General features: G+C 44.5%; 1 protein-coding gene across 8 annotated transcripts; it reads right to left on the reverse strand.

Moving 5' to 3' along the window:
• Positions 1-2,604: 2,604 nt before the first annotated feature.
• Positions 2,605-126,425, reverse strand: PIK3CG (phosphatidylinositol-4,5-bisphosphate 3-kinase catalytic subunit gamma). Of its 8 annotated transcripts, XM_073573575.1 has the most exons (14): positions 126,261-126,424; positions 104,025-104,098; positions 80,081-80,144; positions 78,522-78,562; positions 66,464-68,482; positions 52,847-52,912; positions 39,456-39,681; positions 35,805-35,908; positions 25,662-25,808; positions 15,826-15,916; positions 12,268-12,398; positions 10,807-10,918; positions 10,043-10,200; positions 2,605-3,077 (listed from the first exon to the last, which is right to left on the reverse strand). In XM_073573575.1, the coding sequence occupies exons 5-14, from the start codon at positions 68,468-68,470 to the stop codon at positions 2,796-2,798; spliced, it is 3,324 nt and encodes a 1,107-aa protein (XP_073429676.1). In that variant the 5' UTR covers positions 68,471-68,482; positions 78,522-78,562; positions 80,081-80,144; positions 104,025-104,098; positions 126,261-126,424; the 3' UTR covers positions 2,605-2,795. The 8 variants fall into 8 exon arrangements, with proteins under 8 accessions (XP_073429676.1, XP_073429684.1, XP_073429679.1 ...); XM_073573583.1 differs by lacking the exon at positions 52,847-52,912 and having other exon boundaries at positions 126,261-126,425; XM_073573578.1 differs by lacking the exon at positions 80,081-80,144.
• Between the last annotated feature and the right edge of the window lie 161,933 nt (positions 126,426-288,358).

Raw genomic sequence — 288,358 nt, forward strand, 5'->3', positions numbered from 1 at the left:
AGGCTTCCTCATTCCGGCGCTTTGCAGGCATGAGGAAGCCGCCTCCCTGCAGGCCCCTGAAGGTCCCCGTCGCCATTTTGGATTTGGGGACCTGCAGGGATGGAGAGCTCCGCAGCAGCGCTGCACATCGCGCTGCTCTGGGGGTCTCAGGGAAGCCGATGCTTCCCTAAACCCCCGGTACACTGCGATCGTGTTTGATCACAGTGTGCCAGGGGTTAACGTGTCGGGGGCGGTCCATGACCGCCCCTGACACATAGTGCCGGGTGTCAGCTGTGATAATCAGCTGACACAGGCCGCGATCAGCTGCGCTCCCCCCGTGAGCGCAGCTGATCGCGCTAGACGTACTCTTCCGTCCTTGGGACTTAGGTCCCAGGTCACATGGACGGAATAGTACGTCTAATGTAGCAAAGGGGTTAAATCAACCAGTAGTGCTACAAAAAGTTGCATTGTAGCCTAGATCTTAAAGAGGTTGTCCAGTCTAAATTGTTAAATCTGCAGTCACTCTGTATGACTACAGACTCATGAATGCCCCCAGTGCACGCACTGCGCGCTGCAAGGTTTTGCCGGTTTCGGAGCCAGTAAAGGTGGTGATGTATGCGTTATGGATACTCCGGGCAAAAACTGACTAGTGGGCACGATCTCACTCCATACACTTGTACTGAGTGAGGCCACGCCCTGTCTAGTGGAGTGGCCATCCAGTGGGCACGGACATCTATACAAGTGTATAGAGCGAGGCTGCACCCACTAGATGGCCTCTGGCCGGGAATATGACTATTGCATACATTACCGTCGTTCCTGGCTCATAAACTAGCAAATCCACGCAGAGCACAGAGTGACTGCAGAATTTTCTTTTTAGACCGGATAACCACTTTAATGTAACTACCTTAAGATTTTCAACTCTTTCACTGGCATAGGATAATTTTGGCATTAGCAAAATTCTGCCTTTGAATCTCGAAGGAAGCATAGATAGAAAAGGAGCAGCTCGTATTACTTTGTGTTTAGAAAGTGTTTCTAACTAAAAAGAACAATATATGGTTAACATATTGCAATTACATCACGGATGATATGCACCTACTATGTGATTAAGACTGCACAGATTAGCATGTCTGATGTAAAGTTAATTAGTTAAAAAGGTCCTTTCACCTAATTTTCCATGTTCAATTGGACACTGGTTTTCACTGGTGACATGTGCTTCTTCTCCCTTTATGATGCTGACCAATAATAATCAAGCAGCAACACAGCGAAACAAAGAACACATCCACCATAGTTTAGAGTAGGATTGTCAGTGTGTAAAATGTAATGAAACAGCCCTGATCCCCTGCTTGTGTCAGAGTGGGGGGAGGGGCAGTGCAGCTTAGTTTAGCCGTGTTATATTACAAACCCATCTATCTTACAAACTGTACTGGTACTCTGTTTGAGGTTGTGGACAGGTGTCTTTTATACTGATAAGTTCAAACAGGTGCCATTACTACAGGTAATGAGTGGAGGACAGAGGAGCCTCTTAAAGAAGAAGTTACAGGTCTGTGAGAGCCAGAAATCTTGCATGTTTTTAGGTGACCAAATACTTATTTTCACCATAATTTGCAAAATAAATCTTGCCAAATTAGACAAGGTGATTTTCTGGATTGGTTTTCTCATTTTCACTCTCATAGTTGTGGTCTACCTATAATGTCAATTACAGGCCTCTCTGATCTTTTTAAGTTGGAGAACTTGCAGAATTGGTGGCTGGCTGAATACTTTTTTTCACCACTGTATATATGCTCTCCTAGTGTGGTAAGTGTACTGTACCTGCCCCACACTGCCTGTCCAAAGATGTGTCAGTAATCGCCCTTATAAATGTTGTGCTCATCTTATAATCAAATTATAAGAAGTGACATCAAAGCAGGGTATTATTACATCTCACACAGGAGTAGTCCAGAACAAGAAGATTACTCCTGTGTAAAATGTAATGACAGCCAATGTCACTACAGGGGGATTACAAATTTCCCTTATCACAGCAGACAAAAGTGCAATTGGATCTCACACACTGAGAAATGTGCTGTAATACATAGTGGGGACCTGTTCTTCTTTCCTTTGAATGTTGCCGCTTGCTTATGATTGGCCAGCATCATACAGGAAGCAGAAGTACACTCCCCTATTGAAAACTGTCTGACAACACCCACTTGGATGTCAAAAAACATTAATGTTGCGTGTCCATTTCAAGATGAAGATTTTTTATATCTGTCAAAATTAAATGCAACATAAAATGGGCCCCTGGTCAACAATATATGGGCATTTTGCAGTTCAATAGCCCATCATAATGTATAATTTCACCTGTTTTGCAGTTGGTAGTGATCCCCCTTACCTCTTGTGCCCCTGTCCAGCTCCACAGGTTGCATCATTGATATGTCCGACCCTGATGCCCTTGTGGATTTGCAACTAAACCTCAGGTGCCCAGCCTGGAGTAAAATTTTGGCAGGTACTGCAGCTAGTGGATTACTAAAAGTGTGTAATATACACAATGTTAGAATTTGAGCGATCATCATGTGACTATCCATTGAACCGCCAAACTGCTTTTAGCCATACCATGAGAATGTATCATTATAGGTAAGAAAATAGGGAAGCTCTTTGGAAAGTGCTTGTTTTTATTAAAGTAAGCATACAATTATTTGATTTTGTAGAACTGTCAAGAAATAGATTAACGTAAAGCATTGATTGATCAGCACAATTATGAAATGGTTATTGTGAGCTAATGCTGCTTTGGGTCAGGAATGGCAAATCTTTAATACACACATTATCATCATTAGAAGGTTAATTTAAGCAGAATGCTTCTCGACCCCTTGTTTAATACCTAGAACGAGATGAAGGAACCAGTTGAACTGCACAGTCCAGCCTTTATCCCTGCAAACCTCAATTTGGTCAAGAAAATGTTTTTTAGCATTGTCTTCATTTTTTCCAACAGTCAATGACTCTCGAATGTACTCAATGTCTTCTTTACTTGTTAACTGAGGCATGCCTGTCATAAGCATCATGGAGAACAGGATGATCATAAGGTTTGTATGATGGCGCAGAGCTAAATAGGCTTTTACACATACATCCTGGGAATAAAAAGGTATACATTCAGTTAGCATAACAATTCACACAACTGCATTATGTTATACTTAAAGTTTTCTCCAAGACATGTGAATGTGCCAAAATCTCAATTAAATAAAAAAAAAACTGTGGAGGAGATTTACTAAGCCAAATACACCACAATGTAGGCGCAATTTAGCTTGAAAAACCACTGTATATGCCTTAAATTACATTAAATGGAATACAATACCTATTGTTTTATGTTACATGTATTTAAAAAAAAAAAAAAAGAAAAAGAAAAAATATATATATATATAATAATAATAATATATATATACACACACACACACACACACACACACACACACACACACACACACACACACACAGTGGGGAAAAAAGTATTTAGTCAGCCACCAATTGTGCAAGTTCTCCCACTTAAAAAGATGAGAGAGGCCTGTAGTTGACATCATAGGTAGGTCACAACTATGAGAGTCAAGATGAGAAAACAAATTCAGAAAATCACCTTGTCGGATTTGGCAAGATTTATTTTGCAAATTATGGTGGAAAATAAGTATTTGGTCGTTAACTAAAGTTAATCTAAAAAAAGTCAAACGTTTTCTGTAAGTCTTCACAAGGTTGGCACACACTGTTGGTGGTATGTTGGCCCATTCCTCCATGGAGATCTCCTCTAGAGATGTTTTGGGCCTGTCACTGGGCAACACAGACTTTCAAATCCCTCCAAGGGTTTTCTATGGTGTTGTTCTCTGGAGACTGGCTAGGCCACTCCGGAACCTTCATATGCTTCTTACGAAGCCATGCCTTTGTTGCTCTGGCAGTGTGCTTGGGATCATTACCATGCTGAAAGACCCATCCACGTTTCATCTTCAATGACTTTGCTGATGGAAGAAGGTTTGCACTCAAAATCTCACGATAAATGGCCCCAATCATTATTTCATGTACATGGATCAGTCATCCTGGTCCCTTTGCAGAGAAACAGCCCCAAAGCATGATGTTGCTACTCCCATGCTTCACAGTAGGTATGGTGTTCTTTGGATACAACTCAGCATTCTGTCTCCTCCAAACATGACGAGTTTTGTTTCTACCAAACAGTTCTTTTTTTTAAATCAGATCTTTTTTTATTGAAAAACAAACCATGGTTACATACACTTTCCAATGCAGAGGGCACATATCAGATGCAACATATATATCAAATCCATACAGAATTATTAGGTTATACCTTTTCCATGTAACCAATTTACCCTCCCTTCCATCCCCCCTTCCCAACTCCCAACACCTTACCAGAGAATCTCGTCTCTATGTCCATACACTCCCATATTCCATCACGTTTGAGCATTAATATGATGTTACCACTAAAAGTTGCTACCGTAGAAAAATTCTATCATTAATCAGCTGATCAGATGGTAATCCTGGAGAATCTAGCCATGGTCCCCAAATCCCTTCATACTTGCGCATCTCGTTATGTTTCATATACACTCCTTTCTCCAACCCTACCAAACAGTTGTACTTTGGTTTCATTAGACCATATGACATTCTCCCATTACTCTTCTGGATGATCCAAATGCTCTCTAGCAAACTTCAGACTGGCCTGGACATGTACTGGCTTAAGCAGGGGGACACATTTGGCACTGCAGGATCTGAGACCCTGGTGGCGTAATGTGTTACTGATACTAGCCTTTGTTACGGTGGTCCCAGCTCTATGCAGGTCATTCACTAGGTCCCCCTGTGTGGTTCTGGGATTTTTGCTCACCGTTCTTATTATGTGACCCCACGAGGTGAGATCTTGCGCGGAGCCTCAGATCGAGGGAGATTATCAGTGGTCTTGTATGTCTTCCATTTTCTTATTATTGCTCCCACAGTTGATTTCATCACACCAAGCTGCTTGCCCATTGCAGATTCAGTCTTCCCAGCTTGATGCAGGGCTACAATTTTTTTCCTGGTGTCCTTTGACAGCTCTTTGGTCTTCACCATAGTGGAGTTTGTAGTGTGACTGTTTGAGGTTGTGGACAGGTGTCTTTTACAGAGGCGTATCCAGGGGGGGGCAGCCGGGGCAGTTGCCCCGGGCGCAGCCAGCAGGGGGGCGCAGTCGGGCCGCCTAATGCAGCGGTCCGCAGTGTCTCCCCCCGGCGGCTGCGTTCTGCCGCTCCCCATCCTGTGAGTCGGCTGTTCTCTGTGACGGCTGTCAAGCTGACAGCCGGCACAGAGAAGGAGGCTGCGCCAGCTCCCAGACAGCAATTGTACTGGCGTCTATACAGACGCCTGTACAATTGAAGCTCTGACCGCCGGGTCAGAGCGACGTCAGCAGCGTGATCATGTCATGTGATCACGCTGCTGACATCACTCCCCGGCGCCCAGAGCAAACGCTGGTGGTAAGTGTGCTCCTCTGTGGAGCTGAAGAACCACCGAAGATGGGAGATGGGGGGGTGTTAATGAGTCGGGGGGGTTAATGAGTGGGGGTTAAAGTGTGGAGATGGGGTTTAATGTGGGGATGGGTGTTAATGAGTGGGGGGTTATTGAGTGGAGATGGGGTTAATGTGGGGATGGGGGTTAATGAGTGGAGATGGGGGTTAAAGTGTTGGGGTTAATGTGGGGATGGGGGTTAATGAGTGGGGGGTTAATGAGTGAAGATGGGGGTTAATGAGTGGAGATGGGGGTTAATGTGGGGATGGGGGTTAATAAGTGGGGGGTTAATGAGTGGAGATGGGGGGTTTAGTGAGTGGAGATGGGGGTTAATGTGTAGGGGGGTTAATGTATGGGGGTTATTGAGTGGAGATGGGGTTAATGTGGGGATGGGGGTTAATGAGTGGAGATGGAGGTTAAAGTGTTGGGGGTTAATGAGTGGGGGGTTAATGAGTGAAGATGGGGGTTAATGAGTGGAGATGGGGGTTAATGTGGGGACGGGGGTTAATAAGTGGGGGGGTTAATGAGTGGAGATGGGGGGTTTAGTGAGTGGAGATGGGGGTTAATGTGTAGGGGGGTTAATGTATGGGGGTTAATGAGTGGAGATGGGGTTAATGAGTGGGGATGGGGGTTAATGAGTGGGGATGGGGGTTAATGAGTGGGGGGATTTGGGAGTAGGGACGAGGGATTATTGAGTGGGGATGGGGGATACTTAATGTGTGGGGGGATTTGGAGTGGGGATGGGGGGTACTTAATGTGTGTGGTGGATTTGGGATGGGGGGATTTGGAGTGGGGATGGTATTTAATGTGTGTGGGGAGATTTGAGGACACAAAATGAAGAGTATGTATGAGGGCATATATGAGGAAGCAGTATGGGGGATGGGTACAGACAGTAAGGGGTGCGAACGGGTGAATGTATGTGGGCACAGTATGGGGAGTGAGGGTGATGGCATGTGTGCAGACACAGTATGGGGAGTCGGGTATGTGTGAGCAGACAGTATAGAGAGTGAGGGGGTAAATATATGAGGAGACAGTATAGTGAACAGGTGGGATGTTAGAGGAGACAGTGTGAGGAGGGAGGGGAATAGCGTGAGGCGACAGTATATTGCAGACATTTTTATTCAGGAGCATTATAATGACACTTCTATCTTTAAGGGCATCGTGTGGAGAGTTGCTGCAGAAGACCGGAGAAGATGGATGTCTGCTGAGACGAGATGTGGATGAGAAAACTCATCATGGGGTCGGGACAAGAAGAAGAAAAGGAGAATGACTGCAGAGACGACGTCATATATAAGGTACCTGGATGTAAATATTATTAGTGATACTAATTCTCATGTTTTTATTTGTTAGGAACATTAAAGGGGTTGTCCAGGTTTGTACGGAGTCTGCAGTCATTCTATGTGACGGCAGACTTCTGAATTCTCACAGTGCTCACTGAACGCTGTCAGGATTCTGTCATGCCGGTAATTTACATACATGCGGTCACATGCTGACTAGACATGTGTGGCCTCACTCAATGATAATGAACAGAGCGAGGCCGGGCACGTCTAGTCGGAATGTGGCCAGAATTATACAAATCACATACTTGTGCTGACATGACTGTACATCGGCAAGGGAGAATCCTAAATGTGTGTAGTGCATTCGTTGTGAGAATTCAGAAGCTGCAATGTCAGGACTCAGCTCTGCAGGTTCCAGTAGTCATCACACGGACACTTCACTCATGTGCGATTTTCATAGTTATGGTCCTGTGACAACGAGCTTCTCATCCTGCTTTCAGTTTTTTACTGAACATTGAGAGGATTAGGGAGAGCAGCTCGTGGCTACATGGCTAAGTGTGCAAGTCACATATGTACTTTTGGGGGGGGGGGGGGGCGCCGAACCAAATCCTTGCCCCGGGTGCCAGAAAGCCTAGATACGCCTCTGGTCTTTTATACTGATAACAAGTTCAAAAAGATGCCATTACTACAGGTAATGAGTGGAGAACAGAGGAGCCTCTTAAAGAAGTTACAGGTCTGTGAAAGCCAGAAATCTTGCATGTTTTTAGGTGACCAAATACTTATTTTCCACCATAATTTGCAAAATGAATCTTGCCAAATCAGACAAGGTAATTTTCTGGATTTGTTTTCTCATTTTGACTCACATAGTTGTGGTCTTGCACAATTGCTGACTAAATCTCTCTCTCTCTCTTTGCTTTGTTATGGAATTGTTTGAATGATTTGCTACTACTAGAAATATTGCATCATTGCACTGTGGGTGATTCTTGTAGCACTGATACCAGTTTTTAGGTGGCTTTATATATTTGTCTTAAAAACTGTGCTTTTGGCTACTAGACCAATGATAAGGATCTGTATTGGTTTGTCATAATATGTACACACTTTAATCAACATTTATTGCCATATTCCTTGATTATATACTGTATGTTTCCTAATAAAGAAAAGAAAAGATAATTTGTAATCTTGCAAATTTCACAGTAGCCACTATGGCTTTTTTAGTCTCATAGGCCCTGATTCAACACGACTGGCGTGAACAACACCGGCCTTGATAAGGTGACTTGCCAACGTGAAAGGGGCCTAATTCACTAAGAGGAATAAGATGTGTCTGAAAAGTGGTATAAGCCTTTGTATGAACATTGCCATGAATCCTACTCCAATTTGGAACTTGAGAAAGGCTATGTTCACACGTTGTGTTTTTGATGCATTTTTCTCCACACTCATAATCTGCTCCCTTGGCAGTAAAGAAGCAACATCAAAACAGCAGGTTTAGCTGTGTTTTTGGTGCTTTTTTGTCAGGGTACATTTGTCTTGTGCATGCTGATAAAGTTTTGTGTATAAAAAAAATCTGATTCAACTTCATCAGGTTTTGGCACCAAAAGCAAAACCCGATACCTGTGTTTTTTTTCACCGTTTTTTTGCACTACTCATTGCTTTCAATAGGTGAAAAATACTGAAAAAACACTGAAAAAAGTGACATGCTGCATTTTGCCAAAACGCAGATCTTTGGCAGAACAATCAGGAAAAAAACAAGGTGTTTACATGAGATTTCTGAAATCTCAGACTTTGCTGGCACTGTGAAACGCAGCTAAAAATTTGCATAAAAAGAAAAACGAATCAAAACACACTGCAAAAACGCAACGTGTGAACATAGCCTAAGGTTCTGGCGTAAGGTACAGCACAGCTTGTTATGAACTAGATGAGCAAGCACCCTGTTACACAACAACTATATGCTCTGGGTCATATTTTGCCCATTACATAGTGGATGGAGATTTTGGGCTAACACAACTTTATAGGCATCACTGCAGTGGCGGGTGTAAAATATAATTAATACAATGGGGAAATAGGTGGGCGGGTCTGTCCTGGAGAGCGATTCACTCTACATAAGGTACTACTCATACACTGTTACGTAACTCTTAGGATATTTGAGCAAGATTAATATTATTGTTAGAGTACAATCTTACTATGTAGTGTGATATACTGTATTTTCTTTACTGTGGACGCTGTGACTCTTATGTACATACCCGCCTTGGGCAAGTTGTTTTGATGCTGGAGTCATCAGGTACCATCTTTTTAGCCCTGTATGTCCGTCTGTCTGTGGGATTCTTTTATATTTTTTTATATTTATGTTTAATAAAGATGATGTTACATTTTGGACTTCATGACTGCCTGCTTCTTTAGATTTATTGGTTCTTCCATGCAGTTGTCCATACTATATCCATACTATGGTGGTTTTGTAAGATAGTGTTATATATAGAGATTCACATTTACTCTTTTACCACCTATGATGTTCATCAAAATTCTTCTAAATGGGGAAATTGATGGCTATGCACTGCATATAATTAGCCAAACACTACCTATATACTGCCCGGGCCACAGTATGGTTGCAATACACTATTATAGAGTACTGTATGTAATACGATTGGAAATGTATATATTCTTTGTGCTGAGTTAGCAGAAAGTCTTTTTTTTCTTTTCCTGTCACGCAGTTCTTAGTTCCTGATAACGTGCTTTCCCTGGAGGTAGTAGAAGCTATGGAGAAGTAACTGCAGGACCATTTGAGACTCTACTCAAAAGAAACATCACAGGAAATAAAGTAAAAAACACATATAGGGAATAGCAGGATAGAGAGAATAGTAGGGCATTTCATAATAAAATAAATTACATCCGTGATTGGGGCATAAAGATAGCTATTTATAAAAGCCATTACAGGTATCGGACAACTTCTGTAACTTAATTTTCCTCTACAGAAATACTTTCTTACATTATGTTGCCTGAGAGTCTAGCTCAAGCCAACAGCATTTGAATGCAAGCATCTCCGCTCTATCATCTAGCATGTGATGGCAAAATTAGGGAAACCACATGCTTTATAAAAGCATTTCTAAAATACGGTGTCTCTATAAAAGGTTAGATGAATAAGTGCACATATTAATCAAAATAAAACTGAACAAAACTGTGTTTTTGTACCAGAAGACATAAATGCCGTATTGTTTCATAATTGCTTATCATTGGCTTGTGTCACAATGTACTGAACTCAATGCGTGTTCAGACTGAAGATATGACATACAATATAAATATACCTGGAATTTCAGAAAGTATTCACTTGTCTTCTTTCCTGAGGTTCCCATCACATGTAAAAAATCTGGTGTTAGAACAAATGGTACCCTTTCCTTGTTAATGCCCAGAAAGCTTTTATAGTTGCCAAGGATGTGCCCGAAATCAATGTGGAATAAATTACCTAAGATCAAAAAAGATGGAACAAGTAAGAACATTTACTTTCATGTATCCTTAAGCCCCCCATACACATTAGACTAGTATCGGCCGTGTGTATGGGACAGCCAGCCGTGATAGCTGTCGGCCGATCGATTGGCGGAAACAGGTCAGCCAACACCCATCTAATGTGAATGGGGGATTTTCTGTGCTTTTACACAGATATATATAGATCTAGCTACATAGATTGATTGAGTGCTGCAGATACATACCCACTACATATCACTTACAGTACCAGACTGATGTTTCTAGAATAATGTTCTGGTTTACACCAGTAAATTTCATAATGATATTTAGGGGATGTGAATAGAGAACACTCTGGGCTTAACTCTAATCCATTTACATTTCCCATTCCACTAAGCCATTATGAGTTGCTAAATATTTTAGTGGAGATTAAATATTTAAAGCAATTCAGTGTTGGAAGAAAAAAAAAATGACACATCCAGTTCATGTTCACTTAAAAAATACAAAGTGTGTATGTGGTCTATTATATTTGTCATTTTTATTTTTAAAACCTGCTTAAACTCCAGCACAAAATACCAGAAAATAAATGATGTGCGAGCTGTGATCTTACCTGTTTCAGTTACCATGATATTGTCATTGTGTCTGTCCCCAATTCCAAGCACAAAAGTAGCTACACAGTATCCGGCACAGGAAAAAACAAACCTCTCCACTGCCGCATTCAGCTATTAGGAAGTGAAGGGGTAGTGTTAGGTCAGCGACACAACAGGAGCGCACAGCTTCACTCAATGATCCGCTTTATCTAAAGTGCTTTTAGAAAGCTAGTATCTTGTGTCAAAACGATTCTGGGAAATAAAAGCAATTAAAGGGATGTATGTGACTGCTGAATCCTGACAGTGTGTGGGGCACATGCTGACACAATCCCCTGTACTGGAGGTGAGAGTGGGCAGTCTTGTGACCACATGTGATTTGCATACTTGCATTCAAATGCTAACGAGACATGTCAGGCTTCTCTTGATTCACTTCCATGGAGAGAAGCTGAGCATGTCTAGTATGCACTGGACTGCAAATATGCAAATCACATACATGAGGTCAAATGACTGTTACCAAGCGACAGCCTCAAAATCTTACTGATTTAGAGATGATCTGCAAAAGAGGAGTGGACCAAAATTCCTGCTGACATATGCACAAACCTCATCAACTGCAAAAAATGTCTGACTGCTGTGCTTGCCAACAAGGGTTTTGCCACCAAGTATTAAGTCTTGTTTGCCAGAGGGATCAAATACTTATTTCTCACTGAAAAATGCAAATACATTTATATAATTTATACAATGTGATTTTTTGGATTTTATTTTTCATATTCTCTCTCTCAATGTTAAAATTACCCTACCCTTAAAAATTATAGACTGTTCATGTCTTTGTCAGTGGGCGAACTTACAAAAATAGCAAGGGATCAAATACTTATTTACCCCACTGTGTGTTGGTTTCTGTAATGCCACAGGTTTTCACGGTAAACCAAAGATGTTTGTAATGTAGGAGCCAGTATCTAACTCACGGCGCCTGTGGTTCATTCAGCACAAATCATGTGACAGGTTCCCTTAAAGGATTTGTCCAGGCTTGGGGCTCAAGTCTGCAGTCACTCTACATGACTGTAGACTTGTGAACCCTCACAGCTTGCAAGATTCTCCGATGCTGGCACCGGGAGCGGAGGGTGCATGACTCCAAGTTTGCTATTTCCATATTTTCCATATAAGTTTTGCAAGCCATTACTTTTGTTGAACACAGTTATTGCCACCTTCATTCTTACAATTTGTACAACATGCTATTCTTAATATGTATCTTTAGTCGCTAGCCTCATGCATTCCGTTTTTCCCTTTTATGTTTGTTTGTTCATTTTTATTTGTTGATGTAGAATTGCTAAATGTGGCGTAAAGACTGTGGAGCCTTATCATGGATGTTGATAATGACTTACCATAAATAATTTACAACTACGATTACAATCTTGTCTCAACCATTTCAATATACAGACATAACACACAAACATTAGGATTACAGAACCGTTATAACAATATACCTTATCTTCAAGGGGACATTTCTCCTTTAGCCACTGACTTAGAACTTCATCTTTAAATGCACCAGTGTTTCCCACTGTACTCTGCTGTATCTGAGCGATGGTCGTCGCATCTTTGACAATTTCAATCATTCCTAAAAGGGGAGCAGATTTAGAGGACAAACATCATTGATCTGTACAGGAATTAAAGGGAATCTGCCACCTAATCTGAGAGCAGCATAATGTAAGGGCAGAGATCCTGATTCTAGAGATGTATCACTTACTGGGCTGTTTGTTGTAGTTTTTTTTTATAAAATCATTGTTTTATCAGCAAGAGATTATCACTACAGGACTAATAAACCTACTGCCATTTAGTCCTCCATATTCATGTCTGTATAACCCCATCTCCACCACTGATTGTCAGTTTTCTATGTACACTGTGCATAGGCAGAAAGCTGCCAATCAGAAGTGGGGGCATGGTTATACACAGCTCAGCATTCAGAGAAAAGGTAAATTTGCAGCACATAAAATAGGGATTTTATTAAAACTGCAGCAAACATCTCAGTAAGGGTAGGTCCACTCGACCGTATAAGAAAATCGTCTGAGTTTTATAAAGAAAAGTGAGATGTTTTTTTTCTCACTTGTCATCCGTGTGTAATATGTTTTTTTACAGCAGCAGCTTTTAATCATTTATAAGACCAGCTACAGTTATGTTACAGAATTGAAATATATTGGGGAACATCGGGTGCTATCCTGTGCCTCCATATGGCATCCAGTGAACAACAATGAAAGGTGGGCGGTGGAAATCCATGGGGCGCCACACTCTGAATCAGCAACCAGATCATATCAGAAAAGTCGATTTATTCAACACACACAGCATTTCAGGGACGATCCGTCTCCTTTATCAAGTATGGTGCCCGGTAGATTTTCATCGACCAACTTTCATTGTTTTTTAACTGTATCAGCAGGACAGAAGGAGCGGGCAGAAAGGGCTGCAGCGCTCCAGGACCACCGTCATTCACCGCTTAGCATCAGCGTTGTGCCTGGCATGCACAACTACCAAGAATGCCTCTCCCTCCATCACATATGTGTTGTGACATTTTTCACATGGAAGAGACTAGTGCATGCTGGGATTTTTTTTTTTTCACGCACAGATTCAGTTAGTGAAAAAAATCGTTCATCCTTACTGCCTCACTGAATAACATTGGACTGAATGTAATCCGTTTTTTAAAACTGCGTTTGTGTGCACAAGACCTAAGTGATACGTCGCTGGGAATCAGGGTCTCTGCTCCTACATTTGCTGCTCTCAAATGGAGTAGCAAAAATCTGCTGACAGATTCCCTTTCAGCTTTTATCAGGCAGCAGGATGGCAAAATGAAAATATTTATTTATTTTACTCCTTTATATAGCGCCATTAATTCCGCAGCGCTTTACAGACATTATTGGCACTGTACCTGATGGGGCTCACAATCTAGATTCCATATTAGTATGTATTTGGAGTGTGGGAGGAAACCGGAGAACCCGGGGGAAACCCGCGAAAACATGATAAAATACATAAAGAGAACTGGATAATTTGTTATCTATACAGCAGACAGAATTCTAAAAATGTTCATCAAAAACCTGTTGGTCTGTTGAGTACATTCTCTTGCCAAACTAATTTCGATGTAGATGTACCTTACTTGGTCTATTCACAGTTTCCATAAGCATCAAAGAAAATGGGCATTAGGTTGAAAAAGTAAAATTGTTACAACATTTTCACAATACCGGTAATTGCAATTTTCCAGAAGTCCGATCCTATCCTATCATCCTGTGGTCTAGGGACTGTGGGCACCTACCTGATCCCTCGAACTATGGGGCTCTCTAGGCTATCCCTGTCTCCCGGATTACCACAGAAGGTGGAGATGCCGGGGTGTCCTACCTTGCTATATTCCTAACTTAACCGTTATCTGTTCCCTCCCCCAGCCAGGGAGGTGTGAGGCCGAAGTATATAGGATTACACTAACCAGACTGACAGGGGTAGACAGACAGGGATAAAAGAAAACTACATTCACAAAACAACAGAGTGGGAAACGGGAGAAATAGGAAGGAGAAATTAAATGGGAGAGGATGAGGAAAACTTGCAAACAACACCAGGCAGAAATCTCCTGAACAACTCTCAAACTGACTATTCCAAACACTGAACTTCTCCTTCAACACCAAACCAGGAAGTGTGAACTATCACTGGCAGATCCCAACTGCCAGTGGCTAGCATATACTGTACACCGGGGGAGTGGCCAACATAGAATAGCTGAGACAATTCAGGATGGAGAGCTCCAGAAAATCAACTTAACTTATTAACCCTTTCAATGACAGAGCAAGAAAAAACCTGGACTGTTTAATAGGATGGTGAAGCAGTTCTAATCAGTGCAGGAGTCTGTGTAACCATATGCCGCGATCTTCTGGCCCCTCTCTGACATGGTATCCCCGTGACAATATATAAACCACACCATCAGCACAAGAAGATAAATAGAAGTGGTACATACAGACATCTAATCACACAGTCAAGATCAGGAGTACACTCATTTTTTCAGTGGAGGATAAGTGTTTACTACAATATTATGTGCGTAAGATGGCAAAATGTAACCAATATGATTAGTCCTTGAGGAAAAAGCTAGGTGTGGCCTTCCTGACTAAGCCGTTCTGCAGTCAAGAACCACCATCAACTCTTATTTGCGTCGCAAATTTATCACAGTTGCAACAAGAATGCCACATCTGACCTTACCATAACCAATGAGCTCTATCCCCTACGAAAGTAAAGAGGCATCTCAAGTGTCATCTGCCATTATCAATAGGAGAGCACTGTCAGCCTGACACTTTCTCATTGCTGCTAACCTTGTCGATGAACACATGATTCCCCTCATCTATACACACACTGTCCAGCGCTACTTCACTGACACTCATTTTGAGAATACATCAGAATTTCCCCAGTATTAGGGAAGGAGGTTTGTGCCAAATCCGACTCTCCCAACATTGTCGATACAGTCAGCAAAACATCACCATTCTTGTGGTCAGGAACTTGTTCTCATTTGTGAACGATTGTTAGGGTCCAAATTGTTGCGGAGCAGAAACGTTCTGACCTCCCTCTCTACCTCCCAGTTGTCTTGGAGCTCAGTCACACAAGCAGTGACATATGGGAGACTGATCAAGCCTCACACCTTGGGCAGTCCTCCAGAGCAGGCGGCTGCCTTGACCTGGAGCAGAAGTAGTAGGAGGAGACAAAGGTGGGCTTTGTTCTGCACAGAACATGATCCACATGTCTAATCAATAGAACTATGCATGACAACTTTTTAAAGCATGAAATAGCCTGCACAAACATTAATACAGGAATTATTGTGACAGATAGCGGTGGATCCATTCAGTCCTCCTGACTACAGGTTCGGTCCTCCTGACTACAGGCTTTAAAGTGGCATGCTGCTTTGTGGTAAGCCACTGTCCCTACTTTGTGAATAAGCAGCCACCTAAGCACAATATTATCCAGTTATTATATAAGAAGGTAGAACATCTATCACAGAACGGATTTACTGATCATGCCTCATCACTTACCTATCTTGTTGCCGGTAGAAATACAGCCATAGGGTAACAGGCAAAGGTCTAATGATTCACCTTCCCAAATAGACTCCATAATCCGGAGTATCTGAAGAAAATGAACAGTACAGTTAATGAATGTTCTTACCCCTATTACATGGGTTTCCCAATATAAATATTTTTCTTTATCAAAATAATGCACCATTAATGTTTGACTGGTGAGTTTCTAATCTCTGGGACACTAAAGATCACAAATTGTTAAGGGGAAATCATAGAAACAACCAAACAAGCAGAATTGCTTACACAAATAGACATACAAAAGCTGGCATTTACAGTACTTTTTCAGTAAACCTGCTTGTGGAATGGATAAAAGGAATCTGTCAGTGGGATCAACCCTTCTAAGCCATCTATATGGGCATGTAGGTCATATGAAGCTGAATAAAGTGACACCTTGATATCTGCAATCCGATATTTTATTCCAGATATATACATGTTTTTCTTACATGAAAATGAGCTGTTCAGGACTATGGTCCGGACACTGATCTACATGAAAATCTGCCTCCAGAGCTTATTGTAAATGAAAGGGAGGATTTCCAGTTTTAGACATGTGTCTAACACAGAACGGTAGAACTGAACTTTGTATCCTTACAAAACAAATTATTCTTATTATCTACTATATAAAACTCAAAGTGTGTATGTATGTATGCATGTATGTGTGTATGTCCGGGATAGGCATCCGCACCGTCGCAGCTACAGCCAGAAAATTTGGCACAGTCACACGTCTGGACCCCAAGAGCGTCCTAAGCTATGTTGTGAGGCGAAATTTTAACCCCGCGCGTTCCAATTCACCAAACAATTTTGCCCCTATCTACATACTGGGGAAAAAGTGGTGCGCGTCAAGCTCCGCCCCTCATTATGATGTCATAATGCCCCTATTTGCATACTGGGGAAACAGTGTGTGCGTATCAAGCCCCGCCCCTCATCATGATGTCACAATGGTTGCCATGGCGACGCTGATGTCATCATAGGTTGCAAGCCCTGCCACCGTTCATTAAGATGTCATAATGGTTGACTATGGGATGGAGGATGTGTGATAGGTATATGGGCACTGGACTATGGGATGGAGGATATGTATGACGGGTATATGGGCACGGGACTATGGGATGGCGGATATGTATGATGGGTATATGGGCACGGGACTATGGGATGGAGGATATGTATGACGGGTATATGGGCACGGGACTATGGGATGGAGGATATGTATGATGGGTATATGGGCATGGGACTATGAGATGAAGGATGTATGATGGGTATATGGACATTCGACTATGGGATGGAGGATATGCATGATGGGTATATGGGCACGGGACTATGGGATGGCGGATATGTTTGATGGGTATATGAGCACGGGACTATGGGATGGAGGATATGTATGATGGGTATATAGGCACGGGACTATGGGATGGAGGATATGTATGATGGGTATATGGGCATGGGACTATGAGATGAAGGATGTATGATGGGTACATGGACACTCGACTATGGGATGGAGGATATGCATGATGGGTATATGGGCACGGGACTATGGGATGGCGGATATGTATGATGGGTATATGAGCACGGGACTATGGGATGGAGGATGTGTGATGGGTATATGGGCATGGGACTATGGGATGGAGGATGTGTGATGGGTATATGGGCACGGGACTATGGGATGGCGGATATGTATGGGCACGGGACTATGGGATGGCGGATATGTATGACGGGTATATGGGCACGGGACTATGGGATGGAGGATGTGTGATGGGTATATGGGCATGGGACTATGGGATGGAGGATGTGTGATGGGTATATGGGCACTGCTATGGGATGGAGGATATGTATGATGGGTATATGGGCACGGGCCTATGGGATGGTGGATATGTATGACGAGTATATGGGCACGGGACTATGGGATGGAGGATGATTATAATTTGTTATAACTAACCACAGTTAGTTACTATGCCTGGGCAGCGCCGGGCTCTTCAGCTAGTTTATTTATATAGCGCCATTAATTCCATGGTGCTGTACATGAGAGGGGTTACATACAAAGTTATAGATATCGTTAACAGTAAACAAATTTACAATGACAGACTGGTACAGAGGGGTGAGGACCCTGTCCTTGCGGACTTATACTCTACGGGATAGTGGGGAAGAGACAGAAGGTCGGGGGTGCAGCAGCTCTGGTGGTGATGAGACGGCAGCTCATGCGGTGGTGAGGCGGCAGAATGGTCATTGCAGGCTGTAAGCTTTCCTGAAAAGATGGGTTTTTTGGTTCCGTTTGAAGGATCCAAGGGTGGTGGATAATCGGACGTGTTGAGGCATGGAATTCCAGAGGAAAGGGGATATTCGGGAGAAATCTTGGAGGCGGTTGTGTGAGGAACGAATAAGTGTGGAGGAGAGTAGGAGGTCTTGGGACGATCGAAGATTGCGTGAGGGAAGATATTGGGAGATTAGTTCAGAGATATAGGGAGGGGAGAGGTTGGGGATGGCTTTGTAGGTCAGTGTTAGTAGTTTGAACTGGATTCGTTGGGGAATTGGGAGCCAATGGAGAGATTTGCAGAGGGGAGAGACAATTTGCTGCAATTCTCACAGCTCTACTGTATTGTAACACTATTGTAACCCTTTCTGTCTGTGAGATGGAAGCTGAAGCCTGGAGAGGGACCTGTAGATGTGTCAGGTATAATCACACACAGCTCTGCAGTTAGATCAGAAGAGCAGAGAGCGGCCATCACACATCACACTGGTAATGCCTCTTTTCATTTACAATAAGTTCTGAAGGCAGATTCTCATGCAGATCTACAGAAAATCTCTCCCGGTGGCTGGATAATCTACTTCAACCCCTGGTGTCAACTACTTTAAGCCATATTAAGGACACCAAAGATTTACTAACCATCATGGATAAATTGCAATGAGGTCCTACTCACAACTGGGTGACCAGTGATGTGGCAGCCCTTTATTCCAGCACTCCTCATAAACAGGCTCTGGAAGCTGTGACTTATCATCTATACAAGTATAGCGGCCATTCAACATCATTTATTGACTTTACTTTACATGTTGTTTCTTTTTTGTTTACCAATACCAATTTCTCATTCAACAATTATTTTTTCTTTAACATATGTAATTATAATTTTTGTTGTCTTTGTGTGACCCTTTAAACATGAAACACCTATACTAAGAAACACGACTTGAATACAATTAAATATTTATTAGCATATTGACAAATATAGACAAAATAACACTTAAAATCTCTCAACAGAAAGGGTGCGGGAGACGGGAGGTAACAATATAATAATAAAGTTCAGGGTAATGATGGATTGAGGTGTGTGACCATATTACCATGCGTGGTACTTCACACTCCACTTCCGGTACAGAGTGACACCCATCCTGGGAGGAGACTATATCTACCAACCAATCAGTTTCATTCCAACATTATATAGTACAAGATGGAGGTCCGATGCTATCGCATAGGGAGGTGTTATGAATGGGTCATCGAGGAGGAACAACAAAAAGCTAAGTCCCAGAAAACCAGAGAGGTTGGTAACTATGCAGATTGCAGAGCCCTGGTCTTAACCACACAACTAACAGTAGCAGTGGAGCGTTCCTATGTTGTTCCTAGACGCCTCGTCACCGCCGGAGGACTACATAAACCTAAAGCAAGAAAAGGGAAAACTAACTGCCCCAAAGCAGACCCCAAAGGAAAAGACAGCCCCCACACATGTATTGACGGTGAAGCAAGATGAAAACACAAACACAGGCAGGAAAATAGGCTGAGCAAACAATGGGGCCCGACTTACTAGAAAGGACAGGAAAGGAAAGCCACTGTCTGCAATCTGCCAAAAAACCCTACCAAAATAATGTCCAACACGTCTGATAGCAAAATTAACCCTGAAGTCACTAGACTTCTCCCACTATATCAGCACTCTGAAGTATTCTGAAACAGAGCAAAAAGAGGCCAATCTAATAAGGGACAAAAAGGCAAATTGGCAAATACAGATAAATAGGAGTGGAAGTTCAGCATGGTCCCAGCAGGGGCAAGCTGACCACACAAGAAACTGAATTGACCAACAAGCACAAGTGTGAACATTAGCAAAAAACAAACTTAACTTGAGAAGACTGGAAGAGAGCTGAAGTCCAAGACCTGAGAAGCAGACTGAATCACCAGTGCCAGGATAGGGTGTCGGCTGTCTTATATCCAGTCTGATACTCCAGAGATCCAATCATTATCCTTCTCATCAGGTGGCAGATCACTACCACTTAAACCAACCTCACTACCTCCTGTCACCACCAGAGGGAGAACGGAAGGAGAACTCTCAATTGGTGGAGCAGAAAATGAGCTCATAACAGGGAGGGCAGTAATGTCATGATGGGGGCAGACTTTGCAGCATTGAGAATCTCTCCCACCCATGTGCTCACCCACCTATCCACTCTCTCTTTCCCCATGTGCTGACTTCTCCCGTCTTTGCTCTCTTCTTTGACCTGTCTACCCCATGTGCTATCCCCCTTGTCTGCTGTCTCTCTCCTTCCTGTGCTGTGTTCTCCACTCATGTGCTGTCCCGTTTGAGCTGTCTCCCCCTGTGCTCTGTCTCTCTCACCCCTGTGAGCTTTCTCTCTTCCCATCTGCTGTCTTCTCCTCTCATGTCATTTCTTCTTTGACCTGTGTACCCCATGTGCTCTCCCCCTTGTTTGCTCTCTCTCTCTCTCTGTCCACCACTAACAGTGTGTGCGAGTGGTGCGTACGGCGTATACAGTGTGTGTGTGTGGTGCGTACGGTGTATACAGAGTGTGTGTGAGTGTGGTGCGTACGACATATACAGTGCGTGTGTGTGTTGCGTACGGCGTATACAGTGTGTGTTTGGGTGGTGCGACGGTGTTCCGCTGGTACCACCAGCAATTTCCATATTGAGACACCCATCACTTGGGTGTCCTAATATGGCGGTCAGTGAACTTCCGCCGCTTGGAATTTAGGGATCTGGACACATCTGGACGGAACAGGATGTGAAGACATTACAAGGTAAGTATATATTAGATAGTAGATATATCAATGACCTCCCATTCATTAGGTCTAACAACTGCAGTATATCTGATTGCTTTGATTTTTCTCCTTTTTTGAACAACGACACATTAAGTTTTTGGTTTACCGAGCCTTCTTGGGTATATATATATGTCCTTTCTTGATGTCTATCTTGCAGGCAGTTCTGTTACCAATACAATCAATAAGACATTATACAGAAAACCTATGGGTGTCAACTCCGTTTTACATGCCACCAGCTGCCATCCGCAGCATGTGAAACTTACCGATGGATGAGTACGTCAGCGCTCAATGTGCCTGCTCCGATGACCTCTCCTTTGAATTGGAATGTGCTAACATCAACCTAAGACTCTTACTAAGGGGATACAATAAAACTACTTTAACTCGGGCTCAAAATATAGTGGCTTCTAAATCACGGTGCAATCTCATTAATAATACATCCTTGCGACCATGCAACAAATCAGGTACCATTATGTTTGAAACTTCCATTAGCATTGAGTATCAGGTTATTGCTTCTATTTTCATTAAGAACTTGACCATTTTGTTTCAAGATGACTAACTGACCAATAAATTGATGCACGGAGTAAGACATTCTGCACGCCGGGTCAGGTCAATTGGAGACATGCTCTCCCCTAGCCTATTTTGTGAAATGATCCGCATTCATAATACTTGGCTGTCTGTCACCGGTAATTTTAAATGCGGCCTTTCCAAATGTAATCTATACAAATATACGTCCAAAAAATCAACCACAGTATCTTACAATTCTTCGACACAATACCATATAAATACGTTCATAAACTGTAACACAACCCACATTGTTTACTTAGCTAAATGTAAAACATGTGCTAAACTTATACACGCCTTTCCATTACTAACCTCTGGGCTTGATGTCACCTGACAATACAAAGGTGACATCAACCCCCCCAACTATCACCCCACTTGCCACCGCACCAGGGCAAGTGGGAAGAGCGAGGTTAAGTGCCAGAATTGGCGAATCTTATGGATGAGCTTTTTCTGGGGTCACTGAGAGCTGATGCTTTCAGTCTGGGAAGGAGACAATATCCACTGCCCCTTTCTAGGCTATTAATATAACCCCGCAGCTGTCTGCCTAGCCTTTGCTGGCTATTAAGTATAGGAAGACCCTACGTCATATTTTTGGAGGGTCCCCTATTTTAATAACCAGTAAAGGCTAAGTGTACAGATGTGAGCTGATATTAATAGCCTGGGAAGCTTCATGGGTAATACCCCCTTCCTGGCTATAAACATCTGCTCCCAGCAGTCCACTTTCCCTCTGCTGGTTAATAAAATGTTGGGGAATACCATGCCATTTTTTTCAGAAAATAATTTAGTATGTAAAAAAATACATGTACAGTAAGCTAAACAAGTACTGTAGTAATTAGATATGTCACTGACATATTAATATCTATTTATTCTATATATGTATTCTGTCTAGTCTATTTTGTCGGGTCAGGCTGTGATTTTACTGTATACAGCAGATGAATTGCCGGCTTTTTAAAAGACATAGGGGCATTTATTTAGTAAAAAAAACATGCACAGGAAACTGCACACACAAAGCAGTGATTATAAATCTCACTCACATATTTCTATGTATATTTCTATGTATCATTTTGGGTATGAGCCCTTATAGTCACACAGCTCTGCAGTGAGATCAGGAGAGCAGAGAGCGGCCATCACACTGGTAACCACTACACATCACACAGGTAACCACTACACATCACACAGGTAGCCACTACACATCACACTGGTAACCATTACACATCACACTGGTAACCATTGTGACAGAGTCACTGGCTTTGTAGAGGAAGGGAAGTACGTGTCACTGTGCATGCAGCGGTCAGTGTTGTGAAACCGGAGTGTTTTTGTGTTTCCAGCACACTAGCTGCTAAGAGGCTGGTACACAGTTCAATGGGCTGGTTTTATGTGAGGATCGCAGTGCAGGTCGAGGGTGCTCACCGTACTCCTTTTCCCTGCAGGTGTATGAGAGGACCTGCAGTGATGTCATGATCACGTGACTAGTACATGTAATGATATACCTGGACCTGTGGTTCAGCCTGTGTGGTGTATTGGGAGAGAGGTGGAACTCCCATGTGATTCCCATAGGAGCTAAGGACATTGTATGTGTTAACTGCAGTGAAGCCTGTAGGACAAGGACTCTGAGAGACTTTATCTTTGTTTTACCTTTATACCAGAAAAGCTTTGTTTATTTTTGTGAACCCTGCTAAGGTTTATGCTGTCTACAATAAACCAGCAGGTGAACTACTACCAGAACTGTTCCTTTGTCTACCATGTGAAGCAGTGGAGTGAGTCAACCCCTCACACATCACACTGGAAACCATTACACATCACACTAGTAACCATTACACATCACACACTGGGAACTCCTCCTTCATGTAAAATAAGCACTGGGGGAAGAGTTACAGTGCCTGGTGCAAAATCTAAAATGGAATGGTTTACAAATAAACGTATCCAGGTGTTAGAGCGGCCAAGTCACAGTCCAGACCTGAATCCAATCGAGAATCTATGGAAAGAGCTGAAAACTGCTGTTCACAAACGATCTCTGTCCAACCTCACTGAGCTCGAGCTGTTTGCCAAGGAAGAATGGGCAAGAATTTCAGTCTCTTGATGTACAAAACTGATAGAGACATACCCCAAGCAACTTGCAGCTGTAATCGCAGCAAAAGGTGGCGCAACAAAGTATTAAGATAAAGGGGCCAAATAATATTGCACGCCCCACTTTTCAGTTTTTGAATTTCCACAAAAATTTAAAATAACCAGTAAATTTCGTTCAACTTCACAATTGTGTCCCACTTGTTGTTGATTCTTCACCAAAAATTTACATTTGGTATCTTTATGTTTGAAGCATGATATGTGGGAAAAGGTTGAAAAGTTCCAGGGGGCTGAATACTTTTGCAAGGCACTGTATCTCCAGGCAACATCTGCCCCGGAGCCTGGACAAAATTAGAATATCATCAAAAAGTTAATTTTTTCAGTTCTTCAATACAAAAATTGAAACTCATATATTATATAGAGTCATTACAAACAGAATGATCTATTTCAAGTGTGTATTTCTGTTAATGTTGATGATTATGGCTTACAGCCAATGAATACCCAAAAGTCATTATCTCAGTAAATTAGAATACTTTATAACACCAGCTTGAAAAAATTATTTTAAAATCTGAAATGTTGGCCTACTGAAATGTATGTTCAGTAAATGCACTCAGGACTTGGTCGGGGCTCCTTTGCCATCAATTACTGCATCAATGCGGCGTGGCATGGAGGCGATCCACCTGTGGCACTGCTGAGGTGTTATGGAAGCCCAGGTTGCTTTGATAGCAGTCTTCAGCTTGTCTGCATTGTTGGTTCTGGTGTCTCTTGTCTTCCTCTTGACAATACATCATAGATTCTCTATGGGGTTAAGGTCAGGCAAGTTTGCTGGCCAATCAAACACAGTGATACAGTTGGTCTTAAACCAGGTATTGGTACTTTGGCAGTGTGGACAGGTGCCAAGTCCTGCTGGAGAATTAAATTTCCATCTCAAAACAGCTTGTCGGCAGAGGGAAGCATGAAGTGCTCTAAAAATTCCTGGAGCTGCGCTAACTTTGGTCTTGATAAAACTCAGTGGACCTACACTAGCAGAAGACATGGCTCTCCAAATCATCACTGATTATTGAAACTTCACACTAGACCTCAAGCAGCTTGGATTGTGTGCCTCTTCACTCTTCCTCCAGACTCTGGGACCTTGATTTCCAAATGAAATGCAAAATTTACTTTCATCTGAAAACAACACCTTGGACCACTGAGCAACAGTCCAGTTCCTTTTCTCCTTGGCCCAGGTAAGACGCTTCTGGCGTTGTCTATTGATCATGAGTGGCTTGACACAAGGAATGCGACACTTGTAGCGCATGTCCTGGATACATCTGTGTGTGGGGGCTCTTGAAGCAATGACTTCAGCAGCAGTCCACTCCTTGTGAATCTCCCCCAAATTTCTGAATGGCCTTTTCTTAACAATACTTCCAAGGCTGCGGTTATCCCTGTTGCTTGTGCACCTTTTTCTACCACACTTTTTCCTTCCACTCCTCTTTCCATTAATATGCTTTGATACAGCACTCTGTGAAAAGCCAGCTTCTTTAGCAATGACCTTTTGTGGCTTACCCTCCTTGTGGAGTGTGTCAATGACTGCCTTCAGGACATCTGTCACGTCAGCAGTCTTCCCCATGATTGTAGAGCCTACTGAAACAGACTAAAGGACCTGTTTAAATGCTTAGGAAACCTTTGCAGGTGATTTTTTTTGTTAATTATTCTAATTCACTAGGATAATGACTTTTGGGTTTTTATTGGCTGTAAGCCATAATCATCAACATTAACAGAAACAAACCATTGAAATAGATCACTCTATTTGTAATGACTCTATATATGAGTTTCACTTTTTGTATTGAAGAACTGAAATAAATTAACTTTTTGATGATATTCTAATTTTGTGAGATGCACCTGTATATAAAGTGATAAAAGAGGATTTCTCAGCAACAAAACAGCTGATATAAGACACACAGGGAGGACTGTTTTTAGCATTCTATAGCCTGTATGCCCATATTCATAGTTTAGATAGGTCAAATGTGGTGACAGATTCTCTTTAAGAATAGACAAAAGAGTCCTCCTTGTCCAGAAGTGTCACATGCAGTTTTCCTTATAGAAATATTTATTATCATAGAAGTGCCTGAGGTGTCAGCTGATGTGAAATAAATCTTGGTAATACAAATGCTACCTGTAAAATGAGCATATCTTGACGAAGGTCATCTCCATGCTTGAAAATGATTCCTATAGTCTCATTGGACAATGCAGTTGTGTCCGCACATTTAAATTCCAGCCACAGTGGCTTCTTCTTTGAGGCCATTACTTTACATTTTTCAACCTGTTGTAAATACAAAAATATACGGTATTTTATATTAGCTTATTAATTATGTATAGTTGCTAATTAGCAAATCTGAAATGCACTGTAGAATTGGCCACATCACTACTCTGCGTGGGAAGCACATATTTCTGAATATTATGTCTCCTAATCTCAGCAAGGAGGCGATGGATGTGCTGCCTATGATATCATCCACATCCTGTCCCTTGTCTATTGTCAGAAAGACAATGAGAAACTATCAGTGGCATCTCATCCACTCATCACCACATACAGATAGCTGCTCTGTTTCTCCCTGGAGCACTTCCCAAAGCTTTCTGAATTCTTATCTGTGGAAGACGGGGAATAAGTGTGGTGCTGGGACTTCACACTGCATGAATGCAGCACTCATCCTATTTCCTCACTCTGTTGGTGATGATATCAGTAGAATAATAGGTAAATCTCCTTCTCAAATCATGTATAAATGTGTAGTATTATTTAAAGAAATATTTTCCTATATTAACCCTTTACCATGGAAGCCTGTGTTCCCCTTTCTGACAGAGCCCCGTTTTTCCAATCGAATATGGGTCACAATATGAAACATATAAACAGATTTTACAACTATATATTTAACAAAATTCTAATTTTTATTTAACAAATTATATTATATTATTTTTATTATTTAACAAATTATAGATAAAAAAATTTAGTAAGGAAAAACTCAACAAGATTACAATTGAGGGGAGGTGGGGTTGTAACATCATATATATTAAGATATACAATGATAAAGTGATCACTAGTGTACACTATATATATACAGCTGTGGCAAGAGACCACTTTCAAGTGTTCAGTTTGTCTAATTTCTCTCTTTATAACTATATTTTTGAGTAAAATTTAAATTGCTCTTTTAGTCTATAAACTTCTAACAACATGTCTCCGAATTTCCAAGAAACACATTTTGTATTTTTTTCTGACAGAGAAAAATGGTCAAAATTAAAAAAAACCCACTGCTCTCAGACATCAAATAATGCAAACAAAACAAGTTCATAATCATTTAGAAACAACAATACTAATGTTTTAACTCAGGAAGAGTTCTGACATCATTGTTTTGTGGAATAACCATGATTTTCAATCACAGCTTTCATGCGTCTAGGCATGCTTTCCACCAATCTTTGACACTGCTTCTGGCGCAAAAAGTTAAGCAGTTCCTCTTTGTTTGATGGCTTGTGACTATCCATCATCCTCTTGATTACATTCCAGAGGTTTTCAATGGGGTTCAGGTCTGGAGAATGGGCTGCCCATGACAAGACAAGGTTTTGATGTGGTGGTCTCTTAATTTTTTCCAGAGCTGTATATATAAATATATTCCATATTCATACAGGAGTATGCTGGATTATTCATAGTGAAATGGCATCAATTAAGTGGGTTAACGTTAATGTATAGATTTCATATCCAAATTAGATGTATCCAAGAGTAATTGGTCAGCATACATAGAGAAACTGCATGCTACATAGCATAATATACAGACATAGTATCATTCCTCAACCACGAAACCACAAAAACTCTAGTGCATGCTCTTATCATCTCTCGCCTCGACTACTGCAACCTCCTACTCTCTGGCCTCCCCTCTAGCACTCTGGCTCCGCTCCAGTCCATCCTACACTCTGCTGCCCGACTAATCCAGCTGTCTCCCCGCTATTCCCCTGCCTCCCCCCTATGCGAGGCCCTTCACTGGCTTCCTATTGCCCAGAGGCTCCAATTCAATACCCTAACCATGACATACAAAGCCATCCACAACCTGTCCCCTCCATACATCTGTGACATGGTCTATAGGTACCTACCCGCACGCAACCTTCGATCATCTCAAGATCTCCTTCTCTACTCCCCCTTATCTCTTCTTCCCACAACCGCATACAAGACTTCTCCCGTGCTTCCCCCATACTCTGGAACTCTCTGCCGCAACACATCAGACTCTCACCATCAACGGAAACCTTCAAGAAGAACCTGAAGACCCACCTGTTCCGACAAGCCTATAGCCTGCAATGATCCTCGGTCTACTGAACCACCGCACGACCTGCTCTACCCTCTCCTACTGTATCCTCACCCATCCCTGTAGACTGTGAGCCCTCGCGGGCAGGGTCCCCTCTCCTTATGTACTTGTGTGTCCCTTGTCTTACACATATTTATTATACTTGTCTATATTTCCCCTTTTCACATGTAAAGCGCCATGGAATAAATGGCGCTATATAAATGCATAATAATAATAAACAACTCAACAGTATATATCCCAAATTAAAATAAAATATATAGTCAAATTAAACATGATCATTATATATTAAATGAAAAAATTGCCATACAAAAATATATATAAGGCTTCCTTCACATGTCAGGGTGTCTGGTACGTGTGGTGACAATTTTCACACATACCGCAGACACTTACACAGGTACACCTATTCAAATGAATGGGTCTGTGCACATGTCAGTGTTTCCATGGACCGTGTGTCTGTGGGCAAAACACGCTGACATATCTATTTTTTTACTGGCAGCATGGGCCGCAAAATGTCCCACACATGTACACTCGGATGACATCCGTGTGCCATCAGTGTGACGTGATCTCATCTGTGAAAGCAGATCTCATCATTGTCGCCTGGTCTCCCTGAGAGGAGTGCGACCAGGTGACAATGATGGGAGATGTATTCAGCACCCGCTGTGTACATCACGTATAAAATAAATTTAAAAAAAAATAATTGAGTGGGCTTCAGCGTAATTGATAACCAGCAGAGGGAAAGGCAACTGCTGGGGGCTGATCTTAATAATCTGAGAAAGGAGCCAGTATCCCAAGAGGTTTCCAAGCTATTAAAACAGCTGTTTGCTTGGCCTTTACTGTTTAGTTTATAAGGACCCCAGAAAAAAATGAAGTAGGGTCCCGTTATAATTTCTAACCAGCAAAGGCTAGACAGCAATCTGTGGGCTGATATTAATAGCCTGGGAAGGGGCTAAGAACATCACCTCTCAGTCGCCTTAGAAATGGCGCATCCATAAGATGCACCAAATTTGGTGCTTAGCCTCGCTCTCCTCACTTTCCATGGTGCGGTGACAAGTGGGGTAATAGCGTTGGGGTTGATGTCCGCTTTGTATTGTCAGCTGGCATTAAGTCCAGGGGTACGTAATGGAGAGGCATCTATAAGACGCACCCATTACTAACTCCATAGTCATATTGTAAAAAATACACATCCAGAATAAAGTCCTTTAACTGAAAGACAGACTCCTTTATTTCAAATAAACACTCCCCACCCTCTTTTTCCCATTTATTACAGTAAAGTTAAAAATAATAAAACACCATATTCCTCACAGACAAACCATTTGCCTCACGAAGAACTCCAGCTCTGCTACATCTGGTTTGCATAGCTGAGCAGTGGCATGATGTGACCGCTCAGCCATGAGTTCCGGAGACACAGAGCTGAGCTTGGGACGCAGCTTCGGTGAGAATGGTAAGGTAATAGAGGTTACCACAGGTCACAGGCAGCTGTTCCCACGCTTAGTTCAGTGTGAGCCAGCCGATGAACTACGGTAACCTTCATGACGTCATTGCTAGCACCGTGAAAAATTTCTACTACTTAAACTTGGGTTGGCCAATCGTATTAAAAAGTATAAAATCCAAGAAAGGAAACAGCTGGTGTGTGGCGTGTCAGTGTATAACCATGCATGGTAATTGCCAACATCATATCCGTACTGGGAGACAGGCCTTCATGGAGCGTGTCAGCATTAGTGGAAGTGACATTCATTGGCATACTTTCCACGCCGTAAGGAAGTGGTGTATTGAGTGTTTCACGTTGGAATGCAGATGCTCGCGGCATATGTTGAAGACACAGCTCAGTACAAACTATCAGATGTACTTAGGAAGTATAGAAATAACATAGTAAAGTGGTGTGAGATGTGAGAAAGTGGGTAATACAATAATGATGATAATGTGTCAAGTATTATTGAAAGTAAACTAGAAAAAAGGAATGAGTAAATAGATGTGTAAAGGGAAAATAAAAAAAGTGTAAAAAACAATATAAATATACAATATATATATATACACTCACTGGCCACTTTATTAGGTACACCTGTCCAACTGTGTGTTAAGACTTAATTTCTAATCAGCCAATCACATGGCGGCAACTCAGTGCATTTAGGCATGTAGACATGGTCAAGACAATCTCCTGCAGTTCAAACCGAGCATCAGTATGGGGAAGAAAGGTGATTTGAGTGCCTTTGAACGTTGCATGATTGTTGGTGCCAGAAGGGCTGGTCTGAGTATTTCAGAAACTGCTGATCTACTGGGATTTTCACGCACAACCATCTCTAGGGTTTACAGAGAATGGTCCGAAAAAGAAAAAAAATCCAGTGAGCGGCAGTTCTGTGGCCGGAAATGCCTTGTTGATGCCAGAGGTCAGAGGAGAATGGGCATACTGGTTCGAGCTGATAGAAAGGCAACAGTGACTCAAATTGCCACCCGTTACAACCAAGGTAGGCAGAAGAGCATCTCTGAACGCACAGTGCGTCGAACTTTGAGGCAGATGGGCTACAGCAGCAGAAGACCACACTGGGTACCACTCCTCTCAGCTAAGAACAGGAAACTGAGGCTACAATTTGCACAAGCTCATCGAAATTGGACAGTAGAAGATTGGAAAAACGTTGCCTGGTCTGATGAGTCTCGATTTCTGCTGCGACATTCGGATGGTAGGGTCAGAATTTGGCGTAAACAACATGAAAGCATGGATCCATCCAGCCTTGTATCAACGGTTCAGGCTGGTGGTGCTGGTGTCATGGTGTGGGGAATTTTTTCTTGGCACTCTTTGGGCCCCTTGGTACCAATTGAGCATCGTTTCAATGCCACAGCCTACTTGAGTATTGTTGCTGACCATGTCCATCCCTTTATGACCACAATGTACCCAACATCTGATGGCTACTTTCAGCAGGATAATGCGCCATGTCATAAAGCTCGAATCATCTCAGATTGGTTTCTTGAACATGACAATGAGTTCACTGTACTCAAATGGCCTCCTCAGTCACCAGATCTCAATCCAATAGAGCATCTTTGGGATGTGGTGGAACGGGAGATTCGCATCAGGGATGTGCAGCCGACAAATCTGCGCCAACTGTGTGATGCCATCATGTCAATATGGTCCAAAATCTCTGAGGAATGCTTCCAGCACCTTGTTGAATCTCTGCCACGAAGAATTGAGGCAGTTCTGAAGGCAAAAGGGGGTCCAACCCGTTACTAGCATGGTGTACCTAATAAAGTGGCCAGTGAGTGTATATTTAAAAATATATATATATATGTGTGCGTGTGAACAAAATAGAATGAGTAAAATAGTGTATGCAGTATGAAAGGATATGTAAAACTTGAACATACAGATATAGTATATATAGTATGTGTCCTAGTACATGTATGAGAGGGAAGAAATGCTATTTGACTTTTGAAGGGCAAATTTGGCAGGAAAAGCTTTTAGGCCCCACTAGCAGAGCCCCCGAAGTGCCAAAACAGCAGACAACCAACAATGAGATCCCATATATTAAACTAAACCCCTCAGTGAATTCATCTAGGGGTGTGCATTTTCAAACCTAAAAGTGTTTCAATGATTTCTTTATGATTGTGGTTTATGAAAATTAAAAATTACATTTGTTACATCAATAAGGAGATTTACATCAATTTTTTTAAATTTTTCAATAGCTAAAAAAATAAAGTGCCCTGCAATATATTATGCTATTTCTCCCAAAAAAGTCCATTACCCTAGACAAATTTATACACTTACGGTATTGTTTGGGCACACATCAGGTCTCAGAAGAGAACAAGCACTATTGGGCTTTTAGGGTGCAGAATTTCCTAGAGTAGTTTTTGGGCACCATTTGTAGAGTCACTAATGATCCAAAACAGCAAAAATTTCCCAAAACTGACTCCTTTCTGCAAATTACACTCTAGAAATTACTTTAGGAATGTAGTGAGTATGCCTCTGTTGCTATTTTTCAGATAGTACACAGTGGATGTTCCATGGTGAGAATTGCAAATATGCCAATTTTGTGACTTAAAGATTGATGACCTATCTCAATATGAGATCAGTGAGGGTCCAAGACTCTCGCTGATCAGGTGGAAACCTCTGGCAGAGGACAGAAATAAGTGGCAGAACACAGCAGCCCTAAACACTGCAGTGCATTCACTTCAATCTGACATGAAGTCCAGTACGCAGCAGCAATGTAACAGATTTATAGACCATGTTGTTCCCTATGCGGTGATATCAATTAGTAGTTTTATGGTTTACTTTTCTTTTTACAGTTGTGGCCAAAAGTATTGACAACCCTGCAATTTTGTCAGATAATACTCGGTTTCTTCCTGAAAATTATTGCAAACACAAATTCTTTCTTATTATTATCTTCATTTAATTTGTCTTAAATGAAAAAACACAAAAAGAATTGTCCTAAAGCCAAATTGGATCTAATTCCACACCAAACATAAAAAAGAGGGTGGACAAAAGTATTGGCACTGTTCGAAAAATCATGTGATGCTTCTCTAATTTGTGTAATTGACAGCACCTGTAACTTAGTGAAATTATGACGTGGATTTTATATGTAAAGTCAACCGCACCAGCATATGGTCTCACAAGGGGTCTGAGGATCTCATCTCAGTACATAATGGCAGTCAGGCTACCTCTGGCGAGCACATGGAGGGCTGTGTGACCCACTGCCAAACCGGTCATGCTGAATGATGATGCAGGCAGATCGCTCTCCACGGTGTCTCCAGACTCTGTCACATCTGTCACATGTGCTCAGTGTGAACCTGCTCTCATCTGTGAAGAGCACAGGGCGCCATTGGCGAATGTGCCAATCTTATTGTTCTGTGGCAAATGCCAAGCGTCCTGCACAGTGTTGGGCTGTGAGCACAACCCCCATTTGGGGAAGTCGGGCCCTCAGACCATCCTCATGGAGTCGGTTTCTAACCGTTTGTGCAGACACATGCACATTTGTGGCCTGCTGGAGGTCATTTTGCAGGGCTCTGGCAGTGCTCCTCCTGTTCCTCCTTGCACAAAGGCGGAGGTAGCGGTCCTGCTACTGGGTTGTTGCCCTCCTACGGCCCCCCTCCACGTCTCCTGGTGTACTGTCCTGTCTCGTGGTAGCGCCTCCAGCCTCTGGACACTACGCTGACAGACACAGCAAACCTTGCCACAGCTCGCATTGATGTGCCATCCTGGATGAGCTGCACTACCTTAGGCACTTGTGTTAGTTGTAGAGTCCGTCTCATGCTACCAACATTCAAAAGTGACCAAAACATCAGCCAGAAAGCATTGGTACTGAGATGTGGTATGTGGTCCCCACCTGCAGAACCACTCCTTTATTGAGGGTGTCTTGATAATTGCAAATAATTTCCATCTGTTGTCTATTCCATTTGCACAACAGCATGTGAAATTGATTGTCAATCAGTGTTGCTTCCTAAGTGGACAGTTTGATTCCACTGAAGTTTGATTTACCTGGAGTTATATTCTGTTGTTTAAGTGTTCCCTTTATTTTTTTGAGCAGTGTATATATACACTACCGTTAAAAAGTTTGGGGTCACCCAGACAATTTTGTGCTCTCCATGAAAACTCATACTTTTATTAATCAAAAGAGTTGCCAAATGAATTTAAAATCTAGTCCAGACATTAACAAGGTTCCAAAGAAAGATTTTTATTTGAAATAATAATTTTCTCCTTCAAACTTTGCTTTCGGCAAAGAATGCTCCCTTTGCAGCAATTACAGCATTGCAGACCTTTGGCATTCTAGCAGCTAATTTGCTGAGGTAATCTGGAGAAATTTCACCCCATGCTTCAGGTAGCCTCTCCCACAAGTTGGTTTGGCTTGATAGGCACTTTTTTTGTGATCCAAACAACTCAAACTTGGATTCGTCTGTCCATAACACTTTTTACCAATTGTCCAATGTCTGTGCTCTTTTGCCCATATTAATCTTTTCCTTTTATTAGCCAGTCTCAGATATGACTTTTTCTTTGCCACTCTGCCCTGAAGGCCAGCATCCCAGAGTCTTCACTGTAAACATTAACACTGGCGTTTTGCGTGTACTATTTAATGAAGCTGCCAGTTGAGGACCTGTGAGGAGTCGATTTCTCAAACTACAGACTCTAATGTACTTGTCTTGTTGCTCAGTTGTGCAGCGGGGCCTCCCACTTCTCTTTCTACTCGGGTTAGAGCCTGGTTAGAGCCGGTTTGTGCTCTCCTCTGAAGGGATTAGTATACACTGTTGTAGGAAATCTCCAGTTTCTTGGCAATTTCTCGCATGGAATAGCCTTCATTTCTAAGAACAAGAATAGACTGTCGGAGTTTCACATGAAAGTTCTTTTTTTCTGGCCATTTTGAGAGTTTAATGGAACCAACAAATCTAATGCTACAAATTCTCAAATAGCTCAAAGGAAGATCAGGTTTATAGCTTCTCCAATAAACCAAACTATTTTCAGCTGTGCTAACATACTTGCACAAGGGTTTTCAAGGGTATTCTAACCATCCTTTTTACACAGTAAGGCTGGGTTCATATTGTGTTAGGGGGGTGCGTTTAATGCATCCGTTACATAGCGTCATTAACGCTATGTAACGGATGCGTTAACGCACCCATAGACTGCTATAGACGAGCGCATCGCTAACGCATGTCATAATCGGCATGCGTTAGCGATGTGCCGTCATTCTGTGATGGACCCTCGGATGCGGTCTGCAGCGTCCGAGGGTCCGTCACTGCTAGCGCAGATGCTTCTCTGTGCTAGCGGGATCACATAACGCAATCGCGTTAGGGAGTAGCGTTAAAGCAGTCCGCCAATGCTATGTGTTGGGTGGAGAAAAGCTTCGGACGCAGTGGCTCACTAAAGAAGCACTCCTATTAATGTGTACATGCATGTACTGTAATGTAACTGAATTATTATAGTCAGCTACCGCTGCAGTTTCCGGGTTCCATCGCCCGGGTTCCATCCATCGCAGAACGCTTCTTTTCTCAGTGAGATCACTGCTCTGCAGACTCTACAGGTCACACTGTGCTCTGCGTGACCCAGAAGTTACTTTTACAAGGTAAATGTATAGAGTGTCAGAACGAGGCCATAGGATTACAATGTAAAAGATACTTTTGGCTCAAACATAGAGCATAGAGCGAGCTGGCTAGTCAGAATTGCAGTGACGTCACTGAGAAAAGGAGCAGAACAGCGATGGATCCCAGAGAGAGAAGTGGTAGGTATCTTAATACACTCACACTACACACCATGCGCATATACACACACTTAATGAAAAAAATATTAATAGGAGTGCTTCTTTAAGGGATATGTCATGCCCAGAGCACTGAACGCCTCATTGGTACATGAAAGTAAAACATTAATTACTCAGGAATGCACTAACAGATAGGAGATATAAAGGTGTTGATGGATTTATGCTGACCTGCATTCCCATACAGGTATGCGGTTTGGGGGGGTTGATCTTACCAACAAATTCACATTAAAAACATAACATATTCTTGTTGCAGTATGACGAACCATTGAGGAGAAAACAAACGTTAAATCTGCATTAGGCCCAGCATATGCTCTGTCTTTGCCCATGTGCTGCTTGTGCACTGACCTCTTTAAACTAAAAATCAAGTTTACCATGCATGTGCTGCCCCATGAAGGAACGGGATTTGAATGTTGGACAAGATGATGATGGTAATCAGACAAAGGGAGAGGTGTTGGGGAGGATTGTGTGACTACAGTTAGAGCACTTGTCAGATCACATAGGGGATAAAAAGTTTGTTTCATCAGAAATAGTAAATGTATCAGAAACAAGAAAAATATGATTTGACATGTTCTTAGGAAGACTACACAGCAATGTTATTGGTTTAATATGGAAAAATCTGCTGGCAAACTTCAATCAGTAGCAGGAAAAAATTAGAATTGTAGTTTGAAATTAATTTGTAAAAATAAAAGCAATTTACAGATATGACCACACTCCATATTTGTTCTATAATAAGATAAAGTCACTTACAACCAGTGCTCCAGCTCTTAATCCAGGATCATAGGGCACTCTAAAGCTCTCTGGAAGAAGAGATCCCTGTAGTTTTTCAAGCTTTTGTCGTAACTGTGTGATAACTAAGAAACAAAAATCACTATTTAAGAATAACATATAAAAATGAACTATTTATGCTGCTAAATAGAAACTGGAATACTACATTTATATTAAATTATACTTTCATAACAGTTAACTCCTTAAACTATAGCCTAACCCGGTTGCCGGACCAGATCCCTGCGAATCTCTGCGTGCATCATTGGGTCATCTTCTGATTAAAGGGAATCTGTCACCCCCTTTTTTGAATATGAGCTGCTGGCACGGACATCAGGGGATTATCTACAGCATTCTGTAATGCTGTAGATAAGCCCCCGATGTAACCTGAAAGAGAAGAAAAAAGAGTTAGATTATACTCACCCCGGCGTTCGGTCCGGTCCGATGGGTGTCGCCGTCCAGTCTGGCGCCTCCCATCTTCATACGATGCCTTCCTCTTCTTTCCTTCCTCTCGTGGCTCCTGCGCAGGTGCACTGCTCTGCCCTGTTGAGGGCAGAGCAGAGTCCTGCAGTGCACAGGCTTCGGGAGAGGTCCGGCGCCTGCGCACAGCAGTATTCTGCTCTGCCCTCAACAGGGCAGAGCAGTGCACCTGCGCCAGAGCCACTACAGGAAGGAAAGAAGAGGACGGCATCGTATGAAGATGGGAGGCGACGGACCGCAACACCCATCGGACCAAGACCGGACCGCGAGTATAATCTAACTCCTTTTTCTTCTCTTTCAGGTTACATCGGGGGCTTATTTACAGCATTACAGAATGCTGTAGATAAGCCCATGATGTCGGTGTCGGCATCTCATACTCGAAAAATGGGGCGACAGATTCCCTTTAAGGCCTGACGTCATGCTGCAACAATGATGCTGCAAAGGTCCTACTAACCAGAAGAGTACTTTGGTGATGCCAACTGGCAGAAGTAGGTTTGCAAAACTTTGTCTCGGAAGCCACAGACTACTGACATGGCCGCAACACTCTACTCTATGCATGAATAGAGATCATAATTAAATTAAAGTATAAATGAGTTGAAAATATCAGCAGGAACGTAGGGAGAGAAATAATTGTATACACAGACAAAATTGTTGGTACCCTGCTGTTAAAATAAAAGCGACCCACAGTAGTCATTGAAATTACTGGAAACTGGCAATGATCATTTTCAATTTAAATCTACTGAATATCAACTAATGAAAATCAGACATTGCTTTTGAATAGTGGTTTAACAAAAAAAATAAGAAAAACCTGATGAAAATGGACCGGACAAAAAAGATGGTACCCTTAACTTAATATGAACTTAAGATTTCTGTAACTCAAAGAGACTTCTGCACCTGTCTACAGGTATTTTAACCGACTCATCGTGAGTAAACTGCTCTCCAAATGTCTCAGATGTGAAGGGTGCCTTCTCCAGATTGTATGTTTCAGCTACTTCCACAGATGTTCAATAAGATTTCAGATCAGGGCTCACAGAAAGTCACTTCAGAAGACGCCAATGCTTTGCTCTTAGGCATTCTTCAATGTTTTTAGCTGTGTGTTTTAGGTCATTATCTTGTTGAAGGGGATTCAAACCTTTGATTCAGACCAAACTTTCTGACACTGGTAGGCACATTTTTCTCCAGAATGCCTTGATAGTCTAGCGATTTCATTGTACCCTGTGATTAAAGATACCCTGTGCCAGATGCAGAAAATCAGAAGTGAGTGACAGCTCAGCTGTCCTATGGATTGCAGGGGTGTTCCTGGCTGTCAACATTGTGAGTAGTAGCTAGGCCATTCTATAGTAAGCAGAGGCATGCTGGGTTGTAAGTTTTCCATTTGGGATTTGCCTGCAATCCAATTAGACCGGGCCTGCTGATAGTCCTCCAGGTGTTGCCCTTTCAGGGTGATTGTTTGTCTATTTAGCTGATTGGCTATGCTTGGACTATTGCCAGTTGTAGCTTATGCATGGTGGTGTGTGTGCTTTGCGATCAGTATTCTCTGACTCTGATCTTTTTCCAGACCTCGGATTTAGCCTCATTGACCATTTACACGGATCACCCCTTTGCCTTGATGATCTCTAACCCTCGGTGCCTGACCTTGGATTTGCTCTTGACTATTCATTTGTTTTATCTCTTTGTCTCTGACACACTCTCTTGGTTTTGAACTCAGACGCCTTGACTTCCTTGCCTCATGGCTTGTCTCCGAGACGTGACTCAGCGTCACACAATGTCCGATTTCCATTATTTGATATTGAGTAAATTAAAATTGAAAATTTCTTTTGTTAGTTTCAAGTTATTTAAGTGATCATTGTGAGTTTTTCTCAGTTTAACATCAGGGTGCCAACAGTTTTGTCCATGTATGTATGTGTAATAGTGAAGCGTTGTAATGACACACAAAAACTAGTAAGGTTCTCTATGTAATTTAATACAAAGGTATTAAATGGAATAGGTATGGTGATCTTGCCATGGGCAACAGTGACAATGATTATGAAAAAGAGATATAAAGACATCCCGAAGAAATTCTTTGATGTGTGCCATATTGACCACAGTAGGTTGTCTGTCTTAGCTGCTAGCTGCAGGGGCTGTCTCTCCCTTTGAAAATGCCTGTTAGGCTAACTTTGAACAGAGAAGACATTGGCGCCTGAACCAGAGTATCACTGCAGCATGATGATCAAATCAGACCTTTCCAATCAATGTGGCTGGAGCTGCTTATTCTGTCTCATCAGTCAACACCGAGTTTGCAATCGATGTGGACAACATTCCCCCTTCACAAATCTTTATTTGCAAAGCAAGCCATGATACACAATTTGTCATTTGTTTTCTGAATGAATTCGTCAGAAATAAAAAAAACCTGTCATTCTGCATCAGACGCTGAATTTTTTGAATATTATTTCCTAAAAGCAATAGTTTCAGAAGATGAAATCTCTTTAAAGCTACTCGACATGAGTGTTTGTAGTTCTGTAGTATGGAGCAGCCATGCCTCTGTGTGCCTCCATGTAGACCCGGCACGTTATATATGAATAATGCCAAAGTTGGCATAAGATAATGTAAATAGCCATGAGTAGCAATGCTAACAGAGAACTGGATACTAATTATGTGCTGTTATACAATGTCAATTGATTTTTTTTTTCGATAACATTGGAAAAGCTTTCTACTACTAATCAAATGTCAATCTTTCATAAATGCAATGAATAGATCAATAAGACAATGCAAATTCCAGTTTTTCTTCATGTGTCTCATATTTTTCCAAATAATAACCACATTCAAAATAAAACATTTTCCTAGCTATATTCCTGATAAGCCATATTTAAGCCATTGAAAGTATTGTCTGAAATGATAAATTCTAGAACAGAACAAAAAAAACTGAAGAACTTTGGTCTGTGGCCACCGGACCAAAGCCCTATGAACATCCTCCTAGCTGGCATCATCCCCGGTCTTTTTTTCTGACAAGTAGGCCACAAGCGACACCAGGAGTCCATCACACTGCAATAATCTTTTGCCTGCTAATCAGAAGAGGCACCAGGGATGCTGGCAGATAGGAGGTGGTTCAGAGGTATCTTGTACTGTTGGCATGGAGCAAGGTTCTAAGAATCTTTTGGCTTAATACTAGGCATTTACCTTGTGAAGTGACATCATACTTCTCAGCAGAAACACTTTTGATCTCCATTGTGACTTTATGAAGAACTTCTGTGACCTGAACCTGCTTCATGAAATCATTTAACATTGATGTGCCGCAGCCTCTGAGATAAGCTTCCAGGATTACTGCAAAACGCTGCTGATAATGCATAGATTGGGCAATCTCACTTCTGAGAAACCAGAATAAGAAGTGTCCAATTCGTTTACTCTGCAAGAAAAAACAGGTTTAGTGAATGTATTTCACCACATAACATATTAAGTTGAGATCTCCATGTGCTAGAAACATTCAATTGCAAGTATATGTACATTCGTATTATCCCCTCAGTGCCCTATGTCTTTTATATATACCGGTAAAAGCTACCAGGCAGCATATATGTTCATATCTAGCTGAAGAGCAGGAAGGAGGTGTCAATCAATGTGCTGCTGATAGAAACTTGATGGCAAACAAAATCAAAGGAATTTTACTGGTTTACATGTCAATGTGTTTCAAGGTCCCACACAACCTCTTCATCAGGACACAAACCTAAGCAATCCTTAGGTTTTTGTCCTGATGAAGAGGTTGTGTATTTTTAAAGGACCACACATTGCAAGGAATTAATCGGACTTGTGAACAGCCCAACAGACTAGCAAAGTTACAAGTGCTTTACGAATAGCATTGCTATGAGAAAAACTGACATCTGAATGAGGCCCAAAGACAGGTGCAGACAGCGATAGATTCTCTCATCTGAGAGAATCAGGCCGATTTTGCATATGAACAATCTATGTAGGCGCCTTGTTTCTTGTCTCAGATGTGAATTTGTAATGAATGTAAATTAATCATGTCAAGTAACAGATGTACATAGTTTTACTTAATGGAATAGGTTATATAAAGATGTTTTTATATACAGTCATATGTTAAAGTTTGGGCACCCATATTAATGTTTACATTTTTTCTTTATAACAACTATGGTTTTTGCAACAGCTATTTCAGTTTCATATATCTAATAACTGATGGACTCAGTTATATTTCTGGATTCAAATGAGGTTTATAGTACTAACAGAAAATGTGCAATCTGCATTTAAACAAAATTTGACCGTTGCAAAAGTATAGGCACCCTTATCATTTTCTTGATTTGAACACTCCTAACTACTTTTTACTGACTTCCTGAAGCACTAAATTGGTTTTGTAACCATTGAGCTTTGAACTTCATAGCCAGGTGTATCAAATCATGAGAAAAGGTATTTAAAGTGGCCACTTGCAAGTAGTTCTCCCATTTGATTCTCCTATGAAGAGTGGCATCATGGGCTCCTCAAAACAACTCTCAAATGATCTGAAAACAAAGATTATTCAACATAGCTTTTCAGGGGAAGGATACAAAAAGTTGTCTCAGAGATTTAACCAGTCAGTTTCCACTGTGAGGAACATAGTAAGGAAATGGAAGAACACAGGTACAGTTCTTGTTAAGCCCAGAAGTGGCAGGCCAAGAAAAATATCACAAAGGCAGAGAAGAAGAATGGTGAGAACAGTCAAGGACAAACCACAGACCACCTCCAAAGACCTGCAGCATCATCTTGCTGCAGATGGTGTCACTGTGCATCGGTCAACAATACAGCGACCTTTGCACAAGGAGAAGCTGTATGGGAGAGTGATGCGAAAGAAGCCGTTTCTGCAAGCACGCCACAAACAGAGTCGCCTGAGGTATGCAAAAGCACATTTGGACAAGCCAGTTACATTTTGGAAGAAGGTCCTGTGGACTGATGAAACAAAGATTGAGTTGTTTGGTCATACAAAAAGGCGTTATGCATGGAGGCTAAAAAACACAGCATGAAAAACACTTGCTACCCACAGTAAAATTTGGTGGAGGTTCCATCATGCTTTGGGGCTGTGTGGCCAATGCCGGCACCGGGAATCTTGTTAAAGTTGAGGGTCGCATGGATTCAACTCAGTATCAGCAGATTCTTGACAATAATGTGCAAGAATCAGTGACAAAGTTGAAGTTACGCAGGGGATGGATATTTCAGCAAGACAATGATCCAAAACACGGCTCCAAATCTACTCAGGCATTCATGCAGGGGAATAATTACAGGCATTTACAGGTTGAATCCCCACATGATGTTTTATTCTTGACATGGAAATAAAATATTGAAGATTTTAATGAAGAGACACCTGGTGCTGGAACTTATTTTCCTTCCTTTGCTGAACAGGCAGATAGTTGTTAATTACCTGTCTCTTCTGTCTGATGCTGACTTCTGCTGGCTCAAGCGGCTGCGTTCAGATCCTACGGTGATACCCATGCTTCCATGGACATCATGTCGAAATATCAGCGTCTTCTCTTCCATTCTGCTTTTTTAACGGGGCATCTCTGTCGATGTCTTGTTGAGTGACAGTTAGGCAGCGCGGAGCTGGCTATGAATCAGCAAAGCAGACTGTAAGAGGAAGAGCTGCTCTGTTGACAAGAGGTGAAATGAAGCAACAGAATCGCCAGGTGATCCGGCAGAGATCGTCCTTGTGCAAAACAGGCAGATAGTTAGCAACCACCTGCCTGTTAGTTCTTAGCCCCATAGACAAAAATAATGCAAGTCCTAAATAACCCCTTTAATCTCTTCACGACTAACCATGGTAAATAACATCAGAGCTTGATGGGTTTTGTGCAGGGCTGACATTTCTATAAGGTTAGTGGTCTTGAAGCACTCAGGACCCCCCAGAGTTTTGCAAGTGCTGGGATTCTAGTTCAGAGCAATAGAGTCAGGCCCGGATTGGCAATATAACCAACCGGGCATTTTCCCGCTGGGCCGCTGTCACGTGGGCCGCGGGCGGCAGCGCCCAATCATCTGGCCGCTTGCCAGCTGCTGCGGCCACTGTTTCTCCTGCCGCCGGCCCTCTGCGGGCACGGCGGTGATAGTTTCCAAGTTCCTCCCGCACTGCAGGGAGATAAGCCGCCACGCCCCCTCCCCCATCCTCGCCCTAGCATTAGACCCCCTCCCCCCCAGCCACTCACAGCGTCGCACTCGCTTGCCTGCTGGCTCTGTTCGCAGGACCTGTGATGAGGTCACAGGAGGGGAGGAGTCAGGGGGTCACATGATCAGGAGCCTTTGTCCAGACCCCCGAACATGTCACCCCTGACTCCGCCCCTCCTGTGACCTCATCACAGGTCCTGTGCGCTCAGCCTTGCCTCTACCGTCTGCAAGACTCTGCTTTGCTGTTGTCATGGTGCTGGTTGAGGTAAGTATGTGTGGGGTCAGGATTTACAGTGTGGATGTAGCAGAGCTGTGTGTGTATGAGGTGTACGGAGCGGAGCCGTGGGTGTACGAGGTGTACGGAGCGGAGCCGCGTGTGTGCGAGGTGTACGGAGCGGAGCCGCGAGTGTGCGAGGTGTACGGAGCGCAGCCGTGTGTGTACGAGGTGTACGGAGCACAGCCGTGTGTGTGCGAGGTGTACGGAGCGGAGCCGCGCGTGTGCGAGGTGTACGGAGCGGAGCCGCGCGTGTGCGAGGTGTACGGAGCGGAGCCGCGCGTGTGCGAGGTGTACGGAGCGGAGCCGCGCGTGTGCGAGGTGTACGGAGCGGAGCCTAGTGTGTGCGAGGTGTACGGAGCGGAGCCGCGTGTGTGCGAGGTGTACGGAGAGGAGCCGCGGGTGTGCGAGGTGTACGGAGCGGAGCCGCGCGTGTGCGAGGTGTACGGAGCGGAGCCGCGCGTGTGCGAGGTGTACGGAGCGGAGCCGCGCGTGTGCGAGGTGTACGGAGAGGAGCCGCGCGTGTGCGAGGTGTACGGAGAGGAGCCGCGCGTGTGCGAGGTGTACGGAGAGGAGCCACGCGTGTACGAGGTGGACAGAGTGGAGCCGTGTGTGTATGGAGTGGAGCCATATGTGTACGGGATGTACGGAGCGGAGCCAAGTGTGTACAAAGCATACAAAGCGTGCTTTTCCCACGGACACAGGAGTACACGGCGGAGCCCCGAGGAGCATTTTAAAAGACACACATGAAAATGAGATAATTTCTTGAGGAGATTGTGACGGAACTAGGAATGCTTCAGATCCATCACCGTGTCCTCCTCCGACAGCGCAGACAGCAGGATCGCCTTGGAATCGGGGATGCCGGCCATGTGAGCGGATCATGATAGGTCCTGCACCGGGAGGCTCAGGTGGGCACTACAATGGGAGCCGGGCTGCTATAGTATCTTTGTAGAATCTTTCTTTATTTCTTTCTCTCTTTTTCTTTCTCTCTCTGTTCTTTCTTTCTCTCTGTTCTTTCTTTCCCTCTTTCTTTTTCTTTCCTCTCTTTCTCTCTGTTCTTTCTTTCTTTTCTTTACTTCTTTCTTTCTCTCTCTGTTCTTTCTCTGTCTCTCTCTGTTCTTTCTTTCTTTCCCCTCTTTCTTTCTCTCTCTGTTCTTTCTCTGTCTCTCTCTGTTCTTTCTTTGTCTCTCTCTGTTCTTTCTTTCTTTCCCCTTTCTTTCTCGCTCTCTCCGTTTTCTTTTTTCTCTCTCTCTGTTTTCTCTCTTCCTTAGTGCCAGTCAGTGTGCCCATAATGCCAGCCAGTGTGCCCTCAGTACCAGTCAGTGTGATCAGCAGTGCTAAATGGGTGCGATTAGGTGTGCACATGGGTGTGACTAGTTGTGAAATGGGTGTGGCTGGGCGTGGCCAAAATTTGCAGCAGCGCGCCGCAATCTTTGTCCGTCTTTCCCTTCTTCAAAAGTTGGGAGGTATGATAGGGGCGGCTATGACCAGGGGGTCTGGTTGCCCAATAGAGAGCAGTTCTGCCAGGAATTCTGTAATGATGCATACAAAAGGGGACAGAGATTTGGGAGGAGTACTGTACCTAAAAGCAATAAATAGGACTGAGCTGAAATACTGGGCACAGCTGTGACTACATGTTATATAGTCGTGTTAATCTCCTCTCACTTCTTGTAAACTACAACTGTACAAAGATATTATATAGTCACCATGTGACTAGTGGGCCTGTGTAACTTCAAATGCCAGGGCTGAATTTTAGTCCCAGTCCGGCCCTGAATAGAGTGTTGTCTTCTAGACGCTGCGATCAATAGCGATCGTGGCATTTAGGAGTCTGTATGATGGAGAGGGCTCCTTCTCTCACCCCTGCGGTGCACTCGAGACGTGATCACAGGGGGAGCCGTCAATTATCATGGCAGTCGGAGTTCAAATGATGACATCCGAGTCTGACAGATACAGTGGCCTGTTAGACTCAGCCAGCAGCAGGGTCTAAGAGGCGTTCTGGCAGTGTAAAATTGACAGTTCTCATACATTGCAATACATATGCGATCAAAAAATATTATGTACCCAAAATCGTACCAATAAAAACGTCAACTCGTCCCACATAAAATAAGCCCTCACATCACTCTGTAGGTAGAAATATAGAAAAATGATAGCTCTCAAAGTAAGACAATGCAAAAAATGTTTTAGTGTGCAATAGCAGCCAAACATAAAAAATATAAATCTGGTATTGCTGTAATTGCACCGATGCAAATAAAGTTGTCTAATCAATTGTACAGCACAGTGAACTATGTAAAAAAATAAAACCAATTCTTCACCTGCTGTTGATTTGTTAATTCTGCCTCCCAAAGATCGCAGTTAGGTTCGGTGCACATTTACACAGGGGGTTCTGTGTAAATTTCTGAAATACGTGATTCAGATGGAAACCTTGTTGAAAGATTCCCTATAATAAGGCAGATGGGGACACTGTGGAAGCTGTCTGGTCCCCTATGATCCCTCAATGTCCGTATTTTTAAACTTATACAAAAGCGTGGTTGGCCACAGCTTTGTGCACCTCTTAAAACCTGGATGCTGCCAAACAGAGGCCAGACGGAGTCCAGAATAGCTATGCTGCCTCATCATAGTGAATGCATCAATCGGACTTTCATCTGAATCATGTCATTCGTAGATTTAGGCCAAATTCAGTATTTGGTCAGTATATGACTTCAGTATTTTTAAGCTAATAGTGCAACAATCATAGCAAAAGTATAATAAATACACATACACCACTTCTGCATTTTGGACCACCTACTGGTTTTTCAAATTACAAATACTGAGGTAAAATACTGACCAAATGCTGAACGTGTGAACGTGGCCTTAGATGGAAACCCTGATGTCAGTTCTCAGCGTAAAGCATAGGATAAATGTGATCCAAAATGATAGTGGCTGGCGAAAGTATTCCACCACCTCGGAATTTGTTGTGTTTTGCTACAACTTGGAATTTCACTGTTTTTTTGTGGGTTTGCATCATTTCTGTGACGAGCGTCAGCTTACGCTGAGTCGTTTTTTCTTGAATGAGTGGACCCTCTGGGCCGTGGCACCCACCCACCTAGGGCGAGCTAACCTAGTGAGAAGCCACCTCCTATACAGGGAGTGTCAGGGGCAGGACCAAGGGGGTGAGCCACCACGGCAGCAGGACCAGACGGCCAGGCTCAGGGAGACACTATTGAGTGTCTGGCAACAGGACGGAAAGGATACCAAACATAAAGCGAAGTCAGATTTTCTTCTGCAATGGTTGTTTCACACTTTATTCACGTGCAATGCATAAATAGGGAATCAGGTGCAGGGCACAAACAATGAAACACAGCAAGATGCGTGCAAGGGCACGCCAAATGTTCCAGGCATAACACGTGCACGAAAACATACCAGGGTCCAGGGCAGGGTACGTGTTAGGGTCACACAAGAGTCCCTAGAAGGGATGCGTGCTAGGACACACCAGAGTCCAAGACAAGGTGCGCGCCGAGAAACACGCCAGAGTACAAGGCAGGGTGCATGCAAGGACACGCCAGGATCCAAGACGGGGTGCGATGGCATCGGACTTCGGACTACTGGCAATGACCAACAGGGTCCAGGCATCAGGCTGCGGAAATCAGCTCCGACAATCAGGCCGCAGTCATCTGGTTCCGGGCCTCTGGCAACGGTCGGCAGGTTTCGGGAATCCGGCAGGCAAGCCAGGGTTCAAGGCAGGGTGCGTGCTTGGAGACACGCCAGGATCAGGTTCACAGGACGGAGGCCTGCGCATGCCGAGGGGCATGCCAGGGACGCCAGGATCAGGTTCACAGGATGGAGGCCTGCGCATGCCGAGGGGCATGCCAGGGACAGGTACAAGGACGGAGGCCTGTGCGTGCAGAGGGGCACGCCAGGGACAGGTACTAGGACGGAGGCCTGCGCGTGTAGAGGGACACGCCAGGGACAGACGAGACAGAGTCCTGCGCGTGCAGAGAGGCACGCCAGGGTCAGGCATGGCAGAGTCCTGTGCATGCAGAGAGGCACGCCAGGGTCAGGGTTAGGGCCTGTGCATGCAAAAGGGCATGACAGGGGACATGGCAAAGCCTGCGCGTACTTTTATAGAAGCACAGGGAGGTATGCCATGGGCAGGCGAGGGTCTGCGTGTGCTTTAGAGAGCACGGAGAGCACAGTGCGGAAACAGCGTGAGGTGCAAGGGAGCACAGAGAGCACGGCTGGGGCACTGGCTAGCTGATCGGGCTGCGGCACTGACAGTCGGGCAAGACTCCAGCGAACCCGGCTGAGGCATGGCAGGCGACACAGCTGTCACTGACCGACGAGCATGGCTGAGGCACAAGCAGGCGGGCACAGCTAGGGCGGGCACGGCTGAGTCACAAGCAGGAGGCTAGGAAGGCCAGGCGCATTCAAAGGCACACGAAGCAACAGAGCAAGGCAAGACGAGAAACAGGGCAGAGCGAGACCAGAGTACGGAACACGGAACAGAAGCATAGCCAGAAACACGGAGCAAGAACAGAGCAAGAACAGAGCTAGCAGCGGAGCGTAGGCCGGAGCCCAGAGCCGGGCCAAGGCAGAGCCTTGGGACTAGCCTGGAAACGTGCAAGCGAGCACAATAGGAAAGAGTCTAGCAGCGGAGCGTAGGCCGAAGCCCAGAGCCGGGCCAAGGCAGAGCCTTGGGACTAGACATGGAAAAGAGCACCAAAAGTAAGAGAGGAGGAATGGTGCGTGTGCCAGGGAGCACTACAGAGCACCATAGGAGAGAGTGAGGCAGAGCAAAGACAGAGACCATAGGGAGGAACAAGGCAGAGCATAGCGAAGGCAAGACATGGCAGAAACAGGCAAGGCAGAGAATAACAGAAGGACTACAAGTCCAAGCAGGACAAGGACGAACATGGCAGAACAGACAAACATAAGACAAGGCACGGGACAAGAGACGGAGTACGAGCATGGAGCATGTGCAGAGACGCACGACAGAGCAAAGTGCAAGGGCACAGAATACAGGGAGCGACCCAGCAGACCAAGCAGCCATGCAGGGAAGCAACACAATACTCAGGCCCAGAGCATAGGAAGGGGCGGTCTGATATAGGGCATAGCACCTCCACTTCCGAGTCAGGACCAGGGGAGAACTTCCAGTTCAGATCCTTCAGGATCACAGGGAGCAGTCACGTAATCAGGATTCCAGACATGCAGGGATGATTGCAGAACCAGTGCTGAACCCCAGGCAGGTCACATGATCAGAGTTTCAGACATGCAGAGATGATTGCAGAACCAGTGCTGAAACCTAGGCAGGTCACATGATCAGAGTTCCAGACATGCAGAGATGATTGCAGAACCAGTGCTGAAACCTAGGCAGGTCACATGATCAGAGTTCCAGACATGCAGAGATGAATGCAGAACCAGCCTCTGCTGGACCATAGGAAGGACACATGATCAGGGGGTCTAGACATGACGAGACAATCACAGAAGGCAGAGCAGAAACGCAGGCATCCCGCAGCTCAACAGTCATGAGGTGAGTGTGCACACTGCTCTAGGGAACATGCAGGATAGCAGACACGAGATGCGCGTGCACACCGCTCCCAGGGACATGAGGCAAAACAGACATGACGGACATGACAATTTCATGTAAAGAATATGCCTACAACTGTGCATTTTTGGTTTTCTTTTTATTGTGAAACAAACACCCCACATGATGATGCTGCCACCACCACATTACACTGTGGGGATGGTGATCTTGGGGTGATGAGCTGTGTTCGTTTGACACCAGACTTAGTGTTTACCTTGGTGGCAAAAAAAATTCAATTTCGGCTTCATCTAAACACAACACCTTCCTCCATACATTTGGTGAGTGTTCCACATGTCTTTTGACAAACTCAAACCAAGCCTTACAATTTTTTTGTGTAAGTAAAGTTTTTTTCAGCCCACTCTTCCATAAACGCCACCTCTATGGAGTGTACAGCTTATTGTTGTCATATGGACATACAATCCAGTCTCTGCTGGGGAACTCTGAAGCTCCTTCAGGCTTACTTTTGGTCTCTGTGCTGCCAATCTGATTAATGTCCTCCTTGTCCGGGCTCAGAGTTTTGGTGGGAAGCCCTCCCTGGGCAGATTTTTTGTGGTACCATGTTCTTTCCATTTGATAACAATGGATTTGATGGTGCATCGGGGGATTAACAGAGATTGGGATATTTTTTTTTTATAACCCAACTCTGACTTATACTTCTCAACAACTTTGTCCCTGACTTATTTGGAGATTTCCTTGGTCTTCATTGTGTTGCTTGATTAGTGGTGTCCCTCGCTTAATGGTGTTGCAGCCTCTATGGCCTTTCCGAAAAGGTGTGTACTGTTGCATGACAAAGTTAGTCCACCCCTGGTCAAAATTACTTTCATCGTGAACAGTTAAGAAAATTGAAGATTAAATGATCTCTAAAAGACTAAAAGTTAAAGATGACACATTTCCTTTGTATTTTAGGCAAAAAAGGAAACATATTTTCATCTTTTACGTTTAAAAATTACAAAAAGCAAAATTGGCCAATGCAAAAGTTTGGGCACTCTGCATGGTTAGTACCTGGTAGCACCCCTTTAGAAAGTATCACAGCTAGTACATTTTAACTTCAGCTTTTTTATAGATGGTGTTATGTTTGCATCAAGAATTTGTTGAAATTTTATTGAATCCATTCTTCCCTCTACCCATGAAATGTTCCCTGTGAAATGCTCGCGCTGACGTCAGAAAGGTGAAGTGAGTTCATTTGTTGTGAACTTGCAGGACCTGTCTGAAGGCACCGCGAGCAAGAGAACTTTATCACGTTCGCAATGCTCTCAGAGAGGGAATAGGAGTTCACAGAATGAACTGGAAGACAGGCTGTTTGGTTGCATCATGCAATCATGCCGCCTACCATCTAGATGTAGCAGACAAAAACCCATCGAGGGACAAATGGATTAGCAGCATCTCTGCAGAAAGGTGAGGAATATTGTTGTTTGTTTTTTTAACTCTTTTGCAGATGACAAAGGCATCGGGGGAATGGACAAGGTCGTAAGTATGGTTTAATTAAGATTATTAAAGGAGTCTGTGTCATTCTTTCAATTAAAGGACTTCTGGGTGGGTGTTTTTATACAACATCACTATGGGGTTAGTAATGGGGGCATCTTATTGACGCCTCTCCATTACTTGAAACAAAACACCGTGAGCACAACTAGATGGTGGTGCTAAAGTTAGGTTCCTAAACTGTATAGATAATAGATATGAACTTAGAACTCAACGTAAGTGTAATCAAGAGGACATTTATTGTAGTACGGAGGCAAAATGTTTCAGTCAATTGATGACCTTCTTCGGTTACATGCTTGTACTAGATTTCTTGCAATAGGGTGTGCACCTATTGAGTAGCTTGGTGTGCTCAGTATTGGGACATACTGTCCTCAGGCTTGGCTTGCGGTGGATTCCGCATCTGGAGGCACGTATGCCCCACTTCACTTCATACTAAGCTTACCAGCCACCGCCCGACTCCAGCCCGCGGCTGCGGCCTGTCCGCTGTCGCCTGCGGCTGCCGCAGCTACAGTCCAACCCACGGCTGCGGCTGCCACCACCCAACTCCGGCCCGCCCGCCGCCACCCGCGGCCCGTCTCCAGCTTGTGGCCGCGGCCTACACCCTCCAGTCCCCGGGCAACGCCAACCCGCTTACGCCGGGAGGTGCAACGCAGAGGAACTCTTCAAGGGCCTACTGTGCCCCCACTTCGCCTGGGCGTAGGAACGCCCGAAGTCTCCACCAGATCCTCGTCGGCTGGGCCCAGCGGCTGAAACGCCAAAGCATCACTGACCAGCACTCTGCCGGATGTCAGAGAGGATAAGTGACACGTTGTAGTTAATACTCAGGACCCGTAGTCGGCCATACCGTGGCCCTATAGTGACCGGTCTTGGCGGGTTAGTGGTGTTCGTGTTACCAGTGTATTGTTGATTTGATCCCTGCGAGGATAACTGTTGTTAGCTTGTTTGGTTACTCAAGATAGCCCCTATAGGCATATATATATATATATGTATATATACATATATATATATATATATATATATATATATATAAGCCACATCTTAAGTTCATCCCGTCTCCCGTCTCATCACTGCATCCCGTGTACCTGCGATTACTACACTGACATTATTGCTTGTTAAAGAAAGGATGAATAATATTATGCTTTATGAACGCATTGAAGCTAATAGAAACGATATGTGGGACCAGTTCTTTAAAATTTGGAGCCCATGGAAGGATTTGGAATCAAATACACAAATGTACCAGATCTTGCGTCTTTCACTGTAGTGTCTCTGGACTGTGGAGATGGGGAATTAGATCTAGAACTACAATACATAATCAAGCTATATTTGCCCTTGGTTCGTGGTATGGATAAGATCGGACTGGGACAATCATTGAAACTAGGGTATTGAACGTTTACTGATGTTGCTACAATGTATACTGTGGATTTAATGCTTTTTTCTTTACTGTTTTAACCTCTTGTTGTCATTGTCTTGTCTTACCCTATGTCGGTTATATGTTTGTCATAATAATCTAAAAATTCCCCTGCGAGGGAATATGTTTTCAAGTGCATTGTTTTCTAAAGTTAAACATTTCAATACAAATTTTGTTGAAATTAAAAAAAAAAAAAAAAACAACCAAAGAAATATTTAAAGCATTTTTCTTTTTGGGGGCTGTGAATTTTTCAGGTAGAAAAATCCACATTAAAAAAAACTCCATGTGAACATGCTTTAGGATTTACTACTCAGCAAAGTAAGCCCACAAGTATTTGTGGCCAATGTGTTTACAATCTAACGATCTTTTTGAAGAGCTTTTGGAGTAGAAACTGAGAAGAAACTCTTCATATCCTCTTCAAAAATGTAAAACTCCTCAAAACGCTGGAGGTTCTGGTCAGTTTCTTCTTATAAAACCCAACAAAAAGACTCTGTATGCACATAGCCACTGAGAAGAACCTCCCAAGTTTTTGAAAAGATTTGAAGGAGAATTTGGATAATTTCTGCTCAGATTCTGCTCAAAAGTCCAAACCTCCTTGAACAGCTGTGTGCACATAGTCTGAGGCCACATGCACATGTTGAATGTTTGGTGCCTTTTTTACATCAGTATTTGTAGAAATACATAAGTGGTGAACATGTTTCTATCATACAGACTGGTTCATTCGTGATTTAGGCTTACAAATGCTGAGGTAAAAAACTTACCAAATACTCAATGTGTGAACGTTGTCATTAATTATTCTGATACAACACTGATTGTGTGGCATTCTATTGATAGGGTTTAGAGCAGCAGTTAGGCTAGTTTCACACTAGCGTTTTTGAGCGCAGCGACGGCCTGCGCACGGCCGCCGCTAAGCCCCGCCCCTGCCGCGCCTCCTCCGGTAGCTCCGCCTACCGGCGCATGACGCTGCATGCGCCCTGCGTCCCCTATCTTTATCACTGGGGGAGCAGGCCGTGCGCAGTATGCGTTTGGCGGCGCATGAGTTCTTTTGACGGTGCGCCAACCTGCGCCAAACGCAACCTGCTGCAGTTTGGTTGCGCCGGCGCACCGTCAAAAAGGCGCATGCGCCGCCAAACGCATACTGCGCACGGCCTGCGCCCCCAGTGATAAAGATAGGGGACGCAGGGCGCATGCAGCGTCATGCACCGTAGGCGGAGCTACCGGAGGAGGCGCGGCAGGGGGCGGGGCTTAGTGGTGGCCGTGCGCAGGCCGTCGCTGCGCTCAAAAACGCTAGTGTGAAACTAGCCTTAGCACAGAGGTAGACCGGGATCACACATACGAGGAATACGGACGCCTCTCGCATGTTAATAGCCGGCACTCAGGAGCAGAGCGTGCGGCTCCCATGTATTGCTATGCGATCCGAGTGTCGGCGGCAGTGCCGGGTATTAACATGCAAGACTTGACCGTATTTCTCGCATGTGTGATCCTGGCCGTAATCCCAGCAGCCGAACCCCATGACAGCCTATTCTCATTCACTACTTTCTATAACTTTCTTATTTATGTGAATGGAGAGCAATACATCCATATCACGCTTAGAGTCTGTGGAGCACCCAGAAACCGGACTCTAAACAATCAGTATTATAACATGTCCTAATGATGAGTCATAAAATACTGCTGCCCATGTAAAAAAGAATGTATTGATAAAATAAATATCTTACCCTTAATGCACGTCTCAATAAATACCTGGATAAAGCACTGTCATGATATGGCTCAAACTTAACGGCCTGTAAATGAGAAATAATAAAAAATATGTTTGTTTTATCATTTCAGGTTAGAGAGTAAGACGTCCTTTTCTGCAGCCTTTTCTTCTGGCTTGTGAAAGTAACATGATTTTAATTATTTAATGTACTCATGGACATTATTTAACGTTTTTTTTTAGTTCTCATTTGAAACAATACTACACCGAATAGCATATGAGACCAGAGTATCAGAAAAGGAATTTTCTTAGAAATGCGGTGCAATGGGGCACTTTTGAAGGGTTTGCAGGAATGCTTTTAAACACAACTTAGGCCTCTTTCACACTTCCGTTTTTGACAATCAGTCAAGATCCGCCGATTTCAAAAAAAAAAGGATCCGCCATTTTTCTTTGCGGATCCGTTTTTTCCCCATTGACTTTCATTATTGGCGGATCTTGACGGATTGCCATCCGTTGCATCCGTTTTTGTGAGGATCCGCCAAAATGTCGGTGTCCGTCAACATCCTCAAAGATTTCCAAACGGAGCTTGCAATGTTTTTTTGGGCGGCGGATCCTCCAGACACTAATTTAACCCGAAATTCTGTCTGGGTGCCGGACGAAAAAAAAATTCTCTCTTCTCTCTCTCCCCTACCCCCCCCCCCCCCCCCCGGCCAGCGGTTCCTTTAAATTTCCTCATTCTGCAGATCCGTCAAAAAACGGATCCTGTGGCATCCGTTCACATCAGTTAGGAACGGATCCGCTTGTCCGCCTTTTTGGCGGATTTTAACTGACACGAAAAACTGAAGTGTGAAAGAGGCCTTAAAGGTGGTGGATATACACTGGCATGCAAAAGTATTCACCTCCATTGGCATGTTCTGTGTCTTGCTACCTCACAACCTGGAATTTCACTGTTTTTTTTGTCTTTGAGGGTTTGCATCAGTTGTGAACATTTGGTTTTCTTTTTATTGTGAAGGAAACAAGAAATAGGACAAAATAATTGAAAAGTTCAGTGTGCATAACTATTCACCTTCTAAAGTCAGTACTTTACAGAAACTCTTTCTGCAGCAATGACAGCTAAGGCCTCTTTCACACATCCGGTTTTTGTAATCCGGCACGATGCGGTTTTGTCCCATAAGCTTTCATGGTCGCCGCATCGTGCCGGATGGTTATTCGTCGTGTCCGGTTGTTGCCGGACATGGCAAAAATTAGCCGTCCGGCATCTGCAAAAAACGCTCTCTGCAACGTTTTTTGTCAGCGCCGGACCGGCTTTTTCCACAGCGCATGCCCGGACTCTGTGAATGTTAACCCCACAAGTGCCCGGCGAGAGAGAGATCTCTCTCTGTCACCCGGACACTTCTGAGAGATCTCTCTCGCCGGGCACTTGTGGGGTTAACGCTCACAGTGTCTGGGTGAGAGAGAGAGAGATCTCTCTGTGGGGTTAACCCCACAAGTGCCCGGCAAGAGAGAGATTCTCTCGCCTGGACACTGAGTGTTAACCCCACATGTCTGTCTCTCTCTCCACCCCCCTCTCCTCTCCTCTCCCCTCCCCTCACCTCCCTTTCAGCAGCTGTCTCTCTCAGCGGCTGCCTCTGTCCACCTCCTCCTGCGGCTCCTTTACATCGTGTCCGAGCCGTATCAGACGCCGCACACACATCCGGTGTCACGGCTGCAGGCCGGATCCGGCGGCCCGGCTTTTCGCCGCACGCCGCCGGACCCCACACACCGGATGTGTGAAAGTAACCTAAAAGACACTTTAGCTGAGGCCGGGATCACACATGCGAGGAATTCGGCAGAGTCTCGCATGTTAATATCTGGAACAGCCGCCGGCACTCAGATCTGAGCGTGCGGCCGCATAGCAATACCTGGAGCCACACGCTCCGTTCCTGAGTGCCGGCGGCAGTGCCGGGTATTAACATGCGAGACTCGGCCGTATTCCTCGCATGTGTGATACCGGCCTAAGACTCTGAGTTTTCCACATCTTGCCACTGGGATTTTTGCCCATTTCTCAAGGCAAAACTGATCATCACTGAGCCTGTGCGCGCTGGAGAGTACAGCTTATTGTGGTCGTATGGACAGCTACAAATCTCTACTTGGGAACTCTACAGCTCCTTCAGGGTTACCTTGGGTCTCTGTGCTGCCTCTCTGATTAATGCCCTCCTTACCCGGGCTGAGAGTTTTGGTGGGCGGCTCTCTCTTAGCAGGTTTGTTGCGTACCATGCTTTTTCCATTTGATGATAATGGATTTGATGGTGCTACAGGGGATCAACAGAGATTGAGATATTCTTTTATATCCTAACCTTGATTTGTACTTCTCAACAACATTGTCCCTGATGTGTTTGGAGATCTGTTTGGTCTTCAAGGTGCTGTTTGGTTGGTGGTGCCTCTTGTTAAATTACTGCAGCCTCTGTGGACTTTCAGAAAATGTATGTATTTACTGACATACATGCATCAGCACAGCTCAGGCTGTAAACTGATTTACCCCCATATATGGATTTACGCCGTGGGACCTTACTGAGCGCCAGACAGGTCTGCTATATTGTTTTTTGGTTTTTTTTACTTTTTTTTTTTACAGGAGATCAAGGGATTCGAGATGGGATTAGCAGTGTAATAAAGATGGAAAAAAATGTGTGGTGTATTATTTCATTAAAATACTTCATTCTGACACTGTTTATTTAACCCTTTACTTACTATAGGATTAGTAATGAATAGGTGTCTTATTGACACCTCTCCATTACTAAGCGGAGCTTAATGTCAACTTACAATAGAAAGGTGACTAAATCCCTTATTACCCCACTTGCCTAAGGTACAGGGCAAGCAGGAAGAACCAGACAAAGCGCCAGAATAGGAGCATCTAATAGATGTGCCTTTTCTGGGCAGCTGAGGACTGCTGTTTTTAGGCTGGGGGGTCCCATATTCATGGCCCCTTACTAGCCTGAGAACAGCAGCCCGCATCTGTTAGTTTTGCCGGGTTGGTTAAAAATATAAGGGGGACCCTACGTCATTTTTTTTCATTCATTCATTCTTCCCTGCTCACGCTGTTGCAAGCAGAGTAGGGAGAATGACAGCCGTGTTCAGCACCACATGCAAGGGAACAGCGCTTACAGTAGCACTTCTTCCCCTGCGGCCGTCCGTGCTCACAGAGGACAGTGTACACTGTTCTCCTTGTGCACGTGTGCTGCACGTGTTGCAGCCCATGTGTTCGGGTCAAAACGGAGATGTCTGCATGTTTTGGACACCGTGTGTCCTTGAAAACATGCTGACATCTGCATAGACCCATTCATTTGAATGGGTCTACATGTGTCAGTGTCTCCGGTACGTGAGAAAACTGTCACTACATGTACTGGGGCCACTGACGTGTGAAACAGGCCTAACTGTGTGCGCTATTAATGTCATGCACAGTGAGGGAAACCCAAGTGTAACAAAAAGGGAAATGGGGAAGGGGACCCAGACACTAAGGAAGGGATTTGGAGACCTCTAGGCTAGATCTAATCACGCCCTAGAACTCCTACCGAGTCCCTATATTGGTTCCTCACCAATCGCCGAGCCGGAACTTGAGGACCTGAATCTCCCTGGGGCCTAGTCCTGAATAGGGAATGGGAGGGAGATGCGTGCTAGGCAGTCTCCGCTAAGCTAAATACGGTAAGGTGAGACAAACAGGGGAACACTTAGCTGAATCGCCAGATATGAATACCAGAAGAGGGATTCCAGACACCTAACTGGAGTACTCTGAGAAGGTCCAACACTCTAGCAAGCAGAAGTGGAAATGAAGCTATGGTCACAGCTGAGCCACTAACTAAATAGATCCAAACTTCTCAGGGCAGGAGGTCGATGCTGGGTCCTAGAGGCAGATGGTTCAGGGAGCAGTCTGTAAGGACAGGCGCTCAGACCTTCTGAGGCAGGATGATAGCCTGTCACCTCCGAAGCGCTCGTGACAATAAGAGAAAGTAATATTCATTGCCATCGCAGTGAATATTCATTTCTCTTTAGCAGCGGGCACAGTTAAAGCCGCAGTCGCCGACTCCGGCCTCCTCTGATCAGCTGCTCTGACGTTCCCCCTCAGTCTTCTGTCACAATGAAGAGCAGAAAAAAGCAGTGCCTATAATGGTCATGATCACCCATATAAATTTGAAAAATATTTTTTAACCACAAAATATGTATAACAAATTTTATTAAATACAGGAAAGCGGCTTTGCAAGATGGTACAGGTAGTTAAAGCACATACGATACGAGTGGGGTCCTCCTTACTATCATTCTGGCAGCAGGTTTAACTTTGTTTTGACTACCTTATGGGGCATTTTGCCTTTTGACTGGTATATTATCATCTTTCTTGTCATTGTTTACCATTCGTATCCAAGCCTCTATCCATATCTTTTATTTTTTTTTAGCATGTTTGTTTCTCACATGGGTCTTTCAACTTCATAAAACATTTTTGCTGTAATAACGTGCAGTTATTTATTAAGGATTTGAGGCTTAGCGCTCACATATATTTTGTTTTTGTGCTTTAACTAGCTGTACCATTTTGCAAAGCCGCTTTCCTGATTTTATGTGGTCATCAATTGTTCAGGTTATGCATCATTTGCTTGTTTATTCTATATTAGGATGATCTCTATTTTCTATATACAGTATGTGCATGTATGAATTCATTATCTCTATATTACTCTGCGTATAGCACTATTTTATATCATATTGAATGACTTTGATATACCCTACATATACAGTCATATGTTAAAGTTTGGGCACCCCTATTAATGTTAACCTTTTTTCTTTATAACAATTTTGTTTTCTGCAACAGCTATTTCAGTTTCATATATCTAATAACTGATGGACTCAGTTATATTTCTGGATTCAAATGAGGTTTGTTGTACTAACAGAAAAAGTGCAATCTGCATTTAAACAAAATTTGACTGGTGCAAAAGTATGGGCACCCTTATCATTTTCTTGATTTGAACACTCCTAACTACTTTTTACTGACTTCCTGAAGCACTAAATTGGTTTTGTAACCTCATTGAGCTTTGAACTTCATAGCCAGGTGTATCAAATCATGATAAAAGGTATTTAAGGTGGCCACTTGCAAGTAGTTCTCCTATTTGATTCTCCTATGAAGAGTGGCATCATGGGCTCCTCAAAACAACTCTCAAATGATCTGAAAACAAAGATTATTCAACATAGCTTTTCAGGGGAAGGATATAAAAAGTTGTCTCAGAGATTTAACCTGTCAGTTTCCACTGTGAGGAACATAGTAAGGAAATGGAAGAACACAGGTACAGTTCTTGTTAAGCCCAGAAGTGGCAGGCCAAGAAAAATATCAGAAAGACAGAGAAGAAGAATAGTGAGAACAGTCAAGGACAATCCACAGACCACCTCCAAAGACCTGCAGCATCATCTTGCTGCAGATGGTGTCACTATGCATCGGTCAACAATACAGCGCACTTTGCACAAGGAGAAGCTGTATGGGAGAGTGATGCGAAAGAAGCCGTTTCTGCAAGCACGCCACAAACAGAGTCGCCTGAGGTATGCAAAAGCACATTTGGACAAGCCAGTTACATTTTGGAAGAAGGTCCTGTGGACTGATGAAACAAAGATTGAGTTGTTTGGTCATACAAAAAGGCGTTATGCATGGAGGCTAAAAAACACAGCATTCCAAGAAAAACACTTGCTACCCACAGTAAAATTTGGTGGAGGTTTCATCATGCTTTGGGGCTGTTGAGGGTCGCATGGATTCAACTCAGTATCAGCAGATTCTTGACAACAATGTGCAAGAATCAGTGACGAAGCTGAAGTTACGCAGGGGATGGATATTTCAGCAAGACATTGATCCATAACACCGCTCCAATTCTACTCAGGCATTCATGCAGAGGAACAAGTACAATGTTCTAGAATGGCCATCCCAGTCCCCAGACCTGAATATCATTGAACATCTGTGCGATGATTTGAAGCGGGCTGTCCATGCTCGGCGACCGTCAAACTTAACTGAACTGGAATTGTTTTGTAAACAGGAATGGTCACAATACCTTCATCCAGGATCCAGGAACTCATTAATAGCTACAGGAAGCGACTAGAGGCTGTTATTTTTGCAAAAGGAGGATCTACGAAATATTAATGTCACTTTTATGTTGAGGTGCCCATACTTTTGCACCGGTCAAATTTTGTTAAAATGCAGATTGCACATTTTCTGTTAGTACAATAAACCTCATTTGAATCCAGAAATATAACTGAGTCCATCAGTTATTAGATATATGAAACCGAAATAGCTATTGCAAAAACCAAAATTGTTATAAGGAAAAAAGGTTAACATTAATAGGGGTGCCCAAACTTTAACATATGACTGTAGTCTAAGATCTATTTTTCATCATTTTCCTGCATTTGTAGCTAGCACTTTGGAGGAGGCTTATTTTGGTCCTCGCACAGACCACTAGGTTTTTTTTTTTGCATGCCCAATTTTTGGCTTTTTTAATTGTATTTAACCAATTGTCCTTGTTCAGTGTCTTTTCTATATTGAATAAAATTTGTTATACATATTTTGGGGTTCAAAAATATTTTTTTTCAAATTTATATTGGTGATCATGACCATTATACACACTGCTTTTTTCTGCTCTTCTTTCGTATGTCACACTGTGTGTGGTCAGTGATCCCCTTTAGAATTTTTGTAGTGCCCTGAAGTTTTCTGTTCTTCAGTCTTCTGTCACAAAGACTCGTGTGTAAGCCGAGGGGGCGTTTTCAGCACCAAAACTGTGCTGAAAAACTCGGCTTCTACATGAGTATATATGGTAGCTTTTTATAATTTCTTAAAAACATGATAATACAATTCCACCAAGCTACGCGCTGGTCTATCTGGCAAAATTATTTTAAGGACCGATATAGCACACGTCCAAAATTTTGTTATTTGCCAGAAAAAAAGACAGATTCATGTCCATCATTCATCGTTGGACACGATGACCCTGGAGGTCCACTTTAACATTTTATGATTTCATGACTTTTGAAGGTAATTTATTGAACCAGAAATTTTTAGGGGCTTCACAACAAAAGAGGTGAATACATATGCACATGCCAATTTTTAGCTGTTTAATCCCATAAATTGAATTTATGCCAATATTTTTTTCACTTCACCAACTTAGACTATTTAGTGCAGACGCAGCACACATTGGATTACAAAAATATTTAAACACAGGTTATAATGTAACAAAATAGGTAGAAATTCAAGGGGGTGAATATTTTTGCAAGCCTTTGTAGTTTATATTGGGAAAATCTTGTGAGAGGTTCCTTTTATTTACCACATTAATCAACAAATCACAAATGTGTACATTTTCATCATAGGTTACTAAGGAAAATATGAAGCCAGTTCAGGAGCTATGATACTTGGCTGGTATCTGCATGCTGCGACTGGATTTAGCTTGATCGCTTACAGTTTAACCATGTAAAAGCCGCTGTCAATCTCTAACAGCAGCATTTAATTTATGCCAATGCAAGGACACACTGGCTTCCATCGGCACCTTGCGACGCAATTGTTGGGAACCGATAGGCAACCTGGGCCTACTGAAGGCCCCATAATTGGAATCTTTGTCCTCCTGTGAAACTCAGCCACAGACCGAGTGACATGGGAGAACTGCAATTTCACTATAACTGTGAAATCGCAATATATATGATCAAAATATAAAAGTATTTCAGATGTACATTCAATGCCAAAAAGAGAAAAAAAATGTAATTTTTCGATCTCTGCACTTTCCCCCAAAAAGTTACAATAAAATGCAAATATTCATAATTTACCCCAAAATGGTATATAAAAAACAAAATAGCTCAGGGTGCCAAAAAAAACCCTCGCATAACTGCATCACTGGAAAAAATGTATAAAGTTGAGTCTCAAAAATGGTGACACAAACAAAAAAATGGTTCAAATAGTTCAGAATTGTTTTTCACCAATAAAATAATAAAAAGAAATGGACAAGATTGGCCATAATAATACTGTCCTGCAGAATAATGTCACTAGGTACCGTAATTTTTTTTACCACACAATTAAAATCAAACCCCAAAACACAATAGTGTTTTTTTCCACAATTTCACTGCACTTAGAATTTTTTGCCCATTGTTCAGTACATTGTACTGCTTTAAAGCCTGCATTCTCATTTTCATCTCTGCAACCCTGAATCAATGGTATATACTTCATCTATCTTACTGAATTTGCACCTTGATTAACTTCTCAAAGAGTTTATGATCCATGCTGGTCTGTAAGCTTGTCTATTTCTCTCTGCATTTATTGCCTCCTGCTGTCTTTAGCTAGTTGATTGATTGGTTTTTAATTTAGTGATAGATCCAAGAGCAAACTCTCTTATGTAGAGGACATTTAACTCCATTTTATCAAAGTGCCATTTTTCAAAGTGGCTGGCAGTTACTCATGGCAGTTGGGCAGGAGACATGTAAGACATTCAAAGAAACCTACTTCCACAACATTTGCACTGCAACAAATATTCTCCATATACATTTGTATAATTTATATTCTGGCTGTAGCATTCACTCACATCCATTGTTCTTACACACACTTTTTGTACTCCATGCATATCAGCCCATCTCTCCTCTCCTATGTACAGAACTCACACTCCTTTCACAATCCTAAACTACACAGATCCATTCACTCTCACCATACAACACAAGAAACATTCTCACAAATCACTTAACCATCTGCTCACTCTCTCTATCCTCTTTCTTGTCACAGGAGATACCTCCCCCAACTTTGTCCCTTCTTGTAATAGTAAGTCGAACCCTTCCCCTGCTACACTCAGAAACACTGCAAATATCACTACTATTCCTTGCATGCCTTCTGTCTCTTAATTGTGCCCTCTGGAATTCACTCTCAGTGTTTAACAAACTGTCCTACATCCATGAATTTTTCTTTTCAAATTGCCTTAACCTTCTGGCTCTCACTGAAACCTAGATCCAGCAGTTGGACACCACCGCCGCTGCTGCTCTCTCGCATGGTGGCATACATTTTTCACATACCCCCAGACCTGAGAGCAGAAAAGGTGGAGGTGTTGGCCTGCTCAGATCAGCCAAATGTAGTTTTCAGGCTATCCCACAGGTACCCTCACTTATCTTCCCTTCTTTTTAGGTCCACACTGTCAGACTCTACCGGCCTTTCTCCCTGCGAGTGGCGGTTGTGTATCACCCCCGGGCACCTCCTGTCAGTTCATGGATCACTTTGTCACCTGGCTTCCTCACTTCCTGTCCTGTGAAATCCTCACCATCATCATGGGGGACTTCAAGATTCCCATCAGTTACACCCTCTCCCCACCTGCCACACACCCTTTATCTCGAACCTCCTCCTTCAGCCTTTAACAGCTTACGAACTTTCCTGCGCATGAAGATGGAAACACGCTGGCCCTGATCTTCTTCTAGCTCTGCTCAATGGTTTACTTTGCTAACTCCCCTCTCCCGCTTTCTGACCACAACCAGCGGTGTCCATCTTTTTAGGATTGCATAAAAGTGCCGTCGGCCATAGTTTTGTGCACTTCTGAAAAGAAGGACACCGCTCAACAGTGGCCAGACGGAGTCCAGAGTAACTCTGTTGCTTCATTATAGTGAATGGATCCATCGAAGGTTTCATCTGTCATGTCACGCAGAGATTTAGATGTAAACCCGGATGTAAGTGCTCAGCATAGAGCGCCGGGTAAATATGATCATAAATGTTATGTAAAATATTCCCAAAAAATGCTTCAAGCCAATCTACAAAAGAGCAAGTCCCTATTCAGGTCAGTCATCTGTTAATGGAAATATAGGGGCTTCCACGTTACTTGTAGTGCAAAGGCTCTGGAAAAGCGAAATGGCTCCTCGCACCCCAAAAGAAATTCAGCAAATTCTCTGCTCCCAAATGCAAATGCCCACCCCCCTCCTGAGCCCCAGTGTACCTAAACCACATTTAGCGCCCATATGTTTTGCATTTCTGTAGTGATGAGAGCCTGCCTAATTTACAGGTGCGTGTCTCCAGAAGCATGAGTTGGACATAATATACTGGTCACTACAACGGCAGTTTGCAATTTTCACTCAGCAACATCCTCTGCTGCTTGTTTCTGGAAAACACCCATGGAGTCAAAATCTTCCTACACCTCTAGATAAATTCCCAAAGGGGCATACTTTCCAAAATGGGGTTACGTGAGGGAAGATTCTGCTTTTCTACCAATTAGGGGCTTTGTATATGGAGTCCGCAAACTATTCTAGGAAAATCTGCGCTCCAGGAGGCAAATAGCACTCTATTCCTCCTGAGTCTCTCCGTATGGCTAAGCAGTACTGTACAGACACATATGGGGTATTTCTACATTCAGCAGAAATTGTGGGACAAATTTTGGTGCGATTTTTACAGTTTTGCCAGTCTGAAAATGTAAAGTTTGGGGATAACACAACTTTGGTGGTAAAATTGTACATTGTTTTTTCTTCACTGCCCAATGGTATAAAATTCTGAGACACACCCGTGGTGTCAATATAATTACTGCACCTCTAGATTAATTGAGAGGTTTAGTTTGTAAAATGGGGTCACTTATGGGGGTTCTGCTGTTCTGGCACCTTAAAAGTTCTGCCGATGTGACATGGCACCCTCAAACCAGTGCAGCAAAATCTGCACTGTAATATGGCGCTACTTCCCTTCTGAGTTTTTCACTGTGCCTCAAAAGTAGTTTTCAACCACATATTGGGTACCAGTGAACTCAGGAGAAATTGCAAAACAATTTTCGCAGTCCATATTCTCCTGTTACCATTGTGAAAATACAAAATTTTGAGCTTAAAAAAGATTTTTGAGGGAATAATGTGATTTTTTTTTTTTAAATTTTCACAGCTTAACTTTAAAGGTGTTCGATACACATTTAGATAAGTTTCCAAAGGGTTCTAGTTTCCAAAATGGTGTCACTTATGGGGGGGGGGATTTCCACTGTTTAGGCACATCAAGGGCTCTCCAAACGCAACATGGCATCCGCTAATTATTCCAGTAAATTTTGACTTTCAAAAAGTCTAATGGAGCTCCTTCACTTCCAAGCCCTGCCGTGCACCCAAACAGTTGTTTCCCTCCACATATTGGGTATCTGCACACTTAGGAGAAATTGCACAACAAATTTTGTGGAGCAATTTCTCCTTTTACCCTTATAAAAATGCAAAATTTGGAGTTAAAAAAGATTTCTCTGTGAAAAATGTGATTTTTTAAATTGTTTTTTATTTTTATAGCTCTACGTTATAATCTTCTGTGAAGAATCTGTGGGTTCCAGGTGCTCAAAACACATTTAGATAAGTTCCCTAAGGGGTCTAGTTTCCAAAATGGTGTCACTTGTTGGGGGTTTCCACTGTTTAGGCACATCAGCGGCTCTCCAAACATGACATGGCGTCCGCTAATTATGCCAGCAAATTTCACAAAAAGTGAAATTGTGCTCCTTTCCTTTCGAGCTCTGCCGTGTGCCAAACAGTAGATTTCCCCCATATATGGGGTATTGGCATGCTCAGGATAAATTGTACAAAAAATTGTATGGTCCATTTTCTCCTGTTAACCTTGAGAATGTAAAAAAAAAAATAGGTGCAAAGGAACATTTTTGTGAAAGAAAAGCAAATGTTTATTTTTTCCTTCCACATTCCAAAAATTCCTGTGAAGCACCTGAAGGGTTAATAAACTTTCTTGAATGTGGTTTTGACTACCTTGAGGGGTGCAGTTTTTTGAATGGTGTCACTTTTGCGTATTTTCTGTCTTATAGACCCCTTCAAAGTCACTTCAAATGTGACTTAGTCCCTAAAACAAATGGTTTTGCAAATTTTGTTGTAAAAATGAGAAATCGCTGGTCAACTTTTGACCCTTATAACTTCCTAACAAAAAAATTATGTTTCAAAAATTGTGCTGATGTAAAGCAGACATGTGGGAAAGTTATTTATTAACTATCTTGGGTGATACGACTAAATTAAATTAAACTAAATTGAAAGTTTGAAATTTGTGAAATTCAAGTCATATCAAATAAATTTTACCACTATCATGAAGTACAATATGTCATGAGAAAACAATCTCAGAATCAGTGGGATCAATTGAAGCGATCCAGAGTTATGACCTCATAAAGTGACAGTGGTCAGAATTGTAAAACTTGGCCTGGTCAGGAAGGTGAAAACAGGCTGCAGGGAGAAGGGGTCAACTCTGCAAAAACTCTTAATGTTGCTCTTATTCATTCTCGTCTGGACCACTGCAACTCTCTAATTGGTCTCCTTCTTACTATACTATCCCCTCTCCAATCCACCCTGAATGTAGTAGCCAGGATCATATTCCTCGACAATTGCTACATGGACGCCTCTACTCTGTGCCAGTTGTTGCACTGGTTACCCATCTGCCACAGAGTTCAATATAAACTTAACACTCTCACCCACAAAGCGCTCCATGCTTCAGCACCTACTCGTGCCCTCTGTTGTGCTAATGACCTAAGATTAACATCCTCAATAATCCCAACCTCCCATTCCTGTCTCCCAATATTTCCCACATGCTGTTTCAATTCTTTGGAATGTTCTACTCCGTTCACTTTGATTAATCCCTAATACCCACAGTTTTTAGCGTGCCCCAAAAATGCATTTTGTTAGGTTGGATTATCACCTCACCACACTTGTCTAACTATCCTTGTTTTTCCCATACTACATTTCCTTTCAAATCTGGACACTTGTATCATCTGTTCACACACCCCCATGCACGTAATAGCCCCCTGAGTTTGTACTTGTACACATATTGGTAGGTTGGTAACTGGTTCATTCAGCATTACACGAACACCCGATTTCTTACATTACGGCAGGTCAGAACAATGAAAGTAATTGTTCCCATCCACCTATCGCGTCTCCTCTATTCCCTCAGACTGTAAGCTTGCGAGCAGGGCCCACATTCCTCTTGGTTATCTGTTGATTTATATGATTATTGTTATTCTGTAATGTCTTTTATTATCTGTACAATTTCCCACTAAAATATAAAGTTTTGCTAAATATGTCGGCGCTATAGAAATAAAAATTATTGTTATTATTATTACATTGTATGATAAAATGAGTGGTGTCATTCAAAACTACATCTCGCTCCATAAAAAAATCCAAAAACCTTCATATAACTATCCTGAAGGAAAAATAAAAAAGTTATGGCTCTCAAAAATTAAAAATGTCCATGTCCTTAAGAGGTTAATTTTTTTGTATTCAAGTGCTGCCCATATTCAGCAATGAAAAAAAGGGTTAATAGAGAAGATAACAAGCAGAGCATTGTCCTGCATAGACAAGGCAACAGCATTTGCCACATCTGTCATAACAAATTAATTGAGGATGGTGCTATGGCAATAACTTCTAAAATGCTGTGGAGTTTTCATGCGCACAGCCAAAAGTGGACCAATGAGTGTGTTCTCTCCTCTCATTTACCCTATGTACTCCTGGCGACAATCAGAAGAAATATGACTGCAGAAAGTAAATAAACAACTAATCCAAGGAAATAGCTACAAAGCAAACAGAGAAAATCCAAAGTGAGATTACAAAATAAAAGAAGTCTTTGTTCATTAACCATAAATATTCCATTGTGATTATGAAAATGAAAACCTGTATTGAGGAACTGAGAAGCAGATATGAAAAGTATTACCTGTACTAGCTGTAAAAGATAATGCAATACATCATCATCCTGTAAGCTTTCCAATTTCTGGACTGCCATCGCTCGTACATTTTCATCAGAAAAGTTGCAGTCGAGAAGCTGAATGGTTAGCCCGACATCTAGGGAGCAGTCATCCCATGCGTCCCTTTTATTGAGCAGCTGGTACGTTTTGGCCACCATTGCTTGCTGCCCCCATTTTACAGAACTCAGTAATTTTGGGTAGGCATCTGGGTTCTTCATAACTTCATATCTAAAATGCCATAAAAGTTCTTTGTCCTCGGGAGTGAGTGGATGCAGTGGATCAGTAGATAGAATTTCTTCAAGCTGTTTTCGCAGTTGATTAGGCATTTCAGATCTGGCCCTGTCTAGTTCCGGATCTGATACTGACTTGTGCTTTGGAAGAGCTACTGGATGGCAGTATTTGTCCAGACTTATTGAAATAGCCATTGATGTGTCTTTGTCAGGGTTTGTGGCAGATGTTAGCTTATCGGCATTGATGCTGCCTTGATCCTCTCCTTTTCCCGGTATTCTCCACATATGAAGAACAAATTCCCCCTGTCTTAACAAGGACCTATGATCTATTAAAAGCAGATTGACATAATATAGAAGCTGGTTTTTGAATTTTGCATCTGAGCTGGTAGAGTCTGGAGACTGTATGTTAGCTTTCCCTGTGGCAGTCTGAGCTTTACAACAAAATATCTGCAAATTTAGAAGAGCTCCTTTTGGTATATCTTTTATTTTTATATCAAATTCAAGCCATGTGTTCCACAAGACTTCTTCAGTAAACGGCTTACATGATGTCCTCTTTTGGGAGAGCACTTGTTGTCCGTGAAGAATGTTGGCTTCTACGAAAACAATAAGCTCAGTGTTTCTTGGTAAAACTGGAATATCAATCCCAATTATTTTTATTCTAAACTTTCTATTGCAATCCCAAAGGGATATAGTGAAAATCTTCTCATGATCTTTTCCATGAATTGTAAGCTGCTCATGAAAACCCGTTACCCCAGTACAATCATCAACCAGGGGCCACTCTTCTTTCTGGACTTTATCTTCTGAGGGGTTAGGAGGGACATCCAAGACAAAATGTATTTCATCACCATTTTTAATACACTGCCTAATATAGTGGAAATCTTTGATTGGTGCATTCCCAATGATATACTCATCTCTCCCACAAACCCGGAAAACAAAATCCAATTCACTATGTTCCTCTGAAATGTCCAACAGTGATTTTTTCTTGGCCATTTTTGCAAAGAAGCTCTGCAGGATTACATCTGGTGTGTCATCGATGGAGACTCTGATTGTGTGGCTTGTCATACCTTTGTGTATTATTATGAAAATATTATTAGAGGAGAGTCTTTTGCTCAAATATTCTGGAAGCATTATAGAGGTGACCCAAGGGTCCATCGAATACAACCTGGGATCTCTTTTCACCAACTCAATCATTCGTGGTGTAACCAGTCTACGGCGTGTAAACTCTAGCTCATCATCATGAACATTACTTACGTCAGTGACATCATATCCTATAAGATAATTTAATTGCTTTTGATACTCTATTGTTTCCTCTGAGGGCTTTTCTTTTTGGATAATATGAATCTTTCCGACAGTTTTTTGTAAAACCTTCCAATACACTATACAGTCCAATGTTTGTATGACCTGATGTTTGTCATAGATTTCATACCACTGGCCCTTTTTCTGATACTGTAAGAGGAATTGGTCTGGAGCAAGTCTATGGTAGAAATCACTGTTGTGGCTTTTTTCTATTGCGCTCATCCAGACCTGTGCTTTCATTTGTTCAACTGTGCAGTTACCAGCAATTTCCAACAGGATTGTATCTTGTACTTTGCTGTTTTTTGGACTGGTGGGCAAAATAAATTCTATAGGAATTGCCTCCATGTAAAAAATATTCGATGCCGCTGCTGAGTGAGGTCTCATTTTTCGCCTTCTCCGTTTATTCTCATCTCTCAGAACGACAGGATGCTCATAACTCTCCAGGTCCATGCCAGCCTAAAGCTTAAAATAAAAATACAAGTAGATTAAATTAAAATAGTTCATATTTTTGAGTAATTACATTATTGTTAATAAAGAGACAAGGCAGGTTAACCCCTTAGTGACAGAGCCAGTTTGCAGCTTAATGACCAGGCCAATTTTTACAATTCTGACCACTGACATTTTATGAGGTTATAACTCTGGAACGCTTTAATGGATCCCTCTGATTCTGAGATTGTTTTTTCGTGACATATCTTACTTCATGTTAGTGGTAAAATTTCTTCGATAAGTCTTGTGTTTATTTATGAAAAAAACGGAAATATGGCGAAAATTTTAAAAATGTTGCAGTTTTAAAACTTTAAATTTTTATGCCCTTAAATCGGAGAGATGTGTCACACAAATTTCTTAATAAATAACATTTCCCACATGTCTACTTTACATCAGCACAATTTTGGATGAAAATTTTTTTTTTGTTAGGAAGTTATAAGGGTTAAAAGTTGATCAGCAATTTCTCGTTTTTACAACAAAATTTACAAAACCATTTTTTTAGGGACCACATCATATTTAATGTCATTTTGAGGGGTGTACATGACAGAAAATACCCAAGTGACACCGTTCTAAAAACTAGACCCCTCAAGGTGCTCAAAACCACATTCAAGAAGTTTATTAACCCTTTATGTGCTTCACAGGAAAAATTAACATTTAACTTTTTTTTGCAACAAATTTACTTCAGAACCAATTTTTTTTTATTTCTACAAGTGTTAAAAGAGAAAATGAACCACAAAATTTGTTGTACAATTTCTCCTGAAAACGCCAATACCCCATATGTGGAGGTAAACCACTTGTCCAGCGCACGGCAGAGCTCGCAAGGGAAGGAGCCCGTTTGACTTTTTCAACGCAGAATTGGCTGGAATTGAGATCGGACGCCATGCTACGTTTGGAGAGCCCCTGATGTTCCTAAACAGTGGAAACCCCCAATAAGTGACCCCATTTTGGAAACTAGACCCCTTAAAGAACTTATCTAGATGTGTGGTGAGCATTTTGAACCTTCAAGTGCTTCACAGAAGTTTATAACGTAGAGCCATGAAAATTAAAAATAATTTTTTTTTACTCAAAAATTATTTTTTAGCCCACTATTTTTAATTTTCACAAGGCTAACAGGAAAAAAATTGGACCACAACAGTTTTTGTGCAATTTGTCCTGAGTACGCTGATACCCCATATGTGGGGGGGAACCACTGTTTGGGTGCATGGGAGAGCTTAGAAGGGCAGGAGTGCCATTTTGGAATGCAGACTTTGATGGAACGGTCTGCGGGCGTCATGTTGCGTTTGCAGAGCCCCTGATGTGACTAAAAAGTGTAACCCCCCCCCACAAGTGATCCCATTTTGGAAACTAGACCCCCCAAGGAGCTTATCTAGATATGTGGTGAGCACTTTGAACCCCCAAGTGCTTCGCAGAAGTTTATAAACGTAGAGCCGTGAAAATTAAAAATAATTTTTTTCCCTCAAAAATGATTTTTTATCCCGCTATTTTTTTATTTTCCTAAGGGTAACATGAGAAATTGGACCACAAAAGTTGTTGTGCAATTTGTCCTGAGTACGCTGATACCCCATACGTTGGGAGGAACCACTGTTTGGGTGCATGGGAGAGCTCGGAAGGGAAGGAGTGCCATTTTGGAATGCAGTCTTTGATGGAATGGTCTGCGGGCGTCATGTTGCGTTTGCAGAGCCCCTGATGTACCTAAACAGCGGAAACCCCCACAAGTGACCCCATTTTGGAAACTAGACCCCCCAAGTAGCTTATCTAGATGTGTGGTGAGCACTTTGAACCCCCCAAGTGCTTCACAGAAGTTTATAACGCAGACCAGTGAAAATAAAAAATCATTTTTTTTCCTCAAAATTGATTTTTTTAGCCCCCAAAGTTGGTAAATAGTGGAAACCCCTCAATTATTACTCCAACCCTAACCCCAACACACCCCTAACCCTAATCCCAACCTTAACCCCTAATCCTAACCCAAATTCGCCCTAATTCTAACCCTAATTCTAACCGTAGCCCTAACCCTAATGGAAAAATGAAAAAAAAAATATTTTCTTTATTTCATTATGTTTGTCTAACTAAGGGGGTAATAAACGGGGGGGTTATTCACTATTTTTTTTATTTTGATCACTATGATAGATTATCATAGTGATCAAAATGAATGAATGGAATCTGCCAGCCGGAGCCGGCAGATTCCCCGGATCCAAGATGGCGGCGCCCACCGGAGGACGTCGGCGGGACGCAGGACCACCGGGAGGGGACCCTGGACCACGGAGAGGTACCGGGGGAGGGGATCGGGGACCCTCTTTCTCTCTCCTCTGATGTGCGATCACATCAGAGGAAAGAGAAATTAAATGCAATATCGCGGGGGTTTTTTTGCGATCGCCGTTATAGGGTTAATAATGGCGACCGCAAAAGCGGAGTCGGTAAAAACCGTCCCAATTCATGTTCTCTGGGGTCTCGGCTACCCCCTGCAGCCGAGACCCCGGAGAAAATCCAACACTGGGGGGCGCTATTCACGGCGCTGTGGTTTAAGTACCCTTAATTACCGCCGTTAAAAGGCGTATCGGCGGTCGTTAAGCGGTTAAAGAATTTGATGAGGAATAGATCTTAAAATTGTAAAGGTGTTAAATGTCAGACCTAATTTCACTGGTTAATCTTAATAGAAATATGTTGCGTGCTTTCCATGCCCATTAGATATGGGCGTTACGATATGGTGGTGGCAAGTAATACAAAGGAAGACAATGACTTCAAATATTAATGTTTAATGGTCAGGACTTAGGCTAGTTTCACACTAGCGTTTTTTTGCACTGCATTTGGAGCGCACATCAAACGCATACAAAAAACGCTTACAAACGCTTGTAAACGCAGCGTTTTTTTGGGACATAATCGTGCGATTATATGCGTTTGTAAACGTTTTGCATGCGTTTGCGTGATTATTGCGCATAATGTCACAATCACAGGATTCAAATCATTGACCAATTATGACTCATACTCCACCAATTGGACAGCAGTGGGCGTGTGTTATTGGAATTCCTTATCTAGACCCAGTTTACAGCTATTCTTCCCAGTTGCTAGCAGTTTTTGATGAAGACATGGATCTGCGCTGGAAAAGCTTTCACTTCTACTTGAAACTGGACATTAAGATGGCTCAAGCTTACGCAGTTGCTTGCCATGAACAAAGAGAGAGAGAGACAGCGAAGATGGCAGCGGCGGCATTTGTGGATTCATCCTATTGTTGAACTCCGGGAGATCCGTGGAGCGTACCACACCCTCTACAGCGAGCTACAGGCAAACCCAGATAAATTTACGGATTACACACGGATGTCCCAACAAAGCTTCATGTATATACTTGGTCGTGTACAAGATGTCATCCGTAGACAGGACACACAGCTCCGTCGTGCGATTCCTCCCGAGGAACGGCTCCTGGTCACATTACGGTACGTAACCACTGACTGCAGATAGTATTGGTTCTTTGATGTAGTATATTATGGCAGAATTCTTGATCTGCCATGTCCTAAAAGTATGCTGCATTGGTTTGAGACATTTTTTTAAAGAAAAGGATGCATATTTATTAATTGGTGTGCCCCTTTTTTTTTTTTTTTAATGTGTTAAAAATCCCTATACACAAATATAAATTCTTGTAGTTTCTTTGTGTCCCAGATTCCTGGCTCCTGGAGAGACCCTCTCTTCTCTGCACTTCCAGTTCCGTCTTGGAATATCCACCTTGTCTGGAATAGTTGCAGACACCTGCCGGGCTTTGTGGGACGTTCTCTGTCCAGAATTTATGCCCCTGCTCACCGTGGAAAAGTGGCTTGAAAATGCAGAAAGATTTTGGACAGTCTGCAATGTCCCTAATTGTTTGGGTGCGGTGGATGGGAAACACATCAGAATTATAAAACCCAAGAGAACTGGATCAGAGTACTACAACTATAAAAAGTACTTCTCTACAGTACTAACGGCCATTTCTGATGCAGATTGTAAGTTTGTTGCAGTGGACATTGGTGCATTTGGGCGTGGAAATGACTCCCAGGCTTTTAATAACTCAGACATGGGACAGAGGTTGTATGGCAACCAGTTCAATTTCCCCATGCCACGGCCTCTTCCCAACACCGAAGGTCCGCCACAGCCCTTTGTAATGGTTGGGGATGAGGCATTCCAGATGTGCCAACACCTGCTCAAACCATACTCCAGCCGGGACTTGGACCACACTAAAAGAATTTTTAATTACAGGTTGACCAGGGCCAGAAGAACTGTAGAGTGTGCCTTTGGTATACTAGTATCCAGATGGCGAATTCTCTCCACAGCCATTAATCTTAAACTAGAAACTGTGGATGAGGTGGTGAAGGCCTGTGTTGTTCTACACAATTTTGTGATGGATAGAGAGCACCCTAGTTTTGAACTACACTCACTGGCCACTTTATTAGGTACAACATGCTAGTAAGGGGTTGGACCCCCTTTTGCCTTCAGAACTGCCTCAATTCTTCGTGGCAGAGATTCAACAAGGTGCTGGAAGCATTCCTCAGAGATTTTGGACCATATTGATATGATGGCATCACACAGTTGGCGCAGATTTGTCGGCTGCACATCCCTGATGCGAATCTCCCGTTCCACCACATCCCAAAGATGCTCTATTGGATTGAGATCTGGTGACTGAGGAGGCCATTTGAGTACAGTAAACTCATTGTCATGTTCAAGAAACCAATCTGAGATGATTCGAGCTTTATGACATGGCGCATTATCCTGCTGAAAGTAGCCATCAGATGTTGGGTACATTGTGGTCATAAAGGGATGGACATGGTCAGCAACAATACTCAGGTAGGCTGTGGCGTTGCAACGATGCTCAATTGGTACCAAGGGGCCCAAAGAGTGCCCAGAAAAAATTCCCCACACCATGACACCACCACCACCAGCCTGAACTGTTGATACAAGGCAGGATGGATACATGCTTTCATGTTGTTTACGCCAAATTCTGACCCTACCATCCGAATGTCGCAGCAGAAATCGAGACTCATCAGACCAGGCAACGTTTTTCCAATCTTCTACTGTCCAATTTCGATGAGCTTGTGCAAATTGTAGCCTCAGTTTCCTGTTCTTAGCTGAGAGGAGTGGTACCCAGTGTGGTCTTCTGCTGCTGTAGCCCATCTGCCTCAAAGTTCGACGCACTGTGCGTTCAGAGATGCTCTTCTGCCTACCTTGGTTGTAACGGGTGGCAATTTGAGTCACTGTTGCCTTTCTATCAGCTCGAACCAGTCTGCCCATTCTCCTCTGACCTCTGGCATCAACATGGCATTTCCGGCCACAGAACTGCCGCTCACTGGATTTTTTTTCTTTTTCGGACCATTCTCTGTAAACCCTAGAGATGGTTGTGCGTGAAAATCCCAGTAGATCAGCAGTTTCTGAAATTCTCAGACCAGCCCTTCTGGCACCAACAATCATGCCACGTTCAAAGGCACTCAAATCACCTTTCTTCCCCATACTGATGCTCGGTTTGAACTGCAGGAGATTGTCTTGACCATATCTACATGCCTAAATGCACTGAGTTGCCGCCATGTGATTGGCTGATTAGAAATTAAGTCATAACACACAGTTGGACAGGTGTACCTAATAAAGTGGCCAGTGAGTGTAGATGATTCCTCTCCTAACCCCTTGCCAGAATTTAATCAGCACCCTCTACGGTCATCTGTTGAAGTAGGGCAAATGAGGGACCAATTTGCGTCCTATTTCACCTCTGATGTTGGACGGGTGGCCTGGCAAGAGCAAATGGTGTATCCTAATTTTTATGTGTTGTGTATGTTAATAAAACACCTGTGTTTATACCTGTATGTTTTTTTCTTCAAAGTATGATACAACGCCTTGTTCATGACCATATGACGTGTATTTTCAACATCATCTCCTCACTTTGTAAACATACATTAAATATAGTATGAGGTTGTTTAGAACTTGGTTCACCAACTCCAGTCCTCAAGGTACACCAACAGATCATGTTTTCAGGATTCCCTTTGTATTGCACAGGTGATGCAATTATCACGTGAGCAATACTAAGGAAATCCTGAAAACATGATCTGTTGGTGGGCCTTGAGGATTGGAGTTGGGGAACCCTGATTTATAAGGTCTATCTATAATAACCTTGGATTGTATTCCAAACAGTAAAATGATGTTACAAAACACCATAGTAGATTAACTGATAAGGATACTCATCAAGGTAACAACAGATAGTCCTTGCAATCAACACCATCATCTATTACGTTACCTGAGCAAAGACACTGAGGCCATGTAAAAAATGAACGTATATTGAGTTTTTCTTGTTTGCAGATACATATCTCCAAAACTGACACACGAAATGTGTCATTTCTGGAGCTATGTGTACACAAAAAAGAAAAGTGTACGGCGCAGTGTGTGTAGGCGGCGAAAGACACATTAACCAAACATTATTTGAACACAAAATATTCAATGTTTATTTTTTTTTTTTAATAAAATTATTTTCACTTTGAAGGACGTTTGGGAGAAGTGTTGGATACTTTGGGGGTGTGGAGAGAGGATGAACGGCTGGAAACTGAGGAAGGGATTCTAGGTGAAGGTGCGACTAAATTACTGGGGGAAGGGAGGTTAGGCATGATAAAGGAGGAAGGTTGTGAAACATTGGAAGGAGAGGGGGGATTGAGTAACAAAGTCTTTTTTCTTCTTTGGGGCAGGAGTCACCTGCCTGGACCGACTACCACCGTGTGACCGCCTTCCATGGCTTGACCGCCTAGAGCTGCTGGTCCGTGGACGATGTGAATAAAAAACAGAATGAGGGTCTCCCCTAGGGTGCTCGGTGGTGGCGCTGGTGGTGCTCCTTGTAGGTGAAATGGTAGTGATGGTGCTCATGGAAGGTGAATTACGCCTGGTGCTTCTGGTGGGAAAAGTGTGGGCGGTGCTCCGATCTGGTGAAGTGGTGGCGGTGCTACTCTGATGTTGAGTTTTGGAGGTGCCATGAGGAGGCGAAGTGTTGGCGTGATCCTCTGCAGAGTAGTGGTGGCGGTGCTCCTATGAGGAGATGTGGTGGTGGTCCTCTGAAGAGTGGTGGTTGGGGTGCTCCTTGTATGGTGCGGAGTTGTGGTGGTGCTCTCATGCATTGGAGAAGTGGCGGTGCTCCGATCCGGAGATGTTCTTTCTGTGCGAACAGGTGAAGAGGTGGTGGCCCAACGAGATTTAGCGCTGGAGGTGAGACAAGATGTGGTAACGGTGGCAGTACTGGTGCTCCAGACAGGAGCAGCGCATGACATGGTGGTGGCGGCGGGGGTGGAGTGTCCAGCAGCACTCGACATTGGTGTGGTGTAGTGGTGCCCAGCTTGGCTAGGAATGCAGGTGGCTGTGCAGTGATATGCAGCAGAAGTCGGTAATGTGGTGAAGCGAGTCAGTGGTGGCACAGGTGGGAATGACAACACTGCCTGCTGCACGTACTGATTCTGCTGCATAGCCTGCAAGTAAGCAGTGTTGCAGGCATGTAAGACAGTCAGCTGTTGCTCAGGACTAAGGTGATCCACCAAGCCCCGTTCAATTTTACTAAAGAAATGGTGCGCTGGTCTATTGAGGTCGGCCTCCAGCCGGTCAAGGCGCTGTACGGAAGAATGGAAGAGGTGTTCCATGTAGTTAAAACCATGCTCCATTACAGAAAATCCACTTTCCACCCTTTCGGACAGCGTCTTGAGACTGGCAAGACAGGCCTCGCTCAAGTACATGAACTCGGGCAAGACAGGCCTGTCCGAGGCCCTCTGCCGCTGGCGGGTAGTGCCCGCATAACCAGTGGCAGAGACCTGGGACAGGGGAACACCTGATTGACCAGCTTCCTGGTCACCAGCTGTCTGTGTTGCTGACCTGCAACTTGCTTCCTGGCTGTCGGATGGCTGGGACGGGTCCGAGGTCGATCAATGAAGAACTGATCCCGGGACAGGTTGCAGGGTGCTGCTCCAGGTGCTGTGGAAAAAAAAGGTAAACATTAGTATCCAGCATTAACAAGACGGATCAGCTGTGGAATATAAATTAGGGTTAATAAGCCAAAAAAAAAAAAAAATACTTACGCTCTGGTGGCAAGTACTGGTCGTAAGAATTCCAAGGCGCGATGATACCGAAACTTGGCTCTTGTCCTTGCAGAAGAGCCACTGCGAACCTGTCCCTCAGCACGAACATCAGTGTTGAAACGGTCCTTCATCGAGCGCCAACGTGTGCGGACTTTGTTCACTGTTGAAACAATGGAAAAGAAAAAATTAGGTTGGACAACACCATGATCGTATCTGTATTACCACACACACCTGAGTTGTCATCAATGCTGAATCACCAATAATTCAAATAAAAATGCATTCACTATTGAACCTGAGGACACATGTGTGTTTACTGCAAGCAGATCTCTTGCAGTAAACCCACATGTATCATCAGGATCAAGAGTGAACCATAAAAAAGACACAGCATTCAATACACAATGCGTACACTATTGAACCTGAGGACACGTGTGTTTACTGCAAGCAGATCTATTGCAGTAAACACACATGTATCATCAGGATCAAGAGTCAATGCAGCATCACACAACAGAGAAATACTTACTTAACGCCTTTTTGACAGTTGCAGAGGCACTGTCCCAGCCCTCCATCAATGCTGCAGCCACTTCATTCCATAGCCGCCGGGTCACCACAATGTCCTTGTACTGCTGGTCACGGCTGTCCCACAACGGGACACGCTCCTGGACAAGGCTGATGAGTTGCTCATTGTCTAGATAGACGTCCTCATCCCGTTGTGGAACCTAGAAAAGAAATACATTTATAATCTTTGCATTTATGGAGAGTGGTGATGGAGAAGAAAAAAAAAAGGGGAGAAAAGCTGGACAGAAAAAACAGAATCCAAAAATTAAAAAAAAAAAAAAAAAATTAGGAAAAAACTTTCCTACCGTGCGTCTCCTTCCCGCCGTGCTTTGTGTACGCTGCTCTGGCTGCTCACCCTCACTTGGCTGGTCCGATGCTGAGGTCTGTAAAAGAAAATAAATAATTAAACATTTGGACAGGCAGGTATACTTCACAAGACAGCAAACTACTCACCTCACACTCTGCGTCTGCCAATTCTTCCGCTGCTGGTGAGTATTCGGATCCAGAAGACATTCTAGCAAAAGAAAAAAATAAAACATTAGTACACATTATTTATTTGAAAGCACAGGCTCACAGAAAAATTATACTCACATTAAGCTGCTGTGATCCAAAATATGATCTCTGGCTGGGAGGATGTCTTTTCTTCTTGCATCATGTCTGGAGAGTGATGAGGTGGCACTACAAAGCCCTTCTTTTATCTCCCATGCTCCCAAACAATGTTTCTTGTTGAGGGGCTGGATTTAGACAGTGTCTAGACATTGTTTACTCTGAAATCGCACGCGCTCGCTAAGCGCTGACATGCGCACTATACAGCGCACGTCAGCACACAAATAGACTGTAATACTATTTTCTTGCGCATTGCGTGCGCTGATGCGCGCATGCGCATTTTTAACGACGTTGGGCGGACCAAAAAATGCAACATGTAGCGTCCAGCGCGTCTGATCGCAGACATGGAAAATGCGCAGCGCACTGAAACACTGAGGCCTGCGTGCAATCGCTAGACACTGCGCACGCCATTTTAAAGATAGGGGACAAATGCACGTGCGACCGATAGTGCACAATGCGCTGCGCGATAAAATGCAAATGTCAAACCAGCCCTAATTGTAACCTTTTAATGCCGCAGTTTATAGATGGAACATATATGTGATGATATAAAAGAATAAATGCTTTCTAGATTAGCAGTATATACAGACATAATTGTCAATTATACTGATTGACAAATGTAAGAAAGTATGTAGGCTATTGTAGTCAATAAGATAGATGAAGATGTTCTATAGTCTTTTCAGCAAAGTGCAGAATAGAATGATGAAAAGTTATCCACATACAAATGCATAGAACCATTGAGCCATGGTGACTATGGGAAAGAATTGGGATGGATTAACATGCTGTGTATCATCTTGCCTACTTACCAGTATTAACCGATCAAGGCAGATAGTGGAAAGCTGGAAAGCTGCAGTGGAAATTCAGACCAGGAATTAAATGTGAACAGAAATATAATGCTTCAAAAGCAAAGGCGTACAATATGCTTTCAACAACTCTGGACACTATGTTGTTTTTTGCGTCCTGATTATTGTATACCAGAAAACGTTTGGAGGTTTTCAATAAAAACTGATGATAAAAAAAGGTGTGCACTAATCAAACATTGTTTTAGGCAGGTCAGTCCCATTCCCTAATCTGACTCCTTACCATTTACACCTCTCACCTTATAACATTACTACTGAATAGGTGATGAGGCACAGTGCCATGAGCGGCCACTGAACCTTGTATGGAGCACAGGTTTATGTGCGATTCACTTGTTTTATTTGTTCGAAGTCGTTCTATAGGAGACACCGGCTTCCTGTGCATCCCGAAGGAGGGCGAGTGGTGTTTCCACAAAGAATATATAAATTTAGTGTTTTATCGAACTCAACAACTATAATTAAGAGATCATTACTATAGCTTGAAACGCATTAAGAAGGTATGCTATCCATGTCTTCACATGACGCCCCATTGTAAAGTATTTATGGAGAATGGAATAAAGTCGATTTTTTTAAATGGAACCTGTCAAGAGGTTTTCCCAATTTAAACAAAAGGTCACCACTCTTAACTACTTATTACCGCATTCCATCAACCTGTATCTTCTGCCAAAAGATGTGGTGTGGTCCAATTGGCATATTTTTTTATTTCCTCTGCACCTCCTCAATCCCTGGAGATGCCATCCTCCTGGCTTGTTGTGGATGACACGTCTTATGTCATCACCAGATCACCTGCAGCTGTTGTCCTCCTGGTTGGTTGATATGGATGACGGGTCCAAAATCATCCACAGTTAACCATGAATCTTATGCCTATGAAGTTGAAGCACAGGCAAGGCACTCCATGCTCTGTCCTAAGGGCAGAGAAAAGTCCTATAATACGCCAGCACCAACACCTATTAACCCGGAACTGAAGGCGGTACTGGCGCATTTGCAGTACGAGCCTTTTTACTTCCTCTAGTAGGGCAGAACATTAACTGCATGCACAGGCTGGAGCTACCACTGCACAGATATAAGATTAGCGGCAATCTGTGAATGGCATAGGGCACGTCATCCACATCAATCAAGTCAGTAGGTGGAGATGCAGAGATTGAGGAGGCGCCGAAAAAGGAAAAAGATGCCATCGGATTAGACTGCATGCCAGAAGTATATAAGATATTTTTGGCATATACAGGGAGAGTTGGTGGCTTAGCTACAGGTTAATGGACTGCGCAAATAGGGCAGTGAAGGGTGGTGGCTTTAGTTTATATTAGGAAAACATGGTAACAGGTTCACTTTAAAGGAAAAGCTGGATACTCCCTTTTATTCTGCTGTTCAGAACCAGGAAGGCTATATTAGCCAAAACGCATTGTGTTTTCCTTCTTGTCCTCTTTTTTTAACATAATTTGTGATTGTCAGCTGAGGTAACATCAGTACACCACCAGAAAAACTTTAATAAAACTTTGTTTTACGCCCACCTGTTGATTTATCTTGGAATAGCCTTCTGACAACTTTAGGTGTTGTTCAAAAGTACAACTCCTCCTGAAAAAAAACAAGGCGTCATATGGCTATATAGCCATAAAAATAAAAAAATTATGGCTCTTGGAAGAAGAAAAGGAAAAAACGAAAAAACAGAAAATCTCAGGGTAGTAAAGGGGTTAAGCTCTAAGCTCAATAAACAATCTACATATCTACACCAGTGATTTCTCCAAATTCAACACAAAACGCCATTTTTACTGTCTACATCAGTTTCTGTATTATTCATCCCCTTCATGACAAGTATTAGTACTTACTAGACCACACCATACATCTGGTATGACCTGCTGCAAACATGCATAGTCAAACACCAGCTTATGGCCATTTTCCAGAAGAATCTTAAGACATTCCTTATTGACTATGGTAAGAGAAGATATCATTGTCTTGCACAAACAAAAAAAAACAATGCAAAAAGATAGCAAAGTCATTGAATCTTCCTACAGTTGAAAGAATAGTTCAAAAGTTCAGCACTGAAGGGACACTGGCTACACGACCTGGACATGGAAGAAATATGAAGCTATCACTAGCTGCTACCAGACTCCTTAGACCAGGGGTCCTCAACCTGTAGCTCGGGAGCCACATGTGGCTCGCGGTCTCATGAATTGTGGCTTGCGACTGTCTGCCAGCTTGGTGCATTAGCTTCTGGTTTAGTAAACAGGTATGAAGAGAACATCTCAAAATGGTGAAATTTGTGAGTAGCCCTGCACAGAAGAGCAGATCTGGATGCACCTTTACTGTCTTGGGATTTAGAGATGATTTAAGTATGGTACGCTGGAGGATGATACTACCTGTTAGAGGAGGTTCTTGAAGCTGGATGCGACAGTGTGTTCGGAGTCCTTGATGGGAGAATACTAAATGGAGGTATTGTGGGAACCCCTGGATCTCAGTGTACTGCTTTGGAGTGATTTCTGTGGAAAAGCTTTGGTTATGATTATACCTGTAATGGGGATTTGGTTGACACAACTTTGAGGGGGGTGGAAGCTGGATGTGGCTGGCAACACTCTCTCAGTGCTGAATGTGGCACGTGACCGTCTCTCTAAGCTGAATGTGGCTCTAAAGGTCAGAAAGGTGTGGGATCACTGCATTAGAGACTGCAAAAGACCTGCATCAAGGAATCTTTGAACCTTCTAACAGTACAATAATTCCAAGCATTCCTTAAAATCCACCAAGACTTGATTTTGGAAGAAGTCGTGGAAAATTCTAGAGTGACCATCACAGTCACTAGAACCAACTCGAAAATATTTTGTGGGACTTGAAAAAGGCGGTTGCAGAACACAAACCCCAAAATATTAGTGAACTGGAGGCTATTACCCATGGGTAATGAATGGGCTAAGATTCCTTACAAACACTGGCAGAAGATGGTGTTTGGCTATGCATCACGTTTGCAGAAGACCATAACAGCTATAAGGTGCTCTACTATATACTAAAGATATTTGTCATGACGGGGATGAATAATTTCTCAGACTGCAATATTCCTTATATGTAATTTTTGTTGAATTTGGAAAAATCAGTTGTTATATTACTACTTGGGTTGAGCTATTTCAAGTTTGTACATTTTGCTCATACTATTTGTGGTCTCCACCACATGGATTGGTAGATAAAACTGGCGTACATTCACCCACACTAGTATAGCTTATGATAGACAGATTGTATGGGATACCACAAATAATAACTAAAGAAAATACAATAAGAAGAAAATATGTTCTCTGTTGATGTGAGTAGACAAGGAATAAATGAAAATACAATCTTCATATATACTTTTTGAGTAAAAATATAAAATATTGTTTAATAAATTTTAGGCTGGTTTCACACTTGCGTTTTTTTGTGCTGCGTTTTTGCGCATAAATGCGCATGCGTTTTTTCCCTATACTTAACATGGGTGCGCATAGTCATGCGTTTGTATGCGCATGCGGTTTTTTGTAGTGCGCGCCAGGGCGCACAAAATGCATCCTGTTGCATTTTTTGTGCGCCCGACTTGTCTCAAATAACGCATGGGCACGCAATGCTCACAAAATTCACCCAAAGACACATTATAGTCTATGGGTGCGCATGGTCATGCACACGTCAGCGCAAAAAACTCGCATGCGTTCTTTTGTAAAAACCATGCGCAAAAAACAAGAAAATGCATAAAAAACGCATGATCCATTTTTTATGCACGTTTGCACTGCGCACGCAGCGCAAAAAAACGCAAGTGTGAAAATAGCCTTAGACAGGTGTGGAAAAAATGAATATCTACGCTCCAATGTCTTTTTCCTGATGAATTTACATTTTTCTTTTATATAAATAAGCTGTCCTAGCCTATGAGTCAGACATTGATCTGCATGAGATTCTGCCTCCTATTATTTTAAATGTGATGTGTTAGGCTAGTATCACACTTGCTTTTTTTTGCAGCGCGTTTTTCCCGCAAAAAAACGCATTGAAAAAACGCATACATAAGCATACAACTGCTGCGTTTTTTTCAAGCATTTTTATGAGCATGCATGAAAAAAACGCAGCGTTTTTATGCGTTTTTAGCGCGTTTTTACCGCGTTTGCGTTTTTTTCCAACATTTTTAGGTTGCCCCTCACACTACCCTAACCCTGACTTTACTAACCCTAACCCTGACCCTAACCCTAACCCTGACCCTAACCCTGACCCTAACCCTTAACCAAATCATACTTAACCCTAACCCAAACCCTAAACCCTAACTAACCCTAACCCTAACCCTGACCCTAACCCTAACCCTAACCCTGACCCTAACCCTGACCCTAACCCTAACCCTGACCCTGACCCTAACCCTGACCCTAACCCTTAACAAAACCATACTTAACCCTAACCCTGACCCTAACCCTAACCCTGACCCTAACCCTGACCCTAACCCTGACCCTAACCCTTAACCAAACCATACTTAACCCTAATCCTGACCCTAACCCTGACCCTAATCCTTAACAAAACCATACTTAACCCTAACCCTGACCCTAACCCTGACCCTAACCCTAACCCTGACCCTAACCCTTAACAAAACCATACTTAACCCTAATCCTGACCCTAACCCTGACCCTAACCCTTAACCAAACCATACTAAACCCTAACCCTGACCCAAAACCCAACCCTAACCCTAACCCTGACCCTAACCCTAAACCCCCTTAACTAACCCTAACTCTAACTCAAACCCCTAAATTCCATGGTTAAAAAAAAAAAACGCATATGCAAAAAAACGCTTACATGAGCATGCCAGTGCGCACATATGCGCATCCATAGGCTATAATGGCCATTTTTAGCGCAAAACGTGCGCATATGTGCGCATGCGCTTTTTTGCAGGGCCAAAAAATGCAACATGATGCGTCTGGAAAATCCAATCGCACACCCCAAAAAAACGCAGCGCATGAAAATCGCATACATGCGCTTACAAGCGCGCAGGTATGCGCACCCATGTTAAATATAGGGGAAAAAACGCATGCGCAGGTTAGCGTTTTTTTCCAGCGCTAAAAAACGAAAATGTGAAACCAGCCTAATGGCTGCTCTCTGCTCTCACTGCAGAGCTGTGTGTGATTATAACTGACACATCTGCAGGTTCCTCTCAGCTTCATCTCACAGGCAGACAGTGTTACACCACAGCAGAGCTGTGAGAGCCGCAGTAAATGTGTTTATAAGGTGGGAGTCATATCATCGTATGGCATCCAATGCGAGAGCATAGGATGTGATCTGCTAATGACACTCGGCTCCAGCTGTGCTGTGAGCGTGAGCCAAGTGTCAGTACGCTGTGCTCCGATCTTCTCGTATCAGAAAATTGGAGCACAGGTGCGAAGGAGACAGAGAAAATAATTCGTCCATCCCCGGCGTCCGCGGGAATCGCTCTGCACAAGGGTGACATCCGAGTGCAAAGCAATGTTTCACACGCACCCATAGACTGGTATGGGTGCATGTGATTCAAATTTTGCATTCAATCGCGAAATGCTGCATTTTTTCAGTCCCAATGAGCACACAATCATAGAATTACATTAGTCCGAATGCAATCCAATTTTTTATTGGATTGCATCGTATTCGTCCGATTTATTTGCAAGTGTGAGCGAGCCCCAACGAAACAAAGTTCAGTTTTACTGTTCTGTGTTAAGTTACATGTCTCATCCTGGTAATGCCCACTCTATATACAATAATCTCTGGAGGCAGATTCTCATGCAGATCATTGTCCAGCCCATAGCCTGGAAAAGCTCATTTACATATAAGAATAACATGGATATCTCTGGAATAAGACATCAGATCGCAGATATCAACAAGTCATTTTATTCAACGTTCTATGACCTGAATTGCTCTTATAGACAGCTTGGGAAATTTGATCCTACTGACAGATTCATGTTAATACATTCACAACATCTGCTCTACATTTATGGAACAGTCTTAGTATCTGAACGGCTTAGGAGAGTTGATCCTACGCTGAGAACTTACATCGGGGTTTCCATCTAAATGTCCGAGTGATGTGACAGGTGAAACCCCCGATGGATCCATTCACTATAATGAGGCAGTAGAGTTACTCTGGACTCCGTCTGCCCTCTGTTCAGTGGTGTCCTTCTTTTCAGAAGTACACAAAATTGTGGCCGACGGCACTTTTATCCAATCCTAAAAAGATGGACACCTGCCTCATTTTAGGGAATCTTCAGCCAGAGGTTCCATCTGAATCACGTATTTCAGAGCGCAGGATAAATGTGCACTGAACCTTACTGCGATCTTTAAGAGGCAGAGTGAAAAATTAACAGCATGTGAAGAATTGTTTTTATTTTTTACACCATTGCTTGTAAGGTATAAGTGATGAGGCGACTTTATTCTTCGGGTCGGTGCAATTACAGCGATACCAGATTTATATTGGATTTTTTATGTCTGGCTGCTGTCACACACACTAAAAGATGCTTTTTGTTGTGAAAAATAGTTTTTACATCACCACATTTTGAGAGCTATAATTTTTTCATATTTTGGCTGACAGTCATGTTATGGCTTGCTTTTTGGGGGATGAGCTGACGTTTTTATTGGTACTATTTTCGGGCACATGACACTTTTTGATCGCTTTCTATTCCAATTTTTGGGAGACAGAATGAACAAAAACGAGCAATTCAGGAATTGCTTTTTGGTTGCTTTTTTTTCATGCCGTTACTCATGTGGTAAAATTGATAAGGCAGCTTTAGGATGTGAACCCACGTATGCAGATAATTCCTGACTGAAAACCGGACTCCTTCCCAGAAAACGTGCGGTTTTTTCCCGCTTTTTTTGCGCGTTTTTGATGCGTTTTTTCTGGAGCGTCCCCAGTCTCATAGAAAATAGTTAGAAATGCGGATTTTTCCGCGAAATTAATGAGCATGCTGCGTTTTTTACCGCGATGCGTTTTTTTCACGGAAAAAAAACGCATCAATATGCACAAAAAGTGCAGAATTCATTAAAATGAATGGGATGCTTCTTGTAAGCGTTTTTTAAGCGTTTTTGCCTGCAAAAACGCTTAAAAAACGCTTACGTGTGCACACACCCTTATTCTTCAGGTCAGTACGATTACAGCGATACCCAATGTATTTTTTTTTAATGTTTTGGCACTTTTACAGGATAAAAACTATTTCATAGAAAATTATTTTTGCGTCGCTTTATTCTGAGAGCTATAACTTTTTTATTTTTCCGCTTATGGAGCAGGAGCTGTAAGACGACTTTTTTGCTGGACAAGATGATGTTTTCAGCGGTACCATTTTTATTTGCACTTTTTGTTCGGTGGTATGATGATAAAGCATTGTTCTTTGCATCTTTTTTAACGATGTTCACCGAAGGGGTTAACTAGTGGGACAGTTTTATAGAGCAGGTGGTTACAGACATGGCGATACCAAATATGTGTACTTTTATTGTTTTTTTTTGCATAAATAAATGTATTAATTGGAAAAATATTTGATTTTTTTTCTTTATTTGGGGATTTTTAATAAAATATTTTTACACTTTTTAATTTTTTTTAATTTTTTCACATTGTCTCATCCTGGGACATCACTGTATGTTGTCAGATTGCTGCACTGCACAGCAGAGTATCACATCAGCATCTGACAGGCCGGGAAGGAGGCATCACATCAGCATCTGACAGGCCGGGAAGGAGGCATGTCAGCACCTGCTCTCAGCAGACGCTCACAAGCCACCTTCCCTGCAGGACCCCGCGGCCATCTTGCGACCAGAGGTCTCCATGGAGGCAATGCGTATTGTGCTGATGGAAGCATGCAGGGAATGAGATGGGTTAAGTGCCCACGATCGGTTCTAGCACTGATTGTGGGCATTGCTGCGGGATGTCAGCTCTCACACAGAGCTGACGCTCGCACCCGATCACCGCGGCATTCAGCGTGAGGCTGCGCAATCAGTGCGCCGTACCTGTACCGCTGTTTTCAGGAACTGCATTCCCGAAGAGTGGTACAGGTACAGCACATGTCAGGAAGGGGTTAAGAACTATCTTCAGTATAAGGCCACATTCACACGTTCAGTATTTGGTCACTATTTCCTATTAGTACTTGTTTTCCTAATGTTTTATTTGAGTTTCAATAAATGGGGAGGATGGGGGAGGAAAGATGGGGGAAAAAAAGGGGGGGAGGGAAAAAAGTAAAGGGAAAGAAGGATAAAGGAAGGACAATAAAGTCCAAATATAAAGAAGACATAAAATGAAACAAGTTAATGCAGAAGCACATTATGCAGTGAATTATTACAAAGGTAGGTATTTAAGCATATAATATATTAATATATATGTTCCAAAGACCTAAACACAAGGGGCCTTAGGCAGGTGCACTCTGGGTGAAGACTTATGAGAACAACTACAGCCATCTAGACCATTTCCTAGAATATTTAGCATATTGATCATGCACATTCGCAAATTTCAATTCAAAAGAATGATGAAGGCTAAGTTTGTCTATAATTTCATTAATTTGTGGGGGTTTGGGGTTTTTCCAAAGAAAGGCAATACTATGTTTGGAGACTAGTAAAATGTGCATAATCAATAGCCTGTTAGAAGTATCAATTTTGTCTGCGTCCAGAGAAAGAAGGGCCAGACGAGGAGACAAAATAAGTCGTGTTCCTAGGATAAAATCGATAAGGTTAGAAATCTTTCTCCAAAAGGGAACAATTTTGGGACATTGTCAAAATATATGCAAGATATTTCCTGGCCTTCCACAACCCCTCCAACAGAGCAGAGAATTGTCAGGGTTGACTCTATGAAGTCTAACAGGGGTATAATATCATCTCGTTAAAAGCTTGAAGTGGGTCTCTTGTAGTGATAAGGAAATGGAAGAGGCATACGAGAGGGAGCATAATATCGTCTGCATACAACGCTATTTTAAAATCTCTGTGCAAAGTTTTGATTCCCGAGATCTTTGTGCTGTTCCTGATTAGTTGGGCCAGAGGTTCAAAAGCTAATGCAAAAAGCAATGGTGACAATGGGCAACCCTGTCTGGTCCCATTAGCTATATTAAACGTAGAGGAAAGATGATTGTTGGAATAAACCCTCGCACCAGAGCCTGAGTACAAAGCCATAACACCTCTCGTGTTCTGAGAAGCCATTCCAAATTTTTTGAGAGTTGCTTCGCGATATGACCAATTAAGGCGGTCGAACGCTTTCTCAGCATCAAGAGAGATAACAATGGCCCTGAGTTTGTTCGAGGAAATAAGCTTAATTATGTTAATGAGTCTTCTCGTACCACCTATGGATTGTCTTCCTTTGATGAAGCCTATCTGATCATTGGAAATTAATCTCGGGAGGAATTGATTAAAGCCCCCATTACACACAGCGAGATCGCTAGCAATATCGCTGTAACGTCACTGGTTTTGTGACGCAGCAGCGATATCGCTAGCGATATCGCTATGTCTGATACTTACCTCCGACTGGCTCCCCCGCTGATTATCACTGATCGCGCGAGAACGTCCTGGACCATTTCTCGTCGGGCGCTTCCTGTGGCGCCGACAAGCAACGCATGGACGCGGGTGGGAGGACGTCAAGATCGCCGCGTCTGACAGGAAAGGAGCGACCCCCGACCACTGCTTTGTCGCTGGTGAGATCTGCCTGTGTGGCAGCTCACTAGCGACCACTTAGTTCATCTTCTTACAATATCGTGGTTGCGATCGCTGGTGCATCGCTTAGTGTAACGGTACCCTTAGTATATTGGCCAGGATCTTTGCATAAATTTTTACGTCTGTATTGATGAGGGTTATAGGTTTATAATTAAAAATTTGGCTAGTGTCAGAATTTGGTTTTGGGATTACGATAATTCTCGCTTCCAGCATCTCTCTAGGAAATTGACCTGTTTGGAAAGCTGAGTTAAATACTTTGACAAGGTGGGGGGTTAATATATTACTAAAAGACTTGAAATAATCATTACTAAACCCGTCTGGGCCGGGTGATTTGAATGTTTTAAGTTTGTTTATGGTATCTAGGACTTCTTGTTCATTGAAGGGAGAAGACAAAAATGATAAGTCTTCAGGGTTAAGCTTTGGAAGGTTCATGCTGGAAAGAAATAATCCAATCTCTGAGGTAGATGGCTGCATATTGTGGATGTCTTGGTTGATATTGTACAGATTTTTGTAATAATCGGTAAAAGCTCCTACAATATCTTTAGGGTGGACCAGTGATGTACCATTAGAGGAAGTTATACTGTCAATTCTATTCCGTTTCCATATATTCTTAATTCTGTTTGACATGTATTTTGAAGGGCGATTTATAGATAAGTAATGTTTGCATTTTGCTCATCTAATAGCTGAGTCGTAAAAATTGAATATGATTTTCCTTAACTGCAACCTGAGATCAGTAAGTTCTGATAAAACAGCTTGTTTGTTAGAGGAAACAGAGGATCGACATAGTTCCTCTTCTTTAGATTTAATAGACTGTTGTAGGGTAAGGATTTTATCCCTATTAATTTTTTTTGTCTGGAGGAAATTTGAATCAAGACTCCCCTCAACACCGCCTTGTGAGCATTCTAATAGGTAAACAGATTGAGGAGGTTTGATTCGTTTTCACTAAAATAATTTTGTAAGGCTGAGCTGATTTCAGATTTGATGGTGGGGTTATGAAGCAGAGAGGAGTTGAATTTCCACATGAATTGGGGACCCTATTATCAGTTCTGCAGTTACCGGGGAATGATCTGAAATAGATTTATTAAGTATGGAGCTGGAGGAGAACCTTGGCAAGGAGAAGACATCTGTGAGTATCAGATCTATTCTAGATGCCGACTGATGGCCATCAGAAAAATGAGTAAATTCTCTAGATGTGGTGTTCAAACAGCGGAATGAGTCGAATAGCTCGTGATTATATATCCAGCTGTTCAAGGATTGCGTTTTTTGTCTGTTGGGAGAGGTGGAGTCTAGTACACCATCTGGCACCATATTAAAGTCCCCTAACAAAAGTAGAGTTCCTGATCGTAAGGTGTCTAATTTTTTCATTAGCTTATTCAGGAAGCTAATTTGTCTGATGGTGGGAAAATAAGTATTAACTATTGTGAAGGTTTGGCCGTTCAATTTGCACAGGAGAATATGATAATGTACTTTTTCGTCTTTTACTTCAGAAAACAATTCAAAGGAAATTGAGTTACTAATCAGGGTTAAAACCCCAGCTTTCTTTTGTGGGCCGCAAGATTCAAATATAAATGGGAAATTTTTGAGATTTATAGAAGGATGGTTGTCTTTTTTGAACTTGGTTTCTTGAAGGCATACAACCTCAGGATGCATCCCGTTAATCTCCCTACCAATGGAAAATCTCTTCCAAAGGCTATTTAGCCCCCTGACATTGTAAGATACGAATTTTATTTTCATGCTACAAGAATGGCTGGGTTCGTATGAAGTGGGGTAGAGGAAATGCAGAAACCAGAGTGCACCTACCTTTGTAGAGCTTAGTTGTCCAAAAACCTTAAACTATATACCTATTTGAAACCAAAAAACAAAAGAGACACAAAAACAATAAGAACAAAATAGTCCTTCAGGAAGAGCCGATCTGGAAGGCTCTAATTCTTTAGTGGGGAAAGTTTGTGTATGGATCCCATTGGAGGCATCCCTTGGCATAACACTATTCCCAGAAGGAAAATAATCTCATGTGATATAGGAGTAAAGTAGTAGAGAAGTGAGAAAACCTGTGGAAAGAATAATAAGCAGTATAGTACAATACATTGACCAAATAATCAAGAAGTGTAGAGAGGCCTTATAACAAGGTGAGTAAATATATTGACCAGGTCTCTCCGTTGGATCATCCCTTCTCGGACGAGGGCCCAGGGTCTTGAGAGTTGGAGATTCTATGGCGGTCAGGTATCCTGTAGTAGGACAGGAAATCTCTTCCTTCTTTAGGTGAGAATAGGACGGTCGTCTTTCCTTTGTAGATTATCAAAAGTTTAAGTGGGAAGCCCCATTTATAGGGGATATTATTTCCCCTCAAGGTGGAAGTGACTGGCTTAAAAGACTTTCTTCCTTCAATCGTTTCCTTTGAAAGATCCGTAAATAGCTGAAGGTGAGCATAGGGTTCTGGAAAACCTCCTAGATCTTTAACTGATTGTTGAATTTTTTCCTTGATTTTGAAGAAGTGGACCCTTAAGATGGTATCTCTAGGTAGATCTTTATCGATATTCTGTGGTTTGGGAAGTCTGTGGATCCTATCTATGATGAGATCCTGGTCTGTAAGTGGCGGTAGTAATTTTTTGAAAATTGTCTTGATGAAGTCTTCTAGTTTATCCGGTGAGATAGATTCTTGTATTCCTCTTATTTTCAAGTTGTTTCGTCTGTTCCCGTCTTCTATATCCGCAACTTTAATTTTAAGTCTGTGAAATTCAGATTTGAGGTCATGGGTGTCTTTTGATAAATAATCAGTGTGTTCTTCCACTACAGTTAGACGTTTTTTGTGGTTGTCTAACCTGCTGCTAAATTTATTTAAGGTGGACTGTAAAATTTTATTTTGGTTTTCAAATGATTGAGACATACTGGACGTGATTTTCTGGGCGAGAGTATCCATGTAAGAGTGTATGGATATAACATCCAGATTTTGGGAAGGAGAAGGATTGGTGTTATCCATCTTAAATTTTGACCTTTCTGGAGAAAAGTTTGGTGAATTATCTCCAGACTCAGGACTTGAAGCGTCGGCTGGCGATGTGAATTTTTCAGAAGTTTTACCAGGGTTTTGCCTTTTTGATGAGAGAGATGTATCCATGACCTCTTTATGAGATCTGGCCTTAAATGGGTTAACGATATCCACTTGATCTTGAAAGTGAGGATTGTAAGAATCCTGAAATTTTTGTGCTTTTTGAGGCGTCGTATTAGACACTTTCGTTGATATGGACACTGGAGTAGCCTTGTGACTCATCTTGTGCCTTTTGAATTCTGCCTTGCAGGGATTATATTAGAGAGAATTGATATTATTGGTGATGTTTATACTGAATAAACGTTAAAAATATAGAAAATTCTTGTGTCTTCCTATGCCTTTTTATAAAAGGGACCGTGAGGAATGAGATACACCACAGAATCAGATGGCACTTTTAATATTGTATGATGCATACAGTAAAATCCTTTATTAACTGCGCGCCGATATAGAGGTGCTCCCTGTGACTTTAAGGGTGTGTGCACACGCTGCGGATTCTGCTGCGGACCCGCAGCGGATTTGATTGCTGCGGATCCGCAGCAGTTTTTGCTGCGGTGTACAGTACCATTCAAACCTATGGAAAAAAAAACCTGCAGTGCAGATGGTGCGGAATTTTCAGCGCGGATTTGCTGCGGTTTCAAATCCGCAGAAAGAATTGACATGTCAGTTCTTTCTGCGGATTCCGCTGTGGTTTGCCATCTCCTCCATTGAGGAGATGAAAAACCGCAGGGCAAAACTGCAGGCTAATCCGCAGGTCTTTTGACCATTCTGCAGCGTGTGCACGTACCCTCAATGCAGCCGTGACAGGCGGCTAGTCTTCACACAGAGCTCAGTGACGTCAGTCCCCGCTCATAAAATATGCAACAGGGGAGCCGGCAGCTGATACACGGCACCGCTGAAGAAAGGCAGATCACCCCAGTGGAGCCGCACAGGAGTGGTGGGGAGCGGAGGTAACATAGAAATAGGCACAAATCACAGACTATTTTGTGTCCTTCCGCCTCACAGATCTGTTATGACAGGAAAATGGCGTACTTAAGATAGGACGTTGAGATGAAAGAGATCCCTCCGCAGCTGTTATAGCTCCCACAGCCTCGCACAAAGCAGGGGAATATAGCTAAATTAGGACACCCTGGGACTTCCAAAGGGTCTAAAACAGACAAGAGGAGATTCCCCCCAAAAAAAGTCAATGTCTTTTAATTATGCAACAAGAGAAATCCTGTCAGATTAGGCACAGGGTGGGGACTATTTTGTATCCTTCCCCCAATCAGCTGGTATATGACAGGATTTTTGTAAAAAAAAATCTCCAAAAGACAATAAAAATCTTTAAAATGTGGTAGACAAGCGATGAAGATACTTTTTCTGAGGACAAGGACAGCCGGTGGGTAATGGAGGGAGCAGGGAAAGGATTTTTTCACTCACGGTTCAAAATGGTGTCACCTTGCAGTAAAATGGCGGGAAAAGGCCTCAGATTTCAAAAACGTCTTTTTTAATATCCAAAGCTCAGACAAGGGCTATCAGAATGTACCTCTGAGTAACAAGAAAACAATCCTTCCATGCGTTATCGAAGAGAGCGATTTTCTTTTGCTTTATTTGTCACTTTAGGAGATGCCTCCTCAGAGATCCTGAGCCGTGCGTGTTACACCATCGCCAGCTCAGGCCACGCCCTTCTCCTATTAGTATTTGTAAGCCAAAACCAGGAGGGGTGATAAACACAGAAGTGGTGATGTAAAATACTGACCAAACACTGAACGTGTGAACGTGGCCGAAAGAAGAACATGTCCTGGAAGTAATAATATGGCCTTTACAGTGCCCTGATCTCAATGTGATCGAGTCTATCTGGGATTACATGAAGAGAGAGAAATATTTACAAAAGCTTACATCCCCGAAGATCAGTAGTTAGTTTTCCAAGATGTTTGGAACAACCTTCTTGCTGAGCTACTAAAGCTGGAGTCACACATAGCGACTCACCAGCGATTCCGACAACGATATCAACGTGTCAGGATCGCTGGTGAGTCGCTATGTGATCGCTGGTGAGCTGTCACACAGACAGCTTCACCAGCGATCAGCACAGCGACGCCGAGCGCGCGGAGTCGATGTGTTCGTTAGTTACCAGCACCCTGATGCAGGGAGCTGGTAACTAACGTATACATCGGGTATCCAAGGGACGTGCGTCCCTTAGATACCCGATGTGTATGTTAGTTACCAGCTCCCTGCATCAGCGCGCTGGTAACTAACGTACACATCAGGTATCTAAGGGACGCCCGTCCCTTGGATACCCGATGTGTACGTTACCAGCAGATCGCTGGTCTCCCGCCTGTCACACGCAGCGATGCGTGCTGGCCAGCGGGAGACCAGCGACCAAAGAAAAGTCCAGAGGTTTCCCAGAGCGATCAGCGATACCGGCAGGGGGGCCGGTCGCTGATCGCTGTCACACACAGTGATCTCGCTGGTGAGATCGCTGTTGTGTTACAAAACTTGTGACTCAGCAGCGATCTCGCTAGCGAGATCGCTATGTGTGACGGGACCTTAAAAGTACTGTGTGCAAGTGTATCTACAGGAATTGATGCTGTTTTGAAGGTAAAGGATAGTGACACCAATATTGATGTGATTTAGATTTCTCTTTTGTTCATTCACTTTGCATTGATAACACTGGTACACAGTGATTTTGGTGCCAATGTTGTCTGATCGGTTTTATATTAAGTTTATGGTGCTGATTGAGAAGAAGACTTCGGTTTTTCGGTTATCTCTAGTTTCTGAGATATTTAATAATTAATTAATTACAGTAGAATTCTGGCTACAGAAATAAAAGATAATTCTATGGAATATTTCATTACCTAACACAGTGTAAAAGAGTCAAAAGACAGACCAAAAGCCATTCCATGTCTTGTCTCACACACGTTGCTTTGGGGGGGGGGGGGGTAATGCATTATTTTTATGGATGAATTGTCTCAAAAACTAGAGCCAATTCAGCAAAAGTAATGAGATTTTTGAATTCAACAGCCTCAAAATACCCAAAATCCGTTAAAAAAAATCTTGTCATCTGAAACCAAAATGTATGTTTGTAGACCTGTGTCGCGTATGAGTGGTCACAAGGCAGACCGCTCTGGCAGGCAGAAATGGCGAACCCTGACACTGCATGTTGGGAAGATTCACAAGCCTGCAGTCACCGAGTGCCGAACATGGGCAATCCCTTTAACAATTCTATCTTTGCAACCATTCTTACTTTGCAGAATTTTTCCACACCTGTCACTTCTGCATACTACAGTATATTTCTAACATTAATAAGGAAGAATACAACATATCAATGCTACAAATATAGATAGGCTCTATATTGATTTATAATCATTAAACAGACAATCTTAATGTGCCAAATGAAAAGTAAAGAATCTTTGTTTACTTCCTTTCTTTATGCCCACAATACATATATTTATCAATCTGGAGCTCATTATTTTTGTTTACCTTCTAAAGATTATTATTATTATTATTACTTCTGTAGCTACGGACCCTGTGCTGCTTGTAGTTTATGCCTGTTGTTTGTATATATGCCATTCTATTTAACTAAAAGATTGAAAATAATTAATAAGAAATTAATAACAACTGGACTCATAAGCTCCTGATACTTTGTCTGTCATCTCCTTGGAGTTATCACTGTTAGTATTTAGGAAATTCTCACTTATTCTACACTAGCCCTTTACTTACAGCTGTGAGAAGTGTGTCACTACATGTAAGTAAAGGGAAAAGATACAGAGATTTAGACAAATCCCCTCCAAGAATGATAAACCAGAAATAATTACCTGCTTAGCTGAGAAAAGGAATGCCCCAGCAGCCTCATTTGTTTAGGGTGTCCGGACTACATGCAAGTTGTCAAATCTGCTGTCTGTCTGTCAGCCTTAGTGTCTGTTCTGCTGCTTCTCTCCTTTCCCTTCTAGCTACAGAGGAAGTACTGCTGGCAACAGGAAGGAAGCCTAAACCACATTGATTATTCATTTGATTACTTATTTAGAAAACTACTGTGCACTTCCCTTAGTTACAGCAAGAATGAATAGGAGAAAGAATCAAAAGCTTTGTATGTATGAAGTATTGCAGTGATATGTCCGAGATAACAATTGTCATCATTCGTACAATCGACATAGTGAGGACTCAAGCATTAGCTTCTAATAAGTGGCTGATTTAGTCAAAGTCTAACATTAATTTACACTTGTGTTCTGCTTTAAAAGAGAAAAATTAAATCTTCAAGAACGCACTGCTCCCCTGCTTGCCAAGAGGTGGTGAACTCCTGATGACTGGCAGTTCGGGCAGGTGGTATAGCTAGGACCAAACTGTCCACTCTCCGAAGCTGCTAGCAGAGGCAACTCTGGCTTCTGCAACAACAAAGGAACGCAGATGAATTGAAGTTGGCCAGATCCAGCAATTCCATCAGCTTCACATCAGCGTCTGCGAGTTGGATAGCAAGCAGTTTTCAAGCGTGCTCTACATGCCTAGAAAACCGGACAGCTACTATTGGGAGGCAGATACCAATGAGAATTAAAAATCATTCTATTCTTGAAAACACAGAAGATTTTCAATTAAAGGCAAAATGCAAAGTTCCTTGTTTTTCAAGCACTTTGCAATTTTACCAATTTAATAAGAGTAAACGAACCCTTGAAAATTAAAGTGCATTGAAAAGTGTCATACAGAACACATTTCGCGTGATTTATTATGTTAAATGCGTTAGAACACTGTCTTTCCTTACTTGCACCTTACGTGTTTTAGACACTTTCAGCCCCCTGTACAACAAGGGGATGTGACCTGGTTGGATGGGGTATGGTCTAGTGGAAAGGGGCATGGTCTAACTGTGACATTGAGTGCCAAAAAATGCCTTAAAATTTTAGTTCAAATTTTTGACTCAAAGAAAGAAAACTATTAGGTTGTGTGTAAATGTGTGCCAGGCAGTGATAGTCTCCTGGGCATCAAACATCCATTGTATTGAAACAACAGCACGCAGCCTAATAAGTGACACTTCCTTGAAATCAGTGTATGAGCCCCAAATTCACGATGTCCTCAGATTACATAGCAAAAACCTGCTGACAGATTCTCTTTAAAAATGGCTTAGCCTTATGATTTGGCATTGATATGAGAATGGTGGGGTCCAGCTCTTTATTTCCCCATTGTGAAGTGCTTTAAAGGGGATTCAGCACTCCTGTGAAGCGTCCCCTTCACGGCTTCCATTGGTCTGTACTAGTGATGAGCGAATGTGCTCGGAAAAGGCGTTAAGGAGCATGGTTTGGCTTCAGGACTGGCAACTAAAGTACTGAACGTAATATGTAATAGGGTATCTGCTCTCATAAAATACACCATAAAATAAATATTCCTTACTTTTTTTAATTTAACACTTTAAAAAAGTTTGTGAGGTTTCAGTTTTCAGTGTTTTGAAACGACATGTAGACGTAGACATAAGCACTATGCACCCCTTTTATTTTAGGAGATATTGGCCCTGATTCATCAAGACTGCTGGTTTGCAGTGTTAGCGTTAGTGTAAGTTGCGCATCTCTAGTGAATCTGATGCATCTGGTGTGCCCAAGCAATAAGTGTTTGCTGCTCAGGGATTGGAGTACGCTTCCTTCGGAACTTATTCCATGTTTGTGCCGTAAATTAGGATGGATTTGTGCGGCCATCTCCTGGCTAAGCTGGTGCCAATTCAGTTTTACGGCAGAATACTAACAGGAACTGATGAATCCAAGCCATTGTGTGTTGAAAGCCTGGCTTGGGCAAGTCTTATAATCACACAAATGCAATTTAAATACAGAATATTTGAAAATAAAATTATACACAGGACCACGGTTATGCAAAGTGCAGAGTGGCACTTTGACAACTTGACAGCTGTCTTCAAGAAACTCTTTTTTTGCTGAGTTTTTGGATGATTTTTTTTTTGTCTCCTGAAGCAGCTTTGGGGTGTATGCACAATGAGGTTTTTTTTATAGAGGTTTTTTTTTGGTTGTTTCCTGAAAATCTTTTCAATGTTTTGGGCCATCTGCATTTTTTTTTTTAACATTCTCCCCATATTTTAGTGGTGTCATTGTCACTGGTGTTGTCTGGAAGGTTTTTCTTTTATCTCCATTCAACAGTGAAAAAACACTACCAATTTTCAAACAAAAACACTGACAAAAAACGCTTCTTAGCCTTCCCGTTGACTTACTGTATATTGCAAAGTTTTGAACGTCTTCAGAGCAGAAAACGCTACCTGAAGAATGGACAGGGTATTTCCTGGGGTCTTTGGCGGTTAAATGACACTCAAAACTCAACAAAAGAGCAGCAAGGCAAATCGTTTTTACATAAGTGCATATGTTCATTTTTTTTTAGTTATTGCTTTTAAAGGCGGGTTTCAGAGTGGATCCACCTGAAGAAAGTATCATATGCACATTCCCTTAGTGTGACATTTTTCTATTTAGGATTCAGGAATAATTTGTATATGTTAAATGTGCAGGATGTCAAGAAACCCTTGATGGCAAAACCTTATGTTTTAGTTCTTACTAGCTGAAGAGCCCGCTGTTGCCTGGGCATAGTAACCAACTGTGGTTAGTTATAACAAATTATAATGATTATATTGCACTGTGAGAATCATGTGGGAATAGTGGATATGGGCAGGTATATCTCGCCCAGATACCTTTTCTATGTGGCCTAGTCTGGTCAGTATCGCACCTGGTTACTAATGAATAATGGGAGGCGGATATAAAAGGATGCCAGGTGGTTGTGTGAATGTCTCAGCCTGGGGATACAGAGAGTCTGTCTGTGTGAGAGACACACGTGAGTGAAAGCAGTGCCCACTGTAACTGTGGTTTGGCTGGATGGGAGAAGCCCACCAGTTGGTAGTTAGGTCGGACCTTGTTTAGTTAGTGCCGGACAAGCAAGGATTTGTTTTATGTTTTATTTCCTTTAGGCATTGCTTTCACCTTTGATAAACCTGACCCAGTGTCAGTGATACCCGGACCCCGGCTTGTGCGCCTGAGTTTCATGCTAAACGCACGTGGCCCCAGCAAAGGCGATCCCGGAGTGTTTTATCACATTGTGGTGGAGAACGCGGGCATCACGTTGGAAGCATGAGCATGGAGGACGTGGTGAAAGCGCTGATACAGTCCACCGCCGTCCAGCAAGAAGCTAATCGGGTGATGATGGCCCAGCTGAAGGAGTTGGTGGACATGACAGCTACCGATTGTTCGCTTCTCCAGCAGGTGGCGAACGAAGATGACGTCGAGGCATACCTGACCACGTTTGAACAGACGGCGGTGCGAGAAAAATGGCCGAAGGCACGATGGGCCGGCCTGATTGCCCCGTTTCTTTCCAGTGAGGCCCAAAAGGCTTATTATGACTTAGAACCTGAAGCCGCGCAGGACTTTGACAAACTGAAAGCCGATATCTTGGCCCGGCTGGGAGTGACGACCGCTGTCCATGCACAGAGAGTGCATCAATGGACTTATCAACCGGATAAACCACTGCGGTCACAGATGTTCGACCTGATCCACGTGACGAAGAAGTGGCTACAACCTGAGGTGCTGACAGCGCCAGAGATAATCCAGAGAGTCATCATGGACAAGTACCTGAGAGCTCTACCGCCAGCCCTGAGGAAGTGGGTAAGCCATGGAAATCCTACAACGGCAGATCAACTGGTGGATCTGGTTGAACGTTACTCCGTGGCGGAAGGACTCCGAGACGACGCTACCCCACCTCGCTCTTCATCATCTCCACGTGGAACCGGTAAGACTGTTCCAGGGAGTAGGGGAGAAGGAAAAATCCCTAAGACAGTGGGGGAGGAAAACGGGACTGCCCGCACTGCGAGGCCGAGAGTAACGAACTATGGTCTAAGCAGGGGGCCCGTTAGGTGTTTCCACTGCCAAGAGATGGGCCACATTGCTGCGAACTGTCCAGTCACTGCTGAACCCATGCAGTGCGACGTCACAGACTCTAAAAACTGCATGTCTATGGTTGCACGGGTAGTGAGTGTGAATGCCGGTCAAAGGGATGTGGAAAAACACTTGTGTGATTTAACTGTTGATAGCAAAAATGTGGTGGCATTGTTAAGACTCGGGAAGTGTGGTGACTCTGGTGAAGGCCAGTCTGGTGTCAACCCCGACTGGACCATCAGACAAATTTTCTGTAGCGTGTGTGCATGGAGACACCTGTTCGTACCACACCACGGTCATATGAATTACTACTTCCTATGGGTCTGTGCAACATAAAGTGGGACTCGTCCCTGCGTTATTGCATGATGTTATCTTGGGCCGGGACTTTCCCCACTTCTGGCAATTGTGGGAGAATCAGTTGATGCCCCAGGGTAATAGTGTACATGGTTCTTCTCCCAGGGCGCGTGTGGGTCCTGAACCCCTGGAGGAGGTCCCCCCGGAAGACTCGGGGCAAGAGTCTGCTGGAAATGACCTGCAGTTCCCGTTTTCAGTCATGGCGGGGTGATACGGAGGAGACCAGGGAAGAGGAGGAGGCCGACAGCCGTCCACCTCCCCGTTTGCCGGATTTGGAAGTTCAGAAAGATGACTTCCAAAGCGAGCAAATAAAGGATCCTACCCTTTCTCAGGCTAGGACAAATGTAAAAGTGATAAATGGGGTACCCGTAGAACCTGGCTCTAGGCTGGCATATCCTTACATGGTCATGGAGAATGATTTACTATATCAGATAGAGAAAAAGGGGGAAGACACGGTGCAACTATTAGTCGTGCCAAAACCCTACCGGTGGCAAGTGCTGGACCTGGCCCACGGACATGTGATGGGAGGTCACCTGGGAGTCCAGAAAACCACCGAAAGGATATTACACTGTTTTGTTTGGCTAGGCATGCATCACGATATTCATGTATATTGTGAGTCTTGTCCTGACTGCCAAGCCTCTGCACCTAAGCCCCGGTTCTGTAGCCCTTTGGTACCCCTACCTATTATTGAAGTCCTGTTTGAGAGGACTGGGATGGATTTAGTTGGGCCCCTTCCATGGTCTGCACGTGGACACCAACATATCCTGGTCATCTTGGATTATGCCACTCGTTACCCGGAGGCCATCCCTTTGCATAACACGGCCACCAAGACGATTGCCAAGGAACTGGTGCATGTGTTTAGTCGGGTCGGTATACCAAAACAGATACTCACTGACCAGGGGACCTCCTTTATGTCCAGGGTAATGAAGGAGCTCTGCCGGTTGTTACAAATCGAACCGTTACGCACATCCGTGTATCACCCTCAAACAGACGGGTTGGTCGAACGGTTCAATAAAACTCTGAAGCAGATGCTGTGGAAGGTGATAGACAAGGATGGGAAGAACTGGGACTATTTACTTCCGTATTTGCTTTTTGCCATCAGGGAAGTACCCCAGTCTTCCACGGGATTCTCGCCTTTCGAGTTATTGTACGCCCGACGTCCTCACGGACTGTTAGACGTCGCAAAGAAACCTGGGAGGGTCAGGTCACTCAGTTTAAAACGGTGATAGATCACGTAACACAAATGCAGGACCGTATTGCGGCTGTTATGCCTATCGTCAAAGAACACATGATGCAGGCTCAAGGAGCCCAAAAAAGAATCTATGATAGGGGATCCAAGATCCGTACGTTTGCACCTGGAGATAGGGTGTTGATCCTGGTCCCCACGGTGGACAGTAAGCTCCTGGCAAAGTGGCAGGGCCCCTTTGAGATTAAGGAAAGAGTTGGTGAAGTAAACTACAATGTATACCAGGCAGGTAAACGGAAACCTGAACAGATTTATCATGTAAATCTGATAAAACCCTGGAAAGATCGGTCTGCCTTGTCAGCGGCGCTGGCCCGGCCCGTCTGCTCGCATATTGTACCGGAGGTACGGGTTGCAGAGACTCTCTCGGAGCGGCAAAAGACTGAAGTCAGGCAGTTTCTACTTCACAACCAAAAGTTTTTCTCAGAAAAGCCCGGGCAGACTATGCTAATGAAACATGACATCGTAACGGAACCTGGTGTCACAGTTCACGTAAAACCCTACCGAATCCCGGAAGCGCGCCGTGAAGCCGTTTCTCGAGAAGTGAAGGCAATGTTAGAGTTAGGAGTCATTGAGGAATCGCACAGTGCTTGGTCCAGCCCGATTGTGCTAATTCCTAAACCGGACGGCACCATCCGGTTATGCAATGACTTCAGGAAACTGAATGCGGTCTCAAAATTTGATGCCTACCTCATGCCCCGGGTCGACGAGTTAATAGATCGGTTAGGAAAAGCCTGGTATATTACGACCCTAGACCTAACAAAGGGGTATTGGCAGATCCCTCTGGCGGAGGCGGCCAGAGAAAAGACGGCATTTGCTACGCCGGAAGGTTTATTTCAGTATGTGTATATGTCGTATGGACTGCACGGAGCACCGGCGACCTTCCAGAGACTGATGGATCGAGTCCTGAGGCCACATAGGCAGTACGCTTCGGCCTATTTGGATGACATTGTCATTTACAGCTTGGACTGGGAGACTCATCTCCCGAAAGTTCAAGCTGTGATTGACGACCTGTGGGAGGCAGGTCTAACCGCGAACCCCAAGAAATGTCACATCGGGCTAGAAGAAGCCCGGTAGTTGGGGTATGTAATTGGGAGAGGTATTGTAAAACCCCAGGTCGATAAGATTCAAGCGGTTCAGGACTGGCCGCAACCTGTCAACAAGAAGCAGGTGCAAGCCTTTCTGGGGATCGCCGGCTATTATCGCCGGTTCATACCCAATTGTGCAGCCATCGCTACCCCACTGACGGATCTTACCAAAGGGAAAGACTCCGTCATGATTAAATGGAATTTAGCGGCTGAAGAAGCCTTCAATAGCCTAAAACGGGCACTTTGCTCTCAACCCGTACTGGTGACTCCGGACTTCCGCAGCGAGTTTGTGGTACAAACGGATGCCTCTGATACCAGTATCGGGGCCGTACTGTCACAAGAGAGGGTCGGAGTGGAACACCCAGTCCTCTATCTCAGCAGGAAGCTGAATAAACATGAGCAAAAGTATGCAGTTGTAGAAAAAGAGTGCCTAGCCATTAAGTGGGCTCTAGAGGCCCTCAAATATTATCTGGTGGGCCGAAAGTTCAGGCTGATCACTGACCATGCCCCTCTCAAGTGGATGCACTTGCACAAGGAACGAATAGCCGGGTGACCCAGTGGTTCCTTGCCCTGCAGGCCTACACTTTTACGGTGGAGCACCGCCCAGGGGTACAGATGGGGAATGCAGATGCCCTGTCCCGAGTGCACTGTTTGGCGGGTGTCATTGCTCGACCGGAGTGGTCTGAGCAGAGGGGGGGGGATATGTGAGAATCATGTGGGAATAGTGGATGAGGGCAGGTATATCTCGCCCAGATACCTTTCCTATGTGGCCTAGTCTGGTCAGTATCGTACCTGGTTACTAATGAACTAATGAATAATGGGAGGCGGATATAAAAGGATGCCAGGTGTTTGTGTGTCTCAGCCTGGGGACACAGAGAGTCTGACTGTGTGAGAGACACACGTGAGTGAAAGCAGTGCCCACTGTAACTGTGGTTTGGCTGGATGGGAGAAGCCCACCAGTTGGTAGTTAGGTCGGACCTTGTTTAGTTAGTGCCGGACAGGCAAGGATTTGTTTTATGTTTTATTTCCTTTATGCATTGCTTTCACCTTTAATAAACCTGACCCAGTGTCAGTGATTCCCGGACCCCGGCTTGTGCTCCTGAGTTTCATGCTAAACGCACGTGGCCTTTGACCCCAGCAAAGGCGATCCCGGAGTGTTTTATCACAGCACATAAAAACATTTCACATCATATATTCAACACTACAGATTTGCAACACAAATTAAACGATTACCCAAGTATTGATAGTATTTTATTTTCAACTCATTCAAGAGCCTTTTGATAAACATGTGTATCTTACCCTATCCTGTGTGATAATGTCTGCTGAGCTGTGTACCTAATCCTCTCCTGTGTGATACACAGCTCAGCAGAAAGTATCTAATCCTATCGTGTGTCACTGACTGCTCAGCCGTCTATCTAATCCTATCCTGTGTGATACTGACTGCTGAGCAGTGTATCTAATCCTATCCTGTGTGATACTGACTGCTGAGCCGTGTATCTATTCCTATCCTGTGTGATACTGACTGCTGAGCTGTGTATCTAATCCTATCCTGTGTGATACTGTCTGCTGAGCCGTGTATCTTTTCCTATCCTGTGTGATACTATCTGCTGAGCCGTGTATCTTTTCCTATCCTGTGTGATACTGACTGCTGAGCTGTGTATCTAATCCTATCCTGTGTGATACTGACTGCTGAGCTGTGTATCTAATCCTATCCTGTGTGATACTGCCTGCTGAGCCATGTGTCTAATCCTCTCCTGTGTGATACTGACTGCTGAGCTGTGTATCTAATCCTATCCTGTGTGATACTGACTGCTGAGCTGTGTATCTAATCCTATCCTGTGTGATACTGGGCTCCCCCTGCAGTCTGTGTCAGAGGGTGGTCTGTGTTGGCACGGTAATAAATTGTGTTATTTCCAGCTTTACAGAAGGACGATAACACCATAGAAATAAGATTAATAGGCAAAATTGTTTGGAGAATTGGAACGTGCGGGGTTAAAATTTTGCCTCACAACATAGCCTATGACGCTCTCGGTGTCCAGACGTGTGACTGTGCAAAATTTTGTGGCTGTAGCTGCGACGGTGCAGATGCCAATCCCGGACATACACACACACATACATACACACATTGAGCTTTATATATTAGATGATGATTTCTAATATTAATAAATCAAATCCAGTAAAGTGGATGGGATTTCTAGCCATCTCATGCCCACTGTGCTTTTTTATGCAGTGTTAACTCACCTGCGGTGCGTGCTTGAAATCCGCAACAAGTCAATTTCTCTTTTTCCCATAGACTTGTACTAGATGCAGATAATCTGCAGGTAAAAAGCACATATGCGTTTTTAATGCATTTCTATTGTGGAACAATGCTAACAAGTGACAAAACCACAGCATATAAAACAGATAAAAATGCACTAAAAAACGCAATGAAAGAAACTCTGCAAGAAACCTAATTTACCTGATAGGTGCAGAAATGCTACAGAATATCTGCAGCATCAAAAACTCACCAAATACTCATCATGGAACCGTGACCTAAGTTTGAGATTTATGGCTATTGGACAAATTCCATAAAACAGAAGTGGCACTTGTGAGTTAATAATTCCTTTAATAATCTGTAAGATCCAAGGAGGAGTCGGGTAAAGAGGTGGTAACTTTTTCAGGACATGTGCACACCTTGAGTATTTGAGTTTTTTTCCTCAGTATTTGTAAGTCAAGGAGTGGGCGAGAAATACAGAAGTGGTGACGGGTTTCTATTAACTTTTCCTCTAAGGCCGGGGTCACACTTGCGAGTGTGATGCAAGAAACTCGCGCAAGTCTCTCGCATCAATACCCGGCACTGCCGCCGGCACTCGGGACCGAAGTGTGCGGCTGCATGTATTTCTATGAAGCCGGACACTCCGGTCCTAGTGCTGGAGGCAGTGCCGGGTATTGATGCGAGTTTCTCGCATCACACTCGCAAGTGTGACCCCGGCCTAATTGTGCCACTCCTGGTTTTGGCTTACAAATACTATGGTAAAAACTTGTAAGGATGAGTCTCTTATCCTAATACCCAACACTGCCGCTGGCACTCGGGAGCAGAGCGTGCGGCTGCAAAGAAATACATGAAGCCGCACGCTGTGCTCCTGAGTGCCGGCGGTGGTGCTGGGTATTAAGATGTGAGACTCCTCCAAGTTTCTCGCATGTGTGATCTCGGCCTTAGAGAGTGACCGGGATGGCCATGTGCTTCTCCCTTGATTAGAAAAACAGTTATAACCTGTGTACTGTATATGAAAAAGTGTATTATATTGCATGGAACCTTATTTGCACCAAGGCGCATGCTTGATGTACTGCTATGATATGTGGATGAGTCAATGTGTTCTGATAAATGTATTCGAGATAAGGAAAGGATAAGATTAGTACATAGGACATAGGTACAGGAATAAGATAAGGAGATAGATATAGGTATAGATAGGAATGGGGAAGTGAAGTGGAGGGCACAGTAGAAGCAGCAAATAGATAAGTCTAGCATAGGAACAGTTACAGTATTCAGGAACATCCCCAGTTTGAGGCGGGCAAGGATAGTTATTAGGGGCAACACTTCGTGGATTTGAGCAGATAGAGATGAGAGATTAGATAGAAGGACTGACTCAGGAGTCCAAGGCCAAAGGGCCGAAAAGCACAAGAAAGTACCGTACGTTCTTTTGAGCAATATGAGGATGTCCGCCTTTAACTTTAGTGGATCTTACCAGGACGTCTGGGGTCTACAGCCCAAATTAGTGCAGAAGAGAATGCCTTATTCAGGCACTGGGCCTCTCAGACCTTTCCCGATGCCTGCGCACTGCAGTACTTTGCTCTGCCCTCAACAGGGCAGAGAAGTACACCTGTGCAGGAGCGCGATGCCAGGGAGCGATAATGAAGCAGGAGGGCGGCATCGCAAGAAGATGGGAGGCGCCGGACCCGGACCTGCGACACCCATCGGACCGGACCACCCCCCCGGGTGAGTATAATAAAACTTATTTTTCTTATCTTGCATGACAGTTAAGTGCGCCTGATCAGGTGCTTGGAGCCATGAAGCAAGCAGGAGGGCGGCATCACAAGATGGGAGGCACCGGACCTGCAACACCCATCGGACCGGACCGGACTCCCAGGTGAGTATAATAAAACTTATTTTTTTTATCTTGCAGGTTTTACTAGGGGCTTATCTACAGCAATATAGAATTCTGTAGATAAGCCCTGAAGGGGGTGGCCGCATCTTACAGCGGCCAAAAGAGGTGACAGGTGCACTTTAAGACGTCAAAAACACCATTAGTCCGCATATCCAGGTACAAAATCTAGAATAATAAGTCCTGTAGGCTGAAAATCCTGGAGCTCTGTATACATTATATAATCCACTCACTTTGGGATCATATAGAAACTTGTCTAGTATAGAGCAGGGCTTTGCCATCTCTTCTAATGAACCTTACCATTGTCCAGAGCCATTGGGAATCACGGTGGGCAGAGTTTCGGAGAAAGAAAACTGCCTCCCAGAATGCACCTCACCAAAAAATGCGGGCATGGTACAGTTTTTGGAAAAACTTGGAAAATTATTTTCTTCCTTCTAGATGACTGCACAGAAGCCCTCATGACCTGATGCACTTTTTTTGCACGTTTTTAGAGCAAGTTTTGCCTAAAGTTGCCATAAAGCACAGAATAATGTACAATGTAATTCAATTGATTTTTTCTTAAATATTTGTATTTATTAGAAAATTGTGGGTTTGTTTGCTGTGCAAATCCACATGTAATGTTTTATCCTGAACTTTAACCCCCTTAAGCCCCAAGGGTGGTTTGCACGTTAATGACCGGGCCATTTTTTACAATTCTGACCACTGTCCCTTTATGAGGTAATAACTCTGAAAAGCTTCCATGGATCCCGGTGATTCTGACACTGTTTTCTCGCGACATACTGTACTTCATTGTTAGTGGTAAAATTTCATTCATATAACTCTGTGAAAAAAACGGAAATTTGGCGAAAATTTCGCAATTTTCCAACTTTGAATTTTTATGCCCTTAAATCACAGAGATACGGCACACAACTTGATAAGTAACATTTCCCACATGTTTACTTTACATCAGCACCATTTTGGAAACAAAATTTTTTTTTGTTAAGAAGTTATAAGGGTTAACAATTGACCAGCGATTTCTCATTTTTGCAACACCATTTTATTTTTACGGACCACATCACATTTGAAGCCACTTTGAGGGGTCTATATGATAGAAAATACCCAAACGTGACACCATTCTAAAAACTACACCCCTTAAGGTGCTCAAAACCACATTCAAAAAGTTTATTAACCCTTTAGGTGCGTCACAGGAATTTTTTGAATATTTAAAAAAAAAAAAATGAACCTTTTAACTTTTTTTCACAAAAAAAATACTTCAGGTTCAATTTTTATTATTTTACCAAGGGTAACAGGAGAAATTGGACTGCAAAATTTATTGTGCAATTTGTCCTGAGTACGCTGATACCTGATATGTGGGGGGAACCACTGTTTCGGCGCATGGCTGAGCTCAGAAGGGAAGGAGCGTCGTTTGACTTTTTCAATGCAAAATTGGCTGGAATTCTGATCGGACGCCATGTCACGTTTGGAGAGCCCCTGATGTACCTAAACAGTGGAAACCCCCCACAAGTGACCCCATTTTGGAAACTAGACCCCCCAAGGAACTTATCTAGATATGTGGGAAGTTTATAACGTACAGCGGTACAATTAAAAAATCATATTTTTTCCACAAAAATTATCTTTTCACCCCCAATTTTTATTTTCCCAAGGGTAACAGGACCCTAAAAGTTATTGTGCAATTTGTCCTGAGTACGTTGATACCCCACATGTGGGGGGTAAACCACTATTTGGGCGCATGGCAGAGCTCGGAAGGGAAGCAGCGCCATTTGACGTTTTGGCTGGAATTGAGATCGGGCACCATGTCGCGATTGGAAAACCCCTAATGTACCAAAACAGTGGAAACCCCCCACAAATGACACCACTTTGGAAACTAGACCCCCCAAAGAACTCATCTAGATGTGTGGTGAGCACTTTGACCCCTCCAGTGCTTCACAGAAGTTTATAACGCCCGGGCGTGAAAATAAAAAAATCGTATTTTTTCCACAAACATGATCTTTTAGTCACCAATTTTTTTATTTTCCCAAGGCTACCAGGAGAAATTGGACCCCAAAAGTTGTTGTCCAATTTGTTCTGAGTACGCTGATACCCCATATGTGAGAGAAAACTACTGTATGGGCACACGTCGGGTCTCGGAAGGGAAGTAGTGACGTTTTGGAATGCAGACTTTGATGGAATGATCTGCGGGTGTCATGTGCCTTTGGAGAGCCCCTGATGTACCTAAACTATTGAAACCCCCCACAAGTGACCCCTTTTGGAAACTAGACCCCCCACGAAACTTATCTAGATGTGTGGTGAGCACTTTGAACCCCCAAGTGCTTCACAGAAGTTTATAACGCGTGAAAATAAAAAGATCATTTTTTTCCACAAAAATGATATTTTTTCCCCCAATTTTTTATTTTCCTAAGGGTAACAGAAGAAATTGGACCCCAAAAGTTGTTTTGCAATTTGTCCTGTGTAGGCTGATACCCCATATGTGGGGGTAAAACACTGTTTGGGCGCATGGCAGAGCTTGGAAGGGAAGGACCACCATTTGACTTTTTCAACTCCGAATTGGCTGGAATTGAGATCAGACGCCATGTTGCATTTGGAGAGCACCTGATGTGCCCAAACAGTGGAAACCCCCAATTCTAACTCCAACCCTAACCCCAACACACCCCTAACCCTAATCTCAGCCCTAACCCTAATGGGAAAATGGAAATAAATACATTTTCTTTTAATATTATTATTTTTCCCTAACTAATGGGGTGATAACGGGGGGTTTGATTTACTATTTATGGCGGGTTTTTATGTTTGGCAGGTGTCGCACGCTAAAAGACGCTTTTCATTGTAAAAATAGTTTTTGCATCACCACGTATTGAGAGCTATAATTTTTCCATATTTTGACCCACCGAGTCATGTGAGGTCTTATTTTTTGCGGGACAAGTTGACGTTTTTATTGGTACCATTTTTGGGCACGTGACTTTTTTTATCGCTTTTTATTCCGATTTTTGGGATGCAGAATTAACAAAAACCAGCGTTTCATGAATTTCTTTTGGGGGGATGCGTTTACACCGTTCCGCATGAAATAAAATTGATAAAGCGGCTTTATTCTTCGGGTCAGTACGGTTACAGCGATACCTCATTTAGGTCTTTTTTTATGTTTTGTCGGTTTTATGCAATGAAAACTATTTTATATAAAAAATAATTATTTTTGCATCACTTTATTCTGCGAGCTATAACTTTTTTATTTTTTCGCTGATGATGCTGTATGGCGGCTCGTTTTTTTGCGGGACAAGATGATGTTTTCAGCAGTACCATGGATATTTCTATGCGTCTTTTTGATCGCGCGTTATTGCACTTTTTGTTCGGCGGTATGATAATAAATCATTATTTTTTGCTTCGTTTATTATTTTTATTTTTTAAGGGGTTCGCTAAAGGGGTTAACTAATGGGACAGTTTTATAGGGCAGGTCGTTACGGACGCGGCGATACCAAATATCTGTACTTTTATTGTTTTTTTTTTTTTATTTCCAAAAAATGAATTTATTGGGGGAATATTCTTTTTTTTTTTTATAATTTATTTGGCGATTTTTTAAAAATTATTTTAACACTTTTTTTTTAACTTTATTACATTGTCCCAGGTGGGACATCACTGTCCTGTGACAGATTGCTGATCTGTCACATCACAGATCACTGTGACAGATCAGCGATCTGTCACAGGTAGTGCAGCAGGCTTCCTCGTGCCTGCGCTTTGCAGGCACTGACGAAGTCGGCTCCCTGCAGGCCCCCGAAGGTCCCCATCGCCATCTTGGATTCGGAGGCCTGCAGGGAAGAAGCCCCCCGCAGCAGCGCTGCACATTGCGCTGCCGTGGGGGGCTCAGGGAAGCACGGAGGGAGCCCCCTCCCTGCCGATGCTTCCCTTTAACCCCGGTACACCGCGATCGTGTTTGATCGCGGTGTGCAAGGGGTTAACGTGTCAGGGGCGGTCCGTGACCGCCCCTGACACATTGTGCCGGGAGCCAGCTGTGATAATCAGGTGACACTCGGCCGCGATCAGTGGCGCTCACCACGTGGGCGCCGCTGATCGCTATGACGTACAGTCATGGCCAAAAGTTTTGAGAATGACACAAATATTATATTTTCACATGATCTGCTGGCCTCTGGTTTTTATGTGTGTTTGTCAGATGTTTTTATCACATACAGAAATATAATTGCAATCATATTATGAGTAGCAAAAGGTTATAGTGACAGTTAGAATGAGTTAATGCAGCAAGTCAATATTTGCAGTGTTGACCCTTCTTCTTCAGGACCTCAGCAATTCTCCCTGGCATGCTCTCAATCAACTTCTGGATCAAATCCTGACTGATAGCAGTCCATTCTTGCAAAATCAATGCTTTTATTTTGTCTGAATTTGAAGGTTTTTGTTTGTCCTTCCGTCTGTTGATGATTGACCACAAGTTCTCAATGGGATTAAGATCTGGGGAGTTTCAAGGCCATGGTCCCAAAATCTCTATGTTTAGTTCCCTGAGCCATTTAGTTATCACCTTTGCTTTATGGCAAGGTGCTCCATCATGTTGAAAAAGGCATTGTTGATCGCCAAACTGCTCTTGGACGGTTGGGAGAAGTTGCTCTTGGAGGACATTCTGGTACCATTCTTTATTCATGGCTGTGTTTTTAGGCAAGACTGAGAGAGAGCCCATTCCCTTGGCTGAGAAGCAACCCCACACATGAATGGTTTCAGGATGCTTGACAGTTGGCATGAGACAAGACTGGTGGTAGCGCTCACCTGGTCTTCTCCGAATAAGCCGTTTTCCAGATGTCCCAAACAATCGAAAAGGGGATTCATCAGAGAAAATGACTTTACCCCAGTCCTCAGCAGTCCACTCCCTGTACCTCTTGCAGAATATCAGTCTGTCCATGATGTTTTTCCTGGAGAGAAGTGGCTTCTTTGCTGCCCTCCTTGAGACCAGGCCTTGCTCCAAGAGTCTCCGCCTCACAGTGCGTGCAGATGCACTCACAGCTGCCTGCTGCCATTCCTGAGCAAGCTCTGCACTGCTGGTGGCTGATCCCGCAGCTGAAACACTTTTAAGAAACGGTCCTGACGCTTGCTGGTCTTTCTTGGGCGCCCTGGAGCCTTTTTGGCAACAAGGGAACCTCTCTCCTTGAAGTTCTTGATGATGCGATAGATTGTTGACTGAGGTGCAATCTTTCTAGCTGCGATACTCTTCCCTGTTAGGCCATTTTTGTGCAGTGCAATGATGACTGCACGTGTTTCTTTAGAGATAACCATGGTTAACAGAAGAGAAACAATGATGCCAAGCACCAGACTCCTTTTAAAGTGTCCAGTGGTGTCATTCTTACTTAATCATGACAGATTGATCTCCAGCCCTGTCCTCATCAACACCCACACCTGTGTTAATGGAGCAATCACTGAAACGATGTTAGGTGGTCCTTTTAAGGCAGGGCTGCAATGATGCTGAAATGTGTTTTGGGGGATAAAGTTCATTTTCTAGGCAAATATTGACTTTGCAAGTAATTGCTGTTAAGCTGATCACTCTTTATAACATTCTGGAGTATATGCAAATTGCCATTAGAAAAAATGAAGCAGTAGACTATGTAAAAATTAATATTTGTGTCATTCTCAAAACTTTTGGCCATGACTGTGCTATCCCGTCCCTGGGAATTAAGTCCCAGGGCACATGGACGGGATAGTACGTCTCATGGCAGAAAGGGGTTAATTTTTATTGTTTTTTGAAAGGCAAATAAAAAATATTTTAAGAGGAAACCTATTCACACAATGCAAAAACGCTGTAGATTTTTTACAGTCAACATGAAAACACGCAATCAGGCTCGGACTGGCCCACCGGAGAACCGGAGGATTCTCCAGTGAGCCCAGGGACTGACACCTGCTGGTATACCGGCCAGCAGCTGCCTAGGCCCCCACTGCTCTAGGGGCCCCCAGCCAGTGGCTATGGGGACCCTGAGTCAAGAGGGCCCGCCCTGTGCCAGCGTAGCAGAAGCGGGAGACAGGATCCTGTCCCGCTGCTAAAGCGAAATGAATATTCACGTTTCTCCACGCCCCTATGGGCGTGGAGAGAAGTGAATACCATTTCTCTTTAATAGCGGGCAGCGTTAGCTGAAGGCTGCAACTAACACTGATTGCATTTAAAACTGCACTACCACACCACAAACACACACGCAGGCACACAGACACAATGCGCAGCACTTCCCGGCTTCCTGCCCGGCGCTTCCTGTCTGAGACAGCCCAGCTGGATGACGTCATCATTCAGTGCGCTGTCTCAGACAGAAAGCTGCCAGCAAGGAAAAGGCTTCCGGGATGTGCTGCTGCTGTGGGGAGGTGAGCTGTGCTGTGTGCCTGTGTGTGTATGTGGTGCGGTGCTTTGTGTGTGAGTGACGTGGTGCTGTGTGTGTGTGAGAGAGAGAGGGGTGGTGGGGAAGGACAATGATATTGGTGAGGGGAGGCAATGATAGATGATGGTGGAGGGGGGAGGCAATGATGGAGGTGATGGACAATGATTGTGGTGGGGGAGGCAATCATGGAGGTGATAGGCAATGATAGTGGGGGGAGGCAATGATGGAGGTGATGGACAATGATGGCGGTGGGGGGAGGCAATAATGGAGGTGATGGACAATGATGGCGGTGGGGGAGGCAATGATGAAGGTGGGGAGGCAATGATGGAGGTGATGAAATGGGAAATGGTGGTGGGGGAGGCAATGATGGAGATGATGAAATGGACAATGGTGGTGGGGAGGAGGCAATGACTGAGGTGGTGGAATAGGCAGTGATGGGGTGGTGGGGGAGAAAGATAGGGGTGGTGGGGGAGAAGGCAATGATGGAGGTGGTGATGAGAACAATGATGGGGGTGGAGAGGGGCTGCATTATACTTTGAGGGGGCTACATTATATTCTGTGGGGGACTGCATTATTCTCAGGGGACTACATTATATTCTGGGGGGTCTACATAGTACTATATGAGGGGGCTTGTCACGCCTGCGCCGCCGGTACCGGCGCCGCCTGTCAGGTCGGGGCCGGAGTCACCTATCTCACCGGGTCCCACCCTTCCTGCTGCTGCTCCCAGGGTTCCCCCTCGAATCCCCACTTACCGCTCTGGCCGCCGCACTACACCTTCAGCCTCCCGTCCTGCAGCCCAGGGGATTCAGCACGAGGGGTCCTCTTCCTGTCCTGCTCCTGGTATGCACCCTTCTCTTAACCCCTTCTGCACTACCCCTGTGGAGCGATCACCAATCAAGCTCCAGCACAGGGTATATCAGGCGGCTCCTCCCTCATGGAGACGCCTGACTATCGTGTGCCTTCCGTACGGTACACTGGTCGCTCCTGACTCCGGTCGCTCCGGACTCCGGTCACTCCTGACCCTCTGCCTTGTCTGTCTCACCCGCTCCTGAGCCGCCCCTCTTGATATCAGCTGTCACAGTATTCGACTCCTTAGGGCCTGCTCCTAACGGTCCCTGTATAGGGGTCGGCACCACTTGGCCAGCTCGCCCCAGGGATCCCGGTACTGTGACCCAGAGGGTCCACTCTTGCTACTCATAACAGTATAATCAGGCCATGAACCCCGCTGGTGCCTCGGCAGCCACCCAAAAGGAACTACTCTTTTTGCGGGAGAACCAAACCCGGATTATGGCTTTTATGAAGTCCATGGACACCCGGTTATCCGCCATTCAAATCTCCGATCCAGGGAGCGCCCCTCTGCTGGCGGGACTCCAGCAAGAGCTCGCGCAGCAGCGTGATACTCAGTCCCATATTCTAAATTACATGGCGTGTGTTGATGACCGTTGGCATTCCCTGCAGTAGTCCGCAGCGGCCTCTGCTCCACCCCATGACCCTGCACCTCACCCACCGCCACGTTTGGGGAAGTCTCCTAGGTATAGCGGGGATCCCAAATTATGTGGGGGGTTTCTTAACCAGTGCCGCCTACATTTTGAGCTGCTGCCCCAACAATACCCATCTGATAGGGCTAAGGTTGCATTTATCGTGTCCCATCTCGAGGGGGAGGCCTTGGCATGGGTGAACCCCCTGTGGGAGTGGGATGATCCGGTGGTATCCAGCCTACACGACTTCCTGGATACTTTCCGCCAGGTCTTTGACGAGCCCGGGCGTCTGGCCTCCACCACGGAGTCCCTTTTCAATCTCCGACAGGGAACTCTTACCGTGGGACAGTACGCTATCCGCTTCCGGACCCTGGCCTCAGAGCTGGGGTGGAATAATGAGGCGTTGGTAGGGGCCTTTTGGAGGGGGCTTTCGGGGAAAATCAAGGACTAGCTTGCTGGTCAGGACACCCCCACCTCTTTAGAGGACCTTATATCCCTGGCTACTCGTATTGACTTGCGGTTCCAGGAACGCTCCAGCGAAACGGTCAGGGAGAGAGGCCCGTCTAGGTTGAACCATGCCCCCAGTCCTTGTTCGTTCAAGTCTGCCCCGAAGCCCATGCAGGTGGATCGCGTTAAGCTATCGGAGCAGCGGCGCAGGGAGAGGTTAGAGCAAGGTTTATGCCTCTATTGTGGTGGAACCAACCACTTCCTGCGTTTCTGTCCTGAGAGGTCGGGAAACTCCATCGCCTAGGCCACGTAAGAGAGGCCTTCCTAGGTGACTCTGTTCCCTCTCTACCCCTTACTATCTCAGCTTTAATTCTCTTAGGTCGGGAGCGTAGATCTGTGGAGGCGTATGTGGACTCGGGTGCGGTGGGCAACTTCATTCGGATGGAAGAGGTGGACAAGTTTCGGATTCCCGTCATCACCCTTGAAGAGCCACGTGTGATCACCTCGGTGGATGGCAAGCCGTTACCTGTTCCCGTCACCACGGTCACTCTCGAGCTGGAAATGCAGATCGGAGCTCTTTACCGGGAGAGAATTGCTTTTTATGTCATGCCTAATTTTTCTCACGCTCTGCTCCTTGGCCTGCCCTGGCTCCGGTCGCATGAGCCAGTCCTTTCTTGGCGCTCCAGGGAAGTACTTCGCTGGGGTCACTCTTGCCAAGAACGTTGTCTGCTGCCTGTTACCCGTACCAGTCTGCACCAAGTGCCCGCGGACCTTCCGGGGCTTCCCGTGGCCTACCATTCATCTGCGGATGTCTTCAACAAGAAGGAAGCTGAGACCCCTCCTCCGCATCGGGCCTACGATTGCCAAATCGAGCTAGTTCCTGGAGCTACTCCTCCCAGGGGAAGAATATACCCGTTGTCGCCTGCAGAGACCTCAGCCATGACGGAGTACATCCAGGAAAACTTGGCCAGGGGCTTTATCCGGAAGTCGTCTTCTCCAGCAGGGGCCGGGTTTTTCTTTGTTCGTAAGAAGCAGGGCTGTGGAGTCGGAGTCATAGTCGTGGAGTCGGTGCTCATTTTGGTGGAGTCGGAGTCGGTATAAAATGGACCGACTCCGACTCCTAAAATATATAATAAATTGGGTACAGTAGTTCAATGCAGAATATGCTGAATATTTTTTCATAGGAATTTGGGAAAGTTATGAAATGTCCTATAAATGACTGTTCTATTCCTGATCTAAGGCTACATTCACACACAGCGTTTTTCCTGCGTTTTTTGAGGATACGTTTTTCAGTTGCAAAAGCAGATCAGCTTTTTAAAAAACCGCATCACCTGAAAGGTTTTTGAGCTCATAGATAATGTTTTCAATAGCAAAAGCAGATTAGAAATCTGCTCTATCTATATATCCCATTTATCCATATCTGTCTATCCATATCATATCTGTACCAAAAAGAATGAAAGCCGAATAGCACACAGACTAACACTCCTTTTTTTAGCACCAGTCAGGTACACCTCATAGCTACCCAAAAGGACGCCCAGGACAGGCATTGCTCGTCTTCAGTAACATCAACATCAACTGATAGTTGGAATAAATAGACTGCATTCATCACCACATCTTCTTAAGGTGCAGGCTTTATTTTCAAGTGTAGGGGTGTGAAGTATGAGGTTCTGCAGCAGCTGAGGTGTGCAGTATGAAATTCTGCGGAACAGTATGAGATTCTGCCCCCCCCCCAGGTTTGATCCTGGCTACGCCCATAGTGTGAATGTAGCCTGAGGATCTAGGCTTTATCTTAGCCTAGATAAGTCATAGTGTATATATATATATATATATATATATATATATATACAGTGGGGCAAAAAAGTATTTAGTCAGTCAGCAATAGTGCAAGTTCCACCACTTAAAAAGATGAGAGGCGTCTGTAATTTACATCATAGGTAGACTTCAACTATGGGAGACAAACTGAGAAAAAAAAAATCCAGAAAATCACATTGTCTGTTTTTTTTTCATTTTATTTGCATATTATGGTGGAAAATAAGTATTTGGTCAGAAACAAGCAATCAAGATTTCTGGCTCTCACAGACCTGTAACTTCTTCTTTAAGGCTGGTTTCACATTTGCGTTTTTTAGCGCTGGAAAAAAACGCATACCTGCGCATGCGTTTTTTCCCCTATATTTAACATGGGTGCGCATACCTGCGCGCTGGTAAGCGCATGTATGCGATTTTCATGCGCTGCGTTTTTTTGGGGTGTGCGTTGGTATTTTCCAGACGCAGCATGTTGCATTTTTTGGCCCTGCAAAAAAGCGCATGCGCACATATGCGCACGTTTTGCGCTAAAAATGGCCATTATAGCCTATGGATGCGCATATGTGCGCACTGGCATGCTCATGTATGCGTTTTTTTGCATATGCGTTTTTTTTTTTTAACCATGGAATTTAGGGGTTTGGGTTAGAGTTAGGGTTAGTTAAGGGGGTTTAGGGTTAGGGTTAGGGTCAGGGTCAGGGTTGGGGTTTGGGTCAGGGTTAGGGTTAAGTATGGTTTGGTTAAGGGTTAGGGTCAGGGTTAGGGTCAGGATTAGGGTTAAGTATGGTTTTGTTAAGGGTTAGGGTCAGGGTTAGGGTTAGGGTCAGGGTTAGGGTTAGGGTTGGGGTCAGGGTTAGGGTCAGGGTTAGTGTTAAGTATGGTTTTGTTAAGGGTTAGGGTCAGGGTTAGGGTCAGGATTAGGGTTAAGTATGGTTTTGTTAAGGGTTAGGGTCAGGGTTAGGGTTAGGGTCAGGGTTAGGGTTAGGGTCAGGGTTAGGGTCAGGGTTAGGGTTAAGTATGGTTTTGTTAAGGATTAGGGTCAGGGTTAGGGTCAGGATTAGGGTTAAGTATGGTTTTGTTAAGGGTTAGGGTCAGGGTTAGGGTTAGGGTCAGGGTTAGGGTCAGGATTAGGGTTAAGTATGGTTTGGTTAAGGGTTAGGGTCAGGGTTAGGGTCAGGGTCAGGGTTAGGGTCAGGGTCAGGGTTAGTTAGGGTTTAGGGTTTGGGTTAGGGTTAAGTATGATTTGGTTAAGGGTTAGGGTCAGGGTTAGGGTTAGTAAAGTCATGGTTTGGGTAGTGTGAGGGGCCACCTAAAAATGTTGGAATAAAACGCAAACGCGGTAAAAACGCACTAAAAACGCATACAAACGCATAAAAACGCTGCTTTTTTTCATGCATGCTCATAAAAATGCTTGAAAAAAACGCAGCAGTTGTATGCTTATGTATGCGTTTTTTCAATGCTTTTTTTGCGGGAAAAACGCGCTGCAAAAAAAAGCAAGTGTGAAACTAGCCTAAGAGTCTCCTCTTTCCTCCACTCATTACCTGTAGTAATGGCACCTGTTTAAACTTGTTATCAGTATAAAACGACACCTGTGCACACCCTCAAACAGTCTGACTCCTAACTCCACTATGGTGAAGACCAAAGAGCTGTCAAAGGACACCAGAAACAAAATTGTAGCCCTGCACCAGGCTGGGAAGACTGAATCTGAAATAGCCAACCAGCTTGGAGTGAAGAAATCAACTGTGGGAGCAATAATTAAAAAATGGAAGACATACAAGACCACTGATAATCTCCCTCGATCTGGTGCTCCACGCAAAATCCCACCCCGTGGGGTCAGAATGATCACAAGAACGGTGAGCAAAAATCCCAGAACCACGCGGGGGGACCTAGTGAATGAACTGCAGAGAGCTAGGACCAATGTAACAAGGCCTACCATAAGTAACACACTACGCCACCATGGACTCAGATCCTGCAGTGCCAGACGTGTCCCACTGCTTAAGCCTGTACATGTCCGGGCCCGTCTGAAGTTTGCTAGAGAGCATTTAGATGATCCAGAGGAGTTTTGGGAGAATGTCCTATGGTCTGATGAAACCAAACTGGAACTGTTTGGTAGAAACACAACTTGTCGTGTTTGGAGGAAAAAGAATACTGAGTTGCATCCATCAAACACCATACCTACTGTAAAGCATGGTGGTGGAAACATCATGCTTTGGGGCTGTTTCTCTGCAAAGGGGCCAGGACGACTGATCCGGGTACATGAAAGAATGAATGGGGCCATGTATCGTGAGATTTTGAGTGCAAACCTCCTTCCATCAGCAAGGGCATTGATGATGAAACGTGGCTGGGTCTTTCAACATGACAATGATCCAAAGCACACCGCCAGGGCAACGAAGGAGTGGCTTCGTAAGAAGCATTTCAAGGTCCTGGAGTGGCCTAGCCAGTCTCCAGATCTCAACCCTATAGAAAACCTTTGGAGGGAGTTGAAAGTCCGTGTTGCCAAGCGAAAAGCCAAAAACATCACTGCTGTAGAGGAGATCTGCATGGAGGAATGGGCCAACATACCAACAACAGTGTGTGGCAACCTTGTGAAGACTTACAGAAAACGTTTGACCTCTGTCATTGCCAACAAAGGATATATCACAAAGTATAGAGATGAAATTTTGTTTCTGACCAAATACTTATTTTCCACCATAATATGCAAATAAAAGGAAAAAAAAACAGACAATGTGATTTTCTGGATTTTTTTTTCTCAGTTTGTCTCCCATAGTTGAGGTCTACCTATGATGTAAATTACAGACGCCTCTCATCTTTTTAAGTGGTGGAACTTGCACTATTGCTGACTGACTAAATACTTTTTTGCCCCACTGTATATACACACAGTACAGACCAAAAGTTTGGACACACCTTCTCAATCAAAGCGTTTTCTTTATTTTCATGACTATGAAAATTGTAGATTCACTCTGAAGGCATCAAAACTATGAATTAACACATGTGGAATTATATAATTAACAAAAAAGTGTAAAACAACTGAAAATACTGTATGTCTTATATTCTAGGTTCTTCAAAGTAGCCACCTTTTGCTTTGTTTTCTGCTTTGCACACTCTTGGCATTCTCTTGATGAGCTTCAAGAGGTAGTCACCGGAAATGGTTTTCACTTCACAGGTGTGCCCTGTCAGGTTTAATAAGTGGGATTTCTTGCCTTATAAATGAGGTTGGGACCATCAGTTGTGTTGTGCAGAAGTCTGGTGGATACACAGCTGATAGTCCTACTGAATAGACTGTTAGAATTTGTATTATGGCAAGAAAAAAGCAGCTGAGTAAAGAAAAACGAGTGGCCATCATTACTTTAAGAAATGAAGGTCAGTCAGTCCGAAAAATTGGGAAAACTTTGAAAGTGTCCCCAAGTGCATTGGCAAAAACCATCAAGCGCTACAAAGAAACTGGCTCACATGAGGACCGCTCCAGGAAAGGAAGACCAAGAGTCACCTCTGCTGCGGAGGATAAGTTCATCCGAGTCACCAGCCTCAGAAATCGCAGGTTAACAGCAGCTCAGAATAGAGACCAGGTCAATGCCACACAGAGTTCTAGCAGCAGACACATCTCTACAACAACTGTTAAGAGGAGACTTTGTGCAGCAGACATTCATGGTAAAATAGCTGCTAGGAAACCACTGCTAAGGACAGGCAACAAGCAGAAGAGACTTGTTTGGGCTAGAGAACACAAGGAATGGACATTATACCAGTGGAAATCTGTGCTTTGGTCTGACGAGTCCAAATTTGAGATCTTTGGTTCCAACCACCATGTCTTTGTGCGACGCAGAAAAGGTGAACAGATGGACTCTACATGCCTGGTTCCCGCCATGAAGCATGGAGGAGGAGGTGTGATGGTGTGGGGGTGCTTTGCTGGTGACACTGTTGGGGATTTATTCAAAATTGAAGGCATACTGAACCAGCATGGCTACCACAGCATCTTGCAGCGGCATGCTATTCCATCCGGTTTGTGTTTAGTTGGACCATCATTTATTTTTCAACAGGACAATGGCCTCAAACACACCTCCAGGCTGTGTAAGGGCTATTTGACCAAGAAGGAGAGTGATGGGGTGCTACGCCAGATGACCTGGCCTCCACAGTCACCAGACCTGAACCCAATCGAGATGGTTTGGGGTGAGCTGGACCACAGAGTGAAGGCAAAAGGGCCAACAAGTGCTAAGCATCTCTGGGAACTCCTTCAAGACTGTTGGAAGACTACTTGAAGCTCATCAAGAGAATGCCAAGAGTGTGCAAAGCAGTAATCAAAGCAAAAGGTGGCTACTTTGAAGAATCTAGAATATAAGACATATTTTCAGTTGTTTCACATTTTAATTATATAATTCCACATGTGTTAATTCATTATTTTGATGCCTTCAGAATGAATCTACAATTTTCATAGTCATGAAAATAAAGAAAACTCTTTGAATGAGAAGGTGTGTCCAAACTTTGGTCTATACCGTATACATGTACATGTATACAGTGTATTACATATTTACAATTTATTACAGTTTTTTGTGTTCTAAAGTTGTATTCCAATAAATTGATATTATGTTCTATCTAAATATCTTGATTATTGGATCATACAAATGATTAAATGTCTGATGTTCACATTGTACTACAATAAATTTTTCACTTAAATATAAGCAATATATGTGGGAGTGGGAGTCGGAGTCGGTGTAAGGGAAATTGAGGAGTCGGAGTCGCAGGTTTGGCTTACCGACTCCACAGCCCTGGTAAGAAGGATGGATCCCTTCAACCTTGCATTGACTACCGAGGCTTAAATAACATCACGGTCAAGAATAGGTATCCTCTACCACTCATCCCCGAACTGTTTGACCGCCTGCGTGGTGCCCGGATCTTTACCAAACTGGATCTACGGGGGGGGGGGGGGGGGGGGGGCTACAATTTGGTCCGAATACGTGCCGGAGATGAGTGGAAGACCGCCTTTAACACGCGGGATGGCCATTATGAATATTTGGTCATGCCCTTTGGACTTTGTACTGCCCCAGCGGTCTTCCGACTCCGGTCGCTCCTGACTCCGGTCGCTCCTAACCCTCTGCCTTGTGTGTTTCACCCGCTCCTGAGCCGCCCCTCTTGGTATCAGCTGTCACGGTATTCGACTCCTTCGGACCTGCTCCTAACGGTCTCTGTAGAGGGGTCGGCACCCCATGGCCAGCTCGCCCCAGGGATCCTGGTACCGTGACCCAAAGGGTCCACTCTTGCTACTCATAACAGGGCTACAGTATACTCTATGGGGGGCTGCATTATATTCTGTGGTGGGGCTGCACTATTCTCTCAGGGGACTACAATATATTCTGGGGGGGCTACATCATACTATATGAGGGGGGCAGCATTATGCCCTATGAGGGGGCTACAGTATAATCTATGGGGGGGTTGCATTATATTCTGTGGTGGGGCTGTATTATACTATATGAGGGGGGCTGCATTATTCCAAAGACATACTGATAGGGAATTTAGATTGTGAGCCCCATCGAGGACAGCGATGATAATGTGTGCAAAACTGTAAAGCGCTGCGGAATATGTTAGCGCTATATAAAAATAAAGATTATTATTATTATACCCTATGAGGGTGCTACATTATATTTTATGGTGGGGACTGCGTTATACCTTATGAGGGGGTTGCATTATATTTGGTGGGGTGCTGCATTATATTTTATGAGGGAGTCTACATTATATTCTATGTGGGAGGCTACACTATATTCTATGAGGGGGCTACCCCTCTATGATTCTACCCCAACCCCTGCTACATAATTAAGACGTGTACTACCTTATATTATACCCTGATATTAGCGTGTTTTACCGCACAATTGGTGGTTTTGTATTTATTTCTATGTAGCTACATAGTGGGCCCCAAAAATGATTTTCTCTGGTGGGCCCAAAGTGCTCCAGTCCGACGCAATAGCTAATTCGTCGTCTTTTGCAACGTTGTCGCTGTTTTGATTTATTTGTTTTGAGTGAATCTGACCCAGCAGTATGAATTTACAGGTTTTCTTTAATGCCGAAACTCATACTTTTCAGTATTTTTTCCATAATTTATGGGGAAAAAAAACATAAAAAATGCACAGTTCTGTAGTGTCCATGGTGGGCTTTTACAGACAAGGAAGCCCGAGTGCGGTCTTGCAATTATTATTTGTCTAATAGGGGTTGTTACCAGGTCCAGCGCTGTTCACACTATCAGGCTTTCAGACGAGCGTGTGTTCGGTCTACATGCAGCCCTTGATGAGCCCTGATAGCGCTCGGACCAGTGTTATGCTATGAAATGGTCACACAGCCGTTTTTGTTTTAGTCATCGGCAGAATGTCCCCGTGAAAAAAAATTGCGCGATGCGCAAATCTGTTCCATGTTACACATGAGACTTTGTGGGTGACCAAAAAATCAGCAGCGTGGCCCCCGATTTTTACGGAAACATGGTAATTTTTTAACACAGGAAACTGTATGTATTTGGGCTTGTAAATTGTAATAACTGCTGCTATAAAAAATAAACAGTATATAGATAAAACAAGAGATTTGTGTTCTTTTTATACGCTTACGCGAACTTAGACTTACAGAAATTCTGGCAGAAGGGCCAGCGACTGTCTGTGCGCCCATCGGGAACATGTAGTGTTCAGCGACTGTCTGTGCACCCATCGGGAACATGAAGTGTTCAGCGACTGTCTGTGCGCCCATCGGGAACATGTAGTGCTCAGCGACTGTCTGTGCGCCCATCGGGAACATGTAGTGTGCAGCGACTGTCTGTGCACCCATCGGGAACATGTAGTGTTCAGCGACTGTCTGTGCGCCCATCGGGAACATGTAGTGTTCAGCGACTGTCTGTGCGCCCATCGGGAACATGTAGTGTTCAGCGACTGTCTGTGCGCCCATGGGGAACATGTAGTGCTCAGCGACTGTCTGTGCGCCCATCGGGAACATGTAGTGTTCAGCAACTGTCTGTGCGCCCATCGGGAACATGTAGTGTTCAGCGACTGTCTGTGCGCCCATCAGTAACATGTAGTGTGCAGCGACTGTCTGTGCGCCCATCGGGAACATGTAGTGTGCAGCAACTGTCTGTGCGCCCATCGGGAACATGTAGTGTTCAGCGGCTGTATGTGCGCCCATCGGGAGCATGTAGCGCTCAGCGGCTGTCTGTGCGCCCATCGGGAACATGTAGCGTTCAGCGGCTGTCTGTGTGCCCATCGGGAACATGTAGTGTGCAGCAACTGTCTGTGCGCCCATCGGGAACATGTAGTGTTCAGCGGCTGTCTGTGCGCCCATCGGGAGCATGTAGTGCTCAGCGGCTGTCTGTGCGCCCATCGGGAACATGTAGCGTTCAGCGGCTGTCTGTGTGCCCATCGGGAACATGTAGTGTTCAGCGGCTGTCTGTGCGCCCATCGGGAACATGTAGTGTGCAGCGACTGTCTGTGCGCCCATCGGGAACATGTAGTGTGCAGCGACTGTCTGTGCGCCCATCGGGAACATGTAGTGTGCAGCGACTGTCTGTGCACCCATCGGGAACATGTAGTGTTCAGCGGCTGTCTGTGCGCCCATCGGGAACATGTAGTGTTCAGCGGCTGTGTGCCCATCGGGAACATGTAGTGTTCAGCGGCTGTCTGTGCGCCCATCGGGAACATGTAGTGTGCAGCGACTGTCTGTGCGCCCATCGGGAACATGTAGTGTGCAGCGACTGTCTGTGCACCCATCGGGAACATGTAGTGTTCAGCGGCTGTCTGTGCGTCCATCGGGAACATGTAGGGTTCAGTGGCTGTCTGTGCGCCCATCGGGAGCATGTAGTGCTCAGCGGCTGTCTGTGCGCCCATCGGGAGCATGTAGCGTTCAGCGGCTGTCTGTGCGCCCATCGGGAACATGTAGTGCTCAGCGGCTGTCTGTGCGCCCATCGGGAACATGTAGCGTTCAGCGGCTGTCTGTGTGCCCATCGGGAGCATGTAGTGTTCAGCGGCTGTCTGTGTGCCCATCGGGAGCATGTAGTGTTCAGCGGTTGTCTGTGCGCCCATCGGGAACATGTAGCGTTCAGCGGCTGTCTGTGTGCCCATCGGGAACATGTAGTGTTCAGCGGTTGTCTGTGCGCCCATCGGGAACATGTACTGTTCAGCGGCTGTCTGTGTGCCCATCGGGAACATGTAGCGCTCAGCGGCTGTCTGTGCGCCCATCGGGAACATGTAACGTTCAGCGGCTGTCTGTGCGCCCATCGGGAACATGTAGTGCTCAGCGGCTGTCTGTGCGCCCATCGGGACCATGTAGTGTTCAGCGACTGTCTGTGCGCCCATCGGGAACATGTAGCGTTCAGCGGTTGTCTGTGCGCCCATCGGGAACATGTACTGTTCAGCGGCTGTCTGTGTGCCCATCGGGAACATGTAGTGCTCAGCGGCTGTCTGTGCGCCCATCGGGAACATGTAGCGTTCAGTGGCTGTCTGTGCGCCCATCGGGAACATGTAGTGCTCAGCGGCTGTCTGTGTGCCCATCGGGAACATGTAGTGTTCAGCGGCTGTCTGTGCGCCCATCGGGAACATGTAGTGTGCAGCGACTGTCTGTGCGCCCATCGGGAACATGTAGTGTGCAGCGACTGTCTGTGCGCCCATCGGGAACATGTAGTGTGCAGCGGCTGTCTGTGCGCCCATCGGGAACATGTAGTGTTCAGCGACTGTCTGTGCGCCCATCGGGAACATGTAGTGTGCAGCGACTGTCTGTGCTCCCATCGGGAACATGTAGCGTTCAGCGGCTGTCTGTGCGCCCATCGGGAACATGTAGTGTTCAGCGGCTGTCTGTGCGCCCATCGGGAACATGTAGTGTGCAGCGACTGTCTGTGCGCCCATCGGGACATTGTAGTGTGCAGCGACTGTCTGTGCGCCCATCGGGAACATGTAGTGTTCAGCGGCTGTCTGTGCGCCCATCGGGAACATGTAGTGTTCAGCGACTGTCTGTGCGCCCATCGGGAACATGTAGTGTGCAGCGACTGTCTGTGCGCCCATCGGGAACATGTAGTGTTCAGCGGCTGTCTGTGAGCCCATCGGGAACATGTAGTGTTCAGCGACTGTCTGTGCGCCCATCGGGAACATGTAGTGTTCAGCGACTGTCTGTGCGCCCATCGGGAACATGTAGTGTGCAGCGGCTGTCTGTGCGCCCATCGGGAACATGTAGTGTTCAGCGGCTGTCTGTGAGCCCATCGGGAACATGTAGTGTGCAGCGGCTGTCTGTGAGCCCATCGGGAACATGTAGTGTTCAGCGGCTGTCTGTGCGCCCATCGGGAACATGTAGTGTTCAGCGGCTGTCTGTGCGCCCATCGGGAACATGTAGTGTTCAGCGGCTGTCTGTGCGCCCATCGGGAACATGTAGTGTTCAGCGGCTGTCTGTGCGCCCATCGGGAACATGTAGTGTGCAGCGGCTGTCTGTGCGCCCATCGGGAACATGTAGTGTTCAGCGACTGTCTGTGCGCCCATCGGGAACATGTAGTGTGCAGCGGCTGTCTGTGCGCCCATCGGGAACATGTAGTGTGGAGCGACTGTCTGTGCGCCCATCGGGAACATGTAGTGTGCAGCGGCTGTCTGTGCGCCCATCGGGAACATGTAGTGTGCAGCGGCTGTCTGTGCGCCCATCGGGAACATGTAGTGTGCAGCGGCTGTCTGTGCACCCATCGGGAACATGTAGTGTTCAGCGGCTGTCTGTGCGCCCATCGGGAACATGTAGTGTTCAGCGGCTGTCTGTGCGCCCATCGGGAACATATAGTGTGCAGCGGCTGTCTGTGCGCCCATCGGGAACATGTAGTGTTCAGCGGCTGTCTGTGCGCCCATCGGGAACATGTAGTGTGCAGCGGCTGTCTGTGCGCCCATCGGGAACATGTAGTGTTCCCCATCTTGATAAATTGGGCATAATTCACACCAACGCTTTTGCATTTCCAAGTACCAGAGCCCTTTATTTCAGAGGATCCCCCACTAATGCCCCTGAGGTCAGTGATCTGTCAGGACTGAGCCACTTCCCACACGTCACACTGCCCCCACGGCACAGCTGTGTGACCACACGTGGGGGCAGATCTGCTGTCAGTGTCGCAGCCCAGTCCAAGCCTCGTTGTGTCATCACACTGCGCCCGATCACCTCAGGAAATGCCATGACTGCGGGGGGCAGCCGGCCTGATCCTGCCCTCACACCGAGGTCGGCTCCCCTGCATAGGGGACAGACGGGGGCTAACGGCAGGACCGCAGGCACAACCCCCGCCCGTCCACTTACCATATCCTCCGGCAGCCGCCTCTCTGCGCCTTCTTGTTTATTCTCTCACTTCCTCCGATGCTGTGCAGTTATTGTGCGACAATGTCGCCATCTAGTGGCACTTGTGCGCTCAGCGACATTTCCCAGCCCCAAAGTGCAGGGCGACACACACAGCTTCCTCTGAGACCTGAGCTCGCACAATCATGGGGTCCTACAGGAAAATCACACATAACTCACCCTATTAACTAGCAGGCAAATCTCTGCCACATGTGTAGCGACTGTCTTAAAGGGCATCTGTCACCTCATTTTAGCCCTATAAGCTCATCAGGGACTTAGCATTCTGTAATGCTGTAGATAAGCCCCCGATGTAACCTGAAAGATAAGAAAAACCAGATTATACACATCCGGGGGTCCGGTCCGATGGGTGTCATGGTCTGCTCCGGCGCCTCCCATCTTCATACGATGCCGTCCTCCTCCTTAGGCCGGGGTCACACTAGCGATTAAATCGGACAAATGCAATGCAATAAAAAATCGCATTGCATTCGTCCCAATGTTATTCTACGTTGCTGCTTCCATCATGCGTTTTTTATCGGATCTGTTCCTCGGACCGAGACTATTGCAGCATGCTGTGATTGTCCCGATTTTCAGATCGGATTCGACAATGCAAGTCTATGGATGCGATTAAAAATCGCATTGAAAACGCACCACACGTGTGACTTGCGATTAAATCGCAAGACTTCTCCTGGTCAACAGGAAAGAGCATCAGGCATTGGCATTGGATGTCAAACGGATGCTTAGATGCGAATAAAATCGGTTCATTGTCGGAAAATGGGATGACAGACAGATCCCTGGACAAGAAATCTTTGTGCGATTTCGTACCGTTAAAATTGGACCGATTTTTTATTCGTTGAGTGTGACTCCAGCCTTACTTCTGCCGCGGCTCCTGCACAGGTGTACTATATCTGCCCTACTGAGGGTAGAGTAAAGTACTGCAGTGCGCAGGCACCGGGAAAGGTCAGAGCAGTGCGCCTGCGCCGGAGCCACGGCAGAAGTAAGGAGACTGGCATCACATGAAGATGGGAGGCGCCAGACCGGACCGCGACACCCACCGCACCCAACTGCGCCCCCCGGTGAGTATAATCTAACTCGTTTTTCTTCTCTTTCAGGTTACATTGGGGGCTTATCTACAGCATTACAGAATGCTGTAGATAAGCCCCTGATGGCGGTGCCGTCAGCTGATAGGGCTAAAAATAGATTATAGATTCCCTTTAAGTGCTTTTATCTTTAAATAGCCCCTTTCACAACTTTTGAGCTTACATTGCCTTGAAAAAGTATTCATTCCCCATCAACTTTTCTATGTTTTTTTCACATTACATCCACAAACTAGTGTATTTTATTGGTAGTAAGTAATGGGCCAACACAAAGTAGCAAGTGATTGTGATGTATAAAGGAAATGCTACGAGGTTTTAACATTTTAAAAATACAAATGTCTAAATTGTGACGCAGGAAAAATGTATATCTTTGTACCGTGTTAGCCAGTAGATAGAAAAATATTCAGAATTGAGAGTTCTCAGTGGCTGATACCTTTTAATGGCTAACTGAAAAGTTGGTAACACATTGCAAGCTTTCGAGACCTGAGTAGTCTTGAAAGCTTGCAATGTGTTACCATCTTTTCAGTTAGCCATTAAAAGGTATCAACCACTGAGGGCTCTCAATTCTGAATATTCTTAAATTGTGACGTACATTTGTATTCAGTTTACCTTTCACAGCAATTACTGCTGCAAATCTACTTCCATCACATTTGTTGTTGGGCATGGTGTTTTCAGGGTGATGTGCAGAATTCATTTTCTGACACACATAGCACTTTGCATTTAGCCCAAAAGGTTCTACTTTAGTCTCATCTGACCAGAGCACCTTCTTCTATATGCCATATAGGGGACACAGCAAGCATGTGGGAGAAGGTACTCTGGTCATGTGAAAACACCATCCCCACTGTCAAACATGGTGGTGGCAGCATCATTCTGTGGGGATGCTTTGATTCAGCAGGGACTTGAGACTGGGACGTAGGTTCTCCTTTTAGCAGGATAGAGAGACCCTAAGCATACTGCCAGAACTACAAACGAATCGTATAGATCAGAGCATATTCATGTGTTTGGATGGCCCAGTCACAGTCTACAGCTAAATATCAATGAGAATTTGTGACAAGACATGAAAATTGCTGTTCACACATGTTCTCCATCCAATCTCACTAAGCTAGAGCTAGTTTGCAAAGAAGAATTGACAAAGATTTCAGCGTCTAGATGTATAAAGCTGGTAGAGACATACCCCAAAAGACGTGCCGCAGTAATTATAGGTGGTATAAAGTATTGACTCAGAGGGGCTGAATACAAATGCACATCACAATTTTCAGATTTATGTTTTTAACATATTTAGAAAACCATGAATCATTTCCTTTACACTTCACAAACACTTGATACTTTGTGTTGGTATATTACATAAAATCCAAATAAAATATATTTAAGTTTGTGGGTGTAAGTAGAAAAAATGTGAAAGCGTTCACGGGATGTGAATACTTTTTCAAAGCACTGTCTAAACTGTACACCCTTAGGCATGGTACGAAGAATGTACATAAAAAAAGTTTGTTTCCATTTTTTGTATCCACTCCGTTGTGGAGATACAGGGCACCAAAATTAATGGAACCAATTTTAGTAACGCGTTTCACTTTGTGCAGCTCTGTGGGTGTGCTCTTTCCTCCCCAATCATAAACATGCAGCTTCTATGGGTAGGAAGCAGTGATGACCAACATGGATGGAACAAAGAGAAGTTCAGAACTGCACCAGCGTGGTCACTGACACTTCATCTGCCTCACGTGCCCGCGCTGACAGCACCTCTATAACTGTAACACCTGTAGTAAGTCTTCCGCACTCTGATGCCATTGACCGCCTCCTCTCTGGGCTCCGGGAGGGAGGTGTTATCAGCATGGTCACATCAGGCATATAAAGGACTTGTCACCAGGTAAAAAGTGATCAGCTCTTGCTCTTATTTTATCCTCACAGCAACCCTTTAGTATTCTATAGCTCCAATTGCTGTTACTTCAGGTGGATGTTGACTGTCACCAGTGGCGTAGCTAGAGTCATATGGACTCCGGTGCAGCAGTTGGGCCTGGCCGGAGGAGATGGCGTAAATTTCTGCTATGATTTACATCACTTTGTAGCATAAATTATAGTGAATCTGTAAGGTAGCAGTAATGGCTACATCCCCCTCCTGCTAAGGTCAACCAACTTTTTGGAAAAGTAGCTGAGCTGGCTCAAAATTTTATAAAATTATAGATAATTTTTTCAGGCGTAAAGAATATGTTGAATTTTCCACCAGTGTGTCTACAGGGTAACAGCCAGAAGGAAGGCATACCTTTTGGCATCTCTTCGGCTAGTATATGATAATATACAGTAAAAAAATAATTCAGTGTATTATGGTTGATTACGCTATTCCATACCGTGGTATCTACAAAAAAATGCACACACATTAAAACTATAAGTATGATTATAATTACTTCTTTTTTCAGTGGAATTCTATTGAGTGATGAATATCTGTCATGCTGGGTGACTGAGAAACTAGGTGCCCAACAACGGGAAGGGGGTGGGGACGCCCAAACACTAGGAAAGGGGGAAGTGGAGACTCCTAGGCAGATATGACAACATCCTGTCTCCCCTAAAGTCCCTAAATAGATTCTGCACCTATCAGAGAGCAGGAGCTTAAAATCTGACTGCCCCTAGCGATAGGCTATAAGGAGGGGATGGGGTCAGCACTAGTCAGCCCCCACTACAACTAAAGACAAATAAGGTAAACAAATGAGGGAATACACTTAGCTTGAGAATACACCAAAGAGATCACACCAGCTATCCTCCAAGAGAACTCCAAGAAGGAAAGAGTCGACTATTAGTACTTCCAACCAGACAGAGGGAAATAGAACTAAACTAGTTGACTACTATATACTTCAGACCAGACAGAGGGAAATAGAGCGATCACCAGCTCCTTGCTGAAGCGACTAAAAGCATTTAATCTTCCAGCAAGGGTGTGTTAATCAGCAGCAGACGGTGGAGATCACCGCCAGGTCCTAGAGGGAGAAAAATATCACTTCACAGCAGAGATGCAAGATCCAGAAGGTGTCTGCAGCGCCAAGCGCAATGACCTTTTACAGCCGGATCCAGAATGACTGTCTGTCAACACCTGACATACCCGTAACAATATCCACGAGAGGCATGTTAGCTGTAAAAAACCAACTGAGCCTTTTACTTACTCTCCCCAGGTCCAGCGCTGTGTTGCCGCTGCTGCCCCATCTCTGTTGTTTGGCTGCAGCAGTTACATCACATTGACATTGCTGCAGCCAATCACTGAGCTTAGGGGCTCTGCTGATGTAGATGGGATCAGGGACAACTTTTTAAAAGGAGGGTTTTCCAGGCCACTACAAATTTTTGACAAGTGCTGTAGTGTGCTACCTAAGGCCAGTGTCACACTAGCATATGGCATCCGATGCGAGAGCCTGGGATGTGAAATGCTAATGACACTCGGCTCCAGCTATGCTGCAAGAGTGAGCTGATTGTCAGTGCTCTGTGCTCCGATCCTCTTGCATCAGAAAAATCGCACCACAGCTGCAGAGGAGACAGAGAAATTAATATCTCCGTCTCCTCTGCTGCCGGCGTTGGTGGGAATTGCACTGTACTCGGGTGATATCCAAGTGCATTGCGATGTTTCACACGCACCCATAGACTAATGTAGGTGTGTGCGATACGATTCTCGAATGCAATCGCAGCATGCTGTGATTGTTTTCACATGCTGAATCGCCATTAGAAAATAATCACAGATTTGAGCTGCACCTTAGAGTAACACTGGTTGGAGTGCAATCCAATTTTTTTATCGAAATTACATCGCAAGTGTGAGCAAGCCCTAACAGTGTGACTAACTTCTCTTCCTTCCTCTCTGACTTTTCAGTGAAAAAATACAGCTCCTACTTTATTAAAAAAGCAGGAAGAGAAGCTGGTTGGCATATGACAGTAAATATGAAAGTTGCATATCGTCGTCATGTGACAATCAATGTAATGACAAGAACAGCCAAATCCTGACAGTGGATACAGTTGTGGCCAAAAATATTGACACCCCTGCAATTCTGTCAGATAAAACTCAGTTTCTTCCTGAAAATGATTGCAAACACAAATTATTTGGTATTATTATCTTAATTTAATTTGTCTTAAATGAAAAAACACAAAAAGAATTGTCCTAAAGCCAAATTGGATATAATTCCACACCAAACATAAAAATGAGGGTGGACAAAAGTATTGGCACTGTTTGAAAAATCATGTGATGCTTCTCTAATTTGTGTAATTAACAGCACCTGTAACTTACCTGTGGCACCTAACAGGTGTTGGCAATAACTAAATCACACTTGCAGCCAGTTGACATGGATTAAAGTTGACTCAACCGCTGTCCTGTGTCCTTGTGTGTACCACATTGAGCATGGAGAAAAGAAAGAAGACCAAAGAGCTGTCTGAGGACTTGAGAAACCAAATTGTGAGGAAGCATGAGCAATCTCAAGGCTACAAGTCCATCTCCAAAGACCTGAATGTTCCTGTGTCTACCGTGCACAGTGTCATCAAGAAGTTTAAAGCCCATGGCACTGTGGCTAACCTCCCTAGATGTGGACGGAAAAGAAAAATTGACAAGAGATTTCAACGCAAGATTGTGCGGATGTTGGATAAAGAACCTCGACTATCATCCAAACAAGTTCACGCTGCCCTGCAGTCCGAGGATACACCAGTGTCAACCCGTACTATCCGTCGGCATCTGAATGAAAAGGGACTGTATGGTAGGAGACCCAGGAAGACCCCACTTCTTAGCCTGAGACATAAAAAAGCCAGGCTGGAGTTTGCCAAAACTCACCTGAAAAAGCCTAAAATGTTTTGGAAGAATGTTCTCTGGTCAGATGAGACAAAAGTAGAGCTTTTTGGGCAAAGGCATCAACATAGAGTTTACAGGAGAGAAAAAAGAGGCATTCAAAGAAAAGAACACGGTCCCTACAGTCAAATATGGCAGAGGTTCCCTGATGTTTTGGGGTTGCTTTGCTGCCTCTGGCACTGGACTGCTTGACCGTGTGCATGGCATTATGAAGTCTGAAGACTACCAACAAATTTTGCAGCATAATGTAGGGCCCAGTGTGAGAAAGCTGGGTCTCCCTCAGAGGTCATGGGTCTTCCAGCAGGACAATGACCGAAAACACACTTCAAAAAGCACTAGAAAATGGTTTGAGAGAAAGCACTGGAGACTTCTAAGGTGGCCAGCAATGAGTCCAGACCTGAATCCCATAGAACACCTGTGGAGAGATCTAAAAATGGTAGTTTGGAGAAGGCACCCTTCAAATATCAGGGTATCACGGTATCAGTGTCCGTGTGTATACTATGTGTGGCACACGAGTGGCAACCTTGTGCCACCCGTGTGCCGCATCAGTACCACATGGACAGCCGTCGGGAAAGAAGCGCTACTGTAAGCGCTGTTGTGGCATCCCTGAGGGTTCAGTCGCCACAGAGGTACTGCACCTCCTCCTGAGGTGTAGCATCCCACTATCCAGGTAAGATGGAGACACCTGACCAGACTCCAGCACCTGCACCCAGCACGGAAACCTTAGAACAGCAGGGCACCCTCTATGACCACTGCTTGGTTCATGAAGGGTGCTGGGAGGTGGGTGGAGCTTAGGTTGCATTAGAGAGGGGAGAACTGATAAGGCAGTCCTCCAGAGGGGGAAGTAGAGAAAGGATGTGTATGCAACAGCCTCCTGTGAACTGGAGCTGCTAGGAAGGAAAGGAACAGAAGGATCAGTTCTTCAGAAGAAAAGAAAGGACGGGACGTGTGGAGGAGAGCTGGGGACTGGGGCTAGAGCAGAGCCCTTCCCCAAGCTTATGCGCCAAAGGCCGGGCACCGGAATCCGAGGTTGTGTGGATGCTAATGATCCTACAGCAGAAACCGGAGGAATAGAAGCTGTAAATGCTTTATTCCCAACTAAGACTCAATGACACAGTAGCAATGTGTGTGAGCCGGGACATGATTGTAAGGAGTCCCTGAAGTAGGCTACAGCTACCTGTCATTCGAGTGGAGTTCTAATTAACAGCAAGAAAGAGGAACTTGAATGTAATTCATAACTGCAAGTACTTCAGATTAGCGCTTGTAAGGAGATGTCCAGTAAGGCACATACGGAAGGGAGTGCTGGAAAGGTGTGCTTCATCTGCCTGGGAGTTGGCTGAGCCCCTCACCTGGAGGACACGGTACTGAAGCGGGCACCTGTGTATGCCAGAAATGTGAGTAAAGCTTTGGAACTGCATTCAGCTGTGTCTCTGCCTTCTTCCTGCACCACCCTTCAGCACTGCTACAACTCTGTGCCTGAACACTACACCATCTACTTCAACATCTACTACCACTGCCCTGTGACTACAGCTCTGCCTGTGGAGAGCTATTACACCTCTGCTGCATCATACCATCTGTCCCAGAGGATCTGCACTGCAGTGCTGGTTCCCTTCTGACCAGATACCACAGGTGGCGTCACGAACTTATCTACACATAAACTTTATTCCTCTTATTCCACATGGACTCCCAGGGCCACGGACTGGGTCACTGCCACCGCGACACATCCGTTTAAGACACCGGCCCGGTACAGAGTAAAACCCACAGCCCTGGGGGTGCTCCACTGTCCCCCAGCGGCAGGTGTTGAAGCCGGCTGTCATTTTCCCCTGCCCTGCCTGCAGCTGTCTGAGAGGGGAGCGGCATCGGGGAGTCCGCGGGTGAGTGTGCGTGCCCAGGGCTGGAACTCCAGCTGCAGGAGCTCTGAGCCGGGCTCCTCCATCGCTGCTGTGGGTCATGGAGTCCCGCAGACAGGGGGCAGAGCTGGGCGCGGACTCGCTGAGCTCTGTGGCGGGAATTCCTGGAGGAAATCTCCCGATGGCAGAGCAGGGAAGAATGGCAGCCATCTTCATCACCTGCTGTCGGCGAAGAGTGCTTACAATAGCGCTTCTTCCCCGGAGGCCATCCATGCACATGTAGGACAGTGTGCACTGTTCACCGTGTGCACTTGTGCGGGACGTTTTGTGGCCCTGTGTCCGGGTGAAAACGGACATGTCTGCGTGTTTTGCACACGGACACACGGTCCGTGAAAACACGCTGACATGTGCATAGACTCTTTCATTTGAATGGGTTTACGTGTGTCAGTGTCTCCGGTACGTTAGAAAACTGTCACCACACGTACTGGAGACACTGACGTTTTAAATAGGCCTTAGAGGGATTCTCTAAGATTTTGTTTTTTTTTCATTTCAGAAGCTTGTGATGGGAAAATTTACTGTACATTTTTCATTTAGTTGCATAATAATTTGCACACTAATAGTTGCCCAATAATTCTGCACACAGAGATATTCTAAGAAATACAAAACCTCACTTTTACTTTTTAAATATTCAGGTTTATTAACCATTTGGATTAACAAACAGGACTGTATTGTTCAATAATAAAATTAATCACTAAAAATACAAATTGCCTAATAACTCTGCGCCCAATGTATACTACAGTATTGCAGTGTGTAATAGAATAGACAATTTCCTACTACGGGGTTATTCTTATCATCATCAAGTGAGTAACATTGCAAAGTGCTGGTAAAAACAAGAATAGATGGATTTTTAATTTATAATATACTACTAATTGCTAAGTTACTGGGCAGCAATGAAAAAACAGGCCCAGTTCTTCCCAGCTTATAAGCTCTCCTCTGAATCTGGCTGCATTGCTGGAGTTAGGCCACATTCACACCTTCAGTATCTGGTCAGTATTTTACCTCAGTATTTGTAAGCCTAAACCAGGAGTGGGTGATAAAGCCAGAAGTGGTGACGTGTTTCTATTATACTTTCCCTCTGATTGTTCCACTCCTGGGTTTGGATTACAGATACTGATGTAAAATACTGACCAAATACTAAAAGCGTGAACGCGGCCTCACAGTTCACGCCAGTGGCGCAACAATGTCGCAAGTCTGAGCTGTCAATCAAGCAGTAAAGCTCATGAAAATGAATGATGATGAGAATACTCTAGTGCACAAGAGTACAAATATGACAGAGGCATTCAGTAGGTCCCTGGCTACTATGGCAAACATTGGTACCCTGATATAATTTTCTTAGGGCAACCGAACACACACTTGCCCCAGGATCGCACTACTAAAAATCAGAGATTGACAGCAGCATTAAAGTGGTTCAACAGCGCTTTAATGTTTCTGTCAGTATCTCTGATCACTGCTGTTAGACACAAGTGCTGACTGACTGTATAGCAATACCAGCGCACACCGTGTATGGTGTGGGCTCGGTCCTGAGCCTGCTTCATAGCTGTATGTGTAATGGGAAGTCAGTAGATGAGCATACTTTACCCCCTGATTCCTCCTTTGAAGGTGGGGACTGTCAATATGTTTCATATCTGCTTACTACAATGAGGATATGCCTATGTTCACACATTGGTTTTTGTGACATTTTTTTCTGCAGCCAAAACCTGCTTTCTTGTCAGTAAAAAAAGCTACTTACAAAAAACTAATTTTGCTACGTTTTTGCTGCTTTTTTTGGGGGGGTGATTTTGTTGCAGATTAGGCCTCTTTCCCACTTCCGTTTTTTACAATCAGTCACAATCCGCCAGGTTTTGGAAAAAACGGATCCGCAATTTTCTTTTGAGGATCCGTTTTTTTCCCCATTAACTTCCATTATTGGCGGATTGTGACGGATTGCCGTCCGTTGCATCCGTTTTTTTTGCGGATCTGCCAAAAGTTCCTGTCCGTCACCATCCTCAAAGATTTCAAAACGGAGCTTGCAAGGTTTTTTTCTGTGGCGGATCCTCCAGACACTCATTTAACCCGAAATTTAACTCTCTCTCTCTCTCTCTCTCTCCCCCTAAGATGGGTCAAATAACAAGCTTTAAAGACCACTTCCACTGCAATTGTTATGTTTTTCACAAAAAATACCAGCAAAAGTAAAAAATAAGTGGTGTACTTTAGGGTGTGGCTTAACGGGGAGTGCAAGTTCAAAGTTAGATCAAGCATAGGGATGAGCAAATGTACTCGGTGATACACGGATAACACTCATGTACATAGGTGCTCAGAAGTGCTCAATACTCGGCGAGTATTATATGGTGCCTGATTTCAAACTTGAATCCCCACCCCGCATGTTTGGTGCCTGTTACACAGCTAATAAGCATGATGTGATTTCCTGCGCCTCATTGTAATGCCATAGTAATCTTGGTAGTGGCATTACTATGATTGGATGGCCGTGTGACATAATCAAGAGTTATAAAAGGACCGGTGCCTATAGGCTCGGCTCACCGACGCCATTGCACAGCTCTGTGACAGTTGTTATTGGAGGGAGAGAGTGCTTGTCCAGGTCTATGTCCAAAGTATAACAAATCAGAATCCTGTAGTGTTGATACTGGTGCTGAAGCTGAACCATCATACTCTCTAATACTAGTATCAGATACAATCTGCATTTAGCCTAGGGAGGGAGAGAGTTACAGGAGCAGGAAGAGTGGCTGAATACAGTCTCTAGGCAGGGATTAAGTCTTTGCAGTCTGTTGCTAAATATATAGCTGCGGCAGTTGACCACATTTTTATTTTTTGGGTGAAAAAAATTAACTATATGGTCATCCATAGAGTATTAGGTGCTTTGTGGAACATTCTTGTGTTATATAACACTCCAAAAAAGCCTTGAAACATTTTTCTGTATTCAGTTACTCATCCATGTACTGCAACGTGGTCTGTGGAACATTTCGGTGGTATATAACACTCCAAAAAAGCCTTGAAACATTATTCTGTATTCAATTACTCATCCGTATACTATTACATGGACTGTGGAAAATTTCTGTGTTACATAACAGTCCAAAAAAAACATGAAACAATTTTCTGTATTCGATTACTCATCTATATACTACTATATGGTCTGTGGTACATTTCAGTGTTATATAACAGTTTAAAAAACCTTGAAACACTTTTATAGATTCAATTACTCACCCATATACTACTAAGTGGCCTGTGGTACATTTCAATGTTATATAACAGTCCAAAAAAGTGTTGAAATTTTTTTTCTGTAGCCACTTACTCATCCATAGAGTATTCCATGCTCTGAGGTACATTTCTATGTCATATAACACTCCAAAAAAGTGTTGAAAAATGTTCTGGATTCACTGACTCATCCATAGAGTATTATGTGCTCTGGAGTACATTTCGGTGGTATTTAACACTCAAAAAAAGTGTTACTTTTTTGGTATTATATTACTCATCCATAAAGTATTATGTGCTTGTTGTTACATTTTGTTGGTATATAAGACTCTAAAAAAGTGTTGCAAAATGTGTCTGTATTCAATTAGTCATCCACATAGTATTTGACACATTCTGTGACATTTTGGTGGTATATAAGAGTCCAAAAAAGAGTTGAAAAATTTGCAGGATTCATTTAGCCATCCATACAGTATTAGGTGCTTTCTGTAACATTTCAGTGGTATATAAGACTCCAATAAAGTGTTGAAAATCTTTTCTGTATTCAGTTACTCTTCCATAGAGTATTACATGCTCTGTGGTACATTACATTATTACAGTACAAAAAAAGAGTTAAAATTTTTTCTGGATTGAATTAGTAGTCCATACAGTGTAACATGCTTAGTGAGTGACACTGCGACAAAGATTTTTTAAATCTTTTCTGATGGGGCCATGCATACCAGGACCAGGATGGGGCCAATAATACCAGGATAAGGATGGGACCAATTATACCAGGAATGAGATTGGGCTAATCATACCAGGATGCCAAAAATAAATGAATATTCATTGTCCTCCATGCCCATGGGCGTGGATTGCAGTGAATATTCATTTCTCTTTAGCAGCAGGCACTCTTTGAGTTAGCTGCAACCACTGGCTTCTGCCTTTGTGACCCGCTGCTCCGCCAAAACCGCTCCCCCAACTCCCCACCACAGCCAGAGCCAGTACATCCGGAATATAAGATGCACCTCCCTTTTCCTCCACATTTTGGGAAGAAAAAAGTGCGTCTTATTTTCCGAAAAATACGGTATACTGTATGTGTGTTTGTGTATATGTATGTATGTATGTGTGTGTGTGTGTGTATATATATATATATATAGAGAGAGAGAGAGTAGAACCTGCTTTGTGCAAAATTTCATTGGTTTGAAATGAAAACCTAGATTGGCCTGCTACAGGTGTAGAAATTTGGTTGTTCAAAAATTGACTATTGTCATATATACTGTTGAACTTATTTTGTGTGAAATTGTGAAATTTTGTTGGTTTGAAATAAAAAACAAAAATTGTCCTGCTATAGGTGTGCAAATTTAATCTCTCGGTACTCGGTCCCCAACCGCCACTATTTCTCCATCTTGTACCAGCACGTGTCCAAGAACAGCACCCGTGCCCTTACCAATGTGTGTTCTGGGTTTGGCCACTTAGCGACTGACACGTGGACAAGCGCTTGTGGATAGAGATGCTACATTTCCCTAATGGCACACTGGATGATCATTGTGGAGGCCGTGGCTGAGTCCTACCCTGGCACGGCACATGAGCTACTGACGCCGAGGATTACTGGCGCTACAGCATAATGGGCACTATATATTACTTCATACAGTATAATGGGCACCATATATTACTTCATACAGTATAATGGACACCATATATTAATTCATACAGCATAATGGGCACCATATATTACTTTGTACAGCATAATGGGCACCATATATTACTGCATACAGTATAATGGGCACCATATATTCATACAGTATAATGATCCCCATATATTACAGTATACAGTATAATGGGCCCCAAATATTATTTCATACAGCATAATGGGCCCCATATATTACTTCTTACAGTATAATGGGCCCCATATATTACATCATACAGTATAATGGGCCCCATATATTACTTCATACAGTATAATGGGCACCATATATTACTTCATACAGCATAATGGGCACCATATATTACTTCATACAGTATAATGGGCCCCATATATTACATCATACAGTGTAATGGGCCCCATATATTACTTCATACAGTATAATGGGCACCATATATTACTTCATACAGCATAATGGGCACCATATATTACTTCATACAGTATAATGGACACCATATATTACTTCATACAGCATAATGGGCACCATATATTACTTTGTACAGCATAATGGGCACCATATATTACTGCATACAGTACAATGGGCACCATATATTACTTCATACAGCATAATGGGCACCATATATTCCTTCATACAGTATAATGAGCCCCATATATTACTGTATACAGTATAATGGGCCCCAAACATTATTTCATACAGCATAATGGGCCCCATATATTACTTCTTACAGTATAATGGGCCCCATATATTACTTCATACAGTATAATGGGCACCATATATTACTTCATACAGCATAATGGGCACCATATATTACTTCATACAATATAATGAGCCCCATTTATTACTGTATACAGTATAATGGGCCCCAAATATTATTTCATACAGCATAATGGGCCCCATATATTACTTCATACAGTATAATGGGCCCCATATATTACTTCATACAGTATAATGGGCCCTGTTGTGAACTCATTTTCTGGTTTACGTCTGGCTTCTGGGGAGGGTTGTGGAGCTGGATGTGTTGACAGAGGTGTCGTGAGTTCTCCATCCGGGCTCCCTCTAGTGGTAACAGTAGGTAATGAAGCTGATCTAAATGGCAGAGACCTGCCACCTGAGGAGGAGGACTGTGAGTGGACAGCAGGAGTCTCTGACTGGATTTAAGACAGCTGACTCCCTAATTCTGTGCTGGTGATTTTCCTGCCCTGAGGTTCTGGTTTCCAGTTCTGTTACTGCCTTCTCAAGCTAAGTGTGCTCTGCTATTTTTTCACATGAGATTTGGTCTGGTTTTCTCAGTTTTTGTTGTCAGCCAGCCCCTGCTGGGGCTGTGCTGAATTTCCATTCTTATGTCTCTGTTTATGCCAGTTTGCTTTTTGTCCCTGATCAGATTGGTCTCTTTTTGCTCTGTCTTCAGAATATACCAGAGTGCTGATATAGGGAATTGAAGTCTAGTGACTTCAGGGTTTTTGTTATCAGAAAGTGTTGGACATTTTTTGGCAGGGTTATGTGCGTGATTGCAGACAGCATCTTTCCTTTCCTGTCCTTTCTAGTTAGTGTGGGCCCCATCGTTTGCTCAGCCTATTTTTCTATCTGTGTTTGTGTTTTCATCTTGTCTCACCGACAATACATGTTTGGGGGCTGTCTATTGCTTTGGGGTCTGTTCTGGGGCAGTTTAGATTTCCCCTTTTCTTGCTTTAGGTTTATTTAGTTCTCCGGCTGTGACGAGGCGTCTAGGATCATCGTAGGTACGCTCCATGGCTACTGCTAGTTGTGTTGATAGGATCAGGGGTCTGCAAACCGCTTAGTTACCAACCCCTCTGGTTTTCTGTGGCTTAGCTTGTTTTTCCTCCTCGGTGACTTATTCATAACAGGGCCCCATATATTACTTCATACAGTATTATGAGCACCATTTATTACTGCATACAGTATAATGGCCACCATATATTACTTCATACAGTACAATGGGCCCCAAATATTATTTCATACAGCATAATGGGCCCCATATATTACTTCATACAGTATAATGGGCACCATATATTACTTCATACAGCATAATGGGCACCATATATTACTTCGTACAGCATAATGGGCACCATATATTACTTCATACAGTGAAATGGGCCCCATATAATTCTTCTACCCAAACCCTGCTGTTCTGGTCTCCTCAGTGTATTCTGATCCTCTGCAGTGCTTGGCACAGGGACATCATTAACTGTACCTATATAATTGTCCACTTGGACTGAGAGTAATAGTGATTTGTCTGTACCCTGTTGTCTGACGCTGGCCCACTTTATGGGGGTGTTCAGGGCATATGATTATACACCAGTAAAAAGTAAGAGAGGCTCAATGTGACTAGTGCCACCTAGTTTCCTACCACTCTTATTCGACTGGTACTGTGGGCACACTGACTGGTACTGAGGAAAAGAAAGAACAGAGAGAAAAAGAAAACAGAGAGAGAAAGAAAGAAAGAAAGAAAGAGAGAGAAAGAGAGGGGAAAGAAAGAAGAGAGAAAGAAAGAAAGAAAGAAAGAAAGAAAGAAAGAAAGAAAGAAAGAAAGAAAGAAAGAGGGGAAAGAAATAAATAACAGAGAAAGAAAGAAAGAGAGAAAGAAAGAGAGAGAGAAAGAAAGATTCTATAAAGATACTACAGCAGCCCGGCTCCCACTGTAGTGCCCACCTGAGCCTCCTGATGCAGGACATATCATGATCCGCTCACATGGCTGGCATCCCGAGTCCACGGCGATCCTGCTGTCCGCGCTGTTGGGGGAGGATACGGTGATGGAGCTGAAGCATTCCCTGAAGTGCCTCCACGGTTCCGTCACAATCTCCTCCCGAAATTACCTCATTTCCAGTCAGCTTCTAGCACGTCACTTCCGGTGAAACATCATGTGTGAATTTTAAAGTGTTCCTCGGGGCTCCGCCGTGTACTCCTATGTCCGCGGGAAAAGTAAGCTCCCAGCCGAGGCAGTGGGGCAGAATCTTTCTCAAAATCGGGACTGTCCCGCTGGGAGGTATGAATGCTCCCCACCATACACCTTGTACACGTATGGCTCTGCATACATCATACACACACGGTTCCGCATTTTATGCCTCATACACACACGGCTCCATTCTGTACACCTCGCACACACACGGCTCCACTCAGTACACACATGGCTCCACTCCGTAAACCTCGTGCACATGCGGCTCTGCTCCGTACACCTTGTACACACGTGGCCATGCTCTGTAAGCCTTGTTCACAAATGGCTCCACTCCGTATACCTTGTACACATGCGACTTTGCTCCATACACCTCGTACACACGCGGTTCCGCTCCATACACCTCACACACACGACTCTGGTCCGTACACCTCGTTCATGTGCGGCTCTACTCCGTACATGTGCGGCTCCGCTCTGTACACCTCGCACATGCGCTGCTCTGCTCACCTCGCACACGCGCTGCTCCGCCCCGTACACCTCGCACACGTGCTACTCCGCTCCGTACACCTCGCACACGCGCTGCTCCGCTCCGTACACACGGCTCCGCTCCGTACATATCTCTGCTCCGTACGACTCATACACATGCGGCTCTGCCCCTTACACCTCGCACACATGTGGCTCCACTCCGTACACCTCGCACACACGGCTCCGCTCCGTACATCTCGCACACACACGGCTCTGCTCCGTACACACACACGGCTCCGCTCCATGTACACACAGCTCCACTCCGTACACATCTCTGCTCCGTACACCTCGTACACACACACAGCTGTTCCGTACACACACAGCTCCACTCCGTACACATCTCTACAACGTACACCTCGTACACGTGCGGCTCTGCTCCGTACACCTCCCACACGCGCGGCTCTGCTCCGTACACCTTGTACACACACACGGCTCCGCTCCTTACACCTCGTACACACGCGGCTCTGCTCCTTAGTACACCTCGTACACACGCGGCTCCGCTCAGCTCCGTACACCTTTTACACACGCGGCTCTGCTCCTTACACACACGGCTCCACTCCGTACACACACGGCTCCACTCCGTACACGTGCGGCTCTGCTCTGTGCACCTCGGTCCTCGTACACACGCGGCTCTGCTCCTTACACCTCATACACGCGCGGCTCTGCTCCTTATACCTCGTACGCACGTGGCTCTGCTCTGTACACCTCGTACACACACGGCTCCACTCCGTACACCTTGTACATGTGCGGCTCTGCTCCGCACACCTCGTACACGTGTGGCTCTGCTCCATGCACCTCGGTCCTCGTACACTCGTGGCTCTGCTCCTTACACCTCATACACACGCGGTTCTGCTCCTTATACCTCGTACACACGGCTCTGCTCCGTACACCTTGCACACACACAGCTCCGCTCCGTAAACCTCACACATTCGCGGCTCTGCTCCGTACACCTCGTACACACACATGGCTCCACTCCGTACACATCTCTGCTCCGTACACCTCGTACACTTGCAGCTCTGCTCCGTACACCTCACACACTCGCGGCTCTGCTACATCCACCCTGTAAACCCCCCTGACCCCACAAATAAAGTTCCCTCATCCAGGACGATGACAGCCAGCACAGACAGCGGAGTCCTGCATGAAACAAGGGCTGATGCGCACAGGACCTGTGATGAGGTCATAGGAGGGGAGGAGTCAGGATCACATGATCAGGGGGCCCTGACTCCTTCCCTCCTGTGATCTCATCAATTACAGCCTCTTGCACGACCACAGCACCAGCGTGCAGAGGCTAAATTGTAGGTGCTGTGGGTAGAGGAGCGCATAATGCCGCCCGCTGCTGCCTGCCGCTTCAGCACCTGGCTCAACTTGCCTCATTATAGCTGCGGCCCTGGTTGGCTATTAGGACCTTGGAAGATATGGCTGACTTTATGTACCTCTGCCTTTCCCGTAACTCTCGCATTACATTAATCTTGGCCAAAAAGAGTACTGGTTGTTCACCCTGCTAGACCCACGCTACAAGGAGAACTTTGCATCTCTTCTTCCTAAGGTGGATAGATATTCTAAAATGGTGCTATATCAGAAGGATATACTGGAAAATATGATTTAAAAATTCCCATCAGACAACACTAGTGGGAGGGGGCAAACTTCCTTGCCCAAACAAGGAGGAGAGGTGAGCGAGACAAATACCAGGTACAGCAGAGACAGGGGTACACTGTCAAAGACCTGGGCCAATTTCATGATACCCTCTCAGTGTCCATGCCCTGATGACCGGGTATTTTTGACAAGGAAAGGAAAAGTTTTTAAAGATGGTCAAGCAATACCTGGCCAACAAAACCAGCATGCTCTCTAATTCCTCTGCAACCTTCAGCTATTGGGTCTTAAAGCTGGACACCTGGCATGAGCTGTATCTCTATGCCTTGGAGGTGTTGGACTGTCCTGCTGCTTGCGTCTTGTATGAGCTGATATTTAGTGCCACCAGGGGGGTATACCAGACAGGCGCTTTCGCCTGTCAACAGAAAGTGCTGACAAGCTCACTCTGATAACAGTGAACAAAGCCTGGATTAGACCCAACTTTTTCACACCACCAGATGACAGCAACACATATGTTCAATATTTGAATGAGTGAATGAGGCCTCCTAGGTTCTACAGATGAACGGATGGCCCTATTTTTTTCTGGGCTTTGAACTTTGTGCAAATCCTTTATGAGTGTATAAGTACCAAAACTACACTTTATTTTTTTTATGAGGCACTGTGTGCAGAGCTTTTATGAGTGTAGGAGTAACAAAAATACACTTTGTTTACAATATTTGAATGAGGCACTACAGTTGGTGCCTTCAAGGGTGTATGAAGTCCTAACACAGGGTGTATCTGAGTCCCTAATTTGTGGCATTTCTTGTTTCCTTCATATATTACAGTGAAATTTCCAATTTTTTTATAAAAAAAAATCAATTTTGGTTTTCTTGAATTTATATATATTTTTTAAATCCTTTTAAAATGCTGCCTTTTATACATGTTAGTATACAGGAGAAAATGTTTCTTTACATTTTTTTTCCCTGTAAACTACAATTTCTCGTCGATTTTGAATGTTTTTTTTTTTTTTTATAAGCACGATGTTTAATATTTTGTTTAATATTTAATACGATGTTTGATTTTGAATGTTTTATTGTCAGCCCTTAAGTGGAGTAGAAGTGTGACACTGTTGTTCTCAGCAGCGATCTGGAAGTCACTGATGCTTCATGGGGTCTTCCCATGCTGTTCTCCTTCCATTCAGCACTTTTTCACCCTGTTCCCTGGATTACTTCTGATGGCTCCTGAATCCGTCCTCAGTCTGTACCCTTTCTCCTCCAGGGAAGAGGGAAGTAGTAATGTATCATAACACACCAACTAGACTAACAAGGTAATATGAACAGGGATAAAGGAAAATACCAACCATACAAATACACACATAAACAACAGAGGTAAACACCGGGGAGTGGAGCATGGGGGTTAAACCAAAGTAGGAGAAGAAAGGGAATTATTACATGCTCAGAACCTAGTAAGAGTCACAGATAAATCCACCAAACACCTTCACCAATAACAACCACCAACAACCAACAGCCATACAGCAAAAGCTAACTCTGACAATGAGTGCTACCCAGGGCCCAGTTTATATAGGAGAGGGGAGTGGCTAACAGTGCAAAACTGAGAGAATTAATGCAGGAAAGCTTCCAGGAGCTCTCAACTGAGCAGATTATCCCCTGCACTGCTAAAATAAATTTACACCATTTAATATGAAGGTGAATTGCTTGTAATCAGTGCAGGAGTAGGAGAAATCAGACACTGCGGTCTTTTGGCTTTTATCTGTTGCTGTAAACTCGTGACACCAAACCAAAATAAATTCCATCCCTGCTGGCATAGGCTAATGAGCATAATTTCATTACCATTACAGAGTGAGTCAAGCCGCCAATACACATTATACTAATGTCAGCTGCACTTGTCAATATTGATGGGTTCATCTGACATTGCAATGTGTATAGGGTCACTGGCCAACTTATGTTCGGAGGGTTGGGAGATGTTGATTGGGCATGTCCAAGTTTGAACTGCTGATCATTTTATTCTCCTGGAGATAAGCTGAGTTGGCTGTTAGTGGCTTTCTGTTAGAGAACACAGGAGCACGTGGCCGAGCAAGCACTCCTGTGTATAAGATTGGCCAACAGCCATCTAATGTGTATGGGGACCTTTAGTGATGGATCTATTGTAGTGTGAGACCTAGATACGATAGAATAGCAACACAGATAAGGCTACTTTCACGCTGTGACGGTCTTCAGTAAGGAAGAGGGGCGTCATACTGTGGAGCTGGGACCCTAACTATCCCTGTCCCGGGGGTATTCTTGAAGGTAGAGAGGCCCTAGTTTCTGACCTTACTATGCTCCTGTAAAAACCCTAATCTGTCCACTCCCCACCGCCATGAGGCATGGGACAGAAAAGAAAGATAAACCTGACAAAAAGACAAAACAGGGATAACAGAAAACTTCTGTCATACAAAAGCACTAACCAACAATAGGGAGAAGGATAGGGACTGGGAGGGAAAAAGCTAAATGGGAAAATGGGACCAGGAGCTAAACTCACACATCAACAGCAAACTGCAGAACACCACAACTCCAACTCCAAACTTCAACTACTTAGCAATAGCACACAGCACAGGAAAACGATTCTCCAATAGCAACAACAAACTCCTGTTCATCACAGTGTCTCCTAAGAGCAAGGAAGCAGAGCTTTCATGGGCAGGACAGAGAGGGTCTGGCCAGGTTTTATAAGAGTTAACGACCAAATCAGAAGCAGCTGAAATGGAGCTGAATGTTTCTGACCAGCATAGAAAGTGTCGTTAATCTCTTCAGCACCAAAGGAAATCAAATATATTAATTTAATATAGGATCCAAATGCACTGGCTAAATGGACGATCTGTGATTCACAGTACACAGTGATCTTCTACCCCCAGATCTCCCAGGTTGGTGTGACACATTTGTGACAGTACCCCCACTTGAGGGGCCCCAGGACCCTCAGGGCCGTATTTACCCAGATAAGTCAAATGAAAGGACCGTATCAACCTACTGGCATTAACCTCAGATGCCGGAACCCACATCCTCTCCTCTGGATCCTTCCAATGTACCAGGTACTGTGCTGAGCAGTGAACTATACGGGAATCGATGATTTTCGATACCTGAAATTCTAAATGGCCATCAACAATAACAGGTGGCGGCGGTAAAGGTGCAACAGATTTTTGGAGCAAAGACCTGTGAAAAGCATTATGGATCTTGAGAGTCGCCGAAAGCTTGAGACAAAACGCTACAGGATTGATTATCACCTTAATAAAGACCAATAAACCTATGACCAAATTTCCAAGAAGGAACTTTCAGTTTAATATTTTTGGTGGCTAGCCATACTAAATCATTCACTCCCAGATCCGGATCTCACAATTGTTTCTTATCAGCCATATGTTTGTATTTGTCCCCCATGATCCTTAAATTATTTTGAATCCCTTCCCACACAGATGAGATGAGAGTGAAGAAGACAATCGTTACTCCCCAGGAACCCCTGAAGACTCATCATTACTGAAGGTACAGAATTGTGGATTGTAAGCATATGAGCCAAAAAATGGCGAATTACCAGTGGACTCACTACAGCGATTGTTTAATGCAAACTCAGCCAGTGGTAGAAAACAAATCAAATCCTCCTGGTCATCTGACAGAAAACATCTGAGGTAAGTTTCCAAACTTTGATTTAGGTGTTCAGTCTGGCCACTAGTTTGGGAATGGAACACCGAAGAAAAGGATGGATGCGTCCCTAAAAGACCACAAAATGCCATCTAAAATTTAGATATAAATTGGGTCCCCGATCTGACATCACATTGGAGGGAACCCCGTGAAGCTTCACAATCTCAGTGACAAACACCTGAGACAGTGTCTTGGCGTTAGGGAGAGCAGGTAAAGTAATAAAGTGCTCCATTTTACTAAACCTATCCACAACTAAAATAACAGTTTTACCAGAGAAAGAAGGAAGATCCGCAATGAAAACTATGGATAAATGAGTCTATGGTCAGTCAGGAATGGTCAGTGGCAAAAGAGCCCCAGAGTATGCGGAGTCTTGGAACACGCACAGACACAACACGAAGGCACAAAGTCAACTGCATCCTTATGGCCACCAGAAACAATAAGAAAGGAGGTTCAAGGTTACCTTACCACCTTGGTTATCAGCCAGAGCCAAGTCATGATCTGCCTTCAAAATTTTAAGACGCATTTGAACAGGTGCAAACAATTTCTCCAAAGGACCAGCAAGGGCATCCCCCGGAGCCTTCAATACCTCACCCATAAGTTCAGAACACACTGCGGAGATGACCACCCCTTCTTGCAAAATAAATAGGGACCGCATCGTCAGGACTCCCACCCCAGGAACTCTCCAAGGCAAAAGCATCCACTTTGACGTTCTTAATTCCAGGACAGTCATACACACGATGAGGAGGCAGTTCTTGACACCCCTTTTCAGAGAATACTTCGTCCTCAAAATTGGACAGGCAAGATGGAGTGATTTTAGTTGAGACACTAGAGATAGTAGCACCTAGAAGACTATTTCCAGAAATCACTCCACTTAATAATTTCTCTTGCCTGCCAGTCTATGACCTGAATATGCTTAGTCAACCAGAAAAGACCCAGCACAATAAGAGTTGGGAGACTTTCCAAGATATAACAAGAAAGGAGCTCCCTGTGAAGAGCCTCTATGCGCAGGTTCACACCATGCACTACTTGCGTAAACTTTCCCTGACCTAGAGACGCAGAGGCAATTGCAAGTATGGGGACGGGCTTCGCCACAGTATTACAGGAAAGGCCAAGGTCTGAACCGAGCATCTACCATATTGACTTCCACCCCACTATCCAAGAGGATGGATATCGTCTCAGTTTTCATACCAATTCTGCGGGTAAGAAAAACTGAGATAAACTTGTGGAGAAGATATATAAGCCCAGGTTGTTGTCCTCCATGCAAACTGAGGTAAGAAATGGTGTGATACACTTGTGACAGCTATGCAGGCGTAGGTAATAATTTCAGAAAGAACAGAGGTACAGAGAGATACATAAAGTGCATGTATACTAATGCCAGAAGCGTCACGAACAAAATGGAGGAATTAGAATTAATTTTGTTGGAACATAATTATGACATGGTGGGGATATCTGAGACATGGCTGGACGAGAGCCATGACTGGTCAGTTAATTTACAGGGCTATTGTCTGTTCAGAAATGACCGTACAAATAAGTGAGGGGGAGGTGTGTGTTTATATGTAAAATCATCCTTAAAACCCATCCTGCGTGATAATATATGTGAATCTAATGAAAATGTAGAGTCCCTGTGGGTGGAGATAGGGGGAGGGGGGAAAATAGTAAATTACTGATAGGGGTTTGTTATAAGTCTCCAAAAATAATGGAAGCAACAGAGAATATCTTCGTAAAGCAAATAGATGAAGCAGCGACTCAAGAAGTCATTATTATGGAGGACTTCAACTACCCTGAAATACATTGGGAAACCGAAACTTGAAGTTCCAGCAAAGGTAATAGGTTTTTGACAACTATGAGAGACAATTACCTTTCACAACTGGTTCAGGACCCAACAAGAGGGGGGCACTGCTAGACCTAATATTAACCAACAGGCCAGACCGCATATCAAATATTAGGGTTGAGGGTCATTTGGGTAATAGTGATCACAAAAGAATAAGTTTTCATGTATCCTTTAATAAGATGTGTAGTAGAGGGGTTACAAGGACACTAAACTTCAGGAAGGCCAATATCCAACGGATGAGAGTTGATCTTGGTGCAATTAACTGGGACAATGGTAAAACAAACAAACAAAAAAAACATAGCCTCACCGTGTCCTATATTATGATTCAGTTCGTCTTGCAATGTAGTGTGTCTCCAGCCAATAGTCGTGACTTGCGACTTATCATAATAAAGAAATTTTGTCGAGTCCCAAAAATAGATAAAATCCTCAAATTTATTTCAAATATTTTAATAGATCATATAGGTTGGGGATATCCAGGACGATATCCTGAGACAAAAAAATACACAAAATGGGAGACGTTTATTTGCATCCTGAATAGGATCTTTGCACAATATATACCGTATGGGAATAAACATGCTAGAAATAGGAGGAAACCACTAAGGCTAAATAGAGCTGTAAGGGGCGCAATAAGAGATAAAAATAAAGCATTTAGAGAATAAAAGCAAGTAGGTAGTGATGAGGCATTAAATAAATACAGAAAATGAAATAAATTCTGTAAAAAGCAAAGATTGAGACAGAGAGACTCATTGCCAGAGAAAGTAAAAATAATCCCAAAATATTCTTTAACTACATAAATAGTAAGAAACTAAAAAATGATTGTGGGAGAGGGAGGACTGGGAGCTTGCATCACATCCAAATGAGAACCACTTTGGGCTGAGTTCATTAATCCACAGGTGGGTGCACGAATTCGCTGGTGAGCACAGCAGATGTCCACAAGAAGAAGAAAGTTCGTTCAGCACACCGGCATAAATGAAAAAAACTTTATTAGGCTAATATGCCATATTAAAATGCAAAAAACACCTGACGCGTTTCTGGTGCACAAAGGCACCTATAACTAAGGGTGCCTTTGTGCACCAGAAACGCATCAGGTGTTTTTTGCATTTTAATATGGCATATTAGCCTAATAAAGTTTTTTTCATTTATGCCGGTGTGCTGAACGAACTTTCTTCTTCTTAAAATATGATAGTGTTGGCCCCCTTAAAAATAGTCTGGGTGAAATGGTGGATGAGGATGAGGAGAAAACCAATATGCTAAATGACTTATTTTCAACAGTGTTTACACAAGAAAATCCCATGAAGGATAACATGATCAGGGATAAAATTCTCCGTTAAATGTAACCTGCTTAACCCAACAGGAAGTACGGCGGCGTCTAAAAATCACTAAAATTGACAAATCCTCGGGCCCGGATGGGATACACCCCGAGTACTGCAGGAATTAAGTACAGTCAAAGATAGACCATTATTTTTAATCTTAAAGAATCCATAATAACAGGGTCTGTACCACAGGACTGGCGTATAGCAAATGTGGTGCCAATATTCAAAAAGGGGACAAAAACTGAACTTGGAAATTATAGGCCAGTGAGCTTAACCTCTACTGTGTGTAAAATCCTGGAGGGTTTTCTAAGAGATACTATACTGGAGTATTTGAATAATAACCTCATGACCCAATATCAACATAGGTTGAAGGACCATTCCTGTCAGACTAATCTGATAAGCTTTTATGAAGAGGTAAGTTCCGGTCTGGACCAAGGAAATGCAGTGGACGTGGTGTACATGGACTTTTTAAAAGTTTTTGAAACGGTGCCACACAAAAGGTTGATACATAAAATGAGAACAATGGGGATAGGGGAAAATATATGTAAGTGGGTTAAGAGCTGACTTAAGGATAGGAAACAAAGGGTGGTTATTAATGGAGTACACTCGGACTGGGTCAGGGTTAGCAGTGGGGTACCACAGGGGTCAGTGTTGGGCCTGCTTCTTTTTAAAATATTTATTAATGACCTTGTAGGGGGCATAGAGAGTAGAATTTCAATATTTGAAGATGACACTAAACTCTGCAGGGTAATCAATACAGAGGAGGACAATTTTATATTACAGGAGGATTTATGTAAACTAGAAGCTTGGGCTGATATATGGCAAATGAGCTTTAATGGGGATAAATGTAAAGTCATGCACTTGGTTAGAACGAACAAGATGTATAATTATGTGCTTAATTGTAAAACACTGGGCAAAACTGTCACTGAAAAAGACCTGGGTGTATGGGTGGACGACAAACTCACATTTAGTGGCCAGTGTCAGGCAGCTGCTGCAAAGGCAAATAAAATAGTGGGATGCATTAAAAGAGGCATAGATGCTCATGAGGAGAACATAATGTTACCTCTATATAAGTCACTAGTGCGACCACACTTAGAATACTGTGTACAGTTCTGGTCTCCGGTGTATAAGAAAGACATAGCTGAACTGGAGCGGGTGCAGAGAAGAGCGACCAAGGTTATTAGGGAACTAGGGGGTCTGCAATACCAAGACAGGTTATTACACTTGGGGTTAGTTTGGAAAAACGAAGGCTTAGGGGTGATCTTATTACAATGTATAAATATATGCGGGGACAATACGGAGACCTTTCTAATGATCATTTTACTCTTAGACCTGTGAAGGGCAGCACGGTGGCTCAGTGGTTAGCGCTGCAGCCTTGCAGCACTGGGGTCCTGGGTTCGTATCCCACCAAGGACAACATCTGCAAGGAGTTTGTATGTTCTCCCCGTGTTTGCGTGGGTTTCCTCCGGGTACTCCGGTTTCCTCCCACACTCTGAAGACATACTGATAGGGAATTTAGATTGTGAGCCCCATCGGGGACAGTGATGAAAATGTATGCAAAACTGTAAAGCGCTGCGGAATATGTTAGCGCTATATAAAAATAAAGATTATTAAAGATTATTATGGGGACAAGGGGGCATCCTCTATGTCTGGAGGAAAGAAGGTTTAAGCATACTCACAGACGCGGATTCTTTACTGTAAGAGCAGTGAGACTATGGAACTCTCTGACATATGATGTTGTAATGAGTGATTCCCTACTAAAATTTAAGAAGGGACTGGATGCCTTTCTTGAAAAGTATAATATTACAGGGTATATACACTAGTTGATCCAGGGAGCTAGTCTGATTGCCGTATGTGGAGTCGGGAAGGATTTTTTTTCCCCAATGTGAAGCTTACTGTTTGCCACATGGGGTTTTTTGCCTTCCTCTGGATCAACATGTTAGGGCAGGTTAGGATAGGATATGGGTTGGACTAGATGGACTTAAAGTCTTCCTTCAACCTTAATTACAATGTTACTATGTTACTATGTATGTTACTCCTTACTGTGGGAGGGCGAGTCTGGCTCTATTGTAGCATGTGATACCTAGATAAGTTAGGATTGCAACACAATACAAAACAAAGGCTATGTATTCAACCCCCTGGTATGTGGTAGAGCAGGTCTGGGTTTACTATATTGCTCTAGGGCTAGATAAGCAAGGATAGAAACAATTTACATAGATAAGGCAATTTCTACAATACAATGCAATGTAAACTCCATTGTCTCTGGAAGAAGGGAGCTGATCTTTATAACTTCCTGGAGTCTCAGAAAATCCCTGTTCCACTATACACATTAAAATACGGTCAGCCAGATCATCTGGCAGTCTAATGTTGGGGGAAAGAATAATCTGACTTGTTGAATTTTACCGACTCTTTCTTTTGTTCTCCATTCAGAATATCTGCAGCCAGAGGATGTTGGCATTGAATCCCTCATAGAGAACACAGGATCACTTGGACCAGCAGAGCATTCCTGTGTATGGTAGAGTCAGAAGAAATAGCTCTTGGTTTTGGCCAAAGGATCGTTTTGCTGGCAATTATCTAATGTGTATGAGGGATTTATGAGGTTTCTTTGTTAGTTGGTGTCCATTCATTTCAGGTCACACACCCTACTGTACTAACTAATGGAAAATACAAGAAGGGAAAGTCTCCATTATGGCAGCTCCCAGGAAAGGTTTTATAAATATATAGAAATGGAGTAAGAACACTAAACAAACAATATAAACCATCTATATACTTAAACTAGGTGAAGAGCCTGGCGCTGCCCGGGCATAGTAACTTACTGTGGTTAGTTATAACAAATTATAGTTATCCTCCATCCCATAGTCACGTGCCCATATACCCATCATACATATCCATGATCCCATAGGCCCGTGCCCATATACCCATCACACATCCTTCATCTCATAGTCCCATGCCCATATACCCATCATTCATATCCATCCCATAGTCCCGTGCCCATATACCCATCATACATATCCATGATCCTATAGGCCCGTGCCCATATACCCATCACACATCCTTCATCTCATAGTCCCATGCCCATATACCCATCATTCATATCCATCCCATAGTCCCGTGCCCATATACCCATCATACATATCCGCCATCCCATAGTCCCGTGCCCAAATACCCGTCATACATATCCTCCATCCCATAGTCCAGTGCCCATATACCCATCACACATCCTCCATCCCATAGTCGAGTGCCCATATACCCATCACACATCCTCCATCCCATAGTCCCGTGCCCATATACCCGTCATACATATCCCCAATCCCATAGTCCAGTGCCCATATACCCATCACACATCCTCCATCCCATAGTCAACCATTATGACATCATAATGAGCGGCGGGGCTTGCAACCTATGATGACATCAGCGTCGCCATGGCAACCATTATGACATCATAATGAGGGGCGGGGCTTGATACACGCACACTTTTTCCCCATTATGTAGATAGGGGCAAAATTGTTTGGTGAATTGGAACGTGCAGGGTTAAAATTTCACCTCACAACACAGCTTAGGACACTCTCGGGGTCCAGACGTGTGACTGTGCCAAATTTTGTGGCTGTAGCTGCGACGGTGCGGATGCCAATCCCGCCCATATACCCATCACACATCCTCCATCCCATAGTCAACCATTATGACATCTTAATGAGCGGCGGGTCTTGCAACCTATGATGACATCAGCGTCGCCATGGCAACCATTGTAACATCATAATGAGGGGCGGGGCTTGATACACACACTTTTTCCCCATTATGTAGATAGGGGCAAAATTGTTTGGTGAATTGGAACACGCGGGGTTAAAATTTCGCCTCACAATATAGCTTAGGACACTCTAGGGGTCCAGACGTGTGACTGTGCCAAATTTTGTGGCTGTAGCTGCGACGGTGCGGATGCCAATCCCGGACATACACACACACATACATACATATACACACATACACACATACATACATACATACACACCCACATTGAGCTTTATATATTAGATCTATCTAAATGGAATTTCAGGCTGAAGAAATCAATTACCTATCCTTAGGATGGGCATCAATATCAGATCGGTGGAAGTCTGACAGCAGTCACCCCCACCGATCAGCTGTTTATCCCCATAGTGACAGAGCCAATTTGCAGCTTAATGATCAGACCAATTTTTACAAATCTGGCCCCTGTCACTTTATGAGGTTATAGCTCTGGAACGCTTTAACAGATCCCGCTGATTCTGAGCTTGTTTTTTTGTGACATATTGTACTTCATGATAGTGGTAAAATTTCTTCCATATGACTTGCATTTATTTATGAAAAAAACAGATATATGGGAAAAATTTTAAAAATTTCACAATTTTCAAACTTTTAATTTTTTGTTAGGAAGTTATAAGGGTTAAAAGTTTACCAGCGATTTCTCATTTTTACAACAAAATTTACAAAACCATTTTTTTAGGGACCACCTCACATTTGAAGTCACTTTGAGGGGTGTTCATGACAGAAAATACCCAAAAGTGACACAATTCTAAAAACTGCACCCCTCAAGGTGCTCAAAACTACATTCAAGAACTTAATTAACCCTTTTCGTGCTTCACAGGAACTGAAGCAATGTGGAATGAAAAAATGAACATTTAACTTTTTTCACAAACATTTCACTTCAGAACGAGCTTTTATTATTTTCACAAATGTAAAAAGGGAAAATTAACCACAAAATTTGTTGTTTAATTTCTCCTGAATACGCCGATACCCCATATGTGGCCATAAACCACTGATTGGGCGCATGGCAGAGCTGGGAAGGGAAGGAGCATCGTTTGATTTTTTTCAATGCAGAATTGGCTGGAATTGAGATCGGACGCCATGTCACATTTGGAGAGCCCCTGATGTGCCTAAACAGTGGAAACTCCCCACAAGTGACACCAATTTGAAAACTAGACCCCCCCAAAGGAATTCATCTAGATGTGTGGTAAGCACTTTGAACCCCTAAGTGCTTCACAGACGTTTATAACGTAGAGCCGTGAAAATAAAAAATCATATTGTTTCCACAAAAATGATATTTTCGCCTCCGAATTTTTATTCTCTCAAGGTTGTTGTGCAATTTGTCTTGAATACACGAATACACCGACCCCATATGTGGAGGTAAACCACTGTTGGGCGCACGGCAGAGCTTGGAAGGGAAGGAGCATCGTTTGACTTTTTCAATGCAGAATTGGCTGGAATTGAGATCAGACACCATGTCGCGTTTGGAGTCCCTGAACAGTGGTACCCCCAATTCTAACTCCAATCCTAACCCCAACACACCCCTAACCCTAATCCGAACCCTAACTTTAATCCTAACCCTAACCCTAATCCCAACCGTAACCCTAATCCCAACCGTAACCCTAACTTTAGCCCCAACCCTAACCCTAACTTTAGCCCCAACCCTAACTTTAGCCTCAACTTTAACCCTAACTTTAGCCCAAACTCTAAGGTTGGGATCACAGTACCGTGTGTGATGCGAGAAACTCGCACGAGTCTCTCGCATCAACACCTGCCGACACTCATGACTGGAGCTGCAGCTGCATGTATTTCTATTCAGCCGCAGCTCTGGTCCTGAATGTCGGCAGCAGTGCCCGGGTGTTGATGCAAGAAACTCATGCGACTCGCATCACATCTGGTAGTGTGATCCCGGCCTAACCCTATCTTTAGCCCTAACTTTAGCCCCAACGCTAACCCTAATTTTAGCCCCAACCCTAACCCTAACTTTAGCCCAACTCACTTTAGCCCAACTCTAACCCTAATGGGAAAATGGAAATAAATACATTTTTTTATTTTATTATTTTTCCCTAAATAAGGGGGTGATAAAGGGGGTTTTATTTACAATTTTTTTTTTATCTTGATCACTGTGATAGGGTCTAGCACAGTGATCAAAATAAAGCAATAGGAAAAAAAATCTCCAATTGTTGCCGGGTGCCGACCAGCAGATCTCGGCGGGCGCATTGCGCATGCGCCTGCCATTTTCTCCCGTAAAAAGAAGCCCTGGAGACTTCAGGGGGCCATGCAGGGACAACGGAGGTACCAGGGGGGGTAATTGGGGGACCCTATTTCTCTCTTTTCTGATGTGCAATCACATCAGAGGAGAGAGAAATTGAATGGAAAATCTGACCTTTTTTTTTGGTCGCTGTTATACCGTTAATAACGGCGATCACAACACCGACCCGAATCATGTTCTCCGGTTGCCGAGACCCTGGAGAAATTTCGATGCTGGGGGGCGCTATAACCCTAAACCCCAGTGCCATTAAAAAGCGGCGCTGTGGTTTAAGTACCCTTAACTGCCGCCGTTATAAGATGTATCTGCGGTCATTAAGGGGTTATAGCTCTAGTAGCAGCCGGATTTATATAGCTGAAAGACTGTATACAGCATAGCTCCATTCACTGTGTAGTGGTAGCTTAGAGGTACTGCAGCTCAGCTCTTATTTATTTCAATGGGAGGCAACCTGCAGTACCTGTTAACAGCTACTACACAGTGAACAAATGTAGCTTTGCTGTTCTGGTTCTGAACACTGTTTACATTCCAGGGCAGGAGGATAATTGCTAATTAAAAATAATAAACATTTAGCATAACGGGCTAAATATCATTCATGTATCTTCCCTGCCAAATTTAGAAAAAAACAGCGTGAAAAGGTGAAGTAACTTTTCAGTCAAAAGTAAAATTCTAACCATAAATATCTAATGCATGGTACAGACACCGGGTGATCTCTATTGACAATTGCAACCGTTACTCCATTTTGGAGCCCTGTTTGCTTGTCTGCAAAAAGAGGGTCATGGTCTTCCGAGGCACAGAGGGCCTAGAAAGTCTAAAGGTCTGTTTATATAAAGGGCCTGTCACACTAAGCGATATCGCTAGCAATATCGCTATAACTTGTGACGTTATAGCGATATTGCTAGCGATATCGCTGTGTCTGATACTTACCAACGATCCGCTCCCCCGCTGGTTATCGCTGATCGCGCGAGAACTTCCAGGACTGTTTCTCGTCGTCAGCTTCCTGTGGCGCTTCCTGTGGAGAGACGAGCGACGAGCGTGGAGCCGGGCGGGAGGACGTCAGGATCGCCTAGTGTGACAGGTAAGTAGCGACCCCCGACCCCTGCGATGTCGCTGGTGAGATCTGCCTGTGTGGCAGCTCACTAGCGACCACTTAGCGATGTACCAGCGATCCTGACCGCGTCATATCGCTGGTCGGGATCGCTGGTACATCGCTAAGTGTGATAGTACCTTTTGTGCCCACGATGCGTTTTGTTAAGCGTTTCCGCAGCATTTGTGCCGGATCAGACGCTGCAGAAATGCTTAAAAGATGCATCAAATTAATTAGCATGCGTTTTTGGCTTTTTGTGCCAATGCATGCGTTTTTAACCGCTCAGGAATCGCTTAGCGGCTAAAAACGCAGCATGCTCATTAATTCCTGCATTGCTCAGTGTTTTTAGCTATTCCCAATGTTCCCAGAAATCGCGTGTCAAAAAACGCGTAAAAAAACGCGCAAGAAACGCGCGGAAAAAGACGCGCGTTTTCTGGGAAAGGGAATCCTTTTCCTGAGCGTTTAAAAACGCTAGCGTGGGCACATAGCCTTAGACTATGTGTAACAGATTGTTCAGTACACACAGGCTGCCATTGTTCTCAGTGGCAAAGGTCCTTATTACACATCACAATGTGCTGCTGAAAAAGATTATTTTTGTGCAAACCCAAAAATTTGGTCTGTTTGCACTGCAAAGACCCATTTATAATGCACAATTAATGTTAAAGATCATTCCTGGGACCACTTATTACACAAAATTATGAAATTGGGCCTTCTAAATGGGTTGTCAATCACCCGACGAATGAGTAAAAGGCTCATGAGGTTAAATGATCTTTTTTGCTGCACAAACATAAACAGGGCTGCCAAGCACAATGGTACTATATGTGCACTGAACGGGCTATTAACCCCTTTCCTACATTAGACGTACTATTCCGTCCATGACCTAAGTCCCAAGGACGGAATAGTACGTCTAGTGCGATCAGCGGCGCTCACGGGGGAGCGCCGCTGACTGCGGCTGGGTGTCAGCTGATTATCACAGCTGACACCTGGCACTATGTGTCAGGGGCGGTCACGGATCGCCCCCAACACATTAACCGCCGGCACACTGCGATCAAACATGATCATAGTGTACTGGCGGCATAGGAGAGAAACGCGCAGGGAGGGGGCTCCCTCTGTGCTTCCCTGAGACCCCCGGAGCAGTGCAATGTGCTGCACTGCTCCGGGGGCCTCCTTCCCTGCAGGTCCCCGGATCTAATATGGCGGCGGGGACCTTCGGGGGCCTGCAGGGAGCCGGCTTCCTCACTGCCTGCAGAGTGCAGGCATGAGGAAGCCTGTGTAGCGCCTGTGACAGATTGCTGATCTGTCACAGCGATCTGTGATGTGTCAGATCAGCGATCTGTCAGATGACAGTTATGTCCCCCCTGGGACAATGTAATAAAGTTAAAACAAAGTGTAAAAATTAATTTAATAAAAAAAAAAAAAAATCGCTAAATAAATTTAAAAAAAAATAAAAATTCCCTAATAAACTAATTTTTTGAAAATAAAAAAACAATAAAAGTACACATATTTGGTAATGCCGCGTCCGTAACAGTCCGCCCTATAAACCTGTCCCACTAGTTAACCCCTTTATTGAACCCCTTAAAAAAATAAAAATAAAAAGCGAAGCAAAAAATAATGCTTTATCGTCATACCAATGAACAAAAAGTGCAATAACGCGCGATCAAAAAGACGGATATAAATAACCATGGTACTGCTGAAAGCGTCATCTTGTCCCGCAAAAAACGAGCCACCACACAGCATCATCAGCGAAAAAATTAAAAAGTTATAGCTCGCAGAATAAAGTGATGCAAAAATAATTTTTTTTATATAAAATTGTTTTCATTGCATAAAAGCGCCAAAACATAAAAAAAGACATAAATGGGGTATCACTGTAGCCATACTGACCCAAAGAATAAGACCGCTTTATCAATTTTACTGCACGCGGAACGGTGTAAACGCACCACCAAAAGAAATTCATGAAACGCTGTTTTTTGTTCATTTTGCGTCACAAAAATCGGAATAAAAAGCGATAAAAAAAGTCACATGTCTGAAAATAGTACCAATAAAAACGTCAACTCGTGCCGCAAAAAATAAGACCTCACATGACTTGGTGGATCAAAATATAGAAAAATTATAGCTCTCAAAATGTGGTGATGCATAAACTATTTTTACAATAAAAAGCGTCTTTTAGCGTGCGACAGCTGCCAAATATAAAAACCGGCCATAAATAGTAAATCAAACCCCACTTTATCACCCCCTTATTTAGGGAAAAATAATAAAATTTAAAAAATGCATTTATTTCCATTTTCCCATTAGAGCTAGGGTTAGGGCTAGGGTTAGGGGTGTGTTGGGGGTTAGGGTTGGAGTTAGAATTGGGGGGGTTTCCACTGTTTTGGCACATCAGGGGCTCTCCAAACGCGACATGGCATCCGATCTCAATTCCAGCCCAAAAAGTCAAATGGCGCTGCTTCCCTTCCGAGCTCTGCCATGCGCCCAAATAGTGGTTTACTCCCACATATGGGGTATCAGCGTACTCAGGACAAATTGCACAATAACTTTTTGGTCCTGTTACCCTTGGGAAAATAAAAATTGGGGATGAAAAGATCATTTTTGTGGAAAAAATATGATTTTTAATTGTACGTTATAAACGTCTGTGAAGCCCTTGGGGGTTCAAAGTGCTCACCACATATCTATATAAGTTCCTTGGGGGGTCTAGTTTCCAAAATGGGCTCACTTGTGAGGGGTTTCCACTGTTTAGGCACATCAGGAGCTCTCCAAACTTGACATGGCATCCGATCTGAATTCCAGCCAATTTTGCAGTGAAAAATCAAACGGCGCTCCTTCCCTTCCAAGCTCTGCCATGCGCACAAACAGTGGTACCCCCCCACATATCAGGTATTGGCGTACTCAGGACAAATTGCACAATAGCTTTTGCAGTCCAATTTCTCCTGTTACCCTTGGTAAAATAAAAAAATTGAACCTGAAGTAATTTTTTTTGTGAAAAAAAGTTAAATGTTCATTTTTTTAAACATTCAAAAAATTCCTATGAAGCACCTGAAGGGTTAATAAACTTCTTGAATCTGGATTTGAGCACCTTGAGGGGAGCAGTTTTTAGAATGGTGTCACTTTTGGGTATTTTCTATCATATAGACCCCTCAAAGTGACTTCAAATGTGATGTGGTCCCTAAAAATAAAATGGTGTTGTAAAAATTAGAAATTGATGGTCAACTTTTAACCCTTATAACTTCCTAACAGAAAAAAATTTTGGTTCCAAATTGTGCTGATGTAAAATAAACATGTGGGAAATGTTACTTATTAAGTTTTTTGAGTGCCATATCTCTGTGATTTAAGAGCATAAAAATTCAAAGTTGGAAAATTGCGAAATTTTCAAAATTTTCACCAAATTTCCGTTTTTTTTCACAAATAAACGCAAGTTATATGAATGAAATTTTACCTCTAACATGAAGTACAATATGTCACGAGAAAACAATGTCAGAATCACCGGGATCCATTGAAGCGTTACAGAGTTATTATCTCATAAAGGGACAGTGGTCAGAATTGTAAAAATTGGCCCGGTCATTAACATGCAAACCACCCTTGGGAGTAAAGGGGTTAAATGATCGCTAACTGATAAGTATGTTGCTAGTCTGCGGTTAAGGTCAGGATCACACATGTGAGAAACTCGGCACTCAGGAGCGGAGCATGCGGCTGCATGTATTGCTATGAGGCCGCACGCTCCGTTCCGATCTTTAATGGACCAATGAAAACACAGAATGAACTTGTCCATATAATGGAGGGGTTAATGTTGTGGTTCCTAAGCATAATGTGCATATGATGGTTTGATAATGTGGAAGCCATTTTGCAGGTTAACAAATGGGGCTCCAGAACAAGGAATGATACTAGATGCTATCAAAATAAGGGTGCCGGTTATGTTTAATATACGTTGCAAAAATTTTTTTTTTACAAAAATCTCCTAACAAAATGAAACAAATATACAAGTGCAGGTTGATGTGACTGCATTACACTAGTGTGCTCAGAGTGTGGATATACTGTATTTGTTTGAACATTTGTTTTCAACATTGGCTATGTATCTCTTTTAAGAAAGCATCTGATGGCTGCAGCCAATCAGTTCCCCCAGCAGTGACCAAAGTTTCACTGCTGTGGCCAATAACTAGCTCCAGAAGTTACATGCCGGCCCCACTAGAAGAATAAACAAGGAAAAAGATGGGAAACTTGAGCTGCACTACAGAGAAGCAGCTAGGAAATGCTAGGTGAGCATACAGCGTGTGAAATAAACGTTGAACACGTTACCAATTTTCTAAGTAAATATATTTCTAAAGGTGTTATTGAAATGAATTTCTCACCAGATGTTAGTAACAACTCATTCTATCCACACAGGCAAATAAATCAAACCATAGATGTCCATAAATTAATTTATGTGTAATAGTGAGAAATGACAGAGAGAAAAAGTACTGAACACGTGAAGAAAGAGAGGCACAAAAAGCCATGGAAAATCATGACACCTGCTGAAATCTATCAGTAATTAGAAAGCAATCTTGCAATCTTATGGAGTTCACCGCAGTTCACAGCTCGCAGCTCACACAGAGGTTACTGTGAGAACCATCGGCTGTGATCTTCAGTAACCTCAATGACGTCACAGCTCATCACTGCCACTTGTTCTCACGCTACTCTCAGTGGAGAGCGGTAACGTTACCAATATCACCTCTCATCCCAGCCTCTGGATATAGCAGAGTCAGGGATCATCGTGGGACATCAATCTTGATTACGGCGGATCTGCGGGTGTGTATTTTTTGAGAAATAAATGGGTGAAAGTGGGTGTCTGGGTTTTTGTTTTCAAATGAGAGACTTTTCTGTGTGTATTTTCTGTTGATATTTATTTACAGGATTAGTAATGGGGGTGTCTGATAGAGCTGGGCTCGATTGGAGCTGTGATCTGTGACAAATCACAGCTGTCATCTGTCACGAGTGTGTCAAGTCAACCTAGGAGATCCGGGAGTAAAAGATCTCTGTGTATTGTGAATTGCAGATATTCCATTTAGCCTGCAATCTATGGTCTGTCAGCAGCAGACTGTTGATCTGGCGGGCAGTCAGGCTGAACTGGAACCTAAGGTGGCCCTTCAGGATAGGTTTTTGGGGGGGACAGGATAAATTTATGGTGTTCTGTGAAGCCTGCAAGCTGTATTTTAGGCTTCGTCCTCAGTCATCTGGGAGTGAGGAGCAATGGGTTGGGAATGTTATTTGTCTCCTTCAAGGAGATCCTCAATTCTGGGCATTTTCACTTCTGGTGGACTCACTGTCTCTCCAGTTGGTTGATAGTTTTTTTTTCAGGCTCTAGGCCTCACGTATGATGATCCAGATTGTGTCTACCTTACTGAGTCTAAGCTGCGTAAGCTCCAGTAGGGAGACCAGCTGGCAGAGGAATTCTGGTCAGAATTCCGTAGATGGACCACTGACACCCGGTGGAACGATCCTGCTCTTGGGAGTCAGTTTTGTCACGGCCTCTCTGAAAGATTAAAAGACGCACTAGCACTTTACAAGACTCCTGAGTCGTTGGAGGCCACCATGAGTCTGGCCATACGCATTGATAGACCCTCAAGGGTAGACCTATTGTGACTCCGCCCCCCATGGAACTCCCTAAAACTGAGGTTCTCCCTATGTGCTGTGAAGAACCAATGCAGTTAGGAGGGGCCTTCCCTCAGTATGAATCTCTTACGGTTCGCCACAAAACGTGATTGTGTTTTTTCTGTAGTCAATTTCATTGAGGTCGGTCCTTCTTTACCTAAAGCACAAAATGACATTGGAAAACTTCTTACCCCAGGTTGTGTGGAGGATAACAACCTGGGTGTATATGTCTCCTCCACATGTGTATTTCAGTTTTTCTTATCCACAGAAGTGGTTATTGGTATGAAAACTGTCAAAACAACCATCCTCTTGAATATGCTTTATCATCATACTGCTGAAAAAAAAGTGGAATTAGATACGATCAAAAAGAGGAATATAAATAAAAATGGTATCACTAAAAATGTAATTTTGTCCTGCAAAAACAAGCCACAATAAAGCTCCGTCAGTACAAAATTAAAAAAGCTATAGCTTTCAAAATAAAGTGATGCAAAAATATGTATTTTTTCTATAAAATAGTTTTTATTGTGTAAAAGAGACAAAAGATAAAAAAAATGTAACTGCGGTATCACTGTAATCGTACTGACCTGAAGAATAAAACTGCCTTATCAATTTTACCACATGCGGAACAGCATAAAAAAAACAACAAAAAAACAATTCCTGAATTGCTGGTTTTTGTTCATTCTGTCTCCAAAAATTGAAATAGAAAGCGATCAAAAACTGTCATGTGTCTGAAAATGGTACCAATAAAAACATCAACTTGACCCGCAAAAAATAAGCCCTCACATGACTCTGTGGGGCAAAATATAGACACATTATAGTTATATAAATATGGGGATGCTTTGCAATAAAAAGCATCTTTTAGTGTGCGATAACATAAAAAAAGATCTAGTATGGCTGTAATCACACCGACCTGTAAAAAAAAGTTGTCTAATCACTTAAAACACATGAGGAACGGCATAAAAAATAAATAAAATCTGCTCTTCCTTCACCTACTGTTGATTTATTCATTCTGCCTTCCAAAAATATTTGTAAATCTTGACTCACATTTATCCTGTGCACTACGCTGAGTGCTTACACTGGGTTTCTGGTTAAATCTTTGAAATATGTGATTCAGATGGAACATACCCTATAATGAGGCAGATGGAGGCACTCTGTACACCATCTGGCCTATGATCCAGCGATGTCCGTCTTTTTAGGTGTGAATAAAAGTGCGATCCGCCACAGTTTTGTGCACTTCTGAAAAGGACAATGCTGAACAGAGGCCAGATGGAGTTCAGAATAAAGGCCCCGTCAAACATAGCGATCTCGCTAGCGAGATCGCTGCTGAGTCACAAGTTTTGTGACACAGCAGCGATCAGCGACCAGCCCCCCTGCCTGGATCGCTGATCGCTCTTGGAAACCTCTGGAAATTTCTTCCATCGCTGGTCTCCCGCTGGCCAGCACGCATCGCTGCGTGTGACAGGCGGGAGACCAGCGATCAGCTGGTAACTAACGTACACATCGGGTATCCAAGGGACGTGCGTCCCTTAGAAACCCGATGTGTACGTTAGTTACCAGCGCGATGATGCAGGGAGCTGGTAACTAACGCACACATCGGGTATCTAAGGGACGCACGTCCCTTGGATACCCGATGTGTACGTTAGTTGCCAGCTCCCTGCATCAGCGCGCTGGTAACTAACGTACACAGTGACGCCGCGCACTCGGCGTCGCTTTGCTAATCTCTGGTGAAGCTGTCTGTTTGACAGCTCACCAGCGATCATGTAGTGACTCATCAGCGATCCTGACACGTTGATATCGTTGTCGGGATCGCTGGTGAGTCGCTATGTGTGACTCCAGCTTAACTCTGCAGCCTCATTACGGTGAGTGGCTCCCTCGTGTATTTCTTCTGAATCACGTCACTCTGAGATTTAGATGGAAACCCCAGTATAAACACTCAGAGTAGAGCACAGGATAAATGTGACCCCAAATGTTATGTAAAATGTTCCCTACAAAAGCATCATCTCAATCCACAATAAAGCAAGTTCCCACTCGGGTCCGTCACCTGTTAACAGTAATATAGGGGGCTTCCACATTACTGGTAGTACAAAGGCTCTGCAAAAGCCCTATAGCTTCCCCCTCCCACCAAAAATGTAGCATATTCTGTGCTCCCAAATCCAAATGCCAAATCCCTTCTGAGCCCCACAGTGTGCCTAAACCACATTTAGTGTCCACATGTTTGGCATTTCTGTAACGATAACAGAATGCTTAATTTACGGGTGTGTGTCTCCAAAAGCATGAGATGGGCACCACAACGTACTGGGCAGTACAATTGCAGTTTGCAATTTTCACTAAGCAGCATCAACTGCTGCTTGTTTCTGGGAAACACCCATGGAGTTAAAATCATCAGGGTATAATTCCAAAATGGGGTCACTTGAGGGAGGATTCTGCTCTTCTAGCACTTAGGGGCGTAATGGTATTGTGATGCATCTGTGGTGTCAATATGATCACTGCACCCATAGATGAATTCATGACTTTTGGATATGGGACGGACCCCACTCTATCTTAAAACCACCATAACTACAGTAAACCTAGGCACTAGAATAAATACACAACACATTATTTTGGTTGTCAAAATGGCCACAGCTTTATTTAAATCACAGGATTAAAACAATCACAGTAGGAGTCAGGTGATGTCCTAGTACATTGGGATTCGCAAGTACTGTGATGCCCCAGCTGTCCGACATACAGAACCAGGACAGACAGCCATAAAGGGGCGGCACGCACTGGCTTGCCATTCAAGCAGAGCCAGTAAACTTTCAGGGCACCATTGACCCTATTATCCTCACTCCTGTGCTTAACCACTGTGCCCACCCCTGATTGACGTTACCATTACAACGTCCTTGAGGCTGGCCACCAAAGCTGAGCCTGTTCACCACCATGAGGTTTTACATCCTCTATTAGTTACAATGAGTCCACCTTAACTTGTCTGCAACTTCCACCTGACACCTAAACCGCCACCAGAGAAGCCATTTGACACCTTAAATGGACTCGACCCCCATCAACCATGCCTAATAAAGCCATCAACCATTTCTACATGCTATGGAAAGACTGTGCATCCAAGTAAAAAAAATAAAATTCCAGAGCTCCGACAGATTAATTTTATCAATGCCATGCTACCAAGTTATGATTGATAATACGGTAACTACAGCAAAATAACAGTTGCTAAACATCCTGCAATGAGGATCCCATAATGGGGAATGTGGAAAGTAAACCATAATTAAGGTCGCAGCCACAATCTGAATACCTGTACAATGACATCTGTCATGCCTCAAAAACTATTATACTGCATGTATTGTAGCCAGCTCTAATAATTCACCAATTCACTGATTTTAGTTCTAGAAATCACCATTATTTACAGTAGCTGTGCAGTAAAATTTCTTAAACCCACTTACTATCACTACCTGAAAAGTGATGAACATATCAATAGAAAGATATTATAAATAGGGAGTAATTAAAATCAATACACAATATAACATCAACATTATAGCCGACCATAAAATAACGTTCAGAATATCTGGAAGTAGTAATTTAAATAAACCTAAAGCAGAAAAAGTCTACAAAGAAAGGCATTATTAATAACCCTGCCATGCCATTGTTAATTGTTTTTCATGCACTTGATAACATTTACTGTTGACCTCTCCAACTGGGTCAAAGGCATTGGGAATAGGCATATTGCCCTTCGTGTTAATGCACTTGATTACTTTACCCTTAGCCGCTCCCACTGGCTCAAGGGCACCGGGAGTAGGCATACTGCCCTTTGTGTTAATGCAAATGATTATACCCTTAGCCGCTCCCATTGGCTCAAGGGCATCAGGAATAGGCATACTGCCCTTTGTGTTAATGCACTAGATTATACCCTTAGCCGCTCCCACCAGCTCAAGGGCATCGGGAATAGGCATAATGCCCTTCATGTTAATGCACTTGATTACTTTACCCTTAGTCACTCCCACTGGCTCAAGGGCACACAGATTAGGTACATTGCTCTTCAATTTCATGCACTAGATAACTGCATTGTCCAGACGACAACCTTGAAAGAAACATGGTTTGGTCAATATAAACAGTCAAAAACCGTGCCTTGGAATTCTCATTTAACATGAAAAAAAAAAAAAAAAAAAAAAAAAAAGAGAGGGTCCTTGAAGCTATAGATTGTATTGAAAAGCATGCCTACCTTGTTCTCTTCTCCCCTCCAGCCGCTGTTCCTGGCTCAGAGGAGCCAATTTATTCTGTAGGCATGCACAATATGATTGCCATGACACCAGGGACTTTACCCTAAAGGGTCCTATAAAATATAAATGCTTCTGGAGACCAGGGGGGCCATACTGTGATGGTCACCTCTCTATACCAGGGGGCCATACCTGAGATGGTTACCCCTCCACACCAGGCGGCCATACACGAGATGGTTACCCCTCCACACCAGAGGGCCATACCTGAGATGATTACCCCTCAAAACCAGGGTGCCATAACTGAGATGGTTACCCTTCCAAACCCATGGGGTCATACTGTGATGAACACCCCCCCAAACCAGAGGTCCAAACTTGATATGGTTACCCCTACTGACCAATTTATAAATAACTTCAAGGACCCACTAAAAGGAAAACAAATAACTGTTGGTTTTTTTTTTAATTTTAATTCATGTTTTTATTAAAATAAACATAAAATAAACATCAAAGCATAAATAACATTAACACGCTGGGGGAGTCCTTGAAGCTCCCAAATCTGGTGCTTACCAAACATAAAATGTACCAACAATTACTCCCAGCCGTTACCCCACTAGCTCGGGAGCACCATAGCCACAAAGGTTCCAATGTTCACTTGAATTTCCTGGGGATCCGACAAACCCTTGCCGAAACTCCCCTCCACATTTCACCAGGTCCAGAACCATATTAACTTCCAAAAAGAGGAATCCATATCCCAATGGATCCCCCAGACCAATTTCTAACCAACCTCAAGGACCCCCCCCAACCACAGGTAATCCACTAAAGCCTATGCTATCCGCCATCTTAAGTAATATAAAATAAGCACTTGGTGGGTATACACCGATCCCCTTTTTTTTTTTTTTTTTTTTTTTTATTCACACCTTTATTAAAACAAACATACAATAAAACATCAAAGCATAAATAATATTAACACACTGGTAGGAGTCCTTGAAGCTCCCAAAATCTGGTGATTACCAAACATAAAGTGAACATAAAATGTACCAACAATTACTCCCAGCCGTTACCCCACTAGCTCAGGAGCACCATAACCACAAGTATTCCAATGTTCACTTGAATTTCCTGGGGATATGACAAACCCTTGCCGAAACTCCCCTCCACCTTTCACCAGATCCAGAACCATATTAAATTCCAAAAGGAGGAAACCATATCCCATTGGATCTCCAAGACCATATTTAACCAACTTCAAGGACCCCTCCAATCGCACAAGATGTGGGATAAGTGAGGGTGAAAACCATGCAGGTTTACAACCAAGGTATATAACAGGTTAATAATGGAAAATATCCCATCGTAAGGTCCAGAAATAGACAGAGATGGGCAATGCTGTGTTATATGCTGTAACAATAAATGAGAAGCCACCTGCTCCTCTACAGCAATTACAGACCGACTCTAATCACCAGCTGCGCATAAATGGTAAGAAACATGTAGGTCTATAAGCTGCCTGCAGCCATAGGTGTGTGTGCAGAAAACTGCAAGTTCTGTATCCCAGTCAGTCACTCTACTACATACAATTACAATAGATGAGAGACAGAGCTGAAAACTGGGCCCATGATGTGTTTTCCAGAGCAATGTGCAGCCTCACACTAGGAGTGCCCACTCACTGCCCGCCATGTGCTGAGTTATTAGTGCCCACTCAAATGTGCCGAGTTACTCCCCAATTATTTATTTTACACATGAGAAAACATAAACCATTCAGGCCTGTGCTATCCACCATCTTATGTAATATAAAATAAGCTCTTGGTGGGTATACTCTGATCATGCAACATACGAGGGAGACAATATACAGAAACAGGATGGATATATCCGGCAGGCCAGCATGTAACATAAGAGGACTAAAGGCAGCAATAGCTACAGAAATCAAGCACTAAGGCTACTTTCACACATCAGGTTTTCGGCGTCAGGCGCGATCCGGCGTCGTGCCGGAATGCCGGATCCGGCAAATGTTTTGTAAAACCTGAAGTGCCGGATCCGGTTTTCTGCCGGATCCGTCTTGTTCTTGACAGACAAAACCGGATCCGTCTCATCCGGTTCATCCATTTTTCTATCCGTTTTTCGACGGATTACGCCGGATCCGGTTTTTAAAATTGACCCTTGTGGCCTTCCGAACGGGATTGGCTACTGGAAAACTAGATATAGCATGTTCCTACAGCCCTTCTTTGACAGGTTGTAGAGAAGAAAGTGCAGGTTGGAGAGAAGAGCAAGTTACTGGCGAAGATGGATGTTGTCATTGGAAATATTACCACTAGAAGTTCTGTGACGGTTTCAGGGACAATTTTCCACTATACTTTATGTCACCTCAAGGCAGAGTACACTGGCAGGATGACAGAGTGTGAAAGATTTGTGCCCTAAACTTGTGTACCTTCTGGACCAACAGTATATACCTTTGCCAACCAAAGTTGGCTATCTTGTCATGGTCTTACTATTTTTACCTTTAGGCCACAGGTGTGTACCTGGTTGTGTTTTATGCAAAGTATTTCACCTTTTAACAAAAGTTGTGTACATTGGTAGGAAATCACCAACAATAAACACAACTTTTTAAGTGAAATACTTTGCTTCAAACACAACCAGGAACACAACTGTGGCAAAAAGCTAAAATTTACCCACAGTTATATACCTGGTTTTGAATACCTTTTTACCTTTGAAATACCCTGTATTTAACCTTTTTTTAAAACATAGTTCGCCGCAGAAAGAAATGACAGACAACCATTGTGAAACGATAATTTAACTTTTATTTAAATTTTTTTTTTTTTTTGTAAAATGTTTTTAAAGTGCAAAAAACTTTTTTAATAAAGGTTTTAAACCCAATGGGCATTTTTATTACAAAAAACACACATTACAAATCTGTGTACTGTGGGGTGGAAATACTGCTGGAGGGGCTGCGGGACACTTCGACACTGGGTGTGTGGAGAGAGGACTGGGATCGTGGTGGGGAAGGAACAGTTAGAGGTGAAGGTGTGGAAAAAGCTACAGAATGGGTGGACATGTGGGAGGCAGAAGAGGTGGTGGGCGGTGGAGTGGAGGGTTGGGCAGGGACTGTAGGAGCAGATGATGTTGATGGAAAGTTGTATGGGGAAGGAGTTTGGTACGGGGAAGGAGTTTGGTACGGGGAAGGAGTTTGGTACGGGGAAGGAGTTTGGTACGGGGAAGGAGTTTGGTACGGGGAAGGAGTTTGGTACGGGGAAGGAGTTTGGTACGGGGCAGGTTGCTGGAAGTGGGGAGATGTCTGGTACTGGGGAGGTTGCTGGTACTGGTGAGGTTGCTGGTATGTAATAGGAGGGGGAGGATGGAAAGTGGCTGGAGGGGGTGCAGATGTAATAGGAGGGGGAGGATGGAAAGTAGCTGGAGGGGGTGCAGATGTAATAGGAGGGGGAGGATGGAAAGTGGCTGGAGGGGGTGCAGGTGGAGGAACTACAGTGGTGGGAGGTGGAGGTTGGGAGGTAACCTGCTGTAGAGCACCGTGGCACTAATGCATTACATGCATCTGCTGGGTAGGAGATAGTGTTGCCATGCGCTCCACAACAGACCTGAAAAAGGTGTGGTTTGGCGAAGATCTTGCTTCTGAATGCATGGTTTGCAGAAGTGTCTTCACCTCCAGAATGCTGGAGTTGATCTGCTGAAAGCCTGCGGAGATTTGCTCTGACAAGACTTTGAGACAGTTCTGGAAAGATGCATTCAGATGCAAGAACTCTTGCGCATAACTCTTTTCCTGACCCCTCTGCCGCTGCCGCCAAGTACCCGCAGGTGTACTAGAGGTGGCAGGGGCAGAAGGGTGGGGTAAAGGGAAAGCGATCTCCTCACCAGCAGCTTCATGTAATGTAGGCGGCCACGATGCTCCTGTGCTGGTGGATGGGACAGATGGGTCGAATGTGTGGGAAGGCTGGGAAGGTGCAGATGTACCGGGGCGGTCGAAGTGTCCCTCGGTGCCGGTCTCCTCAGGGATCGCCTCAGAAGGGTCCAATCGTGCAGGCTCCCGAGTGCTGCTCACCGTGCTGTGTAATAAAGAGAAAAAAAAACAATTAAAATACTGACATGGTATGGCCCTGGCTGAAAAAAAAAAGTTACATCTAACATTTTTTTCACATGTGGTGTGTAATATTTACCTTCTGGTGAGCATTGTTTCCCGGAGGAACGACAGGGCTTGTGCGTACTTGTACTTGCTCCTGCGTCCTCCAGATCCACTCGGGGCCCGCATCTCTTTATTGAACTCCTTCTTGAAACGATCCCTCACAGACCGCCACCGATTCACAATTCTGTTCCCTGAAACGAGAAAGGAGTGGTTAGTATACAACATCAGTGTTTCACAAACTCCAGTCCTCATGGTCCCCAGGGGTCATGTTTTCAGGATTTCCATAGTAAATAGAAATCCTGAACACATGATCCGTGGGGACCACGAGGACTGGAGTTCGGGAAACACTGGTTTACATCAAGCAACCGGTACTGTATATACTTAGGCTCTTTAATCTGGGCCCGAGCTTCGAGGTCCTCCCAGTGGCCCACAAGGAGAGAACAGATTTCCTCCCAGAGTCGTCGGGTAACGATCAGGTCAGCGTGGCGGCGGTCAGCCATATTCCAGAGCGGCTCCCTTTCTCTGACGAGATCGATGAGGCGGTCCACATCAATCCCTCCATCCTCACCGTCAGAGTCGGGAGCACGCTGTGAAGGCTGTTAAAGAAAAAGACAAAAATAACATAATTAGCCTCCACAAAAGAAATGAAATAAAAAGTGCAAAAAAACAAAGCAAAAATATTTATACTTACACGCTGGTGACCGCCGCGTTGCTGTCGCCGACGACCCTGGGAGGCACTGCGAGGACCTCTTGGCCGAGCACCAGATTGGGAAGACTAGAGAAGAAAACAAAAAATGTTATGTCTTTGGATGTAGGCATTTGTTTGCTGTGTGTGGTCTGCAGAACATTGTTTTCTATGTGTTGTGTGTAGTGTGATGTTGTGTTTCTGCGTTTGATGCAAAAAACTTACCAATTGTGAGCCCACTCCAGGTGTCTGTCCACCCCTTCCTTCTTCTTCTGGGAGCTCCTCTTCATCTTGTGATTCCTGTTTTGAAATAAAAGTCAATGAATAGACATATATTACAGAGATGATGGATTTTGGAAATAAAAACTTACCGTCAAACGCTGACGATGCGAGGGAGGGCTCCCAGAAGATGATGTGCTGTCTTCCTGGTGGCCAGACTCCATGCCTGTGGGTGGTGTTCCAGCTGCTGCCATTGCTGCTGCTGCATCTATTGGGCGGCTGTTGAATAAAGAGAAACAAAGGGCCAATGAATATCTTGATATTCCATGGCCCTAGTTTGGAGGAATGGGGGATTTGATAATTACCGTCTCTCATCTGCTGCTGGACTCCCCTCCTCAGCATGTTCCATTTGCTGCTCCATTTGGGGTGGTGCTGATGGTGCTGCTGCTGCAGATGTCTGCTGCCTTCTCCTGCTCCTGGTTCTTGGCTTGGGTGGCATGTTGGGTGTGGCTGAGGGTCCCATTGTCTTGCTTTTATATATCTCCTGTGGGCAGAGCTACTGAGCATGCTCAGACCAAAAAACATGATCCGGCTTTCGCCGGATCCGGCGCATTGCGGCGCTCATAGGCTTTCATTGTGTGAAAAAGCCGGACGCGCCGGATCTGGCGTGTCCGGCTTTTTCGCCGGAGACAAAAAACGTTACAGTAGACGTTTTTTCCAGACGCCGGATCGCGACACATTGCCGGATCCGGCGAAAACCGGATGAAACGCATGGCCATCCGGCGCGATCCGGCGCAAATGCAAGTCAATGGGGGGGAAACTGGATCCGGCATTGCATTTCGCCGGATCCGGTTTCTGTCAAAAGCGCCGGATCGCGCCTGACGGCGAAAACCTGATGTGTGAAAGAGGCCTAAGCTGGAAGTCATGTCCAGATTATATGTACAGCCAGGAAAATGACCTGGAGACACAGGCTGTCTATACACAGCATGATCCGTATATAGCACAGTGAGGAGTGATATCATGTATACAGACCTGTGGTACAGATTAAGTATACAGCACAGGAATGAAGCCTTTACACATATACCACATATAGTGAGTAACCTGGTTACACTGGATCTGCACACCCAGCATCAAAGTATGTAACAGAGATGAGGTCACATACAGATCATCAGACTCCATAACTGGGAAGGGGGGGTAATCAGCACACAGCAGGGTCAGTGTACAGTGCACTAACATGAAGTGCAGCCTCTCATCATCATACATATACCATCCCCCGACTGCTCCTCTCACCAGTGTCTCTAATACATGTGACTGCTCAGCTCCACCAAAGTAATGGCAGACACTGTATGTGTCCCTGCTCTGTCCTATCATACATATACCCAGAACTCATGAAGACTCTGTATAATACAGCAGTAATGTGGTATATCAGAAATGTCTGCAGGGAGGACACACAAAAGCTGCCTCTGCAATAAGTGAGGGAACATGGCAGCTACATGAATTTCTGAGGTAATCTTGATCCCAGTTATGATGTAGGAGCTGATACTACACTAGTACACACTACACAATGTCTGAGGTGAATGCAGAGTAGTATATCAAACATGTCTGCAGGGAGGTCACACGGAAGCTCACAGTCTGTGAGGAAAATGTAGCATGCACATGAGGGACATGGCAGCTACATGAATTTCTGAGGTAATATTGATCCCATACATAATGTAGGAGCTGATACTACACTAGTACACACTACACAATGTCTGAGGTGAATGCAGAGTAGTATATCAAACATGTCTGCAGGGAGGTCACACGGAAGCTCACAGTCTGTGAGGAAAATGTAGCATGCACATGAGGGACATGGCAGCTACATGAATTTCTGAGGTAATATTGATCCCATACATAATGTAGGAGCTGATACTACACTAGTACACACTACACAATGTCTGAGGTGAATGCAGAGTAGTATATCAAACATGTCTGCAGGGAGGTCACACGGAAGCTCACAGTCTGTGAGGAAAATGTAGCATGCACATGAGGGACATGGCAGCTACATGAATTTCTGAGGTAATATTGATCCCAGATATGATGTAGGAGCTGATACTACACTAGTACACACTACACAATGTCTGAGGTGAATGCAGAGTAGTATATCAAACATGTCTGCAGGGAGGTCACACGGAAGCTCACAGTCTGTGAGGAAAATGTAGCATGCACATGAGGGACATGGCAGCTACATGAATTTCTGAGGTAATATTGATCCCATACATAATGTAGGAGCTGATACTACACTAGTACATGATGTCTGAGGTGAATGTGCTCCTATCATCTGTAATGTGAGGTGATAACCCCAGTATTATACTCCCTGACACTGCAGACATGCTTCCTCCTGTTCATCCTGTGTAAGAAAGAGGGAGAGAGACAGATTTCCTGTTTTACTGTATATAAGCCCCACCCTCCTCACAGTAACCCACCAGGCACATACATACTGTGCTTCTTACTCTGAAAGCAACATCACTCTAGCTTAACATCTATACCACTATACCAAAAAAAGCTGCAGGAGTAAAGGTCCACCCATTCCCAAGTCATGTCCTCCTCTGCCTATGGCTCCAGTGGTTTATTTAAGAGGTGTAGTTGGTAAAATGGTGTGACTTATGGGAAGTTCTGATTTGTCACGTAGACGGCTGCTCTAGGATCAGGTATACTAACAGAGACTCAATACTTTGACGTCACACTCTATTTTTTCTATTTGACTTCTGGTCTCTGTTCTCTAGCTGTTCTCCTTTATAATTTCATTGTATGAAGCTGACAGCCCTTATGCTATGTATATTTTTTGCATTTGACTCTTTCTTGGGGATGCCCATGGTTGTGTGAAGTTGACAGCTTTATATATAAACACAATTACCTGAGCTTGTGGACATAATTTTCATGCGAATTGGACAAATTAGTTATTCCAACATCACATGTTCATTTGTGTGCCTTTTAGTCATACCTTCCTGATATGACAGTTATTCCAGTCCTTCTTAAAGGGGTTGTCCACTACTAGGCCAACCCCTTCTTAAACTAAATGTTATGCCACGATAACATAATAAAGTCTATACTTACCTACTGTGCCAGTGCTGTTCCAGCGGTGTCAGCACTCACGTCCAGGAGCTGTGATGCAGTGGAATGACAGCGCAGGTGTCATTGTCACCGCCTTCAGACAAACTAAACATGAAGAGAAAGTCCGGGATCAGCTATCACCCTAGTTTTCTCTTTATGTTCAGTTTGTCTGAAGTTGGAGATAGGCTTTATTATGTTATTGGGGCATAACATTTAGTTTATCCCTTTCACCCCAAAGCCTGTTTTCACCTTCCTGACCAGGCCAAATTTTTCTGTTCTGACCAGGGTCACTTTATGTGGTTATAACTCTGGAATGCTTCAAAGGATCCCACTGATTCTGAGGTTGTTTTCTAGTGACATACTGTACTTCATGATAGTGGAAACAGTTTGTTCTATTAGGCTAAGTTCACACGTTACGGAACTCCCTCAGAAGTTACAGCAGGAATTCCGGAATTCCATTCTGCGGGAAAATCACATTTTAAATTCCCGCGATTTTCCCTCGGAAAAACTAGCAATTTGCAAGCATAATTAGCTTGCAGAATGCTAGCATTTTCCAAGCGATCTGTAGCATCGCTTGGAGAACTGATTGACAGGTTGGTCACACTCGTCAAACATAGTGTTTGACTAAAGTGACCAACTTATTACTATTGAGGCTGCCTATGCAGCATCAGTAGAAACAAGATCTAATGTTAAAAATAATTTAAAAAAAATAAAAAAATCGGGTCATATTCACCTTCCGATGTCCCGCGCAGCGTCCCCAGGCCTCCCCGATGCTCCGCCAGGTCCCGTTCCCAGTGATGCATTGCAATGACCTTTGATGACGTCGCGGTCTCGCCAGACCGCTACAGTGTCGCGAGACCGCTATGTCAGCAAAGGTCATTATTGCAATGCATCACTGGGAACGGGACCTGCCGGAGCATCGCGGAGGCCTGGGGACGCTGTGCGGGACATTGGAAGGTGAATATAGCCCGATTTTTTTTATTTTAATTCTATTTTTTACAGGGATATGGTACCCACAGCCCGGAGGACAGTCTCCTCTCCTCCAAACCGTGGGTACCATCCGCAAATGTTCTGCTTACTTTTCGCATGGTGGACACAGCCACATGCGGAAAGTAAGCAGAACAATGCATTCCTATGTGGGCGGAATTGCAGCGATTCCGCAAAATAATGAGCATGCTGCGTATTTTTCCGCGATGCGATTCTGACGTGGGAAAATTCACAGCATTAGCACAGCATTGCGGAATCCCATAGGATTGCATGGCATGCTGTTTTTTTGCATTTTCGCCGCAAAATCTCTCGTTTAAAAACTGCAGCAAAAATGCGAAAAAAACGCGACGTGTGAACGCAGCCTAAGAGTTGCATTTATTTGTGAAACTATTGGACATTTGGCGAACATTTGGAAAATTTAGCAAATTTTTAAACCTTTTAATGATTATGCACTTAAATCATAGAGTTATACACAAAGTAGTTAATAAATAACATTTTCCACATGTCTACTTTACATCAGCACAATTTTTAAAACGTAATGTTTTTTTGTTAGGACGTTACAAGGGTTAACCAGCGTTTTCTCATTTTTCCAACAAAATTTACAAACCATTTGTTTTAGGGGCCACATCACATTTGAAATGACTTTGAATGGTCTATATGACAGAAAATACCCAAAAATGACACCATTCTAAAAACTGCATAACTCAAGGTGTTCAAAACCACATTCAAGAAGTTTATTAAACGTACAGGTGCTCCACAGGAATTATTGGAATGTGGAAGGAGAAAATTAAGATTTACATTTTTTCACAAAAAATTTACTTTTTCACAAGGTTAACAAGAAAAAAATGGACCCAACAATTTTGAGTACGCAGATACCCCATATCTGGGTGAAAACCACTGTTTGGGCACACGGCAGGGCTATTTGACTTTTTGAATGTAAAATTTGCTGGAATAATTAGCGGATGCCATGTCACGTTTGGAGAGCCCCTGATGTGCCTAAACAGTGGAAAACACCTACAAGTGACACTATTTTCAGGGACAATATATCCAAACAAATGGGCCTACCAACAATGGCACTTCAAAAATGCAAGCATATCCAAAAAGACAAAAGAAGTTGAGCCATAAAATATTGAATTTTATTGAAGCACAATGGCCAAAAAATAAAAACACAATAAAAGGAGATATAAGTCCAATATAGCCAAACAAGGTAAGTATGTACATATAGTTGTGGCCAAAAGTATTGACACCCCTGCAATTCTGTCAGATAATACTCAGTTTCTTCCTGAAAATGATTGCAAACACAAATTCTTTGGTATTATTATCTTCATTTAATTTGTCTTAAATGAGAAAACACAAAAAGAATTGTCCTAAAGCCAAATTGGATATAATTCCACACCAAACATAAAAAAGAGGGTGGACAAAAGTATTGGCACTGTTCGAAAAATCATGTGATGCTTCTCTAATTTGTGTAATTAACAGCACCTGTAACTTACCTGTGGCACCTAACAGGTGTTGGCAATAACTAAATCACACTTGCAGTCAGTTGACATGGATTAAAGTTGACTCAACCTCTGTCCTGTGTCCTTGTGTGTACCACATTGAGCATGGAGAAAAGAAAGAAGACCAAAGAACTGTCTGAGGACTTGAGAAACCAAATTGTGAGGAAGCATGAGCAATCTCAAGGCTACAAGTCCATCTCCAAAAACCTGAATGTTTCTATGTCTACCGTGCGCAGTGTCATCAAGAAGTTTAAAGCCCATGGCACTGTGGCTAACCTCCCTAGATGTGGAAGGAAAATAAAAATTGACAAGAGATTTCAACGCAAGATTGTGCGGATGTTGGATAAAGAACCTCGACTAACATCCAAACAAGTTCAAGCTGCCTTGCAGTCCGAGGGTACAACAGTGTCAACCCGTACTATCCGTCGGCGTCTGAATGAAAAGGGACTGTATGGTAGGAGACCCAGGAAGACCCCACTTCTTACCCCGAGACATAAAAAAAGCCAGGCTGGAGTTTGCCAAAACTTTCCTGAAAAAGCCTAAAACATTTTGGAAGAATGTTCTCTGGTCAGATGAGACAAAAGTAGAGATTTTTGGGCAAAGGCATCAACATAGAGTTTACAGGAGAAAAAAAGAGGCATTCAAAGAAAAGAACACGGTCCCTACAGTCAAACATGGTGGAGGTTCCCTGATGTTTTGGGGTTGCTTTGCTGCCTCTGGCACTGGACTGCTTGACCATGTGCATGGCATTATGAAGTCTGAAGACTACCAACAAATTTTGCAGCATAATGTAGGGCCCAGTGTGAGAAAGTTGGGTCTCCCTCAGAGGTCATGGGTCTTCCAGCAGGACAATGACCCAAAACACACTTAAAAAAGCACTAGAAAGTTGTTTGAGAGAAAGCACTGGAGACTTCTAAGGTGGCCAGCATTGAGTCCAGACCTGAGTCTCATAGAACACCTGTGGAGAGATCTAAAAATGGCAGTTTGGAGAAGGCACCCTTCAAATATCAGGGACCTGGAGCAGTTTGCCAAAGAAGAATGGTCTAAAATTCCAGCAGAGCATTGTAAGAAACTCATTGATGGTTACCGGAAGCGGTTGGTCGCAGTTATTTTGGCTAAAGGTTGTGCAACCAAGTATTAGGCTGAGGGTGCCAATACTTTTGTCTGGCCCATTTTTGGAGTTTTGTGTGAAATGATCAATGTTTTGCTTTTTGCTTCATTCTCTTTTGTGTTTTTTCATTTAAGACAAATTAAATAACGATAATAATACCAAACAATTTGTGTTTGCAATCATTTTCAGGAAGAAACTGAGTATTATCTGACAGAATTGCAGGGGTGCCAATACTTTTGGCCACAACTGTATATCCCACATATTAAATAAATACTAGCAGGAGATACAAAATATCTTTAGACAAAGTAAAGCATCATAATGACTGCTAAATCAAACCTACCTACATAGTACAATCTATCCTCTCTGCAGAAAAGCGGTACTGCATAAATGCACTATTCAAACTATTGCACAATGTTATTAAACATGTAACATGACCAAAACATATAGCAAATATAAAGACCAGTGTATATATATATATATATATATATAGCTGTTTGCAGTGCATACAAGGGCCAAAGTTTTAACTGCAGCTGATAGTTGCTAAAATAAGCACACTACCCATTGTGCAAAGTGCCATGATCTAAATGGCCAGTTAAGTACATTTAGGCTATGTGCCCACGTAGCGTTTTAAAACGCTCACTAAAAACCGGACTCCTTCCCAGAAATCGCACGGTTTTTTCCGCGCGATTTTACCGCGATTATGATCACGATTTTGCCGCGATTTTCGCGTGCGATATTCAAGCACTTTCCAAGCGATTTGAAGCATCGCTTGGAAAGTGATTGACAGGTTGGTCACACTCGTCAAACATAGTGTTTGACAAGTGTGAGCAGCTTTTTACTATTGAGGCCGCCTATGCGGCATCAATAGTAAAAGATAGGATGTTAAAATGCTAAAAAAAATAAAAAAAAATCGGGGTATATTTACCTTCCGGCGTCCCGCGCTGCCATCCCGGGCCACAGCGTTCCCAGTGATGCCTTGCGAGACTTGTGATGACGTAGTCTCGCGTTGCTATAGCGATCTCGCGAGACCGCTAGAGTCACGCGAGACTACGTCATTACAGGGCCTTGCCGCAAGGCATTACTGGGAACGCTTAGGCCGGGAATGCAGCGTGGGACACCAGAAGGTAAATATACCCCGATTTTTTATTTTTTGTTCTTTTTTTTACAGGGGTATGGTACCCAGGGCCTGGAGGACAGTCTGCTCTCCTCCACACCGTGGGTACCAACCGCACATGAGACGCTTAACTTCCCGCATGGTGGGCAAAGCCACATGCGGGAAGTAAGCGATTCTCATGCATTCCTATGGGTGCGATTCCGCACAAAAGAATGAGCATGCTGCGATTTTTTCCGCGATGCGATTCCGCCGCGGAAAAAAGCGCAGCATTAGCACAGCATGTGCAGAATGCCATAGGAATGCATGGGGGGCGTTCTGTACACGGTTTTTAAGCGTTTTTGCAGCGTTTTTGCGCCGAAAATCGCGGCAAAAACGCTTAAAAATCGCTACGTGGGCACACAGCCTAAAAAGTGCAGAGTACATAGAGGAGACATACAACCTTGTGAGGCACAATCTCCGACGCGCGTTTCGCTCTTGCTTCGTCTCAGGGGGTAATGTATGTGGTTCTCATAGGTTAGTGTCCTTAAATAGCCCCAAACGCCTAGTAATTACTTAACATGTGTGTTGACTCTGGCTCATAGTACTGCCATATAGTGCCACCGACGAGCACATAAACCCTATCAGACAGGGCAGTTACCTCGCACCAGTGTGAACCCGGCTGTGCCGCCGCCATATAACGCGTCCCCGCCATCATGCGAGGCAATTAACTCCCAGCAATATAAATACGGCATGTGTCGCCGCCATGTGGCGCGCCCACCCACCACTCCGTCACTCCCCCATCCGACACGTCAGGAGAGGGGAGGAACAGGAGCCACCCAGAGTGACGCAACCACACATCAACGGACCTCATCGCGAGGGCCCGCCGTCAGCTGTCTAGCCACGCCCCCGTCCGACGTGTCAGGACAGTGGAGCTGCACAGGCTAGCCAAACGGACGTGTCCGCACAGTGAGTGACTACGTGTGAACAGATGTATAAACAATATATATTATAAGGGCTGGACAGCAAATGTATGAGCCTACATAGCTACCTATCGGACAAAGAAACTCAGCATGGAAGATGAAACTATATATAAATAAAACACATAAACACAATTCAGACAATACCAGTACATAGTAATGTAAGATGAAATTAATAAACCAAAATCTCACCCACAAGTGCAAGGATATATAAATATGCATTTCAAATAACACTTATTGGTGCAGGTCATGCACATGTGCAGTTGCACACATTTATATATTAACATGCATAATGTGTACAATATAGCATAACAAGCACCAATAGCCCAAAAATATACACAAAAATGTACAAATGTGCATATAAGATTATAAAATCCCATCTGCTAGTGCAACAGTACACTTGCTCTTGTACAGCAGTACACATGTATTCCTATACATAATAAGTCAACAGCAGACAATATATACTTTTCATGACAATAGATATTAAATAACACATAGTCATAATGTCCCACACAATCATGAGACATGGCCAAATAATTTTAAATACATTATATATATACAATATACACTCACTGGCCACTTTATTAGGTACACCTGTCCAACTGTGTGTTAAGACTTAATTTCTAATCAGCCAATCACATGGCGGCAACTCAGTGCATTTAGGCATGTAGACATGGTCAAGACAATCTCCTGCAGTTCAAACCGAGCATCAGTATGGGGAAGAAAGGTGATTTGAGTGCCTTTGAACGTGGCATGATTGTTGGTGCCAGAAGGGCTGGTCTGAGAATTTCAGAAACTGCTGATCTACTGGGATTTTCACGCACAACCATCTCTAGGGTTTACAGAGAATGGTCCGAAAAAGAAAAAAAAATCCAGTGAGCGGCAGTTCTGTGGCCGGAAATGCCATGTTGATGCCAGAGGTCAGAGGAGAATGGGCAGACTGGTTCGAGCTGATAGAAAGGCAACAGTGACTCAAATTGCCACCCGTTACAACCAAGGTAGGCAGAAGAGCATCTCTGAACGCACAGTGCGTCGAACTTTGAGGCAGATGGGCTACAGCAGCAGAAGACCACACTGGGTACCACTCCTCTCAGCTAAGAACAGGAAACTGAGGCTACAATTTGCACAAGCTCATCGAAATTGGACAGTAGAAGATTGGAAAAACGTTGCCTGGTCTGATGAGTCTCGATTTCTGCTGCGACATTCGGATGGTAGGGTCAGAATTTGGCGTAAACAACATGAAAGCATGGATCCATCCTGCCTTGTATCAACGGTTCAGGCTGGTGGTGGTGGTGTCATGGTGTGGGGAATTTTTTCTGGGCACTCTTTGGGCCCCTTGGTACCAATTGAGCATCGTTGCAACGCCACAGCCTACCTGAGTATTGTTGCTGACCATGTCCATCCCTTTATGACCACAATGTACCCAACATCTGATGGCTACTTTCAGCAGGATAATGCGCCATGTCATAAAGCTCGAATCATCTCAGATTGGTTTCTTGAACATGACAATGAGTTTACTGTACTCAAATGGCCTCCTCAGTCACCAGATCTCAATCCAATAGAGCATCTTTGGGATGTGGTGGAACGGGAGATTCGCATCAGGGATGTGCAGCCGACAAATCTGCGCCAACTGTGTGATGCCATCATGTCAATATGGTCCAAAATCTCTGAGGAATGCTTCCAGCACCTTGTTGAATCTCTGCCACGAAGAATTGAGGCAGTTCTGAAGGCAAAAGGGGGTCCAACCCCTTACTAGCATGGTGTACCTAATAAAGTGGCCAGTGAGTGTAGATCACAAGGCATAGAGTTCTCAATGAATCTTGATCACTGCACCGGAAGCTGAATATGGTATTGGAATATCCTCCCAGAGACCAATCACGGATCCCGGAGTCATCTCATCCAGAATGAACCACACTGAGAAGTGAAGAAAAATCTGCAAAATAAACCTCATATACATAGTAACATAGTAACATAGTTTTGAAGGCTGAAGGAAGACCTTATGTCCATCTAGTTCAGCCTATTTTTAGTGCAGCTGTTCTGCATTGTTGATCCTGGGGAAGGCAAAAAACCCACAGAGTAGAAGCCAATTTTCTCCATAGGGAAAAAAATTCCTTCCCCTAAGCTGGGTCAACCATCTACCTATAATATTCTGTTATTCATAACCTTCTATACTGTTACTCACAAGAAAAGCATCCATTCCTTTCTTAAATTCATTCAGTGAGTTGGCCATCACCACTTCCTCAGGAAGAGAATTCCAGAGCCTCACTGCTCTTACCGTGAAGAACCCTCTTCTATGCTGGTGCAGAAATTGTCTTTCCTCCAAACGAAGAGAATGCCCCCTTGTTCTTGTCACAGTCCTTGGTACAAACAGTTCATTAGAGAGATCTCTGTATTGCCCTCTGATATACTTGTACATATATATTAGGTCTCCCCTAAGTCTTCTCTTTTCTAGAGTAAATAGACCTAATTTTGATAACCTTTCTGGGTATTGTAGTGAACCAACTCCATTTATCATTTTAGTAGCCCGCCTTTGAACCCTTTCAAGTTCAGTAATGTCTTTCTTGAGCACCGGCGTCCAAAATTGCACACAATACTCCAAGTGTGGTCTGACGAGTGATTTGTACAGAGGGAGAATTATGTTTTCATCTCGTGTCCCCAGACCTCTTCTAATGCATCACATGACCCTATTTGCTTTGCTGGCAGCTGCCTGACACTGGGCACTCCAATATAGCTTCTTATTGACTAAGATGCCTAAAGGGCCTGTCACACTAAGCGATATCGCTAGCAATATCGCTATAACTTGTGACGTTATAGCGATATTGCTAGCGATATCGCTATGTCTGATACTTACCAACGACCCGCTCCCCCGCTGGTTATCGCTGATCGCGCGAGAACGTCCTGGACTGTTTCTCGTCGTCAGCTTCCTGCTGGGCTTCCTGTGGAGAGACGAGGGACGAGCGTGGAGCCGGGCGGGAGGACGTCAGGATCGCCTCGTCTGACAGGTAAGTAGCGACCCCCGTCCCCAGCGATGTCGCTGGTGAGATCTGTCTGAGTGGCAGCTCACTAGCGACCACTTAGCGATGTACCAGCGATCCTGACCGCGTCATATCGCTGGTCGGGATCGCTGGTACATCGCTAAGTGTGACAGTACCTTAAGTCTTTTTCCATGTCTGATTTCCCCAGCATTTTCCCATTTAGTAAGCAATTGTAGCATCTGTTTCTCCTTCCCATGTACATAACCTTACACTTATCTGTGTTAAACCTCGCAAAAAAAAAAACAAATACACACCGGCGCTACAAATACACAGTCAATGGATAAGCTGCTGGCACACCTGGCAGATTAAGTGTGCTATCTGCCACTGTAAAAACAACTGCAACTGAACTGGAAGTGGCCGCGCTTAAACGCTGTGTAATAAATATATAAAGCAAACTGCAAATGACAGTCAAACTTTAAAAGACAGACATTACTCACTGTTGCGAAGACTGATTGTGGCTAATCATATTGCTCTTAGAATCATGAATATTAAAAAGAAGAGTCTCTAAACTGGAGCAAAAACCAGGGAGCGTCCTCCCGTTTGCAAAAAGAAACAGCTCCCCGCAGGAGAGCGCGTCCCCCTGAGCGGCAGACAGCCACGGCCGATGGCGCCGCCGAACAGTAGCGTGGTGAGCAAGGGGCGTGACTGGCGGGGGGCGTGAGTTGTGGGTGGTGACGGCAAATGTGTTAAACCTCATTTGCCATTTTTCAGCCCAATTCTCCAATTTAATTAAATCTGTCTGTAGTTGCAAACTGTCCTCCTTTGTGTTAACTACCTTACATAGTTTTGTATCATATGCAAATACTGATATTTTACTGTGTAAGCCATCCACTAGATCATTAATAAATATATTAAATAGTAGGGGGCCCTTTACAGAACCCTGTGGTACCCCACTAGTAACCCTGGCCCAATCTGAATATGCACCATTAATAACCACTCTTTGTTTTCTATCACTAAGCCAGCTACCTACCCATCTACACACATTTTCCCCTAGCCCAAGCTTTCTCATCTTACTTACCAATCTTTTATGTGGGACAGTGTCAAATGCTTTAGAGAAGTCGAGATAAATGGCATCCAATGATTCTCCTTGGCCCATTTGAGAGCTTACATCCTCATAGAAGCTGATCAGGTTAGTTTGACAGGAGCGATCCTTCATAAATCCATGTTGATATGGAGTTAAACATTTATTAACACTGAGATATTCCATAATGGTATCCCTTAGCAACCCTTCAAAAATTTTACCCACAACAGATGTTAAGCTTACCGGCCTATAGTTTCCAGGTTCCCTTTTACACCCCGTTTTGAATATTGGTACCACATTTGCTTGCCGACAATCAAAAGGAACCCTGTTTCTATAGAGTCTTTAAATATAAGGAATAGAGGCCTGTCTATCACATTACTTAACTCCCTTAATACCCAAGGGTGAATGCCATCAGGGCCTGGTGATTTGTCAATTTTAATCTTACTAAGGCGGTTCTGCACTTCTTCCTGGGTTAGGCAGGTAATACTTAATGGGGAGTTAACATTATCACTCTGCACTTCCCCTGGCAAATCCTTTTAAAATTCTAAAACCAACATAAAACCACATCACAGGAAGGGGGCAAAACTTAGGACCTCATTTAAACCTTTCAGTTGGAGTGAACCAATTTTGTATATCCATTGGGCCTCGACCTCGAGTCCTAAAGGAACTTATCTAGATGTGTGCTGCTGAGCACCATGAACCCCCCAGGTGCTTCACAGAAGTTTATAACATTGAAAAAAAATATCACATTTTTTCCCACAAAAATGTTCTTTTAACCCCAATTTTCTTTTATTTTCACAAGGTTAAAAATTTGTTGTGCTATTTCTCTTGGGTACACCAATACCCCATATGTGGCTGAAAACTATTTTTGAGTCACAGTGCAAAGTTCAAAAGGGAAGAGGCGCCATATTGGAGTGCAGATTTTTCTGGACTGGTTTCAGAGTGCCATGTCACATTAGTAGAGGACCAAGGTGCCAGAATAGCAGAACCCCTCATAAGTGACCCCATTTTACAAACTACACATCTCAATGAATTCATCTACGTGGGGAGTAACCATATTGACACAACAGGTGTATCACAGAATTTTTGTGACATCCGTCTGCGAGTCTGGGCTGCAGTAAGACAACACCCCGAGCAACCCTGATACCCTTTACCCCTATACAAGGATCTGGATTTATAGCAGAGCCCAGGAGGTAGCTGTCTGAACAAGAGCAGTGGACCAGAGCAGGGCAGTCGCCAGAGAGGTGTTCTAATACAGGACCAAAAACGTAGTGGGATCTGAGTCTAAACCAGTCGGGCAGCAATGGTACAAAAACAGCAGACAGAAGCAGAGTCAGAAATCCAGGCCAAGGTCAGAGTCATAAACCAGGAGGGCAGCAGAAGTACAAAATCGTTAGGCAGAAGCAGAGTCAGAAATCCATGCCAAGGTCAGAGTCATAAACCAGGAGGGAGGCAGAAGTACAAAAACAGCAGGCAATAGAATGGTCAGAAATCCAGGCTGAGGTCAAAGTTAACTATAGCAATTCACACAGTAGCACGCAGGGGAACCAAGAATATATCCGGCGGCTTGCAAGACCAGTCCCAAGGTATTTGAGGGATCAGGTCATCCCTCACAGGTTCCTGGACTGATGATGTCATTAGGACCGCCCCCAGGACCAGGCTAGATGGTGATGCAGTAACCCCCTGACGACTGACAGAGGGGCGGAGCCTGCACCCACCAGATGCCTGCGCAGGAGCCCCTTCTCTGTCACCACCGTAACTCACTGGCGAACCACAGCGCCTCCCAGTGGCCGAGGCAGGAACAGCCGTCCCCGAGTCTGACGGTGAAGTGGCGGTCCAGCGCCTCCTAGTGGCCGCGACCGGAATAGCAGGCCCCGAATCTAGCAGCAACGTGACAGACCGGCGCCTCCTAGTGGGTAAAGCCGGGACAATAGGCCCTGAGTCTGACGGCGACGTAACAGAACCACGGTGCCTCCCAGTGGCTGAGGCAGGAACAGCCGTCCCCGAGTCTGATGGCGAAGTGGTGGTCCGGCGCCTCCTAGTGGCCGCGACCGGAACAGCAGGCCCCAAGTCTGACGGCGACGTGACAATTTTATACCACTGAGCAGTGAAGAAATAATTAATACATTTTTACCACTGACATTTTGTTTTAGCCCCAGTTTTTACATTTTCACACTGAGAAATGGGTAAAATTGGCACCAAAATTTGTCCCATTCTGCTGAATGTGGAAATACCCCATATGTGGCTGTAGAGTATTGATTAGCCATATGGCGAGACTAAGAAGGGAGGGAACACTACTTTCCTCCTGTAGCACAGATTTTGATGGAATAGTTTTTGGACTCCATATCCAGAGCCCCTAAGTGCTAGAAGAGCAGAAACTCCCCTCATGTTACCCCTTTTTGTAAATTATACCCTTTTGGGAATTTATCTACAGGTGTAGTGACTCAGTAGTGGATGTTGCTGAGTGAAAATTGCAAACTGCCATTCAGGTGCCCGGACGTTGTAGTCATCAGTACGTTGTAGTCACCAGTACATAGTAATGCCCAGCTCATGCTTTCTGAGACATGCACCCGGTACAGAAATGTCAAACATGTGGACGCTAAATGTGGTTTAGGCACACCGAGGGGCTCAGAAGGGAGAGGGGCATTTGGAATTGGGAGTACAGAATTTGTTAAATGTCTTTTGGGGGGCGAGGAGCTATAGCGCTTTTCCAGAGCCTTTGTACTACCAGTAACGTGGAAATCCACTATATTTCTGTTAACAGATGATGCATTTGAGTGGGGACTTTCTTTTTTTGTAGACTGATTTGAAGCTTTTGTAGGGAACACTTTACATAATATTTGGGATCACATTTATCTGGCACACTACGTTGAGCACTTACATCGGGGTTTATATCGAAATCTATAAATTATGTGATCCAGATGAAACCCCTGAGAGATCTCTTCACTATAATGCGGCAGCAGAGTTACTCTGGACTCTGTCTGGCATCTGCTCAGCGATGTCCTTCTTTTCAGAAGTGCACAAAATTGTTGTCAACTGCGCTTTTATGCACGCTTAAAAAGACAGACACAGCCAGATCATAGGCTGCCTGATGTCATCCACAGGACCTCCGTCTGCCTCATTAAAGGGAATCTTCCACTGGGGGTTCTGTCTGAATCACGTTTCAGAGATTTACATGGAAACTCCGGTGTAAGCACTCAGCGTAGAGCGTAGGATAAATAAGCGCCGAGCCTTACTGCGATCTTTCCTCGTGCGGTTTAAGTGATTATACAACTTTATTCTTCGGGTCGATGCTATTACAGCAATACCAGATTTATATCGGGTTTTATGTTTGGCTGCTATCACACAGTAAAAGATGCTTTTTATTGCAAAAACTTGTTTTTACATTGCCATAATTTGATCACTATAATTTTTCCATATTTTTGCTCACAGTCAAGTGAAGGCTTGTTTTTTGCGCGACGAGTTGACATTTTTGTAGGTACCATTTTTTGGCACATGACTTTTTTGATCGCCTTCTATTCTGATTTTTGGTAGGCAGAATAAACAAAAACAGCAATTCAGGAATTTTTTGGCTTTTTTAATGCCGTTCTGCATGTAGTATAAGGCAGCTTTATTCTTCAGGTTAGTACGATTACAAGGATACCTCATTTATACAGTTTTTTATGTTTTGGCGCTTTTACACAATAAAAACCATTTTATGGAAAAAATAATTATTTTTGCTTCGCTTTATTCTGAGACTTTTTTATTTTTCTGCTGACGGAGCTGTTTCACGGTTTTTTTTGGGGGGGGGATAAGATCACGTTTTCAGTGGTACCATTTTTATGTAGATTGATTTATTTTTTTATAGCATTTTATTCCACTTTTTGTTCGGTGGTATGATGATAAAGCTTAGTTTTTTTGCTTCTTTTTTTCACTGCAACAACCTCTCCCAATTTCCGCCTCGGACTGGTCTCGTCACACCTTCTATGCCTTTTACCCTCAGGCTGTCAGTGTTACCTGCATGTAGCTCCAAGAAATGAATAGTGAACACTTTATTAACATCGTGTTTGAATATGTGTCAACTAATTGTTCTCTTTTTGCATAGCAATGATAAGAGCAATATTTGATAGAACGATATTTGTTTGCCACATGATTGAAATTCTGCTTTTTTCTTTTAGACCAAGATTTGAAGGTTGATTCCACCATATAATGATTAGTCCATTTGTTTTGGAATTGTTTTCACATGTGGGGTTGGGTTTGTGTATGTGTTATAAACTTTGTATGTTCATTGTATTTTTAGATGCCTATGAGTAAGGACATGAAGTCCGAAACATGTCAGGCATGCTGGCGATGGTTGACCCTTGACATTTAATGACGCGTATGTTTTTAACTTTTGCAAGCTATGGATTAAATAAAAAGATAAATGTGATTTTATTTTATGGAAATCACCTGGTGCTGTTTTTTTCTTCTTTGCCTGCGTTTACAAGTGGACTCCAGTCACATTGAACCTGGCACGTGTGGTCCTGTGATACTCTGGTGAGCACTGATTAAATCCTTTCCCCTTTTTCTATGTTGATATATTATAGATGTGGTGATGCTGCAGTGCAGGCGTCACCTCCTGTCGAATGTGATTTTTTTTTTTTCAATACATATTATATTCAGTATTTAAAATAGGGGGCAGGTCACTGAGGGATCAGTGACCTGTTATAAGCCATCAGTATGAGTAGCTGAGCAGAGCACCACATAAAGACCCCTGCCCATAGGCCCACCCCAGAGCTCGAGAATCTGGTTAACTAAAAACTGAATATAAAGATTAAACAACTACCACGAGACGGAATCATCAACCATCGTATCATTTTAATCAGAATAACGGCACCAACCTTTATTATCTGTAGGTTATGCAGCACAATCCTGCTGACAGGTTCCCTTTAAACCCTTAACGACCGCCGATATGCCTTTTAACGGCGGTCGTTAAAGGGTACTTAAACCACAGGGCCGTTGATTAACGGCACTGTGGAAAAAGTGCATAGCGCCCCCCAGAGTCGGATTTTCTGCGGGGTAGCCGAGACCCCAGAGAACATGGTTCGGGTTGGTTTTTACTGACTCCGCTTTTGCGATCGCCGTTATTAACCGTATAACAGCGACCGTAAATAGAAAAAAGGCGCAATTTTGCATTTAATTTCTCTCTCCTCTGATGTGATCACACATCAGAGGAGAGAGAAATAGGGTCCCCGATCCCCCTGGTACCTACGGTGGTCCTCGGGTCCTCCTGCCTCCTTCGGTGGGCGCTGCCTTTTTTCGTCCAGGAAGAAAATGGCGGGCACATTCATTCATTTAATGTGCATTTTCATCACTGTGATAAACCCTATCACAGTGATCAAAATCAAAAATAGTAAATAACCCCCTCCTTTATCAACCCCTAAGCTAGGGAAATATAATGAAATAAAGAAAATATATTTATTTTCATTTTTCCATTAGGGTTAGAGTTAGGGTTAGAATTAGGGTTACGGTTAGAATTAGGGTTAGAATTAGGGTTAGGGTTGGAATTAGGGTTAGGGTTAGAAATAGGGTTAGGGTTAGAATTAGGGTTAGGGTTGGAATTAGGGTTAGGATTAGGGTTAGGCTTGGGATTAGGATTAGGCATTAGAATTAGGGTTAGAGTTGGGATTTGGGTTAGGATTAGGGTTAGGGATTAGCATTAGGGTTAGGGTTTGGATTAGGGTTGGGATTAGGGTTAGGGGTGGTTGGGGTTAGGGTTGGAGCTAGAATTGAGGGGTTTCCACTATTTACCAACTTTGGGGGTCTAATTTCTCCTGTTACCCTTGGGAAAATAAAAATATTGGGGGCTAAAAAATCATTTTTGTCGAAAAAAAGATTTTTTATTTTCATGGTTCTGCGTTATAAACTTCTGTGAAGCACTTGAGGGTTCAAAGTGCTCACCACACATCTAGATAAGCTCCTTGGGGGTCTAGTTTAAAAAAATGGGGTCACTTGTGGGGGTTTCTACTGTTTAAGCACATCAGGGCCTCTGCAAATGCAACATGATGCCCGCAGAACATTCCATCAAAGTCTGCATTCCAAAATGGCGCTCCTTCCCTTCCGAGCTTTCCCATGTGCCAAAACAGCCCCCCCCCCACATATGGGCTATCAGCGGACTCAAGACAAATTGCCAAACAACTTTTGTGGTTCAATTTCTCCAGTTAGCCTTGTGAAAATAAAAAATAGCGGGCTAAAAAAAACATTTTTGAGGATGAAAAAATGATTTTTTATTTTCACGGCTCTGCGTTATAAACTTCTGTGAAGCACTTGGGGGTTCAAAGTGCTCACATCACATCTAGATAAGTTCCTTAAGGGGTCTAGTTTCCAAAATGGTGTCACTAGTAGTTTTTTTCACTGTTTAGGCACATCAGTGACTTTCCAAACGCGACATGGCGTCCAATCTCAATTCCAGCAAATCTGCATTAAAAAAGTCAAATGGTGCTCCTTCCCTTCTGAGCTCTGCTGTGCGCCCAAACAGTGGTTTACCCCCACATATGGGGTATGGGCATACTCAGTACAAATTGCACAACTATGGGGTCTAATTTCTCCTGTTACCCTTGTAAAAATAAAAATTTGGGGTCGAAAATCATTTTTGTGGAAAAAAATGATTTTTTATTTTCAGGGCTCTACGTTATAAACTTCTGTGAAGCACTTAGAGGTTCAAAGTGCTCACCACACATCTAGATAAGTTCCTTAAGGGGTCTAGTTTCCAAAATAGGGTCACTTGTTGGGGGTTCCACTGATTAGGCACATCAGGGGCTCTCCAAACGCAACATGGCGTCCGATCTCAATTCCAGCCAATTCTGCGTTGAAAAAGTCTAACAGCGCACCTTCCCTTGCGAGCTCTGCCGTGCGCCCAAAAAGTGGTTTACCCCCACATATGGGGTATCGGCATATTCAGGAGAAATTGCACAACAAATTTTGTGGTTCATTTTCTATCTTAACACTTGTGAAAATAAAAAAAATTGGTTCTGAATTAAATTTTTTGCAAAAGAAAGTTAAATGTTAATTTTTTCCTTCCACATTGCTTCAGTTCCTGTGAAGCACGTAAAGGGTTAATAATCTTCTTGAATGTGGTTTTGAGCACCTTGAGGGGGTCTAGTTTTTAGAATGGTGTCACTTTTGGGTATTTTCTGAAATTTGCACCCCTCAAAATGACTTTAAATATGATGAAATTTTGTTGTAAATATGAGAAATCGCTGGTCAACTTTTAACCCTTATAGCTTCCTAACAAAAAAAAATTTTGCTTCCAAAATTGTGCTGATGTAAAGTAGACATGTGGGAAATGTTATTTATTAAGAAATTTGTGTGACATACTTTTCTGATTTAAGGGCAGAAAAATTTAAAATTTTCGCCATAATTCTGTTTTTTTCATTACTAAACACAAGTCATATAGAAGAAATTTTACCATTAACATGAAGTAAAATATGTCACGAAAAAACATTCTCAGAATTAGCGGGATCCCTTAAAGCGTTCCAGAGTTATAACCTCATAAAGTGACAGTGGTCAGAATTTTAAAAATTGGCTGGTCATTAAGCTGCAAAATGGTTCTGTCACTAGGGGGTTAAAAAGGAATGCGCATCTCATATGTATTGCCCTTCCTCTCCCCTTGATACTGTGTTTTTCATAAATGATGCAGTACCCTTTAGTATTTTTGCTTATATTGTTTACAATTTAGTGTACCCCACTTCTGTTATTGTAATGGGATAACATTCTGTGACACACCTGTGGTGTCAATATTATCAGGGCACCACTAGATTAATTCATTGAGAGGTGTAGTTTGTAAAATGGGGTAAATTATTGAGGGTTCTACTGTTCTGGCACCTCAGGGGCTCTACCAATGTGACTTGGCACCCCCAAACCAGTCCAGCAAAATCTGAACTCCAATATGGCGATTATTCCCTTCTGAGCTTTTCACTGTGCCTCAGAAGTAGTTTTCGACCACATATGAAGTATCGGTGTACTCAGGAGAAATTGCAAAACAAATTTTGGGTCCATTTTCTTCTGTTACCTTTGTGAAAATGAAAAAAAATAGCGCTAAAACAACATTTTTATGGGAAAAATATTTTTTTCATTTTCGCAGATCAACGGAAAATTCTGTGAAGCACCTCTGGTTCCAAAGTGCTCAACACACATCTAAATAGTTTCCTTGAGGTCAAGTTTCCAAAATAGGGTCACTTGTGGGTGTTTCCACTGTTTATGCACATTAGGGGCTCTCCAAATGCAACATGACAGCTGCAGAACATTCCATCAAAATCTGCATTGCAAAACATCACTCCATCCTTCATAAACCCTGCCGTGTGCCCAAATAGTAGTTTTCCTCCATATATTGGGTATCGCCGTACTCAGGAGAAATTGAGCAACAAATTGTATGGTGCATTATCTCCTTGTGAAAATAAAAAAATAGGGTGGGAAAAATATAATTCTTTATATTTATAGCTCAAAGTTATAAACTTTCGTTCCTTGAGGAGTCTAGTTTCCAAAATGGAGTCACTTGTGAGGGAGTTTCCACTCTTTAGGCACATGGCAGCACAGTGGCTCAGTGGTTAACACTGCAGCCTTGCAGCGCTGGGGTCCTGGGTTCAAATCCCACCAAGAACAACATCTGCAAGGAGTTTGTATGTTCTCCCCATGTTTGCGTGGGTTTCCTCTGGGTTCTCTGGTTTCCTCCCACACTGCAAAGACAGATAGGGAATTTAGATTGTGAGCTCCAACAAGGACAGTGATGATAATGTGTTCAAACTGTAAAGCGATGTGGAATATGTAGGCACTATATAAAATTAAAAGATATTATGGCTTCTTCTAGTGATTCCAGCAAATTTTTCATTAAAAAGTCAAATGGCACTCTTTCGAGGCCTGCCTTGCTCCCAAACAGTAGTTTTCCTCCACATATTGCATATCGTAGTACTCAGGAAAAATTGCACAACAAATTGTATGGTGCATTTTCTCCTGTTACCTTTGTGAAAATTAAAAATTTGAGCTAACAAACTTTTTTTGTGGGAAAAATATGATTCTTTATTTTTACGGCTTATCATTACAAACTTCTGTGAAGCACCTGGGGGTTCAAGTTGCTCAACACATATCTTGTTAAGTTCCTTGATGGATAGAGTTTCCAAAATGGGGTCCACTCTTCAGGCACATCATGAACTCTCCAAAAGCAACATGGTGTTCCCCAATAATTCCAGCAAATTTTGCATTCAAAAAGTCAAATGACGCTCCCTTCCTTCCAAGCCCTGCCGTGTGCCCAAACAGTAGTTTTATCCAATATATGGGGGATCTGCATGCTCAGGAGAAATTGCACAACAAATTTTATAGTCCACTTTCTCCTGTTGCTCTTTTGAAAATAAAAACATTGGAGTCTAAAGTAACATTTTTATTAAAAAAAGTTAAATGTTCATTTTTTTACTTCCACATTGCAATAATTCCTGTGAAGCACATGAAGGGCTAATACTGTAAACTTCTTGAATGTGGTTTTGACCACCTTAAGGGGTGCCGTGTTTAGAGTGGTGAATGTTGTGGTTTTGAACTCCTTGAGTTGTGCAGTTTTTAGAATGGTGTCATTTTGGGGTATTTTCTGTCTTGTAGACCCTTCAAAGTCACTTCAAATGTGATGTGGTCCCTTAAAAAAATGGTTTTGTACATTTTGTTGGAAAAATGAGAAATTGGTGGTCCACTTTTAACCCTTATAGCATCCTAATAAAAGAAAATTATGTTTAAAAAATTGTGCTGATGTAAAGTAAATATATTGGGAATGTTATTTATTAACTATTTTGTGTGATATACCATAAGTCTCTGATTTAAGGGCATAACAATTAAAAGTAAGAAAATTTCCGATATTTTCACAACTAAGATCAAGTTGTATCGAAATTTTTTCCCACTATCATGAAGTACAATATATCACTAGAAAACATTCTCAGAATTACTAAGATCTATTGAAGCATTTAAGGATGCACATAACATTTAAAAGACACTGGTGTATCTGCATAGTTTTTAAAGCAGAAGACGCTTCAAGATAAGGATAACTGATTTTCCTGAGGTTTCTTCTTCGTCATCTTTTTTATCATTTTTTGTGGTGGCTTTACTACTAGCTTCTTTTCTTAAAATTGTATATGTAAAATAGTTGCAAATTCCAAGCTGAAGTCACCTGAAGAATGGTCAGATCACTTTACTTCACGGATTTCAAAGCCTGAAGCATTTGAAAGAAGTTAACAAACATAAGCACAGTAAGTATTTTTGATGTTATTGTCCTTATGTTCATTGTTTTAACATAAATTGAGCGCTTTTTTAGGCAGGTTCCAGGTGGAATGCATCTGAAAAAGATGCCATATGTACTGTACATACCCTAAAGAGCATCTGGAGAAAGGGATTATCTGAGAGTCTGTCTGTTCTGCTTTTTTTGTTTGGAGGAAGAAAGATGAATCTTTAAACTCTACCCAAAATGGGATGTAGATGTACATCTTATGTTGGGTGTGAGTATATAGAGCAAGCTCAAGTCCATCAGGGAACGGCACTGCTTTTACTTACCCTGCATCTATCACCGCCTCCTCATGACATTTTGTAGGGATAGAAGCAGTGTGGACTGAAGATGCGTGGTGGCAGGAACAGAAGAAGTGTGGCAGCGTGATAGAAATTGCTATCACTTCTGCATCACCATTACGGAAACAAGATGTCATAAGGGGACAGTGGTAAGAGTTGCTGTGGTATGAAACCTCAGTACCGCCCAAGATGATGCTTCTCTTCAGGGCAGAAAATGAAACAGTGGGAGTGACAGTAGCCCCAGTCCCCTGTTGACAATCTGAGAATACTCAGTGCATGCTGTGAGACTCAAATGAATTGTCTTTGGAAGTAAAGGCCCCGTCACACATAGCGACTCACTAGCGATCCCGACAACGATATCAACATGTCAGGATCGCTGGTGAGTCGCTACATGATTGCTGGTGAACTGTCAAACAGACAGCTTCACCAGCGATCAGGACCAGCGACGCCGAGCGCGCGGCGTCGCTGTGTACTTTAGTTACCAGCGCGCTGATGCAGGGAGCTGGTAATTAAGGTACACATCAGGTTTCTAAGGGACGTGCGTCACTTAGAAACCCGATGTGTACCTTAGTTACCAGCTCCCTACATCAGCGTGCTGGTAACTAAGGTACACAGAAGGTTTCTAAGCACAGCGCAGTGCTTAGAAACCCTGTGTTTACCTTAGTTACCAGCTGATCGCTGGTCTCCTGCCTGTCACACGCAGCGATGCGTGCTGGCCAGCGGGAGACCAGCGACCAAAAAAATGTCCTGGGCTTTCCTACGGCGATCAGCGATACCGGCAGGGGGGCCGGTTGCTGATCGCTGTCACACACAGCGATCTTGCTGGTGAGATCGCTGTTACGGCACAAAACTTGTGACTCAGCAGCGATCTCGCTAGCGAGATCGCTATGTGTGACGGGGCCCTAAGAAAAAAGACACAGAAAGTTTTTGTAGAGGAATGGTAGGGAATTTTTAATTGAAGTAAATTAGAAAAGAGGTTAGATTATTACATTAAACAGACTAATAGTATTATATTCACTGCTAGTTTCAGACAAACCCTCTAAGGACTTTTATTGACTACTGTATGTTTAATAAAATCATCATTAATAACAGTCAACCACTATCACTGATCTCAGACTTATGGCACTTTCACATGTCAGATGAGTGTTTTCCGTGTATGTTTGTAAGCCAAACTTAAGAGTGGAGCAATCATAGAAACAGTATTTTGGAAACACTTGCACTTTTCCAGTGTTTTTGACCCACTCATGGCTTTGATTTACAGGTAGGGACGAATGAACCCGAACTGTAAAGTTCGGGGTTCGAACTGGACTCCTGGTATCCGTTACTGAACTCTGAACACGGAATTTTTACCTGAAGTCCGTTTTACTGTTCGAGTTCAGTGCCGAATAAAGTTTGTTGAAAGGCTGAAGCACAGCCTATCAACAAGCTTGTAGGCTGTGGGCACCTCCGGAGCTATCACAGCCATGTGAAATATTGCCATGACTGTGGGTGGCCAGTGCACCATGAGACCCGGCCTTTATAAATGCCGGATAACAGGATCCACCACCATTCTGCTCTGACTAAAGTAGGGACTGATGCTGACAGATTGGCGTGCACTCGGTCAAAATGTCGAGGTGCCGGTGGAATGGGGTCTGTGACCCCATGAACAAGGCTAGAGAGATTCACTGCACACTCTGTTTTTGGTAATGCAAGGGTCTTTATTTCGTGATGACAAACAAAATAAAAGGTGGCTGTGAAATATGTGGCAAAGAAAGGACGTTTCGACCCCACCGGAGTCCTTACAATGTCGCTGCAAGAGAAGAAGACAGTATAAGTGAACATTATGATAGTCACTGGGCATAAATAAACAGTATATATTAGATATCCCATACGATATAAATGTATAAATAATGTGCTGTACAGACGTATAATATGTACAAGCCAGTCAAACTGAAAGTAAAAATTAAAAGTAAAAATAGGGTGATGAAGTCAGGAACATCACATGATAAGGCAATTAGCCTGAGGGTTCAAATAGAGCATGATATATAGTGTCATAATGCAGTCATGTGCATATACAAAGCATATAGATATAGGAATATTCAAATACTTAAACCAGCCTCAGGTTAAAGGATTGCACAACAAAATTCAGGTAAATATGTGAAGAAGGCTAACTTTGGCAGTTGAAATAGAAGGATTGCAGTTAATGCTGTAAGGGAAGGACAAATTGTGAGACATGCATAAAGTTGGTGGCATAGCAGCTAATACTCTAACTGGCCTGCAGTAGTTACCTGCGTTGTCATGATGCCACGTGGCGCTCCCATGCCTATGTTTTCCACACCATTAGGCTCTTTCGTCCCCTCTCCCTCAGAGTAGCGGTCATATACCGGCCCCCAGGCTCACCCACCCACTTCCTTGACCACTTCTCAGCCTGGTTGCCACTCTTCATGTCCTCAGAACTACCAACCCTTATCCTGGGAGACTTCAACATACCCATTAACAGCCCCACTTCCACATCTGTATCCCAGCTTCTACCACTAACCACTTCTCTCGGCCTCTCACAGCTCTCAACCTCTGAAGCACCCTTGACCTGGTCTTTGTCCGGCTCTGTTCAATCTCCTACCTAAATAACTCACCGCTTCCCCTCTCTGACCACAACATTCTCTCCTTCACGCTCACAAATCCTCGCCAACCCCAGCACACTCCTACCTATCACACATTCTGAAATCTGCAAGCCATTAACCCTCAGACACTTTCAGACTCCCTACAATCATCGAGCTGTTCATCACTACAACGACACTCTCAGAAGCACCCTTCACCAAGTAGCACCCCTCACCCTCAGAACCTCCAAACACAGAGTTAAACAGCCCTGGCTCATATCTCAAACTCAACTTCTCCAGCAATGCTCTAGGAGTGCTGAACGCTGATGGAGAAAAACCCGCACACCAAAAGACTTCATCCACTTCAAATTTATGTTAAGAACCTATAACTCTGCCCTTCACCTCGCCAAACAGACCTACTACACCACCCTGATCTCCTCACTATCCAACAACCCCAAGAAACTTTTTGACACCTTTCACTCCCTCCTCAGGCCAAAAGCACAAGCCCCTATCACAGAAATTTGTGCTGGTGACCTGGCCTCCCACTTTATAGACAAAATAGATAATATCCGTCAGGAAAACCGATCCCAACCACCAAGTGCTGTGACTCCCATCTCTCCCTGCATTTCCCCTGGCTCACTTTCCACATTAGATCCCTTCACAGAAGAAGTCTCCAGACTCCTCTCTTCTTCTCATCTGACTACATGCACTACTGACCCCATTCCCTCACATCTCCTCCAGTCTCTCTCTCCAGTCATCACAACTCACCTAACTACAATCTTTAATCTCTCCCTCTCCTAAGACATTTTCCCATCCTCCTTCAAACACTCTATCATTATTCCATTACTGAAGAAACCCGCTCTCAACCCATCCTGCACAAAAAACTATAGATCAGTCTCCAATCTCCCCTTCATCTCTAAACTTTTGGAGCGCTTAGTCTACTCCCGCCTTACCCGCTACCTCTCCACTCACTCCCTCCTAGACCCTTCACAGTCCGGATTCCGCCCCCTACATTCGACTGAAACTGCACTCAAAGTTACCAATGACCTTCTGACAGCAAAAGGTAACGGTGACCACTCTCTGCTCATTTTTCTCAATCTTTCTACAGCTTTTGACACTGTCGACCACTGTCTCCTACTCTCTAGGCTCCAGTCTCGAGGCATTAAGATACTGCTCTCTCCTGGTTCTCTTCCTATCTTTCTGACCGCTCCTTCAGTGTTTCGTTCGCTGGCTCCACGTCATCTCCTTTCTCTCACTGTCTCGCTGTCGGGGTACCTCAGAGCTCAGTCCTTGGCCCCCTTCTCCTCTCTCTACACAGCCCCAATTTGACAGACCATCAGCAGATTTGGCTTTCTGTACCATCTTTATGCTGATGACACACAACTATACACGTCATCTCCGACCTTACCCCCGCTGTACTATAGAACTCCAGTGACTGTCTGTCTGCAGTCTCCAGCATCATGTCAGCTCTCTATCTGAAACCTAACCTCTCAAAAACTGAACTTCTGCTCCCGCCTTCTACTATCCTCCCTAAATCTGTAATTTCCCTCTCCGTGGGTGGCACCATAATAACGCCCTTAGCAGCAGGCGCGCTGTCTGGGTGTTATGTTTGACACCAATCTCTCCTTCACATCCCATATACAATCTCTTGCCCACACTTGCCGCTTACACCTAAAGAGCATCTCTAGAATCCGCCCTTTTCTCACCATGGAAACAACAAAAACCCTCACTGTCGCCTTGATCCACTCCCGCCTGGACTACTGTAACACTCTATTAATTGGCCTCCCCTTTACTCAACTTTTCCCTCTTCAGTCCATATTTAATGCAGCAGCCAGGGTCATTCATCTGGCTAATCGGTACTTGGACGTGTCCGCTCTTCGCCAATCGTTACACTGGCTGCCCATTCATTATAGGATCCAATTCAAAGTACTTGTTCTCACCCACAAAGCTCTCCACAGTGTGGCAACCCCTTACATCTACATCTCCTCCCTCATTTGTGTCTATCGGCCTAACCAACCGCTGCGCGCTGCAAGCGACTTTCGACTAACCTCTGCACTAATTCACACCTCCCACTCCTGACTCCAAGACTTCTGCGCTAATCCTCTGGAATGGTCTACCCCAAGAAATTAGGACTATCCACAATTTGCACAGTTTTAGGCACTCCCTCAAATCGCATTTGTTCAGAGCGGCCTATCACGTTCACTAATGAAAGTCATTCTGTGTAAGTGTGCGTGTGTAGCCCATTCACTATCTCCATCCATCCCTCACTCCCTCAAGATGGCTGGACCATCATTGTATATACACCATTGTAAATACACACCTGTACTTTGTACCTCCCCCACCTCATTGTAGATTGTAAGCTCTCATGAGCAGGGTCGTCTTATTTTGCTTTAATGTATTGTTAACGTTGTTACTTATGACTTGTGTTTTGAAACTGTTACACTTGTAAAGCGCTGCGGAATATGTTGGCGCTATATAAATAAAGATTATTATTATTATGTTTTCCTGCTTGCTGGTTGTCATCTAGGGCTGTATGGCCTGGTTAAATATTGGTGTGTACCGCCGGACCGGAAGTGCGTCGGGGGTGATGTCACCCGCGGTGATGCAGCATGTGTGACCCGACTGGATGTATGGGTATGCATGTTGCCATGGGAGCAGAGAGCTCCCCAGGGCCAGAACTAGCGTCACTGGCAGTCACATGATATGCAGATCTGATGTGTCTGTATATGACCATTGCTATGGGAGCCACACAGCTCCTTTATATGTAAATAAACCCATCTGAGTGTGAGTGTGACTGTAGTAGAGAGTATAACTGCTTGCATTTTAGGCATGCAATAGGATTATGTGGGATGGGAGGATGCAGCAAAAATTTATGAATGTTCTATAAAAAAATGTACCTGAGGCGCTCAAGGCTAAAATTGTATTGAATTGCATCTCCATAGAGAGGAACAGGACCCAAATGGATGGGGACAAAATGGTGTTGGGGGAGAAGAAAAGGAAAAGCCATAGTATTATGACAGAACATATAATATTATTCCCAATTGTGCAATTGGTATTTAGTGTATTTGGACTTCGTGAAGTTTTTTTGAAGGACATGGTAACTAATTTATCCGAATGTACTTGCCAAGATAGTGAGGATATCTCCGCATGACTGTGGAGAGGGAAAGAAAATCATAAATAAAGGAACCTATAAAATTCCCTATTGAGTCACTTAGGGCGAGGGTTTGAAGAGTATGGATCCAATATGCTTCTCCGCGCTTGGGTAACTGTATATGGTTGCTGCTACATCTAGATCTAGGGACTTGTGCTGTTCCGTTTAAGTTATGCTTTTATGGTTTCTATAGATTATTATTTCCATTCTGTGTATAATTGTCTTGCATTTGCTCTGATGCCACCTGCTGGTCTTTTTTCTGTATGGCAGCCTGCAGCTAATTAATTCTTGTACATGCCTTTCACTTCTGGTTCAGAGGTCACCCCTTCTCTTCCTCCTTCTACCAGCCATTGTTAGTTTCACTTTCTCCTGGGAGAGACACGTTTGTACCTTGCTGTGAAAGGCATCAGTCTTTTGACCACACACACTTCGTTGCTCACACCTTGTTGTTAACACACACTTCGTTGCACTCAATACTTTGTCGGGGCTCCTTTTGCATCAATTACTGCATCAATGCGGCGTGGCGTGGAGGCGATTAGCCTGTGGCAATGTTGAGGTGTTATGGAAGCCCAGGTTGCTTTGATAGCAGCCTTCAGCTCATCTGCATTGTTGGGTCTGGTGTCTCTCATCTTCCTCTTGACAATACCCTGTAGATTCTCTATGGTGAGTTTGCTGGCGAATCAAGCACAGTGGCACTGATGTTTTTAAACCAGGTAGTGGTACTTTTGGCAGTGTGGACAGGTGCCAAGTCCTGCTGGAGAATAAAATTTCCATCTCCAAAAAGGCTTGTTGGCAAAGGGAAGCCTGAAGTGTTCTAAGATTTCCTGGTAGATGACTGCGCTGACTTTGGTCCTGATAAAACACAGTGGACGTACACCAGCTGGCGGCATGGCTCCCCAAATCATCACTGATTGTGGAAACTTCACACTAGACCTTAAGCAGCTTGGATTGTGGCCTCTCCACTCTTCCTCCAGACTCTGGGACCTTGATTTCCAAATGAAATGCAAAATTTACTTTCATCTGAAAACACCTTGGACCACTGAGCAACAGTCCAAGATCTTTTTCTCCTTGGCCCAGGTAAGATGCTTCTGGCACTGTCCATTGGTCATGAGTGGCTTGACACAATGAATGCAACACTTGTAGCCCATGTCCTGGATATGTCTGTGTGTGGTGGCTCTTGAAGCAATGAATTCAGCAGCAGTCCATTCCTTGTGAACCTCCCCCAAATTTTTGAATGGCCTTTTCTTAATAATCCTTTCAAGGCTGTGGTTATCCCGGTTGCTTGTGCACCTTTTTCTACCACACTTTTTCCTTCCATTCAAGTTTCCATTAATATACTTGGATACAGCACTCTGTGATCGGCCAACTTCTTTAGCAATGAAGTTTTGTATCTTACCCTCCTTGTGGAATGTGTCAGTGACTGCCTTCTGGACATCTGTCAAGTCAGCAGTCTTCCCCATCATCGTGGAACCTACTGAAACAGACTAAGGGACCGTTTTAAAGACTTAGGAAGCCTTTGACGGTGTATTTTGTTAATTATTCCATGTTATTTGTTAATTATTCTATTATTATTTGTTAATTTGGTCAATGTTAAGCCCCCGTCACACACAGCGAGATCGCTGCTGAGTCACATTTTGTGACGCAACAGCGATCTCACCAGTGACATCGCTGTGTGTGACACGTATCAGCGACCGGCCCCCCGCCGTGTATCGCTGATCGTGCTCGAAAGCCTTGGACATTTTTTTGATCGTTGGTCTCCAGCTGGCCTGCACGCATCGCTGCGTGTGACAGACGGGAGATCAGCGATCACCGAGCTGGAGCTGGTATCCAAGGTAAACCGCGTGTAACTAAGCGCGCACATCACTTAGTTACCCGCTGTGTACCTTAGATACCAGCGTGCTGGTGCTGGGAGCTGGTATCCAAAGTAAACAGCGGGTTTCAGCTAACAACTATGTCTCCCAACTCCCCCAGCCAAAGGGCTGGAAAGCAGTGTAGTGCTGACCATGAGTTGAGGGAGTTTGGTGCCAAATAGTATTGTGATTTCCTGGCACAATGTTTTGATTTCAGCAATTGTGGAATAGAGAACTGCCAGCACACAATTAAACCATTGAGCCTGTGTACTGTATCTGACAATCAGCGCGGCAGGCACGTTGATGTTACTAAATTGGGCCTAATACTGTATGGTAGGGCTATGGCGACATAATATTGAGTCGAGAACCTTATACTGTGTGGTGGGAGCTGTTGGTCAAGATATAATGGCTGAATAGCAAAAGCAGCATTAATTTTTTTTATAAACTTTATTAAAAAAAATAGTAAATAATAGTCTTGATTAGCTGCTACAAAGTATTAGCAGTATCTGCAGACAACAGACTGAATTCTACTCAATGGCCCTCACATGGCACCTCGGGAACACTAACTGCCCTTGCCTACTGTACATGAAACTAGTGTTAGTGTATTTTCTCCAGACAAAGGGTGGATCCATATAATTACGATGGAAACACAGGTGCAAGAATACCGATGAAACAACCACTCACAGCCTACCAATACATGGAGGGGGCGGTTGCCTGGTATGTTAATGCACAATAAAAAACTTGTATGCGGCGCTGATCACACTATGGCCATGCACAGCATCCAGGCCAGCCTAGTAGTGACACCCTTCTATTAGCTCAGGCGGGCTGGCCCAGCGCTATCAAAATGCATGCCGTGTGAACAGAGACCTTTAGCGCAGGTTACGGGCTCACGTATTTTGGCCAAAATATCAGCTAATACTCCACATTTTTTTAATGTGTTTTTTGCACTTTTTATTCAGGGTGCAGTTGGGCCCATTTGGTCTTGTAAACTGCGGTGTCTGTTCACATGGCATGCATTTTTTGTGCATTAACATACCAGGCAACCGCCCCCTCCATGTATTGGTAGGCTGTGAGCGGTTGTTTCATCGGTATTCTTGCACCTGTGTTTCCATCTTAATTATATGGGTCCACTGCATCCTGATAGTGCATTTGTCTAGAGGCCTGGATGGGTAAAACTTTTTGCTCTTTTGCTGTTTTCTATTATTGGAGGATTTTTAAGTCCTCTTTCTGTGCTGTTTCAGTGTTAGTGTATTTTCTGCAGCGACTTTTGTGTGTAAAATATGCAGCACTTTACAAAACCAGCATAATCAATGAGATTTTTAAAATATCATACACATATTGTATTTTCTAGTCCGTGTATATTTTGAGCAATGTTACATTTTTTCCAAGTCACAGCATGTCATCTTTTTCAACATTTTTGAAGCACTTTTTACCCATTGAAATTAGTGGATTAAAAAATGCAAGTAAAAACGCTGCAAAAAACGCTGTTACTGCTGTGGAGTATTGTATGCATCAGTTTTCCTGACACCACTCTGGTTTTTTATGCCAAAAATAAAGCTGTAAAAATGCAACTTTTGAACATACCTTAGTTCAAGTTTAAAAGTATAAAAATATATTATCTTGTTGCAAAAGTCTGATAGATTCATTTCCTGAGATGAAGTTTCCCTGAACATAAAAATTAAAAATGTTCAGAGTTTAAACATATGCACAGTGTAAAGGGCCTTTTACATTTAGCGATGTACCAGCGATCCGACCAGCGATACGACAGTCAGGATCGCTGGTGCATCGCTAAATGATCGCTAGTGAACTGTCACACAGACAGATCTCACAGCGATGCAGCAGCGACGCAGCGGACGATACTTACCTTCACACTCAGCGATCCTGATGTCCTCCCGCCCGCCTCCAACGTTGCTCGTTGGCACCAGCAGGAAGCCCAGCAGGAAGCGCCCGACGAGAAATGGAGCCGGACATTCTCGCGCGATCAGCGATGGACAGCGGGGGAGCCGGTCGGAGGTAAGTATCACACATAGCAATATCGCTAGCATATCGCTATAACGTCACCAAATCGGTGACGTTTTAGCGATCTTGCTAGCGATATCGCTATGTGTAAAACTCCCTTAACTTACTGTATTTATCACTCTATACTCCATACTCTATACTCCTGCTTCTAGACCTGTCCGCTGCATTTGACACAGTTGACCACTGCCTCCTACTACAGATCCTCTCCTCCTTCGGCATCAAAGGCCTTGCCCTATCCTGGATCTCCTCATACCTTTCCAACCGCACATTCAGCGTCTCCCACTCCCACACCACCTCCTCATCCCACCCTCTCTCTGTTGGAGTCCCCCAAGGCTCTGTTTTAGGACCCCTACTCTTCTCAATCTATACACTTGGTCTGGGGCAACTCATAAAGTCCCACGGATTCCACTACCACCTTTATGCTGATGACACTCAGATCTACCTCTCTGGCCCAGACGTCACCTCTCTGCTGTCCAGAATCCCAGAGTGTCTATCTGCCATATCCTCCTTCTTCTCCTCTCACTTCCTCAAACTCAATGTAGACAAATCTGAACTCATCATCTTTCCTCCATCTCACAGATCTTCTTTACCCAACCTAGCTATAACAATTAATGACATCACACTTTCCCCAGTACCAGAAGTCCGCTGCCTCGGAGTAACCTTTGACTCTGCCCTGTCCTTCAAACCGCACATCCAAGCTCTTTCTACCTCCTGTCGCCTCCAGCTCAAAAATATTTCCAGAATCCGTCCTTTCCTCAACCCTCAATCTACTAAAATGCTTGTGCATGTCCTCATCATCTCCCGCCTCGACTACTGCAACATCCTTTTCTGTGGTCTCCCTGATAACACCCTCGCACCTCTCCAGTCCATCCTTAACTCTGCCACCTGACTAATTCATCTCTCTCCTCGCTACTCATCCGCTTCTTCCCTCTGCAAATCTCTTCACTGGCTCCCATTTCCTCAGAGTATCCAGTTCAAATTACTAATTCTGACCTACAAGGCCATCTATAACCTGTCTCCCCCATATGTCTCTGAACTAATCTCCCGATACCTTCCCTCACGTAATCTCCGGTCCTCCCAAAACCTCCTTCTCTCATCCACACTTATTCGCTCCTCACCCAACCGCCTCCAAGACTTCTCCCGAATAGCCCCTATTCTCTGGAATTCTTTGCCCCAACAAGTCCGACTATCAACCACATTTGGATCCTTCAGACGGAACCTGAAAACCCACCTCTTCAAGAAAGCCTACAGCCTGCAATGACCCCGCTACCTCCTTCTCTCTCACCACTACCGGTGATATCACCTCAACCAACACCGGAACTGCTGCAACCCACCACCCTACTGTCTCCTTCCCCACCATCCTGTAGCATGTAAGCCCGAAATGGCAAGGTCCTCTCTCCACTCTGTATCAGTCTGTCATTGTTAGTTTGTTTACTGTAAGTGATATCTGTAATTTGTATGTAACCCCTTCCCATGTACAGCACCATGGAATCAATAGTGCTATATAAATAACTAATAATAATAATAATCAGCCTTGAAAAGACCAAAAGTTCCTTTGATCTTGATGCTAAGACACATCCCAGTCACTGAGTGGTCTTATTAGGACAAATGGTCTGTTTAGGAGCAGGGGATGATAAAATATATAATGACTTTAAAAAAGAAGTGTTATCTTTCATTGTAATCCTGCTGTGATGATAATGAGATTACTGTTTAGAAGTGATCACTACAGGTCAGGAAATGTAAGCCTATTGTGAGACTCAAAGTTCACTTACATTATGTGATCTGTGGCACCAAAGGCAATAAGATCAGCTACTTGTTTGCTCTTCAGCAATTGTTTAACAGCCTATTTACCACACATGCAGACCACACATCAAATCGCACTAAATAGATTGTTCAGTGTGCACAGGCTCTCATTGTCTCATTGTTCTCGGCAGTGTAAAGCCCCCATTACACACAGCGAGATCGCTAGCAATATCGCTGAAACGTCACTGGTTTTGTGACTCAGCAGCAATATCGCTATGTCTGATACTTACCTGCGACTGGCTCCCCCGCCGGTTATCGCTGATTGCACGAGAAGGTCCTGGACCATTTCTCGTCGGGCGCTTCCTGCTGGGCTTCCTGTGGCGCCGACGAGTGACGCGTGGACGCGGGCGGGAGGACGTCAGGATCGCAGCGTCTGACAGGTAAGTAGCGACCCCCGACCGCTGCTATGTCGCTGGTGAGATCTGCCTGTGTGGCAGCTCACTAGCGACCACTTAGCGATGCACCAGCGATCCATATCGTTGTCGGGATCGCTGGTGCATCGCTTAGTGTAATGGTACCCAAGTTTTGTGACACAACAGCGATCTCACCAGTGAGATCGCTGTGTGTGACAGCGATCAGCCCCCCTGCCGGTATCGCTGATCGCTGCAAGAAACCTCTGGACATTTTTTTTGTCACTGATCTCCCGCTGGCCAGCACGCATCGCTGCGTGTGACAGGCGGGAGACCAGCGATCAGCTGGTAACTAATGTGCACATCAGGTATCCAAGGGACGCGCGTCCCTTGGATACCCAATGTGTACGTTAGTTACCAGCGAGTTACATGTGCCGCCGCCGCCTCACGCTGGGGACCAGGAGCCCGCGGAGTGTGTACCTTAAGTTTGCCGCCGCCGCATGCTGGGGACCAGGAGGCAGCAGGACGCCGCCAGGAGAGGCCGGGGATGCAGGCGCGCCCTCTGCTGGTGGAGGACTGGAACAGCAGGTACACTTGTCCGCTGCTCCCGGGCTCGCTCCTCACCTCGGCGTCGGCGTGCTGATCGCTGGTGAAGCTGTCTGTGTGACAGCTCACCAGCGATCACATAGCGACTTACCAGCGATCCTGACACGTTGATATCGTTGTCGGGATCGCTGGTAAGTCCCTATGTGTGACTCCAGCTTAAGGGTCCTGTTTCACTTAGCGACGCACCAGCAATCCAGACAATGATACGACCTGGTAAGGATCGCTGGTGCATCGCTAAATGGTTCTTAGTAAGCTGCCAAACAGGCAGATCTCTTCAGTGACACAGCAACCATCCAGTAATCCTCGGCGGTCGTTGGTACCTTGTCACACGGCAGCTTTTCTGAAGATTCCTGCCTGCGTCCCTGTGTTCTGCGTCGCCAATGAGGTCGCTTGTTAGGTTAGGCGATGCGTGCTGGCCAGCAGGACGCCTACGATGAAAAAATGGCCCAGGACAATCGAGTACGATCAGCGATATCCAGCGGGGGGGCCGGTCGACGCTGCATGTCACATATAGCGAGATCACTGGCAAAGTAGCTGTTGCGCCACAAAATTGGTGTCGCTTCAGCGATCTCACTAGCGATCTCGCTATGTGAGACTGGGGCTTTAGTCTGGTTTACACAAGATGTTGCGCTACCTAGAACGATGATCTTTTGGGAAAATAAAAATATAATTTCACCCAATGAACAAGTGTTTTACTTTGTCGGGTGATCAGTAGCCTGTTTAGAAGGCACGATCATTGTACCTAAGAACTCTTGATCATGATAATTCTGCAATGTAAATGCACTTTCAATTGCCAGTATGAAATCTGCAAAAATTAGATATTTCCTGAAAACTCAAGATTAATGTGAAGTGGAGTGATTTGTGACTGATACAGAGTACAGATGGGTTCCTGCAGATAAAGGCTTAATGAAGAAGGTTTCAGCCAGACAAATTCAATGGATTAAGAGAGCAGCTGTTAAAATACCATTACAAAGCAGCAAACAGGTATTTGAAGCCGCTGGTGTCTCTGGAATCCCACAAATCTCAAGATTTAGGATCCTCCAGAGGCTTGCAGTTGTGCATAAGCCTACTGTCACGCCGTTCTGTCTGTATCTGCTTGTCGGCGTGACAATGCATGTGTTTGCTTTAACCCCTTATTCCTTTCCCACTAATTGAGCTGGGATACTGCTGGCTGTTACCTGTATGGAGCCTGCTCAGTTCCCTGCTCTGCTGCGTAGCTGCACATGTGTTGTTAGTTCTTTGCTTTGCTGCTTGACCATCCGCATGTGCGGTCCCTGGTTGCCGCTGTGGAAGCTGTCCGCGGGTTGCGAGGTCATTTGCAGCTGGTGCATGACTTTCCACGTGTGTCTTGGCTGGCAGCCATGGCCAGGTGCTCTAAGCTGCAGTTCCTACACTGATTGTGCTGCAATGGTTTCTGTTTGAGCTTAGGGCGTGCGCAGCCACACCTTCCCTGCTTTTATCAGGGTTAGTGTGTGTACTTGAAATGCTGTCCCCAGCCAATTGCTGAGGGGCAGCTCCTTTACAAGCTGACCCTGCCCTATGGGCAGGGCCAGAGTTACTCACAAAGCTCCTGAACATTGCCATGTGTGTCTCGTGTCTGTGTCCCTGGACCTCGTCTGTCTCTGTTTTGGTACCAAATTCCCTGCCTTGATTCCTGCTTTGTCCTGTTCCCTCGCCCTGCCCCGGAGGCGGTATATCTAGGCCTGAATCCCTGTCATGTACCTGACCCCGTCTAAATTCGCCCTGGCCTGGAGGCGGTGTATCCAGGCTTGAATCCTTGATCCTGTACCTATCCCTTACCTGACTAAGTCTGAACTGTTTGCTGTGTTATGTTCCTGGAATCCCTCTGTGTTTGGAGCCCCGCACCCAGTGACTCTGAGACTCTTGTAACCGATGTTCCTGCTGAGCATCTACTATGCTGTGCTCTGACTACCATGCAGTGCTAGCTCCATGCAGGCCCAGCAATCCTGCGGTGTTAGTACCATCACGCTTGAGTTCTTTCCTAGGTCCGATGCCCGGAGCCTGACGATCGCAGTCTGGAACCTGATGACCGCTGCCTGGAGCCTGGAGCTGGATGACTGCAGTGGTGCTTGTAAGTCGTGTTGGATGTTCGGAACCAAGCGACTCTCGTCTGATGTCTGTCGGTGACTCTGATGTCCTGTGGGTGACCCTGATGTCCTGCCTGCGTCTGGATGACCTTGTGTATCCTGATGACCTCGTGTGTCCTGATGTCCTGATGACCACATGTGTCCTGATGACCTTGTGTGTCCTGATGTCCTCGTGTGTCCTGGTTTTGTCTATGTACTGTAACTTTACTTTAAGTAAACTTTACTTTATTTATACCTGAAGTTTTGCAGTGTCATCAAGTCCTACGTGTCCTTGTCCACATGCTCAGCTGCCACAGTATCCCGGTCGCTGCCCTTCCCTAGTTCGGGTAGACCCGGGTCCCCCTCTGTGGTATAGAGGGTCCATATTGCGTCCCCGGGTGATGCCCGCCCCTCGCCGTCGGCGTGGGGCGCCTGCTGGGCCGCGTCTGCGGCTGCAGTCGTGACACCTACTGTTTGGCCACCCCTAAACAGTGCATACAAGCAAAAATGGTTGTAGTGGACCCTGACATACATGAAGACTAATTTTAAAGCAGTCATGTTTAAGTGGATGGTTATTGTATGACCACCATGTCCCAACAAGTTGGGACGTCAGTAAAGAGGTAGTGGAGTCATGTTTTGGGCCAGAGTCATAAAGTGAGAGCTTATAGGCCCCTTTCAGGTCCCTGAAAGTGTGTAAATGATCTTGGCAAAGTATATAGAGTTTCTGCTGCTTCAATTCCTTCCATGGTACAAAAAGAACTGTGTATTTCATAGCAAACTCATCTTCATTCATGACAATACACAATCTCATGCTGCAAAGAATACCTCCGAGTCATTGGCTGCTATGAGCATAAAAGGACAGAAACTCATGGTGTGGTCACTCACCAACCCTATTGAGAACCATTGGAGTATCCTCAAGCAAAAGATCTATGAGTGTGGGAGGCAGTTCACATCAAAACAGCAGCTCTGGGAGGCTATTCTGACATCCTGCAAATAATTTCAAGCAGGAACTATCCAAAAACTCACAAATTTAATGAACACAATAATTGTGAAGGTGACATCAAAAAAGGGGTCCTATGTAAGCAAGTAACTTGGCCTGTTAATATGTATTTGATTGAAAAAACTTTTGACTTCAGTGAATTACCTCTTAATGCTGCAGGAAAGATGTATATCTTTGTACCGTGTTAGCCAGTAGATAGAAAAATATTCAGAATTCAGAGTCCTCAGTGGTTGATACCTTTTAATGGCTAACTAAAAAGATGGTAACACATTGCAAGCTTTAGAGACTACTCAGGTCTCTTCATCAGGCATAGACTAATAAAGAATCTGAAGAGTCACATATTTATGTACAATACAGTACAGAAAAAATGCAGTAGATGAGACAAGTGACGTGAAGCAGAATTATGATTATGGGAGAGGGAGAAACATAAATATTGGACCAGTTCATAGATAAGAAGTCCGGATGTTTTATTGTCCTCTGATTGGGGTCTCCTAATGTGTTGTGATGCCCCCACAAGGTCTTAGGAGCAAATTCCTTAATTGATGTAAAAAGACATAAATCCATGCGACACATTCATTCCAGCACTTAGAGTATCAAAGGTCGTCATAAATTTATACTCACAGACTCTTCTCTCTCTCTGAGATGTGAAGTTAGCTTTCAATACCAGTAATTTCATATCCCTGGTGTTGTGGTCCATCATACAAAAATGTTTTGCCACAGGTAGATCCATTCTTTTTTCTCTTATTGTGTGCCGATGAGCATTCATCCTTGTTCTAAGCTTTTTCCCTGTCTCCCCCACAAACAGACACCCAGTTGGACATTTAGTACAAATAATTAAGTACACCACATTAGATGTAATGCAGCTGAAAGTACCTGGGATCCTGTAGTCCTGATGTGAATTGGGGATCTTTATCTTGTCCGTGGTCATTATAGATGGACAGGTTTTACATTTTTTCTGGTTGCAAGGAAAGGTTCCTCCAGCTGTTGGAGAGTACAGGGAGCTTCTGACAATGATGCTTCTTAGATTTGGGGGCTGCCTAAAGCACAGTAGTGGGGGGTCTGGAAAAATGGATTGTAATCGGGCATCTTTTTGTAGTAAAGGTTGTAATTTCCGTGCAGCTCCCCTTAGCACGTCCAGATTTGGGTTGTAGGTGACTACTAGAGGCACCCGGTTATTTTCTTCTTTAGCTTTGTAATGTAGCAGGTGATTCCTGGACATTCTGGTGGCTCTTGTAATTTGGTTTTCAATTGTTCTTGGATGGTAGCCCTGATTCAAAAAGCTACAAAGAAAGCTAAAGAAGAAGCTTTACAAAGCTAAAGAAGAAAATAACCTCTAGTAGTCACCTACAACCCAAATCTAGTGCTAAGGGGAGCTGCATGGAAATTACAACCTTTACTACAAAAAGATGCCCGATTACAATCCATTTTTCCAGACCCCCCACTACTGTGCTTTAGGCAGCCCCCAAATCTAAGAAGCATCATTGTCAGAAGCTCCCTGTCCTCTCCAACAGCTGGAGGAACCTTTCCTTGCAACCAGAAAAAATGTAAAACCTGTCCATCTATAATGACCACGAACAAGATAAAGATCCCCAATTCACATCAAGACTACAAGATCCCAGGTACTTTCAGCTGCATTACATCTAATGTGGTGTACTTAATTATTTGTACTAAATGTCCAACTGGGGGTCTGTATGTGGGGGAGACAGGGAAAAAGCTTAGAACAAGGATGAATGCTCATCGTCACACAATAAGAGAAAAAAGAATAAATCTACCTGTGGCAAAACATTTTTGTATGATGGACCACAACACCAGGGATATGAAATTACTGGTATTGAAAGCTAACTTCACATCTCAGAGAGAGAGAAGAGTCTGTGAGTATAAATTTATGACGACCTTTGACGCTCTCAATGCTGGAATGAATGTGTCGCATGGATTTATGTCTTTTTACATCAATTAAGGAATTTGCTCCTAAGACCTTGTGGGGGCATCACAACACATTAGGAGACCCCAATCAGAGGACAATAAAACATCCGGACTCCTTATCTATGAACTGGTCCAATATTTATGTTTCTCCCTCTCCCATAATCATAATTCTGCTTCACGTCACTTGTCTCATCTATTGCATTTTTTCTGTGCTGTATTGTGCATAAATATGTGACTCTTCAGATTTTGTATTAGTCTATGCCTGATGAAGAGACCTGAGTAGTCTCTAAAGCTTGCAATGTGTTACCATTTTTCAGCAAGCCATTAAAAGGTATCAACCACTGAGGACTCTCAATTCTGAATATTTCTCTTAATGCTGCTAATTTAACAAATGACCATGTTCAGTTCTTTACAACCTATAACATTTTTGTAAACTCTGTTGTGCACAATAATTTGAAACAGTGCATTTTGAGTATTTTTAGCTCTGAAAAAAAAAACTACTGTTATCATTGGGTTTCTCAAATAATTATATACTCTAATGGTTGATGATTTCAACATTATGCTGACTGCATGGACCATTTAGGAAAATCAGAGAGAAAAATCATTTGTGTAATAATTTGGAACGCAGTCTATCTATCTATCTATCTGTCTATCTATCTATCTATCTATCTATCTATCTTTATTTGATCCCTTGCTGATTTTGTAAGTTTGCCCACTGTCAAAGACATGAACAGTCTATAATTTTAAAGGTAGGTTAATTTTAACATTAAGAGATAGAATATCAAAAATAAAATCCAGAAAATCAAATTGTATAAATAATATAAATTTATTTGCATTTTGCAGTGAGAAATAAGTATTTGATCCCTCTGGCAAACAAGACAATACTTGGTGGCAAAACCATTGTTGGCAAGCACAGCAGTCAGACTTTTTTTGTAGTTGATGATGAGTTTTGCGCATATGTCAGGAGGAATTTTGGCCCACTCCTCTTTGCAGATCATCTCTAAATCATTAAGATTTTGAGGTTGTCGCTTGGCAACTCAGAGCTTCAACTCCCTCCATAAGTTTTATGGGATTAAGGTCTGAAGACTGGCTAGGCCACTCCATGACCTTAATGTGCTTCTTTTTGAGCCACTCCTTTTTTGCCTTGGCTGTATGTTTTGGGTCATTGTCTTGCTGGAAGACACAGACACGACTCATTTTTAATGTCCTGGTGGAGGGAAGGAGGTTGTCACGCAGGATTTTACGGTACATGGCTTCATCCATTCTCTCATTGATGCGGTGAAGTAGTCGTGTGCTCTTAGCAGAGAAACACTCCCAAAACATAATGTTTCCACCTCCATGCTTGACAGAGGGGACGGTGTTCTTTAGGTCATAGGTAGTATTTCTCTTCCTCCAAACACAGCGAGTTGAATTAATGCCCAAGAGTTCAATTTTTGTCTCACCTGACCATAGCACCTTCTCCCAATCACTCACAGAATCATCCAGGTGCTCATTGGCAAACTTCAGACCGGCCTACACATGTGCCTTCTTTGAGCAAAGGGACCTTGCGGGCACTGCAGGATTGTAAACCTTTACGGTGTAACGCGTTACCAATGGTTTTCTTGGTGACTGTGGTCCCAGCTGCCTTGAGATCATTAACAAGTCCCCCTCCCCCCGTGTAATTTTAGGCTGATCTCTCACCTTCCTCATGATCAAGGATACCCCACGAGCTGAGATTTTGCATGGTGCCCCAGATCGATGTCAATTGACAGTCATTTTGTATTTCTTCCATTTTCTTACTATTGCACCAACAGTTGTCTCCTTCTCATCTAGCATCTTAGTTATGGTTTTGTAGGCCATTCCAGCTTTGTGCAGGTCTATGATCTTGTCCCTGACATTGTTAGAAAGCTCTTTGGTCTTGCCCATGTTGTAGAGGTTAGAGTCTGACTGACTAATTGAGTCTGTGGACTGGAGTCTTTTATAAAGGTGACTATGTAAGACAGCTGTCTTTAATGCAGGTAACGAGTTGATTAGGAGCATCTATCTGGTCTGTAGGAGCCAGAACGATTAATGCTTGGTAGGGGATCAAATACTTATTTCTCACTGCAAAATGCAAATAAATATATATAATTTATACAATGTGATTTTCTGGATTTTATTCTCTCAATGTTAAAATTAACCTACCCTTAAAATTATAGATTGTTCACGTCTGTCAGTGGGAAAACTTGTAGAATCAGCAAGGGATCAAATAATTATTTCCTTCACTGTATATACAGTGGGTACGGAAAGTATTCAGACCCCTTTAAATTTGTCACTCTGTTTCATAACAGCCATTTGGTAAATTCAAAAAAGTTCATTTTTTTCTCACTCTGCACCCCATCTTGACAAAAAAACCCCCAGAAATGTAGAAATTGTTGCAAATTTATTAAAAAAGAAAAACTGAAATACCACATGGTCATAAGTATTCAGACCCACTCATATTTAAGTCACAAGCTGTCCATTTCCTTGTGATCCTCCTTGAGATGGTTCTAGTCCTTCATTGGAGTCCAGTTGTGATTAATTAAACTGATAGGACTTGGTTTGTAAAGGCACACACCTGTCTATATAAGACCTCACAGCTCACAGTGCATGTGTTACGGATCTGCAACTCAGGACTAGGACAGAAGGGGGAGAAGCTGACCCTGCACTAGGACTAGGGTGAAGCCCTACGATGGAGTGGGCGACCTATTCCTTGTGAATAGACCCACCGACGTTTCCTAGGCTAAACTCAAATGAAGACCTAAAGGTAGGGGGAAGGGTATCCATGAAACGAACTAGGGACTGGGAACAAAAACAGGTAACCTCCTAGTAGGAAAATAGAGGAAGCTGCAGAAACGAAAGGAAAAACAAAAAACAAAGCAGGCCGAACTAGAGATCCCAGAACTGCACGACATCAAACAGAGAACGCCATCAAAGCTCCTAGCCAGAACTCTAGCGAATTTACACTGTTGTCCATCAAGGACTGGGAGGCAGGTAATAAAGGGTGATACAATCACCTGACCTGAGACAAACCCAGCACCAGGGGAAAAAGACCAGCAGAAAACCACAGCAAGATGGCGTAGAATAAAATAGATTCTAACAGCATGTCAGACCAAATGACAATCATGAGGTCAAGCAAACTGGTCAAGAAGCTCAGAGACAGAATTGTGGCAAGGCACACATCTGGACAAGGTTACAAAAGAATTTCTGCAGTACTCAATGTTCCACAGTAGCCTCTATAATCTTTAAATGGAAGAAGTTTGGGACCATCAGAAGTCTTTCTAGACTTGGCCGTGCAGCCAAACTGAGCAATCATGAGAGAATAGCCTTGGTGAGAGAGTTAAAGAAGTATCCCAAGATCACTGTTGTTGAGCTCCACAGATGTAGTAGGGAGATGGAAGAAAGTTCCCCAAAGTCAACTATCACTGCATCCCTCCACCAGTCGGGCCTTTATGGCAGAGTGGCCCAACGGAAGTCTCTCCTCAGTGCCAGACATATGAAAGCCTGCATAGAGTTTGCTAAAAAGCACAAGAAGGACTCCAGACTATGAGAAATAAGATTCTCTGATCTGATGAGACGAAGATAGAACTTTCTGGTGATAATTCTACCAGAAGGTACGCCAAAACTCTGATTAAATACACCAAATATCTTTCTGTCAGCTCCACACTTACTGTCAGCTCCACACGCAGGTGGTCTTCTCTTCCATCCTCCCAGTGGATGGCCATGGAACAAGGAGGTGGAATAAGATTCTGCAGGTGAACAACTGGCTACGTCGATGGTGCCGTCAGCAACGATTTGGATTTCTGGATCACGGAGTGAACTACTTATACGATGGACTACTTGCTAGAGATGGGGTGCACCTTACGAAGACTGGAAAGCAGGTATTTGGAAGTCGCCTTGCTACACTTGTAAGGAGAGCTTTAAACTAGAACAACATGGGAAGGGAAGCAAAAGACCAGAAAAAGCCATACACCTGACAAATGCTACTGAGAACTCTGCTATTAGAAGTGGAAAGGAAGAACAAAGACGAAAGAATCTAATTAAAAAAAATATTGGAGAAGGAGAAACCAATCACAAACTAAAATGTTTCTATACTAATGCACAAAGCATGGGCAACAAACAAGGAGAATTGGAACTACTAACACAGGAAAAGAAATATGATGTCATTGGAATCACTGAAACTTGGTGGGACAATACACATGATTGGAATACAAGACTAGAAGGATACAACTTATTTGCAAGAAACAGACTTGATAAACGAGGAGGGGGTGTCGCATTGTATGTTAGAAATGCGTATATCTGCACAGAGATTGAAGCTTCAGAGACTGCGAGTTCTGTGGAAACTGTTTGGGTAAGAATACAAGGACAGAACAATGGAAAGGACACCATTGTAGGCATTTACTACAGTCCGCCTGTGCAAGCTGAAGATATGGATGAACTCTTTATGCATCAAATGGCCAAGTTCTCCAAAAAATATGACATAGTTGTCATGGGAGATTTCAACTATCCAGACATTTGTTGGGAATCTCTCTCAGGCAAAACTAACAGGTCAAGGAAATTCTTATCCTCTCTTGCTGACAACTTTATCTTCCAAAAGGTAAAGGAGAAAACAAGGGGAACTGCTATCTTAGATCTAATCCTTATAAACAGGGAGGAAATGGTTGAGGAGGTAAAAGTGGCTGGGACCCTAGGAGGTAGCGACCATGCTATTTTAGAATTTTGGATAACTAGAGGCGGAAGACCTGTGAAGACTCAGACGTCAAGGTTAGATTTCAGAAAGGCAGATTTTAAGGGATTCAGAAAGAGAATTGGAGGGATCCAATGGCTGGATATCCTTAAAGACAAAAATGTCCAGGAAGGATGGGAAATCTTGAAAAATGAAATTCTCAAAGCACAGTTGTTAACAATTCCGAAAAGAGGGAAGAATAGGAAGCATTTAAGGAAACCAGGATGGATGAACACAGAACTTAAGCACATGCTAAAAAGGAAGCAAAAAATGTTTATAAAATGGAAAGAAGGAGGCATATCTAAAGAAGAATATAATGCTGTCTGCAGAACCTGCAAGGCACAAATCAGATTATCTAAAGCTGAAAATGAATTGAGGCTTGCAAGAGATGTCAAAAGCAATAATAAAGGATTTTGGGGATATGTCAAAAGTAAAAGAAAAGTCAAAGATGCTATAGGATTTTTACAGGATGAAAATGATGAAATGGTAAGACAGGATGTTGAGAAGGCTGAACTTTTAAATTCCTATTTTGCATCTGTTTTCTCTCAGAAAGGAAATGTAACATCAACTGTTATTCACTGTCCTATTAAGGGAATAGAAGAATCCAGGATATCTATAAACAGAAAGATAGTGAGGAAACACTTAGCTAACCTAAATGTATTCAAGTCTCCAGGTCCAGATGAATTACACCCCAGAGTACTGAAGGAGATAGCAGAAGAAATTTTTGAACCCCTCTCCATAATCTTTGAAAATTCTTGGAGAACAGGAGAAGTGCCAGAAGACTGGAGAAGAGCAAATGTTGTTCCTATCTTCAAAAAGGGGAAGAAGGTGGACCCAGGCAACTATAGGCCGGTGAGTCTGACTTCTATACCAGGAAAGATCTTTGAACAAATTATTAAACAACATGTATGTCAATACCTGGATAAGAATGAAGTGATTAAACAGAGTCAGCATGGGTTTGTAACTAATAAGTCATGTCAGACTAATTTAATTTCCTTCTATGATGGTATTACTGATTGGGTGGATCAAGGAAATGCTGTAGATATAGTATATCTTGACTTCAGCAAAGCATTTGACAAAGTCTCTCATACAATCCTTATTGAAAAAATGACTAAGTATGGAATGGACAAGGCAACTGTTAGGTGGATTCATAACTGGCTTAGTGATCGGACCCAAAGAGTGGTCGTAAATGGCTGCACATCCAGTTGGAAGAATGTCTCAAGTGGGGTACCACAGGGCTCTGTCCTGGGCCCTGTATTGTTCAACATCTTTATCAACGATTTAGATGAAGGAATTGAGGGTAAACTGATTAAATTTGCTGATGACACAAAGCTAGGAGGGATAGCTAATACTAGAGAAGAGAGAGAGAGGATTCAAAAAGATTTAAATAAACTGGAGAAGTGGGCAGCAACTAACAGAATGGTTTTTAACAGGGAGAAATGCAAAGTACTACATCTGGGCAATAAAAATGAAAAAAGCATATATAGAATGGGAGGAATAGGGCTAAGTGACAGCACATGTGAAAAAGACTTGGGTATACTAATAGATCACAGACTGAATATGAGTCAACAGTGTGATGCAGCAGCAAAAAAGGCAAATGCAATTCTAGGATGTATTAACAGAAGCATACAGTCTAGATCACGTGAAGTAATTATTTCCCTCTACTCCTCTTTGGTCAGACCTCATCTGGAATATTGTGTCCAATTTTGGGCACCACATTTTAAAAAAGACATCAACAAACTGGAGCAAGTTCAGAAAAGAGCGACCAGAATGGTGACCGGTCTGCAAACCCTGTCTTATGAGGAAAGGTTGCAGGATTTGGGAATGTTTAGTTTGCAAAAGAGAAGACTGAGAGGAGACTTAATAGCTGTCTACAAATATCTAAAGGGCTGTCACATTGTAGAAGGATCAACTTTATTCTCATTTGCACAAGGAAAGACTAGAAGCAATGGGATGAAGCTGAATGGGAGGAGACACAGATTAGATATTAGAAAAAACTTTTTGACAGTTAGAGTGATCAATGAGTGGAACAGGCTGCCACGAGAAGTGGTGAGTTCTCCTTCAATGGAAGTCTTCAAACAGAGGCTGGACAGACATCTAACTGGGATGATTTAGACCAGATGGCCCAGGAGGTCCCTTCCAACTCTACGATTCTATGATTCTATGATTCTTACCATGCTGAAATATGCTCTATTGGCTTTGCCTCCATTACTCCTGACTCTCCTTCGCTATCCACAGACTCCAGCACCCTCTAACCAAGTAATAATCTCTCCTTCCCTCTTGCCCCCTCACCTGATCTCCTCCGCTGACCTGTTCCTCAACTTCAGATCTCTCCTAACAACACACAAAACACATCTCCCACTCTCCTCCTCCCACCTGGTCTGCCTCTCTCTGCTTCTCCTCACTACCGGCGACATATTTCCCAATCTTGGACCCCCACATCTCATACCTCCCATTATTTCCCCCTTCTATCACTCCCAATCCAATAAAACACCCAAAATCTTTCCAACCTCAAATCCGTGCCTTTGACGCCCAGCACAATGCTCCCTCTCTCTGGATCACTCTGGAATGCCCGCTCCGTCTGCAATAAACTCCATGTGATTCACGACCTCTTTACCTCTCGCAATTTTTCCTTCCTTGGCCTCACTGAAACATGGCCGACACCCTCCGACACTTCCCCTGCTGCGCTATGCTATGGCGGCCTCCACTTCACCCACACTCCTCGCCCTGGCAACAGACATGGTGGAGGAGTGGGCCTTCTCCTTTCTTCCAACTGCACCTTCAACCCAATCCCACCTCTTCCCTCCCTTGTCCTCCCCTATTTTGAAGACCACTCTGTCCGCATCTATTCTCCTTCCAACCTCCAAGTAGCTGTCATATACCGACCTCCAGGCCCCACCACTGCCTTTATCGACCAATTCTCCACCTGGCTCCTTCACTTTCTCTCTGCTGACATTCCCACCATCATCATGGGTGACTTCAACATCCCCATTGACACCCATCAGTCAGCAGCTTCCAAACTCCTGTCCCTTACTTCTTCCTTTGGACTTACTCAGTGGTCCTCCTCAGCCACCCACACAGACAGACACACATTAGACCTGGTCTTCACCCGTCTCTGCTCCCTATCTAACTTCACAACCTCCCCTCTCCCTCTATCTGACCACATCTACTCACTTTCTCATCCCTGTCCTCCTCACCTGTCACCCATGCCCAGCAACACGCACACCCCCGCAGAAACCTCGCACATCTAGACACTCGCACACTCTCTGACTCTATTCTACCACTGTCCTCCATATCCTCACTGCACGACACAGACACTGCCACTAGCTTCTACAATGCCACTCTTGCATCAGCCATCGACTCGGTCATCCCTGTCATGTATAACAGAGTGCGACGAATCAATAGACAACCCTGGCACAATAACACCACTAAAAAGCTTCGGCAAGCATCCAGAACTGCAGAACGGCGCTGGAAGAAAACACATTCCAAGACGACTTCACTGAACTCAAACAAGCAACACTTGCATTCAAATCAGCTCTCACCTCTGCTAAACAGGCCTACTTTTCATCCCTTGTATCTTCCTTATCCCACAACCCTAAACAGTTGTTCAATACTTTTAACTCCCTCCTCCGCCCACCACTGCCCCCTCCAACTTCCCTAATCTCTGCTGAGGACTTCGCCATGCACTTCAAAAACTAGATAGACCAAACACGGCAAGTCTTTATTATTCAACCACCACAACCCCTTTGTATACCAGACCAATACCCAAACCCCATAACCTCCTTATCCAACATCACTGAAGGGGAGCTTGCTCATCTCTCCAAATCACACCTCACCACTTGCGTACTTGACCCCATCCCATATCACCTACTCCCCAACCTCACCACCACTCTTATCCCATCTCTAACCCACCTCTTCAACCTATCACTAACTTCTGGTACCTTCCCTTCTGCTTTCAAACATGCTACAATCACGCCTATCCTCAAAAAGCCAACCCTCGCCCCAGCTGCTATGTCCAGCTATCGCCCAATATCGCTGCTCCCATTCGCTTCCAAACTCCTGGAGCAGCACGTCCATGCTGAACTTTCCTCCCATCTCTCATCTAACCTGCTCTTTGACAAACTACTATCTGGTTTCCGCCCCCATCACTCCACTGAGACAGCCCTGACCAAAATTACTAACGACCTACTTACAGCCAAAGCGAACGGACAATACTCTATACTCCTCCTTCTAGACCTGTCCTCTGCCTTCGACACAGTTGACCACTGCCTCCTAATACAGATCCTCTCTTCCTTTGACATCAAAGACCTTGCCCTATCTCCTCATACCTCTTCAACCGCACATTCAGCGTCTCCCACTCCCACACTACCTCCTCATTCCACCCTCTCTCTCTGTTGGAGTCCCCCAAGGCTCTGTTCAAGGACCCCTACTCTTCTCAATCTATACACTTGGCCTGGGGCAACTCATAAAGTCCCACGGATTCCAGTACCACCTTTATGCCGTTGATACCCAGATCTACTTCTCTGGCCCAGATGTCACCTCTCTGCTCTCCAAAATCCTAGAGTGTCAGCCATATCCTCCTTCTTCTCCTCCCGCTTCCTCAAACTGAATGTGGACAAATCTGAACTGATCATCTTTCCCCCATTTCACAGATCTTCCTTACCTGACCTATCTATAACAATTGATGACATCACACTTTACCCCGTACGGAGGTCCGCTGCCTCGGAGTAACCCTTGACTCTGCCCTGTCCTTCAAACCGCACATCCAAGCTCTCTCCGCTTCCTGCCACCTCCAGCTCAAAAATTTTTCCAGAATCCGTCCCTTTATCAACCCTCACTCTACTAAAATGCTTGTGCATGCCCTCATCATCTCCCGTCTCGACTACTGCAACATTCTTTTCTGTGGCCTCCCTGCTAACACCCTCGCACCTCTCCAGTCAATCCTTAACTCTGCTGCCCGACTAATTCATTTCTCTCCTCGCTACTCTTCCGCTTCTCCCCTCTGCAAATCTCTTCACTGGCTCCCACTCCCTCAGCGTATCCAATTCAAATTACTAATACTGACCTACAAGGCCATATATAACCTGTCTCCTCCTTATATCTCTGAATTAATCTCTCGATATCTTCCCTCACGTAATCTACGATCCTCCCAAGACCTCCTTCTCTCTTCCATACTTATTCGCTCCTCACCCAACCACCTCCAAGACTTCTCCCGAATAGCCCCCATCCTCTGGAATTCTTTGCCCCAACACGTCCGGCTATCAACCACACTCGGATCCTTCAGACGGAACCTGAAAACCCATCTCTTCAGGAAAGCCTACAGCCTGCAATGATCCCCGCTGCCCCCTCACCACTACTGGAGCCACCGCCTCACCATCACTGGAGCTGCTGCAAGCCCCAACCTACTGTCTCCTTCCCCACCATCCCGTAGAATGTAAGCCCGAAAGGGCAGGGTCCTCTCTCCCCTCTATATTAGTCTGTGATTGCTAGTCTGTTTACTGTAAGTGATAACTGTAATTTGTATGTAACCCCTTCTCATGTACAGCACCATGGAATCAATGGCACTATATAAATAATAATAATAATAATTAATAATAATTCTAAGCAGTATGTGTGGAGAAAACCAGGCACTGCTCATCACCTGCCCAATACTATCCCAACAGTGAAACATGGTGGTGGCAGCATCATGCTATGGGGGTGTTTTTCAGCTGCAGGGACAGGACGACTGGTTGCAATTGAAGGAAATGAATGTGGCCAAGTACAGAGATATCCTGGATGAAAACCTCTTTCAGAGTGCTCTGGACCTCAAACTTGGGGGAAGGTTCACCTTCCAACAAGACAATGACCCTAAGTGTACAGCTAAAATAACAAAGGAGTGGCTTCAGAACAACTCTGTGACCATTCTTGACTGGCCCAGCCAGAGCCCTAACCTAAACCCAATTGAGCATCTCTGGAGAGACCTGAAAATGGCTGTCCATCAACGCTCACCATCCAACCTGACAGAAATGGAGAGGATCTGCAAGGAAGAATGGCAGAGGATCCCCAAATCCGGGTGTGACAAACTTGTTGCATCATTCCCAAGAAGACTTATGACTGTACTAGCTCAAGAGGGTGCTTCTACTCAAAACTGAGCAAAGGGTCTGAATACTTATGACCATGTGATATTTCAGTTTTTCTTTAATAAATTTGCAAAAATTTCTACATTTCTGTTTTTTTCAGTCAAGATGGGGTGCAGAGTGTACATTAATGAGACAAAAAAAAACTTTTTTGAATTTACCATATGGCTGGAATGAAACAAAGAGTGAAAAATTTAATGGGGTCTGAATACTTTCCATACCTACTGTACGTTTCAACTTCAGGACTAATAGGCGAAGAATATGCATTTTTTTCATAACTGCGAGACATGCCAATCAGCCCTAACTAAATAGTGGCCAGATAGGAAACATGGCATGGCTGTTGTCAGCTATCTATGGAAAGATAAAATCTGATAAAAAAAATATGATGGCAATATCAAATTCTTGAGATCGTCAAGAGTAAAGATATTGTGAATGCTGGGAATCTCATCATTTTCTGAAACTGAAGCCACATCCCCTGACCAGCCCTGTTATGATTCATCAAGCGGAGGTGTGTGGGTGTAACTTATTTGCTGATAAAAAAACAAGGCAAATTATGATCTGTATTCCATGCCAGAAGATACAGAACCATGTAGGCTTGATCCACATTAACCAAACGTTTTTCAATCGGATTGCTTTCATCTGCTAAGCTCTGAAGCTATTGCAATGACGTCAGGTTTAGTTATTTTCTTTTGTTTATCCTTTTATTTTATGTAATTGCATATGCTGTATTTTTTGTCCCCTTTGAAAATCTTTTGTATATTTTTTTATAAACACTGCCTATCTTTCTAGATTAAATATAAAATGTAATAGTTCTATTCCTTTTGTTTTGTAAATCACACCCCAAAGACATACGCTACCTGTCAGTTGTCCAATTGGCTTGTAAACGATTGGTGGTGGCAATGAGTAGTTAGTTTTGTTACTGCAGAGCTGGCAGTGACCATATCGAGAGAATATACATATAAAGTTGTGGCCAAAAGTATTGACACACCTGCAATTCTGTCAGATAATACTCAGTTTCTTCCTGAAAATGATTGCAAACACAAATTCTTTGGTATTATTATCTTCATTTAATTTGTCTTAAATGAAAAAACACAAAAAGAATTGTCCTAAAGCCAAATTGGATCTAATTCCACATCAAACATAAAAAGAGGGTGGACAAAAGTATTGGCACTGTTTGAAAAATCATATGATGCTTCTCTAATTTGTGTAATTAATAGCACCTGTAACTTACCTGTGGCACCTAACAGGTGTTGGCAATAACTAAATCACACTTGCAGCCAGTTGACATGGATTAAAGTTGACTCAACCTCTGTCCTGTGTCCTTGAAAGAAGACCAAAGAACTGTCTGAGGACTTGAGAAACCAAATTGTGAGGAAGCATGAGCAATCTCAAGGCTACAAGTCCATCTCCAAAGACCTGAATGTTCCTGTGTCTACCATGCACAGTACCATCAAGAAGTTTAAAGCCCATGGCACTGTGGCTAACCTCCCTAGATGTGGACGGAAAAGAAAAATTGACAAGAGATTTCAACGCAAGATTGTGCGGATGTTGGATAAAGAACCTCGACTAACATCCAAACAAGTTCAAGCTGCCCTGCAGTCCGAGGGTACAACAGTGTTAACCCGTACTATCCGTCGGCATCTGAATGAAAAGGGACTGTATGGAAGGAGACCCAGGAAGACCCCACTTCTTACCCTGAGACATAAAAAAGCCAGGCTGGAGTTTGCCAAAACTTACCTGAAAAAGCCTAAAACATTTTGGAAGAATGTTCTCTGGTCAGATGAGACAAAAGTAGAGCTTTTTGGGCAAAGGCATCAACATAGAATTTACAGGAGAAAAAAAGAGGCATTCAAAGAAAAGAACACTGTCCCTACAGTCAAACATGGCGGAGGTTCCCTGATGCTTTGGGGTTGCTTTGCTGCCTCTGGCACTGGACTGCTTGACCGTGTGCATGGCATTATGTAGTCTGACGACTACCAACAAATTTTGCAGCATAATGTAGGGCCCAGTGTGAGAAAGCTGGGTCTCCCTCAGAGGTCATAGGTCTTCCAGCAGGACAATGACCCAAAACACACTTCGAAAAGTGCTAGAAAATGGTTTGAGAGAAAGCACTGGAGACTTCTAAGGTGGCCAGCATGTCCAGACCTGAATCCCATAGAACACCTGTGGAGAGATCTAAAAATGGCAGTTTGGAGAAGGTACCCTTCAAATATCAGGGACCTGGAGCAGTTTGCCAAAGAAGAATGGTCTAAAATTCCAGCAGAGCATTGTAAGAAACTCATTGATGGTTACCGGAAGCGGTTGGTCGCAGTTATTTTGGCTAAAGGTTGTGCAACCAAGTATTAGGCTGAGGGTGCCAATACTTTTGTCTGGCCCATTTTTGGAGTTTTGTGTGAAATGATCAATGTTTTGCTTTTTTGATTCATTCTCTTTTGTGTTTTTTCATTTAAGACAAATTAAATGAAGATAATAATACCAAAGAATTTGTGTTTGCAATCATTTTCAGGAAGAAACTGAGTATTATCTGACAGAATTGCAGGGGTGTCAATACTTTTCGCCACAACTGTATTCTATACATTGAAATCGGAGGTGTATATACCATATGATCCATGTTAGTTCCCCAATAACAGACCTAGTAGTTAAAACAGCCTGCTGCCTCCTCCTTTAACTGTCGGTCAATTGTGTAATTGTCCTGACAAAAGGAGGCAGCAATGTGCTGTTTGTGGCAAAAAGGTAACAGCGTGGCGAGTTCAGCGCAACCCCCCACAAGCTGTTGTGATGTTTCACAATTCGTGGCAGAGGTGAGATATTACAGAACATGAGTGGCTGGATTGAGCAATCATTCCTGTCACTGAAAACTTGCACGGCTCTTGCAATATTCTATGCAGAGTTCTGAGAAATCAGACTCCGTGTTTTATTTTTTTCATATCTGGGATAATACTGTACACCCTTCCCCCCACTCTTGTTTTTCTGTCCTATCTTTTGTTTGGCAATTATAGCTGCAGTTGGAGAGCCATGGTATAAACAGCAGACTAAGGGGGTTCTTACTGCCCTCTGTACAATGATACAGTTTGACTCCAATGGCAAATCCAGGCACCAAATGATTGCTGAACTGTTGCAATGTGACACAGTGCAAGTCTGTCACTCGAACCCTGATGAAGGGGAGGCCAGCCAAGGTGGTGCTGCTGTAGGGGTACTGCCGAGGGATGCCAGCCACATCCACAACCAGAGTAGCATGGACCCTCAGGTTTAGACGGCCTTATGGCAGCTAGTTGCAGGTGGTCGTGAAGGACGTCTGAACCTGATTTAGCAATCCCGAGAGGAAGTTGAGCGATAAACCATCCGAGAGGATGAGAGAGCTGAAAGAGAGCAATAAGCCGATGAAGAGTACCAGCTGAAGTTAGCCCGACTTCAGAAGGAGCCATCCACCCCTCTGAGCAGTGAATCCTGCAATGCCAACAGCTTTAAACACCATCCTGAGCATTTAACTGTCATGGACAAGGACGGGGACTTGGACATATTTTTTTGGGGGGGGTTGAAAAAATCTGCAGACAGTACCAGCTGCCTGAGGACCAATGGGCCCAATATTTAACCGCCCATCGCTACAAAGCAAAGCTCTGGCGGTGTTCTAGTCTCTCCCTCAAGATCAAGATCGAGACTACGAGGCCATCAAATGGGCCCTGATAAAGAATTACCAGCTGACTCTAGAGGTGTACTGGAAAAAGTTCTGAGCCCTCCATTCCAACAATTCAATACCCTATCAATGTGTTAAGTAAACAATGCCTGACCAATCTAACTTCTACCAGCTGTTTTTTGCGTTTACAATTGTGTATCTTTTCATGAACTCATACAACTTTAGTTCCTGCCTGAGCTTCGTACATGAATCTAGCTGTTTTGTTCAGAATAGTCACTCCTTTTTTCAGACATAAAACAGTTTGTCCCCTAAATAATGTGATCAAATTGCTCTTTTTCCCAAAAATGTCTTATGGCATCGCATATGGCTGCAGCTTTTTTTACGGCCTAGAAATCAAGTTTTGGCTGCAGAAAAAACAAACAATAAAGCGACATGTGAACATAGCTTTTCAGTCCTTGCAGAAATTCTGTAGGGAACACAGGGGTTAATTTTCTTCTCTTATTTTCCGTCTGTGACTTGCAAAGGATTGAGGGGCTGGGCTTAGCTAAATTGAAGATGTTTAAAAGGGTTGGCCACTTTCTCTTATTAGTGTAGCTTTCCTCCCACACTGAGCAGCACTTCTGTCCATGCAATGTTGCTGATGGAAGAGCATGTTATCAGACCAGTCCATCAGCTGTCTTTCTATAGGAGGATGCTGGTCTGGTCACATGTTCCTCCATCAGCAGCTATTTTCAGGATGCAAGGGCTGAATAAGCTGACTAAACGTGCACTTACATTGCAAGATTGTCATAAACGATTATTCCAAGGAAAGATTATTTCATGATAATCGTGCAGTCTACACAAGCTGCTGATTCAGGATTCAGAAGGATCTTCATAAGCTTGAACAATTGGCAGTAACTAAAAAATGTTTTTTAACAGGGAGAAATGCAAGATTCTACATATGGGCAAGAAAAATGAAAATTACATTTATAGAATGGGAGGAATAAAACTAAGCAACAGCACATGTGAAAAAGACTTGGGTATACTAATAGATCACAGACTGCAAATGAGTCAACAGTGTGATGGACAAATAAGGCAAACACAGTTTTAGGATGTATTAAGAGAAGCATAGAGTCTAGATCATGTAAAGTAATTATCCCTCTTTACTCCTCTTTGGTCAACCCTCATCTGGAATACTGTGTCCAGTTCTGGGCACCACATCTTAAAAAAGACATGGAAAAACTGGAGCAAGTTCAGAGAAGAGCTACCAGGATGGTGAGCGGACTGCAAAGTATGTCCTATGAGGAAAGATTAAAGGATCTGGGAATGTTTCACTTGCAAAAAAGAAGGCTAAGAGGAGACTTAACAGCTGTCTACAAATATCTGAAGGGCTGTCACATTGTAGAGGGATCATCCTTATTTTCATTTGCACATGGAAAGACGAGAAGAAATGGAATGAAACTGAAAGAGAGAAGATACAGATTAGATATTAGAAAAAACTTTTTGACAGTGAGGGTGATCAATGAGTGGAACAGACTGCCACAAGAGATGGTGAGTGATCTGAGCCAGCTGGCACGGGAAAGGAAAGAAGGAGAAAGACATTGAACTGAAGGCTGAGCTTCCATAAGAAGGAAAGACAAGTACGGAACGTAGGAGTTAAAGGGAACACAGAGAGGACGTGGGTTAGAGGAAGAACCCTGCCTAGAAGTTCTAAGCGCAAGGCCGGGGCCCGGTCCCCGAGGTTGTATGGACACTAATGGTTCTGCAGCAGACACTGGTGGAGTAGTGGGCTGTAAATGCAATACTCCCATCTAAGACTTGGGGCACAACAGCAACTTGGATAGTGAGCAGGCTACAGCTGTCTGCCGTACAAGTAGAGTTCTTGGGAACATCTGTCAGGAGGCACTCCAGTGTAACTTAGTACTAGGAGTACTTCACTTAAAGGTGCTATAGAGGAGACGTTCAGAAAGGTACATGTTGGCGGAGTGTTGGAAGGGAGCATCCTATCTGGTTTTAGGAAGTTTCGCCCCCAGCAGTTCGCCCCCAGCAGTTCGCCCCCAGCAGTTCGCCCCCAGGTACACTTCGCCCCCGAATATTTCACCCCCAGCATTTCGCCCCCAGGTTGTTTCGCCCCCGCACATTTCGCCCCCGCACATTTCGCCCCCAGCAGTTCGCCCCCGGATGTTTCGCTCCCGGATGTTTCGCCCCCAGCAGTTCGCCCCCGGATGTTTCGCCCCCAGCAGTTCGCCCCCGGATGGTTCGCCCCCGGATGTTTCGCCCCCGGATGTTTCGCCCCCAGCAGTTCGCCCCCGGATGTTTCGCCCCCGGATGTTTCGCCCCCAGCAGTTCGCCCCCGGATGTTTCACCCCCAGCAGTTCGCCCCCGGATGTTTCGCCCCCAGCAGTTCGCCCCCAGCAGTTCACCCCCGGATGTTTCGCCCACAGCAGTTCGCCCCCGGATGTTTCGCCCCCAGCAGTTCGCCTCCAGCAGTTCACCCCCGGATGTTTCGCCCCCAGCAGTTTGCCCCCAGCAGTTCGTACCTGGATGTTTCGACCCCAGCAGTTCGCCCCCGGATGTTTCGCCCCAGCAGTTCGCCCCCGGATGTTTCGCCCCCGGATGATTCACCCCCAGCAGTTTGCCCCCAGATGTTTCGCCCCCAGCAGTTCGCCCCCGGATGTTTCGCCCCCAGCAGTTCGCCCCCGGATGTTTCGCCCCCAGCATTTCGCCCCCGGATGTTTCGCCCCCAGCAGTTCACCCCCAGCAGTTCGCCCCCGGATGTTTCGCCCCCAGCAGTTCGCCCCCGGATGTTTCACCCCCAGCAGTTCGCCCCCGGATGTTTCACCCCCGGATGTTTCGCCCCCAGCAGTTCGCCCCCGGATGTTTCGCCCCCAGCAGTTCGCCCCCGGATGTTTCATCCCCAGCAGTTCGCCCCCAGATGTTTTGCCCCCAGCAGTTCGCCCCCGGATGTTTTCTCCCCAGCAGTTCGCCCCCGGATGTTTCGCCCCCAGCAGTTCACCCCCAGCAGTTCGCCCCCGGATGTTTCGCCCCCAGCAGTTCGCCCCCGGATGTTTCACCCCCAGCAGTTCGCCCCCGGATGTTTCACCCCCGGATGTTTCGCCCCCAGCAGTTCGCCCCCGGATGTTTCGCCCCCAGCAGTTCGCCCCCGGATGTTTCATCCCCAGCAGTTCGCCCCCAGATGTTTTGCCCCCAGCAGTTCGCCCCCGGATGTTTTCTCCCCAGCAGTTCGCCCCCGGATGTTTCGCCGCCTGCTTTTTGCCCCCAGATGTTTCGGCCCCAAATTAGGCAGGGAATTTTGGCCTTGTGTTTTAGCCCTAAGACCGCTTTCACAGTAGCCACTTTCCCAAGTGCTAAGCACTGGAAAATCGCTAAGAAGATTGCAATTTTGAATATACTACATGGTGACCCGATTCTAATGTATCGGGTATTCTAGAAGGCACAGCCATGTGGTATGTTGCACAGGTTATGTAGTATATTGGTCAGTCCACGTAGTACATTGTACAGGCCACGTAGTATATAGGACAGCCGACGTAGTATTTTGGACAGCGCACGTAGTAAATTGCACAGTCCACGTAGTAAATTGCACAGCGCACATAGTAAATTACACAGCGCACATAGTATATTGGCCAGCCAACGTAGTATATTGCACTGGTCACGTAGTATATTGCACTGTCCACGTAGTCTAGGAATGTGGGCACTATATTCGTGTTTAAAAAAAAATAATAAAGATATACTCACCTCAGCCACGGGCCCTGAAGTCCTCGCGCCTCTCTGCAGTGCTGGCGGTGGCTTCCGGTCTGAGCGTAGGACCTGCGATGATGTCGCGGTCACATGACCGTGACATCATCGCAGGTCCTGGACGGTGTGCATTGGAGAGAGGCGCGGAGGACAGCGCGACGTTGGAGGGGTTGAGAATAACTTTTTTTTTTTATCATTATTATTTTTAACATTACATCTTTTCACTATTGATGCTGCATAGGCACCATCAATAGCGAAAAGTTGGTCACACAGGGTTAATAGCAGCGTTAACGGAGTGCGGTACACCGCGATCCGTTAACGCTGGCATTAACCCTGTGTGAGCGGTCAGCGGTGAGTACAGGGCAGGGAAGCAGCGGCCATTTTTATGGCAGACTGTGACCGTCGCTGATTGGTCGTGGGTGTTTTGCCACGACCAATCAGTGACTTGGATTTACATGACAGACAGACGCCGCGACCAATGAATATACGAATAAAACGTTACAGACAGAAAGACGAAAGTGACCCTTAGACAATTATATAGTAGATAAGTCAATGGCTAGAAAAGCGAGGTGTTGTTTCGGCCAGCTCTTTTTATTTTATTACAGGAGCTATTTTTGAGCACTTAGCGTTCATCAATAGCCTATATCTTATGGGTCATTACCGAGAGCGCTCACAAAAGCGCTCTGAAAAATGCTAGTAAAGCACGTGCTTTGGAGTTCTAAAACAGTGGCAGCATAAGGGTGCTTTCACACTTCCGCTACATATGCACTACAGGCCGCCCGTTCGCTTCTGTAATGCCGCATTCCGCTAACCTGCAGCGGAACGAAAAGAAGAAAATGCTCTTCTTTTTGTTCTGACACTGATAGCGGAATGCGGCATTACGAAAGCGAACGGGCGTCTGCAGATCGCGGAACCCAGCCGTTCACTTCTATGGGCAATGCAAGCGGAATGCCAGCATTCAGCCAGCATTGCCCTGGGGTCAGCTGGATGTCAGATCCAGAGCGGATCGACCTCTGGCGGCCACAAACACAAGTGTGAAACCACTCTAAAATTACAGTGTGCAAGAGGCCTAAAATCTAAACAATTTTGAACTTTTACCTGACCAAGCACTGACCTGCTTTGTTGCAAGTTTTGTTGCATATGTAAAAAGTAGCATGGTCACATGTCCTGCAAGTTACATTAGACTAGCTTTTATTCCATCTGTATATCAGAATATAGCAGTGTCTGAAATCTCCACAAAGAGAGAAGTGTACTGCCACAAAAAATCAGTCAGCTTCCACAGCAATTCACTTTCTACAACTATGAATTCAGTTCTGTCCAAACGTGGAAGGAGCAAGTTGGTCCATGAGAATCACATTTACTTATTTTCCAAACGAACCGCTGACGATGTTCATTCCATCTGGGTATGTGAAAAACGGTCGACTTGCAAGGGACGTGTTTGGACCAATGAAGAATCTGGCGAAGTTGTGAAAGTAGTCAATCTTCACAATCACGCAGCACAAGCTGCAAGACCTGAAGCAATCCGACTTGTTAATGAGGCTGTGACCAGGGCAAGGACAACACAGGAGACACCACAACAGATTCTCACAGACGTCGTTTCAGGAGCCCATTCTAATGTTACAGCACTTCTCCCAAGGAAAGCATCACTGAAGAGGACAATACGATTAGCAAGGCAACTTGGCAATATCCCAAGGTTACCTCAAACCCTTGATCAACTTGTTATCCCCCTCGAGTTCCAGGAGATCAGTATTGATGGTGTCCAGCAGCAGTTCCTTCTGCATGACTCTGGTAAGCTACTTAACCATTTAACATTGTATTAAAACAATTCCATTATGCATAATTATTGCAAAGTTTATTTTGCACAAATGTGAAAAATGCTACACTATAAGGTGCTGATATAAAATACTATGTGATTTTTGCCTTCAAGGGAAACTTTGAGGGTAATATAATGTAGTGAGGCCTACTGATTCCAACTAGTGTTGGCCGATCACTGGAAAGATAGGATCAGATCGGGCTGATCATACCGAAAGATTTGAATTAATTCAGATCCAATCTCCAGAGCTAGATATATATATATATATGCACACTGTACGCCCGAACAGTGTGTGTGTGTATATATATGCATATATGTGGGTGGGTGATGGTGGTCTGGCACTTTTGGAACTTTGAAATGCAATAAAGGATTTGTATAGGACTTCAGGAGCGCGGAGGTCTTTCTTCATGGATGCATGTTAAGTACGGGCGGAAGCCAACCCCTGCTCTAGCAGCACACTGAGTCCTCAGCAACAATCTCAGTTGAGCCACTCTTCTTCCAGCTTTCTTGCATATATATAATGGCCCCAAGCTGCGCTGTTAAAAAATAAACAAACCCAGTTATTCAACTCTCTCTCCGGTGTCCAGCGCTGTCTCCGGCGGTGCAGGGAATTCCGAAATCCCAATGCTATGCATTCTGGGTTGTGCATCACCACCTCTGCACATGTTCTGTGACGTGATGTGGTGCTTTCCCAGGACCGTCTAGTGAGCGGTCCTGGGATCACTCTCCACTGTAGTTATAGTACGGCAGGCACAGAGGCGGCGATGCGCCGCCTGGATTTCGGGATTCCCTGCACTGCTGGGCTAGGAGCCGGAGCCAGTACTGGACACTGGAGAAAGAGGTGAGTAACTGGGTTTGTTTATTTTTTAACAGCGCAGCCTGGAGCCATTTACTAAAGCTAAATATGCACACACGCTGTACACCTGTATAGTGTGTGTGTGTGTGTGTGTGTATATATATATATATATATATATATATATATATGCGCACACTGTTCGGGAGTGTATGCCCGGACAGTGTTTTCAGATTACGGAGGATTCCGATTTCTAATTCAGATCATCATCATGATCTGGCTACAAATCGGATCGTAATTTAAAATAACGATCAGCCTGAAAATCGTAATAAATTACGATCTTCAGTGATCGGACCGGCCAACACTAATTCCAAATATGCAGCATTGTACTGGCCATACCTGTCCTGGATGCTGCCCCGGAGTTCAGCCTCGGCTGTCTGCGGCATGCACGGACTGAACTGCCATCGCCGGCTGATTCCTCGGCTCTCGTAGTTCAGTCCTGCAGATCCGTGGACAGGTCGGGCTGAACTCCGGAGCTCAGGTGAGATACGCCAGGATTTGCAGATGCGTTTTGCCTGCTGCTTCCAAGCACTTTTTAAGCACTTTGCAAGCGCTTTGGCAAAACGCTTCTGCAAATAGGGGACGTGGCCAAGCTCTGCTATGGGCGTGGCCATGCCCTGATATAGCCTAAACCGAGCGTATTTGGCGTGGTTTGCAGGCATTTTTCGGGAGGTTTCCCTCTTGCCCATTCCCATTCCTTCCGGAATCCGCCCGTAACCCGCACCATAGACATGAAAGGGCGGGTTTCAGGCAGGAAACACAGCACGGAATACGCCTGTAAATCCAGCTTGTCTGGATAAAGCCTGAGGCCTCGTGCCCACTGACGGAAGGGGATTGTGGAGCGGCATCTCCGCAGCGGCTGTAATTGCGGTAGCAATTGGAGATCCCACAGGAATCTATTTGTGCCTGCAATTGTGGCCACTATTGTGGTACCCTAATTCTGTATCAAAATCTTCACTTAACTCTATGGATTTAGGTGCAGGTTTTAGTGCAGGATTTCAGCCCCTTGTCTGAATGGCTGGAATTTTGTTTGTATAATGGCAGCATACATTGACATGCTGCACTGCATGTTTTTTTTTTGTAAACAAAATTTTTTCATCAGCATGTGGATGGGATTTACACATTAATGCTGCATATGACCCCAGCCTAATGGACCATTCAGTTATGCCTTAGGCCAAAAGCACACTGGTGATTTTACTGGCGTTTTTTGCGTCCTGCACAATCCTCTCAATGAGACAGCATAGGCAGCGCGGACGTCACGAACGTCCGCGCTGCCCACCCGACGGCTAGCGTGCCCATCCGCCTGAATGGAATGCCCCATTCAGGCGGGCGGACCGCCCAGTCGTTCATTCAGACGTCCAGCCGCACGCCTCGTCTGGATGCGGCTGTCAACTAGACGGCCCGTTCAGCATAGTGGCGATCGGCCGTGCTGAACGGCCGTCTAGTTGAAGGGTCTAAAGGTACCCTAAAAATGTGACCTATTTCAAGTTTGGAAGTAATTTTAATTTTAAACAAAAATATATAATTTTCCACTGGGACAATATATGTTGTAAAAAACTATTGGTTGGCCCCTTCACATTAGATTTTGCTTCAGTTTTTTTATTATGAAATCAGAAAATCTGGAGCAAAATGTGAGTATTTAATGTGAGATATGAACAGAGTCTTCTGATTAGGATATTTTTTTTGTGAATTTATCCCAAAACTCTGTCTGCTGCTTGTTACACTTTTTCTGTTATTTCCTCTACTAATACTTTCATTTTAAATTAGGAAATGGACACAGCCGTATGTTGATATTTGGAACAAGAGACAATCTCCATCTACTGGCACAAAGTAAAGAGTGGTTTGCTGATGGCATGTTTTTCACTACACCAGCCTTGTTTAAGCAACTTTACACAATCCATGTAGTCCACAGTGGCCTTGTTGTTCCTGTAGTGTACACCTTGCTGACAGACAAGAGCCGTTCTACATACCAGAGGTTGCTGCAAGAGCTGAAGAACTTGCAGCCTGGACTGCAGCCAGACAACCTGATGTTGGATTTTGAACTAGCTGCAATACAGGCATTTGAAAGTGAATTCCCCAACCTTGTGAAGACTGGTTGCTTTTTCCACCTATCACAGTCGGTTTGACGTAAAGTTCAAAATGAAGGACTCAAGATGCAATACCAAGGTGACCATGAATTTGCCCGTTGGATACGCATGATACCTGCCCTGGCCTTTCTACCACCACAGAATGTTGTGCAATCATTTGAAGAATTGGTGGACGATCCTGACTTTCCACAAGAAGCAATACCTATTGCCAACTATTTTGAAGACAGCTATATCGGTCGAATGAATCGCAGAGGACGTCAAGCACCTTTGTTTCCAGTTCAATTCTGGAATGTGTATGAACGAACATTGAATGATCAACAGCGAACAAATAATGATGTCGAAGGATGGCACCGTAGCTTTCGAGAAACATGTGGTACTCTTTTCCAAAATATATACCGGTTCATTAACTGTCTGAAACATCAGCAAGAGCTCCATAGTTTTAAAATTATTCAGATAATAGCAGGAAATCCCATCGCTGCAAGAAACAAAAAGTATGCTGCAATTTCAGCAAGGGTTAAACGTATCGTGCAAGATTTCGATAATCGAAGCTTGATGGATTATCTGAGAGGCATTGCCTACAGCTTTGATTTTTAGTTCATGGTCACATATTGTATGTTTTGAGAGCAGTGTTTTTAGCTGTAAAATAATTCAAGCATTATAACCTGCAATTTGTATTTTCTCTTTTTCTCTAATCCTTCCCCTCTATACCTTTTTATGTTTCTTGTTAAAACAGTTTTGATATATACAGTTAAAGCATAACTCTGCAAAAAACATGTTATGTTATAGTACCTGTGCCCATGATATTCATTTCCAAAGGAGACCTTCCAGCAGCTTCACTTCTGTGTGAAAAGTCTCATCCAAGTTAAAGCTCCATGTGCTGCAGGATTTCAGTGGTTGCTAAGGAGGTTGTTTCTCCTTAGTAGCAGTACTTGTGGATGGATTCTAGAGGGCGTGGCTGCACAGGAGCATGCAGCTAACAATATATTCCCTATGATGTATAAAGGGCTGCTGGTTTACAGCCCTCTGCAAAGCCCCCCCTATGTGTTCCGTCCTGTAACGGCTTTACACAGGCAGGGGGGAGCCCTCCTCTTGTCCAGGACAGAGCACATGAGCGGAGGGTGAAGGGGAGCTTTGCAGAGGGCTGTGAACAAGCAGCCCTGAATGTATCATAGGGAGCCAGGATCCGTTCTGCTCCCAAGGGGGCACGACCTCCTTAGTAACCAATGAAATCCTACTATTTTCCTGTCTGTTTGTAAAATTACTCATCTAGAAAACAAAGTTTGAGAATAAAAAAAACTAATTTGATCAGAATTGTATATCTTAGACTCATATGGTGTATTATTAGTGATAAGCAAACCTGCCAATGTTCAGTTCAGGCAGGTTTTTCCCGGATGCGAAAGATCCAGGAGCAAATTGCTAGAGGCAAAACATCCAGGGATGAACTGCTGGGGGCGAACTGACAGGGGGCGAAACATCCGGGGGTGAAACATCCGGGGGCGAACTGCTGGGGGCGAAACATCCGGGGGTGAACATCCGGGGGTGAACTGCTGGGGGCGAAACATCCGGGGGCGAAACATCCGGGGGTGAACTGCTGGGGGCAAAACATCCGGGGACGAACTGCTGGGGGCGAACTGCTGGGGGCAAAATATCCGGGGGCGAAACATCCGGGGGCGAACTGCTGGGGGCGAAACATCCGGGGGCGAACTGCTGGGGGTGAACTGCTGGGGGCGAAACATCTGGGGGCGAACTGCTGGGGGCGAAACATGCGGGGGCGAACTGCTGGGGGCGAAACATCCGGGGGCAAACTGCTGGGGGTGAAACATGCGGGGGCGAACTGTTGGGAGCGAAATATCCGGGGGTGAACTGCTGGGGGCGAAACATCCGGGGGCGAAACATCCGGGGGTGACCTGCTGGGGGCGAACTGCTGGGGGCAAAACATGCGGGGGCAAACTGCTGTGGGCGAACTGCTGGGGGCGAAACATCCGGGGGCGAACTGCTGAGGGCGAAACATGCGGGGGCGAACTGCTGGGGGCGAAACATCCGGGGGCGAACTGCTGGGGGCAAACTGCTGGGGGCGAAACATCCGGGGGCGAACTGCTGGGGGCGAACTGCTGGGGGCGAACTGCTGGGGGCAAAACATGCGGGGGCAAACTGCTGTGGGCGAACTGCTGGGGGCGAAACATCCGGGGGCGAACTGCTGAGGGCGAAACATGCGGGGGCGAACTGCTGGGGGCGAAACATCCGGGGGCGAACTGCTGGGGGCAAACTGCTGGGGGCGAAACATCCGGGGGCGAACTGCTGGGGGCGAAACATCCGGGGGCGAACTGCTGGGGGCGAAACATCTGGGGGCGAACTGCTGGGGGCGAAACATCCGGGGGCGAACTGCTGGTGGCGAAACATCCAGGGGTGAAACATCCGGGGGTGACCTGCTGGGGGCGAACTGCTGGGGGCAAAACATGCGGGGGCGAACTGCTGTGGGCGAACTGCTGGGGGCGAAACATCCGGGGGCGAACTGCTGAGGGCGAAACATGCGGGGGCGAAACATCCGGGGGCGAAACATCCGGGGGCGAACTGCTGGGGGCGAAATGTGCGGGGGCGAAATGTGCGGGGGCGAACTGCTGGGGGCGAAATGTGCGGGGGCGAAATGTGCGGGGGCGAAACAACCTGGGGGCGAAATGCTGGGGGCGAAATGTTCGGGGGCGAAGTGTACCTGGGGGCGAACTGCTGGGGGCGAACTGCTGGGGGCGAACTGCTGGGGGCAAAACTTCCAACTCCCGAGAAATGTACATTAATGCTGCTTAAAGAACATTTAAATGATTGTGTATCTGTTCTGATTGATATCTTACCCCCTTTACTTGCAACTGCCTTTGCTAATGCATTATTATCCCATACACTGTACACATCAGTTTGCAGATACATTTTTTTGTTATTATTAAAACATTTTTTGTCTTTGGGGGGGGATCTTTTCAGGGATAATTCTAAGTTATTACCCCTGTCTCCCTTGGCCATATGTTCTGACACCCTCTTTCCTCTTTCTGGGTGAGAAGTGTAGGGGTCAGTAAGGGTCAGCCCATGTGGAGCGGGGGCACCAGAGTAACGTAGGGTGTAAAAGCTCCGCTGTCAGGCAGGGAGACACCTAAATAGGGTTATTTAGACCCCTTTTCCTCCCAAAGCAAATGTTTACAAATCTGCCAAAAATTAGAGTTTTTTCCAGTTACTATTCCTCACATTTTTGTCTTGGTGGTTTGTGGCATGGGGTTATTATTTATTATATTTTTGTCCCCGGCCATCTGTTGTACTCCAAGCTGATGTCATTTAGATAGGAGTCAACAGGGTGATTAGGGAGAGCCGCCGAGGAGCGGGGGCGCCATTTGCGTATCAAGAGGGTGCCAACCTCCGCTGTCAGGTAGGAGAGAGATATAGGGCCCTATAGGGACAAATAGGTTTGTGACCCTCTACCTGACATTGGAACGACTCTCTAGTGTTTGTGGCTGGATTTTGAAAATCAGCAATAAGCCTATTTTTGTTTGCCTGTTTTTTGAAGTTTTGAAAACTTTTTAATGATTGGTTAATAAAGTATCTTTTAAGGATTGATTTTTTTTTTGTATATGAGCCGTTGAATAATTAATCCAGAATTATAAACCTATTAACCAATAAACAAGGAACATTGAGTATCATTCAATCTTGTACATGTTCGGAAAGGTACGACTCCTACGAAGTCCCTAACCTACAACTACAACTCCAACAACTACTATCACGCCGCCTAATATTTTACATTGTGTTGTCTTCAATGTGATGTCCCAAAACAAAAATCTAAACTTTTTACGATGATGTCGAGTCATTACGCATTAATAGAGTAAGGTGGGAAGAGTTCTACCTATCCCAAATTTTATCAAATTTTCCCGGACACCCCCTATTCTGATATAGTCTGCGTTCATACGGAATAACTGAATTCACCAATTCAATCCAGGCTCTGAGGGAGGGACGTAAGTTCCCCATCCAACGTAATGCCAATACCTTCAGTGCCATAAAAAGTGTCTCCCGTAAGAAAATCCCAACATAGTGCCCCCAAGTTTCCTCATCCCACACCTCAAACAAACAGACCAGCGGTTCAAGAGGAACAGGAGTTTGTACCAGGGATGTCAACAATGATGTCACCTCTTTCCAATAGAGAAGGGTAACAGGGCATACCCATATCATATGTATAAAATCTGTATCTGATGAGTGACATCGCAGACATTCTGATGATTGGAATCGACCCATCTTGAAGATTCGTGTCGAAGAATGATTGGTGTATTATATATAACTGGGTAATTCTATTATTGATTGGAGACTCCAGAATCTCTTTCCATTACGCTTCCTGCACAGCAGGGATGAGCCCCTCCCACTTTCTCTTGGTACAACTCATAGCAGATTCAGCTCCCACTGATAGCATGTATGTATACAAGGAGGAGATAAGGCCTTGAGGACCTTGTGAGATAAGAAATCCTATCAAAGGGAGAGACGAGATAGCACGTCCCACACCCATATAACGTATATGTGACTGAAAAGCTGATCTCAGTTGGAGATAACGGAAAAATCGGGATCTTGGGATACTATATTTAGACTGTATTTGCTCAAAGGACATTGAGGTCCCATGATCTTACAAATCGCCCACTGAGGAGACATCATATAGAATCCAGAAGTCAGTAGATGGGTGGTTTAACAGCACCGGGAAATAATTGTTGTTCCACAAGAACATTTCAGCTATGATGTCTTCAAATCTGATAACTTTTTTCATTTGTCTCCAGACTGATCGTGCTAGTCAAAGTAGGGGCAATAGACGAGAGACATTAATTTTATCAGACTCCAGGAAACCCAGGGGGCAGTCATTCCATGCAGCATGAAGTAAATGACTCTCAGAATTGGGTAAATAGTTATCAGGCTTCCATTTACTCAGTGCTTTAACCTGCCCAGCTAAATAATATAGAAAAAAATCCGGTAACGCTGCCCCACCCCCCTGTTTAGGTCTCTGCAGGGTAGACAACTTGAGTTTGGGCCTAGTTTTCCCAAAAGATGTAGTTTAAAAATTTAAATTTGCAAACAAGGACTTAGGTGTCAATACAGCACTGTGTTGAAGAGAATAGCTAAGTTTAGGAAGCAATATCATCTTGATTAGATTAATACAACCGGCTACAGATAACGGGAGTTTACTCCAAGCTGCAAATTTAGTCTTGACTAGTGACCAGCAGTGGGTAGATATTAAGTTGTAGGTCACATTTACTGCATTTAGATATGTTATTGCCTAGATATTTGCAATTAGATACGACAGGCAACGAGGAGAGGTTCTCAAGATGGGACATCGGGCTATGGGAGAGAGGTAATAGAGCAGACTTCTCCCAGTTTATATATAAGCCTGAACATTTACTAAATTTATCTATAGTGGCAATCACTTGTGTCAGTGTTTCCTTCGCTCTATCCATAAATATCACCATGTCATCAGCATATAAACCAATGGTGTCCACACAACCCGCTATATCTATACCTCTGATTTCACGGGAAGACTTTATGCGTATTGCCAGTGCCTCGATTGCAAGAGCAAAGAGGGCCGGGGAGAGTGGGCACCCCTGACGGGTTCCCCTATATAATAAAAATGATATAGAATTATTCACAATTATATGAGTTCTGGGTTTCATATATAGTACGCCAATCCACTTTAAAAACTTATCACCGAAACCATATCTCTGTAAACATACAGTCAGGAAAGGCCACTCGAGAGAGTCAAAGGCCTTGGCCGCGTCAAGCGACGCCAATGCCCAGCTGTTATCTGGTATCAAAGAACTATATTGTACCACTGACTGAATTCGCCTAATATTAATAGAAGTACTCTTACCAGGCATAAAGCCAGTCTGGTCTGGATGTATGAGTAAAGATTTTATAGTCTACATTTACTACCTGATGTGCGCATCTGAAGTATAGTGTTAGATGTGTTGTGTTGGCGCAGCAGGAAGACCAAAAATTTACTTACCTGGTTTCCCAGTTCAAAATAGGACTGACGGGTAAAGAATAATTTACGTTTAGATTTAGTGTCTGTGTATTGGGTATATAGCCTTTGAGAAGTTAGCCACTCAATTCTATTGCCGGTAGTCTGATTAGATATGTATGCAGCCTCCGAATCTTTCAGTCGTAGCTCCATCTCATCATCCTCACTTGAAGTTACCCGTTTAATATAAGAGACTGTACTAGAAAATAAGCATCCTCTTAAATATGACTTAAGGGTATCCCAGAATAAATTGACATTCTGAGGGTCTGGGTGGGACGAAATGAAGCAGTTCAACTGATCGACCGTTCTATCATTAGATCCTATCAATTTCAACCAAAAAAGGGTTCAGCTTCCAGACTCGATTACCATGTTCTATGTTAACTACCCACATCGCTAGACCACTGGATTCGAATATGTAATCTATGCGCGACAGAGAGCGCCTGGTAGATGAGTGACAGGTATATTCCTTCACCTCAGGGTGATACACCCTCCACAGATCCAACCATCCACTACCCTCCATAAATAATGCCGACTGGGATGGAACCGGAGAGGCAGTCTCCCCAGACATCTCATCACCCAGTCTCAATCTATCGAGACGGTTGTCCATGACTAAATTAAAATCACCCATGCAAATGACGTCTGAGTCCGGATAATTTAAGGCGAAACTCATCACCATCTGAAGAATTGACGTATTAGCCGGGGGGAGTATAAACATACAATATGATATATTTTCTTGAGTTCATCAGCGCATATACAAAAGCAAAGCGACCCTCAAGATCCCTCTGAGCCTCCCTGGCCTCTCACCTAACGTCCCTATGTATCAATAGTGAAACCCCTCTCGAATAACTAGTGTGGAACGCGTGAATGAACCATTGTACCCATGGTTTCTGTACGCACCGGGCTGTATCCCTAGTCAGGTGCATCTCCATCAAGGCCAGAATGTGAGGATGATAGCGCCTGATCTGTGAGAACACCTTAATCTTCATTCGGGGGGGATTTAATACCCCTCACATTCCAGGTCATGCATATTATTTCAAAGACATTACTGAACTTGAAAGGGTTCAAAGGTGGGCTACTAAAATGATAAATGGAGTTGGTTCACTACAATACCCAGAAAGGTTATCAAAATTAGGTCTATTTACTCTAGAAAAGAGAAGACTTAGGGGAGACTTAATATATATGTACAAGTATATCAGAGGGCAATACAGAGATCTCTCCAATGAACTGTTTGTACCAAGGACTGTTACAAGAACAAGGGGGCATTCTCTTCATTTGGAGGAAAGACAATTTCTGCACCAGCATAGAAGAGGGTTCTTCACGGTAAGAGCAGTAAGGCTCTGGAATTCTCTTCCTGAGGAAGTGGTGATGGCCAACTCACTGAATGAATTTAAGAAAGGAATGGATGCTTTTCTTGTGAGTAACAGTATAGAAGGTTACGAATAACATAATATTATAGGTAGATGGTTGACCTTTTCCCTATGGAGAAAATTGGCTTCTACTCTGTGGGTTTTTTGCCTTCCCCAGGATCAACAATGCAGAACAGCTGCACTAAAAATAGGCTGAACTAGATGGACATAAGGTCTTCCTTCAGCCTTCAAAACTATGTTACTATGTTACTATGTTACCCCATACTTTCTCATCCAAATATGGTATATACTATTACTCAAATAAAATTTAGAATCATCACATGGAAAATACTGTTGGTGGCGACTTCTACATACATAGCAAATAAAACTAATGTAAAAGAAAAAAACAGAGCAAAAACCAAACTGTATAGGAGCAACGTCCTGTGCTCCTATCACAAAGTAGACAAGGGGATACCTTCACTGAATTCAGTGTCCGATATTGTTGTTAACCTGGACGCCTGTGGAAAGAGCTCCGATTGTACCATTGTGTTAGGGTTCTAGGCAGAAACCCGAGAGTGGACCCTCTGGGTCGTGGCTCCAGAGCCCCCGAGGGCGAGCGGACCAGGTGATGACCACCCCCTATACAGGGAGTGTTAGGGGCAGGCCCAAGGGGGGTGAGACCACGACAGCCGGAACCAAAGGGACGACCCGGGGAGAGTACAGAGGAGAAGGCCAAAGAATGCTGAATAGAGTAGACCCGGGACAGGAGGGAACAGACTGAGGGAACCAGGACCGAATCAGGACGGAGCCGGGACAGAAACGCTGGAATGGAAGAAGGACATAAGATTAGGAGGGACTGGCCTAGGGGTACAGGCAGAACACTAGCTAGGGAGGATACGGACAACTGCAGCGGCAGAGGACCAGGCAAGGGACAGGCACAGAAACAAAGAGGAAGACAGCAGAGGGAACTGGGCGGAGATCCCAGACGGGGCTACAGAGCAGTGAGCAGAGCGCTGTCTAGGAGAGCGGAGGGACCTGAGAGTCGGGGGCGACGCTGCGCAGGAACGCTAAGCGCCACGGAGCATGACAAACAGGCGTCTTACCAGTCAAGACGCCACGCAGAAGTACCCGGTGGGCGCCGCCATGATGGGGCGGAGCTACCGGGTCACGTGCTCCCAGGATGCCCAGCGGTCAGAAACGAGCGAGTGCGCATGTGCGGACCTCTGACGCGCCGTGACCCTGCAAAGCCAGACAGGGCACGGCGCGAGAATGAAGGGGGAGTGCTCCGGGAGGAGGAGGACCCTAGGTGAGCGTCGGGGCGCGTAACAGTACCCCCTCTCTTACTCCCCTCCTTCTTCAGGCGGGATAGAAACCTTCTCATGATATGAGGAGCATTGATGTTCTCCCGGGGCTCCCATGACCTCTCCTCAGGACCGAATCCTTCCCAATCTACCAGAAAGAAGGTTATACCCCTGACAGTCCTCTTTGCCAGGATGTCCCTGACATCAAAGAAGTCCCCAGCGGAGCTAGGTTGCGGAGCGTGGGACGAGGCTGGCTGAAAGCGATTAAACACTGCGGGTTTGAGGAGCGAGACGTGAAAGGTGTTGGGAATCCGCAGGGAGGCAGGCAGTTTCAGTTTATAGGTCACATCATTGATGCGACTCAAAACCTCAAAGGGACCAACGTAACGTGGACCCAATTTATAAGAGGGGATCTTAAGTCGGATGAAGCGCGAGGACAGCCAGACCCTATCGCCCGGATGATAAGGAGGGGTGTCCAGGCGCTTCTTGTCGGCGTACCTTTTCATCCGATCACTAGCTCTCTCAAGGGCCCCTTTAGTCTCCTCCCAAATTTTAGAGAACTCTGAGGACAAGGTGTCCGCCGCCGGCACGCCCGAGGTGGGGGACATGGGAAGGGGAATGCCCGGATGCTGCCCAAAAACTACAAAAAAGGGAGATTTGGAAGAGGATTCGTTGGGGTGATTGTTGTGAGCGAATTCCGCCCAGGGAAGCAGTGAGACCCAGTTGCTTTGGTGTGCATTAGAAAAATGTCGAAGATAAGTGGTTAACACTTGATTGATTGATTCGCTCCACTTGGCCGTTGGATTGTGGATGGTAGGCGGAGGAGAAATCCAGGGCTACCCCCATTGAGCCAGAGAGGGCTCTCCAGAAACGAGAGGTGAATTGAACACCACGGTCAGACACGATGTGCTGGGGAAAACCATTAAGTCGGAAAACATGATGCACGAAGATCTTCGCCAACTCGGGCGCAGAAGGCAGACCAGGTAGCGGGATGAAATGAGCCATTTTTGAAAAACGATCCACCACCACCAAAATGACAGAGCAGCCGGAAGATGGAGGTAGATCCGTGACAAAATCCATGGCGATATGGCTCCAGGAAACTGATGGTACTGGCAAGGGATGTAAGAGACCAGAGGGTAGCTGTCGTGGAACTTTATTTCGGGCGCAGGAGGAGCAAGAAGCAGTGAATTCCAAGACGTCCTGGCGGAGTGAGGGCCACCAATAATGGCGGGAGATGAGGGATAGAGTCTTCTTGGCTCCGGCATGCACGGCGACCTTAGAGGAGTGTCCCCAACGCAGAACCCTTACTCTATCATGGTCCAATACCAAGGTCTTGCCTGGTGGTGGGTTGACCAAACTTAGAGGAGCTAGGGTGACGATCTTTGCTGGATCGATGATGTGAGCGGGGCTCTCCTCTTCATCGGTCGGGAGAAATGATCTTGATAGAGCATCTGCTCTGGTGTTCCTATTACCCGGCCGAAAGTGGAGCTCGAAATCAAAGCGTCCAAAGAATAAGGACCATCGGGCTTGCCGAGGATTGAGCCTTTGGGCAGACTGAACATAGGCCAAATTCTTGTGGTCGGTAAATATCGTAAAGGGATGGACAGCTCCTTCGAGAAGGTAAAGCCATTCCTCTAAAGCCAGTTTAATTGCCAGTAGTTCCTTGTCCCCAATGGAATAATTGCGTTCGGGAGGAGAAAAGGCTTTAGAGAAAAAACCACAGGTGACTGTCCGGCCAGAGGAGGTTCTTTGCAGGAGAACCGCCCCCGCTCCCACGGAGGATGCGTCGACCTCAAGAATAAAGGGTCTATCGGCATCTGGACGGTGGAGGACGGGCGCTGTAGAGAATTCTTTCTTCAGAGTTTGAAAGGCGTCTTCTGCCTCTGGAGGCCAGAGACGGGGATTGGCTCCTTTGCGTACGAGAGCAGAGATAGGCTTGGTTATGGTGGAGAAATTAGGAATAAATTGCCTATAATAGTTAGCAAAGCCGAGAAAGCGTTGAATGGCTTTGAGACCAAGGGGACGGGGCCAGTCCAGGACCGTGGACACTTTCTCAGGATCCATCCTCAGACCAGACCTCGAAACGATATACCCTAGAAATGGCAGGGACGGTTGTTCGAAGACGCATTTCTCCAACTTGGCAAACAGGTGGTTCTCCCTTAGACGCTGCAACACTTGCCGTACATCTCGCCGATGGGTGGAGAGATCTGGAGAGAAGACAAGGATGTCGTCAAGATAAACCACGACACAGGAGTAAAGAAGATCTCGAAAAATATCGTTAACGAGCTCCTGGAATACCGCTGGTGCGTTACAGAGACCAAACGGCATCACCAGGTATTCATAGTGACCGTCACGGGTGTTGAACGCGGTCTTCCACTCATCCCCTGCACGAATTCGGACCAAGTTATAGGCTCCTCGAAGATCAAGTTTGGTAAATATTTGTGCCCCTCTAAGGCGATCAAAGAGTTCGGGGATGAGGGGTAACGGGTACTTGTTCTTTATCGTGATGCTGTTCAGACCTCTGTAGTCGATGCACGGGCGGAGCGACCCGTCCTTCTTCTTGACAAAAAAGAAGCCTGCGCCCGCAGGAGAGGAAAACTTCCGTATGAAACCCTTGGCTAAGTTCTCTTGAACGTATTCCGACATGGCTTGCGTCTCTGCTGGCGAGAGCGGATAAATCCTACCCCTCGGAGGGATGGCTCCAGGGACGATCTCGATGGGGCAATCATAGGGTCGGTGAGGCGGAAGATTCTCGGCCTCCCTCTTGTCAAAAACATCCGAAAAAGAGCTGTAAGCAGTGGGCAACCCGGAGGGTAAGGAAGGGGAACGGGAACCACCCACGGGACGCACCGGCAGCAGACACCTAGACCCACAGGACTCCCACCAGCGCAGGATATTGCCCTTATGCCAGTCTAAGGTAGGCCCGTGGGCTCGTAACCAGGGAAGGCCAAGAAGGATAGGGTGAGAGATGCCCGCTAGGACATAAAAGGCAATCCTCTCTTTGTGTAAGGCCCCTACCTGGAGTTCTACCTCATGGGTGACCAGGGTAATGGTCTCTTGAAGAGGTTTACCGTCCACGGAAGCGAGGATCCGTGGAGTTTCTATGGTCTTGACCGGGACCGAAAATTTAAGGACCTCTTTGAGCCTAATAAAATTTCCCGCTGCGCCGGAATCCACATAGGCTGCCAGAGAAAAACGTTTTCCACCAACGTGCAACAAGACAGACAGAGTGAGGGGTAGAGAGGTATCACACACACCTAGGGAGGCCTCTCTTACCTGACCTAGGCGGAGGAGTTTTCCGGGCGTTCTGGGCAGGTACGGACCAGATGGGAGTCACTAACACAGTAGAAGCAGAGGCCGTGAGTGCGTCTCTCCTCCCGGCGTTGTCCAGATAACTTAAGCCGGTCTACTTGCATGGGTTCCGGCATGGAAGCAGAAGCGGATATTCCGGACCGAGGACAGGACGGACCGCGGATGGCTGGGGAAGCACGAGGAAGTCTCCTTTCGCGAGCACGTTCCTGGAACCGTAGGTCGATGCGTGTGGCCAGCGAAATGAGATCTTCTAAAGTGGTGGGAGTATCACGCCCAGCTAACTCATCCTTAAATCGACCCGTGAGGCCTCGCCAAAAGGCCCCTACCAAGGCCTCGTTATTCCATCCCAAATCAGAGGATAGGGTTCGAAATCGGATGGCATACTGACCCACGGTTTGGGACCCTTGGTGGAGGTTAAATAAAGATTCCGTAGTAGAGGCCAGACGACCCGGCTCGTCGAACACTCGACGAAACGTCTCGAAGAAGGTACTTAGCTGGGAGACTACAGGATCATCCCGCTCCCAGAGGGGGTTAACCCACGCCAAAGCGTCTCCCTCAAGATGGGAGACAATAAAAGCCACCTTGGCCCGCTCAGTGGGATATTGCTGAGGCAGGAGTTCGAAGTGGAGGCGGCACTGGTTCAGGAAACCTCGGCACAGCTTGGGATCCCCGTTGTAGCAAGGCGGCTTAGCTAGACGGGGTGGCGGGTGAGGTGTCAGAGCTGGGACGGGGGCTGCGGCGGCCGACTGCAAGGAGAGTAGACGGTCATCAATGGAGGCCATATAACTGAGGATATGGGTCTGGGTATCTCTTTGCTGCGCCAGCTCCTGTTGCAGTCCAGCCAATTGGGAGGCATTCCCAGGATCAGAGGACTGGAGCACGGAAAGACGAGAATCCATGGATTTCATGAAGGCCATGATACGGGTTTGATTCTCCCGTAAAAACAGCAACTCCTTTTGAGCCGCAGCGGCTCCAGCGGGGTCCATGGCCTGTTTGTTCTGTTAGGGTTCTAGGTAGAAACCCGAGAGTGGACCCTCTGGGTCGTGGCTCCAGAGCCCCCGAGGGCGAGTGGACCAGGTGATGACCACCCCCTATACAGGGAGTGTTAGGGGCAGGCCCAAGGGGGGTGAGACCACGACAGTCGGAACCAAAGGGACGACCCGGGGAGAGTACAGAGGAGAAGGCCAAAGAATGCTGAATAGAGTAGACCCGGGACAGGAGGGAACAGACTGAGGGAACCAGGACCGAATCAGGACGGAGCCGGGACAGAAAAGCTGGAATGGAAGAAGGACATAAGATTAGGAGGGACTGGCCTAGGGGTACAGGCAGAACACTAGCTAGGGAGGATATGGACAACTGCAGCGGCAGAGGACCAGGCAAGGGACAGGCACAGAAACAAAGAGGAAGAGAGCAGAGGGAACTGGGCGGAGATCCCAGACGGGGCTACAGAGCAGTGAGCAGAGCGCAGTCTAGGAGAGCGGAGGGACCTGAGAGTCGGGGGCGACGCTGCTCAGGAACGCTAAGCTCCACGGAGCATGACAAACAGGCGTCTTACCAGTCAAGACGCCACGCAGAAGTACCCGGTGGGCGCCGCCATGATGGGGCGGAGCTACCGGGTCACGTGCTCCCAGGCTGCCCAGCGGTCAGAAACGAGCGAGTGCGCATGTGCGGACCTCTGACGCGCCGTGACCCTGCAAAGCCAGACAGGGCACGGCGCGAGAATGAAGGGGGAGTGCTCCGGGAGGAGGAGGACCCTAGGTGAGCGTCGGGGCACGTAACACATTGTTAGTAGAGTTCTGCTTGACTGTAAGCATATTATGATTCCTTCTCACAAGACCCCCCCATGGGACCGTAGCCACTCAGCAGCTTCCGCTGGATCGGTAAAGAATGTGGAAGAGCCTTCGTGGTCAATTCGGAGTCGAGCTGGGTAAATCATTGAGTATATAATATTCTTTTCTCTAAGTCGCTTCTTAATTTCCATGAACTGTGCACGCTGTTTCTGGAGTTCCATAGAGAAATCCAGGAAAATCGAAATCGTAGCATTATTGAACTTAACAGGACTTTTCTGCCGTGCCAAATGTAGAATAGCATCCCTATCCTTGCAATTGAGGAGACATGCCAGAAAAGGTCTAGGCGGAGCACCCGGAGGAAGGGGTTTTGTAGAGACTCTTTGAGCCCTTTCCAAGGAGAATGTAGAATAGAATTCATCCCCCAGAGAAGCTTTAAGCCAGCCTTCTAAAAATTGCTCGGGCTGCTGACCTTCTGAGCGCTCTGGCAGACCAATGATTCGGATGTTATTCCGACGTAGTCTATTTTCTAGGTCATCCGCTTTTTGACTCCAGGTGTTCATAGAGCTAGCCACTTTTGTCAGCTTGGCCTCCATAGGTGCAGTAGTGTAGCTACCGGGGTGGCAGAGGGGGCGGTAGCCCCGGGCCCCGCGCTCTGAGGGGGACGATCCAGAGCTACGCTACTGTAACTGTATCGGCGTGCGCAGCGTGCCAATGCAGTTACATTCAGCGTCAGATCTCCCTGCTCTGCCGCCTGGCACCGATGGGGCCCCTGAGCAGGCGGTGGGGGGCCCTGTGCCAGCAGTGGACCCCCCGCCGGTCATCGCAAGGTCAGCTGTATCTAGCTCCCATTATACCCCCTCTCAGCATCTGACAGCGGGCGCGCTGACGTCACTGCCCGGCGCCTGCTGTCAGGAGATGAGCAGGAGAGTAGGGAGCAGCGCAGGAGGAAGAGAAGTGAGTATTTTTTTATTTTTTATGGGAGTGCACTATTTTACAGTCTGCATATGGGGGGGGGGTGCTGCCTTACCTATAAGTCTGCCTATGGGGGTTGCTGCCTCACCTATAAGTCTACCTATGGGGGGTGCTGCCTTACCTATAAGTCCACAAGTTGAGAAAAAAAATACCCTGAATGTCTGCACATATATTTTTCCACATTAATAAAAACACCTTAATCCCACTTGGAACGGGTGCTCAATCCCATATTGAAAAAACAGAAAATTTCATTGTAGAGAAGAGAGAGAAAGCAGGATGGCACTCACTGTTCATGAAAATCAAATCACTTTATTTCACATACACAGGGCATCAGCATAGGCACGGGAGCAATGTGTTGGAAGACGGACAACAGCCGTTTCGCGCTCAATGCTTTCTCTCTCTTCTCTACAATGAAATTACCTATAAGTCTGCCTATGGGGGGTGCTGCCTTACCTATAATTCTGCCTATGGGGGGTGCTGCCTTACCTATATGTCTGCCTATGGGGGGTGCTGCCTTACCTATCAGTCTGTTTATGGGGGGTGCTGCCTTACCTATCAGTCTGCCTATGGGGGGTGCTGCCTTACCTAACAGTCTGCCTATGGGGGGGTGCTGCCTTACCTGCCTTACCTTACAGTCTGCCTATGGGGGGGTGCTGCCTTACCTAACAGTCTGCCTATGGGGGGTGCTGCCTTACATTACAGTCTGCCTATGGGGGGTGCTGCCTTACATTACAGTCTGCCTATGGGGGGTGCTGCCTTACATTACAGTCTGCCTCTGGGGGGTGCTGCCTTACATTATAGTCTGCCTATGGGGGTACTGCCTTATATTACAGTCTGCCTATGGGGGGTACTGCCTTACCTAACAGTCTGCCTATGGGGGTGCTGCCTTACATTACAGTCTGCCTATAAGGGGTGTTGCCTTATATTACAGTCTGCCTATGGGGGGTGCTGCCTTATATTACAGTCTGCCTATGGGGGTGCTGCCTTACATTACAGTCTGCCTATGGGGGAGTGCTGTCTTACATTACAGTCTGCCTAGGGGGAGGGTCCTGCCATATATTACAGTCTGACTATGGGAGGGTACTGCCTTACATTACAGTCTACTAATGGGGCACTGCATTATACTATAGAGTCTGCCAAGGGGGGGGGGGCTGCATTATACTGTATAGTCTGCCTATGGGGAGTGCATTATACTATATTGAGGACTATCTGGTGTATTATGCTACATTGAGGCTACCTAGGGTGCCATCATACAGTGTGGAGATTACAGTAAGGGGGCCATCATACAGTGTTGGAGCCATCAAAAAGTTTGGGGGATAGTAAGGGGTCAGTATATATACAGTGAGGGGGCATTATACTGTGTATAAGAGAGCATCATACTGTGTATAGGGTAGCTGTACAGGGGGGACTCTGGACATTATTAAATGTAAAGTGAGCACTTATTATAGGGGAACTCGGGTAACTGTGATTGTCAAAGGGGCACAGACAGGGCATTATTACTTTCTAGGGGGCAAAATGTGGGCACTGTTTTCTATGGCACTTGCATCCAGCATCACTATATTGTAGAGAGTTGCTTTAGAATTTAAAGGGCACAGAGAACCACACAGCAGGTGCAGTAATAGGGACACATACGGCAGCAGCGGCTCAGCATTGGGGTATCAGGTGCAGTAATAGGGACACATATGGCAGCAGCGGCTCAGCATTGGGGTATCAGTAGGATGAGGGGTTTGCGCAGGTTGGGGATAGATGGTGATGGGGCTGGAATCTGAGAAGTGAAACATGTCTTTCTTGTATTCTCTGTAGCTGAGTCCTGGCTGGAGAATTGTCATTGTTGGTCTGGGCCAGATGGAAAAGACGTGAAAAGTGAACGATTCCATCAGAAATAACGCGGCGATAAGACACTATCTGTAAGGGCCCCGTCACACATAGTGATCTCGCTAGCGAGATCGCTGCTGAGTCACAATTTTTGTGACACAACAGCGATCTCACCAGCGCGATTGCTGTGTGTGACAGCGATCAGCGACCGGCCCCCCTGCCGGTATCGCTGTGGGAAAGCCCTGGACATTTTTTTGGTCGCTGGTCTCCCGCTGGCCAGCATGCATCTAAGCATGTATCTAAGGTAAACACAGGGTTTCTAAGCACGGCGCTGTGCTTAGAAACCTGATGTGTACCTTAGTTACCAGCTCGCTGATGCAGGAAGCTGGTAACTAAGGTACACATCGGATTTCTAAGTGACGCACGTCCCTTAGAAACCCGATGTGTACCTTAGTTACCAGCTCCCTGCATCAGCGCGCTGGTAACTAAGTACACAGCGACGCTATCGGGATTGCTGTCGGGATCGCTGGTGAGTCGCTATGTGTGACGGGGCCCTAAGTCTGCTGTAATCACTTATATGTTCTGTAGGGCTGGTATTATTTACCACTGACCATATGGCGGTAATATCAATATTGGTCTTTATAAAGTATAGAGATTATTTTCAGTAATATCGCAGTCATCTGCTGAGGTTCTCCTACATCCACTATTAGGGTGCGTCACTGAGTTGTAATCAAGGTTACCTGGTTAGGGGCCCACTCAGATGTTTCGCCCCCCCCCCCCGAACCAAAACCCTAGCTACGCCTCTGCATAGGTGTAATGGTATCTTCTATCTGGGACACTCAACTTCTGTAATACGCCCCCTCATGGCCTGCATGTCATGCGGAAGTGTACACATCCTCTATTTTCTCAGTCAGGGATGTTCTGGTCAAGGATATGGCCTGCATTAACTGTTCGGATGCCTGTTTAAGGCCTCTTTCACACTTCCGTTTTTTACAATCAGTCAATCTCTCTCTCTCTCTCTCTCTCTCTCTCTCTCTCTCCCCCCTTCCCGGCCAGCGGTTCCTTTAAATTTACTCATTTTGCGGATCCGTCCAAAAACGGATCCTGTGGCATCCGTTCACATCAGTTAAGAACGGATCCGCTTGTCCGCTTTTTTGGCGGATTTTAACTGAGACAAAAAACTGAAGTGTGAAAGAGGCCTAAGAGTCAATTTTTCCTGTTCACTCCCCTCCTCATTATCAGAGGCGCGATTTTTGCACTGAGCCTGTGAGGGATTATTTCTGAGAGACCGTGCACTATCAGAGGAATCAGATCTGGCAAACTCTTTTAATTCGTCAGCTGCTCCTGATCCCTTGGAACGATTCATGGTTAACTTCAATGTGGCACAGCAGGATGACTGAGCTTATAGTTGTGGGGGTTCCTCACTTCCCAGTCCCAAATACAGCAGGGCTATTGTGCAGTGTTTATATCTTGAGATAACTCTAAAGGCCCTGTCACACATAGCGACTTACCAGCGATCCCGACAACGATATCAACGTGTCAGGATCGCTGGTGAATCGCTATGTGATCGCTAGTGAGCTGTCAAACAGACAGCTTCACCAGCGATTAGCACAGCGACGCCGCACGTGCGGCATCACTGTGTTCAGCGCTGATTCATGTCAAAAATAGAATTAAAATAAAAAATATTGTTATTCTCACCTTCCGACGTCCCGCACAGCATTCCCGCCTCTCTCCACGCTCCGGTCCCAGTAATCCTTTGCGAGAATTACCTCGATGACGTCCGTTCTCGCGGTATCGAGAAGTCTCGTGGTCATTCTTGCAAAGGATTACTGGGACCGGAGCGTGGAGAGAGGCGGGAATGCTGCGCGGGACGTCGGAAGGTGAGAATAGTAATATTTTTTTTTTTTTTTATTATTTTATCGCTGATCGCTGGTCTCCCGCCTGTCACATGCAGCGATGCGTGCTGGCCAGCGGGAGGTCAGCGACGAAAGAAATGTCCAGAGATTTCCCAAAGCGATCAGCGATACAGGCAGGGGGGCCGGTCGCTGATCGCTGTCACACACAGCGATCTCGCTGGTGAGATCGCTGTTGTGTCATAAAACTTGTGACTCAGCAGCGATCTCGCTCGCTATGTGTGACAGGGCCTTTACTAGACGGGGTGTATGAAGTTCTAAGTATTATAACAGGTTCTGGATTATTGCCGGGACCCTGCGCAGCAAAAAGGATCTACAGCACCTTAAGGACCCTTAAAGTGGTGGCATCGACGAGTCTGGCGTATTATCAGTGGGGGAGCAGGGAGCATGGGGCCCATCTTTCAGAGCACACACCGCGCATCTACCCTTGGTGTCTAACGGGTATATTCTCACCGTCCGACGACACTATAAGGATAAGATCCGGAGTCGCTTCTTCCTGCTACAGCGCGCCTCAGAAAATGTCCGCCGCCTCACGCAGGCCCTGCCGTCGGCCCAGGATTCTCACCAGAGCCTCTTGTCACTCTCCTGCAGGGGCCAAAAACTTCCCGGAGCCCGAGGGGTCCCGATATTTGTATATAGCGCTGAGGAGGGTTTAAAAATGCAGGATGATGGCAGGATTATGGGAGCTCTGGCAGGACGCGTCCTCTCTCCTCCGTTACATAGCCACGCCCCTCCTTGTAAATGGATTTTAACGGAGCTCATTACAGTCAACAATGTTTGTGTCTGTTATCGTAGGAAATCTGTACTCCACACGAATATCATTTTCTAGTTCCCATAGCTGCAAAAAAATCAAAGTTATAAAATATAACAGTAACAGGGTATATGGGCTCAGTGATTAACACTGTAGATCATGGGGAGTCATCCACTTAGGGTGCTAACTCTCCTCCCTGTGGGGGGCGCAGTTTGAAAATTAAAAAATCTAACAGTGAGGTGCCTGCTTTCACCCGGCACATTCCTCCAGCCACAGGTATTCAACATACTGATGACCGGGGTGCAGGCATACAGGTGCGCAGTGTCAACAAATCACTAACACCACTCACTTCTCTCTGGCCAGTGTTCCCTCCCTGCATCCAATTGTATTTGCGTCTTGAAAGAAAATCTGTCAGCAGGTTCTTGCTACCTCAACTGAGAGCAGCATTATGTAAGAAACGAGACCCTGACTCCAAAGATGTATCACTTAGATTACTCGGTGCAGCAGTTGTGACACAATCAGAGTTCTTAGATGTAACATGTAGCAGAGCTCAAAGCTAACCCCCCCACACCAGACCTTCTATGTACATTGTATATTCACAGTGAGCTGCTTATCAGACAAGGAGCTGTGGTCATGTAAGCAGGTGACCGTGTGCAATGTACAGACAAGCACAAGGCGGGAAAAGACAAAACTATTGCTTTTGGTATGGCAGGAATTTGTGAAACTGGGAAAGCAGTTTAACAATAGAAAACAGCACAAACACAAGTTGATTATACAATACAAAACATATGATAAGTCTTACAGTTCAATCGGAATAACTGAAGAAGTCTTATAAAAGATTACACTAGTATCTCTTCGACAGGGGTGGAACACCCTTTCCTGGGAGAGCTTCTATGCTAGCTCCTCTTGACACAATGTCCCTAGCGGCATTCACCAGGTATTCCCGCTAGGTCGCATGTCCTCTTAACAAAGTCTATTAAGGAATGATGAGCCTCATTAGCTCCCGACGACCGCCACCCCACAGACTGTCCTTGTCCAGGCTGTCCCCTGTATTGTATGTTGTTGTAATAAGTGAAAACCTGTCTCACTCGTGTCTCCCTCTTACCTCAGGCGTCCTTCCCAATCGAAGTCTCCTCTTGGATCTTCGGTGCTTGGCCTGTAGACCTTGACCGGTGCAGATTGGGGATTAAGACCTCTACTGGCGGAGTCTGAGCTCTGGGTCTTGACTGACGTATATCTGGTCTTCTGGTATTGACTGGCGTAGTCGGGTCTTTTAATTTCACTGGACATCATCCGGGCTCTGTCTGACAGTGGCCAGCACCCTGCTGGCGCATGTACTCAGCTAAAGCCTGTCACTCTGTCTTCAGCGTTGTCTCTGGCCCACGTCCGCACCTCTCCTTTCACCCTGCGATTTGGCGCACAGGACCTTTATATCCGGGAACTTCATCATCCAAGGCACCAGACCGGGTGCCGCACTTGGACTCACTCTCCTTCAACTCTCCCAGTGTCGTTTGGCTCTGCATGGTCCCATCTATCCAGTATATGGCAGCTTTTCAGCACTTATGACACCATGCAGGGGCTCAGCAGGTGTACAATCTCCTTCTCTTGCAGTCGGACAACTTGGCACAAGGCAGCTAGTCTGGGCATTGATAATGTCCTTTTGATAATACCTTCATTGTAAGTAAACAGCACAGAGCCTGATATATGACACATTGCTGAATTCAGTATTTTAACCCCTGCCTTATGTTGTCTTATCGCCTTATCGCAGCTGCTCGGTACACATGAATTTGCCAATTTATGCGCTAAGAATTCTCAATTTTTCCTATTTTCTAGAATAGCAATGTAATTCAGATAGTGTATATTTCATGTTTTTATGCTATAGTGCTACAGAGTGTAACTTTATTTGTTGGTTACAAGAAGAGATGGGCAAACCAGAGTAGTAAAGTTCGGCGTCCGTACCGAACGCCTACTGTTCGGGCATGGACATCGAACACGGACTTCACCAGGAAGTCCGTGTTACTGTTCGGGTTTGGCCCCCCCGAGCAGCGGGTGTTTGCTGCACGGCAAACACTGCTTCTAATTGGCAGTAAAATCATTACCACCGGTCAGACAGCCACAGTGCCCAATCTGTCAAAGGACAGCATGAGCTTGCAGCTGTGAACGGAGGTAAAAAGTTTACCCCCAGTCACTGGAGTCACTTGATGGGACTATGGCTCCCATCAGCATATGCCTGCTGCCACTAATAACAGCGAGAGCAGGCGAAGGCTGATGGGAGTATTCTTCAGTCGGCGCCTGTGATCTAAATAAATTATTAAAAAAAAGGCATAGGTTCCCCTTCATTTTTGATAACCAGCAAGCAAAAACTGACAGCTGCGAGCTGCAATCCTCAGCTGTCAGCGTTAGCAAGGCTGGTTATCAAGAATAGAGGGGCCCCCATGCTGTTTTTTTAATTCTTTTTGAAAACCAGCCTTGCTAATGCAGACAACTGGGGGTTGGTGTCCTCAAATTGGTAAGGGGCCATAGATATAGCCCCACCAGCCTAAAAATAGCAGCTCGCAGCTGCCCAGAAAAGGCGCATCTATTAGATACGCCAATTCTGGTGCTTTGCCTGGCTCTTCCCACTGAGAATTTCACAGCAATGAATTTGAATTGCAGTGAACTCGCCTCTGTACTATGAGACTTTTTCTCACTGTACTAGTGGGGATCTCACCAAGGTCACCGCAGTTTATTGTCCCAGCTGGGAATGCAGCCTCAGTGACCTGCGGTGGCCTCAATGAGGTCACCGCTGCTCACTGATGCTGCGTTCACAGCTACTCATTCACCAGTGGTTCTCAGCATGGACGGTTGTATCTTGGCACAGTCCAGGTTGAAAACTATTTATCCCCAGACATGGATGAGGTGAGGGATATTGCTGTTTTTTTTTTTATTACAGGAGACGAGGGATTCAATGGAATGGGCGTAAGGTGAGTATAACTGTGATTGTTATTTTTAAATAAAAAAAGGAAAAGTGTGTTTTGTTTTTATTTCAAATAAAGGAGTTTATTCTTGCTGTGTGCTTATTTATAATATAACTATAGGATTATTAATGGATAGGTGTCTTATAGATGCCTCTCCATTATTAATCTGTGGGCTTGATGGCACCAGACAATACAAAGGTGATATCAACCTTACAAATGTGAACCCCACTTGCCACTGCTACAGGGCAAGTGGGAAGAGCCAGGTAAGGCACCAGAATTGGCGCATCTAATAAATTTTAGGCTGGTGGGGGCAATATCCATGGCCCCTTACCAGCTTGAGAATACCAGCCCCCAGCTGTCTGCTTTAGCAAGGATGGTTGTCAAAAATAGGGGAGATCCCACGCTGTTTCTTTTAATTTATTTAAATAATTAAAAAAAAAGCGAGGGCAATCACTCTATTCTTGATAAACGGCCTTGCTAACAATGAAAACTGTGGGTTGCAGCCCCCAGCTGTCAGTTTTGCCTGGCTGGTTATCAAAATTACAGTGGAACCCATGCCATTTAAAAAATTATTTATTTAGAGTGCAGGCACATGCTGATGAATACTCCTATCAGTAGCCGTCTGCTCTCACTGTTATTAGCGGCTGCAGGTGTAGGCTGATGGAAGCAATACTCCCATCAGCCTACGCCAGTGACCAAAGGTAAACTTTTTACCTCCGTTCACAACTGCGGGCTTGCGCTGTCATGTGACAGCGTGGGAACCGCGACTCTCTGACTGGCGGTAGATATTTTACCTCCGATCAGAAGCAGTGTTTTCAGCGCTGCAAAACAACGTGACAAACACTGGATGTTCCGGCCCCCCATTCAAGTAAGTAGGGTCCGGGTTCGGGTCCGGGTACTATTTTGGTACTCGAACCCGAACATGTTTTAACTGTTTGGCCGAACCTGCTGGACCTGAACATCCAGGGGTCCGACCAACTCTAGTTACAAGTGGAGAACATGGTAGTGGTGGATGGGAGCCTGGATAAGATGAGTGTAAGCTTTTTTTTTGGCCACTGAATGGGGGGGCTGTTGGGGACATTATACCTGGGCTGTGAGGACATCATATGCTATGTGTGGGCTGGGGATGACATTATAACTGGGATGTGGGGATACAGTTTGGAGAGGGCAGTGTGGTAGGCTGTATGGGGGCATAGTGTGAAGACAGAGCACAGAATAGATATGGAGAGGGGCAGCGTGAAATGGGGGCACAGTGTGAAAAGAGGTTAGCATGGCGTGGGGACACTTTGGAGATATAGGGAGCATAAAGTGAAAGACAGCCATGATATAGGCTGTGGTTCATAAGGGTGGATGGTGCGGTGGTTATAGCTGATAATGGATAAATAAAAAATAAAGCTTATTATTTTAGTAATGGCAGACAGTCTGGTAGTTATAGCTCATTAAGGTGGACAGCGTGGCGTCTGGACCAGATGGAGACAAACAGAAAGATATGTCGCCTATAAGGTATTTGGGTGTAAATGTTTATTCATGATACTGCCTGTGTCTCACCAAAACTGTGGTTCTTGCATGGTCCACAGTCTGATTATGGCTGTTAACAATAACTCTCAGTATCTCCTCCACTGTTAAGGACATTCTGGGAGTTGTAAGTTCATGCGATACAAACATGTAAAGGCTTACATGACATTTCAATTGTTTGATGTACTAAGCTTTATTCTTGTAATCAAATACTTACAGCTGTATTTTGATTCTGGTAATGTACAGTTGTGCTCAAAAGTTGACATACCTTGGCAGAATTTTTGCTTTTTGGTCTTTTTTCAGAGAATATGAATGATAACACCAAAACGTTTTCTCCACTCATGGTTAGTGGTTGGGTGAAGCCATTTATTGCAAAACTACTGTGTTTTCGCTTTTTAAATCATAATGACAACCCAAAACTTCCAAATGACCCTGATCAAAAGTTTACATACCCCATTTCTTAATACCGTGTATTTACCCCTCTAACATCAATGACAGCTTGAAGTCTTTTGTGGTAATTGTAGATGAGGTTCTTTATTTTCTCAGATGGTAAAGCTGTCCACTCTTCTTGGCAAAAAAACTACAGTTCCTCTAAATTTCTGGGCTGTCTAGCACGCTTGCGATCTCCCCAGAGTGGCTCAATGATATTGAGGTCAGGAGACTGAGATGGACATTCCAGAACCTTCACTTTATTCTGCTGTATCCAATGACAGGTCAACTTAGCCTTGTGTTTTGGATTGTTCTCATGTTGGAACGTCCAAGTACGTCCCATGAGCAACTTCCGGGCTGATGATTGCAAATTTGCCTCCAGTATTTGCTGATAACGTGCTGCATTCATCTTTCCTTCAACTTTGACCAAGTTTCCAGTGCCTTTGTAGCTCACACATCCCCAAAACATCAGCGATCCACCTCCGTGCTTTACAGTAGGAATGGTGTTCCTTTCATCATAGACCTTGTTGACTTTTCTCCAAATATAACGTTTATGGTTGTGGCCAAAAAGTTCAATTTTGGTCTCATCACTCCAAATTACCTTGTTCCAGACGTTTTCACGCTTGTCTCTGTGCTGTTTTTCGTATTGTAGGCGAGATACTTTGTGGCATTTGCGCAGTAATAGTTTTCTTCTGGCAATTCGACCATGCAGCCCATTTTTCTTCTACTGCCTCCTTATTGTGCATCTTGAAACAGCCACACCACTACTTTTCAAAGAGTCCAGTATTTAAGCTGATGTTATTTGTGGGTTTTTCGTTGCATCATGAACAATTTTCCTGGCAGTTGTGGACAAAATTTCTCTTTGGTCTACCTGACCATGGTTTTGTTTTTACAGAGCCCCTGATTTTCCATTTGTTAATCACAGTTTGAACGCTGCTGACCTGCATTATCAATTCCTTGGATATCTTTTTGTATTCGTTTCCTGTTTTATACAGTTCAACTATCTTTTCCCGTAGATCCGTTGACAATTCTTTTGCTTTCCCCATGACTTACAATCCAGAAATGTCAGTGGCTGGATGAAAGATGCAAGAGCTTTTATGCACACACGCTGATTACAAGCAATCAGGTCACAGGTGAGGATCATAGAATCATAGAATCATAGAATCGTAGAGTTGGAAGGGACCTCCTGGGCCATCTGGTCCAACCCCCTGCTCAAAGCAGGATTCGCTAAATCATCCCAGTCAGATGTCTGTCCAGCCTCTGTTTGAAGACTTCCATTGAAGGAGAACTCACCACTTCTCGTGGCAGCCTGTTCCACTCATTGATCACTCTAACTGTCAAAAAGTTTTTTCTAATATCTAATCTGTGTCTCCTCCCATTCAGTTTCATCCCATTGCTTCTAGTCTTTCCTTGTGCAAATGAGAATAAAGTTGATCCTTCTACAATGTGACAGCCCTTTAGATATTTGTAGACAGCTATTAAGTCTCCTCTCAGTCTTCTCTTTTGCAAACTAAACATTCCCAAATCCTTCAACCTTTCCTCATAAGACAGGGTTTGCAGACCGGTCACCATTCTGGTCGCTCTTTTCTGAACTTGCTCCAGTTTGTTGATGTCTTTTTTAAAATGTGGTGCCCAAAACTGGACACAATATTCCAGATGAGGTCTGACCAAAGAGGAGTAGAGGGAAATAATGACTTCACGTGATCTAGACTGTATGCTTCTGTTAATACATCCTAGAATTGCATTTGCCTTTTTTGCTGCTGCATCACACTGTTGACTCATATTCAGTCTGTGATCTATTAGTATACCCAAGTCTTTTTCACATGTGCTGTCACTTTGCCCTATTATGTTACCTTTAGTAGCCATTCAAACCCATTTGTGTCAACTTCTGTGCATGTTATCAGGCCCAAATCACCAGGGTATGTAAACTTTTCATCAGGGTTATTTGGATGTTTTGGGTTGTCATTGTGATTTAAAAAGAGAAAACACAGTAGTTTGACAATAAATGGCTTCACCCAACCACTAGCCATGAGTGGAGAAAACTTTTGGTGTTATCACTGATATTCTCTGAAAAAGGCCAAGAAAGCAAAAATTCTGCTGGGGTATGCAAACTTTTTAGCACAACTGTATTCATGCACTGGTAGTGGTTCTGGTGATGTATTCATGGTATTCATGTACTGATGGTGATTCTGGTGATGCATTTGTGTACTAATGTTGTTCTAGTGGCCTATTATTTACTGATGATGATTCTGCTGTGGCAATAAGGTACTATTGATGGGTCTATTTTCATTTTATGTACTGAAGATTATTTTAGATTCATATTCATGTACTGATGATGATTTTAGCGATGACTAAATCATAACTATCATCACTAAATGAATACATCACCAGAGCCATTAGTAGTTGTCATGCCCAACAGTGATGCATGTGGCTTTGTTGACCCACTGTGCCACAGGACCGGGCCTGCTTAGGAAGGGAAGTTGCTAAGCAGATAACTGGTGTTCACTGGACCTCTTGATGGTGGAGACAGACTGGAATGAAAGTAGCTACCAGGTACCACCCCAGGGGTCAGGTACGCTGACATTGATTAGAGCTGGTCTCCGTTCAGACTAGTAAGTTCTGGCACCTCTACAGAAAGGTTACTGACACGGACTCAGGCTAGGTTCAGACACGCCAGGCTAGGATACTGGATCAGGGTTTTGGCCACACACTGTCAGGCAGACAATGTTCATTAGCTGTCCGCTCCGGAACCAGGGGACAACATTCAGGCACTGACCACTCAGGGTCCAGGGGACAGGGTTCAGGCACTGGCCAGTCCAGGACCAGGGGACGAGGTTCAGGTCCTGGCCGCTCTGGGGCCAGGGGAGTTCAGGAATAAGACTGGCCGCTTTGGTGGGACCATGGGACTATGGATACAGGACTGACCACATCGGAACCAGGAGACTACGGATACAGGACTGGCCACACTGGGACTAGGGACACAGGTTTAGGACATGGCCGCATCGGGATCAGGGAACCTCACAACTCACTAGTAGTGCACTTTACTAACTAATCATTAGTATGGTGTACTAATCTTGCAGGTTTACATATTATGCTAAATGCCTGTCAGCAACAGGCTGAGGGCATTTAGCAAAATTTGTGAGCTGCCCCTTTAAGAGCAGGGGAGAGCACATGTGTTCACTAGGCGCACCGCCAGGAGCTGCGGTGCGCCCACAACCAGGAAGTAGCAGGAGCATGCTGGGGAACCATGCCAATGGCCGGGTGGTAAGCTAGCGTCCCTGTATGGAAGAGGAAGTGGACACCATGAATGGTCGCCGGAAATAGGGCTATAGTGCCCCCCCATTATCCCCCCTCATCTTCAAGCCCATGAGTACTCTCTGCAGAGAAGTTGGAGGCCAACCTGTCTTAACGGACTCCCATGACTTCTCTTTAGAACCATGACTTCTACTATCCAATAGGTTGCAGGATTTGAGAATGTTTAGTCTGCAAAAGAGAAGACTGAGAGGAGACTTAATAACTGTCTACAAATATCTCAAGAGCTGTCACATTGCAGAAGGATCATCTTTATTCTCATCTGCACAAGGAAAGACTAGAAGCAATGGGATGAAACTGAATGGGAGGAGACACAGATTAGATATTAGAAAAAACTTTTTGACAGTTAGAGTGATCAATGAGTGGAACAGGCTGCCACGAGAGGTGGTGAGTTCTCCTTCAATAGAAGTCTTCAAACAGAGGCTGGACAGATATCTGTCTGGGTTGATTTAGCGAATCCTGCTTTGAGCAGGGGGTTGGACCAGATGGCCCAGGAGGTCCCTTCCAACTCTACAATTCTATGATTCTAGAAGAAAAGTGACACCTCTCACAATCTTCACGACTAGGATGCTTCTCTCCATCAAGCCATTGTTAGCAAAAGACAAAGTGGGCGTAGTACCAGGAACTTGATATTGGAAACTCTCTCTCTGTACATTGAGATCAGCTACCACCCCAGAGGATTCAAGGATCAACTGGAGTTCCTCTGCCTAGTTGGTGGATTGCAGAGACTTGGTGGATGGCACCGCCTTGACATTCTCTTTATCAAACCACGTAAATACTGAAGATACCTATTTTGGCCCTGTCTTCAGCCTGGTCTCCAAGACAACATATCCACAAGGTGGCGAGGTTCCTGGGATCATTGGTGCAATCGTCGGTACAATCATTGGTACTATTATGTGTGGGGACATCAGCTCCGCCTCCCTCTCTTTGGAGACACCACAACACAGCGACTTGGTGACTAGCAGACCTGATGGAAAAAATGGTGACATGGATGAATGACCAGGATGTATGGGGACCAGACACCTCTTGTGTCTCAACTGTCCCCAACAAAGCACCACGTGGGGTCCCCAGACTAGAACGAGCACTTGGGTTCTCAAAGCTGGGTGACTTATAGGCACACCAGACAGTATATGGAAGATAATCTTCTCCATGTATAACACTCCGATCTGGCGCTCAAGCACACCTGGGTTTTTGCACCCACAGTGCCACAGGATCGGGCCTACCCAGGAAGTGGCGTAACTAAGTGGTTAGCTTGGTGTTTACTGGAGCCTCTAGTTGTAAGGTCAGGTTTGTGCGGCAGGTAGTCACCATGTACCACTCCTGGGCATAACCCAATACTGCAGCTGCTGACCCCAGGGGTCAGGTACGCTGTTACTACTTTAGGGCTTAGTTCAGACATGCCAGTCTAGAATTCATGATCAGGGTTAGGCCACTCATGGACGGGGATGAGTGCTCATGCACTAGCCACACTGGGACGAGGGAACTTTGGTAACAGGACTGGCCACTCAGGGACCAGGGGAAAGTGTTCAAGTACTGACAGCTCTGGGATCAGGGGCAGGGTTCAGGCACAGGCAGCTCTGGGACCAGGGGATGAGGTTCAGGCACTGGCTGCCCTGACCAGGAGACTAGGTTCAGACACTGGCCGCTCCGAGACCAGGGGACTAGGTTAAGGCACTGGCCACTCCTGGACCAGGGGACGAGACTCAGGCACTGGCTGCTCCCTGACCAGGAGACTAGGTTCAGACACTGGCCGCTCCGAGACCAGGGGACTAGGTTAAGGCGCTGGCCACTCCTGGACCAGGGGACGAGACTCAGGCACTGGCTGCTCCAGGACCAGGGGACAAGGTTCAGGCACTGAGCCCTCTGGACCTGGGGATAAGGTTCAGGCATAGCAGCTTCAGGACCAGGGGCCAAGTTTTAGGCAGTGGACACTCTAGGACCAGGGAACTATGAATACGAAACTGGACACACTGGGACCAAGGGACTTCGGACACAGGACAGGACACAGTGGGACCAGGGGACTTCAGATACACTAGTGGCCACACAGGGACCAGGGATACAGGTTCAGGACACTGGCCGCACTGGGACCAAGGGACCTCACAACTCACTTGTAGTACTCCTTACTAGCTAATTATTCTACACAATGCTTGTTAACTCCCTAGGGAACAAGGAGTCATTTATACAAGATGCCTCCCAGCTATTGGCTGAAAGCCACCTTGCAGATGTACACATTATGGTACATGCCTCTCAGCAACAGGCTGAGGGCATTTAGCAAACTGTGTGCACTGCCCCTTTAAGGGCGCACACACTAGGCATGCAGATGGAAACTGCGGCGCACACACAACCAGGAGGTAGCAGGAGCACGACGGGGAACCACACCATGGCCCAGGATGATGAATTAAGCCTACATGGAAGGGGACACCATGCAGGGGCACCGGCAAAAGCACTAAAGGAGTACATGAATACATCACCAGTACCATCTTTAGTACATGAAGTTTTCACCAGAATCACTATCAGTACATGAATATGTCACCAGAATGACCATCAGTACAGGAATATAGCACCAGAACAACTGCTAGTATATGAATACATCACCAAGGCCACTATCAGAACAGGAACACATCACCAGAACCATCATCAGCACAGGAATACATCAAGAGAACCATCATTAGTTCAAGAATACGGCACCAGAACCACCATCAGTTGTGTTGTAGGCTGTATTTGTGGCATGACTAACGCAAACACCATCAAATGTATCCTTTTATCTATAATGGGCTCTGCTTGGTTTCCATTAGCGTATTGGTATTGGTCAAATGCTGGACACCTTAATTAAAACCAAACAGCCCCCATTATAGTTAAGCTATGCTAGTTTCCATGACTGCCCTTGGTTCTAACATTTTGTCCTCTTGTCTTTTGAGGGGGTTTTATATCATAGAATCATAGAATGGTAGAGTTGGAAGGGACATCTTGGGTCATCTGGTCCAACCCTCTGCTCAAAGCAGGATTCACTAAATCATCTTGGACAGATGTCTGTCCACCCTCTGTTTGAAGACTTCCATAGAAGGAGAACTCACCACCTGACAGATTACTGGGAGGAGCTGGTGAGGATCCAGTGGTCATGGTGCACATTGGCACAAATGACAAAGTTAGAGGTAGGTGGAAGGTCCTTAAAGATGATTTCAGGGAATTAGGCTGTAAGCTTAAAGCAAGGACCTCCAAGGTGGTATTTTCGGAAATACTTCCTGTACCATGTGCCACGCCAGAGAGGCAACGGGAGATTAGGCAGGTTATTAAGTGGCTCAGGAATTGGTGTAGGAAGGAGGGGTTTGGGTTACTGCAGAACTGAGCCGACTTCTCAGTTGGCTACAGCTTCTACGCTAGGAACGGGCTGCACCTCAATGGGGAAGGTGCAGCTGTGCTGGGGGAGAAAATGGCTAGAAAGTTGGAGGAGTGTTTAAACTAGGGACGGGGGAGGGTATTCCTTTTATAGGAGGGGAAGACAGTGCAGATAGAGACCTGGGCACAAATAATGAAATTGGGGGTGGGGTTAGAACAGTTAATAATTTAAGAAAGAATAGAGGTACAAAGAGATATATAAAGTGCATGTATACTAATGCCAGAAGCATCACAAGCAAAATGGAGGAATTGGAGTTAATGTTGTTGGAACATAATTATGACATGGTGGGGATATCTGAGACATGGCTGGACGAGAGCCATGACTGGGCGGTTAATTTACAGGGCTATAGTCTGTTCAGAAATGACCGAACAAATAAGCGAGGGGGAGACGTGTGTTTATATGTAAAATCATCCTTAAAACCCATCCTTCGTGATAATATATATGAATCTAATGAAAATGTAGAGTCCCTGTGGGTAGAGATAAGGGGAGGGGGGAAAAATAATAAATTACTGATAGGGGTTTGTTATAAGTCTCCAAAAATAATGGAAGCAAAAGAGAATATCCTCATAAAGCAAATAGATGAAGCGGCGACTCAAGGAGAAGTCATTATTATGGGGGACTTCAACTACCCTGAAATACATTGGGGAACCGAAACCTGCAGTTCCAGCAAAGGCAATGTCATGATCCAGTGGGATCTGACAGTTTAAATGGACAAAGGTGAACTTTTTTCCTTTGGCTAGGTGCCAAAGTGGGGTTGATTGCCCCCAGTGGCCATTAGAATTGTTGCACGTGGTGTCATTCATTCTGAGTTGCCCCGGTGGTGGTGAGTGGTATCGTACCTTAGTTTTAGGGTTAATGTGCACGCAGTTATAGATCAGGTGTGAGGCTCTATAGATTAGTCTCAGGGTTGTTCAATCACTGTTTGGTGATATTGTGTGTTAGTCATTCACAAGCAAGCCTGGGTGAATGAAGGAGCTGAACATGAGTCCTGAGCAGCCCAGCCAGAGGGGATGAGTGGAAGCTAGGTGGTCTGAAAGAAGGGCTGGCATGGCGTGGTGGAGTCACAGTTTATGGTGTTGGCAGGAAGTGCTTGCATGGCTTGGTGGAGTGACGACTATGGAGAGAGTTGTACTCAGCATGCGGGACTTGGTTGCTGAGAGCTGGACTCAAGCATGCTTGACTTTTTGGGCAGGAGTTGAACTCATCTTTGGGACTGTGTTACTGGACAGCTGCAATTGGTGGTGGACTCTGCTCCAAGGCTGCACTATGGTGAAGGATCCAGTTATGGTGATGGATCCGGGTGGAGGAGAAGATGCACACAGGTGGTGGGCTCTGTTGCTAGGAGCGTACGCAACAGAGCAAAGCTAAGTGGTGTTTCCCCTGTTTTGTCATCTTTCCTCATGTGTGTTTTAGTGCAGTGGTGGGATTAGTTTCCGCACCGACCAATTCCCTAGTGAGGGTTTAGGTCAGGGCGAGCTAGGGGTTTTAGGTTTCTGTTGCGCGCCCGGTGCGGAACCGGCATAGGGAACGTTAGGAGTGCAGGGACACTGGCTCAGGGGAGCTCAGGAGGTCTCCACTTCCCTATTCCCTATCGCAGGGCCCACCATTGTTAATGTTTCCCAGGTTTCCCTTATTGTTTAAATTCGCCTTACTGGAGGCGGGGTTTCCAGATTTGTATCCGTGTAATGTCTAAATTCGCCAGTTGGAGGCGGTGTGTCCAGCTGCACGTTCTATTATTTAAATTCGCCCCACTGGAGGTGGTGTATCCAGGGTCACGTGCGTCACATGGGTTCTCCTTGCGGTACTCGCTGCGTCTAGACACGCGTGACCGTGACAGGCAATAGGTTTCTGACAACTATGAGAGACAATTACCTTTCACAACTGGTTCAGGACCCAACAAGAGGGGGGCACTGCTAGACCTAATATTAACCAACAGGCCAGACCGCATATCAAACGTAAGGGTTGAGGGTCACTTGGGAATAGTGATCACAAATTAATAAGTTTTCATGTATCCTTTAATAAGATGTGTAGTAGAGGGGTTACAAGGACACTAAACTTCAGGAAGGCAAATATCCAACGGATGAGAGTTGATCTTGGTGCAATTAACTGGGACGATATCCTGAGGCATAAAAATAGACAAAGAAAATGGGAGACGTTTATTAGCATCCTGAATAGGACCTGTGCACAATATATACCGTATGGGAATAAACATGCTAGAAATAGGAGGAAACCACTATGGCTAAATAGAGCTGTAAGGGGTGCAATAAGAGATAAAAATAAAGCATTTAGAGAATTAAAGCAAGTAGGTAGTGATGAGGCATTAAATAAATACAGAAAATTAAATAAATTCTCTAAAAAGCAAATCAAGACAGCAAAGATTGAGACAGAGAGACTCATTGCCAGAGAAAGTAAAAATAATCCCAAAATATTCTTTAACTACATAAATAGTAAGAAGCTAAAAAATGATAGTGTTGGCCCCCTTAAAAATAGTCTGGGTGAAATGGTGGATGAGGATGAGGAAAAAGACAATATGCTAAATGACTTTTTTTTCAACAGTATTTACACAACAAAATCCCATGACGGATAACATGATCAGGGATAAAATTCTCCATTAAATGTCACCTGCTTAACCCAGCAGGAAGTACGGCGGCGTCTAAAAATCACTAAAATTGACAAATCCCCGGGCCCAGATGGGATACACCCCCGAGTACTGCAGGAATAAAGCACAATCATAGATAGACCTTTATTTTTAATCTTTAAAGATTCCATAATAACAGAGTCTGTACCACAGGACTGGCGTATAGCAAATGTGGTGCCAATATTCAAAAACTGAACTTGGAAATTATAGGCCAGTAAGTTTAACCTCAACTGTGGGTAAAATCCTGGAGGGTTTTCTAAGAGATACTATACTGGAGTATCTGGAGAAGAATAACCTCATGACCCAATATCAACATGGGTTTACAAGGGACCGTTCCTGTCAGACTAATCTGATAAGCTTTTATGAAGAGGTAAGTTCAGGACTGGACCAAGGGAATGCAGTGGACGTGGTGTACATGAACTTTTCAAAAGCTTTTGATTTGGTGCCACACAAAAGGTTGATATATAAAATGAGAACAATGGGGATAGGGGAAAATATGTGTAGGTGGGTTAAGAGCTGGCTCAGGGATAGGAAACAAAGGGTGGTTATTAATGGAGCACACTCGGGCTGGGTCACGGTTAGCAGTGGGGTATCACAGGGGTCAGTTTTGGGCCCGCTTCTTTTCAACATATTTATTAATGACCTTGTAGGGGGCATAGAGAGTAGAATTTCAATATTTGCAGATGACACTAAACTCTGCAGGGTAATCAATACAGAGGGGGACAATTTTATATTACAGGAAGCTTTATGTAAACTAGAAGCTTGGGCTGATAAATGGCAAATGAGCTTTAATGGGGATAAATGTAAGGTCATGCACTTGGGTAGAACGAACAAGATGTATAATTATGTGCTTAATTGTAAAACACTGGGCAAAACTGTCACTGAAAAAGACCTGGGTGTATGGGTGGACGACAAACTCACATTTAGTGGCCAGTGTCAGGCAGCTGCTGCAAAGGCAAATAAAATAATGGGATGCATTAAAAGAGGCATAGATGCTCATGAGGAGAACATAATTTTTCCTCTATATAAGTCACTAGTGCGACCACACTTAGAATACTGTGTACAGTTCTGGTCTCCGGTGTATAAGAAAGACATAGCTGAACTGGAGCGGGTGTAGAGAAGAACGACCAAGGTTATTAGGGAACTAGTGGGTCTGCAATACCAAGACAGCTTATTACACCTGGGGTTATTTAGTTTGGAAAATCGAAGGCTTAGGGGTGTTCTTATTACAATGTATAAATATATGCGGGGACAATACAAAGACCTTTCTGATGATCTTTTTACTCTTAGACCTGTGACGAGGACAAGGGGGCATCCTCTACGTCTGGAGGAAAGAAGGTTTAAGCATACTCACAGACGCGGATTCTTTACTGTAAGAGCAGTGAGACTATGGAACTCTCTGCCATATGATGTTGTAATGAGTGATTCCCTAATAAAATTTAAAAAGGGACTGGATGCCTTTCTTGAAAAGTATAATATTACAGGGTATATACACTAGTTTCTTTAATATTGCGTTGATCCAGGGAGCTAGTTTGACTGCCGTATGTGGAGTCGGGAAGGAATTTTTTTCCCCAATGTGAAGCTTACTGTTTGCCACATGGTTTTTTTTTGCCTGCCTCTGGATCAACATGTTAGGGCAAGTTAGGATAGGATATGGGTTGAACTAGATGGGCTTAAAGTCTTCCTTCAACCTTAATAACTATTTTACTATGTTACCTCTAGTGGCAGCCTATTCCACTCATTGATCATCCTAACTGTCATTAAGTTTTTTCTAATATCTAATCTCTGTTTCGTCCCATTCAGTTTCATTCCATTGCTTCTAGTCTTTCCTTGTGCAAATGAGAATAAAGATGATCCTTCTACAATGCGACAGCTCTTGAGATATTTGTAGACAGTTATTAAGTCTCCTCTCAGTCTTCTTTTTTGCAAGCTAAACATTCCCAAATCATGTAACCATTCCTCATAGGACATGGTTTGCAGACAGGTCACCATGCTGGTCGCTCTTCTCTGAACTTGCTCTAGTTTGTTGATGTCTTTTTTAAAATGTGGTGCCCAAAACTGGACACAGTATTTCAGATGAGGTCTGACCAAAGAGGAGTAGAGGGCAATAATGACTTCACGTGATCTAGACTGAATGCTTCTATTAATACATCCCAGAATTTTATTTGCCTTTTTTGCTGCTGCATCACACTGTTGTCTCATGTTGTGTCTGTGATCTATTAGTATACCCAAGTCTTTTTCACATATGCTGCTGCTTAGCCCTATTCTTCCCATTTTGTAAATGCTTTTTTTCATTTTTATTGCCCAGATGTAGTACTTTGCATTTTTCCCTGTTAAAAACCATTCTGTTAGTTGCTGTCCACTGCTCCAGTTGATTTATATCATTTGAATCCTCTCTCTCTCTTCTCTAGAATTAGCTATCCCTCCTAGCTTTGTGTCATCAGTGTCATGGTTTCTCTGGCTAGGTTATTCTAGGGTTAATTCCTGTAGCCTCACTCTGACCCTGGGTGGACTTCTTATAGCCTCCATTTGTGAATTTCCCTTGTCAGTGAGACTTTCACCCTTAGCTGAGTGTGTTGACCCCTGAGTGTGTTTTGTGCCATGTGCTGGTTTGCCTGATACCTTGGTTTTTGACTCGGTCTGATCTCTGGATACTGCTTGTTGGATTCTGTTTCTGTACCTTCTCTGTCCGTTTGGTATTGACCTCTGCTTGGCCCCGACTATCCGTTCTGTCTAATCCTTTGGTACTCTCATGCTATCTCGTGCTTTGATCCCGGCCTGATCTGGTTTATGTCCCTGTCTTTGCCCCTGGGTAACTTTGTCTCGTAGTTACCTTTCTAGGAGTTTTCCTTCAGCTCCTTGCACTCTGGAGCTTAGGCCATTCCCCCCAGCGGTCAGGTGCTTCAGGTCCTATCTGGCCTGAAGCAATCTCTCTTCTGTCCTGCTCACCTCGTGTTCCTAGGAGCCTGAGGCTGTCTTCTGAACCCGTCTTCCGGGAGATTGCATTGGTGAGTTTACTTGCAGCCCTTCCCGTGACATTCAGCAAATTTAATCAGTTTACCCTCAATTCCTTCATCTAAATCATTGATAAAGATGTTGAACAATACAGGGCCTAGGACAGAGTCCTGTGGTACCCCACTTGATACATTCTTCCAACTGGATGTGCAGCGATTTACGACCACTCTTTGGGTCCGATCACTAAGCCAGTTATGAATCCACATAACAGTTGCCTTGTCCATTCCATACTTAGTCATTTTTTCAATAAGGATTGTGTGAGATACTTTGTCATATGCTTTGCTGAAGTCAAAATATACTATATACTATATCTACAGCATTTCCCTGATCCACTCAATCAGTGATTCTGTCATAGAAGGAAATTAAGTTAGTCAGACATGACTTATTACTTACAAACCCATGCTGACTCTGGTTAATCACATCCTTCTTATCCAGGTACTTACATACATGTTGTTTAATAATTTGTTCAAAGATCTTTCCTGGTATAGAAGTCAGACTCACTGGCCTATAGTTCCCTGGGTCCACATTCTTCCCCTTTTTGAAGATAGGAACATTTGCTCTTCTCCAGTATTCTGGGACTTTTCCAGTTCTCCAAGAATTTTCAAAGATTATGGACAGTGGTTCAAAAATTTCTTCTCTCCTTCAGTACTTTGGGTGTATTCATCTGGACCTGGAGACTTGAATTAATTTAGGTTAGCTAAGTGTTTCCTCACTATCTTTCTGTTTACAGATATCCTGGATTCTTCTATTCCCTTAATAGGACAGTGAAGATCAGTTTATGTTAAATTTCCTTTCTGAGAGAAAACATAGCGTCGCTATGTGTAACGGGAACCTAAGTCTGAGCAGAGGTCTATTCTTGTCTTGTGATCATTGTGGAAATGTTTTTTTCTTCTAGAACTGATGATGTACCATATATCAATCACACGGCTTCATTGGGAGGAGTGCAACAATATCATAAGTGACACTGGGTATAGTGGAAGGATCAGCTAGTTTATGTTGACAAGCATGAGCTGAAGGATAAGATAAAGGAGGAAGTGCAACAAGGGGAGCCAGATGTACAGATAAAAGAGTACACATCTGTATTTTAAGAGATATAGGTTTCAGGATCATGCTAAGAAAATTTGCACAATCCACACAAAAAAATAAAGCAGCAAAACAAATGGTACACAATTACAACAGTAACCATGGAAAGGTGGAATAAAAAATCATGAAATATGAGCCTTAGGGATAAGAATAGGATTCTGGATGCATCTTTTTTGAGGGGTACGGTAGAAATGGAAATCCTTTAATTTAATAGCTAAATCTATATTGTAGCCTTTGTGACAGGGTTGACAGGGTCACTGGCGCCGTATGTGAGGGCAGATATGTGTCGCAAAGGTTGTTATCCTGCGTGATGTGAAACCCATAAGTTTCCCTCCAGCAAGGTATGTGCTGAGATTAAATCAGCATTTACCAGGGTCTGGGTTTTGTTGTGAGTAGGTGTAAGAGATGAGCAGGATGCCTACTCACCATATCTCCAACTCAAGGTTGTGGTTGGAGAGAGTTAAATGTCCAGAAACTGTATTTTTTTGGTCTGCTTTGTTTGGAGGAAGGAAGCCTCCAGGATGAAGATCCAGTGGGAATTGTAGTGTGTTTGTCCCAGAAGGCTGGAGCCCTACTGAGAAGGACTTTGTATGGACTTTTTATATTTTCATTTGTGCCAGAAAGGTTGTTTTTCTGTTACTATTTTGGCTTTATGGTTTATGAAAAAATAATCCACCCAGAGACTTTAATAAAAAGTGTTCCTGTGTCTACCTCAGGAAGCAGCTGAGTGAGCTGACCTTCCAGAAGTGGTGTTTCGGATGCGGACAACATTCCAGGAACACGGGTCGCAGCTGTGGACAAATCCTATGTCCTGGGTGAAGGCGTTTACAGAGATGGAACAAAGGTCGGACAAAATGAAGGAGCTGATCAAGCACCTGATCCTGAGCAGACAGCAGCAAAATCAATAGCTTCGAGAGCAGCAACAGCGCCAAGAGCAGCAGTACCGTGAGCATTAGAAGATACAGCAGGAGACAAATAAACTCCTGATGCAACAGATCCAACAGCAACAAAGGCAGATGGAACTCCTAGTGGGAGATGTCTGCAGCAGAAAAAACGCCCCTCCCCCACATCTAGGTGATGACTCGTTAGTCCGGAAAGCAGTAAGATGAGCTATGCAAAAGACGACCCCAGGGGATGATATAGAGGCATTTTTGACTTTTCAAAAGGGTTGCAGAGTGGGAGAAGCTGCCCCCGGAGAAGTGGGCGGAGGTGCTGGCCCCCTATCTGACTAGCAAACCCTAGAAAGCTTACTTTAACTTGGCCTTACAGGATGCCCAGGAATATGCCAAGTTAAAAACATTGATATTGGCATTGATATTGGCACGCTGTCAGAGCCCAAAGGGTTCATCACTGGTCGTATTATGGTGACAAACCTCCCCACTCTCAGATGTTTGACTTGTTGCATTTGGTCCAGAAATGGTTGCAGCTGGAGTTCTCCACTCCAGCCCAGATGGTTGAGCGGGTGGTCATGGACAGATTTATTCACTCCCTCCCCAGGTCAGTGCAGACCTGGGTTGCCCAGGGAGACCCCCGGAATGCCGAAGCCCTGGTGGGCCTCGTAGATAATTACCAGGTGGTCGACATGTCCCTAAAGAAGCCGAGGTACGGAGTCGCATGAGGTTGTAGTAGTCAGACACTTCCTATACTACATGATAATCGGACAAGACTTCAGCTTGTTCTGGGACTTGTGAGGAAAGGCAGGGGTGGTAAGTAACTCAGACTGGAGCCAGATCAACCCTGATGAATCCCCATCGCAGTCAGAGGTGGATGAGTTCCCCTTTTGCATCCTAGCTGGTGATGAGGACGGAACAGTGACCAGTGAGGTTGAGGTTCTTGAACTGGTGGTTTTGGGAGAAAATGCGATATCTTACCCTAAAAGGGGCATTTGAAAATTACACCATGTTCCCACACTTTGCAGTCAAGCGCGAGTTATGGTATCGGGTGACCACACTGAGGGGAGGTGAGATAGTGGAGTAGCTGCTGGTTCCAGGACCCTACCGGCAGAGGGTTTTATACATGACCCATTCGCATATTTTGGGAGGACAACTGGGAGTAGAGAAAACATGGGAGAGAATAATTCAGAGGTTTTAGTAGATTGGATATTACCAGAGAAGTTCCTCAAGCCTCCACTGGCTTCTCGCCTTTCAGGCCCCTGTATGGTCAACATCTGAGAGGGCTCCTGGACATCGTCAATGAAACCTGGGAATCCGAGGTCATGCCACACTGGAGCATCATAGAGTATGTCACCCAGTTGCAAGAGAGGATGGCAAAAGTAATGCCTGGGTGCATCTTCTCCAGGCACAGAAGGCATAGGCAAGGGTGTATAACCGATCAGCGAGGCTGAGGCAGTTCTAGCCTGGGGACCACGTGCTAGTGCTTGTTCCCAAGGTAGTGAGAAAGTTACTAGCCAAGTGGCAAGGCCCATATGAGGTGTTCGAAAAAGTGGACGAGGTGAACTATAAGGTACGTCAGCCAGGTTGAAGCAATCCGCATCAAATATATCATGTGAACTTGCTCAAGCCCTGGCGAGATCGAGAATTGTTGGATACCCCTTGCCTGGGACCCAGTCCCAAAGCCACAGCGGACGATGTTACAATTGCAAAGACTCTTAACACCGACCCAGAGGCAACAGTGTCGGAAGCTGTTGTAGCGGAACCGTGGTCTTGTCTCAGAGTTGCCAGGGTATATGCAGGTGGTGGAGCATGACGTGTTGACAGAACCATATGTAAGGCCAGGATCACACATACGAGAAACTCGGACTCGGGAGCAGAGCGTGCGACTGCATGTATTTCTATGCAGCCGCACGCTCCGCTCCCAAGTGCCGGCGACAGTGCCGGGTATTAAGATGCGAGACTTGTCCGAGTTTCTCGCATGTGTGATCCCCGCCTAAGGGTGAACCTCAAGCCCTATAAAATTCCCGAAGCACTTCGGGAGGTGATATGAAATGAGGTGAAGAGGATGCTATACCTTAAGGTGATAGAGGAGTCAAAAAGTGGATAGTCGAGTCCCATCGTCCTCATGCCAAAGCCCGGCAGTGAGTGGTGGTTTTGTAGCGACTATCACAGGCTGAATGAAGTCTCCAGTTTTGATGCATATCCCATGCTCCCCGTGGACGAACTCATTGAGAGACTTGGACCCGGGAGGTACATTAGAACCCTCGATCTGAAGAATGGCTATTGGAAGATCCCATGTCCCAGAGTGCCAAGGAGAAGACGGCCTTCTACATGCCTGAAGGGTGTTCTCAATACACTAGAATGCCCTTTGGACTACAGGGGGCCCTGGCAACCTTCCAGAGGGCTATGGATCGGATCCTAGCTCCGCATATGAAGTATGCCACAGCATACCTTGATGACATTGTGGTCTTCAGACCTGATTGGGCTAGTCATCTGCCAAAGGTACAGGCAGTTCTGGATGCTTTAAGAAATGCAGGGTTCACCAATAATTAAAAAAAAGTGCCATAGGGAAGGAAGAGGCCAAGTACTTAAGCTATATCGTCGGGAAGGGAGAAATCAAGTCACAAATAAACAAGTTCGAGGCGATTCAGAAGTGGCTGCAATCGCTTTCCAAGAAGCAAGTGAGGGCGTTTCTTGGAATTGTGGGAAATTAGCGGCAGTTTATAACAAGTTTCGCCATAATTGCTACATCATTGACGGACCTCCTTAAAGGCATCAAATCTACGATGATTAAATGGACTGCTGAGACAGAGATGGCATTCCAGGAGCTGAAGCGGGCTCTGTGTAAACATCCAGGTTTGGTCGCACCAGACTTCAGTAAATAATTTTTGGTCCAGACAGATGCATCAAAAGTTGGTTTGGGAGCCGCGCTGTCTTAGGAAGTAAATGAAGAACATCCCATCCAGTATCTGAGCTGGAAGCTCTCGTCAACCGAAAAAAACTGTCAGGGTCGAGAAGGCGTGTCTAGCTATATATGGGCTTTGGATACGCTGAACTATTAGCTACTAGGCCGGAGGTTCAAACTTGTGTCAGATCAAGTCCATCTGAGATGGTTTAGGGAAAAGAAGAGTAAGAATTCCCGGGTGATTAGGTGGTTCTTAGGCCTCCAGGATCTCAGGTTCCACGTAGAACATAGACCTAACAAGTTACACGGTAACACAGATGCCCTTTCCCGAATTTCCTGTTTTGTGTCCGAAGGTGCCAAAACCCCCGGCTTTGGCCAGAGGGGGGGATATGAGACAGGGTCACTGTTGTCGCATATGATGGGAGTTATGTGTCGCAAAGGTTGTTATCCTGCGTAATTTGAAACCCATAAGCTTCCCTCCAGCATGATATGTGCTGAGAGTAAAGGGGGTTTTACACATAGCGATATCGCTAGCGATATCACTATAACGTCACTGATTTTGTGACGTTATAGCGATATCGCTAGAGATATCGCTATGTGTGATACTTACCTCCGACCGGCTCCCCCCCTGTCCATCGCTGATCGCGCGAGAATGTCCGGCTCCATTTCGTCGTCAGCTTCCTGCTGGGGCTTCCTGCTGTGACGACGAGCGACGCGTGGAGGCGGGCGGGAGGACGTCAGGATCGCTGTGTGTGAAAGGTAAGTATCGTGCGCTGCGTCACTGCTGCATCGCTGTGAGGTCTGCCTGTGTGACAGCTCACTAGTGATCATTTAGCGATGCACCAGTGATCCTGACCGGGTCGGATCGCTGGTCGGATCGCTGGTGCATCGCTAAATGTAAAAGGGCCTTAAGGGTCCCGCTTCACTTAGCGATGCACCAGCGATCCCGACAACGATACGACCTGGTAAGGATCGCTGGTGTGTCGCTAAATGATCGCTAGTAAGCTGCCAAACAGGCAGATCTCTTCAGCGACGCAGCAATGATCCTGCGATAAAACACAGTGATGCATGCTGGCCAGCGGGACACCAACAACGAAAAAATGGCCCAGGACATTCCTGCACGATCAGCGATATCCAGCACGATCGCTGTTGCGTCTCAAAATCGGTGACGCATTAGCGATCTCGCTATGTGAGATGGGGCCGTAAATCAGCAGTTATCAGGGTCTAGGTTTTGTTATGACTAGGTGTAAGAGATGGGTGGGATGCCTACTCACCATATCTCCACCTCAAGGGTGTGGTTGGAGGAAGTTAAATGTCCAGCAACTGTTTTTTTTTCTGTCTGGTCTGTTTGGAGGAAGGATGCCTCCAGGGTGAAGATCCAGCTGAGTGAGCTGGCCTTCCACACCTTACATTATATCATACACAAGTGTTTAACGAATTACCATAGAATTTACTACTATTGTGGAGTAGCTTACTGGATCAGTATGAACATTCACTATATATCCCAAGAATGTTGAAGACATGGGAGATGTTCCTGTGCTAAACCCACGCTGCACCTGCTCCGACCAGAGCTAGCTCTGATACAAGAAGTTGAACTCCTCATACGCAGTGTTCAGTAGTAAGGCTGGTTTCACATTTGCATCAGTTTGCGCAGCGTTTCATCCGCAGCAATCCGAATGCATCATGTTTGCCTATCTTTAACATGGTGTACGCAGGGGCATGCGCTTCCATCAGTTCGCATGCGTCAGCGTATGCATGCGTTGTTTTTCGGTGTGCAACATGGTCCGCAACATGTTGGATTTTTTTGTAGCAGCAAAAATCCGTCAAATATGCGCATTCATGCGCATGCGAATGAGTGCGTCAAATAAATGCATTACCGTCTATGGGAACGCATGCGTACGCAAGGACATTTTTTTAATGAGTTGTTCCAGGAAGTGATTCAACCACCTGCTAATTGATAGCTCTATAAAAGGAAGTGTGGACACAGCAAGGCCATAACTCTCTGGACGATACCACAACACTGGTTATGTAAATATAGAACCTTAGAAAATGTCTGTCTCTCTCACTGCTGTTTGTACTTTGTACGAATTTTTTTTTCTGCTTACTTTTAGACGTGTCGACTGTCCTGGTGCAGTGGTTGGCTCCTGGTGCAGCGGTTTTCTACTGGTCGTCTCCTGGTGCTGCTTGCTGTTGTGGTGAGGACAACTGTTGTGAGTTCATTTTTCGGTCCACCGCTTGTGAGTTCTCCTTCCAGGCTCCCTCTGGTGGTAACTGAAGGTAGTGAGGCTGATCAGTAGAAATTTGCCACCTGATAATGAGGATGACGATTGGACCTCAGGAATCTCAGACTGGATTTAAGACAGCCGATGCCCTAGTCTGGTGCTGGTGATTCCTTCTGGCTTGTCAGTTCTTGGTTTCAGCTCTGTTCCAGTCATCTAAAGCTAAGTTTTTCTGCTTATGTTCACACTTGATTTTGTTGGTCTATTCAGTTTTTTGTGTGGTCAGCCAGCCCCGGCTGGGGCTGCGCTAATTTTCCACTCTTATTTATCTGTATATGCCAATTTGCTTTTTGTCCCTTATTAGATTGGCCTCTTTTTTCTCTGTCTCAGAATATTTCAGAGTGCTGATATAGTGGCAGAAGTCTAGTGACTTCAGGGTTAATTTTGCTATCAGAAGTGTTGGACTTTATTTTTGTAGGGTTTTTTGCAGATTGCAGACAGTGTCTTTCCTTTCCTATCCTTTCTAGTTAGTTTGGGCCCCATCATCTGCTCAGCCTATTTTCCTGCCTGTGTTTGTGCTTTCATCTTGTTTCACCGTCAATACATGTGTGGGGGCTGTCTTTCCTTTGGGGTCTGCTCTGGGGCAGTTAGTTTTCCCCTTTTCTTGCTTCAGGCTTATTTAGTCCTCCGGCTGTGACAAAGCATCTAGGACCATCGTAGGTACGCTCCACGGCTGCTGCTAGCTGTGTGGTTAGGATCAGGGATCTGCAATCTGCATAGTTATCCACCTCTCTGGTTTTCTGTGACTTAGCTTTTTGTTTTTTCTCCTCGGTGACCCATTCATAACAGAATCACCAGCCATACCGCAGATTCTAGGGTACTCAAAAGCAGGAAAAAGTTGTTAAAAAAAAAGAAGGAAAAAAAGTGTCAGAATTTTTTTTTTTAATTTATTTTTTCCTTTTTTTTCTGGGGCCGTAGGAGGATTTTTTATTTTTTCCTAATGGAGATTAAGCAACTGTCTGATTGTGTGGAGAAACTTGCTGCTGAAGTGCAGGGAATTTCCACCTACCTTATTCAGTCACATGCTGCTGAACCCAAGATTCCTACTCCTGATGTGTTTTCTGGGGATCGGTCTAAATTTCTGAATTTTAAGAATAATTGTAAATTATTTCTTGCCTTGAAGCCTAACTCATCAGGGAGCTCTGTGCAGCAGGTTAAGACTGTCATCTCCTTGCTGCGCGGCGATCCCCAGGATTGGGCTTTTTCTCTGACACCTGAAAATCCTGTTCTGACTAATGTGGATGCATTTTTTCAGGCCTTGGGGTTGTTGTATGATGAACCTAATCCTGTTGATCAAGCTGAGAGAACCCTGTTGGCATTAAACCAGGGTTAGGATTCTGCAGAGTTATACTGTCAAAAATTCCGAAAGTGGGCAGTCCTTACTGCATGGAATGATAGTGCATTGGCGGCTCTCTTTCGGAAGGGTTTATCAGAGACCGTAAAGGATGTTATGGTGGGATTTCCTGCTCCCTCTGGTCTGGATGATTCTATGTCATTAGCCATTCAAGTTGATCAGCGTTTACGTGAACGTAAGACTACACGGGAGGCGCTGCCACCTTTTGAACAAACGTCTGAACCTATGCAATGTGATGGGGTTTTGTCTAGGGCGCAACGTCAGGAGTTTAGAAGGCGTAATAAGCTGTTTTTTTTCTGTGGAGGCGCCTCTCATACTATTTCTGTCTGCCCTAAACGAGAGAAACGTTTTGCACACACATTTGCTGTGGGCAGTGTACAACCTAAGTTCCTTTTGGCAATTACTCTGATCTGCTCCTTATCCACGTTTTCTACTAAGGCTTTCGTGGATTCTGGAGCAGCGTTGAATCTGATGGATTTGGACTTTGCTAAACGTTGTGGCTTTTCCATGACGCCTCTGCAGATGCCTATTCCTTTGAGGGGTATTGATGCTACTCCTTTGGCGGAGAATAAACCTCAGTTTTGGACCCAGGTGATAATGCGAGTTGCCCCAGACCACCAAGAAAATTGTAAATTTTAGGTGCTGCATAATTTGCATGATACTATTGTTCTAGGTTTTCCTTGGTTGCAAACTCATAATCCAGTTTTGGATTCGAAGTCTGGGTCTGTGGTGAGTTGGGGTTGTCAGTGTGTTCTTAGGGACGCTCCTGTTTTCTCCGCCTCTCCTCAGTCTCATGATATTCCTGATTATCTAGCCGATTTTTCTGATGTATTTAGTGAGAGTAAGTCTGTGTCTTTGCCTCCTCATAGGAGTTATGACTGTGCAATTGAGTTGATGCCTGGGTGTAAATTTCCCAAGGGTCGGTTTTTCAACTTATCAGTACCCGAGCATGATGCTATGCGGTCCTATATTAAGGAGTCCTTGGAAAAGGGTCATATTAGACCATCCTCGTCACCTTTAGGTGCTGGGTTTTTTTTTGTGGCCAAGAAAGATGGTTCATTAAGACCGTGTATTGATTATCGTTCCCTTAACAAAATGACTGTTAAATATCAGTAACCGTTACCTCTGATGTCTGATTTATTCTCCAGAGTTAAGAGTGCCTGCTGGTTTACTAAGCTTGACCTCAGGGAGGCGTATAATCTTATTCGCATCAAGCACGGGGATGAATGGAAGACGGCGTTTAATACTCCGGAGGGACATTTTGAGTACCTGGTGATGCCTTTTGGGCTCACTAATGCCCCTTCTGTCTTCCAGTCCTTTATGAATGATATTTTCTGTGACTTTGTGGATAAGTTTTTGATCATCTATCTGGATGATATTTTGATCTTTTCTAGTGATTGGGATTCCCATGTGGAACACGTCCGGACTGTGTTCCAGATTTTGAGGGAGAATTGCCTGTTTGTTAAGGGATCGAAATGCCTCTTTGGTGTACAGAGGAGTCCAATTTTGGGATTTATCTTGTCTCCATCGACTATTGAAATGGACCCTGCCAAGGTACAGGCCATTTTTGATTGAGTTCAGCCTACTTCTTTGAAGGCCCTCCAGAAGTTTTTGGGTTTTGCCAATTTCTACTGTAAATTTATTGGTAATTTTTCTGGTATTGTAAAACCACTGACTGATCTGACCAAGAAGGGTGCTGATGTGCTGAATTGGTCTCCTGAGGCTGTCTCAGCATTTCAGGAGCTTAAGCGGAGATTTACTTCAGCTCCAGTTTTATGGAAATCTGATGTCTCACTTCCATTTCAGGTGGAGGTAGATGCTTCTGAGATTGGTGCAGGAGCTGTTTTGTCCCAAAAAAACCCTGTGACTTCTAAGGTGAATCCCTGTGCCTTCTTTTCTCTAAAGTTCTCCCCATCTGAACGCAACTATGACGTGGGGAATCGGGAATTGTTGGCCATGAAATAGGCATTTGAGGAGTGGAGACATTGGTTGGAGGGAGCTAGACATCAAGTTGTGGTCCTCACCGATCACAAAAATTTGATTTATCTGGAGTCGGCCAAACGCTTGAATCCTAGGCAGGCTAGATGGGCCTTGTTTTTCACGCGTTTTAATTTTGTTGTCTCTTTTCTTCCGGGCACTAACAATGTTAAGGCACACGCCCTTTATAGGAGTTTCTTTGCCGATTCTCTTAATGTGACCGAGCCTACTACCATCCTAGGTGAGGGAGTAGTTCTTTCTGCCATTTCGCCCGATTTGAGACGCGCCCTGGAGGAATTTCAGGAGGATAAACGAGAGCGTTTCCCTATGGGAAAATTGTATGTTCCTGACCAGTGGAGAAAGAGAGTGATGTCTGAAATTCATTGCTCCGCATTGGCTGGTCATCCAGGTATTTTTGGTACCAGAGATTTGGTGAGTCGGTCTTTTTGGTGGCCTGCCTTATCTCGTGACGTTAGGAATTTTGTGCAGTCCTGTGGGACTTGTTCTCGGTCTAAACCCTGTTCTCGTTCTAGTGGGTTGCTGATGCCCCTGAGTCGGTCTTTTTGGTGGCCTGCCTTATCTCGTGACGTTAGGAATTTTGTACAGTCCTGTGGGACTTGTTCTCGGTCTAAACCCTGTTCTCGTTCTAGTGGGTTGCTGATGCCCCTGCCGGTGCCCAAGAGGCCATGGACCCATATCTCAATGGATTTTATTTCTGATCTTCCTGTCTCTCAGAGAATGACTGTTATCTGGGTGATTTGTGATAGATTTTCGAAGATGGTCCATCTTGTACCACTCCCAAAATTGCCATCTTCTGCTGAGTTGGTGCCCTTGTTTTTACAACAGGTGGTTCGGTTACATGGGATTCCTGAGAACATTGTGTCCGACAGAGGAGTCCAGTTTGTTTCCAGATTTTGGAAAGCCTTTTGTTCCAATCTGGGAATTCAGTTATCTTTCTCCTCCGCGTTTCATCCCCAGACCAATGGACAGACTGAGAGAACAAGCCAGACCTTGGAGTCTTATTTAAGATGTTTTATATCTGCTGATCAGGATGATTGGGTCTCATTTTTGCCCTTGGCCGAATTCGCACTGAACAATAGAGCTAGTTCTGCCACTTTGATGTCACCCTTTTTCTGTAATTTTGGGTTTCATCCTCGATTCTCTTCAGGGCAAGTGGAATCTTCGTCTTGCCCAGGTGTGGACACTGTGGTTGAGAGAATGCAGCAGATATGGGACCAAGGGGTGGATAAGTTGTCACTCTCTCAGGAAAAGGCCCAGCGATTTTCCAACCGGCATAGGACCATTGGTCCCCGGTTTAAAGTGGGTGATATGGTTTGGTTGTCGTCTAAGAATATTCCTATGAAGGTTGCATCTCCAAAATTTAAGCGAAGATTTATTGGACTTTATAAGATTTTGGAGATTCTTATTCCTGTTTCTTTTCGATTGGCTCTTCCAGTTACGTTCAAGATCCATAACGTATTTCACAAGTCTCTATTGAAGAGGTTTGTTGAGCCAGTGGTTCCTATGGCAGCACCTCCTGACCCTGTGTTGGTTGAAGGCAATATGGAATATGAGGTAGAGAAAATTTTGGATTCTTGTTTGGTTAGACGGAGACTCCAGTATTTGGTCAAATGAAAGGGTTATGGCCAGGAGGATAATTCTTGGGTCTCTGCCTGATATTCATGCCAATAGATTGGTTCGTGCTTTTCACCGGGCCCATCCTGATCGGCTTGATGGCGTTGGTGAGGGTTCGGTGACCCCTCCTCAAGGGGGGGTACTGTTGTGAGTTCATTTTTTAGTCCACCAGTTGTGAGTTCTCCTTCCAGGCTCCCTCTGGTGGTAACTGGAGGTAGTGAGGCTGATTTAATCAGTAGAAATTTGCCACCTGATAATGAGGCTGACGATTGGACCTCAGGAATCTCAGACTGGATTTAAGACAGCCGACGCCCTAGTCTGGTGCTGGTGATTCCTTCTGGCTTGTCAGTTCTTGGTTTTCAGCTCTGTTCCAGTCATCTAAAGCTAAGTTTTTCTGCTTATGTTCACACTTGATTTTGTTGGTCTATTCAGTTTTTTGCGTGATCAGCCAGCCCCGGCTGGGGCTGCGCTAAATTTCCATTCTTATTTATCTGTATTTGCCAATTTGCTTTTTGTCCCTTATTAGATTGGCCTCTTTTTGCTCTGTCTCAGAATATTTCAGAGTGCTGATATAGTGGGAGAAGTCTAGTGACTTCAGAGTTAATTTTGCTATCAGAAGTGTTGGACTTTATTTTTGTAGGGTTTTTTGAAGATTGCAGACAGTGTCTTTCCTTTCCTATCCTTTCTAGTTAGTTTGGGCCCCATCGTTTGCTCAGCCTATTTTCCTGCCTGTGTTTGTGCTTTCATCTTGTTTCACCATCAATACATATGTGGGGGCTGTCTTTCCTTTGGGGTCTGCTCTGGGGCAGTTAGTTTTCCCCTTTTCTTGCTTCAGGCTTATTTAGTCCTCCGGCTGTGACAAAGCGTCTAGGACCATCGTAGGTACGCTCCACGGCTGTTGCTAGTTGTGTGGTTAGGATCAGGGATCTGCAATCTGCATAGTTACCAACCTCTCTGGTTTTCTGTGACTTAGCTTTTTGTTTTTTTCTCCTCGGTGACCCATTCATAACAGACAACACTGTCTATTTAAGTATAGAAGCTTTGTAAATGTCTGTCTCTCTGAATGCTTTTTCTGTTCCTTGTAGACTGGCCGACTCTGGTGCAGTGGTTGTCTTCTGGTGCAACGGTATTCTACTGGTCGTCTCCTGGTGCTGTGGTTGTCTCCTATTGCTGTCATCCATCCCGGGCCTGTGCTTACTACTGTGCTGTTGGACTACTGCCTGTAATGTAAGTATTGGTGTCCATTTTTTTCTTTAAAGTTTATTTTTTCTTTTCTGTAGTATTTAACTTGACTGCTGCCTGCTCTTCAAAATGTCCTCAAGCGAAGAACTGACGTCTTCCCAGGGTGGACCCGACAAAGATTATGCAATCACATTTGCTATACTGATTGGTATGTATTGACCAGCAATACTCCACATGTGTTAAATCATTTAATTTCTTTACAGGTATCTGACAGTGATGAAGAGCAGGAGCAGTCCAGTGTTGAGGATTCTTCCCAGGGTCGTCGGGCTCATGTGTCTCAGGAGGAAAAACGGGGTGTAAATATTCTTTTCATCAGAGTTGTAATCAAATTTTTTTTCAGTTTTACTTAAAATTTCTTTTTCCTATTTTATCTATACGTTTCACAATGGGAAGAAGCCACACTGGATATAGACAACGAGCAACTAATCCACCTTGTGCAAGAGCGATTACCGTTGTGGGACACCCGTGACCGTCAGCACTCCGACAATGTGGTGATTCGACGGCTCTGGGATGAAGTGGCAACATTGCTGCTGCCTGGTTGGGGCCGTGCCACGCCGCGTGCCAGAACAGATTTTGGTAAGTATTGCAATGTGGTCTGAACTGGCAGTGAACCTGTGAATGGATTTGCGTTGTTTTCTATTTTTTTTTTCCCCTTCACAGTGAACCGAATCAAAATCCGTTGGTTGCTCGATGAAGGACCGCTTCAACAAGGACATGAGAGAGGAGGTTCGGGTTTGAAGTGGTTCTGCTGCAAGGTTCCAGAAATGCAAGCACCACCGGGACCTTGCCTTTCTGAGGCCTGCGCTTGCTCAGCGAACGTTAGTATATTATTTTTTTTTATTTTTTATTTTTAATAATGTTTAATTTTTTTCCACACACAGAACGAGAAGCAGCACAACACAACCTTGATTTTTGCACTAATATTTTTCTCTTTTCCACACAGAACCTGGTGCAGCACCACACAACCTGGATCATCCTTTGTTGAAGGGGCCCCTCATCTACCAGCCACTGAGCAGACGCAGTCCCAATCATTCACCAGCGATGGAGCAACTTTACGGGCTTCACAGGCTGGGGAAGAGGCAGCCGGTCCATCAGGTTTTCCCCTCTCCCAGCCCTCTGCCACTGCTTTTGCTGCGTCTTCTCATCAGCGGCAGAGGGCCTGGGAGAGGTCAGGCATGCCCGAGTTTATGCAATTAAGCTCGGTCTTCCAGGATGGGATTAGGTTGATAGCTGACAAAGTGAAGAGTGGGTTCAAGGAAGTCAACAAACACCTTGACCGCCTGGAAGCCGACCTTAATAGACCGGCGCAACATTTTTTTACTGCAATTGAGCGCAGCGTGTCGGAAAACCTTACGCCTCAACTCCAGCTGAACGTCAAACAGGCCTGCCAGGCTGTTTACAGCCACGCATTACAGCAGCAGCAGTCCCAATCCTACAATCAACAGGCCGGAGGATCCTACAATCAACAGGCCGGAGGATATTACCAGCTGCCAGTTTACTTTCCAGCTCCCACAGCACCGAACTATCCGCCACCACCACCGCCTCCAGTTCACCGAGCGACCACGCTGCCAAGTTCATCAACCCTGCAGCCGGCAGCATCTACCATGCTCCAGAGTCCAGCACCCATGCAGCCAGCAGTATCAAAGATGCTTCCCAGTCCACCACCCCTGCCCAGTCCAGCACCCCTGCCCAGTCCTGCACCCCTGCAGTCCAGCACCATGCCAGATGACTGCTACAGAGCCCACCACTCCCACTCGACCAAGAAAAGTGAGGTCAAAAAAGAAATCTTGTCACCAGGGCCAAAACTAGGAGCCAAAAACTATGCCCACATTGAAACCACCACCTCTACCCTCACCTACCAATTTGTCAATACCTTCCCTTGTGTCTCTGTCTGTTCCTTCCAGTTTGTCTATCGATTCCCATGATTCCACTTTGTCATCTATCCCCAATGTCTCCACTGCCATCCCTGATCCAATCCTTCAATTTGTTGCCCCTTCCCCTGTAACCCCTTTCTCATCAACCACAAAATCCTCACAGCTCCAGACCCCGAAGGTCCTCCCCATCTTACCCTCCCGTAAACCCCA

The sequence above is a fragment of the Dendrobates tinctorius genome, unplaced genomic scaffold (assembly GCF_039654945.1).
Source record: "Dendrobates tinctorius isolate UK_male_01 unplaced genomic scaffold, ASM3965494v1 ptg000035l, whole genome shotgun sequence".
In the NCBI taxonomy this organism is placed as follows: Eukaryota; Metazoa; Chordata; class Amphibia; order Anura; family Dendrobatidae; genus Dendrobates; species Dendrobates tinctorius.

Excerpts from the sequence above, each read along its gene's own strand:
- PIK3CG (XM_073573582.1), bottom strand. The coding sequence starts at position 68,470 with ATGGACCTGGAGAGTTATGAGCATCCTGTCGTTCTGAGAGATGAGAAT. Across the intron at positions 15,917-25,661 it reads AAGATATGCTCATTTTACAG|ATACTCCGGATTATGGAGTC; the intron begins GTAGCATTTGTA and ends CATTTTCTTCAG. Across the intron at positions 12,399-15,825 it reads TTCTACCGGCAACAAGATAG|GAATGATTGAAATTGTCAAA; the intron begins GTAAGTGATGAG and ends CTCCCCTTTTAG.